The sequence below is a fragment of the Electrophorus electricus genome, chromosome 4 (genome assembly GCF_041902795.1).
Source record: "Electrophorus electricus isolate QZ-2024a chromosome 4, ASM4190279v1, whole genome shotgun sequence".
Classification (NCBI taxonomy): domain Eukaryota; kingdom Metazoa; phylum Chordata; class Actinopteri; order Gymnotiformes; family Gymnotidae; genus Electrophorus; species Electrophorus electricus.
In genome coordinates, this window is record NC_137500.1 from 33,268,864 (window position 1) to 33,557,221 (window position 288,358).

A 288,358-nucleotide genomic window follows, 5' to 3' on the forward strand; every position below is an offset into this window, starting at 1 on the left:
CTCTGTGTCTGTCTGTCTGTCTGTCTGTCTGTCTCTCTCTCTCTCTCTGTCTGTCTCTTTCTCTCTCTCTCTCTCTCTCGCTCTCTCTCTCTCTTTCACTCACTCGGTCCCTCCCTCCCTCCCTCCCTCCCTCCCTCCCTCCCTCCCTCTGGCCTATAGGGGACCAGAGGCAGTCATGGACACACAGTCCACAGGCTGTTTATCTGACACTGGAGTGATCAAAGCAGAGCACAATTTACACTTAAAGAAGCCATGAAGCGCTGCTCAGATCCTCTGATACCAGCGCACGAGTGTCTGCAGAAGTGTGGAGGATTTTACGATAAATCTGTAGGGTGGTTTGTGGCACAGAAAAACACTTCATCCCTGTGATCATGGCACATGGCTATTAGTATAAAGGCAGGGCTGAAAGCACAGGACAGAACTTAGTCCCAGTCCCAGTCCCAGTCCCAGTCCCAGTCCCAGTCCTTCATTCATATCCTGAAAAACATTTGTTTCCATTTAGAAAATGCAAGATGTCTAATTTTCTAAAGTTGCTTTCACAAAACTGCATAAACATGTTCTTTTTAAAATGTCAAATAATCTTAATCTTAAAACACTTCCTTAAGTAAAGATGGTGATGTTTTTTTGTGTAAAACACTCTTTCTGCAGACACATTCCTCTGTTGAGTTCAACACACTCTGTTTGTGTTGTGGTTATTTCGTGAGCACTTTTAAGCATTGCCCCCTAATGCTGCTACACAACAAGAGATTCATTAAGGGAGGAGTTCCTCCCATGACCTCCACAGCCCCACCCTTCTGAAACCACAGTAACGGGGAGCCAATCAGACTAGGGATGAGGGTGTGGCCTTAATGTGTCTATGGCAGAGAGGCCTGAAGAAGCTGGACGCTGGGAGCGGAGAATGGCTTAGATCTCCCCGGGTGGCCATCTTCCAGCTGGAGCTCTGACTCTCACAGCCAATCTGTCAGTGTTCACAACCCCGTCCATCTCTCTCTCTCTCTTTCTCCTTCTCTTTCACTCTCTCCCTCTCTCTCTGACTCTTCCCTCAGATGCTCTCTCATGTTCCTTTTTCTACCACACTCTCTGTCTGTCCCTCTTTCACACCATATCTCTCTCTCTCTCTCTCTCCCTGTCTCTGTGCAAGCTGTCTCTTCTGAGCAGACGATCTCTTAAGTCTTCCCTCAGTGCTGCTGCGCTCTGCTTCCCATCTTATTAAAGAAGCGCTCTGAAGAATCATGAAGACGGAAGAAAGTGGCCACGTGGGACATTAGTGGACACAGTGGCTACATTAGTGAACACAGTGGTAAGTGTGTGCTGGCCAGCATTGGTGGACACGGTGAGACATTAGTGGATACAGGAGGACATTAGTGGACACAGTGGTAAGTGTGTGCTGACCAGCATTAGTGGACACAGTGAGACATTATTGGATACAGGAGGACATCAGTGGACACAGTGGTAAGTGTGTGCTGGCCAGCATTGGTGGACATGGTGAGACATTAGTGGATACAGGAGGACATTAGTGGACACAGTGGTAAGCGTGTGCTGGCCAGCATTAATGGCCACGGTGAGACATTAGTGGACACAGTGGTAAGTGTGTGCTGGCCAGCATTAGTGGACACGGTGAGACATTAGTGGATACAGGAGGACATTAGTGGATACAGTGGTAAGTGTGTGCTGGCCAGCATTAATGGCCACGGTGAGACATTAGTGGACACAGTGGTAAGTGTGTGCTGGCCAGCATTAATGGCCACGGTGAGACATTATTGGACACAGTGGTAAGTGTGTGCTGGCCAGCATTAGTGGCCACGTGGGACATTAATGGACACAGTGGGACATTAGTGGACACAGTGGTAAGCGTGTGCTGGCCAACATTAGTGGACACGGTGAGACATTAGTGGACACAGTGGTAAGTGCGTGCTGGCCAGCATTGGTGGATAAGGTGAGACATTAGTGGACACAGTGGGACATTAGTGGACACAGTGGTAAGTGCGTGCTGGCCAGCATTGGTGGATAAGGTGAGACATTAGTGGACACAGTGGGACATTAGTGGACACAGTGGTAATCGTGTGCTGGCCAGCATTAGTGGCCACGTGGGACATTAATGGACACAGTGGGACATTAGTGGACACAGTGGTAAGCGTGTGCTGGCCAACATTAGTGGACACGGTGAGACATTAGTGGACACAGTGGTAAGCGTGTGCTGGCCAGCATTAGTGGACATGGTGAGACATTAGTGGATACAAGAGGACATTAGTGGACACAGTGGTAAGTGTGTGCTGGCCAGCATTAGTGGACACAGTGAGACAGTGGATACAGGAGGACATTAGTGGACACAGCGGTAAGCGTTTGCTGGCCAGCATTAGTGGCCACGGTGAGACATTAGTGGACACAGTGGTAAGTGTGTGCTGGCCAGCTTTAGTGGACATGGTGAGACATTAGTGGATACAGGAGGACATTAGCGGACACAGTGGTAAGTGTGTGCTGGCCAGCATTAGTGGCCACGTGGGGCATTAGTGGACACAGTGGGACATTAGTGGACACAGTGGTAAGTGTGTGCTGACCAGCATTAGTGGCCACGTGGGACATTAGTGGATACAGGAGGACATTAGTGGACACAGTGGTAAGTGTATGCTGGCCAGCATTGGTGGACACGGTGAGACATTAGTGGACACAGGAGGACATTAGTGAACACAATGGTCAGCGTGTGCTGGCCAGCATTAGTGGACATGGTGAGACATTAGTGGACACAGCGGTAAGTGTGTGCTGGCCAGCATTAGTGGCCATGTGGGACATTAATGGACACAGTGGGACATTAGTGGACACAGGAGGACATTAGTGGACACAGTGGTAAGTGTGTGCTGGCTAGCATTAGTGGCTACGTGGGACATTAATAGACACAGTGGGACATTAGTGTACACAGTGGTAAGCGTGTGCTGGCCAACATTAGTGGACACGGTGAGACATTAGTGGACAAAAGTGGTAAGCGGGTGCTGGCCAGCATTAGTGGACACGGTGAGACATTAGTGGATACAGGAGGACATCAGTGGACACAGTGGTAAGCGTGTGCTGGCCAGCATTAATGGCCACGGTGAGACATTAGTGGACACAGTGGTAAGTGTGTGCTGGCCAGCATTAGTGGACACGGTGAGACATTAGTGGATACAGGAGGACATTAGTGGATACAGTGGTAAGTGTGTGCTGGCCAGCATTAATGGCCACGTGGGACATTAGTGGACACAGTGGGACATTAGTGGACACAGTGGTAAGTGTGTGCTGGCCAGCATTAGTGGCCACGTGGGACATTAATGGACACAGTGGGACATTAGTGGACACAGTGGTAAGTGCGTGCTGGCCAGCATTGGTGGATAAGGTGAGACATTAGTGGACACAGTGGGACATTAGTGGACACAGTGGTAAGCGTGTGCTGGCCAGCATTAGTGGCCACGTGGGACATTAATGGACACAGTGGGACATTAGTGGACACAGTGGTAAGCGTGTGCTGGCCAACATTAGTGGACACGGTGAGACATTAGTGGACACAGTGGTAAGCGTGTGCTGGCCAGCATTAGTGGACATGGTGAGACATTAGTGGATACAGGAGGACATTAGTGGACACAGTGGTAAGTGTGTGCTGGCCAGCATTAGTGGACACAGTGAGACAGTGGATACAGGAGGACATTAGTGGACACAGCGGTAAGCGTTTGCTGGCCAGCATTAGTGGACATGGTGAGACATTAGTGGATACAGGAGGACATTAGTGGACACAGTGGTAAGTGTGTGCTGGCCAGCATTAGTGGACACAGTGAGACAGTGGATACAGGAGGACATTAGTGGACACAGCGGTAAGCGTTTGCTGGCCAGCATTAGTGGCCACGGTGAGACATTAGTGGACACAGTGGTAAGTGTGTGCTGGCCAGCATTAGTGGACATGGTGAGACAGTGGATACAGGAGGACATTAGTGGACACAGTGATAAGCGTGTGCTGGCCAGAATTAGTGGACACGGTGAGACATTAGTGGATACAGGAGGACATTAGTGGACACAGTGGTAAGCGTGTGCTGACCAGCCCCTGCTACCGTAAAGCCCTTCTCATGCAGTGACTAAAAGTTATCTCTGCAGCCTAAACAAACGCCGGTCAAGGACAGATTGTGTGTGTGTGTGTATGTGTGTGTGTGTGAGAGAGAGAGAGGGAGAGAGAGAGATAGAGAGAGAGAGAGAGAGATAGTGAGAAAAAGAAAGACAGATAGAAACAAAGAAAAAGAAAGATTCAAAACATACAATACCACACAGCACAGAGCACAACACCCTGCGTGAGGAGACAGCGCCGGGCCCTGAAGCCACGCCCCCTCCTCTCATTAAGAGTCATTTAGTAAATGTAGTATGACGACACGCGGCGTGGAGCCTCCTAACGATGGCACAATGAGCCCCTCACAAACCACAAAAGCCCATCCATCTCAGCCCTGACGACGGATTAGCAGACGTGGGGAGACTATTAGAGAAAGCGTCTCTGCTACTAACCAAGCGCTGCAGAAACAGAGCAGCACGTCCCGGCCGCGCGCTCCCCAGAGACGCCATTATCATTCACACAGCACTGTTAACTGAATCACATTAGGGGAAGGCGGAGCCAGCGTTTCTGCAGCTCTAAGGCAGACGCTGAACACCAGGAAAACAAGAACTCTCTCTCTCTTTTTTTCTGTCTCTCACTGCCTCCCTCTCTTTTTCTCTATCTTTCACTTTTCTTTTGATTTGTTTTGATCACGACTAGCTCATGCTTAATAAATATTTACAGCAGTAGTAATCATGCACCAGCTTTATTTGATTCATGTGTGTCTGGGTAACTGGACATGGAGGGATGGGAGAGACCTGAAGGAAGAGAAGAAGAGAGAGGAAGAGGGGAAGAGATGTTGGGTATGTGTCGGTTCCGGCACCGCTGCCCTGTACTGAGGGAGGTAGACACACGCCACCATCAGAGATGGTGCAATCACACGCCACCATCAGAGATGGTGCAATCACATGCCACCATCAGAGATAGGCTGAACACACACCACCATCAGAGATGGTCCGAACACACACCACCATCAGAGATGGTCCGAAGATAACAGACTAAGACTCTAAATAGTGATCAGTGTTGGGATTTTTTTTTTCTTCTGTATAATAGTCCTTGTCCCAACTGCAAATTTTATAGTTTGAAACTTGTTTTTGTTGACAAAATAAATGTTTAAAATCCCAGAAAAACTCATTAGTATCCAATCCACATAACAGGTGAAAATAGTCAAATATGTTTCTTTGTACAAATATCACAGTTCAGTATTAGATGGTTGCTTGACATTTAAGCTTCATATTTTGCAACTGGTAAGAAAATTGAGCATAATATTACAATTTTATAACAGGATCATATAGCCAGAGTTTTTTTTCCAGCTAAAAAGATATTAATATCTGGTACTTTTCTAGCACTTCTGGAATATAGGGATTATTTCTTTATACGTTTGCACCCGTTAGTTTTTTATTTCTGGGATTTTAACTCCTGGTTGCAAAAATTGCACAGTCAAGGAAAATAACAACAGTCCTGTCTATTAAACAAAGTGAGACAGTAGGTTTGACCAAATGAAAACAGAGCAGATACAACGCACACTGCGTACTGCCAGTCAGAGGATGAATGACTAGAACTGCAGCTGTGAAACAGTCGAACGATGCACCTAAAGAACAAAAGGACTGAGTAGTATTACCATAGATCAGTGAAGACTAATAAACCAGTGTAAACCAGTGCAAACCAGTGCAAACCAGTGCAAACCAATGCAGTTATAACTTTAGATGCTTTTGCACTGGAGAACCCACCTCCAAATGCAAACATGGAAACACAGTCGATGACCTGGACGACCTGGGTCCTGTATCTTGGGTCTTGTTCAGCAGTGAGGGCTGCACAGATCCTGTGCTTCTTTGTGCTATCTGTAATTTGATACTGCCACACCAGACCAGAATGCTGCCAGTGGTGACTCTTCCAGTGTTGCCATGGTTTCGCATGAATCTGTCAAACCCTGCCATGGTTCTGCAGGTCTCATGCTGTTTTTAAGTTTGTAAGATATTTGGAGTCCTAGGAATAGTTCCCAGTTTCAGCTGTTGCTCCATGTACAGCAGACAGTGTATGGGGCCAGGGTGTCACGACAGTACTAATATTCACTGTTTTCAACTTTTAACTTGATCAGTTTCAAGTCCCAATTATCATTGTAGTACAATTTGAGGTGATGGGGTATCATAACGACCTCTAAAGAACTGATCATACCAATCACACAGAGCTATAATCAATCAAAATCCAGAACTGATCATACCAATCTGATCATACCAGTCATACCGCTGTAATCCATCAGAATCCAACAGCGGTTCAGGAGCCTGGTGTCAGCAGACCTGTGATGACATCATCAAATCTCTGATTTCATCATAGGCAGACCTCTGTAGTGGCACCAAGAAGTCAGAAATAACTCTGCTAATGTATGACATCATCAGAATTCCAGCCACTTTACCACATAACTGCAGAGATGAGTGCCATAGGCCCATGGTCAGTAAGACATGTTACCTTTTGGATTTTACAGGCAGGGACTATGGAGGTGCTCCTGAAACAGTGGGGGACAACGGTGGGTGGTCGGGACGTCTGTGGAGGGTCCTAGATCCAGATGACCTGGGTTAAAACAATCAGAGGGTCCTAGATTCAGAAGACCTGGGTTAAGACACCATGAGGGAGTCCTAGATCCAGAAGACCTGGGTTAAAACATTATGAGGGAGTCATAGATCAAGAAGAACTGGGTTAAAACATCATGAGGGAGTCATAGATCAAGAAGACCTGGGTTAAAACACCATGAGAGAGTCCTAGATTCAAAAGACCTGGATTAAAACACCATGAGGGAGTCCTAGATTCAGAAGATCTGCGTTAAAACACAATGAGGGTCCTCTGCTTTGTGTGTATTTTGCTCCTTAAACATTTTGTGCATCAATAACAGAAATGAGATTTGAAGAGTAAACACACCTCCCTCTACCTCACTACCAACACCTGGAGTCTACCCTGCCCACAACGCTTTAACAAAACTCAGTTATGGTGCTCAGACCAATCAGATATTCAGAGACAGATCATGCACATCTATTGATAAGTGAGAACTAACAGAAATGACACATTTTTGTTCCATGAGAAATTAAATTGTGAACATTATAATGTGGCTTGATTTGTGACCACTGCATGCTTAGACACGGCTGTCATTCCATTACTCAGAGCCCACTGTGTTTCAGATGTTTTAGACAACATTTCAAAGTCTGTACAAAGTCTGTCCGTTTCACTTTATAAGTGCCTTAACACAATGACATCATTCACTTCTAAGCAGTTAATACGTGTGTTATCATTTGTGTAATTTGGTTATCTGCAAAATTATAGAGACTTGAGAGTACACGACAACATTATAAAGCTTTTCAACCAAAGTCTTAGCATGATTTAAGTCTGGTCAAGTGTGACAGAATCCCAACTCCCTGATCAGAACTGGTGTGATATCCATGTTCCTGATTTAATTCCCTGAGAATGATTCTGTCAGAGATTGCCAAGCCTTCAAAAACCTGACATCATGTAGGTTCACATTTGTTGTTTTTTATTCAAGTTCATTCATGTTTCAGTGATGAACTGCACATACTGAATATCAGTATCTACTGTATTGACCAGTGCATGAGATCATCTGTGTGCTTAGTGCTCAGCTGGGATTTAGGTCTATTATTCCCTGATGTGATTACAGGACGCTCATATCCAAACGACCCACTGCTGACTGACGTATCTATTCAGAAGTGAAGATTCTGCACTTTTAGCAGTAAAAATAAACCTGGAACTTTAGCACAGGCCTTAAATTGAGATGTCAGGGGTGAAGACTCTGTTTATTGCCCTGAACATTTCCATTTAAGAATGACTTTGGTGATAAATGTTAAGCTCTGTGACTGGGCAGATGGCCTCAGCATAGCTGACTACCCAATGCACCCAGCAGTCAGGCCTTCCAGTGCAGAGGGGTCTGAGCCCTGCAGCTCTGTCTGTGGGTGGAGGTGTTGGATAGAGGTGATAGGTGCATTGAGCTGTCTGTGGGTGGAGGTGTTAGGTGTGTTTAGCCTCATTGTTTTCTGTCCGTGGTTGGAGGTGTTGGGTGTATTTAGCCTCACTGTTCTCTGCCTGTAGGTGGAGGTGTTGGATTTGTTTAGCCTAATTGTTCTCTACCTGTGGGTGGAGGTGTTGGGTGGAGGTGTTGGGTGTGTTTAGCCTCACTGTTCTCTGTCTTTGGGTGTATAAGTGCAGTTGAGGCATGGGTTTCAACTCTCATCACAAAAACAACACAACAACACAGAACAGACCACAACACACAACACAGAACAGACCACAACACACAACACAACACAACACAACACACACCACAACACAACACAACACAAAACACACAACACACAGCACAACACACCACATCACACAACACAACACACGTGAATTTGCTGTTCAAACAACAGTCCAGAGCAGACAAAGGCACAGAGCAAAGGGCAGAGGGCAAATGTGCCCTACTGCACACGGAACATATGAAGACATAAGAGAGAACACATATATGTATAAGAGAGGGGACATATATGTATAAGAGAGGGGACATATGTGTATAAGAGAGGGGACATATGTGTATAAGAGAGGGGACATATATGTATAAGAGAGAGGACACATGTATAAGAGAGGGGACATATATGTATAAGAGAGGGGACATATGTGTATAAGAGAGGGGACATATGTGTATAAGAGAGGGGACATATATGTATAAGAGAGGGGACACATGTATAAGAGAGGGGACATATGTGTATAAGAGAGGGGACATATATGTATAAGAGACAGGACATATATGTATAAGAGAGGGGACACATGTATAAGAGAGGGGACATATATGTATAAGAGAGGGGACATATATGTATAAGACAGAGGACATATATGTATAAGAGAGGGGACATATATGTATAAGAGAGAGGACATATATGTATAAGAGAGAGGACATATATGTATAAGAGAGGAGACATATATGTATAAGAGAGAGGACATATATGTATAAGACAGAGGACACGTATGTATAAGAGAGAGGACATATATGTATAAGAGAGGGGACATATATGTATAAGGGAGGGGACATATATGTATAAGAGGGGACATATATGTCCTCTCTCTTCTGGAGAATGCAGTCTTCCATCTTTAATACATGATGTCAGGGTGCCTCATTAAACCTTTTAAAATTTTTCTTACACACACACACACACACACACACACACACACACACACACACACACACAGATTTACTGCCAATGATCATTTCGAGCTGATGAGGGTTTTAAATTGTATCTGATCCAGTGCCACTGCCTCTGTGTGGGTGGGGCAGACAGGAGAAATAGAGAGAAAGAGAGTGTGATAGAGAAATAAACAGAGAGAGAAAAAGAGCAAGATGGAAAAACAAAGATAGAGAAAGAAAGAGAGAAAGAGAGAGAGACAGAGAGAGAACTGAAGAGAGAGGGCTGATGGTGTACTGACCGGAGCAGACCAGAGAGAGCTGGGCCTCACCTCAGACTGTCACACAGGTACGTACGCAAGAGCCACAGCTCTCACAGGGAGAGGAGAGGGGAGGAGAGGGGAGGAGAGGGGAGGAGGAGGAGGGGAGATGAGGAGGATAGGAGAGGAGAGGAGGAGACAAGAGATGGGGAGGAGAGGAGAGATGGGGAGGAGAGGAGAGGGGAGGAGAGATGAAGAGGAGAGGAGAGGACAGGTGGAGAAGAGAGGGGAGGAGAGGAGAGAGGAAGAGATAAGGGGAGGAGAGGAGAGGAGAGGAAGAGAGGAGAAGAGGAGATAGGGGGAGAGGTGGAGATGAGGAGAGAGGAGAGGAGATACAGTGGGGTGGACGGATGTCTTGTCTTGTTCCAGAGTCCAGATCTCCCTGCTGCTCAGTTCATCTTAAGGATCAATTAAACAGTTCTCACTGCACACTCTGTTGACCCCTCCCCCTGACCCCTCCGTCTATGATGCCTCCCTCTCTGACTCCTCCCCTCTTTGTGTGTGTGTGTGTGTGTGTGTGTGTGTGTGTGTGTTGCGTGCCAGCTCCTCCAATGGGAGAGACTCTTCCCAACATTCACAGCTTCCCCTGCTAATGACATACAGTAAGATTTTGCCAATTTTGCCTTCATTTTATTTGTCAATGTGTTAAAATGCAGAATTCACCAGTATTATAATACAGTGTAGTATGTAAAGGACTTGAACAATAGCACAGTTTGAGGTTTGGGTTCTGCACTAAGAACACGGATTTGACTGGGTTTGACTGGGTTTGACTGGATTTGGCTGGATTTAGCTGGATTTGGCTGGATATGGATGGATTTGGGTGGATATGGCTGGATTTGGTTGGATTGGATTTGCAGTGTTAATGCCAGCAGGTCATCATAAGGTTGAACAATCAGAATAAATCAATCAGACAAATGTGAGGGTCAAAACAGAAAGGAGTGCATGGCTAAGACGTTAGAGCAGGGCTTGGTCATATCAAAGCCATCTGGAGCAGCTACACGTCAGTCACACACTGCTGAAGAGATTAGAGCTTGTAGGACCTGCCCATAGATGCACAGAGAAGACCACTGCAGTGTCTCCACACAGTCTAACAAACTCTTCTTCTCAGAGACTTCAAATCCTGTATGAAGATCCACCCGAACCCTCTGTGAAAGGCACTTCAACAATCCCCAGGCACTTTAAACACACGTGATTGATCTCTAATCCTGCTCTCAGTTATCAGGTGTCAGTTTACAGGACGTTCAATCAAGTTCTGAACACCAGTGGAGGATTGTTATTGCGTCCCGTTACGTGTAGACTCCAGATGTGTGTGAGTACAGCCATTCTTTCTACCACTGTGATAAAAATTTTGTAAATCTACCAATGACGTGAATTTCTGTATGGATCTTAAAATGTGATCCGATCTGTGTGTAAGTCATATAAATAAAGCAAAATTATACAAAACATTCTCCAACTCCTTTACACATCAACTCAGTCACTAAACGGTTTAGTCACTCCGGAAGCTACGTGATGGGAGTAAACTCAGTGAAACTCCCTGTAGTTCATCAGTATTCCAGCCTCTTCATCTACAGAAAACTGGTTCAATTCCTGTGTGTTTTGGTTCACATCACACGGTGACATTTCTGGGAGATTATGGCCAGCTTTCTGACCTGCCTTTCTAAAACGCACAATGTCCTGTTTGAGCCGCTTCAGAGTTGATTTTTCTGCTTTGTTCTGGATCGTTGTCAAGACCCACGGCCTCTCCTGTCATTATTCACTCCACCTGAAGTCCAAGCTGCCCTGTGCTTTTGGGTTCAGTGTTCTGGATACAAGTACCATCAACTGCATCTTTTAATTTGTCTGTCTGCGTAATATTCTGGAACATCCAAATGATGTTCAAAATGAACATCAAAAACAAGATAGGAATTTGTATTACTATTCTGATTTTTATGGAGAGCAGTGGTTTTCTCCATGGTAATGCCGACTGTGAGCACCACGGTGCATAGGAGGCTTGGAGAAAAGGTTGCTGCAGAGGCTTAGCTGCGTTGCCCGGGTTAGATGTGATGTCCTTACATGCTCGGTAGAATACACACTACTAAAGAGAACAGCCTCAGTGCTGATGTTCTGTTTGTGTAGCGGAAGTGTGTGTGGGGGAGTGTGTCAGGGAAGTGTGTCAGGGGAGTGTGTAGGGGAGTGTGTTAGTGGAGTGTGTAGGGGAGTGTGTGGGGGAGTGTGTAGGGGAGTGTGTAGGAGAGTGTGTAGGGGAGTGTGTAGGAGAGTGTGTAGGGGAGTATGTAGGGGAATGTGCAGGGTGTGTGTAGGGGAGTGTGTAGGAGAGTGTGTAGGGAGTGTGTAGGGGAGTGTGTAGGACAGTGTGTAGGAGAATGTGTAAGGGAGTGTGTAGGGTAGTGTGTAGGGGAGTGTGTAGGGAGTGTGTAGGCGGAGTGTGTAGGACAGTGTGTAGGAGAGTGTGTAGGGGAGTATGTAGGGGAATGTGTAGGGGTATGTGTAGGGGGTGTGTAGGGGAGTGTGTAGGCGGGCGTGTGTAGGAGAGTGTGTAGGGAGTGTGTAGGAGAGTGTGTAGGCGGAGTGTGTAAGGGGTGTGTAGGGGAGTGTGTAGGCGGAGTGTGTAGGAGAGTGTGTAGGGAGTGTGTAGGAGAGTGTGTAGGACAGTGTGTAGGGGAGTGTGTAGGGGAATGTGTAGGGGAGTGTGTAGGGGAATGTGTAGGGGAGTGTGTAGGTGGAGTGTGTAGGTGGAGTGTGTAGGTGGAGTGTGTAGGAGAGTGTGTAGGGAGTGTGTAGGAGAGTGTGTAGGACAGTGTGTAGGACAGTGTGTAGGGGAGTGTGTAGGGGAATGTGTAGGGGAGTGTGTAGGGGAATGTGTAGGGGAGTGTGTAGGCGGAGTGTGTAGGTGGAGTGTGTAGGTGGAGTGTGTAGGAGAGTGTGTAGGAGAGTGTGTAGGACAGTGTGTAGGACAGTGTGTAGGGGAGTGTGTAGGGGAGTGAGGGGTGTAGCTAAGCTGCCATATGGGCAAAAACAGATGCAGCGTAAGGAGCAGTGGAGTGTCCTTGACATGTCAGAGAGAGAGAGTGAGAAAAAAGAGAGAAAGACAGAGAGAGAAGTACAGAGAGAGAGAAAGAACGAGGGAAAGAGAAAGAGGGAGAAAGAGAGAGAGTGAGATAGAGAGACAGGGGGAGGTAGGGGGTGGGAGATGAGAGAGGGAGAGAGAGAGAAATAGAGTGAGAAAAAAGAAAGAGAAAAGTAGAGAGAGAGAAAGAATGAGGGAGAGAGAAAGAGGGAGAGTGAGAAAGAGAGACAGAGAGGGAGAGAGAGAGCAGGGGAAGAGAGAGAGATAGGGGAGGTAGGGGGTGGGAGAGGGGGAGAGAGAGAGAGCGAGAGGGAGGGTGGGAGAGGGAGTGGGGGGGTCACAGATGGCACAGGCCTGAAAAATATCTGTGGATTTTAACCTCATTTGACAAAATGGGAAGCTCCAGCCCTCCTGTCACTACAGTAAATGTCATTGAGGTAGAGCAGCACTGCTCTGATACAGATACAGTGGGAGAAAGCACACACACACACACACACACACACACACACACACACGTACGCCCATACACACACGCGCATACACACACACACACACGCACACGCCCATACACACACACACACACACACACACACACACACACACACACACACACACACACACACACACGCCCATACACACACACACATAAACACACACACGCCCATACACACATAAACACACACACACACACACACACACGCCCATACACACACATACACACACACACACACACGCCCATACACACACACATAAACACACACACGCCCATACACACATAAACACACACACACACACACACACACACACACACATGCCCATAAACACACACACACTCACACACATGCATGCACATGCACGCACACACACACACTCAGACAAGCACATACACACACGTGCACGCGCAAACACACATACACACACACACACACACACACACACACACACAAACACAAACACAAACACACACAGAAACCACAGACAACACTGTTGAGCATTCACACAGTGATTAGAATCCAAAGCCATCCTCACACAGACGAGGTGTGAGTGGTGTGAAGGTTGGGTGTGTGATGTCGTCTGTGCTACAGTGATACGGGTGGTGTAAATGTGAGTGTGATGGGCTGTGATAATAAGTTCTATAAATAGCTCCACCCATCTGCTGCTCTTGGAGTGTGTAGAAGGCGTGCACATGGCAGGCCGCCCGTGACACACAGATCCTTCTCCTCTTACATACGAGGGCTACTGCGGCGCTGACATGCACAGCTCATGTTTCCCAGTCCCAGTCCTGCGGACCGCGAGTACTGCGCAGTTCAGCGCTGCACCTGCCTTGAGAAATGCTTCTAATCGCTGGCTGATCTCCAAGCCCCTCTGCGTGGTGTGTTCGAGCAGGAAACGCTGAACTGGAAGCCCAGATGGGTCTGAGATCCAGTGGTAAGTCTGGCAGGCCTGCTGCTTAGAGAAAGGATGTCCTTGTAAGTCATAACAGGGGTCTTTTGTGTCAGATGGAAAATTTGTCCCGTTAAATTCCAGCAGATGCTGAACCTTGCGGTGGATAGAGCTGGCACCTGCGTTCACCTTGAGTGAGGTCAGCAGTCTGGCCAGCTCTGTGGTTTCTCGTGGCTGTTCCATGTGTCAGAGCGGATCCACAGCCGGATGGGTTACAGGCTCTGTCTGGACCTCTTTTGCTTATGTTGAAGCCTTGTTGTTTGGGGTGTAAATGCTGAATCAGAGAGGGTATTGGTTTCTCTCTCTCTGTCACATACACACAAACACACACACACACACACACACACACACACATAGTGATCTCTGCTGAGACAGCATTGTGTAACAGAGAATGCTAGGAACAGCAGTTTCCTGAGAAACCAAGAGCAGCAAAACACAGAGAATGAAAGTGTCCACAGACAACATGCCACTGTCAGTACTGATAAAGGCACATTCTGACTCAGTTCACAAAGCCACAGAGTGGGCAGATTTAGTCTGAGATTAACAAACCTCACCACAAAACATCCTGCACCACCAAAGACAAGAGGAAATAATGTATTCCTGTCTTAGACTGCCTAATTCTGGCACAGCACTGCAGAACAGATGATATTAGACCACACACACACACACACACACGTGCACACACACGCGCACACACACATCAGCTAACAGAGGAACAAATACCTGCTCATGACCTGGCTCACCACACATGTGAGAGTGATACTGTACAGGGCCCCTTACAGAAGGGTCCTCAAAGGGCCCCTAACAGGGGGGTCCTCAAAGGGGCATCCTCACAGGGCCGTCCTCACGAGGGGGGCTCACAGGGCCCCTCACAGGTGCTGCTACCTGAGCAGTTCATGTGAGTGCAGTGGAGAGAGTTCAGTGAGGGGCCCCATTCTGCAGTGAGTACTGCCAGTGAGGGGCCCCATTCTGCAGTGAGTACTGCCAGTGAGGGGCTCCGTTCTGTAGTGGGCAGTGGGCAGTACACCACAGACATTAGTGCAGCTCACAGAGATCGAAATAGAACAATTGACGCAAACAGGAAACGTGTCACATGGGACACAGGCATGACTGAACTGTCAATCAATGTCAGTCAATTCTACAAAATCAGTCTTACAAAAAGCAACTAAACTGCTAAACCACTGAGCTTGGTGCAACCTTGAAAACAAGAGAACTGAGAGAATGAGTATAAAATAATGGAAAAACTCCTTTTGGTGGGGGGGGGAGGGTTAAAATAAAATTTCAAAGCATGAATTTTATAGCTATTAAGTACAAACTGAATCTCTAGAGCTGGAATGTAAAAGTGATTATTGTCAGGATTAATAAACCAGTTCTAATAATAGAAAAATAAATGGCAAATGTTTTTTACTTTCAGTTGCTGTGCTCATGGAGTCTCATCAAGGCTGTTTAAGTCAGTGGCGTCCTTCCCCAGTGACTCCGTCCTTCAGAGAGCAGCTGGGTTTCACACTCCAAAGCCAATCTGCATAGGAAAGGTCAGACTCACTGCAGTAACTGTTTAAGATATAACGCAGACCCAGAATGATAAAACAGGTCTGTGTGTGTCCCGCACCCTGACAGAGCCACCACGAGCTCTGAAGACACCAAGTGAAAATGTGCGGCTCCATTTGGGAAGATTTTCACGGCTGTGTGTGGTAGCGCACAGAGAGGAGAAATACAGACACGTGCAACCCACCAGTCTGAGGCGCCCTCCCTGTCAAACCAGTCCTGCAGCAGCTCAGGGGTGTGGGCTCACGGGAATGGCGACCCCCTTAATCACATGGGACTGATGGAAACATTTATTGCGTGGCAGTCAGAGTTCTTTTGCACTGGTCCACCCAGCAGCTCACAGATCCACAGGGAGATAATTAAAATAACTGCAGCAGCACAGACAGGCTCCACCTGACCCTGTCAACAGCCGCATGTCAATTGTTTTGACGTCTGCTGTCCCCCGCGCACGCCGTTCATTGCCTCAGGAGCTTCAGCGCCGATGTAAAGAGGTGCATTGTGGGAAATGGATCACAGAAAACAGTTCTGTTCTACCCACATGGGTGAACGGGACCCCTGTTACTCATGCTGCGAAGCAACTAACTGTCCAGTATGTTTAAGGCATCAGCTACAGTTGGCATGTGGAGGCCAGCCAGTCTAGCACAGCTCCGGAAACGACAATATAATAACCACAGAAAACAGGGGACACGCCTCTGGACACTGCTAACGAAGCTCCTCTGTCCTGGATGGATAAACACTCAGCTTTAGGCCTGAGGAACTGCTCCTGTGCTCTGGCGGAAACACAGCGTCTGTGTCTCAGGGCGGAGACCCCCCCTCCCAAACTCTACTGGCTAAAAAATAATGTAATAAAGTTCTCAAAGTATATAAATTAATTTTCATTCAGTAAATTCATTTGCATACGTGTTAAAGACGTCCCCAGCTGTCTGGGATGTCCATAACAGGGGTCGTTTGGGGGGATCTCCTACAGGAAGCACTGATGGTGTTCCAGTCATTCTGCATCGTGTGTGCGTCTGTGTGTGCGCTTGCATGTGCGTGTGTTATCTTATCTAGAGCCTACACCACTTCATGTGCTGATTCCAGTGTAGTTAGGCAGCAATCCAATCTACAGTGCCCCCTACGGGGCGCTGTCAAGGCCCACTCTACGTAATTGTGTGAGCCGGGTTAATGGCCAACACACCCATGCCCTACTCAGTCCTGAGGACAATGCGCACTAAAGCTAATTTAGCGTAATGATACGGGAAGAGCTTCTATAATCCACCCAGTATGCGGTCTTCAAGAGTCATCTGTTTGTGGAGGAGGACTGCTTTCTGAGAAACCACCTTAGAAGCCAAAGATCTCACCATTTCCAAAGAACCAGTCCTGGATTACTGTGTACAGGGTCCATGTTTCATATGAGAACAGAGGTGTCAGACTGGGTTCTAGATATACCATGTGAGTCGGACTGTGTTCTAGATACAGCACAGGTGAGGTAGATTGTTCTAGATACAGCACAGAGCAAAGGTGTCAGACTAGGTTCCAGATATCAGACAGGTGTGTCTCACACACACACACACACACACACACACGAGACAGCGATCAGAAACACTTCCATTAGTCAGAAGTATTAAGTGGTTCTTCAGAACTGATCTGGATCTGCAGAGTGTTTTAAGATGTGTGAAGATACAGAAATATCATTAGCAGTCTGTGTGGGGGATGGGCGTGTAGAGAAAGGTAGATGTCACACACACACACACACTGGTGCAAGGCCACGCAAGGTCAGGGGTGAAGTCGGCTCACTGATGTCTGCTAGCAGCTCATTGGTCAAGCCGTTCACTGACGTGTGCTAGCAGATCTTCTCATTGGTCAGGCCGTTCACTGATGTCTGCTAGCAGCTCTTGTCATTCGTCAAGCCGCTCGCGGATGTGTACTAGCAGCTCTTCTCATTGGTCAGGCCGCTCGCTGATGTCGGGTGTCTCTCAGACACAGGAAGTCTGTCTGACTAGCAGGTGACTTCAGCTCTTCTCATTAATTCTCATCCACACCCCCTTTGTTCATTTAACAATGAAAATGTACTCTGTGCAGGGATTCTGTCTAACTTCACAGATTAATACTGATATAGATGCTCAGATCCCCGTACCCCTCCCAGGAGACAGGATTCACCTGAATACTTTACAGGAGTTGTAAACAAACTGTGTTAATGTATCCAGGCACATGAACAGCCGGTAATTAGATGAAAGCGTGTGTCAGTCTCTCTCACGCTGTTTATGTGGGCAGTCGTTCTGGACCAGTCCTCTAACACTCACACACACGTATGTTTTTACACCGAGCGTCAGAGCTCGGAGCACCTTCTCCTGCTCACAGAAGACAGAGAACCAGCCAGGAAACTCATCAGCAGAAAGCAGCAAAGACTCTTTCACTCTTGTGAGATTATACATTCACATGCTACACGCACACATGCACACACGCACACGCACACGCACACACACACACACACACACACACACACACACACACACACACACACACACACACACACACACACTCACTATAGACCAGCTGGCCACATATATAACATAAACCAAGAAATCGCCATGCAGTAACTACATTGTACTGCACTGGGGGGGGATCAGGGGGGATAATGATAATAATAATAATAATAATGTAATGCTCCCATATATAACCTACTTCTTAAATGACTATAAATAAACACCAATCTTGCATGGAAAATATACTAAGAACTGAAGTGAAAACTTTCACCTCCCACAACACAGTGATCCTCATCGAGACACAGTGGACACACCGGCACACAGAGGACTCAGAGGACAGACCAGCACACCGAGACACAGAGGACACACCAGCACACAGAGGACACAGACCAGATACAGAGGACACACCAGCACACAGAGGACACACCAGCACACAAAGGACACACCAGCACACAGAGGACACACCAGGACACAGAGGACACACCAGCACACAGAGGACACAGACCAGATACAGAGGCCACACCAGCACACAGAGGACACAGACCAGATACAGAGGCCACACCAGGACACAGACCAGATACAGAGGACACACCAGCACACAGAGGACTCAGAGGACACACCAGGACACAGAGGACACAGACCAGATACAGAGGACACACCAGCACACAGAGAACACAGACCAGATACAGAGGACACACCAGGACACAGAGGACACAGACCAGATACAGAGGCCACACCAGCACACAGAGGACACAGACCAGATACAGAGGCCACACCAGCACACAGAGGACACAGACCAGATACAGAGGCCACACCAGGACACAGACCAGATACAGAGGACACACCAGCACACAGAGGACTCAGAGGACACACCAGGACACAGAGGACACAGACCAGATACAGAGGACACACCAGGACACAGAGGACACAGAGGACACACCAGCACACAGAGGACACACCAGCACACAGAGGACACAGACCAGACACAGAGGACACACCAGCACACAGAGGACACACCAGCACACAGAGGACACAGACCAGACACAGAGGACACACCAGCACACAGAGGACACACCAGCACACAGAGGACACAGACCAGACACAGAGGACATTAGTGAGTCTGATGTCATCATTTAGAGCCAGTCAGCCCACTCACATTACAAACAAGAGGCCAGGCTGGGTACACAGCAGATATCAACCCCACACTAACATCATGGCCCCACAGTATGACCCCACAATAACACCACAGCCCCACACTAACACCATGACCCCACACCATTACCAAACACTAACACCATGACCCCACATTAACATCATGACCTCACACTAAGACAATGACCCCACACTAACACCATTACCCAACACTAACACCATGACCCCACATTAACATTGTGGCCCCACAGTATGACCTCACATTAACACCATGACCCACACTAACACCACGGCCCAACACTAACATCATAACCCCACACTAACACAATGACCCAACACTAACACAATGACCCAAAACTAAGCCCCCACACATCCAGTCACTGAACATCAACACTTCTGATAGCAGTTCTATCAACACCAAATGAACCTTAATGCATCCACTGTAATATTTCAAAAGGTATAAGTCTTGCAAGTACTGCATAGCTAGCAGCGTTACACACACACACACACAAACACATGGTTTTGTGGGGAGACTTAATAGTCAGAAGTATCACTGCATTTGTCTGAATGTGCTCACTAAGCTGTGGAGAGAATTCCTGGAGCTGCAGATTCCTGCCAGCACAGCAGCGAATGTCATTAAAGTCTAAACCTTCCAGGACGGATTCTGCTACGCTGCGCTGGGAGCTGACGTGCTGTGAACAGGCTCACGCTCCAGTCCAGCTCCAATCCAGCTCATGGGTCACAGCCAGTGGGCATCTGGGCAAGCAAAGCAAACCCTTCATTAGCTCAATGCCACACAGTCTGTGCTGTACACGTGAAGAACATACTGGAAACTCAGACAGCAGGGCCGTAATGGGTCCACGCTGTCCTGCTCCACCCAGACACGCTCCACCACATACACGCTCCACCCCAAACACGCTCCACCCCACACACACTCCACCCCACACATACTCCACACAGCCACTCACGGCTCCAACAGTTCCCCCTCAGAAACACTCCGAGAGGATTCCAGCTCCCAGATCAATCCAAATAATTAATGTTTCTGCAGCGGCTCAGTGACTTCGCCCTGGCTTCCTTTACGGCTCGCAGGAGGAAATTCATAAACAAAGAGAAAACAAGGAGGTGAAGAGAGTTTCCTTGGCTGCTGTTCAGATGACATCCCAGTGCTGGTAGGGAAAGCTGCAGACTTTGGGTTATAAAACCTGCGCAGAGTCTAATCACCTGAATGAAGGAGATGGATATTGATTTGTTTACATTAGCATCTCCAGCCTCTGACGGTCATTGATTTTGTGGGACTAAAATCGTCTCTGAGGTCAGTTTCAATTTGCATACAGAAGTCATTTGGTTATTGAGCATTTATACAGCCTCTGCACAAAACAGGAGGCGAGCTCCACCTCTGCAACACCCATGAACATGATGCAGCACCACCCTACACCACCACCGGACATGCTGCAGCAGCACCCTAAACCACCACCCTACCCCACCCCTGGACATGCTGCAGCACCACCCTACACCACTACCTCTGCACCACCCCTGGACATGCTGCAGCACCACCCTACACCACCAACCTAAACTGCCCCTGGACACGCTGCAGCACCACCCTACACCACCCCTGGACATGCTGCAGCAGCGCCCTAAACCACCACCCTACCCCACCCCTGTACATGCTGCAGCACCACCCTACACCACCACCCCTGCACCACCCCTGGACATGCTGCAGCACCACCCTACACTACCACTACACCACCCCTGGACATGCTGCTCCGTCATCCTACACCACCACCCTACACCACCTCTATACATGCTGCAGCACCACCCTACACCACCAGCCTACACCACACCTGGACATGCTGCAGCACCACCCTACACCACCCCAGGTCACCATAAACCACCACCTCTGTATCGCCCCTGGTCATGCTGGTCTGTACAGGCTGCATATTGGATTGCTGCTACCCTAAAAATTAAACTGAAGACAACATCACTGACCATTACTAATAAAGAAAGACGTAAGCGAGAAATAGGAGACTGAAGCGGTACGTAAGTGAGAAATAGAAGAATGAAGAGACGTAAGGGAGAAATAGCCGAGAGGCTATCTGGGGTCATCTGGGGTCCAGTTCACAGCTGTAAGCATTAGACCTCATCAGTGAAATTACTGAACACACAATTTTAAATTTCATCACCAATAACAACAATAAATAAAATACAAAACAATTAAATGCATTTCATGTGGTTTTAACCTGGCTCTGACAAAAATGTGACAGAATGTGAACATCATTATAAACACAGAAAATTATTATAAACATTTAAGGACATTATAAACACACAGAATATGCGTTGGCTTCTAATAATCCAATCAGGAAACAGACTGCATGTCAATTAAAAGGGTCACAGGTCAAAGGGGAATGGCCCAGGGTTAGTGCACTTAGCCAGTTGCCTTTAATCCAGAATGAAATGTGCAGATTTGAATTGACTATTGAATTGATCGACTAGTTCTATATAGGAGTCTGATAGTCTGATAAAATGAACTAAAATCAACCAACATGACAAAACTGTGACCGCTGTTTTAATCAAAATACTAAAACTCTGATAAGGCAAAATCAGAAAACTGTAAAATCTCACCCACCTGGTGAGACACTGAAGAGAACTGAGCACAGTGTTCCGTAAATAAATGATAAGGACTGAGAAATGATGGAGAAGTAGAGAGCTTTGGATTCTTTACCTGGAGCTGACAGGAACTCATCCCCTCTGTCCTCCAGGGCCTTCAGAAGGGAGACATTAAACTGCACACCATCGAAAGGTCTCATCTTTTCTCTTAACACGTAGCGCAATAAAGTCGCTCACATTATTACAGCATCAGCAAAAAATCCAGGAGACTCATTATCAAGTATTTATATGTATGACATTATTATTTCATTATTATTATTTCATTTCCAGTATTAATATCCTCTGTGATTTCTCGAGCAGCTGGTCCTCAGCAGATAACCAGTAAACGTCGTAATAATCTCCGGCTGTCTATGCATCAAGATGGAAAACATTACATATTCTGAAACAGTCAGTAAAACGCTGGAGTCTTCTGCAGTCAGGTTCCGGGAGCCCCAGAGTGATGAAGACTCTCCTCCTATATGACTGACATGAGGAAGAGGAGGTCCTGAAACCTGACAGAGACGAGACAAGTCACCTTGCACTCTCACATGCTTATGCACACACATCACACAGTTCAGGAGTGCATGTGGTGTGTGGGGTGGGGGTGGGGGTGGGGGGGTCCTGCTTATAAAATGACTGGTGGGTGGGCTGAGGTACAAAACAGGTCACAGAGACACTTACACATCAATTAAACTCACACGCCATCACCATTACACTAATTGCTATGGTTTCTATGACTGTGATTTTTCAAATCTCCTCAAGCGGTTAACAGGTTAATCCCTGAATCGTGGGCAGACTAACCCCACCCAGCACTGACACATTCATTAACAATCACAGGAATCAAAAGGTCACTGAAAGGTCAATCCACTCCGACCGAGCCATTTGTGTACAATCCTGATGCGATCGCTCTTGGAAGAGAGTGATCATGATCATTACCATTACTGTTACCTTTACCCCACCAAGAGTTCAAAGCCTGACTACAAGCCTCAGTAATGCACAGAGAGTCTAATTAAAGTCACGCCATCTGTCTCAGCGCAGGTGAGCTGGTAGCTGGAAATATTCTGCTTTCTCAAGCACCAGTCACGGGATTGTTTTTATTCCAGATAAAAGGCCGTTGGTACGAGCTAGAGCAGTTAGACATTAGCAGTGCCTCAGTCATCTTTACATTAGTGTGTCAAAGTCGTTTAAGGTCACAGGGGCTCGGGGCGGGAAGAACGACACTGCCTCAGAACAGATGGAAAGTTCAGGCAGGAATTCACTAATGTTCTCCCAACCACACGGAGTCTCCACGTTACACAGACCGATAAAAGAACAACTGGACCATCAAAAGCTGTGTGCTGCTGCCAGTCGCGCCATCTCTTCTTCATCATCATTCGCTCTCCCCTACAACATTGTTCTCACTCCTCTTCATCATTATTCCCTCTCCTCTTCATCGTCATTCCCTCTCATCTTCATCATTATTCTCAGTCCTCTTCATCATTATTCCCTCTCCTCTTCATCATAGTTCCCTCTCCTCTTCCTCACAGTGACCTGTCTCTAGATCACATGACTTAACTGGCCATTTAGCACAAAAGCATCAGTTCTTTAAATGTGCTTCCATTTCCAGTCTGTAGTGATGAGGTCATGATGTCATCAAAAGGCATCAGGCACATTTATTTAGTGTGGGAGAAAACGTGAACCGGTACTCAGGGTTCAAAGGTCGCATGCCTGCTTGGCCTCTCAGCAGGAGAGCTCGCAAGATTACCAAGTGACTTCCTGTGAAATTAAAGCACAGGGTCCTCGCACGTTCCCACACGTCACATTCATAATATTTCCTTCCATGGCTTCACCCTTAGCCTTGACCTTTGACCTCATGTCCAAGGTTGCCAGAGACTGTCAGCATGAGCTGTTTGTAATCTGGCGGATCTATGCACAACCTACCGATGGATTTTACAGCAAGGACCCAGAGACCCAGAGACCTTTACAGAGTTGGAAGAAGTGCAATATGTAGATTTCTACTGGTGTAAGCAAAGTTCAAACGCTAAAGCAAAACTCTTCCAAGTACGGGTTCTGTGTGTGGGTCGCGCTGAGGTCACACTGTGACTTCTGACAGGCCAGAGCTTTCATCACGAGCTCATCTCTGCAGAGAGCTCACAGTACTCTGCTCAACCTCCCAGCTACAAGCTCTATATAATAATAGACCCGCTGACCTTCTGCACAGAACCAAGAATACAGCAACAACATAGACGAGTGGGGGGGGGGAGGGGAGAGGAGGAGAAGAGAGCAGAGGGGAGGAGAGGAGATTCACTGAGTATGTGTGTGGGGGGAGGGGGGTCATTCATAGTTAAACCATATTCATGCCCAAAAAGAACAAACCAAAAACCAAACCTCCCCCCCGATGTCCATGGGTTCATCAGGCCTCGTCCTGGTGGTCAGCAGCTCCGCCGAACCCAACGCTGCGCCCTCTGTCCAGTTGTGGTTTTTTCACATTAGTTGCTGTGGGGAGCATTAAAGATTCATTCTGAGTGGTGCTAGCAGTGGTGCTAGCAACAGCCCTGTGACACGGCATCTGCAGCAGGAGCCACAGAGAAGAAAGGAAGGAGAGGTTTTGAAAAATGATCTTAGCTTATGTTAGCATGCTCAGAAACTCTGGAAATCGAGAGCAGACATCTCTATCCAGTTATATGCTGCTGTGAGAAGAACACATACTTTGGCAGAGACTAAAAGTCAGAAAGAAACTTAAATCCAAAAAGCACAAATCACATTTATTTCAAGATCCTCTACAGTCTCTATCCAGGGTCTGTGGTGAGACAGCATGCTGGATGTCAGAGCATGAGGACAGCAGAGAGGTTCCTGGGACCCATGCACCCACCCTCAAACCTCAACCCGCCCTCAACCTCCACCCACCCTAAATCCACCCACCCCAAACTACAAATGCCCTCAACCACCACCCACACTCAACCTCCACCCACCCTCATCCTACACTCACTCTTAACCTCCATACACCCTCAACCTCCACCCACCCTCAACCATCCAAACCCTGTACCTCTGCAGCATGCATCCTTTCATCAAACTGCGACCAGACACCACAGTGGGCTACGCCTGCATCTCTGCTACACCTGGAGAACTGAAACACACTGTAACCCGCTCTTATTGTAACACACTGTAACCAGATCTTATATAAACACATTGCAACCAGCTCTTATTGTAACATACTGTAACCAGATCTTATATAAACACATTGTAACCAGCTCTTACTGAAACACACTGTAACCAGCTTATTGTAACATACTGTAACCAGATCTTATATAAACACATTGTAACCAGCTCTTATTGTAACATACTGTAACCAGATCTTATATAAACACATTGTAACCAGCTCTTACTGAAACAGTGTAACCAGCTCTTATTTTAACACACTGTAACCAGATCTTATATAAACACATTGTAACCAGCTCTTATTGTAACACACTGTAACCAGATCTTATATAAACACATTGTAACCAGCTCTTATTGTAACACACTGTAACCAGATCTTATATAAACACATTGTAACCAGCTCTTACTGAAACAGTGTAACCAGCTCTTATTGTAACACACTGTAAACAGATCTTATAAAAACACATTGTAACCAGCTCTTATTGTAACACACTGTAACCAGATCTTATATAAACAAATTGTAACCAGCTCTTATTGTACCACACTGTAACCAGATCTTATATAAACACATTGTACCCAGCTCTTATTGTAACACACTGTAACCAGATCTTATATAAACACATTGTAACCAGTTCTTATTGTAACATACTGTAACCAGATCTTATATAAACACACTGTTATCAGCTCTTACTGAAACACACTGTAATCAGTTCTTATTGTAACACACTGTAACCAGATCTTATATAAACACACTGTTATCAGCTCTTACTGAAACACACTGTAATCAGTTCTTATTGTAACACACTGTAACCAGATCTTATATAAACACACTGTTATCAGCTCTTACTGAAACGCTCTTATTGGATTTTTATCCGCCAACATCACATCAGATTCTTTTCTCAGTTACTCTCTTTTCCTCCTCCACTCCTGGGTTTGTTTGGGGTTTTGGGGGTGGGGAGAGCCTCAAACATGGTTTAGCATCACTGTCTGTGTGTGTGTGTGTGTGTGTGTGTGTGTGTGTGTGTGTGTGTGTGTGTGTGTGTGGAGAGACATGCCGGCACATCCCTGCTGCCCCCACAGGCCTTGTTAGGGCTGTGCTGTTTGAAGTTTCCTCCAGGCCTTGTGCAGCTCTGGCATGCTCTTCGTTTATTGGAGACTCTGTTCTTTGAGTTTCATCCTCATCTTTCAGTTGACATTATCAAGCTGCTTGTCTCAGGAAAGCCGCCACTCTGATCTCTGCGCTGGACGGCCTCCTCTTCGCGCCTCTTGTTAGGTGCTTTGTTTGGACGTGATGGGAATGGGCCAGAGGAAGCGCTTCTGTGAGCAGCGCTGACATATTTCACACAAAATGTTTCCTGGTTAACCTGCAATGTTAGAGTATTCCGATACCTTCCACCTTCAGACTGTAACAGTCGATATTTCTTGTATGAACCACAGTAAATTTACAGAAGAGTATTGCAGAGTTAAAATATTAGTACATAATCACAAAGCATCTTTTATCTACAGCATACTAAAACTTGAAGTTTTATGAGGTTTCTTTCTTTAGGTTCGGAATATTGCAGTTTCTGACCACAGTATTATTATTATTTCACCAACAGTTTGCCGCTCCTTGCCCAACCAGTAGAAGGCGCACTGCTTTCGGAGAGTTCAGCATACACACATGCACTTACACACTCCTCTCTACAGAAATATCCTGCACACACAGCAGAATAAACCTTTTATTTGAATTTTTTAACTAAGCATTGGCTCACCTACCTGATTGTTTATGGCCATTAGATATGTAACCATGTCTTTTATTGTTACATTTCATATTTCTTTATGTTTTACTTTGTTTTAGACAGGGTCCTACTGTAAAGTATGCCTTGGTCTCAGTTAGGTTTAACCCTAACCCCTAACTCCAACCCCTAACCCCTAAACCTTGGTCACAATTAGGTTTAACCCTAACCCTTAACTCCAACCCCTAACTCCTAAACCTTGGTCTCAGTTAGGTTTAACCCTAACCCCTAACTCCAACCCCTAAACCCTAAACCTTGGTCTCAGTTAGGTTTAACCCTAACCCTAACCCTAATCACGACCCCCAACCCTTAAACCTTGGTCTCAGTTAGGTTTAACCCTAACCCCTAACCTCTAACCCCTAATCCTTAACCCCTAACCCTTGTTCTCAGGTATTCATTGCTTAAAATTGCAGTGGATTGACTGATCACTCTAATAGCTTTCAGGCAGATCGGCCTCAGAGGGAACCCTTATTCCTGAATTTAAATCGCATAAGATTATGATGTGCATATAAAATCCCCAACTCTGTGCAGAACACAGAGAAAAGTCTCAGAGTGTTTGAGGTTCCTGAAGCTCCCAGTGCACTGAAGCAGAGGCTGGAAGCAAAACTAACCACTGCAAACAGTCACAAAAATATTCTACCACCAGTATCTGAGTAAATGCAACTGTTTGCTCTCCACATCCAGAGAGAAATCTTAAGGCCTCCATTCCTTCAGGCCTCTGTGATCACTGACATACTGCAGCTTGGAAATCGTTCTGTTCATTTCAGCTCCATTTTTAGGCCTTATGACAACATACTGTTACTGCCAGAGTCTCATAACTATATATATGTTAACAGTAAAACTACAGTTCTTAAACACACACGACAGGCCTTCACATAAACCGCAGGATGAACTGCTGCTCTGGGCACTAAACTACGAAATGGTGTGAACTCCCACGTTTATGTCTTTTCCCTCCCATAAAGAGTTCTGTAGATCCACAGATCCCCAATGCACTTTGGCACTGCATGTCTGGAAAAACGTGGTTTACTGAAGATATTGTTTAGTTAAGAGCCTTTTAAAGGAAGTCTGGACATGGGAGGCTGGCACATTCACCGCTCGTAAAAGGGAGTGTTTATGCTCAGTCCTCTTCCTCTTCTTCACACTGTGTGAGGATAGAAGGACTATTTCCACCATTGGACTGTGGAGGAGGGGCTTTGCCGACACCTGTGATGAGATGGGCTTCTCTGGTAACATTTCTCCAGCAGAGACTCACACACTCACATTTGATCACCGTATGAGATTATCATCTTTTCATTTCCTACGTGAAAGTGATTTTCGCGTGCTGTGATTATACCAGCCCGAGGTGAAAGGTCAAGTGTCAGGCTCTGGGGGTAGCCTGAGGATAGTATCAACTCTGAAGACTTCCAGCACAGAACCCATGAACTGACAAACAGACCATGAACATGGACGCAGTCCCACATACACATACACGCACACGGCCACACATACAGTGAGAAAAGTACACTGGGGCTTTATTTGGCTTTATTTGGGCTTTATACTGGGACACGCCTGCATCCTCTATGTTCACACTCTAAACACGCTGAAATATGATCTCATGACCCTTCCCCTCATCTATTCGTACAGTTTGACTGTGACAGTGAAACCCCCCTGTAAAGGCGCAGAGGCCCAGACACGCTGCAGGGGCTGCCTACAGGAAACTCTGCCTACGTACCGCCATAACTCAAGATGACACACATGATATTGAACCAGAGCAGAAAACAGAGTGTAGTTACACCTACTCACTACTGGGGGAGTTTTTCTGCATAGCTACTAAAGTTCTAAGTTGTGTGGTACTTTAACCAGAACTACTACTGACCAACATCCCTCACCAGTTAGACGCTAAATCTAGGGTTGGGGCAGTAGACGCTGCTATTATCCATCGCTGATAGCTGATATCACTATATTAAACCAACATCGTTTGTTTTTTATTTTTGTACAAACAATTAAATTAAAATGCTAAAATGTGCTTTATGTAGACTTACTTTATACATGTAGGCATTTAAAATAATACTTAACTAAAATACAATAATGCTTTATATTATGATTTTTATTTTGGAGAATATGTCTCTCCAGTACCACAATCAGTTTGGGACAGCGGAGATAATATTTCCATGTGAGCATACATGTTAATTTAAAAATAAACACGCTCAAATAATAAATATTTCTATTGCATTTTAATTTATTCATGTAGCAGAAAATCTTTATTTTATTTGATTTTCTTTAGCCTGTAGTGTCCTGGAATTTTTGCTGCTATCTGTGCTGGTATCTACATGGGTATTTGTGCTGCTATCTACATTACTATCTGTGCTGATATCTTCACAGGTATCTGTGCTGGTATCTTCGCGGGTATCTGTACTGGTATCTTCAGCCCTGTCTCTGTTCACTCATAACTAAAATCACCATCATCTCTTCTAAGGTAGTCTTGAGGTCACCAAGATAGACTCTTGTAATCGTTAAAAGACATCTCATAAAACTTAAACAATCCCACAAGGCCATGGGGTAAGAGGGATGCTGGGTAATGGAATTAGCCTCTTCTACTTGTGTGAGCTGCTTCAATCAATCAAGAGTCAGTTAATGACTCCATTATGCTGAGATGTGGAGGAGAGAGAAGTGGGGGGGGGGGGGTGTTCCTCCACCCTGATCCTCACCCAACCTCTCCACCCACATCACCCATTCACCCACGATGATTTCACCTCAGAAGCCCAACGAGCTCTTTAATTCCTGTTCACGTGTCCCTGAATGAGCCCTCAAACTAGCAGGACAGCAGAGATTTCACGTCAGGGCACAAACTTTACACACAGATATATGAACCCACGTCAGGGAACAAAATTTACACACAGACATATGAACCCACATCAGAGCACAAACTTTACACACAGATATATGAACCCACGTCAGAGCACAAACTTTACACACAGATATATGAACCCATGTCAGAGCACAAACTTTACACACAGCTATATGAACCCACATCAGAGCACAGACTTTACACACAGATATATGAACCCATGTCAGAGCACAAACTTTACACACAGATATATGAACCCACATCAGAGCACAAACTTTACACACAGATATATGAACCCACGTCAGGGCACAAACTTAACACACAGATATATGAACCCACGTCAGGGAACAAACTTTACACACAGATATATGAACCCACATCAGAGCACAAACTTTACACACAGATATATGAACTCACATCAGAGCACAAACTTTACACACAGATATATGAACCCACGTCAGGGCACAAACTTTATACACAGATATATGAACCCACGTCAGAGCACAAACTTTACACACAGATTTAATATAAATCTACATAAGCTATAGCACATGACTAAAACTCCTGATGTTACAACAGAAAGACTGTAGCAGCAGTATGGACAGTCCATAATTCCAATCTTGTCAGTGCTCTGTGTTGGTATCCATTATCAAACTGCATTATTATTATTATTATTATTATTATTGTTATTTAACAAATGTTACTGGATCAAAGTTTAATTGCCATGCTCTTAATAATTATTGATGGGACAGTTAATATTTTCCTTGAGGCCAAGAGAGCTCCCGGAAAAGGCTCCCCCCCATGAAATGACTCCTCCCCTGAAAAGGCTCCTCCTCCTATAAGGACTCCTCCCCCTGAAAAGGGCTCCTCCCCTGAAATTAAGACAACTACAGAAAGGTTTGCTGTAATTTATCTGTCTTCATTACCTGAGCAGAGTTTGTGTGTGACTGGAGCCCACGGGCCTGTGTGTGGAGTAGTGAGAGCTAATGAGATCTCCGGATGGACGAAACAATGAACTCACTTTTGCTGCCATCTTTTAAGTCATAAATCATTACCAAGTAGATATGAAAAAAAAAGATTTGTTCATGGTTTTAAAAGAGAAGAGAAGCTGGTCTGGAAAGTAAGATTTCTTCACTTTGAACAAACGTCATTTTACAGCACGTCAAAACCCAAAGCCCACGACCCACATACATGCCTGTGAGAAACAGCTGAAAGGCGACATCTAAGAAGCTTAAATGGCCAATAGAGGACGCCGCGTTCTCTTGGGGAAAGAGGACGCGGTGGTGAGGTGGGGAAAGCACGTCAAACTAGATCCCTGCCAAAGCCTCCAGCCCCACATAGCCAAACTGCTAGTGACTTTTAAGAGGCTTACCTTCTAGTCTACAACACAAACACACACACACACACACACACACACACACACACACACACACACACATACACACACTTATCTAGATGCATGAAGCCATAAACTTTAAATCAGCATACAGATGTGAGTTTTACTTCTCACATTTGTATGCTGGATTAGTTTTAATTTGTAGGGCCGAGTGCTTTTAAGCAGTGAAGCAGATGTAGGAAAGCTACAACACACACACACACACATTCAGCAACACACACACTGAACAACACACACACTCAAAAGCATTCATAAACACACACATTAAAAAAGACATACATTCAAGAACATGCACATTCAACAATACACACAATCAAACACACACACACACATTCAACAACATGCCCATTCAACAACAAACACATTCCAGTGCAGTTGAATGCTATTCTGGCAAATTCCAGTCAAATCAGGTGACCCTCTCCTTCAGAGAAACTCCCAGCCTTCTGGTAGGTGAGATTAATGACAGGCAGGCCCATTCTGCATGGATTACGCTCTGCAGTATGAGGGTATTACCAGCTAATCTCTTTTTATTTACATCTAACATTTCAAGAAAAATCTGCAATATTGCCCACCTGACCAGTGAGTGCTGTGTTATTAGTATGTGAATATCCTACAGGGAGCCCTAGTAGAGTGTTTACAAAGTTCATTACATAACTATACTACACACACACACACACACACACAGACAAACACACACAGTAGTAAGAGATAGAAGCACTTTGCTCCCACAGCTGATGAATGACCTCTGTCCAAAACGTTGTTCCTCTGAAAACTCTGTGTACTTTACTACAATTTTTAATCTCTCTCTCTCTCTCTCTCTCTCTCTCTCTCTCTCTCTCTCTCTCTCTCTCTCTCTCTCTCTCTCTATATATATATATATATATATATATATATATATATATATATATATATAGAGAGAGAGAGAGAGAGAGAGAGAGAGAGAGAGAGAGACACACACACGTACATGAACTTTGTGGTGAAGGAGCATATCAAATAAAATGTGGGCCTGATGAATGCAGGGAAACAGCTCTTGTGTTATTATGCTGTGTGATAGAGGAGAGGAGGTTCCTTCTCAATCTGTGGCTGTCCTCACTGTGGGAAGGTCTAAGTTCTTTAACAACAAGGACATTTTAAACACTCTTAGATTTCTCTCCTCTGCTTCCCTCCGTTGCCATGGAGACAAACGCTTAGAAACAGCTTGACAGGGAACCTTTGTGAACTTAAAACATCCCTGACAATGAGAGAGAGAGAGAGAGAGAGAGAGAGAGAGAGAGAGAGAGACAGAGAGCTGCAATGCGAAGTGTTACTGAACTTGAAGACCTCCTCCTACAACACACACACACACACACACACACACACACACACACACACACTTGGCCTGAATTAAGCCACTTCACCTACACTTCATCTGAAGGCAACATTATTGAGTATCTTTAGAAATGCTTTAGTGTCCACTAACCAAGTCCTAAATAACAGCAAGGAAATGCAATCCTCAGGACACAGGTCCTCACACAGGACACACAAGTCCTCACACAGGACAAACAGGTCCTCACACAGGTCCTCACACAGAACACACAGGTCCTCAGAGGACAGACAGAACCTTATTTTTCCTGACAGAAACTGCAGAATTTGTGGACAGGGCACCATGGGACACCACAGAGGACACGGGGCACCATATGACACCACAGAGGACACGGGGAACCATGGGACACCACAGAGAACACGGGGCACCATGGGACACCACAGAGAACACGGGGCACCATGGGACACCACAGAGGACACGGGGCACCATGGGACACCAGAGGACACGGGGCACCATGGGACACCATGGAGGACACGGGGCACCATGAACACCACAGAGGACACGGGGCACCATGGGACACCACAGAGAACACGGGGCACCATGGGACACCAGAGGACACGGGGCACCATGGGACACCAGAGAGGAAGCGGGGCACCATGGGACACCAGAGAGGAAGCGGGGCACCATGGGACACCACAGAGGACACGGGGAACCATGGGTCACCACAGAGAACACAGAGCACCATGGGACACCTCAGAGGAAGCGGGGCACCATGGGACACCACAGAGGAAGCGGGGCACCATGGGACACCACAGAGGAAGCGGGGCACCATGGGACACCACAGAGGAAGCGGGGCACCATGGGACACCACAGAGGAAGCGGGGCACCATGGGACACCACAGAGGAAGTGGGGCACCATGGGACACCACAGAGGACATGGGGCACCATGGAAACCAGAGGACACGGGGGAAATTATGCACATCTGAAATGTCACAGTAAGGCTTAACCCACATTTAGCCTGAGGCTCTGAACCTTAGAGCTGAATGCTGAACAGACTATCCAAAAACAGCCAAACTCCAGCGGACAAAGCCAGCAGTGTGCGCGTGTTTGTGTGTGTGTATACACTACACACATTCTATGTATATCTTTCACACACAGACACGTACACACCCAGGCAAGAACCCACAGATTAGTGATATGTTGTAACTTCAGATTAAATTGAAAAGCAACAAAGCCACAGAGTGCGATTCTGAAAGGTGGTGCGTGCTTTGATCCTAATCTTTCCCTGGCTGGTCCTCACCCAGGCAGCACTGATGAAGACCCTGTGTAGACGACACCATGACGCTATTTAAAGACACAATTATCTCAGATGAGCGCACGCTTCCAAAGAAGGAAGGAAAGAAGAAGAAGAAAAGTTTTATTGTCGACTACGGAAACATGAGGCAGAACTGTGATTGGCATTGTTAATTTGCAGTTTCCTTGAATTGATAAAGTGAGAACAAAACTCACCATAAGCTGTTGCTGGAATTTATAACTCCTCTCCATGGCAACGTCTACCACATGCTCTCCATATTAAGCTACACAGAGTAATGAAACTCACACTCTTTCACCATTACAAAGAAATATTTTTGCACAAAGAGTTGATGCATTTCACCATTTCTAAAGGGGCAAAGTATTTTACGGACATCCAGGGCACACGAGTGTGGGCAGATACTGCGTGCTCAGGTGTGACCGGAGATTGTGTCTTTTCAATACATCTACCACCAGAGTAAGCACAGAGGTAAGTATGATATGAGAGGAAAAGTATTTAGGAATGATGAACTGCAAATGTTCATCATTACAGGAGTGACAAAGCAAGGGCACCTGCACCATTCTGGAAAATCATCGCGGTTTTCCGTGAAAGTGCTCCTTCCCCATGCATCACTCACACCTTTGAAATTACTTTATTTTCCTCGTGTGGTCGCTCTGTGCCTTTGTACTGGCACAAATACACCGGAGAGAGATAAGCAACAGCATGTTTCACACACACACGCACACGCACACACACACCTCCAATCAGAGCCATCACCCGCTTGGCTCCAAGCCTGACCACGCCTGCCGAGATGGAATTCACTTATCAGGATGTAGAAAGCTGCAGTTGGTCTCACTGCTCGTGGCCCCCTGGGAGCAGCACACACACCACAGCGTCTGCAGATAACAGTCCAACTTCACGTGTCCGTAAATGGGCTTCCATTTCACTTTCACAGCCCACTGGCCCTCGTCCACCTAAATATCACCTCAGCCTGTCTACCTTAGAAACATAAAGAGCAATGTGGGATGAGTGGATAAGTTTGGAGGGAGAGAGCGAGGGAGGGATAGAGGGAGAGAGGGAGAGAAGAGAGGGAGATTGAGAGAGAGCGAGAGAGAGAGAGAGAGAGAGAGAGCGAGAGAGAGAGAAATAAAAAACTGATGGTGTAGGGGTCATAAATGCAGCCAGTGTCTTCTTTTGGTCAGGTGTAGCTGGAGAGGAAAGGGTTAAGACGGCACTGAATCAGAGCTGAGACTCTCTCCAAATCTCTCACAAATGACAGATTTAGGACTCCACGGCCTGACAGCATTAAACCCCCCCCCATTCCAACACCTCCCATGTCTGTCTCAGCGGGGGACTTCACTCTTCCAAACAGAGGGGCCAGAGCTGAGGATCTAAGCTCAAATCCACTGCTGTTTCCTGGTGCTCCTCCGGGGAAGACTGCAGCCAGCAGGGCAAACTCAGGGCACTTCGTCACATCGTCAACTCTCTTTCATCGCACTGCGTCTGAGATGAATGGCAGTATTAGAGTGTGCAATGTGTCCCAGCACACAGAACACAGCATAGCAGGAGATACAACCAACAAACCAACGTTACCCTTACAATCAACAAACCAGTGTTACACTTACAACCAACAAACCAATGTTAACCTTACAACCAACAAACCAACGTTACCCTTACAACTAACAAACCAACATTATCCTTATAACCAACAAAAACAAACCAACATTATGCTTACAATCAACAAACCAGCATTAACCTTACAATCAACAAACCAACGTTAACCTTACAATCAACAAACCAACGTTACCCTTATAACCAACAAATAAACAAACCAGCATTAACCTTACAATCAACAAACCAACATTAACCTTACAATCAACAAACCAACGTTACCCTTACAACCAACAAACCAACGTTACCCTTATAACCAACAAATAAACAAACCAACGTTATGCTTACAATCAACAAACCAACGTTACCCTTACAATCAACAAACCAATGTTAACCTTACAATCAACAAACCAACGTTAACCTTACAATCAACAAACCAACGTTACCCTTACAATCAACAAACCAATGTTAACCTTACAATCAACAAACCAACGTTAACCTTACAATCAACAAACCAACTTTACCCTTACAACCAACAAACCAATGTTACCCTTATAACCAACAAATAAACAAACCAACGTTATGCTTACAATCTACAAACCAACATTACCCTTACAATCAACAAACCAACGTTACCCTTATAACCAACAAACCAACGTTACCCTTATAACCAACAAATAAACAAACCAACGTTATCCTTCCAATCAACAAATCAATGATACCTTTGCACCAGCCAAGGTTCTCTTTACCATTTTCTCTTAATTAAGTGATCAGTCTGCCAGAATGCCATTAGGAGCATCACACATGCATCAATACTCTAATTCATAGCCTTGGGGCACACAGCAGTCGATTCTGACATATCCTCTGGGCTCAAATCCTACTGAGACCAACAGCATGACAACTCCTCAAATGGATCTGGGCAAAAAAAAAGTAAGATTGTGTGTGATGTTGAATTAACCCTTACAGTGTTAAATTACCTTGACAGTTTTGCCTCACATGAAAGGGGCAGGGGTTCGTTCAACACAGCTGGGTTTACTCACGCTTTGTCTTTTTTCCCACAGCTGTATGGTCTGTGAAATGTCGCCGTGCTGGTGGTGTATGAAATAAAAGTAATCTGCTTTGGATCACAGAACCTGACCTGAATTTGATTCCACAAGCCTCTCTCTATGGACGCCTTTTTTCCCCAGCAAGTGAGGTTAAAACTGTCAAAACACCAGAAACTGAACATTTTGTTATATTATGCCTAAATGTGAACCTAGAGAAGAGGAAATGGCAAAGGGTAAATAAAGTCACATATACTCTGGAACAGAACACCTTGTTCTGAAATCCCTCTGGGCTCTGATATTAAACAAATAATCAGCCAACAGAATCAGCACCGAATTTGCATATAAATGAATGAGATGACCATTGGGCCTGTACACTAACACCACCCATAACAACACCACCCACACCAACACCATGGGTTAATCACAGACTCACTGATACTGTACACTAACACCACCCACACCAACACAGTGGGTTAACACTTCCCAGTCAAACTAACACATCCCAGTAAAACACTAACACTTCTCAGTAAGATACTAACACTTCTCAGTAAAACACTATCACGTCTCAGTAAAACACTAACACAGCTCAGTAAAACACTAACACAGCTCAGTAAAACATTAACACATCTCAGTGGAAGGTGAAGATAGTGTGAGCTCAGTTAAACAGACCAGCATGACAGCCACTGCAGGTGGCGCCCTGGTGCACTGAGTGCCCACGCACTGCAGGTACACACACAAGGTGCACGCAGACGCAACCATTTACAAGCTTTACATAATTATACAGCAGGTTGAAGTAGAAATATATTTAAGCATCATGGATGCTAATGTCTTCTGTACAGTGAAGATACTAATCTTAGTGATTTAGAACTGTATATTCAGTACCCACTGTACAATTACAAAGTTGCAAATTATTTCCTTGTTTGGATTTTTAAAGTGTAAATTTTAAAAGGTTATTGCAAAATTATCTTTCTAGAACACTGTCAAAAATTTCAGATGCTTTTATACCTGTTCTGCAGAGAGCATGACACTCAGCTAATCAAGCAGCTAAGTGCTTCATGTCCCCTGTCATCTAGTCCTCGAGCACACGTGTGTCCTCAGCGGGGTTGAAGTGTTCAGGGGTGTTCAGGGGTGTTCAAGGGTGAGCACCTTGCTGATGGCACCGCGCCTGGTGTGTCATTAAAGCTCACTGAGGTCCTTTCACTTCAATCAGGAAACAGTAAATCTAAGGAGGCCGTGTACTCTGACAAGCTGACACATACCTGCTCACAACCTAATGTGTGATGGAAGCCTTTTCCTTCAGATGGAAAAGTAAAACTCACACTGCCTCTGCCAACAACCAAAACGCGTCGGTGGATTATAAAGAAGAAAATGTGCAGCCAACAGAGCCAGGAAAGGCACGGGGAGAGCTGAGTACCGCTCGGACTGAAGAGCTCCGCAGGGCCAGAACCAGAACCAGAACCAGAACCAAAGCCAGAGCCAGAGCCAGAGCCAGAGCTCTGTGGGGGGCAGTACACACTGTGGGGGGTCAAACTGGGGGGGTAATGTGGAGGAGAGCAGATACTGTGTAACACTGTCTACTGTTACAGCAGGTCTACTCAGAAAGTCTGTCTACTCAGGATCTAGCACACCTTTGCTTTAGAGTAATTACAAAACTGTAGTTAATTAGCTGGGGTATGTGGAAGGATCGCTGCGTTTGGCGGGGGGGGGGGGGGGGGGGGGGTTGAGAGGGGGGAGCTTCCCTCCATCCCTGGAGTTTACACTGGATGACTAATTCCTAATTCCACACTACAAACTTCACTGAGCACAGAAATTAAAGTGTGGGCACTCACACTATAGATTCTGGCCATCCCAAATCAACATGCAGGGCAGAATAAATGGCACATCACCTCAAAGGCATGGCTGGAGGTTCACTCAGCGCTGGTCTCCACAGCAACAAATCTCCGCTAAGTCGTACTGGAGGCATTAAATGAAGCAGACTTTATTAAAGATTACAGAGGAACCTGAAATACTTTTTACTTTGGAACATTCCAACTTCAAAACTAACAAATCACACACACACACAAACACACACACAAATGGAAGGAAGAGACAGAAATAGCCAGAGTGACAGAAGTTACACAGGGTCACGTAGCACCATTACCATCACCCCACACACACCACCACGTCACTAAAGATAAACACACACTTCTGGATTTAAGAGCAAGCAAATCACAACCACAGACGCAGTGTGTGTGTGTGTGTGTGTGTGTGTGTGTGTGTGTGTGTGTGTGTGTGTATATGTGTTCCTGTAGTGCCTGGCAGAATAGAACAACAAAAAAGTATGTTTGAAAATAATATATAAATTTTTAAAAAATTACTAAATCAAAATTGTGGACTTGCGTGAGTGAGAGAGCAACACACTAAAGAGAGAGAATTAAAGAGACAATAAAATCCAACTTCAGAGAGAGACAGTAGAGAGACACTACTGGAGGGAAAGAGAGATGGTTTTAGAGAGACAAAATCAGAGACAGTAAGAGATACAGTAGGAAGTATTAGACAGCAGAGAAGGATGGGATTAAGGCCTGTGTGCAGTGGTGTTATCGGTGTGGTGGCCTGCTGTGCTGGGACACACTCTCACACTCTCACTCCTGTATCTCTGAACAGGATATTACATCGCCACACAACCCACAGACTCCCCACCTGCTGTGATTGTTCTGACTTTCAAATAGTTCTGCCCATCAGATGGGATCAGTTCAGTTAATCCCTCCTGCAGACGCGTCCTGTGCTCACTAACTGCTGTCCCTGCCTCTGTGTGATAAGTGTTTTCCTGGTCAGGTGTCTAATGTGGAGGGATAAGAGGGGTTTTATCAGTCTGGGGGGTTTGTGGGAAACAGGTATTTCAAACAGCAATTTGTTTGATCACGGGAAACTCACAGCAGTCCACAGAATCGAATAAGATTTCTGTGGTTCAGTTACAAGTTTTGTAACTGAAAAAAGTAGCAAGGAGGTAAAAACCATTTTTCTACTGAAATACAACCACACACACAGCGAATACAATTATACACATACACTATGACACAAATACAACTACACACACAGAGCAAACATACACACGTACACACAGTGTACACAATTAGACATACACTGACACAAATACAACTACACACACAGAGCACACACAGTGTACACAATTATACACTATGACACAAATACAACTACACACAGAGCAAACATACACACGTACACACAGCGTACACAATTAGACATACACTGACACAAATACAACTACACACACAGAGCACACACAGTGTACACAATTATACACTATGACACAAATACAACTACACACAGAGCACACACACACACGTACACAATTAGACATACACTATGACACAAATACAACTACACAGACAGAGTACACACACAGTGTACATAATTATACACATACACTATGACACAAATACAACTACACACAGAGCACACACACACACACACACACACACAATTATACACATACACACAGAGAAAACAACACATGCTTTTAATCTGCACTTTGATTTCACTCTCTCTGAAATTGCTAATGAGGAAGGGTGTTAATGAGGACCTGTGTTAATGAGGACCTGTGTTAGCTACAGAATCTGAATTTAAACTTTGGAATGCAGTGAATGTTATAGCAAAATCTAGAAAAACCTGCAGAAAGTAGAGGGTGTATCAGTCAAGCACAGCTCAGCAGTAATGGGGTTAAGAAACCCTGGCAACACTACTACGAAGAGAGACCAGTGGACAGCCATCAGAGAGATCATTGGACAGTCATCAGAGGGACCAGAGGACAGTCATCAGAGAGACCAGCGGGCAGTCATCAGAGAGACCAGCGGGCAGTCATCAGAGAGACCAGGGTACAGTCATCAGAGAGACCAGCGGGCAGTCATCAGAGAGACCAGCGGGCAGTCATCAGAGAGACCAGTGGACAGTCATCAGAGAGACCAGTGGACAGTCATCAGAGAGACCAGGGGACAGTCATATTAACAGAGGCTCTGAAAGCAGACTCTGAAAGCAGAGGAAATGGCATTTAATCCCACTGCCATCCTGTGGGTGGCGCTCCATCTGAACACGAGGCACAGAGCCTCTTCTGGATTCCAGAGAGCCTTCCACAAGAATTCCCTTCCACAAGGATCACCTTCTATAACCTTTCATTATCTGCTATTGGTGAAATCATCCTTTAAATCACATTAAACCACTACTCCCCAGAGGCTATGGAGGAATGGCTCAGAGAAACCAGCCACATTGCACAGAAGTCATCCATCACTACCCTGTACCCAGCGCCGACACCCCAACACCCAAACACAGCACCCAACACCCCAGTACAAACACCCTGGTACCAACACCCCAACACCCCAGCACCAACACCTTAACAAGCGCGAGAGGTCAAACAGCATGTGCCAAGAATGCCACTACCCCAACACCAAATCACCCCAGAATAACAAAACCTCAACAAGCGCATGAGGTCAAACAGAATGCGTCTCTAATGGAGGTCTGCATTGAGGAGGATATGACCCCTGACCCATCCTCCTGACCCCTCCCCCGACCCACCCTCCTGACTCCTCCCCCCAACCCCTCCTCCTGACTCCTCCTCCTGACAGCACATGTGAACACAGCCAGTGGCCCAAGGGGCCAGAGCCAGCCCATTCTGATATCTACACGGGTCCTGTCATAGATTACAGTCGACTTCCAGCCCGCGAGGAAAGACATGGAGAACTCAACCATGGAAGCCATGATCGCTGGAGCGTGCCTGCTAGCAGTGTCAGCATATCCGGACAGGAACCGGGACCAGAACCAGAGCCTCAGGCCAAGGATAATGCTGAACGATACCGATACATACGGATTTATAACAGCGGAAGCAGACGTTGGCTAATGGCCATCTCGCACCAAGAGCAGAGGAATGCACACAAGATGGACAGCAAAGAAAATAACACATGAATAAGAGTACAGCCATAGAGGGCGCTGTAGCACTATCAGTCAAATGTCAATGGCAGGATGTTATTCCAAGGTAACTGTCTGAAAGCTTTTATTATCCGTCGGGTATAAGATTCTACCAGTCTTTCGATCGACCTGTGAACCAGGAGTCGTGCCCGGGCGGGCGAGGGGGGCGGTTGTTCCTACATTCCACTCACACCGCTTTCACCTCATCAGCTGCATATATCAGTTTTTAAAACTGCAGACAGTCTGTCGCTCCCTCTCTCCCCTCTCAGACAGATAGACAACCCACCCTTCTCTCTCTCTCTGTCCTGGACCCTGGGTGCTGACTAAGGCTGGATGAACATCTGACTGATTGGCTTCAGATCGGATTCTGGCAGCCGAACACACTTTTAGTGAGGTCTACGATAACAAGTTCCCCCGAGTCTCTGCCACTTGTCATTCAGGTGATCAAACAGGGGAAGCGATAATGTCATATGTAGAGCCAGTCCATGAATCAGAGAAGCGTCCAGTTCTGCTCACCGGCATCTGAGGAAGCCTGGCTGTCCTCCTACACTGGTGCCAGACACATTTACATCCCAACTGTAGCACTGGTTTAATGAATCAGCAGCAGACATTTAATAATAGTGCTTTACACACATTTGCTCACATCCCTTGTCACACACTTAAAAAAAGCCCTACAAACCCAGAACAACTGCAAACAAAGGTCAGTGAGTAAAACGCTCCCGTGTGAAATGTGTTGATGGCGACCAGCGAAGGAGAGAGACGCATTAGAGAGGCACTTCCATTAAAAACCAATCAGAGGAGATAATGAATACCCCACACAGACATGCCATCTTTAAAGCACAGAAACACAGAAAACATACTACACTGGCGTTGTCGGTGTTGTCATGTTGCTTTAGAATTAATAACAAGCATTATCTGAAGACATAATAATATTAATAAGTATATAAACAAATCTAACTAAAAGGGGACATTTTTCTGGAGTGAAGACTGGGTAGCACTTAGAGGAAAACACTGTCACTATGTGAGCAAGAGTTCTTGAGGTCAGGGCTTATCAGGAGGCCATGCCCCCTAGGGGCGGAGCTGAAGCCAAGCAGACTGACCTTCTCCAAATGTTCCACCGGGAGAGGAAACAGCAGCTGGTCGGTCAGCCAGCACAGCTGTCCGTGTTGATGCCTGCTGGGGTCAGCGTGGCGACATCTCACGCATGCAGCCCTCACGTGCACTGCACTCACGTTACTCAGAGGCCCGGGAGCACGCATGTGGCAGCCAGCCCTGGTGAGGTCGCAGGTAGAATGAGAACAGCAGTGGGTTGGTGGTGCAGGTCCGGAGGTTTTCGCTCTGTCCTGTTCAGGGAATCGTGCTGGGATTTAATCTCTGCACAGGCACTGGCCAACTAGGAAGGTCAAAGGTGGACTGGAAGGCCTCCCTGTTCCAGGAGAGGCAGGAGTGTGTTGTATTTCCTGACTCTCACACACAATTCATTTTCAAATCAAGTTAAATCTAATTTATTTATATAGCACTTTTTACAGCAGTTGTTGACAAAAAGCAGCTTTACAAATGTCCAAGTCAAAGCCCCCTCTGAGCAAGCCAAGGGCGAGGAAAAACTCCCTAGAGCATGAGGAAGAAACCTTGAGAGGAACCAACACTCAAAGGGGGGATGATGTGATGAGGGGAGGTGATGTGAGGTGATGTGATGTGATGAGGGGAGGTGATGTGATGTGATGGGGAGGTGATGTGATGAGGGGAGGTGATGTGATAAGGAGAGGTGATGTGAGAGGAGTTTGCAGATCAGGTGGGTGGCAGCTGACATTTTGACGTTAGGAGAACAGCTTTCTGACTTTTCATTAACGTGCCTCACAGCCAGACACGCTGCAGATATAGTAATATATTTATGTATAGAAGTCAGTAAATCCATTTCATTTCATTACCATCAGCTCCTCTTATTACCAGATAGGCGAGTCGTGTTTGAGTTTCCAAGAAACGGAGAGAGTAATTCACACACGTCGTATTTCTGGAGATAAATGTCAGAGTCTTGCTGTACATCTGAAATCATTTAGACAGCGCAGGACATACTGGAGCGGATCCGGTTCACACAGGAGTAGATAGAGAACGTCCGACTGCCTTCACGTTCTTGTAACGCAGAAACGGTTCAGAGTCAGTGAGCAGACATCAGAGGGAAAGCTAGGTGAGCCCTAAACATCTGGAGCAATGCTCACAGCACGGAGGAGATGACAGCAAACCCTGGTCATCCAGGGCCTGTGAGAGAAAGCGAGGGAACCGCAGCTCGACACGCCAATCCGAACTGAATCCAGACTGCAGCAGCAAGTCTGTTGGAATGACACACCAGCAGTACAAGACTAAGCCTCCAATTACAGCAGCATCCCTAGAAGCAGAGAGGAACAGACACACTGACGGAAGTGTAGCTGCCTTCTCCTGAACAAAACCAGCCATCTGGGTCACTGATGGCCATCCACACACCTCTGATCGCTTTAAGAAGGAATGTGGAACATGAGTGCGAACTCAAAGCAGAACCATCTGTAGTAGCCAAAACACGAACCGTCAACTCAGCTACATTTATATTTCACTTTTAAAAAAGGTTTTGCCACCAAACAGCTTTAAGTGTGGAAGCATCACGTACAACTAAATGTACAAAAGCATGAATTTCTGAGTACTGTGATACTTAAAAAAAAATAAAATAAAAAAAATCAGAAAGGTATCTCTCTGAAAATGAGATTGTAGGAGAGATTAAAGGAAAGAAGTCCGCTCTGCTTACTGCGTGACACGCACGCACGCACGCACGCACGCACGCACGCACGCACACACGCACGCACGCACACACGCACACACACACGCACACACACACACACACACACACACACACCCACACACACACACCATTGCTTTCTTTCCAAATCTCCATTGGAGCCATAGTTGAGTCCATCACTGCTGGAGTGTATTCAGGGCTGAGAGACACGTTTGTCTCCCATCAGGGCTGTCGGGGAGTGCAGTGCTCACCTGGACAGACAAGCTCCACCCAGAACTCAGCTTAGCAGCGGAGAGAAGGAGAGCTCAAGAGAGGTTAGCGCTTGCATCTGGCTCAGTCACATCAGTCGAATGAACCTTTTTTACCCAAGAGCCTCAGTTAGCATGCACGCACACATGCTTGCACTCTCTAACAGGGCAAAATGAAGAGGGATCCTTCTTTAGCTCCATTCTGGAGCACAGAAAGCCTCCTAGAAGGGCAATCAGTCTGAAAGCGATGGAAACTCCTCTAGCACAACTCCTCTAATTCCTAATGAAACAAAGGTTCTTTCAAAGAAGACCACACACACACACACACACGCACGCACGTGCGGCGGACACACAGGCAGGACAGAAATGGACGAATGCATTAAGCAAAACCACAGCACCACTGTTGTATTGATCCTTCACACAGGCTGAAGCTCTTAAGGGACTTGAGAACCATTTCGAAAGAGAAGTTAGCTTGGATGACTGTAATCGGGAGATATTATTATTGATTTTTCCAGGCCTTATTCCACTGTGAGCCAAATAAAGGGACATTTCATCCAGGTGGCTGTCAGATCCTCCCCTTCCCCCATCCAGAGCAGGCCCCGCCCCCTCCACACACACACACACACACACACACACACACACACACACACACACACACACACACACACACACACACACACACACACACACAGCGGTAGAGAGAGATTAGCCTATGGCAGATTTCTCTTCTGCAGTGCTGCATTTCCAGATTTAATTAAATCTATAAATTTATAAGCTTAATAGGGGCCTGCAGAAATCCTATTGCATTTAAAGTCCCTTTAATTCCAACCTGATCTCTTTAATACACAATTACACAGTGACTAACAAGACCCACATCCTGGATGAGACAAGCTAGCTGACATATTACAGGGAGGAAAGCTCTCTCTCCTTCTCTACCTCTCTCTCTGCCATATCTGATATGTAATATCTGTTGCTCTCTCTCACTCATATCTGATATTTAATATGAGATACTCTCTCACACAGTCATAGCTGATACGTAATATCTGATACTCTCTCTCTCTCACTGTCATATCTGACACGTAATATTTGGTACTCTCACTTACTGTCATATCTGATACTCTCTCACTGTCATATCTGATATGTAATATCTGATACTCTCTCTCGTCATCCGATATGTAATATCTGATACTCTCGCTTACTGTCATATCTGATATGTAATATCTAATTCTTTCGTCATATCTGATGTTATATCTGATAGTCTCGCTCTCTCTCTCGCTGTCATATCTGAAACTCCCATGAGAATGTGGTGAAGATGATGTTTAGCATAAGAAGCAACATCTACAATGACAGAATTACATGAGTTAGTGTAAATTTTACAGCAATGCTGTGTGCAGTGTGCAGCACCCCCAATAATGATAAATGGGGTTTGCCTCTCTCCCGCTCCTTCTCTCTCTCTCTCCCCCTCCCTCCCTCCCTCTCCCTCACTCTCTCTCCTCCTCCCTCCCTCTCTCTCTCCCTCTCTCTCCCCCCTCCTTCTCTCTCTCTCCTCCTCTCTCTCTCTCTCTCTCTCTCTCTCTCTCTCTCTCTCTCTCTCTCTCTCTCTCTCTCTCTCTCTCTCTCTCTCTCCTATCCCCCACCTCTCTCAGTGGGTAATTGAGAGTCTGTGGGGAGCACACTCAGTAAGTGAAGTGTGTCATTGTGTCAATCACGCTGAGTCTTCAGTCTGTGTAATAATGCTCCAGTTTCAGGCTCAAACGTTTGGCAATATTGGGACAACATGAGTGAGGATAAAATAACCAGATTCAAAGAAAAATCAAAGCATTGTATTGTTATTGGGATTTAAAAATGTTTTAGACAATTTAGGTCACAGAAACTACTAAGGCCTCTAAGCACTATGGAGGAAAAGTGTTCACGAAAACCCTGCGAGCTCTTAGCGGGAAGGAAAAGGATCTGATGAGATCTGATGTGATCTGACTCAGACAAAAGGCTCCATAGAGAGCAGTAAGAGTGGCGGTGTTGAACTATACGTGACTCAGACCATTAGTCTCAACAGCAAAGACTAAGAGAACAGAGACTAACCTCAGATGATGAGACTCATTGTGTTCACTGAATTCCTGAGAGAGTCACATTAATAAATGTATTGATTTGTTATTGTACATTTGATTGGTACTTATCTCTTCTTATGCTTTTTCTATGTCTTTTTTCTATGTTTTTTTCCTCCTTCTCTACAGGCATCTTCTGCACGTTCCAGCCCAATACGGTAAATAACTCGTTCTTAAAGTTTCTGCCTGAATAAAACAAACATTAAACAAATTGGTGGATGAAACAATGTAGTTTAGAAGGCTGAGAAAAGGTTCTACACTAACAGTATTTGTTCACTACCATCACAGACCTCAGAGAATATGGACCTCAGAGACACAGACCCAGGTGACTGGCTTCTATGCTGCTCACCACAGCCATGACGCTTCCTGGCTCACCAATGAAAACACTGCCATCTAATGGACACCTCTTTAATTGGTCTCACCTTTGGGAATCAGAAAACAGAAAAGCTGTATAACCTAAACAAACATTTGTATATAAAAGTCATAAAACTGCAAACAAAAAAGTGCCAGTTTACAATATATTTAAAACTAATGCTGTAAAGCTCTAAATTATTGTTAGGCTTCCCAAACAAATGTGAAAAGGGATGCTTTTCCAGTAGCTTGAAGTTTTAAACATAAAAATATAGCCATGCTGTATGTAATTAAAAAATCCCTCACATAAAATAGCAAATGCCAGATATACAATAGAAAACCAGGAGGGAGAGACCTCCCCTGTTAAAGACCAGGTAAATGCCAACTGAAACAGAATTCAATCACGTTACAGTAATTGCATTACTTTTAATTTGAACACTATGGTACTTGTAAAATAAAAAAAATAGCAGGTTAGATTTACTATATTAAAAATACACAGTAGGAACTCAATACAAATACAGCTGCAGGCAACAGTTCCTGGTTGTAGCATATTTAGGCTTCGGGTACAAGGGCCCCACGACCCCGCGAGACAGCCCTGTCAGCAAATAACCTGCTCAAGCTAGTATCAGTATAGAAATCTATAGTTAATCATTCTCCTGTTACCAGGACTGGTCAGTCTGAGGCTGTTATGGATGAGCGACTTCCAAAAGTGCTTTGTCGTTTACTCATAGAATATATCCTAGTACAGTACAGTAGGTTAGAATCAGACATACATAAACTAGAATACTGTAGAATACAGGCATGAATGCTGATACCTAGAAGTACAAAATAAATAAGGTCTATCTTAAACAATGATAAGTACTATAAACAATAAGTGCCAGAGTTTGTTAAACAACATAAACAATACCCTACAATAAGTACTAATTTATTCAGTCAATATGGGAGCAGTGTCAGTTGTCCTTTAAATATTCTGCAAATAGATGGGTAATCAGTCTGCGTTTGAAGACTGCAAGGGACTCTGCTGTCTGGACAGCAAGTGGGAGTTTATTCCACCATCTTGGAGCCAGGACATGAGACCTGAAGCAAGGTATTTCAAGCCGAGCCATACCTGAGGTTCGAAGTACTCGAGGTACGGATTGGGCTTTGACCATTGACCTCATGTATGAAGGGACTGTTTTTTTGGCTTTGTAGGCAAGCATCAAGATTTTAAATCTGATGCGTGCAGCTACAGGGAGCAAATGAAGGGAGCGCAACAATGAAGTAACGTGTGAACTTCAGAAGATTGATGACCAGTCGTGCTGCTGCATTCTGGACAAGTTGTAGAGGTTTTATGGCTCTTAGAGGAAAACCACCAAGTAGCGAGTTGCACTAGTCTAGCTTTGAGATCGCAAGAGACCGCACAAGCACTTGGGTAGCTTCCTGTGAGAGAACGGGTAGAATCCTTTGTATGTTACAAAGGAGGAATCTGCAAGACCGGGTTAGATTAGAAACATGAGTTGAGAACAACAACTGTTTATCCAAAGTTACGCCCAGGCTACGGGCAGCTTCAGATGGTGATACCAGGGAGTGATACTTAAAAGTTTTCCTTCTTAAATAGGAAAACTTGAAGGAAAGTATGAGGTCATGGTATAAGGGTTGGGAATACCTGGGATGAACAGAAGCTCGGTTTTACTGGGGTTGAGCTTCAAGTGGTGGGCTGTCATCCATGACGCGGTGTCACTCAAGCATGCTGAGATGCATCTGATCATGACATCGTTCTGTCATTACGTGCATGTCTGTAAATGCCTGTGTTGTAGTTCTTATAATTTCCTGATGTTTGTCCTTTAGGGATTTAAAGGTGTCCAAAGCATTAAATTAACTAACACTGCAGAGCCTCCCAATGTTCTAAGTGACTCAGACTTTGCAGACAATATCAGACCATTATAACATGTACATCAGACAGTCATTACATGTATGTCTGTCACTTTTAGTGTTTTCGTGAACTACACTTCCTGGCTTTTTGCTCATTTAGGTATGAGCAAAATTATATGCAAAATATGTAATTGTGCTTGGCAGGGCTTTCCGTTGAGCAGTTTGTCTCAAACTTTCCCTTACTATTTTAGTTTACATGTATTTGTACGTTTAGGTCAGGATCAGAGAAACTACGTAAGAGTTTCAGTGATATGAGCCAGAATGGTGATACTGGGACTCATTTGACCAGTGATGCGACTCAGAAAGGTGATACTGAGACCCGTTTGACCAACATGTTACTCACGCATACAGTAAAATTATCAACATTTAAAAAATTATTTAGTTTCTGAATGATGATTATTATAAGACCTGATCTGATGCGATCAAGACTAGTTGTAAAGTGCAAATTTTACACTTTTATTAATGAATAAATACCATTTATTAATGAATGTGATAAAACATATTTTTTGAAAAGCAATTGTAATTCCAAAGTCTATTGGATGCCTGCAAAGAATCCTTTCAATCCAATTTTACATTTCTAAGTGAAAATTTGTAGATGTACTTGATTTTCTTGAATTCCAGAGAATCCTTAAGTATCCACAGCATTTAAATTTCATCATGACTGGTTCGTTTTAAGCCTGTAAAATGCTTTCTGAAGGCTGACTGGCCAGTGGCAATCACAATCCTTAATTGACTTTGTATATTATAACTCAATTATGCAGCGATTGTTTTTGAAATGTTTTGAAATATTTTCATACCAAGATTGTGGCAATAGGGTGAAAAACCAAGGACTAGTCTGCAAAAGCCATTTCGCATACTAAACAAATTATCAAAAAATCAAAGTGGGTGGATCTTATAGTTCTATGACCTTTATTGTTTGGTTTGAGCCAAGCAATACAGTGGAAGGGAAATTGTGTCTCTATACCTTATGGTGTGGGGGGAAATGACAAACATAAATGGCTAAACTAGAGCACCACCATCAGGCCAATGAAGGCCCCTTTACTCGCCTTCGACATCTTTCTGCCAAGTTTGTCATTTTAAGACTCTTTTGTTCTTTGCTGCACATTGTGATTTAGCCGAGAAAAACGAGCAGAAGAGAAAATCTGAGCCACTAGAAACAACTACATCAGCACTACAATTACACCACAACACAATTACAACTACACAACAATCCAGTGCATCTTTCACTACTGAGCTTCAAATCTCTTTATTTTTTCAGTACTTTGTATGTTCATCTATAGTTTTGATGGCAGAATCTTCTACAGCATGGGGGACACCATCTCCACATTTCTGGAGAGATGTTCTACCGTTCTTTGCGGAGGAGTGGTGTTGCTCTGTTTCATTTTAAAACACCCCACTGGGGTCCTATTAGATTCTAGTCAGGCAGCGTACTTAGACAGGCGAGTTTTCACTTTGTTGTTCTTTAGAAACTCTTGAGAGATTTTGTCCATGCTTTGGACCCATCTAACCACAGAATGCGTGCCAGTGTTCGGCAGCCTTCTTACCACTGTTTCATGTAAAGTTTGACCTTGTAGTTTTGAGCTGATGAGCAATCTTTTTTTTTTCATGGATGTCATCCATCGATATTGACCCCCCCCCCCAACCAAACACACAGTACATTAAAGGGGTCTACATAGCAACGACCCCCCCCGACACACACACATGGTACCCAGGGCAAAAGACTGAGGGAGCCATGACCAAACAACTCACTGCATATCCAATTAGAGATTATTCAGAGGACTTTGAAAACTGCCCGTTTTTTTTTTTTTTTATTCACCAGAAGCGTACTTATTCATAAAAGGCAGTACTTGACCTTTTAGTCACGCACCGTAAATCTGGAAGTGTTCCATTTTGTCAGCTGAACGCACCAAACCATCTCAAATGAGCGGTGATAAAGGTCCATTCATCGCAACAGCCATCCAAATTTCTATCGAGGGACACAAGCAGAAGGAAAAAAAACAGCCTTTTTCCCACCGCCATGCACTCGGCAGGGAGAGTACCGCTCCCATACAAAACACGCCTCATGCTTCTTATGACGTGTATCAGTACTGATAACTACTTGGACATTTTAAGTGCCATCAGATAGAACAGATGAATAATTTAATCCACACAGATTAAAAAAAAAAACAATTATTCTAGCCTCCAAAAACATGGCAACTCATGTCCATGAATCAGTCTGATTCCAGTTTAACCTGCACGAGGTGTTCGAGTTTTTCCCCAATCAGCCCAAGTCCAGTTCCTGTGAGGCTAACCTGACATGGCTCTTGTTGAAGAAGATTCTTAGAGGGGAACCTAAAAGTGACCTCAGCCCAGGTGTGAATCTGGGGCATGCTCCTGGGAACCACTCCGGAAGAACACCTCAGCAGTGATGTGATCTGGGCTGCCAAACGAGGTGGGGTAGTAAACAGGAAGTAGTAATAGGTTGAAGCAAGCATCCTGTTAAAAATCACACCAAACACAGCATGAATATGAATACTGAATATGAACATGAATACTGACCACAGACCGTCTCGGACCTACCCTGATCACCCGCCCCAACCTTCGTCATCCTCCAGCTCAGAGCCCCCTGACCCTCACCATCCTAAGGCTCCCACTGAGCTCATGTCCATCAGACTTTTTAACACTTTTTATAAGACTTTTCAAACACACACAAATTTGTGATGCCATTACATTTGCACACCTGACCTGGCTACAACATACTGTTCACTCCTACTATATACAAAACGCCAGTTGCCTACGTTCCGTTTCTTTAGTGGTAGTGTAGTCTGTACATGGAGCCCACCTCTGCAGTGTGTAATATCACCCACAGCCCGGTACTAGAACAACCCCCTATAAAGGCAGAGGGAAGCTCCTCTCTGCTACTGACAGCACTCAGCTGTTCTCAGCCCTCTGCACTACTGACCTGCACAGGTAAAAGAGAAAGAGCAGGCGTGTGCACGCACACACACACCTCAGCACAGCTGCACACAGCGCCCCGCCCCACCCCCCACAGTGAGCCCCACACACACCTCAGCAAAGCTGCAGACAGCAACCCCACCACTACACACTCTCCACTGCTGCAAAGCTACAAATGACATCTGTAATTTCTCCAAACAAATTCATGAAATTATATATGAGTATAACAATAAACCACTCCAAGCAGGTAAACAGAGAAATTTATTTACACAACTTAGAGGACTTGACAATAATCACAAAATTTGACAAAGAAACAAAATGCCAGAGACTATATTTCATTAAAAATATACCGATATGAAAGTAACAGCCTTATCAAGCAGATTCATTTATTAAAACGTTTTGTCTTATTAAAAGCACCAGTATGAAATAGCCAAGTGCAACCCTAAACTTGATATATTTAATACATTTGATATACTTCTATTAAAGAGAGCGTTAAACACCACTGCTGCTATCTGAGGTTAAGGCAGTAATCTCAGGAGGGTGGAGCTGCTCTGATAAACGAGGTCAAGGGCTGTAATCTCAGGAGGGTGGAGCTGCTCCAATATCCGAGATCAAAGGCCCTAATATCAGGAGGGTAGAGGTGCTCTGATAGCCGAGATTATGGACGTAACCTCAGGAGAGTGGAGCTGCTCTGTTATCTGAGGTCAAGGCTGTAATCTCAGGAGGGTGGAGCTGCTCTGCTATCTGAAGTCAAGGCTGTAATCTCAGGAGGGTGGAGCTGCTCTGCTATCTGAGGTCAAGGCTGTAATCTCAGGAGGGTGGAGCTGCTCTGCTATCTGAGGTCAAGGCTGTAATCTCAGAAGGGTGGAGCTGCTCTGTGAGCTGAGGTTAAGGCCTATAATCTCAGGAGGATGGAGCTGCTCCATGATCTGAGGTTAAGGCTGTAATCTCAGGAGGGTGGAGCTGCTCCATGATCTGAGGTTAAGACTGTAACCTCAGGAGGGTGGAGATGCTCTGGGATCTGAAGTTAAGGTTGTAATCTCTTAATCATAAACCCTGATTTTCAAACATGCAATATATCCACCCAGTCATCCACATTTTTCTAAGAGTTACACAGAAGGATTTTTGGTTTAATGATGGTTCTGAGACCACTCAGACGCACTCATGTCTTGTAGAGTCAATGTGAAGCAGCGTTCTAGTGTGCAGTCAACCGGCAGAACTCAGCGTTAGGTGCGTGCAGGATTCAGTACTGGAGTGTCTCACAGCAGAGCTCAGCATCACCTGTGTTCATGAGGACCTAGCATGTGTGCTTGTTTAACTGTTTCCTGCACTGTCCTGCACCTCGACACACTGTCCTGTCTCTGTCAGGTCATGGAGACGCGTCACCAGCCAAACATGTACTCCATAGCTTTAGACACAAAAGTATCATCTTTTCTTGGAGTGTCTCTGTCTGAGATGACCTAAAAATCAGAAGAACAGAAGCTGAGCAGCCTGACAATATCGGCGCCCATCCTCATAGGAGCAATGTCAAGCCTTTGTGATGTCAGTAATTATACATCACCATCACAACAACAATGACTGACCAGACATCAAAACAAAAATAAGCACAAAACATAACCAAGAAACTAAAGTAGCAGAGGAACCTGAACAAAGAGAATCTAAAACCAATCTGTGCATGTATGTCACAGCGTGGCAGTGCGGTACCTGGTATTCACTGCTGGAGGTCTTGTAGGATGCAGATAGGGGTCTCATGGCGGCACGCGGGGTGGAGCCAGCGTGAGTGGGTGTGCACACCGCCCTGACTGGGGGAGTGCTCAGCACCCCAACACCACTGCTGCAACCGCCACCTTTCTCTGAGCCCTCCATCACATTCTGAGCACCACCACAGAAACACAAAACACATCTTAAAACCAAATCGGGGGGTGGGGGGGGGTTTACAGTGCGGTGTGCCTCATTAGGCTAGACACCATCTGCTAAAAGCTAAATCTGGATTAGAGACCAGTCTTCACTGTCCAGACTGTATAACATGGATTAGAGACCCTGGGGACTGTTCTCAGATGGCTGGAATAGACAGTTCATTGCTGGACATGATCCTGGTTTTGCCATTCTTTGAAGCTAGTCAGAGTTGTCGACAAAGCAAGTGCGTAATCTTATACCCACTGAGGAAGTTTGCACAGCATAAACAAGATTTGATCCCAGATTTAGAGCCATTCTCTGAAACCGGAAGTAAATCTCAGTCATGGCAACCTTTCCATGCAACAACAGAGTAGGAAAAACCTCAAACAGCAGCGAGACCAAGACCCTTCAAAGTGCTGGTCGTGTTTACATGATGAGACCCACGAGAGCCTTGGCAAAGCTCAGCCGTTTGCTTACAGAAGCGTGTCACCTTAGTCAGCAGGAATCTGAGCATGTGGAAATTCTACTGAAAGCACACATTAGTAACGCAGACGATGTTCTGCTTTGCAGTCCTGTACACGATAGGGTGTGAGAGACACTTGGAGTTCGGACAGCTCTCCCAACTCAGCAAGGATTTATTCCCAACGGTTCCGACACTCGGAATAAAGCAAGCAAAGGTTAATGAGGTATGAGCGGAGGCCAATGACCAAGGCAAATCAACCAGTCTATAACGAGTAATAGAATATTGTAGAGTAATATATAATTAGTTATATATAGTAATATAAGAATACATACAAGCTGCAGATAATTCAGAGTTCTTGTCACATGACAGCATGATTGCATTTCCCTCATTAGTATAACGATCTACTGTTCTCCAGGTGGAAACTGACCTCCCACTATTCTTATTAGCCAATCACAACTTTGCAGACAACCGTCTCCATGCGCATGCACCGCCCCCTCCAATCACCATCGAGGTGTGCAGTTCTCAGACAACTCAACCCAGCTCTTCTGATCACAGTCACAGAACAGAACCTCTGTCTGGACTTGCCACATTTGGTTGATCTTGCATGCGAGACCCTGTTGTCATTTTTAATCAATTTACAGATGCTTTTGGAAACACAACATTGAATACATGGTAATAGCTAAAATGAGTTTAAAAACAAGAAACGAAGGACTAACCAATTAAACATGCGCGCACACACACACACACTCACCTTATCAATACATGGTTTGACCCCAATCATGATGGCCTCGCCAAACACTTTCCCGTCTTTACTGAGGGCTTTCCTCGCCTGCAGTTTAGACTGGTACTGGATGTGCATCCAGTTACCTGCATTAGACATCTGCGCGCACACACACGTTAGGGTTAGGTGTTTGAACACATGCTGAAGCTTTGCCAGACGTGAGAGAACTCAGAGCAGAGAGGTAGGTACGTACTACGTGTTTGAGAATATTCCCGTACTGTGCAAACTGTAGGAGCATGTAGGAGGCTGAGGCTGGTGGGAACCTAGAGAGAGAGAGAGAGAGAGAGAGAGAGAGAGAGAGAGAGAGAGAGAGAGAGAGAGAGAGAGAGAGAGAGAGAGAGAGAGAGAACACAGCTACAAGCTGCTGGACTCGAGCATGAAAGAATCAAGCCTAGGTCAAAATGGGGTTGTGTGCTCAGCTACACTTACCCAAACACAGTGACCCATGTCTCGTCGAGCTGGTCGTCCGAGGACAGAGCATCTCCTTGCGTGAAGAAAGGATCGACCTGGGCAGGCGACAACGTGCACTTCCTCTGCTGTCCGAGCCCCGCAGGACTGAACATGCTGGGAACTGCAGTAGGACACACACACACAGTTCACGCCATCTCTCTACTCTCCACTCAAACACAAACATGGAGATGTGCTGAACACTTACTGCTGCCCGGAGCTGCACTCACAGACGGGGTCTGCAGGACAGAAAAGGGCTGCAGAGAGAAACATAGCAATGTTACAAAAGCCAGAAGACGCCAGACGCCACCAGGACTGTGGGGAAACAGACACTCGACACTGCGAGCACAAAAGGCGTTCAAATAATGAATAATAACATGCTCTATTCTGAAGTTATTCTAGCAATGTATAAAATTAAAGTATTGATTGAGTGGCTGTGTGTTTACTGTTAATTTCCACAGCTTTTAAAAAACTATATTTTTAGAACGTTCTAGAAGTAGTTACGTTACGGATAACCATGGACAATAATGTCACAGGTTGAGCACAAATAAATTTAAGTTGGCACTGTCTATCTAGAAGCTTTGTATAAGAAACGAGAAACTAAATAGCAAATAACCATAGAGATGACACTCATTACAACAAACAAACAAACAAATAAATAAAAGACCACCACCTTAGCCCCCAAACAACAGTAATGACATCAGTACCAGTGCTGCATCCCATGTGCTGTCACCTGTTTGCGAGATGTAAGAGGAGACATCCCAAGCCCCGAGCTGTTCGACACATCCTCATAGATGCTTCTCACTGGAGGAGCTCCACTTTTGTCTTTGGGTGTTGGAACCACAGGCTGAGGAGGAGAGCCGCCTGACAGACACGTTAGCACACACCAGGTAGTTAGAACTCAACTCCTCGGACATGCGCTCAGCACTGGACAGCAGCAGAGAGCTGAATGAATCAGACTAGACAAAACTTTCTCTAAAGTTCTTCGTTCGTTTACCTGCTAGAAGAGGGGACCTCAGTTCAACACCACCCCCGGTAAGGCCGAACGTTCTCGGTTGGGGCGTGGCAGGCGCTGGGAGGTCGCCCAGCAGAAAGCCCGGTAAGAACTGCGCCCCAGAGCCTGGTTTTGGGGACGTAGGCGAACCCAGAGACATCGGTTCGATACCTACAAGAGCAAGAGAGACGAGAAACGACGCCGATGCCCCACGTCAGGGCACAAACGAGACTAGTTAGTGACGAGCCTAAGGACCAGCTAAGATAGTTATCCAGCTAAGACCAAGTTACTGCCCTGACCCTCTCCACCACACACACAAGCCAAAACGCACGCCTTTAAACTTACTGCTAAGATAATGCGGCAACTGTACCTTAAATTAATCAAGCTTAATAAATCTTCTGATCTTTCGTATAGCATTAAGGGAACGGCTGCTTCGCTAGGACAAGACTAGATATTTATACTCTACAAATACAAACTGTGTAGCCATTTAAATGCAAGAAAAATATTTTAAAAACAAACAGTTTCCTAGAAACTTCAGCTATAAATATTAGTTAGTTCACACGTTAGCCTAGCCTAGCCGACTCCCGGTAACGTTATGCGGACAACACTCAGAGAGCTAAACAAACATTTATAAGCTACACATGGTGAAGCGTATTTCAGAAGGTAGCTAACCTAACACAGCAGACCAACCTTGAAGGTCCATCAGGAGCCGCTGGCGCCGGTAAACTCTCCGACCCGAAACACGTCCGTTAAACGTTTCCAATCTCTCGTGAAAAGATACTTTCAAACGATGGCGGAAATAGCGCGTGTTCCGAAAATCCAAGAACTTCCGCTATCGTAGGCGGAAAGAGCGAAAGACAACGGTGAAAGTTCCGGGTTATGTGTAGGCTGCCCCCTGGCGGCTAAAGCCAAACTTAATTTCATGAACCAATGTTGATAAACTCACATTTACAAAAGACTAAAAGCATTTTTGTTATAATACCTAAGACGATACTATAAGGTGTGAGGACAAACCTCACAGAATGAATATGGCTAATATGAGCTGGTCTGAGGGATAAGACCACCCAACACCTGGCAACAGATGCGCCATCAGAACAGAGTTTACATTTGGGCCTGGAGTTTTATCACAGAGCCATTTTTAAAATCAAATGTACATCAACCAGCATTTATTTATTTACTTGTTTGTTTAATTATTCATTATTTAATTAATCATTATTTGTTTTAGCATTATTTTCTTCATATACTTCATTATATATGTATTTTGTTTGTTGCTTTTGTATTGATAAAATCCAATATGTGGTCTAACTCATAAAGATTGTGTTACAACTGTCTTGATTCATAGCTAAAGAATTTTAGATGGTTTCTTTTTATTTTTTCTTCATAAACAGATATGATGCTAACAAAGTCAATCAATTAATTAGTTAATTAATAAGTTAGAAAGACAATTCCCTGAATAAAAGAAAACAAGCTAATAAATGTCTTCCTACAGTAATACTAATGGAATGGCCAAAACATTGCTGTGTTTTTCATAGGATGAAGCACAGATTCTTGCACCTTTATGTGAATCTAATTAATCAACTCAAGGCAGCAAACAGCTCTTTATTATGAACACCTTGTATATGTGTATTATAAGAGCCAAAAATGTTACACTTTATTCATATCCAAAGGAAAATTTGAGAATTTCTTCTGTTACAAAGCACAGTTTGTGATAAAACCTATAAAGTGGCTTTATAATGACAGGTTAAATGTCCTGTACATGTCAGGATAAATGTCCTGTACAAAGAAGTGAGTTAGACCAAATAAATGCTGCCATCACCTTGAACAGATATCAGTCTGGAATATCAACATGGAATATAAATATGGCATATCAATATGGAATTATCTGATCAATCACTTACAGCAATCGGGAAGATTTAGTTCTGAACTGCTTCAGATATCTGAGGTGATAAAGATCAGGTGGTGAATTTCACTGATACAGAGAGGAGTTTGGGATTCCTGTAATGGAGCCCAACGGAACACAGGTTTTGGGGTTTTTTTTCAGTTGAAGCTTGTATATTCAGGAGGCCATCTACAGACTGTGTGAATGAAGAGCTGATGCAAATGGTTAATACACCTAACCACCATATGGATGACCACTAGAGGGCAGTCCTGCTCCAGAGATGGAGTGTCTCCTCCTAGACCTGCAGAAATGTGCTCTTCATAAGTCCAAGTCCTGAGTCATCAGTAGGAACTGTAACAGTGTAATGAAAACAGACATCTGAATATGCTGTTATGCACTCATGGACATAGGACATATAGGAGCGAGGTTATCCTAAGTAGTTGTAGTTCAGTGGTTAAGGTACTGGATTAGTAATTAGCAGGTTGCTAGTTCAAGTCCTAGCACTGTCAGGCTGTGACTGTTGGGCCCCTAAACAAGACCCTTAATCCTCCATTACTCAAGTTGTACTTAGTCATATTTGCAGGCTTTTATGGATAAAAGTGTCAGCTAAATGCCATAAATATCACTGTTAAAGAACAACTCTAACAATAGTTACATAGTAATAGGTAAGTAATAATGTGTTACATCACAAATACTGACACACTGTACTTAATTCATAGAAAATGTATACATACATGTGTAATAAGAAATAGTGTGAAACTGTAAAAACAGGTGTAATTAGCAAATACTGTACAACAATAAGAACTCAGGCCTCTTAATTACTAGAACTGTTACTTATAGTATATTAATAATCCTGACTATAATTCCAACTACAGGCTCTTTCTCCATGGCTGCTGCACAAGATCAGAAATAAGCAAAGCAGAAAGCAGGACAAAAAGGTTGTGTGTGTTAGTGTGTTCATGCAGGACAGGTGTGCTGACATTACAGATGAAGGACAGGTGTGCTGAGATTAAGTACAGATGAAGGACAGTTGTGCTGAGATTAAGTACAAATGAAGGACAGGTGTGCTGAGATTAAGTACAGATGAAGGACAGGTGTGCTAAAATTAAATACAGATGAAGGACAGTTGTGCTGAGATTAAGTACAAATGAAGGACAGGGGTGCTGAGATTAAGTACAAATGAAGGACAGGTGTGCTGAGATTAAGTACAAATGAAGGACAGGTGTGCTGAGATTAAGTACAGATGAAGGACAGGTGTGCTGAGATTAAGGTTACAGTAATGCCTTCTGCTGCCAACCTGTATGGAAAGGGTTAAGGAATAGAAAATGGTAATATATATTTAGAATATTTAGATGTTCAGGAAATAAGACTTTGAAATTATTTTATTTGTCTTGAGTTCATTACTGTTTATGCCAAATTAAAAATGTACTCATCCCATTTATGTGTGTGTGTGTGTGTGTGTGTGTGTGTGTGTGTGTGTGTGTGTGTGTGTGTGTGTTGAACAGAATTTTTTAAAGTTTTTTTGTTTGTTTATTCGTTTTTTTAATGAATTTAAAAATTTTAAAGAATTCAACTGAAATCAAAGAACCAAGCTTGCTCCACAAATAATCTTTATTTATTTTATGCCTAATTGTTTTAACATTAGCATACAAGCCCAGAGTCCTGTTTAACATTGGCATACAACAAGTCCAGTGTCCTGTTTTCTCTGGTCCTGCACTTCACAAACTGGTTGAACGAGGGCAGAAATGATGAGGGGGAAACGTGACAGGAGTGTTCTGAATGCACCGGGCTTTTGGTTCTACACTTTCATGATGGTAGTGTGGATGACATCACACGCTATGTTTGCCTTGGGGGAAGGTGGATTGTACACTGCACACATTACCACTTTTGTGACTTCTCTTGGCAAATAGTACAGATGCATTCCCACCACACACAGCCATTTAATCAGGAGCCAATTAGACACTATTATGCAAATTTCTCAACCAATGCACTATTGGGAAAAAAATTAAACATTTACTCATGATTTAAATAAGCAATATTTTATGAAAATAACTTAATTTATATGTTATGCACAGTTTAAATATAAATAAAATGTTCTTTTATTTTATTTATTAGTATTTTATTACTATTTAAAAAAACATTTCCCACTAATTTAATTTAATTTAATTTTTATTTTTAGCTCAGTTCTACCACTGTTTTATTATTTAAAACAGTTTTTATTTATTTTATTAATTTTATTGCTACAGTTATTATTTGTTTTATTACTTCATATTATCCCTTTACTCGATGGTTGTAAATCTTAGCTTGCTATTTATCTCTTTTGAAATCAATAGGTTTATTATCTGGTTTTATTCTATTTTCCCTGTATTAATTAAATCTTGATTGTTCCCCTAATTTTTTGCAATTTTATTTAATTCATTAATTTTATTTAATTTTATCATCAATTTGTTTATGTAATTTTGTTGCTTTTAGTCTAACCTAATAAAATTTCATTCTAATTTCTTGTTAAATTGTAAATACTCAGCTGCACTGAAAATGAGGATCACCCACAATGCATTTCTGAGTGAAAATAAAGGCTATTTGATTCATTACCATAGAAAATTCCTGAATTATAGGTTAGAGATACTCATTAGATACTGTAGACTGGCTCACTGCCATACCATCACTGCCCATCAAAGGGAAACTTTACCATAGATTTAGTTTTTCTTTGAGAAATGTTTATAACTTGCCCCTCATATCTGTGCTATTAGCCTGTGAGTGTTTCTTTGCTTATCATTTTTCTTTATTCAAGAGGTAAAGCAAGTTTTACTGACTTACACAGCCATAACAGTGTGCTGCCTTTACCATTCATAGTGAGGTCAATTATGTCAAAAGGTATTACAAAAGTTGTTCCTTGTTGTTTCTGAAATTCACGTTATTATCCTGCCTCTACTATCACAATACTTTTTTCAGCTCTAACACAATTTTGTCACTAGTTTCTCATTACTTAGCTTTAATACTAAATCATGATTTGCAGAGCAAATAGTTTTTTGTTTGTTTGTTTTTCATCAATTTAGTGAACATAGGGAACACAACCTTCCAGCCACCAGAGGGAGCCACAGGATGGCTCCAGGGTAATCGGGGGCAATTAGCCACGTTTGTCCTCTTGCCTACTTAAGAGCACCTCACAGGTTACCTGGTGCAGTCTTTGCAGTGTTCTGGTAAAAGACCAGATAGGCATTTTAAGTCAGCCTTTAAGGGCTGTCTCTTGGTTCTCCTTTCTCTCCTGCTTCTCACACTTCTCTATACCTTCCACACCCTCTGCACCTTTACGTTGTATTTTCCTTTAGACTTCAACCTCTTTGGTTGGGAAGATCAGTTTCGCCAATACTCACCCAAGCTCAGCTGGCTTTGATCCTCGCTGGGCATGGTATTGTTTCGTTGTTTCTTTTATTTAGCTTCTAAGGCCCCTATTTGCTCTGCACTTGGGTTCTCATGCTGGCTGCTGGCTCACTGAGGTGACACTGGTCTCCTGTATCAGCTAACTTGTATTTGAACGCTGATTGAAGTGAGTCATCCCATTACAGTGATCCTTTCAGAAAACCATGTTTGTGCCCCTCAGCACAGTGTTATTTAATATCTCCTACTAAACGAGACAGGAAGCATTCTCCAGCATCTGAAAGTCATGTTCTAGCCCATGCTTCTGCTCTTCCTGCCCACATTTGACTTTATTTTCTTGTCAACCCAAATAAATACACAATTTTATTGTGTATTGTGTTTGTTATTTATTTGTGTTCATTAGTTGGTTTATTGTTGGTTTGTTGGTTAGTTGATATCCCCTTTTGATACAAATTATTTAAATAATTTGAATAAAATACATTCTGCTCTTTAATCATTAGAGTAATCAAACATTCATAACATGTATCCTACGCCACAGTATGAAATACCCCTGTGTTTTATTCTTTTGTTTGCAAGAGATGCACTTTATTTTGCAAATCTTACAATGCTTTTAATATGTTAATTTGTCCTCTTGACAAAGGCAGGAAATTGGCTTCTTTTCTGTTTGATTACAAAGATGAGGATGCTTATGAAGTTTAGACACAACACCAGGAAATGACTACATTTGTTATAGTTTTGTGGCAGCATTAACTTCAATATAAATGTGCTTAATTTGATTTTCACTGTGTAGGCATTGGTAGAAGGGGCAGCTTCTAATTGTGTTTTGAAGTTTTATACACAGTGGAATACCCCCGTGATTAGATATTTGGGCAATAATTTTAGCACATGATGCCTGTCACCAACTTTCCACTGTCTGCATTCAGTACAGCACATTGACTGTGGAGGACCATATCATAGCAGTTAGAGCCTTCATAACACAGCCTTTGTTTATAGACATTGTTAATATGTCCTTCATATCAAAATAGAACATGGACTTAATGTCCCAGCTTGGAATTCCCATTTAAAATGGAATAGAACCAGCACTGATGAGTCCAAAGGGATTGCTCAAAAATGTTATTTATCATTATTATAAGTCAATACTATTGCTATACTAAAACATTTATATTTATGGCATTTAGCTGGTGCTTTTTATCCAAAGCGACATACAATTATGACTGAACACAACTTGAGTAACTGAGGGTTAAGGGTCTTGCTCAGTAGCTCAACAGTGGCAGCTTGTCAGTGATGGGACATGAACTGGCAACATCAATTAAGCATTAATTCAGGAAATTTAGCTAACTAAGGAAAATGTTCATAAATGGAATAAATTCTATTGAGTTGCTTCACTACTACTTTACTACTACAAATAGTAAAACAAAACGTGTGCTTATAATAACATGTACTTATTAACCTTCCTGAATTTGCAGGTTGAGATATTGGCTCAAAGACATTGATGAAGATGGTGATGGTTTAATTGGGAGCAGCAAAAGGCTATTTGGGATAATGACTTATTTTTAACTACTTTAGATCTCTACACAACAAAAATGCTTGAGCTCTCCAATCAGTATTCAGTGTCAAGTGACACAGGGTTGAGGATAAACATAACTAAGCGAGAGCTTAAGAGATTACTAAAACAAAAGGCTGAATTTCCCGTCCAAAGTACAAGACAAAATTGTTATTTGAATGGAAGCAGACTGAGCCATCTATTAGTCCAGAAGCTCTGTAATAATGAGAAGTATGCCAGCAGCTATTAGGTCTGGTGGAACACTGCCTACCAACCAATTACAAATCAATGATGCATCACATTTGAATCTCTATACTTCAGAACTTCATAACAAGCCTGTAGGCTAGTCTCCCTTTTTTTTTTTAGCTTTCTTGAATTACCACCAGGCATCATATTTAGATCACATTATTATTCTTCCTGAACAACAAGAAAAAAAGGAAAATCTTCAAGATGGAATGGAATTCCAGTAGAATTCAAATTTCATTTTTGGCCTGAGTTTGGAAATCTGCTGTTAGAGATGATTAATCATTCATTATTTACTATTCATTATTCGTTATTGTGCATGAATTGTGATGTCTGCAGACAGAAACTGCCACTTGAAGAAGAGAATGTTCAGCTGGGTGTCCAATGTTAGGGTGTCCAAGAGATATAGTTGGGACAAGGTGATAAGAATGTTAGGGTTAGGGTTAGGAGAAGGTGATAAGAATGTTAGGGTTAGGGTTAGGAGAAGGTGATAAGAATGTTAGGGTTAGGGTTATGACAAGGTGATAAGAATGTTAGAGTTAGGACAAGGTGATAAGAATGTTAGGGTTAGGGTTAGGACAAGGTGATAAGATGAATGTTACAAATGTTAGATGCCAGCATTTTTCTTTTGTTCTGTTTCCCTCTCTACATAGTCTGTCATAGGGGTGAACAGTACCAGCCAATAGATGTGTTCCAGCTATGCACGAAGGCCGACTGATCCACCAATGACACGTGCCATTTCCTGATAGAAGGTGAGACTTTTAGTTAATAAGATATGCTGAGATAGATGAGGATGATTTGTTTATATGTGTGGGCTTGTGTGTTGCTCTGAAGATTAAGGTGTTAAGGCTATGCTGCTATGAGAGTGTGTTACCTTTCATTTTAGCTATTGTTTCCTCATTACATTGTATGTTTGAGCTGTTTTTAGGATTGAGTCTTAGTCATATGTGCCTCACTTTAACAGCGATTATGTTATATACTCTGAGTAGACACACTAGGTAAGGGCCAAATGTAGATCTGTACAGGGTAGATCTGGATGGTTCATAGTTAAGAGGTGAAAATGTATTTCTTTCCTCTATAATCCACCTGGTCCTAGATCATTCCCATATCCATTACCAGTGTTGCTCCTTGTACTCTTTACCAAGGCTAAACTTGCTTCTGTGCTTTTCCCACTGCCCATGTCTGGCATATGATTCTTGCTTGGGATGTGAGAAATCCTGGGATCAAATCCAGGACGTACCCCTGATTTTTGCCACAGCCCTATTACGACACCTCTTGTGAACTCGATTTTCCAGGACCGCAATGAGTGCAACATAAAGAAACCCATTGAGATGCACATTCTACTGGGCTTCAATGATGTATTGTTATTGTTAGTTGTGTACTGCACCAAAAAAAAAAACACATACAAAAAAATATAATCCCAATATAAAACAAACCCTAACCCTAACCCGAGTATTTCTTCAGGGTGGGATTTACTCCAACACAACAAGCAAAAACGAATTAACGCCAGCTCAACCACTAATTTCCCTAAAACAAAAGAAAATAAAATACAACACTCCTACCATAACTCCTTATCACAAAAAAAGAGCTATAACAGAAATATAACAAAACACAACACCCATCTCTACATGTCATGGTAGACCGGTGCCCAAAAGGGGGAGACACACCCCCACAGGACCAGGACCATGTCACGTGCTTTCCTCGATCACAATCACCTGTCTTCTGACAGGAGACACCTGCACTTCATTAACCTGTACCTGTATTTGTACACCCACAGGTTCAGAAGGATGGGGCTGCACATTAGTAGCCGAACGACACGAGCTTACTGCAGAGAAGCTACTCCGCTCCGACCCATCCACTAGACTCGGTGACGCAATGTAGAAAGAGTATGAATAATAAAGAACGTGAAAATGGAACTTCGCCTCTCGCTTCCTCTCTGCTGCCCCAGTCACACTACAACTCCAAACAAAAAAAAGAAAAGGACAATATGCGCAATGTTCATGACAATCATATTTATGAATCTCTGTACTTGTCTTTTGAAACTGTGTAACTACAAGAAGCTCCTGGTTAAGAGTCATTATATAGGACCACTGGAGGCCTTGTGCATAAAGCCTCTAAAGATCAAGTACACTTGTAAGGCTCTATCTAAGAACCTTGCTAGAGAGCAAAGTACTATCTCCTCAGGCCCTATTCAAAGAAAGCCTACAACTGACAGGGATGTATGAACTCAGAGCCCTACAAAGCTGCATCTACCATGGCCATGTGGCGACTACTGCCCAACACACCAAAGGGCACCAACACATAACAACAACACAGGTATTTAAAGAGAAGTTGATTTTCTTGTTGGCCAATCAGATCGTCCATGTTGTAAAGATGAGTCACATCTCTACATCTTACAGATTTCTTTCAGAATGCCCTCGTGTGGTTGTAACGGGCCAGGCCAAAAATCAGTTGCTTGCAGATAAAAAACAGGGTTTTTACTGTAGTTCCACATAGTGAAAGAAAAAGGTTGCAACAAACTGGGCCAGGTAGACAGATTAGTGGTAAAACAGTCCATATCAAAACCAGAAAGACCAGGAATAAAAATCCAAAAGGGACTGGCAAAAACCAATAACAAGAAACAGTAAATTCCAGGTTTGATACACAGAAGAAGAAGAAGAAGAAGAAGAAGAAGAAGAAGAAGAAGAAGAAGAAGAAGAAACCCGCTCGGTATGCTTAATCAAAACTAGAGGCAATACTTCGCAACGTGATGAAGTTTTAAACCAGCTTATATACCTGTTCCTAATTCAACATTCAGATGATGATGATCTGACATGACGTTCATGATTGGTTGAGTCCTGGGTTGGGTGACGAACAGCCTGCTGGGTATTGTAGTGTGTTGAGGAATCACGCAACATGACAGTACCCCCCTCCAAAGAGTCCAGAATGGCCGAGGTACGAGGCTGCCCGTGACGACTCCCAGCACGCCTGGCAGAGCCTGGTCCCGATTGAGAATCCGTTGCAGTAAGGCAGCGAGGTCGATCCCAAGGGCGAGGCACAGGCCTTTTTGGGAACCTTGCGTGGAAGTCCGAAAGGAGACTGAGATCCAGTATATCACAACGGGGAATCCAGCTTTGTTCCTTGGGACCAAATCCCTCCCAATCGACCTGTCACTGCAACGAACCACTCCGTCTCCTAGAGTCCAGAATACGGAGTACTGCATAGATCGAGACGCCGTCATAATCAATCAGTTGAGGAGGGGTGACCTCAGGAGAGACTTCATCCAAAGGCCCTGGAATCACAGGCTTAAGCAGGGACACATGAAATGACCTCGAAACATGAAGGTGAGCAGGTAAATTCAGTTGATACATGACATCATTAATACTCTTAGTAATTTCATACGGACCCATATATTTGGGTCCCAGATTGCGACATGACCCTGGCTTGCGGAATTCTCACATAGAGAGCCATACTCTGTCACCAGGTTGGTATAACGGGTTCTCCCCCCTGTGCCTGTCCACAATTTCCTTATATCTTCAGAGAGACGGTCGATATGCTGGTGTGTTTCCTCCCATACGATTTTGCTCCACTGCATCCACTCATCCACAGTGGGCATATCAGTTGAGACAGAGGTCCATGGTGCCATTGGAGGCTAATAGCCTAAAATACACTCAAAAGGGGTCAAGCCAGTGGATGCACTAGTAAGAGAATTTAGGGCCATCTCTGCCTATAGCAGAAACTTTGACCAGTCAGATGGATTGTTCATGCAAAAACAATGTAAGAATTTACTTAATTCCTTGTTTGTCCGCTCACATTGGCCATTCGCCTGAGGATGATAGTCCAATGTAAGACTAATAGCCACCCCAATATGTTCAAAAAAGGAAGCCCAAACTCACAATGTGAATTGAGGTCCCCAATCTCATAATATGTCCTCTTGAATGCCAAATACTTGGTTAAACAATGCTTCTGCAGTTTGGAAGGCTGTTGTCATACTCGGGAACACAATGAACCACACACCCCTGGAGAAACGATCAACTACAGTGAGGACCATAGTGTTGCCTTAGGAACATGGGAGGTCAGTAACAAAATCTAGAGTGATGTGAGACCAAGGTCTCTCTGGTATGGGTCTTAGGCGTTTTGCTTTGACTGCAAACTGAACACGAAGAAACATATTCATGAATATCACCTGTCATTCTATTTTGTCATCTATTTCCCATCATATAGATGATAGATATATCCAGCTAGGAAGGATAGTTTCCTTTTTTCCAGATTCATCTTCTGTCTCCTCCATGAAAACGTGGGATAAGGCATCAGCTTTAGTATTGTGGGTCCCGGGACGATACATAATCTTAAGTTTAAATCTCGAAAAGAACAGAGACCAGCGGGCTTGATGTGGGTTCAGTTGTTTAACTGTATACGAGAAACAGTAAATCCTAGGTTTGATACACAGAAGAATGCTTAGTATGCTTAGTCAAAACTAGAGGCAATACTTCACAATGTGAAGTTTTAGGCCAGTTTATATACCTGTTCCTAAATGACACACATGTGAGTTCAATATTCAGGTGATGATGATCTGACGTGACGTTCATGACTGGTTGAGTCCTGGGTTGGGTGACGAACAGCCTGCTGGGTATTGCAGTGTGTGGAGGACTCAGGCGATATGACAGTGTTAAGCCTGTAAAATGAAACCTTGAAGCACAACAGCATGAATAACAAACTTGCAACATCCAAGGACATAACAGCAGTGTAGTAGCAAGTAGAAATGTACTTACTTATAGCAATTATATGAGATGAAGGGCTTTATAATGCAGACTCAGATGGTGGGTTGGTTGGTATACCTTGTGCTCATCATGACTGGTGGCAGGGTGCAAGTGACTAACCTTAACCCAGTGACTGGTACCAAGCAGGCCCACACACATGGCAGCTATACTGGTTACAGCATTAATCACAGGAACATTCCAGTAAATATATGTTAATATATGTTAACCACAGGAACATTCCTGTAATTATATGTTAATGTATTGTAAACAAAACCAAAAGAAAGTGAATCTTGTACTGCTTCTCATTCAGTAAACAAAACAAGAGATGCCCTCTCATTCCAGGATTTCCTTCTTATAAACAACATTTTTGCAGCATGGCTTTTAAAGACTGATGACAACTCTAAGGTCCCTTGGGAATGATTCCCTGTGATAAGAACTTGAAACCACATGCTTACTTTTAAAACTTTTCATAATCTGAGCAAAAGGTTTTGACAAAGAATTCATGCCCTGATCTTCATAACACCAAAATGTACTGACCAAGGACTGTCATGAGCAAGGATTGATATACACGCGGCTTAATACATACTGCCTGTACACTGCAGGCAACAGTTTGATAAATGCAATCATGTTCAGGAAAAAAAAGTGAACAACGTTCACACATTAAAATTCCATCTTCAAGAAAATATATGTCCTAGCTGTTTATCAGCCATCACTGTCCAAATTCTAAAAATACTTGTCATGTGGGATGCTTGTCCCATCTATTATAGTCGTGAGTGGACCCCACATCTCACTCCCACACAGCACAATATGGACAGGGACACTAAAAACAAATTGCACCAAAGTTTAATTGGGTCGATTTTGTAGTTTTTTCTGGATTGCATAGAAAGCTCTTAGTGCTTTGTCATTTAGAGTATTCACTTCCAGATCAAAGGTTCCTGAAACACTGATTTTCAGCCCAAGGTAATCATAATGTAATGTTTCAAGTTTCAAGTTTGGTATATTTGTCACATACATAGTCATACACAGTATAACTCGTAGTGAAATGGTTGAGAGTGCTCTGTCCAAACTGAGGAAAAAGAAAAACAGGGGTGCATAGATAGTGCTCTAGGCCAGTGTTTCCTACAGTTAAAAAGGTGCCTGTTTTTTTTCTTGATGATTACAGCTTTGGTTTTGTCCAAATTGATTGTCAGTGCCCAGTTCTGACAGAACTGCTCCAGCAGGTCCAGCTGCCGCTGTCGCTCTTGTTCTGTGGGGGACAGAAGCAGCACATCATCTGCGTAGAGCAGAAAACTCACTTCCATATTGGTTAGCCTGAGTCCAGGGGCTGCAGATTATTTCCAGTATAACCGCTAACTCATTTATATCAATGTTGAACAGGGTTGGACCCAAGCTGCAGTCCTGACTCACCCCACATCCCTTTTTATTCCATAGTTTATTCCATAATTATTATTCAAATATATAGATTTGATGATGTCATATACTTTACTTCTTGCACTACATTTTAGAATTTGATAAAATAGTCTGGTATGCCAAATAGAATCAAAAGCTTTTTTGAAATCAACAAAACATATGTTACTTTTTGGTAGATATGAAGTTCAATCAAGGTGTGTATGGTGTAAATATGGATTGTAATGCAATGACTTTGTAAAAAGTGAATTTGACTCTTGCTCAAGAGACTGTGTTTGGTTGGGCATTATAATACAGCCCTCAGATTACTGCTCTCACAGATGGCTTGCTGGGATCAAATTGGTCTCTACTCTTATATTGTTGATATCACCTGTGTGTTCCCGAGTTCATGAAATCAGCCAGCTGGAAAAAGCAAAATAAAGAGTTTTAGTGCGGCTTGTGCATGTCAGAAGAGCTGTTCTCCAACATCTCAGTCAGAATGCTGCCAGGAGAGTTGTTCTCCAACAGACAAACAGAGAGGGAGAAGCAAAACCGAATGATCAGACAGAGAAAATCAGGGTCCTGCGATAAGAGACAAAACACTAGGACATATAATCAAGAAGGCTGAGAAATATAGGCAAATACACATGGAGACCTTGTGGGATGCAAACAGGAAACTAGAGCTTAAAAATAAAGGGAAAGGTAAATAAATTGAGAACAGGTGTGAGCAGTACCAGGGCAATCAGATCTGATGAAACTCGTTGGAGGACCATGGGAGCTGGGGTCTATGATGGAGAGAGTAGGTGAGTCACAGGGAACAGATGTGACACTCCAGTATAATGTATACCGAAGTGCGATGTCATGTGTTTTTATACGTATTTGCAAAAGAAATGTGAAGCCATATCGGTGAAAGAATGAGTGAAGTTCTCATACAGATCCATAGATGGCTCGGTTTAGGCGTGTTCAATATCCCTGCTGCTTTTACAGGATTTTTGCATTCTTTTTTCTAAATGTGAAAATGTACTGTTTTGTTATATTACATTCATGAAAAAGTAGCACATCTCTATTCTTGATTCTTAGAAGAAGAAATGTTCCTCAGAAACACAGGATGTTAAGAACTCACATTTGAGATTCTGAGTGAAGCGGCTGAGGAGAACAAGTCTTGGTGGAATCTATGATACAATTTCCCATCCCACTGCTGAATTACAAACAGCCTACTATGTCTTTTTCTGATTTGAATACTTTTTTTTCTTTTTCCTTCTTTGTGAGTTTTTTTTCCTTCTCTTTCCCACCCCTCAGAAGAAAGTGGGAGGTGTGGAAAAATCCTGTGTGACAGGGCTCCATGTTTGCGTGTGTGTCTTGTCTTTGAGTCAGTCCCACTCTGTAGAGCAGCTGGGCGTGTGAGTACCTCACTCCTCTAACCCAGCGCTCAGTCTATCATCACTAACTTGGATTCATCCACCCTTGTCCACTGATGGGAAGTTCCAGGAAGATAATGACCTAGATCCTAAAGACATATTTTGCAGATTTTTAAAACCTCTGAAAAAGCCTGTGAAATACAGTTCTTTTTACTCAGGGTAAGTAAAACATTCTTGCTTTTAGCTACTTTTAAAATGTGTGTTGAAATTTCAATACAACAAGATATGGTTTAGTTTTACAAATCAAGCAAGTTTGTGAACATCTATGCAACTCCAAATGTTTGTTGAGAGTACTGTGTGCCTCCTGCATACACTTTTTGTCTTTCTTTGATTTTTTTCAAAATAAAGGTCAGTGGTAACTTTGACAGTAAGTTCTGTTGCAACCAATTTGCTATTAGGAGGGGAAGAAAATGGAAAAGGTTTGCCTTTGTGATGAGCTACAAATGTAGCACTGCATATGGTGGTTAAATCACGCCCTCTGAGCAGTAAAAAGAAGAGAGAGTGCTAAGTGAGACATTTTTTCCATAGTCTCAGCCAGATGGTTGGGGAAATCTTGGACAGTTAGAGCCAGACATAAAACCCATGTGAAGCAGAACCAGATGTTCATGGCTTATTCAGTGTTTCAAAGTTTCACAGTAATTTAATGCTGTTATGTTATACTGTCAATGACCTAAGAAAATAAGAATTTGTGCTCATATATCACTGTAGTTTCAGACTAAAGTTCAAAGTTCAAAGTTTATTTGTCACGTACATAGTCATACATGCTATAACTGACAGTGAAATGCTTTTTGTAACTGCTCTGTCCGTGGCTGAGGAGAGATACAGACTATAAACTTTGATAAAGACTATGAGTGTATGTTCAAAGCTGCTTTACATGCTCATTTCTTATCTTATGCATGAGCAGACAAGTAATTAAAGTAATTAAGAGTCATATGGATTCAAACTTGCTTTTATCTTAGTAGAGCCCTTGCAGCTGGGCTAGACAAGCATTTTAATTCAGATGAAACTTCCAATAATCCAGCAGAGGGCAGTGTTGAGTCAATTTTTAATACTCATTAGGTACTCATAGATTTGGCTTTGAGATCCATATATATATATATATATATATATATATATATATATATATATATATATATATATATATATATATATATATATATATATATATATATATATATATATATATATTGGGGGTGAGAGATATAGAAAAATAAAAACATGGAAATAGTATTTAGCTAAGTAGATGTTGCTCTGAGCTATTTTCAGGTATTAATTGTTTCCTGATCAAAAATGTCCGTTTTGCTGTGTTCATATTACTGTGAAATTGGAGCACAAATAAATATATGTAAATATATGTTAGAACTTAACATAGGATGATAATCTCTACTTTGAAAATAAAGATAGTGAATTGCAAAGCAATGTGTAATCCCTCTCAATATTGCTAAATCAACAACCTCCAGGGGGTGATAACCCTGCAACTAGATTTAATCTCAGGAAAGTCTAATCAAACACTAAAAATCCACTAAAATGAAGTGTTTAGAAGCAAAGATCATTTGAAATTTAAAGGCAATCTCAAAGGAGCAGCAACAGGAGATCATATACTGAGTATTGTTACATTCTGAGTACTGTTACTTTCTAAATGTTGACCTATACCAGAGCTGCTGCATGTGTAGTCTGAGAGTAAAGTGACTAGTGCTAATCCAGACTAATCCTGCCCTCCAGGATTATTAGCCTCCTCAACTAATATGAAGAAAACATGAATGATAAAATTTGCCATTTTTTAAAATCAGTGCAGTTTCCATGCTCAGCAATATGTGATAATGATATAGTTTTAATTTTATATAGCACAAATAAAATTTTATAGACAATATATAGCTTTAACGTAATACCATGGACCAGAAAAAAAGTTCAAACAAATCAGAAAAGAAATTCATTTTTATTCTGAAAATTTTACTCTATTTATTGGCATACCTACATTTGTGTACCCAGATGCCCTAAGTGCTTATAAAGATTGATGTGGTGGGAGAAGGCAGAACAAGGCATTTAAGACCACTGCTCGATGCAGACTGTCCAGAGGTCTAGGCCATCTCTCCACTTTAGCACTCCCAGAGTGTTCAATGTGCTTTAGCTCAGGGGACTGGGATTCACATTGCAAAAACCTGATTCTGCAACCATGTTGTGTTTAGATTATTGTCTTGCTGGAAGACTCAACCATGTCCCAATTTTAGTTTCCATGCTGACGCAGCCAGATCTTGCGAGACCTTCTTGCCAGATGTCTCCTGACAAGTCTTCTAAAGCCTTTGGAGGAAAAACAGACCCCAAACTAATAATCCTGGTTCCAGCTGCAATGAAGAGCATTCCTGTTCCTCACATACCCTTAAAAGAGCTTGTTGGCATGGGGGAGGTGTCTCACTGTTGTGTCTAGCAGTTGTTTTACCAAGATGAAATCAACCTCTGCAGTTCTTTGACCATAATCCTCAATAATATTATTAATTAATAAATTAACCATATTAATCAATCACAGCAATACATTAATAATGTAATAAATCAATTGATGTATTATTTGAATGATTTATATGTTTAGCAAGGGTGTTTGTTCCCAGAATAATTATATCTTAGTATAAGATTAGACTTTAAGTTGATAAACAACAATCAGCAGTCTAAAGAGTGGCAGCACAATTGTTCATAGGATAAAGTTGCATTTGCATAAGTTGATGTATAATTTGGTGCACAATGAATAGCCACATTATTATAATATTGTAATGGCCTCAAATTATTTTAGAATTTCTAATACTTAAGAGCTCACAATACCAGGTCACAATACCTATACTGTACATTACTAAATCAACACAAACAGCTAGAGAGTGATTGTGCAACCCAACACAGCAATGGACTAAAAAATGTAATTATATTGTTCAAATCATTCTGGGTAAATAATGTTTATCTGGGTCACCTGTTTAGTCTTCTTCAATTGTGTAGCAGGTACCTGCACTTTAATATTTACCATGCCAGTGCAATGCACTGATGGCCCTAGTTATACGGATTGGAACTTCAAATCCATAACACTGTGAACAGCAAATCCAGAGTTGCATGTCTCATAGCAAATAGCTCAAACATATGTTAGCGATCGTACACTATTGCTCAAGAGTTTGAGGTCACTTTGAAATTTGATTGTTTTTGAAAGAAAAGTGTTTTTTAAATAAAAAAAAATAAGACAAGGCCATTTTCTGGTACCAAACTGTTTCAAATCATCAAGAGTTAAAGAATTCCACAACCTTAAATGCAGCTCTGCATTTATCTTTTGTCTCTTTACAGGTGTTGTTTCTGGTGTTGCCTTGGACAATGGGGAAACTTTGGTTTCTACCTTTTTGTACCTTCATGAGTGTGCTGTTCTTTGGCATCCCAAAACTTCATGCTCAGGATGGTATGTGTACTCATATATTTCCAGCTGAACAGAGTTTTGCTTCTTGTCAAAATTTTTCTTTTTCATGCATTATTTTGTCACACTTAGATAGGAATCTCAAACTTCAGCAGTGCCTACTGCAAATCATGTGTCTTAGACCTGTTTTAAAAGTGTATAACTTCGCTGTGTTTTTCAAGAACCTTTGAGTGCTACACCTATTTTTGTGTGCTACACCTCATAATATACTTTATATACACCCACCTACACCATAAAACATTTAATAATAAATAGCAGGTGAGGTGGAGGTGTACAGTTATAGGACTAAACATATACATGTATTTAACATATATAATTAACATAACATATATATACATATAATTCCCATGCACAATTTGTGTTAACAGGCTTTTAACTTTTCATTAATGAATGTGCACCTACACAAACATACACACACACACACACACACACACACACACACACACACACACACACACACACACACACGCACACACACCCACAGGCCCACACACGCTTATCATTTTAGGTGGCAGTACCAAAGAAAAATGTCTGTGCTGACTGACTGGTGTTATAGAGCTGTACAGTTTTGACAGATCATAAGATGGCACCAGTGGTAAATATGGTGATGTAGCAAATTAATTTGCGGGTTGAACTTTTAAATTAAGGTGATAATTTAATGGACTGGTAGTATAAAAGCTCATTTAAAACTGGGGTACAGTCACTGCTTATTTTACAGCAGGGTGATTTGCTAGATTAAATAAATAGATAAATACTGCTCAGAGATATTTCTATGCAGTTTCATCCAAAGGAGAACAAGTTTTCCCTTTTGAGTCTGGTCTTCTCGAGGCTTCATCCTGATGCCTGAGCTTAAGAAAGAAAGAGGTTTTCCCTACCACTGTTGCCTTTGTCTTGCTTATTATGGTACTAGACTTGCTTTCTGAAAAGCTGCTTTGAGGCAATGTCTATTGTTAAAAGTGCAATTAAAATGTAATTGAATTGATGCTGGTGTGTTCTCAGACTGCCACAGCAAAGCTCTGGAATGGCCAACGTCAGTTATAAATGCTGACTATGGGTAACACAAGGACGATTCAGACATAGACCTTTATTAACCATTCATCTGCACTGTTAACATCACTTTTTTTTCATCTAAGTATCACACATTTATGCATGTCTGGTCATTGATAGTGCAAAGTTTCTCAGTTTGTTTGTTTTTGTTGTTTTTTAAAGAGAGGTGTCCTGTTCAGAGAAGAACCAATTTAATGGCAGATACTTTTACCACATTAATCTACTGAATATATATACTGTATACTTTAAATGCATTTTGGTCTATTGAGGGTCCACCAATCTCTATGTCTATTTGTTATATTCCTTATGCCAGTTCTTCTATTTGCCCACATTACAAAATGTCGCTTACACCCTCCAAAATTTACTGTACATTGCACAGATGTACCTCACCTTGTAGAGCAGGTAGAGCATGGTACTAGCAACACCCAGGCACCACACCTTCTGTCTTACTGATGAACATCTAAATCATTCTGGATAGGAGTGTCTGCCAATTGCCTTAAACCAAAAAGCAGCTACCTTTGTTTATAATAGCTAACCACCCACCACAGCTTGTGTCGTGTGAGCTCAGTGTCTTAAGTATGTGTGTATGGTAATAAACATCTTTCATATAACTGAACAAAACATGCTTCTACAATTTAAAACAGTGATGAACCTACTTGCTCTCATCTCTTCATTAAATAAACTACTATGCTGGACAATAGCAAAATGAAATTATGCCCTTGTTCATCAAACAGGAGAAGGAAATTACATTTGCTATGGGTGCACATTACTGGGTTTGTAATTTAATGAAAAGATGAGATAAAGGTTCATGACTGGTACTGTTATGACTGAACTCTGTAACATGAGTCTGCATGGTGTGTCTGAATAAAAGAAGATGATGGTACAATTACCAGGGTAACTACCAGGAAGTATACTGTAATTTTAAACATATTTAAAAGTTACAGGTCCCACTTTATAATAGGGTGTCCATAAACATTATGTCAGCCTTATGTCATGCAACAGGAAAAATGTGAAATGAAATTTATGCAGTATTAGTGCTTGTATGTACTTGAGGCGAGTTCTAGTTCTGAACCTTTGTAAGGTCTAAGCAACATCAAATTGTGACGAGTACCTGATATATATAAAAAATAAATAAATAAATAATAAAAAAAAATTATATATATATATAAACGAACTAATTAATTAAATAATTAATTAATTAAATAAAGAAGTCAAATAAATAGCTATCTCAATAAAATTTATTTTATGTTGAAAGATTCCACCAGTATTAAAACTACATTTTTAATCTTTATTTTTTGAAACAATAAAAAAATCTATATATTTTTAAATCAATCATTGTGATCCACCATTTGAGTTTTATATAAGTAACATCTCTAAAAATTAATATTATCTGTAAGGGTTGGCACCAGGCCTCGAGGCAACCACACTACTAATCAGGCTTGATGCCCAACAGCTGGGCTAGATCTATAAAAGCCCAGTCATTCAGTGCTGGGTCTTTGCTAAGGTTTTGAGCCAAGTGCCTAGCTGGTAACTTCAGCTATTGATGGCTGTGAACCCTTGGGCTACACCTCATTTCTTCCCTGAGAGGCTGTCGGTGTTTTTACACGTCCTTTTCCCTCTTGAGTCTGTCTCTCTCCTGAGGCTTCCCTTAGCCATTAAAGTTCCTCCCTGTTTTGTGGTTTTGCTTGGGAAGTTTTAGTTTGGTTTTCCCCAGTGCATCAGGGTTGCCATTCTTCCCGTGGTGTCCAATGTGCTCCCTTTTCCATGCAGTGTTTAGTTTTACCTGATCCACGATCTAACTATTCTGCACACAGGCCCATCACCATTAGAGTGTGGTTGCTCACCCGGTAGGCTGTTGGTGTCATCACCTGGGTTCAAGCCCACCTTACATTATCATTTAAAAAAACAACCAAAATTTGACATATGTTAAACCTACATGACACTGAGAAACTTGTAGACACAACGTCAAGATTGCATTATTGGAACGTACTTCTAGTTGCCCACCCTGCTGTCTCTGAAAATTCATTTTAAAGCTTATGAAAGTAGAATATAAATGTCTGAATCAAATAAATTACATCACTTCGCTTTGCGCACATATAGCCTGTAGCCATCAGTTGAACTTAATAGGAAAAAATTAAACTGTACCTTTATAATTCTAACATATAATTGCCCCAAAAGGCAAACAGTTCCATAACAAAATGAACAGTTAAAAGAAAAAAAAAGTTATTAATGGCAAAGGGAAAAGAATGCAGTTTCATAAATCTTCTGGAGGTAAAGCACAAGTCCTTAACATTTTATTAATATTCTTATTAGCAATCTGATACAGAGCAAGTATAACATTTTTGCACTTAATATAAAGTGGGAACCAAATCGGAATCACATGAATCAAGCAATTAGATTCTCAAAGCCACAGGCATGGTTGTCAGAGGTGAGCGGTGTGCTTAATAACATACTCCTCTGATCTGGAGGTAAGAAAGGCTATATTATATAACATGTGACAATATACAACTTAGTTAAATAAAAACCATGATGAAGTACTTCTCACATTTTCAGACCTACATAAAGTGTAAATTAAAAAAGTGTACCACTTAATTGAGCTGATAAAGCTCCTCAGAGGACTGATAAAACATCCTCAGAATTACACTTCAAACCGTCAGTGACCTGTATGACTAGAAACCCAAGTAATCACATATCAGTAATCAGTCAAGAGTTGATTTGGCTGCAAGTTTCACTTCCTGACTGTGGCTTTAATAGTGAAACAACATTAACAATGTATAAATTATAACTGAAATTAAATAAAGAAAAAATAATGAATGTCTTCATTGATTCAGCCCCATGCAGCATGATGTTTGTGTTTTATGATGCATTGTGAAAGTTCAGGATTGTCACGATACATGTAATCATGTGTGCGCACCTTGTCTTCTCACTTTCTTGCGTTTTAACCCTCACATTTTGCATTTTGCTTTGTGTTTCTTTCTTTTTCTTGTTCTCTCCTTTCAAAGCACAAGACTCAGCTGACCTTGTACTCTTAATTGATGGATCAGAGAACGTTGGAGCTGCCAACTTCCCCTTCGTCCGTGATTTGGCTCTCCGAGTGATTGAAGGGCTTGATGTGGGCAGGGACACGGTCCGGGTTGCCCTTGTACTCTATAGTGACCACCCAGAGACAAAGTTTTATCTCAATAGCTTTGACAACAAAGGAAAAATCCAAAATGTTATACAAGGGCTCGAATTCCCCGGTGGAGATGATTCTAATCTGGGGGAAGCCTTGGAAGAGGTGACCAACAATTTGTTGGGCCCAGAGGCAGGTGGCAGAGCAGAAGAAGGGGTGCCCCAAGCCTTGTTAATTGTCAGTGCTGGGCAGTCCACTGATGATGTCAGTGAGGGTGAAAGGGCACTAAAGAAGGCTAATGTATACACCTTTGGTGTTGCCATGGGCAGTTCAGCTAGTGCCCAGCTGAAGGATATTGCAAAGGATAAAAGCTTTATTCTGTCTGTCAGTGATGTCAGAAAAGTGGCCGGTATAGCTGATGAGCTGCTTCCATATATTAATGAGGTGGTCCAACACAACATTCTGATACACACTGAATTCACACAAGGTATGTAATTATGCAAGGAGGATCCCTGAAATGTGAACACATGATCAGTAATTGCTTTTGCCAAATAAATTCATTTATAAACTAATACATTTATAATAATAATAATAATAATAATAATAATAATAATTGGTCATTAACAAACCTATATTGCTTCTGAAAAAATCTTGGTTTTGGGTAAACTGTTTTTTTGCAAGAGTGATTTATAATAAAATAAAAAAGAGAGTAGCACCCAAATTACTCACAGCAAGCCTAAGTTACCAAGGTCTAATTAAGCTTAATATGAATATTCAACACATTTCTGCCCCTTTTTTCATTATCTGTATTATGGAACCATGTGTGTAATTGCTGAAGTGCTTACATGCAATTTTCATATAATTGCTTCAACCAAAGATTACTTGCTCTTAAATAAAAAGCAATTATATGTACAATGTCATGGGCAAATAACATGCAGGAAGCAAATGCAAGTCTGTGTTTAAAATATAATAAAATTTAGAATCTATGTTTAAAATCTAAAAAATATTTTAGTTAAAAGGTTATTTGTCATGTAGATTGTTTATTGAATAACACTTTAAAATTAATATGCACACAGAAATCCATACACAACTTTATATATTTTATTAGAAATAAGCATTCTAGTGTAATCTATGTAAATTCCCCTTGAAGGATAAAAAACAAATACATCTCTATAAAAAGTTTCTTTATTTGGCTGGTGCCAGATTTGAGTCTGTTTCTTAGTAAATAGCCTTTATCACATACAATATATATTTGTATGTATGTGTTTATTGGATATTGCATACTTACAAATATGATTTTATTATTCATTTAGGGTCACATACCAAGTCAAACATGAATATCTTGTTAATCATTCACATGTTAGCTAGCTAAATATCTACTAGAGCCAGACCAAAAATATTTAACTAGAACAAAACTGACTTCTGTATAACTTGTATCATTTGATCACACCTATGGCCTATTAGCTAGCTAATGTTAGTTGATATTTAGATTGTAAGCGTTATGTGAAGTTGACCTCCAAACAAAAGCACAAAGTTGTGCAGAACCTCTTTGCTGACATTTTTTGTCTTCCTGAAAAGTTGTAACAGGTAATCGAGTAATTGTTCATGATGCCATGTGATGTTCAGACTAGTTACATTTTTGGGAGGATATTTATGGGTGGTATTTAAATTAATTAATTAACTTATTTTTGATTCTGGGGTATTTTGATGTTGTGTACTTGTACTTAGGTGTGAGAGAGGTGTGGTTGTTAAGAAAATGGAAATTAGTATTGCTTTTGGATTAATAATTATTTGGATAATTAGTTATGGTTGAGCACTATTTTTGAGAAAAGTATTATATTATTAGGGAGTAATTGTTTATGAGCAGCATTTTTGGTTGAATGGTGAATGTAGGTTGAATACTTATGTTACTTGTGGAGGAGCTGCTGTGTTTGAGGAGAATTAATAGTTGAGAGAGCTTTTGATAGCTAAGTCAGCCACAGTATTTGATATGGTTAGATGTGGGCTACGTATAGGTGTCCATTGTACCATCATTTAGTAAGTTGAAGATTATATTATTTTTCTGAACATTCTCCGATTCATGACTTCTATTCTTGAAGGGATAGTACAAAAAATGTCTAAGGCTGAATACTGCCAAAAACATAAACACACTCTTCTCATATTGGAGGAATTTTAGTGCAAAGTTTAGTAGTTATAAATAAAAAATGGAGCTATGAACTGACAAATTCAATGTAGACTAAAGAATGTGAAGAAATTTTATTGATATTGAAATGATCTGAGAGTAAATTGGTTGTTTTGGATGTGGAGTATTTATATAGTCTAATATTTTTGGTTTGGGTAATTTAGCTGAATGGGTTGTTTGGAAGGATAAAAAGTAGAATTATTGCTGAGTTAGAAGTTCAATATAATGCTTGTTTTAAACTAATATTGTTTTTGTTTTATTATGCTATGAGGTATAGGTGCTTAAAATCATTTAACCACATATTAAATGTGCACCATAGACAAGTGCCTTTCTTGAGAGACTGTGGAAGAAAGATTGTAGACAATTCATGGGAGAAAAAAAAACAAAATAAATACACCTGTACTTACTTGTATTAAAGTAAAAAAGTGCTTCTTTGATATAGACCAACTCATACACTAAAATCATTGTTTCGTCCAATTTAACAAAGAAAATATACATTTTACAAAATACTAACTGTACTATTTTAATGGTGCCAAATTGGCTTGAGTTTGAATTTCATATAACATAAATCATATTACCTTGGCCATGGCCAAGAGAGTAAAAGTGGTCTGTTACGTTTAAACAAATCTGATTGGCACACATGAAATTATTAAGCATTACATGAGAGTCAAAAACTACAAAACAAGTAATGGTGCAAAAATGTCTTTGTATCTAATGAACATTATGAATTTGTCAGCAGCAAAAGTAATAATTGTTACTTTGGCTCTTTTTTCATTTTAGCCTTGGTTGTTTCGAAGAGGGACATAATATTCCTCATTGACAGCAGCATGGGTTCCACTTCTGTCAATGCAATTCGTGAATTCATCAAAAACTTTATTGACACTATGCCAATTGGACCTGATGAGGTGCAAATTGGAGTGGCTATGTTTTCCACCACCCCAAGACTTGAGATTTACCTTAACTCATACAGCACAAAGGATTCTCTCATCTCTGCCCTTGGCCAAGTTAAACCAAAACCATCACCTGATGTCAACATTGGTGCTGCCCTGGACTTTGTAAGGAACAACATGTTTATACCTGAGAAAGGAAGCCGCCTTCGAGATGGAGTGCCACAGCTTGTGTTGGTGATTACCAGCAAAAGGTCTAAAGACAGTGTCCAACAACCAGCTGACGCCCTACAACAAATGGGTGTCTTGACCATGGCTGCTGGTTTCCGGGCTGCAGATGAAGCTGAACTCAAGCAGATAGCTTTTGATGAAAGCTTGGTGTTTATGCTGAAGGACCCCCGAATCTTATTGCGCAATCCCAAACAGATTGTCTCACTATTGTCTACAATTTCAGGTGGTGGTGTGACAGAAGGACCAACCGAGTCAGGTAACTTTTAGAGGAAATATAAACATATGTATTTTATTTATTCGTGTAATTAAATTGATTTGCTCACTGGGGACTTGGACTTGGACATTAGTAATGCTGCTTTGCTGTGTAATTCACAGAATTGGTTTGATTGCACTAAAAGTAAAACATTGAGAACAATATTAATAAATAATGCTTGCTATTTGTGGGGAAAACAGCAGAAGTGCTATTCTAATCATGATTTCTATTTCCATAGAATTTGAAATAACAACTATCCAAACTCAACGAGTAGTCAGAGACATTGTCTTTCTGGTTGATGGAGCCGACTATGTTGAGAATAACTTGCCTGCTGTACGAGACTTCATCTCCAGTATAGTTCAACAACTAGATGTGAGGCCGGAACGAGTGCGCATCGGACTGATACAGTTTGCTGAGGGACAGAGAACAGAGTTTTATCTGAATTCTTATAGCACCAAACAAGACATACTTGCTAAAATAGCTCAGATGCAACTAATGGGAGGAAATGTGTTAAATACTGGAGCAGCATTAAAATATGCTCTAGCAAACCACTTCCAGACTTCAGCTGGTTCTCGTGTGAGCCAGGGAGTCCAGCAAGTCTTGGTGTTGATCACTGGCAGTCCGTCTCAAGATGAGGTCAAGAGAGTTGCAGACCAAGTAGCCCTGGCTGGAGTCCTGACCTTTGCTGTTGGAGCTGGTCAGGTGGAGGAGAGTGAACTAAAGAAAATTGCTTTTGTTGAAAATCTGGCATACTATCAGAGAACCTTTCGTGGTTTGCCAAATGTTGTTAAAAATATTATGACACCACTCATTACAGTTGTTGGTGAGCCAGGTAAGTTAATGAATATCTCAGTGAAATAGCATGTTTATAAGGCAAGACAACATACTATATTATATATTACATATATGATTAACCATAATCTTTTTTTCCACAGTTACTACTGTCATTGATCATGGTAAGAGGGATGTTGCCTTTTTGATAGATGGATCTGATAATGTTAGAGGAGACTTTGGACACATCCGTGACTTTATAATCAAAGTCATTGAACCCCTAGATGTTGGTTTTGATAAAGTACGTGTTGCAGTTGTCCAACACAGTGAAAGACTAACTCCAAATTTCTACCTAAATACCTATAAAACCAAAGAAGAAGTCCTGGGGGCTCTTAGACAGCTTAGTTTTGTTGGTGGCAGGAGTCTGAATACTGGAGCTGCTTTAACATACATGAAAGACACTATTTTATCTTCATCTTATGGCAGTCGAGCAAACCAAAACGTTCCCCAGTTTTTGATTGTTCTGATGGGAGGGAAATCAAGTGACAGTGTAAAAGAAGCTTCTGGTGCCTTAAAGACTGAAGGAGTTGTGCCTTTTGGTGTTGGAGTGAAAAACGCAGATCCCAAGCAGATTGCAGCTATTTCACACAATCCATCATTTGCCTTCAATGTGAAGGAATTCAGACAGCTCAACACAGTCCAGCAAAAGCTCAACAGCTATGTGAGTCTACCAAAGGCACAGCTTGATGTTATTCTGGAACAAGGTAAGGGCACTTCTTCTATGAGTATATATTTGTCATTTGCATTGTCTAAGATGTTGTTTTTTTCTTGTTTTTGTTACTTCCTTCTTTCTTTTAAAATTGTTTTCTTATTATTTATTGTATTTTAGTTCATACCATTGAAATACCAAAAGATATAGTGTTCCTACTGGATGATTCTGATGAGTCTAAAAATGGCTTCCATGCAATTTGTGATTTTGTTCAAAACATTGTGGAGAAACTCAGTGTGGAGAAAGACATGGACAGAGTTTCTTTGGTTCAGTACAGCGAAGAGCCCAGGGTCAACTTTTATCTCAATACTTATGAGAAGAAAGAGGAAGTGTTAAATGCCATAAAAGTCTTGGAACACAAAGGTGGAAGAATGGCAAATGTTGGCGCTGCCCTGGAGTTTGTGAGGCACAAGCTTTTTACTTCTTCATCAGGGAGTAGACGGCTTCAAGGAGTTCCTCAGATACTAATTTTATTAAGTAGTGGATCATCTAGTGATGGGGTAACAGGTCCTGCAATGGCTCTTAGAGATCTTGAAGTAGTATCAATGAGCATTGGTGTGGGAACTACAGATTTAAATGAACTGAACACAGTTTCATTGCAACCTAGCTTCACACACATGGTCAGCAGTTTTAATGACCTTTCTATCATTGAGCCACAAGTGATTTCATCCTTAAAGACTGTTTCCTTGGGAGATATACCTTTCACTGGAATACCTGAAATTGTTGGTAAGAACATCCGTATTTATGTGCAAAATTTTCAGTTCTTATTCAAAATGCTTTAGATGCAGTTGAAAATTAATTTTTTGTTGCAAAGTAGTGGTATTGCTTAATGTATTATATGGCTAACATTGTGTTCTTTTGGATGTTCTTTTGGAATATTTTACTTACCTTTGTTGTTTCTGCACTTGGCATTTTCTTTTGTAAACATGTCCACTCCATGAGAGCATTTTTTTCTTGTCAATTCTGCATTCACACCATTGCCCTCCTCAGAATCTCATTTGGAGATCCCCTGCTTTCTGATTTCCTACACATTAAGTATGCTTTTAAACTATGATCCAGGCACAATCTTTGTACACTTGTTGGCTCTTGTACATATTGAAATCCATTAGACATAAAATCATCAACTCAATGAAAAAAAAAAATTTAATATTTGTGCATGTGTCCTGAAATAATGCAGGGAGCAATAAACGGGATATAGTATTTCTCTTTGATGGTTCGGATGATTCCAGAAATGGTTTGCCGGCTATCCGCGAGTTTATTCGAAGAATGGTCGAGGATCTGGACATTGATGAAGACAATGTCCGAATTGCTGTAGTGCAGTACAGTGAAGATGCTTTGATGCATTTTGTATTTAATACTCACAAAAGCAAGAAGGATGTGATGTATGCAATAAGAAGTCTCAGACCCAAAGGTGGAAAAACTCTAAATACTGGTGCTGCATTGAAGTACATCAGGTCCAACATTTTCACTGTTGCTTCTGGAAGCAGACACAAGACTAGAGTTCCCCAACTTTTGATTGTAATAACAGGTCGAGAGTCTAGTGATGATGTGACAGAACCTACTGAAGATCTCAAAGCTTTTGGAGTTCTGACCATTGCTATTGGATTGAAGAATGCAGTTAACAAGGAGCTAAAGAGCATAGCATATTCACCTAGATATATTTTTAATCTACCATTCTTTGGTGAACTCTTATCTATACAAGCAGAAATCCTCTCCTTCATCAAATCCAAACTGGCAAAAGAGCCCCCCACTATTGTTGGTAAGAACTGTAACCTTCTTCCTGATGGCATTTTTGATTCACTTTTTTGTGGATGAATAGTGTGTATATGAATTGCAGTTTAATATAAGGAAAATCAGTGAATCACCTTCATTTCTCTAAGCTTTTTGCTTTGCCTCATGTCATTTTATGGATTCTGACACACCCTGGTATCTTTGTTGAGATCTGCTCTGCTTTAAATAATATATGCATTCTTCTTTCCATCTATTATTTTGCTACAAGTTTGGTTTCATCTTTTTTGTCTTGGGATAGTCTTCCATATCATGAAGACACTTCTTCATCTTAAACTCTTCCTTGAGTCAATGATTTCTTAATCATTGTTGATATTAAATCACCAGAAACTCCTAATCTTCAACTCTTACCTGCCTCAATGGCTTGTTGAGCTCCTTCATAGATTTTCTTGGAAAAAAATCTATGATCTGGAAAAATCATTCAGTTCCACTGAAAACTCTTTTTTTTTCAAGTTTTTCACTTTAATATTATAATATTGCAATATTAATGAACTTGAATTATTTATATGAAACTATCATTTAAATTTATAAATAGAGAAAATAGTCTCTAATTTATAAGATTTTTAAAATACATTTTAACAAAGCAATTTCATGTGTTTCCTAATTGAATTTGATACAGCACAGAGAGACATTGTTTTTCTGCTGGATGGGTCTGACTACACTAGAGATGGATTTCAAACCATATGTCAGTTTGTTGGAAGAGTGGTGGATAAACTCAGTGTTGGACAGAGTGCAGAACAAGTGTCTGTGGTTCAGTACAGTACACATACCCAGGTCCATTTTTTGCTAAATACACATTCCTCAATGCAAGATGTTCTCAGGGCAATTGAAAGCCTGCAACACCAAGGAGGAAGTCCCCTTAACACAGGGGCAGCTCTTGAATATGTTAAAAAACATGTCTTTACTGTATCTTCTGGAAGTAGACAGTTAGAGGGTGTTCCTCAGATTCTTATTCTGGTAACTGGTGGGAGATCCCAGGATGATGTTCGAGATCCAGCAGCAGCACTAAAACAGGAAAATATTGTGACATTCAGTGTTGGGACTCAAAATGCAGATGTTATTCAACTTCAAATGATTTCCCACACTCCCAGTCATACCTTTACTGTCACTCGGTTTGATGACCTTCAAAATATTGAGCAGAACCTTATGTCATATATAAAAAGAGTGCCCCATCAGCCAAGGAAGTTGCTACCAGCTACATTAGGTAAGAATGTTTTAAATTATTCTTTATATTTAAAATAACAACATAACTGGATTACATATAAAGGCATTGCATATGCATCTTAGTGAATTCTTACACACAAAATCTGCAACACAGAAACACATCTCTTGGACAGAAATGGGGTTTACGGAGATTGTGTTTTTTATGAATTTAAAGGATGAGCATCAATTTGTTACTCTGCTTTCCTGGATATATGGTGGTTTGTAATCCTGCATTTACTTCTTTCCTTTAAAAACACTAGCTTTTTTTCTTTTCACAGCAGATGGTGGTAAAAGAGATATTGTATTTTTAATTGACGGCTCTGACCACACAAGAGGAAGTTTCTTGAGTATACAAAACTTTGTCCAGTTATTGTCAGAGGGACTAATCTTGGGGCAGAATAGAGATCATATTTCTGTTATTCAATACAGTGATAATGTAACTCTGGAATTCTTTTTGAATTCACATTCATCAAGAGAGGATATTATTGATAGTGTTCAACGCCTGACACACAGAGGAGGAAAACACCTTCATACTGGGGCAGCCCTACAATATGTAAAGGATGAAGTCTTCAATGTCCTCTCGGGAAGTAGAAATTTAGAGGGAGTACCACAAATTTTGATTCTTTTAACTGCTGGACGGTCTACAGATGATGTTAGAGGCCCAGCCAAAGCCCTTAAGAAAATGGGAGTCATTCCAATAAGTATTGGTACAACAAATGCTGACACTCTTGAACTACAAACAGTATCCCACCAACCAAATTACTTTTTCATTACTAACTTTGAGAATCTTCTTACAATTAAAGAAAATGTTTTGGCTTTAATAAAAGGAGCATCAGCCACACCCACACCAACTACCTTTCTTCCAGGTTTTGGTAAGAGTTGGTATTCTTTATTTTTGATTCTACATGTCACTAGTATAAGAGAGCATAATTTGCTGGGTTATGCACTGCATTAACGATAACTGCCATTTTATTTTATATATTTTATTATTATTTTACATGTTTTATTTACATGTTGTGCCACTTTGTATTCCAGAATCTGTTGTTTCCAGAGATGTTGCATTTCTTCTGGATGGGTCTGATGATTCTAGAAATGGCTTCGAGGCCATTCGTGGCTTTATCCAAATGGTTGTTGAAAATCTTAGTGTAGAGGAAAATGGTGACAGGGTTGCCCTGGTCCAATATAATAGAAATGCCACTGCTAATTTTTATCTCAACACCTATTCAAATAATAATGAGGTACTGAATTCAGTGCGCTCTTTGAAGCACAAAGGAGGAAGACCACTGAACACTGGTGCTGCTCTCCAATTTGTGAGAGACTATATTTTCTCTCCATCATTTGGAGGCAGACATTTGGAAGGTGTAGCTCAGATTCTATACATGTTTTGTGGTGGGCGATCAAATGATGATATCAGGGGAGTTTCACAGACATTAAGGAAAAGTGATGTGAAGGTCTTTACTATTGGGACAAAAAATGCTGACACTTTAGAGTTGCAGACAATGTCATCTACACCAGCATTTGCTTTTTCCATCCCCGACTTTAACTACCTTGACAGCATCTACCAAAGAGTTGCCTCTGTTGTGAATGGTGGTGAAAAAATGAGAGAGCAGTTCACAACATCTGAGGGTAAGAATTCTTATGATGAAAGGATATAGACACATGATTTTGTCAGGTTCCTATGTTCTCATTTGTGTGCCATGTGTGCATGCACTAAGCTTCAAGAGCAGCTAACTAAAAACATATTTCGAGAGCCCAACTTGAATTTACTACTTGATAAGGTTGTTTTAACAAATTGGGCTTCCTTTGTCAACTGGTCTTAGTTATTTAGCATTTGCTGCTGATAAGTATCGTTTCTACCCTGGATTGTCATTCTCACTTATGAAGCTTTGTACTCTATTTATCCTAGCCCAAACTGTGACTGCCAAAAGAGACATTGTATTCCTCATTGATGGATCTGATGATGCACGAAGCCATTTTGCAGTAATACAAGAATTTGTGGCCCAATTGGTGAACAAATTTGATATCAGTAATGACAAGGATCAAATTGCTGTTGTACAATTTAGCAACACTGCAGTAACAAATTTCAATCTCAATACTTACACATCCACTGCTGAGGTAGAAAATGCTGTACAGAACCTCATACCACAAGGTGGAAGACCACGATATATTGGATTAGCTCTTCAGTTTGTAAAAAACAATGTTTTCACCCTCAAAAATGGAAGTCGGGAAAATGAAGGTGTGAAGCAGATTCTTGTGATACTGGCAGGTGGGAGATCAAGAGACTCTCCAAGAGGACCTGCCAGCACATTAAAGAAAGCTGGGGTAGCAATTTTTGCCATTGGATCAAGTCTTGCAGATCAAATCGAATTGGAGGCGATTTCTTCACAAACAGATTATGCATATGCTGATCCTGATTTACATAATTTGCCGCGTATTCAACAAAGCCTACTAACAAAACTTGCAGAAAAGAAACTAAAAGGGGAAATAGTTCATGGTAAGAAATATTTCACATTTTGTCAACCTAAAATATTAAAAAGCAAAAATTTTCAAGGTTGAATTTTGTATAAAACAACACTGAATGCTTTTGTAAAAAAGATAACACATTTATTCTGTGATCTTCAGATTTTGCAGTTCAAAGAAAGGAGCAAAAAAGAGATATTGCTTTTCTTGTGGATGGCTCAGACAATGCTAGAGAAGGATTTCAAGCACTGCGAGATTTTCTGTACAACTTTATAGCAAATCTGACTGTAGGAATTAATGATGACAGAATTGCAGTAATTCAGTACAGCAATGAAGCTGTCACTAATTTTTATCTAAATTCATTTTCAAGAAAGGAGGATGTACTATATGCAGTTAAAGGTCTGATACACAAAGGGGGAAGACCCCTCAATACAGGTTCTGCTCTTAGGTATGTAAAGAATAATATATTTGTAAGTTCATCAGGGAGTAGAAGAAGCAAAGGAGTACCGCAAATCCTGATCTTGATGACAGCTGGAAAATCAAGAGACAATATTACTGAAGCAGCGAATAATCTCAAAAGTCTTGGTGTGTCAATAATTGGAATAGGGACACAAAAGTCAAATTCTGAAGAAATTAGAATTATTTCAACTAAACAAAAATCATTCTTTTTGAAAGACTTTACTTATCTACCAAAAACTAAACAGCAGCTGGTGGCTGCAATGAGAACCGATTCATTAGAGAAAATAACAGAAGAGCAATCAAGTGGTAAGGCCCGCAAAAAAATGAATGAAAAATGAATCAGTTAATCAACATGTTAAAAAAACAACAAAATAAGAATATTTTTATGTTTTGTAGGAAATCTCCGTAAAAATTATGATATAGTATTCCTTTTGGATGGTTCAGATGGCACGAGGAATTCTTTCCCAGCAATGCGTGCCTTTGTTGAAAAAATGGTTGAGAGACTGCGTGTGTCAGAGGGGAAAGACCGTGTGTCTGTTGTCCAGTTCAGCAGAGACCCAGAGGCCCATTTCTATCTTAACACATACGCAACAAAGGAGGATGTTCTCAGCACTGTTAGAAGTCTGAGGCACAAAGGAGGAAGACCCCTGAACACCGGGGCGGCTCTGCAGTACGTCAGAGACAATGTCTTTACTGACTCCTCCGGTAGCAGACGATTGGAAGGGGTGTCACAGATACTGATCCTGCTGAGTGGTGGACGGTCGTTTGACCACGTTGACACCCCAGCCTCTGCTCTTAAGGATCTGGGAGTCTTGACCTTTGCAATAGGATCAAGGGCCTCTGACAGCACAGAGCTTCAGAGGATTTCCTATGAACCCAATTATGCTGTGTCTGTCTCAGACTTCAATGAACTCCCAAATGTCCAAGAGCAAATTCTGACATCGGTAGAGGCTATTTCTGTTCCCATCTCTCCAACATCACCAACTACTATTGGTATGCATTTATGAGAGCCCTGTGTGCCAATATTTCTGTGATTTTTGTTACCATTCTTTTTTATTTAAATTGTGTAGCTTTTCATGTAGAGGTGAACCCGTAGCCTTGAGCTGTGGCTTTGAAACAACAGGAGCCGCATGAACTCTGAATAACTCTAAGTAAAGTTCTCTGTAGTAATGACTATTGAAACTGATGCATTTTACCAAAATGTATTTGTCTAAAATAGCACTGTTTTCTTCCTAGTGGAATATGACATGCCCCGAAAGGACGTTGTCTTTCTGCTGGATGGTTCAGATGGCACTAGGAAAGGATTCCCCGCCATGCTTGAATTTGTGCAAAAAGTAATTGAAAAATTCGATATAGATGAGAGCAGGGACCGCGTTTCAGTTGTGCAGTACAGTAGAGACCCTGAGGTCCATTTCTATCTGAACACCTTCTCAACAAAGGAGGAGGTCCTTGACAGTGTCAAAGGTATAAGACACAGAGGAGGGAGACTTCTCAACACCGGCTCCGCTCTCCAGTATGTGAGAGACAATGTCCTCACTGCCTCTGCTGGCGGCAGACATCAGCGAGGTGTCCCACAGGTTCTTGTCCTGCTCAGTGGATCACGGTCAAGTGACAATGTAGATGCACCTGCCTCTGCCCTGAAAAAAAGTGGGGTCTTGATTTTTGGTGTTGGCACCAGGAATTCAAGCAGAGAAGTTCAGAAAATTGTCAGTAATCCCATCTTTGCTCAGTCTATTCCTGAACTCTCTGAACTTGCCAGTATCCAGCAGCAGTTTTTCTCATCTCTCAGCCACGTACCTTTTGAGGTTACACCGATGAAACCTTCAGTCATAGGTAAGGCAGATTCCCATAAATATTTTACAAATGCCCACAAAATAATTGTTGAAATTGGACAGTTGAATGTTAGCATGTTGAGTTGTTAGCATGTTATGAAATTGTCGCATTGGCGCTTTTATATGGTGAAAGGGAAAACTAGGTCTGTGTTAAGGGCTCTTCAGTTAGCGTTCCAAACTAAACTGTTGCTCTTTGGGATCAGGAGGTCCTCGTTCTGGATTCACAGTCACAATTTGCCCAGGGTTGCGTCATCCAAGTCTCAGATCCGACAGCCAAAGACCAAGTCTGCCTTACTCAGCCAAACGTCTGCCAAGACGCAAGTGCACCAACACAGCTCCACAGAATAGTACCAAGCCAAGGGACTAGAGTATTGCAGTCCACAATATGGGTATTGAATAGTGCAGGAGAGAAGAGAGTGTCCTTTCCAATTGGACTGTGCACATCCAAAAGTGTTCTTGATAGAAAAAAAAAGATAGTAAAGTTGATATGACCTTGTTTTCTCTTTTACTGTCCTTAGCTCCTGAAAAAGTTCCTGAGAGGGATGTAGTATTCCTTTTGGATGGTTCAGATGGCACGAGGAATTCTTTCCCAGCAATGCGTGCCTTTGTTGAAAAAATGGTTGAGAGACTGCGTGTGTCAGAGGGGAAAGACCGTGTGTCTGTTGTCCAGTTCAGCAGAGACCCAGAGGCCCATTTCTATCTTAACACATACGCAACAAAGGAGGATGTTCTCAGCACTGTTAGAAGTCTGAGGCACAAAGGAGGAAGACCCCTGAACACCGGGGCGGCTCTGCAGTACGTCAGAGACAATGTCTTTACTGACTCCTCCGGTAGCAGACGATTGGAAGGGGTGTCACAGATACTGATCCTGCTGAGTGGTGGACGGTCGTTTGACCCCGTTGACACCCCAGCCTCTGCTCTTAAGGATCTGGGAGTCTTGACCTTTGCAATAGGATCAAGGGCCTCTGACAGCACAGAGCTTCAGAGGATTTCCTATGAACCCAATTATGCTGTGTCTGTCTCAGACTTCAATGAACTCCCAAATGTCCAAGAGCAAATTCTGACATCGGTAGAGGCTATTTCTGTTCCCATCTCTCCAACATCACCAACTACTATTGGTATGCATTTATGAGAGCCCTGTGTGCCAATATTTCTGTGATTTTTGTTACCATTCTTTTTTATTTAAATTGTGTAGCTTTTCATGTAGAGGTGAACCCGTAGCCTTGAGCTGTGGCTTTGAAACAACAGGAGCCGCATGAACTCTGAATAACTCTAAGTAAAGTTCTCTGTAGTAATGACTATTGAAACTGATGCATTTTACCAAAATGTATTTGTCTAAAATAGCACTGTTTTCTTCCTAGTGGAATATGACATGCCCCGAAAGGACGTTGTCTTTCTGCTGGATGGTTCAGATGGCACTAGGAAAGGATTCCCCGCCATGCTTGAATTTGTGCAAAAAGTAATTGAAAAATTCGATATAGATGAGAGCAGGGACCGCGTTTCAGTTGTGCAGTACAGTAGAGACCCTGAGGTCCATTTCTATCTGAACACCTTCTCAACAAAGGAGGAGGTCCTTGACAGTGTCAAAGGTATAAGACACAGAGGAGGGAGACTTCTCAACACCGGCTCCGCTCTCCAGTATGTGAGAGACAATGTCCTCACTGCCTCTGCTGGCGGCAGACATCAGCGAGGTGTCCCACAGGTTCTTGTCCTGCTCAGTGGATCACGGTCAAGTGACAATGTAGATGCACCTGCCTCTGCCCTGAAAAAAAGTGGGGTCTTGATTTTTGGTGTTGGCACCAGGAATTCAAGCAGAGAAGTTCAGAAAATTGTCAGTAATCCCATCTTTGCTCAGTCTATTCCTGAACTCTCTGAACTTGCCAGTGTCCAGCAGCAGTTTTTCTCATCTCTCAGCCACTTGCCTTTTGAGGTAACACCGATGAAACCTTCAGTCATAGGTAAGGCAGATTCCCATAAATATTTTACAAATGCCCACAAAATAATTGTTGAAATTGGACAGTTGAATGTTAGCATGTTGAGTTGTTAGCATGTTATGAAATTGTCGCATTGGCGCTTTTATATGGTGAAAGGGAAAACTAGGTCTGTGTTAAGGGCTCTTCAGTTAGCGTTCCAAACTCAACTGTTGCTCTTTGGGACCAGGAGGTCCTCGGTCTGGATTCACAGTCACAATTTGCCCAGGGTTGCGTCATCCAAGTCTCAGATCCGACAGCCAAAGACCAAGTCTGCCTTACTCAGCCAAACGTCTGCCAAGACGCAAGTGCACCAACACAGCTCCACAGAATAGTACCAAGCCAAGGGACTAGAGTATTGCAGTCCACAATATGGGTATTGAATAGTGCAGGAGAGAAGAGAGTGTCCTTTCCAATTGGACTGTGCACATCCAAAAGTGTTCTTGATAGAAAAAAAAAGATAGTAAAGTTGATATGACCTTGTTTTCTCTTTTACTGTCCTTAGCTCCTGAAAAAGTTCCTGAGAGGGATGTAGTATTCCTTTTGGATGGTTCAGATGGCACGAGGAATTCTTTCCCAGCAATGCGTGCCTTTGTTGAAAAAATGGTTGAGAGACTGCGTGTGTCAGAGGGGAAAGACCGTGTGTCTGTTGTCCAGTTCAGCAGAGACCCAGAGGCCCATTTCTATCTTAACACATACGCAACAAAGGAGGATGTTCTCAGCACTGTTAGAAGTCTGAGGCACAAAGGAGGAAGACCCCTGAACACCGGGGCGGCTCTGCAGTACGTCAGAGACAATGTCTTTACTGACTCCTCCGGTAGCAGACGATTGGAAGGGGTGTCACAGATACTGATCCTGCTGAGTGGTGGACGGTCGTTTGACCACGTTGACACCCCAGCCTCTGCTCTTAAGGATCTGGGAGTCTTGACCTTTGCAATAGGATCAAGGGCCTCTGACAGCACAGAGCTTCAGAGGATTTCCTATGAACCCAATTATGCTGTGTCTGTCTCAGACTTCAATGAACTCCCAAATGTCCAAGAGCAAATTCTGACATCGGTAGAGGCTATTTCTGTTCCCATCTCTCCAACATCACCAACTACTATTGGTATGCATTTATGAGAGCCCTGTGTGCCAATATTTCTGTGATTTTTGTTACCATTCTTTTTTATTTAAATTGTGTAGCTTTTCATGTAGAGGTGAACCCGTAGCCTTGAGCTGTGGCTTTGAAACAACAGGAGCCGCATGAACTCTAAATAACTCTAAGTAAAGTTCTCTGTAGTAATGACTATTGAAACTGATGCATTTTACCAAAATGTATTTGTCTAAAATAGCACTGTTTTCTTCCTAGTGGAATATGACATGCCCCGAAAGGATGTTGTCTTTCTACTGGATGGTTCAGATGACACTAGGAAAGGATTCCCCGCCATGCTTGAATTTGTGCAAAAAGTAATTGAAAAATTCGATATAGATGAGAGCAGGGACCGCGTTTCAGTTGTGCAGTACAGTAGAGACCCTGAGGTCCATTTCTATCTGAACACCTTCTCAACAAAGGAGGAGGTCCTTGACAGTGTCAAAGGTATAAGACACAGAGGAGGGAGACTTCTCAACACCGGCTCCGCTCTCCAGTATGTGAGAGACAATGTCCTCACTGCCTCTGCTGGCGGCAGACATCAGCGAGGTGTCCCACAGGTTCTTGTCCTGCTCAGTGGATCACGGTCAAGTGACAATGTAGATGCACCTGCCTCTGCCCTGAAAAAAAGTGGGGTCTTGATTTTTGGTGTTGGCACCAGGAATTCAAGCAGAGAAGTTCAGAAAATTGTCAGTAATCCCATCTTTGCTCAGTCTATTCCTGAACTCTCTGAACTTGCCAGTGTCCAGCAGCAGTTTTTCTCATCTCTCAGCCACTTGCCTTTTGAGGTAAAACCAATGAAACCTTCAGTCATAGGTAAGGCAGATTCCCATAAATATTTTACAAATGCCCACAAAATAATTGTTGAAATTGGACAGTTGAATGTTAGCATGTTGAGTTGTTAGCATGTTATGAAATTGTCGCATTGGCGCTTTTATATGGTGAAAGGGAAAACTAGGTCTGTGTTAAGGGCTCTTCAGTTAGCGTTCCAAACTCAACTGTTGCTCTTTGGGACCAGGAGGTCCTCGGTCTGGATTCACAGTCACAATTTGCCCAGGGTTGCGTCATCCAAGTCTCAGATCCGACAGTCAAAGACCAAGTCTGCCTTACTCAGCCAAACGTCTGCCAAGACGCAAGTGCACCAACACAGCTCCACAGAATAGTACCAAGCCAAGGGACTAGAGTATTGCAGTCCACAATATGGGTATTGAATAGTGCAGGAGAGAAGAGAGTGTCCTTTCCAATTGGACTGTGCACATCCAAAAGTGTTCTTGATAGAAAAAAAAAGATAGTAAAGTTGATATGACCTTGTTTTCTCTTTTACTGTCCTTAGCTCCTGAAAAAGTTCCTGAGAGGGATGTAGTATTCCTTTTGGATGGTTCAGATGGCACGAGGAATTCTTTCCCAGCAATGCGTGCCTTTGTTGAAAAAATGGTTGAGAGACTGCGTGTGTCAGAGGGGAAAGACCGTGTGTCTGTTGTCCAGTTCAGCAGAGACCCAGAGGCCCATTTCTATCTTAACACATACGCAACAAAGGAGGATGTTCTCAGCACTGTTAGAAGTCTGAGGCACAAAGGAGGAAGACCCCTGAACACCGGGGCGGCTCTGCAGTACGTCAGAGACAATGTCTTTACTGACTCCTCCGGTAGCAGACGATTGGAAGGGGTGTCACAGATACTGATCCTGCTGAGTGGTGGACGGTCGTTTGACCACGTTGACACCCCAGCCTCTGCTCTTAAGGATCTGGGAGTCTTGACCTTTGCAATAGGATCAAGGGCCTCTGACAGCACAGAGCTTCAGAGGATTTCCTATGAACCCAATTATGCTGTGTCTGTCTCAGACTTCAATGAACTCCCAAATGTCCAAGAGCAAATTCTGACATCGGTAGAGGCTATTTCTGTTCCCATCTCTCCAACATCACCAACTACTATTGGTATGCATTTATGAGAGCCCTGTGTGCCAATATTTCTGTGCTTTTTGTTACCATTCTTTTTTATTTAAATTGTGTAGCTTTTCATGTAGAGGTGAACCCGTAGCCTTGAGCTGTGGCTTTGAAACAACAGGAGCCGCATGAACTCTGAATAACTCTAAGTAAAGTTCTCTGTAGTAATGACTATTGAAACTGATGCATTTTACCAAAATGTATTTGTCTAAAATAGCACTGTTTTCTTCCTAGTGGAATATGACATGCCCCGAAAGGACGTTGTCTTTCTGCTGGATGGTTCAGATGGCACTAGGAAAGGATTCCCCGCCATGCTTGAATTTGTGCAAAAAGTAATTGAAAAATTCGATATAGATGAGAGCAGGGACCGCGTTTCAGTTGTGCAGTACAGTAGAGACCCTGAGGTCCATTTCTATCTGAACACCTTCTCAACAAAGGAGGAGGTCCTTGACAGTGTCAAAGGTATAAGACACAGAGGAGGGAGACTTCTCAACACCGGCTCCGCTCTCCAGTATGTGAGAGACAATGTCCTCACTGCCTCTGCTGGCGGCAGACATCAGCGAGGTGTCCCACAGGTTCTTGTCCTGCTCAGTGGATCACGGTCAAGTGACAATGTAGATGCACCTGCCTCTGCCCTGAAAAAAAGTGGGGTCTTGATTTTTGGTGTTGGCACCAGGAATTCAAGCAGAGAAGTTCAGAAAATTGTCAGTAATCCCATCTTTGCTCAGTCTATTCCTGAACTCTCTGAACTTGCCAGTGTCCAGCAGCAGTTTTTCTCATCTCTCAGCCACTTGCCTTTTGAGGTAACACCGATGAAACCTTCAGTCATAGGTAAGGCAGATTCCCATAAATATTTTACAAATGCCCACAAAATAATTGTTGAAATTGGACAGTTGAATGTTAGCATGTTGAGTTGTTAGCATGTTATGAAATTGTCGCATTGGCGCTTTTATATGGTGAAAGGGAAAACTAGGTCTGTGTTAAGGGCTCTTCAGTTAGCGTTCCAAACTCAACTGTTGCTCTTTGGGACCAGGAGGTCCTCGTTCTGGATTCACAGTCACAATTTGCCCAGGGTTGCGTCATCCAAGTCTCAGATCCGACAGCCAAAGACCAAGTCTGCCTTACTCAGCCAAACGTCTGCCAAGACGCAAGTGCACCAACACAGCTCCACAGAATAGTACCAAGCCAAGGGACTAGAGTATTGCAGTCCACAATATGGGTATTGAATAGTGCAGGAGAGAAGAGAGTGTCCTTTCCAATTGGACTGTGCACATCCAAAAGTGTTCTTGATAGAAAAAAAAAGATAGTAAAGTTGATATGACCTTGTTTTCTCTTTTACTGTCCTTAGCTCCTGAAAAAGTTCCTGAGAGGGATGTAGTATTCCTTTTGGATGGTTCAGATGGCACGAGGAATTCTTTCCCAGCAATGCGTGCCTTTGTTGAAAAAATGGTTGAGAGACTGCGTGTGTCAGAGGGGAAAGACCGTGTGTCTGTTGTCCAGTTCAGCAGAGACCCAGAGGCCCATTTCTATCTTAACACATACGCAACAAAGGAGGATGTTCTCAGCACTGTTAGAAGTCTGAGGCACAAAGGAGGAAGACCCCTGAACACCGGGGCGGCTCTGCAGTATGTCAGAGACAATGTCTTTACTGACTCCTCCGGTAGCAGACGATTGGAAGGGGTGTCACAGATACTGATCCTGCTGAGTGGTGGACGGTCGTTTGACCCCGTTGACACCCCAGCCTCTGCTCTTAAGGATCTGGGAGTCTTGACCTTTGCAATAGGATCAAGGGCCTCTGACAGCACAGAGCTTCAGAGGATTTCCTATGAACCCAATTATGCTGTGTCTGTCTCAGACTTCAATGAACTCCCAAATGTCCAAGAGCAAATTCTGACATCGGTAGAGGCTATTTCTGTTCCCATCTCTCCAACATCACCAACTACTATTGGTATGCATTTATGAGAGCCCTGTATGCCAATATTTCTGTGATTTTTGTTACCATTCTTTTTTATTTAAATTGTGTAGCTTTTCATGTAGAGGTGAACCCGTAGCCTTGAGCTGTGGCTTTGAAACAACAGGAGCCGCATGAACTCTGAATAACTCTAAGTAAAGTTCTCTGTAGTAATGACTATTGAAACTGATGCATTTTACCAAAATGTATTTGTCTAAAATAGCACTGTTTTCTTCCTAGTGGAATATGACATGCCCCGAAAGGACGTTGTCTTTCTGCTGGATGGTTCAGATGGCACTAGGAAAGGATTCCCCGCCATGCTTGAATTTGTGCAAAAAGTAATTGAAAAATTCGATATAGATGAGAGCAGGGACCGCGTTTCAGTTGTGCAGTACAGTAGAGACCCTGAGGTCCATTTCTATCTGAACACCTTCTCAACAAAGGAGGAGGTCCTTGACAGTGTCAAAGGTATAAGACACAGAGGAGGGAGACTTCTCAACACCGGCTCCGCTCTCCAGTATGTGAGAGACAATGTCCTCACTGCCTCTGCTGGCGGCAGACATCAGCGAGGTGTCCCACAGGTTCTTGTCCTGCTCAGTGGATCACGGTCAAGTGACAATGTAGATGCACCTGCCTCTGCCCTGAAAAAAAGTGGGGTCTTGATTTTTGGTGTTGGCACCAGGAATTCAAGCAGAGAAGTTCAGAAAATTGTCAGTAATCCCATCTTTGCTCAGTCTATTCCTGAACTCTCTGAACTTGCCAGTGTCCAGCAGCAGTTTTTCTCATCTCTCAGCCACGTACCTTTTGAGGTAACACCGATGAAACCTTCAGTCATAGGTAAGGCAGATTCCCATAAATATTTTACAAATGCCCACAAAATAATTGTTGAAATTGGACAGTTGAATGTTAGCATGTTGAGTTGTTAGCATGTTATGAAATTGTCGCATTGGCGCTTTTATATGGTGAAAGGGAAAACTAGGTCTGTGTTAAGGGCTCTTCAGTTAGCGTTCCAAACTCAACTGTTGCTCTTTGGGATCAGGAGGTCCTCGTTCTGGATTCACAGTCACAATTTGCCCAGGGTTGCGTCATCCAAGTCTCAGAACCGACAGCCAAAGACCAAGTCTGCCTTACTCAGCCAAACGTCTGCCAAGACGCAAGTGCACCAACACAGCTCCACAGAATAGTACCAAGCCAAGGGACTAGAGTATTGCAGTCCACAATATGGGTATTGAATAGTGCAGGAGAGAAGAGAGTGTCCTTTCCAATTGGACTGTGCACATCCAAAAGTGTTCTTGATAGAAAAAAAAAGATAGTAAAGTTGATATGACCTTGTTTTCTCTTTTACTGTCCTTAGCTCCTGAAAAAGTTCCTGAGAGGGATGTAGTATTCCTTTTGGATGGTTCAGATGGCACGAGGAATTCTTTCCCAGCAATGCGTGCCTTTGTTGAAAAAATGGTTGAGAGACTGCGTGTGTCAGAGGGGAAAGACCGTGTGTCTGTTGTCCAGTTCAGCAGAGACCCAGAGGCCCATTTCTATCTTAACACATACGCAACAAAGGAGGATGTTCTCAGCACTGTTAGAAGTCTGAGGCACAAAGGAGGAAGACCCCTGAACACCGGGGCGGCTCTGCAGTACGTCAGAGACAATGTCTTTACTGACTCCTCCGGTAGCAGACGATTGGAAGGGGTGTCACAGATACTGATCCTGCTGAGTGGTGGACGGTCGTTTGACCACGTTGACACCCCAGCCTCTGCTCTTAAGGATCTGGGAGTCTTGACCTTTGCAATAGGATCAAGGGCCTCTGACAGCACAGAGCTTCAGAGGATTTCCTATGAACCCAATTATGCTGTGTCTGTCTCAGACTTCAATGAACTCCCAAATGTCCAAGAGCAAATTCTGACATCGGTAGAGGCTATTTCTGTTCCCATCTCTCCAACATCACCAACTACTATTGGTATGCATTTATGAGAGCCCTGTATGCCAATATTCCTGTGATTTTTGTTACCATTCTTTTTTATTTAAATTGTGTAGCTTTTCATGTAGAGGTGAACCGGTAGCCTTGAGCTGTGGCTTTGAAACAACACGAGCCCAATGAACTCTGAATAACTCTATGTAAAGGTCTCTGTAGTAATGACTATTGAAACTGATGCATTTTACCGAAATGTATTTGTCTAAAATAGCACTGTTTTCTTCCTAGTGGAATATGACATGCCCCGAAAGGACGTTGTCTTTCTGCTGGATGGTTCAGATGACACTAGGAAAGGATTCCCCGCCATGCTTGAATTTGTGCAAAAAGTAATTGAAAAATTTGATATAGATGAGAGCAGGGACCGCGTTTCAGTTGTGCAGTACAGTAGAGACCCTGAGGTCCATTTCTATCTGAACACCTTCTCAACAAAGGAGGAGGTCCTTGACAGTGTCAAAGGTATAAGACACAGAGGAGGGAGACTTCTCAACACCGGCTCCGCTCTCCAGTATGTGAGAGACAATGTCCTCACTGCCTCTGCTGGCGGCAGACATCAGCGAGGTGTCCCACAGGTTCTTGTCCTGCTCAGTGGATCACGGTCAAGTGACAATGTAGATGCACCTGCCTCTGCCCTGAAAAAAAGTGGGGTCTTGATTTTTGGTGTTGGCACCAGGAATTCAAGCAGAGAAGTTCAGAAAATTGTCAGTAATCCCATCTTTGCTCAGTCTATTCCTGAACTCTCTGAACTTGCCAGTGTCCAGCAGCAGTTTTTCTCATCTCTCAGCAACTTGCCTTTTGAGGTAACACCGATGAAACCTTCAGTCATAGGTAAGGCAGATTCCCATAAATATTTTACAAATGCCCACAAAATCATTGTTGAAATTGCACAGTTGAATGTTAGCATGTTGAGTTGTTAGCATGTTATGAAATTGTCGCATTGGCGCTTTTATATGGTGAAAGGGAAAATTAGGTCTGTGTTAAGGGCTCTTCAGTTAGCGTTCCAAACTCAACTGTTGCTCTTTGGGACCAGGAGGTCCTCGGTCTGGATTCACAGTCACAATTTGCCCAGGGTTGCATCATCCAAGTCTCAGATCCGACAGCCAAAGACCAAGTCTGCCTTACTCAGCCAAACGTCTGCCATGACGCAAGTGCACCAACACAGCTCCACTGAATAGTACCAAGCCAAGGGACTAAAGTATTCCAGTCAACAATATGGGTATTGAATAGTGCAGGAGAGAAGAGAGTGTCCTTTCCAATTGGACTGTGCACATCCAAAAGTGTTCTTGATAGAAAAAAAAAGATAGTAAAGTTGATATGACCTTGTTTTCTCTTTTACTGTCCTTAGCTCCTGAAAAAGTTCCTGAGAGGGATGTAGTATTCCTTTTGGATGGTTCAGATGGCACGAGGAATTCTTTCCCAGCAATGCGTGCCTTTGTTGAAAAAATGGTTGAGAGACTGCGTGTGTCAGAGGGGAAAGACCGTGTGTCTGTTGTCCAGTTCAGCAGAGACCCAGAGGCCCATTTCTATCTTAACACATACGCAACAAAGGAGGATGTTCTCAGCACTGTTAGAAGTCTGAGGCACAAAGGAGGAAGACCCCTGAACACCGGGGCGGCTCTGCAGTACGTCAGAGACAATGTCTTTACTGACTCCTCCGGTAGCAGACGATTGGAAGGGGTGTCACAGATACTGATCCTGCTGAGTGGTGGACGGTCGTTTGACCCCGTTGACACCCCAGCCTCTGCTCTTAAGGATCTGGGAGTCTTGACCTTTGCAATAGGATCAAGGGCCTCTGACAGCACAGAGCTTCAGAGGATTTCCTATGAACCCAATTATGCTGTGTCTGTCTCAGACTTCAATGAACTCCCAAATGTCCAAGAGCAAATTCTGACATCGGTAGAGGCTATTTCTGTTCCCATCTCTCCAACATCACCAACTACTATTGGTATGCATTTATGAGAGCCCTGTATGCCAATATTCCTGTGATTTTTGTTACCATTCTTTTTTATTTAAATTGTGTAGCTTTTCATGTAGAGGTGAACCGGTAGCCTTGAGCTGTGGCTTTGAAACAACACGAGCCCAATGAACTCTGAATAACTCTATGTAAAGGTCTCTGTAGTAATGACTATTGAAACTGATGCATTTTACCGAAATGTATTTGTCTAAAATAGCACTGTTTTCTTCCTAGTGGAATATGACATGCCCCGAAAGGACGTTGTCTTTCTGTTGGATGGTTCAGATGACACTAGGAAAGGATTCCCCGCCATGCTTGAATTTGTGCAAAAAGTAATTGAAAAATTCGATATAGATGAGAGCAGGGACCGCGTTTCAGTTGTGCAGTACAGTAGAGACCCTGAGGTCCATTTCTATCTGAACACCTTCTCAACAAAGGAGGAGGTCCTTGACAGTGTCAAAGGTATAAGACACAGAGGAGGGAGACTTCTCAACACCGGCTCCGCTCTCCAGTATGTGAGAGACAATGTCCTCACTGCCTCTGCTGGCGGCAGACATCAGCGAGGTGTCCCACAGGTTCTTGTCCTGCTCAGTGGATCACGGTCAAGTGACAATGTAGATGCACCTGCCTCTGCCCTGAAAAAAAGTGGGGTCTTGATTTTTGGTGTTGGCACCAGGAATTCAAGCAGAGAAGTTCAGAAAATTGTCAGTAATCCCATCTTTGCTCAGTCTATTCCTGAACTCTCTGAACTTGCCAGTGTCCAGCAGCAGTTTTTCTCATCTCTCAGCCACATACCTTTTGAGGTAACACCGATGAAACCTTCAGTCATAGGTAAGGCAGATTCCCATAAATATTTTACAAATGCCCACAAAATCATTCTTGAAATTGGACAGTTGAATGTTAGCATGTTGAGTTGTTAGCATGTTATGAAATTGTCGCATTGGCACTTTTATATGGTGAAAGGGAAAACTAGGTCTGTGTTAAGGGCTCTTCAGTTAGCGTTCCAAACTCAACTGTTGCTCTTTGGGACCAGGAGTTCTTCGTTCTGGATTCACAGTCACAATTTGCCCAGGGTTGCATCATCCAAGTCTCAGATCCGACAGCCAAAGACCAAGTCTGCCTTACTCAGCCAAACGTCTGCCATGACGCAAGTGCACCAACACAGCTCCACTGAATAGTACCAAGCCAAGGGACTAGAGTATTCCAGTCCACAATATGGGTATTGAATAGTGCAGGAGAGAAGAGAGTGTCCTTTCCAATTGGACTGTGCACATCCAAAAGTGTTCTTGATAGAAAAAAAAAGATAGTAAAGTTGATGTGACCTTGTTTTCTCTTTTACTGTCCTTAGCTCCTGAAAAAGTTCCTGAGAGGGATGTAGTATTCCTTTTGGATGGTTCAGATGGCACGAGGAATTCTTTCCCAGCAATGCGTGCCTTTGTTGAAAAAATGGTTGAGAGATTGCGTGTGTCAGAGGGGAAAGACCGTGTGTCTGTTGTCCAGTTCAGCAGAGACCCAGAGGCCCATTTCTATCTTAACACATACGCAACAAAGGAGGATGTTCTCAGCACTGTTAGAAGTCTGAGGCACAAAGGAGGAAGACCCTTGAACACCGGGGCGGCTCTGCAGTACGTCAGAGACAATGTCTTTACTGACTCCTCCGGTAGCAGACGATTGGAAGGGGTGTCACAGATACTGATCCTGCTGAGTGGTGGACTGTCGTTTGACCACGTTGACACCCCAGCCTCTGCTCTTAAGGATCTGGGAGTCTTGACCTTTGCAATAGGATCAAGGGCCTCTGACAGCACAGAGCTTCAGAGGATTTCCTATGAACCCAATTATGCTGTGTCTGTCTCAGACTTCAATGAACTCCCAAATGTCCAAGAGCAAATTCTGACATCGGTAGAGACTATTTCTGTTCCCATCTCTCCAACATCGCCAACTACTATTGGTATGCATTTATGAGAGCCCTATATGCCAATATTCCTGTGATTTTTGTTACCATTCTTTTTTATTTAAATTGTGTAGCTTTTCATGTAGAGGTGAACCGGTAGCCTTGAGCTGTGGGTTTGAAACAACACGAGCCCAATAAACTCTGAATAACTCTATCTAAAGGTCTCTGTAGTAATGACTATTGAAACTGATGCATTTTACCAAAATGTATTTGTCTAAAATAGCACTGTTTTCTTCCTAGTGGAATATGACATGCCCCGAAAGGACGTTGTCTTTCTGCTGGATGGTTCAGATGGCACTAGGAAAGGATTCCCCGCCATGCTTGAATTTGTGCAAAAAGTAATTGAAAAAGTCGATATAGATGATAGCAGGGACCGCTTTTCAGTTGTGCAGTACAGTAGAGACCCTGAGGTCCATTTCTATCTGAACACCTTCTCAACAAAGGAGGAGGTCCTTGACAGTGTCAAAGGTATAAGACACAGAGGAGGGAGACTTCTCAACACCGGCTCTGCTCTCCAGTATGTGAGAGACAATGTCCTCACTTCCTCTGCTGGCGGCAGACATCAGCGAGGTGTCCCACAGGTTCTTGTCCTGCTCAGTGGATCACGGTCAAGTGACAATGTAGATGCACCTGCCTCTGCCCTGAAAAAAAGTGGGGTCTTGATTTTTGGTGTTGGCACCAGGAATTCAAGCAGAGAAGTTCAGAAAATTGTCAGTAATCCCATCTTTGCTCAGTCTATTCCTGAACTCTCTGAACTTGCCAGTGTCCAGCAGCAGTTTTTCTCATCTCTCAGCCACATACCTTTTGAGGTAACACCGATGAAACCTTCAGTCATAGGTAAGGCAGATTCCCATAAATATTTTACAAATGCCCACAAAATCATTCTTGAAATTGGACAGTTGAATGTTAGCATGTTGAGTTGTTAGCATGTTATGAAATTGTCGCATTGGCACTTTTATATGGTGAAAGGGAAAACTAGGTCTGTGTTAAGGGCTCTTCAGTTAACGTTCCAAACTCAACTGTTGCTCTTTGGGACCAGGAGTTCTTCGTTCTGGATTCACAGTCACAATTTGCCCAGGGTTGCATCATCCAAGTCTCAGATCCGACAGCCAAAGACCAAGTCTGCCTTACTCAGCCAAACGTCTGCCATGACGCAAGTGCACCAACACAGCTCCACTGAATAGTACCAAGCCAAGGGACTAGAGTATTCCAGTCCACAATATGGGTATTGAATAGTGCAGGAGAGAAGAGAGTGTCCTTTCCAATTGGACTGTGCACATCCAAAAGTGTTCTTGATAGAAAAAAAAGATAGTAAGCTTGATGTGACCTTGTTTTCTCTTTTACTGTCCTTAGCTCCTGAAAAAGTTCCTGAGAGGGATGTAGTATTCCTTTTGGATGGTTCAGATGGCACGAGGAATTCTTTCCCAGCAATGCGTGCCTTTGTTGAAAAAATGGTTGAGAGATTGCGTGTGTCAGAGGGGAAAGACCGTGTGTCTGTTGTCCAGTTCAGCAGAGACCCAGAGGCCCATTTCTATCTTAACACATACGCAACAAAGGAGGATGTTCTCAGCACTGTTAGAAGTCTGAGGCACAAAGGAGGAAGACCCTTGAACACCGGGGCGGCTCTGCAGTACGTCAGAGACAATGTCTTTACTGACTCCTCCGGTAGCAGACGATTGGAAGGGGTGTCACAGATACTGATCCTGCTGAGTGGTGGACTGTCGTTTGACCACGTTGACACCCCAGCCTCTGCTCTTAAGGATCTGGGAGTCTTGACCTTTGCAATAGGATCAAGGGCCTCTGACAGCACAGAGCTTCAGAGGATTTCCTATGAACCCAATTATGCTGTGTCTGTCTCAGACTTCAATGAACTCCCAAATGTCCAAGAGCAAATTCTGACATCGGTAGAGACTATTTCTGTTCCCATCTCTCCAACATCGCCAACTACTATTGGTATGCATTTATGAGAGCCCTATATGCCAATATTCCTGTGATTTTTGTTACCATTCTTTTTTATTTAAATTGTGTAGCTTTTCATGTAGAGGTGAACCGGTAGCCTTGAGCTGTGGGTTTGAAACAACACGAGCCCAATAAACTCTGAATAACTCTATCTAAAGGTCTCTGTAGTAATGACTATTGAAACTGATGCATTTTACCAAAATGTATTTGTCTAAAATAGCACTGTTTTCTTCCTAGTGGAATATGACATGCCCCGAAAGGACGTTGTCTTTCTGCTGGATGGTTCAGATGGCACTAGGAAAGGATTCCCCGCCATGCTTGAATTTGTGCAAAAAGTAATTGAAAAAGTCGATATAGATGATAGCAGGGACCGCTTTTCAGTTGTGCAGTACAGTAGAGACCCTGAGGTCCATTTCTATCTGAACACCTTCTCAACAAAGGAGGAGGTCCTTGACAGTGTCAAAGGTATAAGACACAGAGGAGGGAGACTTCTCAACACCGGCTCTGCTCTCCAGTATGTGAGAGACAATGTCCTCACTTCCTCTGCTGGCGGCAGACATCAGCGAGGTGTCCCACAGGTTCTTGTCCTGCTCAGTGGATCACGGTCAAGTGACAATGTAGATGCACCTGCCTCTGCCCTGAAAAAAAGTGGGGTCTTGATTTTTGGTGTTGGCACCAGGAATTCAAGCAGAGAAGTTCAGAAAATTGTCAGTAATCCCATCTTTGCTCAGTCTATTCCTGAACTCTCTGAACTTGCCAGTGTCCAGCAGCAGTTTTTCTCATCTCTCAGCCACATACCTTTTGAGGTAACACCGATGAAACCTTCAGTCATAGGTAAGGCAGATTCCCATAAATATTTTACAAATGCCCACAAAATCATTCTTGAAATTGGACAGTTGAATGTTAGCATGTTGAGTTGTTAGCATGTTATGAAATTGTCGCATTGGCACTTTTATATGGTGAAAGGGAAAACTAGGTCTGTGTTAAGGGCTCTTCAGTTAACGTTCCAAACTCAACTGTTGCTCTTTGGGACCAGGAGTTCTTCGTTCTGGATTCACAGTCACAATTTGCCCAGGGTTGCATCATCCAAGTCTCAGATCCGACAGCCAAAGACCAAGTCTGCCTTACTCAGCCAAACGTCTGCCATGACGCAAGTGCACCAACACAGCTCCACTGAATAGTACCAAGCCAAGGGACTAGAGTATTCCAGTCCACAATATGGGTATTGAATAGTGCAGGAGAGAAGAGAGTGTCCTTTCCAATTGGACTGTGCACATCCAAAAGTGTTCTTGATAGAAAAAAAAAGATAGTAAAGTTGATGTGACCTTGTTTTCTCTTTTACTGTCCTTAGCTCCTGAAAAAGTTCCTGAGAGGGATGTAGTATTCCTTTTGGATGGTTCAGATGGCACGAGGAATTCTTTCCCAGCAATGCGTGCCTTTGTTGAAAAAATGGTTGAGAGACTGCGTGTGTCAGAGGGGAAAGACCGTGTGTCTGTTGTCCAGTTCAGCAGAGACCCAGAGGCCCATTTCTATCTTAACACATACGCAACAAAGGAGGATGTTCTCAGCACTGTTAGAAGTCTGAGGCACAAAGGAGGAAGACCCTTGAACACCGGGGCGGCTCTGCAGTACGTCAGAGACAATGTCTTTACTGACTCCTCCGGTAGCAGACGATTGGAAGGGGTGTCACAGATACTGATCCTGCTGAGTGGTGGACGGTCGTTTGACCACGTTGACACCCCAGCCTCTGCTCTTAAGGATCTGGGAGTCTTGACCTTTGCAATAGGATCAAGGGCCTCTGACAGCACAGAGCTTCAGAGGATTTCCTATGAACCCAATTATGCTGTGTCTGTCTCAGACTTGTATGAACTCCCAAATGTCCAAGAGCAAATTCTGACATCGGTAGAGGCTATTTCTGTTCCCATCTCTCCAATATCGCCAACTACTATTGGTATGCATTCATGAAAGCCCTATATGCCAATATTCCTGTGATTTTTGTTACCATTCTTTTTTATTTAAAAAAAAAATAGCCTTGAGCTGTGGCTTTGAAACAACACGAACCGCATGAACTTTGAAATTGTTTTGTCGGGTCACATTTATTATCTGTCCATATTGTTGAATGCCTCTGTGCTCATCAAATGTGTGTACATTTAGCTGAAAACAAATCTTAGTATCTGATTTTCTAACCACATGCATAGATCGAGTTGCATGCAGTAAGGCGAATGCAGCTTTAATAGAGAACACAGGAATTCCACAAGCCTAATCCAAAGTACATAAGCCAGGGTCCAAAATCAAAAAGGCACTCAACGAAGCAAATCAAAACAGATAGGAAACAGGCAGAGATCCAATAAACCAGAAGCAACAAACACTATGATGAACAGCTCAGAAACGTACACAGGCAATTGAGACTTCGCCAAGACTAAAAACAAACACAGCGTTTAAATATAGAGCCTAATAGGGACTAACATGATTCCGGTTGAGTACAACAACACACAGGTTAATGGAACTAACTAGCGGACAGAACCAAAAACAAAACAAAACAAGGAAACAAAACCAGGAAGTAAATAAACACAGGTGTTGCTGTGGGAGCCTCGATACCAGGCAGGGACAAACGTGACAGTATACAGTTTATGTTCATATTAACTTACCATTAACCCTCTAATTTACAAAATATGTTAACACCTAGATGGGGCAAAATATTTTTGAACTTGTGATGCAAACATTTTAGATGACAAATGTTTTCAGCCCATGGGTCAATACTATTATTAGAACCATCACATCTGAAATTACAACTGCAAGTCTTTTGAGATATTTCTCCATCATCTTTGCACAACTGGATCCCTATATTTTTGCCCATTCTTCTTGGAAAAAAAACTGCTGAAGCTTTGTCAGATGAGATGGACACCATTTGTGAACAGAAATATTTTAGTCTTGGCACAAATTCTCAATAAGATTGAGCTCTAGGCTTTATCTGGCCATTATAACACATTCCATTTCTTGGTTTTTAACCACTCCAGGCAGCATTCACAATATTCTTAGGGCTTTGTCCTTCTGAAAGGCGTACCTCTTCTCCAGTCTTATTCTTCCTGGAACAGGTTATCTTCTAGGATGACCTGTGTTTAGTACCAGCCATCTTCCCTCAAATCTGACTGGCATCCATGCTGATGAAATGCTTCCCCTTAACATAATGCAACCACCACCTTGCTTCACCGGGGGCTGGTATTCTCAGGCTGATGAGTATTGGTGGGTTTCTGTGAAACTTTATCATTTTGCCTCTAAAAGTCTTGGAGTCCTGGAGAGGACATGTCGGGAGCCATGACCCTTGGAAGGGGGTTCTGCCCAGGACGCGCCACCCCCCCCACAAGTCACGTAGTACAGCCTGCCGCATGTGGGTAGGGAGGGTTACTCTTGTTTGTGGCCACACCCCCGTGAGGGTATACACCTGTACAGAGTTAAGCGACAGTGTTTGTTGGGCTATTTAAACCCCTGTCAGTGAGCCCCTCACTGTTGGTCATTGTTTGTTAGCGTCTGCGTATAATGTTAATGTCCATGTTCGTGTAGCATATGTCTGTGTTATCGTTAGCATTAGGTGTGTGTATGTTCGATGTTATTGTTATGTGCGAGTGCTACTATTGTCCTAAATGTTTTATGTCATTAAATGTTTCACTCCGTCGAGAGAGTCTGTGCATCCTGCTGCATGCCCTGCGGCACTCGGGCATTCATTACAAAAAGCCTAGATAGATAGTGCCTAACCTGCTTTAAAATAAAAATTGTTTTTATATATTTTGTATATTTTTAAAGATATTTATTACAAAAAAAAAAGTTATCAGTAAGGATATTTGTCAAAGGCTAATGTCAGGAACTTGCCACAACACTATTTTATGAACAGCTGGCTATAAAGTGTGCTAGGCAAATGTTAATTTTGACAGGTATATTAAACAAGAATACAAGAGTATCTTGTCTTTGTTGACATTTTTTACTTTCTATGTTTGTCTGCCTTTTCTGAGGCAAGTCATTCAATATTGTGTCCAGTCCGGTCACTCTGACTCTACGTGACTGCTTCCACAGCCTTTCACCCATCTGACCACTTGTTTGTCTACTTTGACAAGAGTAGAGGTTGTCACATTTAGTTTCGGAGGTCATCAAGTATGCTTAGAAGTTTGAAGGCCAGTTTTCTGTGGATCCACTAGTATGTCATTCCACCATGACTCTACTTAAGGGAGTCCGTGTTGCAGAGGTCTGTTCACTAGCCACGTGGGTGTCTGTCTCTGCACTTTTATTTGATTCTGCAATGTTACCATGGTCTCATCTCAGTCTGTGGGTGGTACCATCCTGAGTCTTGAAGTCTCAGGTATAAATTCTTTCGCACTCTACTGGTATACAGCTTCCACACTGTCTGCTTCCATAGAGTTTGTTTGTCACTTGGGATCTGCAAGATTTTGGGTTCTGAAGAAGATGTAACACAGACAAAAGCTGTTATCCATGGTGTTTGCACCATGCCTGCAAGTCTTCTACAGTCACAGAACTATGGTTACATATGTAACCAATATTTTCATGGATGCTGCTGTTACAAAATCTTGTGACCAGTTTTTATTGGTTTTTCATTTTTGGGGTCAAATTTTATGGGTTAAACCGTGTACATGCTCTGTCTTATTACCTGCTCCTAGTTCAGCTGGTGCACAAAAAACATCCTAGAGTCAAAAAAAACCAAAGAAACAAAACTGTCACTAGAGGAGAACACCATTTCAGAACTCCAAGCCAATATTTTGAATCGTCATGCCTCAATATTCGGGATGCAGTATTTCTTTAAAACACCTATATAACCAGGGAAATATAAAACCGCAGTGCATGGTATTTCCAAAACTGAAAATGAGAACCACATAATTAGCTAATGATATCTTGTGAACAGCACAAGAGAATAGATTAGCATACATTTAATAAAGATGGATATGGAATATGCTCACTAGTATATAATTACATTTGCTGTTGAAAGTACATCTAGTGCGAGAGCTGCAGGAAATAGACATCAGAAAGCAAGGAGTAAGGAATACCATTACAATTGACACATTCAAGGCACATATAGACTAATACAAATTATTTATGCTTTATTATCTTTGGTATTGTAAATTAAATAATGCAAATTTGTTTCAAATTATAATTTACATCAAAGGAAGAGCAATATTTGATGCTGTTGTCTTGTCTTTTATGTTAATTTTAATTACAGCAGAGTCCCAAGGTCCCAAGAAGGATATAGTCTTTGTGATTGATGGTTCTGAAGGTATTGGGAGAGAATTCCCCATCATCCAGGAGTTTGTCCAGAGAGTAGTGGAAAAATTAAATGTAGGTGAAAATAAGATCCGTATAGGTGTCATACAGTTTGGAACTACTCCACATGTGGATATATACCTCAACTCCCACAAGACCAAAGAGGGGGTTCTAAATGCTATCGAAGAACTTAAACAACAAGGAGGACGAGAGCGCAACCTTGGTGGGGCTATAGAATTGGCCCGCAGTGAAGTCCTGAATCCAAGTCATGGTGGCAGGAAGAATGAAGATGTCCCACAGTTCCTGGTGGTAATTTCAGGAGGAAGAGCCACAGACAATGTAAGACAAGCAGCATATACTCTGAAGCAGTCAGGAGTTGTGCCCTTCAGTATTGGAACAAGAGATGTTGACCATCAAGAGCTGCAGGTGGTGTCTTATATTCCCAATTATGCCTACTCTGTGGATGACTTACCAGGCCTTTATACTGTCAAAGATGAACTTATCACCACACTGACAGAGCTGTCTAATGAAGAACTGACCAAACTGAAGCCCTCCTATCCCACTGTATTAGGTAAGATTTGCTCTTACACCCTATTTATTGTGTTCTTGTATGACTTATACCGTTACAATATACCATGTACAACATACAATATTTATATCACAAAATTACATCAAAATTTGTTGGAAAATCGGATGCTAGATGTATTGTTTTAAATATTTGTTTTACTAACATATACCAAATGTAATCACTGTATTGTTATTTTGTCAAATCTTATATCATGTTTAATATCAAATTTTAAATCATGATTGTTTGTCCTTTATGTTAAATCATGATAGAGCCACCAGTATCTACTGGAGAAAAGAAGGACATTGTCTTCCTCATTGATGGAACCACCGCAATGCGCAGCGAGTTCTCTGCTATACGAGACATGATTCTTAACATCGTGGAGAAGCTAGATGTTAGTTTAGACAAAGTGAGGGTTTCAGTGGTACAGTACAGTGAAGACCCCAAACTGGAGTTCCTCCTCAATGAGCACTCTACCAAGGAAGAGGTGAGACAGGCAGTGAGAAAACTGAAAAGCAAAGGTGGAAGATTGCTGAATACTGGCCAAGCACTGAACTGGGTCTCAAAGAACATTTATCAGAGATCAGCTGGAAGCCGTATTGAAGATCATGTACCCCAGTTTCTCATCTTAGTGACAGGAGGAAAGTCCAGTGATGACGTATCTGGTCCTGCTAATCAACTAAAATTAAATTATGTAGCTCCTTTGGCAGTTGGATCAAGAAACGCTGATCCAGAGGAGCTAAAACTAATTTCTTTGAAGCCGGAACAATCATATATTCTCAGAGACTTCAAGCAGCTAGCAAACATGCAGCAGCAACTTTTGACTACAATTGGCAGGATGAATACTGATGAAATCATCAAAACTGTGCAAATTGTGACTACAGGTACACCAGTAAATTAATCTGTCTAATTTCACTGTCTAGAATAAACCCTATAAAAATAATGATTCTGTGATTTTAACCATATTAAGTTTAAATAAAAAACATATTTCAAAGAACATTTAAGCATTTACATATTTAAGTACATTTACATTTACATTTATATTTACATTTATGGCTTTGTCATTTAGTCATAGAATGTATCCTATCCAGTACAGTATATTTGAGTCCAAGATACCACTGAACTAGAATACTGTTGAAATACAGGAATCAATACTGAAGCCTAGAAGTGCAAAACACATACGTACTATAACAGGAAACAATAAGTGCAATACATTCTACAATCAAATACATTCTACAAGTATTCATGTTACTATATTTCTTTTCAGGCCTTCATCTTGGAAGAAGAGACATTGTCTTCCTTATTGATGGATCTGACAGTGTTGGACCAAATGGACTTGCTCATATCCGTGACTTTATATTGAAGATTGTCCAACAGCTAGATGTGCGGCCTGATCAAGTGCGCGTGGCTGTGGTACAGTATGCTGAGAGACCTAAAACAGAGTTCTCACTCATCTCACATCCTGACAAGCAGGCTGTTATTTCATCTGTGAAGAGACTGCGTCAGATGGGTGGCCGTGGTGGAAACCTAGCAGAGGCTATAGAGTATGTGGTTAGAAATGAGCTGAAAGAATCTGCAGGGGCTCGACTTACAGACGCCTCTCAGCATTTGGTAGTGCTCACAGGTGGAAGTTCAACCTCTGATGTATCACAGTATGGTCAAGTTCTCAAAGACTCTAAAGTGAACTGTATAGGAATTGGTGCTGGAGCAGCAGATTCAAGGCAGCTCAGACAGATTGCAACTACAGCAGATGATGTCCTGCGAGTACCAACATACCCAGCACTTGCAAGCATTCAGGACCAGTTTATTGCCAGACTTAATGGAACAATGAAACCTCACAGTCCCCCTACTGTAGAGCCTAGTAAGTGGAACTATGTTGGTAAATAACTAGTGTACATGAAAAAAACATGCATATTTACATGTGACATAATTTGTTTTGTTCTCTCACACTCTCTCCTAGCCACTGGTATAAAGTCTAAAGTTGCTGACATTGTCTTTTTGGTTGATGGGTCAATCAATCTTGGCAAGGATAATTTCAAAGAGGTCATGGAGTTTATTATCAACCTCATTGACCTCTTCTACACGGACATAGACAAGCTACAGATTGGTCTGGCACATTATGCTACAGATGTGACAGATGTTTTCTACCTCAATACATATAACAACAAGGATGACATCATCAACGCCATCAGACGGGCAGAGTATAAGGGTGGTCAGAGAATTGATACAGGAAATGCCATTAAGCATGTTCAGCAGACACACTTTTTGAAGGAGAGAGGTAGTCGGAAGGATGAAGGCGTCCCTCAGATTCTGATGATTGTCAACGGTGGACGTTCGCAGGATGAAAGTAAAGCAGCAGCACTGGGCCTCAAGGCCTCAGGTGTGCGCATTTATGCCATTGGTGTTGGTGACATTGAGAATGAGCTCAATGTCTTGGGAAGTGAACCTACCACAGTGGCCCGAGCCAGCACCTTCCAGGAGCTCTCTGAGTTGAATGAACAGATTTTGGAAACACTTGAAGATGAAATCATGGGAAAACTATGTGTAGGAGGAACAGAGCCCACAAAAGGTGAGACACACAACTGAATTATTTGACTTTGTTCTCTTTTATAAAGAACCATTTAATAAATTAACTGATCAGATTTGATTACACAGCTTTTAAATACATTTGTTTTCCACCAATATCAGCTTGCAACTTGGATGTCCTTGTTGGATTTGATGTGTCTTCACCAAACATCTTCATGGGTCAGAGATCACTGGAGTCTAAGATCTCTGCCATTCTTCAGCGAATCACCCAAATGCGGAGTGTTAGCTGCTCTTCTGATCAGGCCCCATCAGTACAGGTGGGCATGTTAGCAATGGACTCTGCCTTTGAACCTATGTACCTGGACTTCACTGACAGCCACACTCAGCTCATTGAGGCTTTCAAAAACCTACGCATTCAAGGACCCTTCTTCTTGAACGCTAAGACCATCGATGCATATGTTTCAACATTCAAGAATCGACCTGCAGACAGAGTTAAGGTAAACTTGCAAATTACGTTTTTCTCAATTACAATAAAACCCTTAAAATATTTTTTTATAATAAAATGCAGTGTAGGGATAGGATAGGTTTGAGCCCAAGGAAGATTCCAGTGTATAACTGCAGCAGTATTGCACAATTTTCACTGTGTTTGTTTTTTACAAAAACAAAGGTTGTAATCCACCTCACTGATGGACTGGATGCCCAGTTTAACATCATGAAAGCACGAGTTCAACAGATGCAGACTGCAGGTACAAAACACTGTAACCTTATTAGCAAAATATTAAAATTACAAATTTGCAATTTACTTCAAAAGGAATATGGTTTATTTCAAGGCATCAATGCGTTCATCTTGGTTGCTCTGGAGAGGGTCCCACACTTTGAGGATACAGTGCTGCTAGAATTCGGACGGGGTTTTAGGTACACACGACCTCTGCATGTCAGCCTAATGGACCTGGACTATGAACTGCTGGAAGAATTGGTATGTCTTGATTGCAAATTTATAGTGTTCTGACAAATTAAAATTATATAATTTTAAGGAAATTAGGTAAAATATCTAATCTAAGAAAACATATCTGCAAATTAAACAGATTAATTAAATTCTTAAAACCTTTTTATATTATTCTAAAGTAAACAGTCTGATTAGATCTTTTCTGTTCTGTTTAGGATAACATTGCTGAACGGGAATGCTGCTCAGTGCCTTGTAAATGCACTGGACATAGAGGAGACAGAGGAGCTGTTGGTCTACCTGGACAAAAGGTCAACCACATAAAGTGCTTAGATCAACCATATGATCAACCACGTAACATGCTTAGAGATCATTTGGTCAATCACGTAATGCGCTTATAGATCATATGGTCAACCATGTAACGTGCTTAGAGATCATATGATCAACCATGTAACGTGCATAGAGATCATATGATCAACCATGTAACGTGCATAGAGATCATATGATCAACCATGTAACGTGCATAGAGATCATATGATCAACCATGTAATATGCTTAGAGAGCATATGGTCAACCATGTAACGTGCATAGAGATCATATGATCAACCATGTAATATGCTTAGAGAGCATATGGTCAACCTTGTAACATGCTTAAAGAGCATGTGGTCAACCACATAACCTGCTTAGAGATCATATGGTCAACCACATAACCTGCTTAGAGATCATATGGTCAACCAGGTAATATAATTAGAGATCATATGCAACACCAAAGTTATTAAATTTTTAAAACATAAATATAAAATGTTAACACACATTTTGTTTAATTTCTACTAGGGTTTACCTGGTGGTGAGGGCTACAGAGGCCATCCTGGAGATGAAGGAGGACCGGTGGGTGTTTTGAACATCAAACATAAAATTTGTGTAGCTAAGAATTATGATATGAGGACAGTGTATGTAAAACATAATCTTCTGGACTCCTCTGAAGATGAAATATAAGAAATGGCCCTTAAACCGTTATAAACAACAATAGTTGCCTCTCAATCATAATTTGACTAAAAGTATGATGAGACATCTAATTACTCCTTAATAACAATTAACCATCAACATATATACCATTAACAAATATACTTCAACCACTGTAACGTGTGGTGGCCCGAGTGCCGCAGTGCGAGGGGCAGGACGCACAGACTCTCTTCGGCATCGACAAACATTTAATTGAAACATAAAGACGACGGCACTCACATGTGTTACAAACAATGAACGCAACACGGTTACCACTGAACAAACACGATTACATTTAACAATGGCAAGAAAAAACATTTAACATTCACATATTACGCCAACAATAACCGACAACACTGCACGCAACGACAAGAGTTTAAATACACAAAGACTAACACAATACAGGTGTGTGCAGGTCTGGCTACTAATATGACCCTCCCACTGCACGTGGCTGGCCAAACCATGTGCCTCGCGGGAGGCGAGCGTTCCGTGACAACCACAAACAACTTTCCAACATAAATACCATTATCAATGTTCCATCACTCTTTTAAGCTTATATACAGCTATAGCTATTCAGCTTTAATGCTTAAATAATCAAACTTCCTATATTTGCAGATTTCTAACCCAAACACCCTTTGCTTTTCAGAACCAACTCCCCAACCATCTACAGTTTTAAAAATAATTTGAATTTTTTAAAAGTTCCCTGGCTAAAAAACTATTAAATTTATACAAAATTTCAGTTACATTACAATAAAATCAAATATGTTAAAGCATATCAAGTATACTTCAATATTTGTACTTTTTAGCCAGGAAACACTTTAAATATAGAATATAGATTGTAAGTTTATTAAATGTTTATTAAATGCACTTACAATCCATATTCAAATTACATAAACTTCCCTTACAGTACATATATTCATGTAGAGTCAATAAGAAGTACTGGCTGTTTAATTGTAGTATGTTGTGAAATACTAAAATAAAATGTGGTTTATAGTAATAAAAAGTAGTTTAAAATTATGCTTTTTTTAAGTATAGAATTATCATTCAATTTCTCCTTTATGGTGATTAAAAAGGAAAAGTATTTTGAAAGTTAATTTTCAACAACGCAATTAAACTCAAACCACAAGCCTGTCACCCAAATGTTCCTCGACACCATATATCCTCACAGCCAAATGTCCCTAAGGAAAAAGCACTACAGCTAAATGCCCTTCCACCACAAATATGCCCCTATAATAGACTGCACCCCCAAAACCTCCATTTTCAAATGTCCCCATATCCCTCACAGAAAAATGCCTCAATTACAAATGCAGCATAATGGAAACTTATTAACCCTACTAACAGAATTCTTCAATCACAAATAACTCACAATGGAAACCTGTCAAACCTGCTAATAATCTATATCTTCCAAACTCTTCCAGGGAGAAAGAGGTCCTTCAGGTGTGAATGGAACACAAGGTTTCCAAGGATGCCCAGGACCAAGAGGTGTAAAGGTGAGCATTTTTATTTATTGCAATGTTTAACAGTGGAGGCAGCATACAAAGTTGAATAATAAATCTGATTTTGTTCTGGTTTTATAACAGAACTATAAACCTAAGCCTTCGCACATTTAAACACTGTGTTTCTGATTTTCAGGGTGCACGTGGTTACAATGGTGAAAAGGTATGTCAAAAGGTTTGCTTATAAATTAATGCAATATTTATTGTATTGAGATACTGGATGTGACTCTTTTTTTTTTGTTCTAGGGAGAAATTGGAGAGATTGGTTTAGATGGAATCAATGGGGAGGAGGTAAGTGCTCTTGTAACAAGACTGGTTTGGGTCAGCAAATTTATCCATTAGCTTGGTATTAAAATCTCAATTGATTGCTTATTCACTGTTGTTTATTCTCTGTCAGTTATTCACTGTTGCTTATTGTCTGTCGGTTAAAACTTGTGAACTTTCAGGGAACAAGTGGAGTTGCTGGCCCACCAGGGGACAGAGGGAACCCTGGGGAAAGGGTAATTTATTTTGTCACAAGAATCATGTCATCCTTACTGAATAAAATTAATGTGAACTTTTAAGAGGCAGCAGTTTTGCTTTTGACGTTGTCTGTCTGTGTAGGGTCCTAAAGGTACCAAAGGCCATGCGGGAGATGAGGGCCAGACTGGTGTGCGTGGAGATCCAGTGAGTATTTGACCTCAATATAATCATCTGTTTCTGTTGCTGAACCTCCCCTTTAAAAATAATTTGTGAGCATATTGATGATATTTCCCAGAGAAGCAGCTGATGCCATAAGCCATGTCTGAGCTTCAGTGGTTTAGTTTTAGTTTTTGGGTGATTTTAATAGAATAGAATTATACTCCACAGACACAGGTCACTGTCTACGCAGTATAGATCCAAAGTAATCTGGATCTATTCAACATATGGTTTATCAAATGTATTTTGGTCTTCTGCATAAAATTGCTGATTGCTGCAACTTTGGTGGCATACCCATATTAACCAAATGACAAGTTTAGAAAGATTAACTGCACAGAACAATTTGGTCAGAAGAGCCATTTGGCTGATTCAGTGTTGGCTAGTAGGAATATTTTTTATAGCCTATAGGAATACAAGGTGAAGCATTAAAGACGCCTTATTTTGTAGGACACACAAATATTCAGTTCTAATAACGTAGCTTGAGAGACTTTCAACAAAAAAAAGTTTAAAATTACATTTAGCAAAACATTTAGGTCCAATCTCCTTCAGGATCTGTTAAGAACACATTAGGATGTTTAAAGTCTCTTTCTCTCCTCGTGTAGGTTGAGATATGAAGAGAGACATGTTTCATATCTCAGGCAGTTTGAGATAGTGGCTTTATTCAAAATGCCCATCATTTTCTGGCCTTTCAGAAACTTTAAATGGTTGCTATTGTGGTTTTACTAGAAATTCACTCCAATATGTGGGTGTTGTCTCACACCCTAAATAGAAAACAATCTGTCTGAAGAAAAAACAAGTGCACATTTGAAGTCAGTCCTCAGATTAAGTAAATTAATAAAACGAAAAGGTTTTTTGAAACAAATGCTCCTTTTAGGCTTTTAAGGTTAATCAATAGTTACTCATCTCTCTCTCTCTCTCTCTCTCTCTCTCTCTCTCTCTCTCTCTCTCTGTCTCTCTCTCTTGCTCTCTCTCTCTCTCGCTTCCTCTCACAAATGTCACACACATTCATACAAAATAATAAATAAGATTATCTCTATTTACTAGGGCACTACAGGAAAGGACAATAACCAGAGGGGACCCAAGGGAGATGCAGGAGATGCTGGACCACCGGTACAATTTCTTATTGCCAGCTTAAAATACTTTAAGCTACATACACACACACACACACGTTAGAGTTAGGGTTACATACACACACACACACACACACACACACACACACACATTAGGGTTACAGTTACACACACACACACACACATGTTAGGGTTAGGGTTGCATACACACACAAACACACACACACACCCACATTAGGGTTACATACACACACACACACACACACACACATGTTAGGGTTAGGGTTACATACACACACACACACATACACACACACACACACATTAGGGTTACAGTTAGACACACACACACATGCGTTAGGGTTAGAGTTACATACACACAAGCGCGCGCGCACACACATATTAGGGTTAGAGTTACCTACACACACACACACATGCGTTAGGGACACAGTTACACACACACACACACACATTAGGGTTACAGTTACACACACACACACGCGCACGTTAGGATTAGAGTTACATACACACACACGCACGCGCGCGAACACACACACACACACATGTTAGGGTTAGAGTTACCTACACACACACACACACACACACACACACACACACATGCGTTAGGGTTAGAGTTACATACACACACACACACACACACACACACACATGTTAGGGTTAGGGTTACATACACACACATACACACACACACACACATTAGGGTTACAGTTAGACACACACACACATGCGTTAGGGTTAGAGTTACATACACACACACGCGCGCGCGCACACACATATTAGGGTTAGAGTTACCTACACACACACACACACACACGCGTTAGGGTCACAGTTACACACACACACACACACACACATTAGGGTTACAGTTACACACACACACACACGCACGCACACGCGTTAGGATTAGTGTTACATACACACACACACACACGCGCGCGCGCGAACACACACACACACATGTTAGGGTTAGAGTTACCTACACACACACACACACACACACACATGCGTTAGGGTTAGAGTTACATATACACACACACACACACACACACACATGTTAGGGTTAGAGTTACATATACACACACACACACACACACACACATTAGGGTTAGAGTTACCGAAACACACACACACACACACACACACACACACACACACACACACACACACACACACATTAGGGTTAGAGTTAGGGTTACAAATGTTATAATATGCTTACAATACACATCACCAACCAGCCTGAAGACTGAAAATTCCATTGAATTGGCTTTCTTGCAATTGTACCTTCATTTCCATTTACAACAACACACTTGATTTGAATAGACACACCGATGGTCGTTGGCCTCTGCAGTCAACTACTATTTTTTGGCTGTGAAGAAATGTTGATCAATATAACACATTTAATGAGTTTTAGTCAGTGTCTGACTGTTTGATGCTTGAACCAGTCGTCATGCTTATCTGTGTAGGTGAGTTAGTGCAAGTAAAAGAGAACAGAACGTTTATTTTATGTGTTAAAATCTTTGCGCTCTGCTGACCATTGTTCTGTCACTCTAGGGAGAGCCTGGTGAAGACGGTAAGCGAGGAGGCGTGGGTGAACCCGGGAGACAGGTATGTTCATCTATGCATTACATTTCTACAGTAAGGAAAGTTAAATTCTTTCTCAAAATCTGGATGTAATCTATATGATTCTTTTCCTAAATTCCATCTGTATTGACTATAAGATCATACAGCAGCACAGTGGAGAATTGCTTAATTTAATTTAAATAAAACAATCCTATCCTATATATATCCTATAAATGTAGTTGATCATGATACAGTAGTAATCAGTATACAGTAGTAAAGTAGTAGTAGTAATATTTTGCTCATTTTTGTCTGCATTATATGTTTGACAGTGTTGGAAAAAAAGGAAATATTTTGCAGTTACTGTAGTTTTCAAGGTGCTTGATGGTTAAATATTAGTTGCCTGTATGCTATGTGACTGTCCAGCAAAGGCCTTTATTCTTATGATTAATGGTCTCATTTATTCTTATGACTAATGGTGTCTCATTCACTCCTTTTAAACAGGGAGCTGATGGTAGGAGGGGTCCACCAGGAAAGGCTGTGAGTGTTAAGCCCGACCCTATCCCTGACCCTGACCCTATCCCTGACCCTGATCCTATCCCTAACCTCAACCATATCCCTGACCCTATCCCTAACCTCGACCCTATCCCTAACCCTGACCCTATCCCTGACTCTGACCCTATCCCTGACCCTGACCCTATCCCTAACTCTGACCCTATCCCTAAATTCAACCCTATCCCAAACCCTAACCCTATCCCTGACCATATCCCTAACCCTGACCCTATCCCTGACTCTGACCCTATCCCTGACCCTATCCCTAGTGCTTAAATGTTAGTTTATCAGTTAGTTACACCTTTAATAAATCATTGTGCATGATATATGTAGATGGTATAAATCAATTTTATCAGAAATATTAATACTTCTGTCTTCTAGGGTGCACGTGGAAGGCCTGGAGAAAATGGTCTACTAGGAGAACCTGGAATTGGAGGGTCTCGGGTGGGTCTCATAATAGGTCTCATAAGAGGTCTCATAAGAGATCTCATAAGAGGTCTTACCATCTTCCGCACATAAAAATACAATGAATGCATAAATAGCTATGGTATAAAGTTAGTTATAAAGTTATTTTAAGATATTGAGACAAGTCTTGCTCTTGCAGCTGGAAATGTTACACTAGTTTGCTGATAATGAGTAGATCATCAAATTTATTTTATGAATGTGAAATGACAGTCACTGAATGTTAAGCATAATGCAGTTAAGACAGTGCAGGTAATGTCATACTTTGTGCAAAGTGATGTGTTAACATGGAGTGGTGGTGTGACGGGAGGAGGCTAAGCAGGATGCGGGGACAAGTCATGTTGAACAAAAACATACATTTATTTACACACTTAACACACACTACTTAGCACGCAGCCTAATGGGTCAAACATCGACAACATCCACGATAAGACAAGAAACTTATTAACACGTACGATAACAAGGATCAGGTGAGAAACACGAGGGGGCGTGATCATGCAGACGAACACACACACACACACACACACACACCCACGCGCATGGAGAAGTTTGGAGGGGAGGGGCCGTACCATGACAGCAGTGTTGCTGCAAAGAAATAGGGAGTTTTATCCAAGTAGGTGGTTTAATGCAAACAATTTTAACATAAATGGGGGTTTAATGTAAATTGGAAATTTAATGGAAATAGGTTTAATGTAAACAAGGGTGTAATGTAAATGAGGCAGCACAATGTGTGGCTGTTTTCATGAACATGTAATGTCTGAAGCCTGGTGCAATCTGTTCGCATAACCCAACCCTCAAATTATATTTTAATTAAGATGTTGCACAGGAACAAATGTGTATGAGTTGTGGCAGTTGGTGGGCTAAGCAGGTGAAAACCTCACAACACTTAAACCAAAATGGCATTCACACAGAGGCATGAAATAATACAAGACACAAATGTTTATATTTATACTTATTTTGCTTTATTGCATTGCAAATGTGGGTACTATTTTCTGGTAGAAAGTCTGCCTTGACCAAATATATGGTGGCTTAATAAACTGAGTTAGTCAAATATTTTCTTATACTGGACAGCTTGCACCTCATGTAGGAGCAGATCTGTCTCCTCCTTAGTAAAGCATCCAGGAGCAGATCTGTCTCCCCTTTAGTAAAGCATCCAGGAGCAGATCTGTCTCCCCTTTAGTAAAGCATCCAGGAGCAGATCTGTCTCCCCTTTAGTAAAGCATCCAGGAACAGATCTGTCTCCCCTTTAGTAAAGCATCCAGGAGCAGATCTGTCTCCTCCTTACTAAAGCATCCAGGAGCAGATCTGTCTACCCTTTAGTAAAGCATCCAGCAGCAGATCTGTCTCCCCTTTAGTAAATCATCCAGGAGCAGATCTGTCTCCCCTTTAGTAAAACATTCTTTGCGATGTCTAGTCTGCTTTATGTTTAGTTTAGCTGAATAATCAACAACCTCATAATTGTATCCAGCATAACCCAATTCTTCTCCACATATGACCGTGTTTGCATGGAAACATTTTAAATATCTCCTCATGATTTCAAGGCATACAGTACAATGCAGCTACTTTACAGGGGTGCTAGAAGAGGCTGCACTTGGTGTTACAAAAACAAAACTCATGATACTGTTGTGACTCTTTATATCAGGGCGCCGGTGGACCAATTGGAACACCAGGAATCAGGGGAGAGGATGGAAACCCTGGACCAAGAGTAAGAGTTTCACTTCTTCATTAAATTTATTATGTTTAAATTTTTCCTCTTCCAATCAAATCATGACCTTATCCTACCATTACTGGCAGTGACCAGCATCTTCTTATGATTTCATTAGACATGTGTGTCAAGGATCAACAACACTATTTTAAAAGGACATTTAAAACTAGTAGGCTAGTCACACATTAACTAGAAATGTATTCTAGTTCAATATTGTTTATAGTCACTTACTCAACGAACCAATGGATTAACTAGGTGTAAAAGGGGAATAATACCAGTTTTCCATCAGCTCATTCTTTCTATTTTACACTCAAAATTGGGTCTGGGTTAGGGTTATGACAAAATCCACAGTTTTTCTGTATTACTCTGTCATGGTTCTCCAGTATTACTTGGCCATGTTATTTGTTTAACAGGACTTTGTAAAATCTATAGTATAATCAATCACTCTGCCAATCTACCCTAGGCATAGGGTTAGGATTAAGGTTAGGGTTAATTTAGAGTTAAGGTTAACCTGGGGTTAGGATTAACTGAGCTGGGTAACAGAGAATTTGGCTAGTTATCTCAAATAAACTATTGTAATTTGTAGCTTGTTAGACAGATAAAATAACTGCCTAGGATAATTTATTGAGTTTTTCTCATAACGTATTTTTATTTATTTATAAATCCAGGACAGATAAATCTGTGATGCCTCATATCTTTAAATCTTTAAACACTAGCAAATTAGCACCTTAGTGCCCTTGCTCCTACATTTTTAGTATCTAAAAATAGAAACTTCTTTCACTTACAAAAGCCTTGCAATCAAGTTAGAATATTAGACTTCTGAATAGCCTATAATAACATTGAACATTCCTGCTGTAACAAGTGGTAAAATACACGCCCATTGTATTTCCTTACTATGAATCATTGGGTGACCTCAATTTAAACTTTTTTTCTCTTTTCTGTTTTCCATTTAGGGTCCTGGAGGAGCCAAAGGGCCCCCTGGAGAGAAGGGCAGACGTGGTGTTATTGGTCATAAGGTACCGAAACAGCTAATGAATGCACATTCAGTCACCAGTCCTACATTCCTGCCTACTCATATACACATTTTACTTTCTTGTACTCAAATTGCCACATACTGCAATGCTCTCTAAATCCATTCATAGGGTGAACCTGGAGACCCAGGACCCAAAGGGACCGTGGGACCCCCTGGACCCAGAGGAGAGCCTGTAAGATCTCAACATGACCTATTTCTCCAGTCTCAATGTACTTCATATCCAAACAGCCCTGCCCCCACATCATTACAGTGGTGCAGTTCCTCCTCACACTGGCCATGTTCCACATTCCCTGTTCCCGCTGTCGATGAAGGACTTGTTCAGGACTTCAGAATTAAACCTGGACTCTTCTCAGTTGTCTTTGTGAAGGCTTCCATATAAATTGAGAATTCCTGTTATTCATTATGTTTCTATGTATGACCCCCCTGGTTTCCAATGACAAGCTTGTTTTTGTCTATGGCACCATTTTTGATAGCACCTGCCCCTTTTACCTTTTTTTGCCTCACACTCCAGTTTTTACTATAGTTTCAATGGTTACAGTAGGTCTTAATACACTGTGCTGTCAATAAAAATTTTCTTTATAGGGAGAAGATGGGCGAGATGGATTTGGCAAAGCTGGTCCTAAAGGCAGAAAGGTAAATATTGGCTGTGGGCAACAACATTAAATGTACAAGTGGCTCCAAATATATATATTATAATGTACCATTTACAGATGGCCTGAGACATAAGAATCTTTAATTAAATTCATACAAAAACTTAATTTACTGTGTATATATAATGAAATGGTTTTATATGTGATACATAAGACTAAACCTATCTGGCAATTGCAGGGTGATGAAGGGTTCCCTGGATATCCTGGTCCAAAGGTAAGGTCACGTAATGTACCCTCACTGTAACATACTCTCACTGTAACGTTCTCTCACTGTAATGTACTCACACTGTAACGTTCTCTCACTGTATCATTCTCTCACTGTAACATACTCTCACTGTAATGTACTCACACTGGTCACCTTATTTACCCTCTTCGTCACAGATCAGCTTCTGACCACGTGACATTACTGCACAACATTACTGACCTCTGTGTTTATACAGGGAGCAGGTGGTGAGCAAGGAACTAAGGGAAGACCTGGTCCCAAAGGGAATAGCGGACAGAGAGTGAGCTCAGTGCCTTCAATTTATCTTATTTCCTGGCTGCATAGCTTTGGGGCTGATAGAATAGTTACATGTGTTTGACAGGGTATTGCAGGTGGTACTGGTGAACCTGGACAGAAGGGAGAGGTTGGCTATCCTGGACCATATGTAAGTAATGTCCTTTAAGTTGTTGAATGTTCGTACTAATAAGCAAAGTTGATCTCAGATGCATCAGCTAGTTGCCAGCACTATTGATTTGTTTGTATGTTATGTAGGATTATAAGTTACACAGCCTTGTAAATACATTTATAAAACACAATCCTAACAACTACTTTTCAGAGCTGTTCACAGCAGGCTCATGGAATACATTTGACTAATAAATATTTGTGTCATTCTGGCTAAGAGTGTAAACACATTCTGTACATTTAAATATAAATGTACATGTAAAATGACTAGCAATAGAGCACCTGTTCATAGGTACAATAGCTCCAAAAAGCATATTTTAAATAAAAGATAACTTATTATAATTAAAAACAGGTTAAAATATAATATAAAATATCATTTAAAAACCACATGTTAAAATAAGAGCATATTTTAAAAATAATAAGTCAAAAAGAACAATAGTAAATTCAAATACCAACTATGAAGCAAAGAACCACTTTCAGTAGCCATCTTTAAAGAGTGGTTTGTTTAATCAGCTGCCCTTTGCTGTAGACTCTCTTTAGGTATGGAATTATATTTAAAATAGAACAGAACGACCTGAATATGGCAAATAGCTTTAACATATAATGGGTTTTGTCTGACTAAAAATAATACAATTTCAGATATCTACAAATGAGTTTTGACTAATAGGATTCAGAGTTTGACTATTCAAAATGGCAATTAGGGATATCGGCATTTAAAATCTTGCTAGTAAGAACAGCAATTCAAGATAACTACAATTACATTTTCACGAGTCAAAATATCTTATATGTTCAATTACATCATCAGAATCATATGACAACATTAATTCAGTTTATACATTAAAATTTGCTATCAAGATTTCAATATTTACTAGGAGAAATTATATTCTTGATATCAAAAATAAATGTGTCTGTTTATATATATTCTAAATTTGTATTAGATTTATATTTCTAAATGTTAAAGTAGCTATTCATTTAAAAAATATATATATGTTCAGTAACTTTTGAAAATGGTAATATAATTAAACATTGTTGAGGATCTAAACATATTTTTTAGCATTTTTGGTGTTAAATAGGAAGCGGGTTGGACGGTGCAGACATTATAATCCCTTTACTTTCGATATAATACATAAGAAGACTTTCACACTGAACATTTGCCTTGCTATTTTCTTGGCTATGGTGGAGCAGAATCAGGTGATTGTGAGTGATGCCGATATGGTTTTGGAGTGAATGTACTAGTTCAGCAAACAGCTTACATTAGCTGTTTTTATAGCCAGGTAGCTAGTTTGGTTTTTAGCTTGAAATATGGTTCAGTTTGTGCCAGCTTTCTAGCTCCCTCTAGCTCATTCATTAAAAATGTAAAATAATATATATAAGTATATATCTACATACCACGCAGTCCTGCAATAATGTTCATTCTGGGCTGCATTTATTGGTGTCTCCATGGCCCTTAAGGCTACAGTAACCTGGCCATTTTCTTTTGGCCCTCGCCTGAGAGGTCAGTAAATTTGTGAGTATAAAATGAACTTAGATGAACTCAGAGTACATTGAAATTAACAGCTACTGGAAGCAAATAGTTTTTCTGCATTCTCCCATCGTCTCCCATTCAAATGAACTGGCTTTTATTCACATTCCTTGCGACCGCAGCAGTATCTGGATTCTAGCCTTGGTATTACATGGTAGCATTTCAAAAAAACATAAGTGGCATAACCCATATCTAAACATCAGACCAAACCAAAAATCACAGGATATAAAACAGAAGAACCAGAAGTCTTAAAGTGAAAGGGAAACACATGAGAAACAACATATCATTCTCATATCAATTATACACTGAAAGACTGTAGTGTTTTAGCAGTAGCATTATAGCTAGCCACCCATGTAAATGTCATCTCAAAGCAATATTGTAATAGGAAATAAATTGTGCAGATGTTCATATAATATGCATAATTTGTTTACAGAAAAGAAAATGAATCCTCCAGTTAAGACAAAACATAAAACATCCAAACATAAAACTCTTTTGTGACTAGTCCATCATTACTAAATATTCAAACTGCTGTCAAGTAGTGTAATAGATTGTAAAGACTAAGAGACTGAGAATATCTAATTTTTCACAAAGCATGGTTAATCAGTAGGAGATTTCCCAATCACCTAACATATAAATTACATCTCAAATAACTCTTTAATATTCTAAATGAATATTTTAATAATTAAAAAATATTATTTGACTGCTACAAAACAACATTACTGTAGTCAGGTTATCTATCCATCCTCACTGTCATAAAATTCAATCACATAAATGAGCCATACTATGTGTCAACTTTATTGCTTCAATATATGTAGTAAACTAATAATGTTTCAATTTACATATATTCTCTTAATACATGCTGAGATTTATTCAGGATCCTAGGGGTTTAAAACTGGTGATCTAGATTTTTCTTCTCAGTTGTATCTGACTCAAAATAATTTTGTTCTCATAGGGCCAGAAAGGGCCCAGGGGACCAGGACTCGTAAGTACTTTTTCTCACCACACTGTGAGAATGGTCATATATGCTGAATGATCAATATATTGATCTTGTTTATTTATATTTGTTTGTTTGTGTTTAGGCCACACAATGTGACCTAGTCAAGAAAATCAGGGATAACTGTCGTAAGTATTTGATTAAAGTCCAAAGAAATGTTCAGAGGAGTCCATGTGATGGGGTCATTAACTACATGCCATTAATTACATGTATCGCTAACATTAATTACATTAATTAATTCATTAATTACATGTGTCTCTAACATTCCTATTCCATAGTTTAAATGCCTCATCATTGTAGGAAAAAAAACTAATTGTACATTAATTTTTTAAAAATCATTTTCTCTTGTAGCTTGCTGTTATGGTAAGTGAACATTTCTGCATTTAAATACCTTACAGAATCAAGTTTTTAAGATATTCTGAAAATGCTTGAAGCAGTGTACTAACAGCCCTGCTGCTGCCCACTGCAGGGGCTCAGGAGTGTCCGCTCTACCCCACTGAGCTGGCCTTCGCGCTGGATGCATCAGCTGGTGTATCGCGGACTATTTTCAACAACATGAGGGAAGCTGTGCTTCGCTTCGTACAAGACCTCACCATCACGGAAAGCAACTGTCCACGAGGCGCCCGAGTGGCTCTGACACTCTACAACAGTGAGGTGACGACGGAGATCCGCTTTGCTGATGCCCTGAAAAAGCAAGCACTGCTTCAACACCTGGAAGGTCTGCAGACTCTCCAGACGAACAAGCAGCGCAGCCTGGAGACAGCAATGAATTTTTTGGCACAAAATACCTTCAAGCGTGTACGCAGTGGCTTCCTGGTGCGTAAGGTAGCTGTGTTCTTCGTCAGTGGTCCTTTAAAGATCACACAAGAACTGAGTACTGCCGCTCTGCGCCTCTATGATGCTGGGATTGCTTCTGTCTTCCTCCTGACCCGTGAGGATCGTCAGCTTATTAGAGCAATGCAGGTAGGAGACAGAGAAATACTAAAATTCTTAAATACAATGTTTTAGCCTATTAACCAGCTTTTATTATATCCTGAAATAAGCACTGGTTGAAATTGACTTACATTGCTTTAGAATGGTACTTCTGATCATTGCAACAAGACACTGAAAATTATATTTCTGTTCAGTCTATATTATTGTGTTTCAGCTTAATGACACTGCGCTGGCCCAAGTTATAGTGCTTCCTTCACCTGGAAGTAATGAATACAACTCAGTTATCAAGAAGATCATGAACTGCCACATCTGCCTAGGTAAGAGCGGGCTGTTGTGCATGCAGCAGTCAAGGTGTTGTGTGTACAGCAGTCAAGGTGTTGTGTGTGCAGCAGTCATGGCCAAATGAGAGATTATAACAAGATCTAACTCAAAACCATAATGAAACCAAAGGGCCATTTATTTTCAGTTATGGTATAGCAGTGTGATATACATGATAAAATGGACTGCACTGAGTTGATTTTGGAAACTCCTTTCCAGACTTCTGCAGCCCTGACTCGATATGTGACTATGAACCTCCTCGAAGAGTTCGGGGGAGACGGTCATTCACCACTGATTTGGACATTGACATGGCTTTCATCCTGGACAGCTCCCAAAGCACCTGGCCCGGCGTCTTCACTGAGATAAAACGATATGTTGCTTATATGGTGAATCAACTTGAGATCTCAACAGAACCGTCCACAAGCGCTCATCATGCTAGGGTTGCTCTGGTCCAGCATGCTCCCTATGAATATCTGCACAATGCTACCGGCATTCCCATCAGTGTGGGATTCAGCCTGACAGACAACAAATCAGCACGTGACATTCAGACTTTCCTCTTAGACAAGGTGTATCAGCTAGAGGGTGGGCGTGCTCTCTCAGCCGCCCTGGAGGGCACGGTGGAGCACGTGTTTGAGAAGGCGCCATTTCCCCGCCACCTGAAAGTACTGGTGCTTTTTGTGACTGGGTCAGTGGAAGAGGATGAGGAGAGGCTGATGAAGGCTGCCATTGAGGTAAAATGCAAGGGTTACTTCATTGTAGTGATAGGAGTTGGTAAGAGGTTCACTGCTAGGGATGTGCGTATACTAGACCAAGTGGCAAGTGAGCCTTCAGATGTGTTCTACAAGAAGACAGAAAGACCGTCAGGCTTCTATGATGACCACCTTCAGATATTTGCCCAACTACTACCCAAATACTTTAGCTGTAAGTCATGGCCCAAACACACTTAAATGTAATCATATATCAGATGTATGAACATATAATGATTTTGTTATTCTTCGGTCTTCTGCACCTCACACTGTAGTAAAGAATGCCTTCTACATGTCCCATGAAACATCAAGGAAGTGCCAGTGGTACCAGAGTGACCAGCCAGGAAATGCTCTCTTCAGATCACAACACATGCATGAGTAAGCTCTCTCCATTATCCTTCACAAAAATACTACTACATTTCAATAGGTAATAGTTATGGATTATTAACATGCCTTGTATTATAGATTCTCATTTCACTAACAAGAAGAAACTATGTCTGTAGTGTTAATGCCAACCCTGATATCTTCATATACAGTTATTATTATTATTATTATTATTATTATTAAAGCTATTTATTACTATTTATATCCTAGGAAGACAGATAAACACAGTGGACAGCAAGACGTCCATGAGCAAAAACATAAAGGTATGCTTGTTGTTGTTGTTGTTGTTTTTTATTTGTACCTTTTTTTTTGCATGTTTGGGTTATTTTTGTTTGTTTGTTTTGTTTGGGGCTTCTGGGTGGCTTCTTTTTTGCAATTACAGTATCAAGGAAAAAAACAATCCAGATTTTTGTTATGCTACACTGCTACTTGTGGAAAATTTTACCTAGTAAGTTAATGGAAAAAAAATTAAATAGCTGCACTACCATTAATCTACTGACAAAAAGTAGCTAGTTAAGATAGAAAATCTAGAAAAGCTGCTTGTAGTTAGCTACTCCCCCACAATGACTGTAATACAACTAAAAGCAGAATTATATACTTATACACTAGCACAGTGTATAACTGCAACACTGACTGCTGGTTTAATGTAGGACCTACACTGCAGTGACAAGTGCACCTTCAATTAGTGCATAAATTATTTAGAAAAGTATAATGCTCACATGGCTGATCGTGGTCCAGGGGAGCTCTCTTACTAGCACTGCCTCTTATCATGATACGTCTCTTTCACTTTGAGATGGAAATTCATGAATCACACTTCTGGACAAATGTGCTAGGATGTATTGTCTTATAATGCATTTGGGCCATCAGATATGCTACTGTGCTAATGAAATGAGACATTCTTGTGAATCCACAAATTTGTACAATCAGGTCTGTTGATATGTATCATTTACAATTTTATTAAGTCATGAGTCACATTAGAAATGCGAACAAAGTGTCTTTACAAAAAAGTACAAGCCATTGAAATAAAAATTCAAAATAGTGGCCATTTGTCTCAAACTTGTATTATAGGAATATCAAAAATTATTTGTCTAGGAATGTTTATGTAATGTTATGTAAAGCTCTCATCTCTGCTAAACACGACACCTCTGACATTTGCCATAATACACCTGTAGTGCCTCAAAATGATTCAATCGAGTTTAAATAAAGTGAGAATGTTCTTCCACACAGCTGAGAACACACAAAGAAACTAGCAAAGACTAGAAATGAACTGTAAAAAATTTGTAAGAACAAAGCAAAAACAGAAATATACTGTTTGTACGCATGTCCAGAATCAAATGGAGAGGATCTTCACCTGGTTAATGTCACATCCCGAGGGTTCACGTTATACTGGGCCAGTGATGGTCCAAAAGCCACCTACAAGGTAATGGTGACTCGACTCCAGGATCACATCTCGGTACTGCAGAGAAATATCACTGACCACCACCTCACTCTTCAACACCTGGAAGCCAACCAAACCTACTATATAGAGGTTACCGGACATAATCTTAAAGGACAGGTCACCCGCACCTATAAAGGCATCATTACCACAAGTAAGATTGTCACTTTAAGTAATAAATGTTTCAATGAAGAATTTCTGTTTACATGTACCTCACAAGATGAGGTGAATCATCTGCTTCTTACATTTTTTAAGATGGGCTGTATTTCAAAAGGAAATAAATATAATACCGTCTTTTTCCCCAGTCACTATAATCCATTAAATAAATAATACAGTAATAATGTATTATTCTGAAGTGAACTTGACATTACAATAAAATGTTGCATTTCATGACGTGCTTAGGAATGATTAGGGGATTAAGGGCTAAAGTAACAGTTACTGCACAGACACAAAGAAAATACATTGGGAAATGTTTGTCAGATTTGAAACAATTAGTGTGTGAATAAGAGAACTGTAGCATAACATTGCCTCATATCCTTTGTTTATGATCAAAGATATTGTGTATATAAACACAACACAAGTGAGCCTTAAATTTAGAACATGGATTTCCTGTAATGTCAGTCTAAAACATTTGTCTTCAACAGAAGCAGCAGAGTTAAAATTTGTTGCTGGAGCAGAAATAACAAGGGTATTATCAACTGCACCACTGAATAGACCAGACATTGGTGAGTAATTGGAGCTCCTTGTTGTCACTCTCTCTACAAAATTTGCCGTTGCTGTTTAATCTGAAGCCTGGCTTGGCAGGGTGTGTTAGCAGTGCCTGACATGCCAAAATGTGATTGATTTATTCTTCATCAAAACAAGTTAATAAATCATAGGCACTGTGGAACAGCCTCAGAAACATTTCACACTGGATGCTGTCACACAAGATGTTAGACCAGAATCTGAGCGCAAAATAATTTGTTCCCTTTGAGCTGTGTTTTATAAAAAAAGACCACATCATTTGTGCCTGCAATATTTTTCTTTTTAATTTATTTTTTTAAACTATTTAAAGGCCTAATCAGCAACTTACAAGAGCAAGAGGGGGTATTGGTGTGATAAATTTTTTAAATTAAAGATGAACTTCAGGAAATGAAACTTTCATGACTTTCCCCAACATGGGGTTTCAGGGCCTTTAACCCACTTACATGTACAGCTGTGTTCCCCTTCCTGAAACATCTGGCCTACCAGAGCAGCTAGATCACTCTTTATGTGGACTAACCATGTTGTCCTCTTCACCTGCATACACAGGACTGTACAGGAAAAAACTAACTTTATAAGCACTGATATGTTGCAACTGATATGTTATCAAGGTTTTAAATGTTTAAAAACATCACCTTGGTAACCCCCAAAACAAACAGGAGTGCAGTCTAATTAGTTTCCGGTGTTGAGTATGTTGCAGTTCATTATGTGGGCTAATGGATCTTGGTATTTTTCTTGACATTTTTGTTTTACTTTCCCATTATGCAATAACATGAGCTGAGAAGTACTGGAAGTGAACAGACTAATGTAACATAGCTTAAACTTGTATACATTCAATTCCATGACAGTAGTTGCATCATTGTATATTTTATTATTACTTTATTTTCCATTGTACTTTCATGGTCGTTGTACTTTTCAAGCTGATACTTAACCAAGGAGCAAGATTCAGAAAATATGAGAGAGCCTCATATTCAGTCAAATACTAAAATTGTTTCCCCATGAAAAGATGGCAATAGGCTACTCTTTCAGTGAATAACTAACAGGTTGGCTGAATATACACCATTGTTTAAATGCAGTACTTTAAAGTATTACTAATGTTTAATCAAGCTAACACAGTCATTCAGCTAATATTTAAATCATCTACATTCTTTACATATTTTTTTACGTTTTGGTAAACCAGCTGACATCACTAACTCTCTCAGCCTCTTCATAATCCATCACTTCCTTCTTTTGCATGTTCTAGTTAATCAGCTTGCAGACCCATGCTCACTTGATTATGACTCCGGACTGCAGTGCAGAGACTATGAGGCTAAGTGGTACTTTGACAAACAGATCGGATTCTGTGCCCAGTTCTGGTATGGAGGTTGTGAAGGCAATGAAAATAGGTTTGAGACCGAGGCACAGTGTCTCAGACACTGCATGAATACAGGTAGGGTCCCCTATCAAATGCTTTAGATGTCACTAACTAACCTTTAAACTGATTTTCTGTCGCTGTCCCACTTCGCTGGAAACAGCTGAACAGATTAGTGGACTGAGGAGGGTTAGTGGGGATTCTGTCAAAACAGCAAATGGGATTCCAAACAATTGATAATGTTATTTCGTTTTCTTTTAATACTTTCACAGTGCTGGAGACACAACCAGAGCAGAGTGCAGACAAGATCAAATCAGAGGTCTATCCAGCTTCAGCTCCAGGTTAGACTTACAGGAAAACCTCTCAGCAGTTAATACATCCATTTACTGATGGGGGGGTGGGGGGGTAATGCAATGGCATACATTCAGACAGAAGACAGCAAGAAGATAATTTATTAGCAAGTGGTCTAATGACATGATTCAGTCTTGTCTTCACACATTCATGTAGAAAGCATCAACCCTTAGTGGCCAGGAGCAGTTCCATTGTGAGTGACCTTAAACACAGCAATTTTGTAAATGTTTTTCACTTTAATAAATTATGTTGTGTTTAATTCTACTGTGGGGTCACGATGTTTCAGTGATATGAGATTTTGATCATTTCTCCAAATGTAACATTTTTTATGTTTATGTTTTGTTCTCATGCTTCATAAATGCTCCTGTCAGTTGACTCTTTGAACAGTGTTTCCAAAACGCATCACAACTAAAAGATTATCTTTTAAATGGTAGAGCAACTATTCACTGAGCACTCTATCATTTTTAGGATGATCATATCACTGCAGTGCTTTTGGGAAACTGTGCCCAGAACACTTTTATTTCATTGTAGTCTTTTTAGAAACATTTTTGTTCCTTTTTACTTCACGAATGAACCAACCTTGGTGATTCTACCTTAAAAAAGAGAAAAGGTGACAAATCTTAGCATAAAATAGTAAAAGTAATACAAATAGTAAGTTAAATTAGAAAAATGTTGGCTTTGTTAAAGCATTTGCTTTCTACACATGGATTATTTTAGATTATTTTATACCTAAATTTAATTTTCTTTTAAATAGAATGTTTATTATAGAGGCAAAGCACAGGTAATTAAATAAATTACTTTAGAAAATGGCAACTTATAAGACCTAATTAATGAACCAGAACAAGTGAAATTTCATTCATTTAAATACCTTAACCTACTTGTGTAACAGTAATTAATCCACTATGGAAATCTTTTAAGGAGTCTGTGTTTATTCTTTTATTCTATGAATAGATTTTATGAAAATTATATTTTGAATATAGTGCAGCAGATAAAATACATTAAACATCCACAAGGATATTTTAATCCAGTTACTATACAGTAATATTACATTAATGAAGATATTTAGAAAATGTTTCAAATTACAAATTATTGCTATGGTATTATATAATTTAAGAATGTATGATTAATACTATGCAGTTATTGTAAAACTGTTAGAAACTCAGAAATCACCAGGCAGCATAAAAACATTTTTTGCAAATTTTAGTAGAGTATATCCGACAATACAGAATTAAATCTTTCAGCAATTTTTACAGCACAGATGAAATATAATAGCAAGATGATGATGATTCTCATTATTTTTATTATTAAACACACTGGGCTTTTCTGTGTTGCTTCTTTAACTACTGATAACTTTTCCAAACAGCAGCCATCCTCTCAATGGTGGACATCTGTAAAATGCCCAAAGACGAGGGCACCTGTGCCAAGTTTGTTTTGAAGTGGCACTACGACTTTGCCAGCAAGAGTTGCACCCGCTTCTGGTATGGAGGCTGTGGTGGTAACCTGAATCAGTTTGACACACAGAAAGAGTGTGAGAAGGCATGTGGAAAAGGAGGTAAGACATGGAACATGCAATAAATATGCGAATCTGTTAGTTAGAAGAATAGCCTTTTATTTACAAATATTGGGAAAGAAAGTGTTAATGGTGAATATGCTGCTATCTGGTATCGCCCAGAGGAGAAAGGGTTTCTCTTTTCCAGTCTAGTTTCTCTCTTGGTTTCTGCCCATGTCTTGTCCAGCTGTTTTTGTTTGCTCCCTAGAGGTCTAAACTTGGATTTGTCAGCATATTTAGTGATGATGTCTATGTGAAAAAGAGCTAAACAAATTAAATTAAACTGAATGCAGTGGCATTCACCAGGGTCCCCTCAGCTTTGAATAAGATCATGGGAACTCTTTAGGAGTTTATTTGGCACTGACAATGCATAACACAGGCACGCGCTGTGATTTAGTGAGTGTGATAATACACAGTTTTACAAGTAACTGCAACCAACACTAGAACAACTGAAGAATATAAACATTTGTGAATATGTACTTCAGAAAAGGTGTGGTTCCTCAGCTAACAGCTGAATTATTGTGTCATTTATTTAAAAAATCATGTTTTAAAGAACTTCTATATAATGTTCGCTCTCCACTGAATATAAATGGATTTAATAATCATTAAAGCAAAATCTCACCCCTAATGAACACAATATTCATTTGAAAATCTACAGGGGCAACATCATAAATAAACCACCATATGTTAAAATGTCTTTTAAACATGCAGATTCTATGCCATGGGAAATTTTGTGTTTTGTTGATGATTGTAAAGAAAAAAGAAAAAAAAACCTCAAGCATCTAGCATCAAATAAATCAGGGCACAAATCCAAGAATCCATTATGACTATTATTACTATTAAGAACTGCTGGAATGGTTTTGCAGGACCCATGAGAACAATGTGTCCTTGAATAGCTTTACTTTGACACTGATATAAACATGTGGGAAATATTTATCAACAGATATTCCTCTTCAAAGTTATAGGAGCAATAAGTCATTTTTTCCAATGATTATTTGTCACACTAGGAACCTGCCATTATACTGACACCTAGTCAATTTACATACACGTGCTGATGTAACCAGTCACAGGTTCTGCTTTCTCCTTTCAGATGGTGAGATGGCTATTAGTAGCAGCTTTCACATTCCAGTCTGTGTGACCACAGCCGTCTTGTAGTGCAGAGGGGCATTTATTTGACCATAATGTTTCAGAACCAATCTGTCATCTGTTGGCCATATGTAGTATAACAGACCTGTGGTCTGCAGCCTTCATGTTATAAGATATATGCAGTATGTAGGCACAGCCTTTATGCAGTGTTTATGCAGCATTATGCAGTATTTATGAAGTATTATGCAGTGTTTATGCAGTATTATGCAGTGTTTATGAAGTATTGTGCAGTGTTTATGAAGTGTTCTGCAGTCTTTATGCAGTATTATGCAGTGTTTTTGCAGTGTGTTGGTCCATCTGGCTGTGAAGCCTTTGGGGGACTAATTTAGAGTTTACATTTAAGCTTTAGAATGATGCAGTTTCAGTGTGTGCAAATCAAGTAAAGGGGTGATTCACTGCTGTTTAGTCCTAAACTATACAAATAATTAGACATTAAAAGTCATTATAAAAGATTGGTTCAGATTGCACCATCTCAGCCTGAGATATTTGACTTCATCAAAATTACATCAGCTAAATAAATTTACTTTTATACACTGCATGAGTGCATTCATTACAGAACTCCATGAACACATTGTGGATTAGCACACTGTGGATTAGCAAACTGTCCATAAGAACACTGTACCTGCCATGGACCTACATTTGTAGCTACTCAACCAACCTCTCCAAGGTCAAGACTTTTCCAACTGTGTGTCCTTATGTAGGCAAATGTAGATCATGTAGGTCATTTATGACTATTTTCAGACTGTAGGAGTGTTTGCACTTTACATTCTTTACATTCGTGTGTTTGCTTTTTCAGCCACACCTGTTCAACAAACACCTGTTGCTGCTGCAGTGAGAACCTAAGAGGACACTGAGGACGCGCCACACAACCTCTGATAATACTCAGAGGAAAACGCACCGAAGCCAAGATGCCTGCACTGGATTCTGCCACATGAAAACTTTTAAATTAGTACTTTTCCACAAAAGGAAATAAAAGAGGAGACTGGTTGCTGCATGATATTATTGTACTGGTGCTACATAGATTGTTGTTTTTTGTTTTGTTTTTTGGATGTGTGGGTGTATGTATGTGTATTATTCATGTTTGTTTCACAGAGCACAAGCTGTTGTGTAGTAAAACTCAAGGGCAAATGAGTTTTTTATACTGTTTTTAAAACAAAGCCATGAAAGCTTGACGAAAGCCTGTCAGTAAATCTGGTTTGTTGTGAAGCGGGTTGTTCACCTGGGGTTTATTATGAAACATGTTGTTCACCCAGGGTGTTCGGAGCAGACTCTTATTTTAAACCGCAAAGGCTCTCCATATGCTCTCATTATGCTTCCACTGCTTGTTTGCAAAAAATGTTTTGTTTTCTCTGGTCACATGCTGACCTCGTACTCCTACTCATAAAAGGTAAGATGTTTTCATTTAAAGAACCCACATTGATGTTTACACTTATTTCTGACTCTGGCAGAGTTAAAATTCTAAATAATCACAACTGTCATCTGCTTTGCCACTGAAGATGAGTAAAAATGTCATGCGTTTAAATGAAAAATGCACCTCTGGAACCACTGACTCAAAGCCAAAAATGCTCTGGGAAAAAGAACAAAGATGAAAGATAGAATGTACTTGTCAAGCTCTACTTTTTTAGTGGGGATATTAGGTATTTTTCAACTGTGTATTTCATTAGAGAATGAGAAAACACAAATAAATCTTTATATTAACCATTGCCCTAGGGTGTCTTTATTTTTCTGACCATAAAGTGCCATGGAAAAACAGATTTTTCAAAGAAACGCTGACATTTGCTTGGTTGGATGGTCCAAGGAAACTGTAAGCCATCAAAGCTTAGAGAGAATAGCAATATTACCAACTACCAAATACTTGCTGGTCTGTTTGACTCTTAATAACTGTGAAACAGTTCCACAATTTATGTGGAACTGTTCCACAATTTATGTTGAGCTATGATGTAGCAAATGAACACTGTGACTCATTTGGGATGAAATAGTTTAGAAAAATATTTTCATTTTTTGTTTTATTTTATAGGTTCTGCTTCACATTGTAATGTAATTTCCATGACACAGACCTGTGGCAAACTGAAAATCACAATAACTCTTAACCAAATTTGGTCAGGCTCTGTTTGCAGTGGGGGTGGGGAAGTTCTGAGGAGGAGGGAGGCTCTGTGCACTTCCTCGTGAGTTGAGCCAAGCCCGCAGCTGTCATTTTCCTCTCTGCTTCTCAGTCCCACAATTTTCATTGCAGTCGAAACTGAGCCAGAAGCCGGAAGTACAAGAGGGTTCCACATACACTCTGCACACTTCTACTGAATCATCTGCCATGGCAACAGGAGCAAATAAACATCAAAAATACAGAAATGAACAATATTTGAATTACATGGATTTGAAATTTGTATTTCATTACAGTAGATTTAAGTGAAACAATTCATATGTTATATTTAAGATAATTTCTGAATTATTAATTTTGTATTTCAGTAAGAATACTACAACTGACCTACATAAAAATATAGATATTTATTTTATAGCATATATGTAACAAATGCCTGAGTGCTGAAGGGCATGGAGCAGAACGCACAGACTCTTTCGACGGAGTGAAACATTTAATGACACAAAAACATATAGGCAATGGTGGCACTCACAAATAACATTAACGATGCACACAGACACACTTAACACTAACGCATTTAACACAGGCTAGACAAATATGATTACGGGTATATTATATATATATATACACACACACACACACACACACACACACACACACACACACACACACACACACACACACACACACACACACTTGCTGTGTAATTAACGGGTATTGTGTGTGTGTCACATTTTAAATCTATAAAATTCACTTGATATTGTGACTTCTCCAGATCTCATATATCCAAGTCTGATTAGGGCCTGTGAGACAACAACGAGTTAAAACCTACTGGGATTTAACCCTAACCTGACCTATGAGTAATTGCAAACCACAGCCTGGATGTAATGGGAATGTTATGGCTGTTCATTAGCAATGAAAATCAGTATTAGGAATGATGTAATTATACATACAGTGGGGAAAATAATTATTTGATCCCCTGCTGATTTTGTAAGTTTACCTCCTAATAAAGACATGAACAGACTATACTTTTCATGATAGGTTTCATTTATCAGGGAGAGAAAGAATATCAACAAAGAAATCCAAAATAAAAACTTTAAATAAAGATTATAAATTAATTTGTATTTGATTAAGTGAAATAAATAGTTGATCCTCAAGCAAAACGTGACGGTACTTAGTGGAGAAACCCTTGCTGGCAAGCACAGAGGTCAGACGTTTATTGTAGTTGGTCACCAGGTTTGCGCACATCTCAGGGGGTATTTTGGCCCACTCCTCTTTACTCCAAATCCTGAAGGTTTCGAGGATGTCGCTTGGCAACATGAAGTTTGAGCTCCCTCCACAGATTTTCTATGGGATTAAGGTCTAGAGACTGGCTAGGCCACTCCAGAATCTTAAATGAGTTTCTTATGCCACTGTTTTGTTGTCTTGGCCGTATGTTTTGGGTCATTGTCATGCTGGAAAACCCATCCACGACCCATCTTCAGTGTTCTGGCTAAGGCCAAGAGGTTCTCATTCAAGAGCCTACTGTACATGGCCCTGTTCATCAACCCCTCAATGCGGTGAAGTCTTCCTGTACCCTTAGCAGAGAAACAGCCCCATAGCAAAATGTTCCACCTCCATGTTTGACAGTGGGAATAGTGTTCTTGGGTCATATCCAGCATTTCTCTGCTTCCAAATACGGCGAGTCGAGTTGATGCCAAAGAGCTCAATTTTGGTCTCATCTGACCACATGACATTCTCACAAGCCTTCTCTGAATCATTCAGGTGTTCATTGGCAAACTTTAGATGGGCCTGTACATGAGCCTTCTTGAGCAGAAGGACTTTGCGGGCACTGCATGATCTCAATCCATTACAACTACAGAAAGGAGGACTAGCGACTTACAACAGGAAAATCTTATGGTGGTTCCACTGAGGCAGTTTGTGCTTTCTTGTGAAAAGACTATTTATAATAAGCCAACATCAACTGTTACATTCACACCACCCAGAAACAGCTCTCAGTCACTGCCTCTCATTCAATTTACTGTTTTTTTCTTTACTAACTCATAAGATGAAAAACCCAACATCACTTCTTCCATGAACCTTATTTAAAGAAATATACACGTTTAAAAACTAAAGAAAAGTAAACTAATATGAGTATAGGGGAGAACAAAGAGAGAATATATTCTACAGGATAGTTTCATTACCAACATTTAATATTATGGACACAAGATCACATTCAAATGTGTTAAATATTTTATTATAAAACATAAAATAATTTTACATTTATAAAACATTTAGAAATGCATTTATCATTTATTGTCCAAAACCATAAAATCAGGGGAAAAATGATTGAAGACAACATGATGCCAAACACCACAGCAGAGATATTTCAGCCAAAGGGGCAGGTGTGCAAAGAAGGCAGGTGTGCTAAGGGGGCATGTGTGCTAAAGTGGCAGGTGTGCTAAGGGGGCAGGTGTATCCAGCTTTACTGGAATCTATCAGCCCATGAGAAGGTACCAAGTGGTGGATGAATATGTGCAGCTTTGCTCTGATACAACTGCAGGTTGGTGGCAGTCTACAGTTATTATTCTGAAAACCGTCACTTTTTAGACACTAAGCATTAAGTACTTAGTGCAGCCAAGATAAAGGAAATGAGACTTTTCCCATAATGCTTGAAGTGGGAGAACACAGAACAAGCTCATCTCCTCTATGCAGGATCTCTCTAGATCATGCAGAGTTCTAGGGCCTCACCTGTGGACTTCCATCCACACCCCATGGACTGCTTATGGGACTTAATTTAGGGGACTGGGATTGACATGGCAAAGCCTGATTCAGGTATCATGGAACCTCATTGCTTGGATTTGTGAATATGAGAAGTTTCTTGCTGGATCCAAGCATGACCCAGTTTTATCTTCCTGCCAAAAGATGCCAGATTTTTCCAGAGACAGCTTTTCTGGTGAATCTGATGCTTACATAGAGGGAGAATGCAAAATAATAAAATAAAAGTTATTATTATAAAGAGGGAGTTGTCAGCCAGAGGAGGATGCCCCCCCCCTTGGTTGAGGTTTCTTCCTCATGCTCTAGAGAGTTTTTCCTCACCACTATCACCCTAGGCTTGCTCACTGGGGGCTTGGGCTTGGACATTTGTAAAGCTTCTTTGTGTCAGCATCTGTTGTAAAAAAGGTCTATATAAATACATTTAGTTTTTTAATTTTTATTATAATCAGGGACAAATGGGCTTGGTCACAACTTCCAATGCCAATAGTCTAAATGTAGTTATTTACAAAAATATAGACTGCATGTGAAAGCAGTTCTATGTATAAGAGCAGACGTAATGATTGATACTTTACAAACATACGCTGGATGGAATGAGACATTTCTACATCTACAAAGATGCATGAACTATGATGAGAAATATGGAAAAAGTGCAAAGTGCAAAAACAAACTTAAGCAATCTTGAAGAGCTTGATTTGTAGGGGATCAGAGGTGCAGTCACTTGCATATAGGGAGAGAAGCAGGGTAGAGAGCACACAGCCTTGAGCTGCACCAGTGCTCAGGGGTAAGTAGTTCTGTATGTGCTTGCCAAGCTGTATATACTATTTCCTGTCTGAGAATGTCAAGATACTCCTCTATAAGGCCAGCGGTCTCGCTACTATTTAACTCACTGTCTTCAGTTTACTTTAGGAAAGGGGGTGGTTCTAAACATGTGCCTCCAGGGCAAAATTTGTTATATCAGCATCATTTAAATTAACAAGGTGCTCCTTAGATCAGGCCAAACAGAGAGTGCAAAGAGTAGTTTGCACTGTTTTTATTTTGTACAAAGACTGCTTGGGTCTGCACAGCTGGAGGTAATTATAGATTTTAAAACATCCTGTTTAAAAAGCAAATTTGTCCTTGTGCTTTTGTGAAGGATCCATACATGGACTATAGGACCAAAGAGGTAAAGAAAATAAAAAACCTCATAGAACATTTGTCTGAATAAGTATACTATTTAAATTTAGAGCAAAAAGAATCTTCAGACATCTGTATTGTTCAGCAGGAAAGAGTTTGAAGTGATCACTTTTTAGGACAAATCTCTCAGCTTCTCCAGAGGATCTTATAAATTCCCCCATTGATTAAATAGTAAAACCAAAGAGTCTCTTCAGTCATCTCACAGTTCCAACCTCAGCCCGTGACTCATCTTTTCACATAGAAACATTTTCTCCTAAAGCAGCAGAGGTTTAGTTTACCTAAATTCAATAAACGCTTTATAATAACCCTTTAATAAACTGTTTAAGTCACTGAAAACATGCTCTTTGAATGTAGTGTTCTGTTCTGGGCATGAAAATAGTAATATTGGCATCCTGACTGAGATTTGGGTGAAGATTTGAGAATCTCCGCAGTAGAACCAAGGGTCAGCTAGGGTGTGGGACTGCAGGTTTTGTGGTCCAAGTTTGAAAAAGTAAAGTAATACTGTACTATTCTCTATTTGAATCTTAACCAAAAAAAGAGAGCCTGCAAAAATTATGCACATTTTGATAGGGAGATGTTTCTCCTGAGGAATAATGCATTAAATAGGAGCCTAATGTTCTTTCTGAAGTCTATAAAACATAAAGCAGCTTTAGCTGTAACAAGAAAATCTTATTTACAGTTAATGAGAGATTTAATCTGCCTTCACTTTGGTGATTTGAGGGTACTTAATTACTATGCCATGATGATTAAGGAATAATGGTTTTTCTCATATAAAAGGTTGTTACTGTCCAAAGAGTAACCTTATCGATGCATTTAAGGAAAGTTTTCTGTCTTTTTTCCCTGTTTGAACACAGGAAAGCATGTTTTAAATGACATCTGTGATGAGTTTCCTAAAAAAAAAAAAAAAAAAAAAAAAAAAAAAAAAAAAAAAAAAAAAAAAATAACCCTCCTTGAGCTTTTGTACATTGGCGTACAAGCTTCACTTACTGGGTGATGATTTTGAATGCGAATGACTACTGCACTTACTGACCAGCTCAGGCTGGGGTAGGACTGCCCATCACTAGAGCACATACAGGAGAGAAAAGAAGCTTCACAACACTGTCAGTAATAACAGTGACTAATGTGACATTTGCACACCTGGCTATGGGAAATATAAAGGATTGGAAACTGTGTATAAACTGTGTATAAATAAACACATTCAGTGAGGCTTGGCTATTTAAATACAAGTTAAAAAAAAAAAGAATATACATGGGCTACATAAGCACAAATACTGTAGTAAGGAATCTCATTTGGCATTTCCACCCAAGACTTTATTTATGCATTTTCTTTTTTTCCTTAAAGGCTACAAAACAGCTAAGAGTTTTAGATGTTAATATTTATGGCAGTAAATGAAAGCCTCCTGGCTGGCTAGCATATATCCACTATTAGCATGAACTGTGCTCTCCGGCGTTTTTATTTTACAATAGCTTCATGATTGTTTTATTGTTACTTGTGTAATCTTAGCATATATTAGATTTCATCCATGTTTGATCCTCCATACCAATATCTGTTTGACTTCTTCACTTCTAACTCATGTATTAATAGTTAATTGGCACAGTAAAGCTTTTCATCATGGTGGGATTTATCCTGCTTCCTCCTAGTATACATTACGACTTAATTCTCCACCATAATGGATTCTCCTAGGGTTAACCCAACTCTACCCATTAAAGGTCCACAAAGACTAAACCCCACCAACAGTGACTTCACACCTGCACAGTAAACAATGTGTTTATTTAACTTAATTAAACTTCTGATATCATCTTATAATTAAACCTCTGAGATCACCATCCAGACAGGTTCTCGGCATACCATCACGCGTTATAACAAAAGATGTTAGAGTAAAGTCAGAGTAAAGAATGAGAGCTGAAATGTGGATTTAAATGAAAGACGGTGTAAGCAGTAATCACCGTTGAATTAAGGCAACAGTATTACTATGAAAACCCAGAATAGTGAGCTAATTTATTTGCACATATTTGAACATCCAACACATGGATGAGTATTTGTTATTCTCTACACATGCACACCAGATGCTGTAGTGCACGCCACCATGACCCTTCTGCTGAAGTCAAAGACATCCCACCTCAGCTGGCTGCACTCATCCCTGCCTTTGATAAATGTAAGGACAGATTTAGACTGGAACCCCCTTAAATGAAATCTGAAAGCTACCACAAAAATAATCCATGTCTTGGTCAATATCATTAATGGAACGCTTATATTGTGCTCACCTAATAGGACCAACTAAGATGAGGTATAAACAACAACACTTTCTAGCGAACCTCTGAACAGAAAAAATAATAGCCTGGTAGACAGTTAAGATGCAACATACTGCGTGGACTGTAATACTGGGTCACTTACACGGCACTGATGTTCTGAGCGGAGTGAGTAAATATTTCCTCTACTACATGAGTCACCATGAGCTTCCACTTTAAAAGTACATGAAACCTGCCATCAGCAGATTATTTTCTTATGTGCACTGTGGGAAAGATTACAGATGATTATTGGTCCAAGTCTTTGCCTCTTTGAGAAAAAGAATTACATAATGTTGAAAATGAACTGACAGATTGCAGACTTGAAAAAATTAGCCATAGTCCAAGTCTACCCGTTACACATCTCAGCTACTGAAGGTTGTTATTTGATAGTTAACATGTTGCAGAATTATAACCAAATGCCAGCAGTTTGTAACTGGCCCTTTTTTAAATCCAGTCTGTAGGTGGTTCATCTACAGAAACACTGAAAGAAGAAAAAAAAAATATTTAAAACAAACAAATTGGGAAAACAAATACTAGCAAAAGTAAATCATCCAGTTAAAAGTTTAAATGTGAATTACTTTAATTGGTGAACTGCAGTTCCAGTACTGCTGTACTGAGGATGCCTCTACTGTAGAAACATCAGACATTACAATACAAAGAGGGCTTTTTCAATGAATGATCTCAGTACATTTTAAAAGGTCTCTACAGATGGTGTCAAAGTAGTGTACAGCATTCCAGTATGACCACCTCGAAGCACATCTGTAAAGTATTCACTATGAACTCAAAGTACATTTCACTGCAAGGTTTTGAAGTTTGCAAATTGCCATACACCATAATTAGTGATGGGTCATGCAAACATTCTACAATATACACACCAGCATCTACTCCAGCAGGCAAACTCGTGTTATTTTATAATACGAGAAAAGAGTCTTAGATTAGAAATGGGGACCTTCCTTGTTATGCAAAACTACTGGGGTAACTGACAGAGTTTGTGCCAGAGCAAATTTCAGAATCATCATTCAAGTAGAGAAAGAAGTCCCATAAAACACATATGCATCATAATGCGTTTTAAGGAAGAACTAAACTGCATCTTTATGCTGAACAATAAATTACAAAGTTTTGCGTTACTTGAATACTTGTATGTCTACATTTCACAAGCAAAAACTGTATGGTAAGGCTGTACATGAGTCTTTAAAGTAAGTAACTATTTTCAACAAACACAAACACACACAGGGTTAGGAAGTCCCATCTTGAGCCTGGACAGACTTTTTAAAACAATCTGTATGAGAGAATCCTGAATGTCAGTCTCAGCCAAGAACAGGAAGCGCATACTTCTGCTGTGCATAAGACACACTAGCTGAGAGAATGGCTGCTTTATCAGTTCTCAAGAAAAGCCACGTAGTCAGTGAGCCTGGCCAGCTGCTGCTCGTTTGGAACCAGAGTGACCGGGGGTGGATCTGGGCGGGGAGGGAGAGATACAGACAACATGAGAAGAGGAAAAAAGGATTCCTTTGAGCACCCTTCTTTCTGAACTTGATCGGAAAACTGAAAAACAAAAACTTGTGCCAAAAGCCTTCTATTTATACAACTTTCCCGACCATAGAAACAGTCGCATTATACAACAATGTGCATTACTGCAAAAAAAGAAATAAAACCCAAGATAATAAAGTGAAAACATGCAACAAGAACTGTGAGTAAAACACAGTACAGAACCCCAAACCAGAGGTGGGCAGAGCCTATGACCAGCACTTTGTGCATTCCACATGAGTGTTATGAATTAACCATAGAGAAAAGAAGCGGGGGTGGTGTCAGGAACATTTTAGCAGAATGACTCAGATGGGGGAAACTGTCAAGTTTTCATTTCCAACAGAATGAAAGACTGCCCCCACCTGGTTTCTGTGGCATTATCATGCGGGTGTTGGGATCTGCCTGCCACCCGTGACTGACCACACCTACAGAAAAAGACAACAAATTAGCCTTACTGATTTCATACAAAACATCCACGTAGACCTTTTAGGAGAAATTAGTTTTATAATCAAATATCTATCTAAATATATGAAGTAACTGTCTATCTAACAGAACAAAGGGACACACTTTTTCAAGATGGATATAAATATAATCCTGGTTGGCCATGGTGAAAACTGAATGCAACATATAGCAAAAACATCTGAAATATTGAACATTTCAAACTTATTTAGGTTATTTTGCAGTGACATTGAAAGACGGCAGACAGACAATTATGCCAATAGATCAAGCGCAAAAAAGCATGAGTCAGACGTGGGGAAGGTGGGACTACACAGATGGGCAGGATGGGGCAGAGACAGAAAGACAAATTCAAACATCTGTATACACTCTATTTCAGCCCATTGTGACTTTCAACTGGCAAGATCACTTTGAACTGAAATAACAATGAGAAACAGATTCCAACTTATGCCACAGCTGGCCTCAGAAGGAATAATTAGTTCTGATGGAGAGAAATGCTCAGCCCATAGAAAGCTCATGATTGAACACAGCACTTTGATACAGACTCTTACCCCTCACAGCCTCTTCAACTGAGTATCCTACAAAGGAGGACAAGTCCTCGACACTGATTGAGGTGTAAGCTTGGGCCACAAGGCTGTACGCCCTCCTGCGGGTCGAGTCTGAAGGGGGGAGGGAAAAACGGCTTGAAAAGAAACAGACCACTTTAAATATCTACCAAGATACTTTACCAAGATACACTCCACTACTTGAAGGGCAGAACATGTCTGTTAGATCTCAAATGGTAATATGTTTAGGTAAAATATTCATGTTTATGTACATGGAAACACCCGGCATACAGGAAGAAAACAGCAGTGTTCCTTCTCAGCTGCTGGCATGGTTCTCTGATAAATACATATAAATATTGTACCATAAGCCAATGATATTTATGAACAAACATGCATAATGCTCATGAGCACTAGAAGGATAGAAGTACAGCCATCAGAACTCGGAACATTTTACTGTTATGTTGACCTTCAGCAATTTACCAGTAAGCAATTTATTGTGCTTACTGGTTAAATACTGGCAAGCAAATATTAATTCTGAAAATAACCAGGTATTGGAAAAATTATTTAAAAATCAGCATCTGATTGGTCATCATCCAACCAACTCTCAAAACAGTGGCATGGAATCCTGGAAACAACCACATCGGTCCCACAAAGGTCGATCACTACTGATGACAATGTTGATGACATTCACAGAGCAGCATGAGCCAATCTGATTTATCCAAGCACACAACAATGACAAGGGTCCAACAGTACCACCCTATGCATAGCCCATCTGAAGTGTGTGTCACGACTGTTGCATTCCAGCAAGTGGCACTGTTGCTCTAAAATGATAAAACATTTCATAAACACATCTAATCGCTTACACACTGCGACCAACTAGATCAACAAATAACTATGAACTAAAGTTCAGCTTACTTTGACCAAAGCCTAATGATGCAAATGAAAAATGCAAACAGTACATTCTTTGTTGCCTTAAATTAAATCCTGGCGTGACTCACTATTAACAGCCAGTACTGCTGGTTTTAGCACCCAGGACTTTAACACCATGGCAACACCGTCTGTTTATAAACAGCTGCATAGACACAGTATTAACAGATGTGGGATCTCAGTGTGGGGGAAATGCAAAAATAAGCAGGGAAGAGCAAAGTAAAATAGTCATTTTCTTTGGATGCCTGTAACTAATGGTTCACTTAGTGGTACATCATAAGGACTGGTCAATATTGATTAATATCAATACATTTACAGCATTTAGCTGAAGATTTTATCCCAAATGACCTACAACTAAGGGCCTTGCTCAGAGGCCCAACAGTGGCAACCTGGTCATAGTGGGGCTTGAATTGGCCAAGTCTTTGCCTCTTTGAGAAAAAGAATTACATAATGTTGAAGATGAACTGACAGATTGCAGACTTGAAAAGTCCAACCTTCCAATTACTAGTCAAGTACCTTAATCACTGAAGCACCATTGCCAATAGTCCAGATGGTCTCAAAATACATAGAACATGGACAGCATAGCATGGAGTATTAACAGCAGGGGGATGGGAGATTTCCTCAGTGCTCTACAATGGAACACACTAAACAGCTGCAGAATAACTTTTCAAAAGCTGAATGACTAGTAGTGTGAACTTCTAGCCTATCTGGCAGATAACTTTCTTGGGTGGATACATTTTGTCTCACAAGAGCAGTGTACTCTACTCAGAAAATGCTAGGTTCGTAACCAGGTCAGCCCAGGAATGTGTTTAAAAACATTGTCTTGTGATTATTTATACAACAGTTGAACAGAATGATCAAGTGCTAGCCAACAGGTCTCCAAGGGCCAGGCTGTCCACTCTCCACTTTAACAAGCAACAAGAGTTGCTGAGCAAGACAGTGGAGAATGTGGGCAGGGCCCAGAAATAGGATCCCCTGTCCTCCGTGCAGTGTATACTATTCCAAGGTCTCCTCTCTCTATGCTTTAAAAATATCTTGCTGTCTTTCATAAGAAAAAAAGATGACATGATGAAGACCAGTAAAATATTTGATTAGTAAATGAGTTCTTATACAGATGTAAAATGTGTCTGGATATCAAATGTTTTTCAGTGTAATGCAATAGGACAACCAATGACATTAGCAAAAGTGAAGCTTAGTTATGATGATTTCTGAAGTACTTTATTTCAGCATGCTGCACTCACTTCATGAATAACAGTATAAGCACAAGCGCCAGGATGACAGGCTTCACCCCCCCCATTTGTCATTAGAACAGCATAATGGAATAAATTATCAGAATTACCAAAAGTAAAAACTGAACACCCAACCAAAACATTTTTTAAAAAGTAGACAAAATGTCCTTTGGTGACATTTTTATAACTTCCTTGAATAATGTGGTTAGGGTTAGTGTAATGTGGATGTAACTTAGGGGTCATTCTGCATACCAGCAGCTGCCATTTGCCAGTCCACACACACAGCAAACTGCCATTTTGTTAACACAAACTGCTTCGCCAGTTTCTTTTATCACATCACCTTCAGTGAGACATTATCTCACCCTCTACTAATATCTAGTAGCGAAGAATAGTAGATACTAATTGTAAACGCTTTACTCCTCTAGTGTTTGTGCCCGACTCTTCCCTCTCCTGCATCTTCATAGTTCCTGCCATCATCTGCTCCAAAGTCCATTTTAGATAATAATGTTTCGACATGTTCTGTAGATACAGTAAAATGGTCCATTTTCTCAAATCCAGGTTCAGGTCTCTCCTCAGCTAGGGAACTCCTGGCTGCGTCCTTAGTCTGTTCAATCAGGCTCTTTGAGGACTGTAGGAAATCTGCTGCACTGCTTTGCTCTAGAGCTCGGACCGCTGTGTCAGTGAGCTCTGTAGCGGCCTGAAGGCGGTCTCCATAACACCTGGCCAGCCTACGCAAGGCTGCGACCTTTTCATCCTGCTCTTCGCTAATACGCTCCAAGAGGATATTCTTCCTTTCCTCTAGTGTCGCATATAGTGTGTCAAAGCGTTCCCCGAGTCCTTGCTTGGCACGGTGAGCGTTGTCCTGAACAGCTCTGCAGACCTCCTCCATCTGGTTTAGCAGGGCCTGCAGCCTACCATTTCCTGCTACCAGAGAATCAATCGCATTGCTCAGCTCACCCTTCTGGGCCTGGTGAACAGCAGCAAGCGGTGACACTTCACAGTCTTTGTGCGGACCAAATATTTTACACATGGAGCAAGTTGGAACCTGGTGGGAGACACAATAGATGTTGATCCGCTCATCCTCGTGTTCCTCACACAGAGGTTCAGGGGAGCCCTTAGATTTAAGAGGAACCTCTGAGGTTCTACCATTGCCTTCTTGCTGCTGTTTGTAGATGTCAATAATGTTCTCTACTAGAAGATTTCTCTGAAGTCCGTGTACACCATGACGATCAAGAACCACCTCAAAGCGGCAAGTGGGACACCTGAAGACACCACCTGAAAACCGGTAAGGGTTTCGAGAGTCATAAAGGTCACTAGCACATCCGCGGCACAAATTATGTTGACACGGAAGGATCACCACAGGTTTGGTGAACATTTCTAGACAGATTGGACAACTAAGTTGTTTTTCCAGACTCTCCATTGAGCTAGATGACCCCATCAGGGAGCCAGTCCTCTGGATTTCCATTTCACTGAATGATTTGAAAGCACGTCTACTGTGTAGTTGTGGCACTACTACAAACACGGGTCCTTCCAGCCGTGAGTTCTGCTGGGATCAGAGCGGCCCAGGGTTTTATACAACCCTCTTTCAGCTGGTGACACTTAATACCCCCTAACCAATCAGCACACACATTCTTCTCAGCTTGTTTTCCAAGTCTCTTTTCGGAGAAGCAACACCCCCCCCACATCACCTTGCATGCATCATGTCACAAAGTGCATCGAGGCTCCCCTCCTCAGTGATTCTCAATCAGAAAACATTTGTGCAATGATAAACACGGCTCATATGCCTGTCATAAGACTGCATGATTAAATTACAAAACAACTCTAAACCAGATAAAAGCCTTTTAAACTTTTTTTTTTTAATTCAATTTGTATTACTATTACAAATTTTGGAGAGAGAACTATTCTATTTGAAACATGCTTCAGAGCTTTGACATTTATCAAATAAGAATGAGTAATGGCCATCTACATGTTTCTCTTATTGTATACTTTGATAGTACAGACTTTAAAAAACTATTCCATAAGTACATAAACTTATATTTTAACAATTGTCTTAATTTCATACAAGTTGTCATTTGTCCAGAAGTCTCAGAGTAAGAGCAAAAATAATTATTTAATTAAGTATTCATCATGCTTATTTTACTTAGTAACCCATTTCTGAATCATCCGTTAGTCATTTGATTAACTGTACACAGAGATTGCACAGCTAAATGAGGAACGGTTTATATTTAACTTCTTTCCTGGGTCTGTGTGAGGTGCAGGCACACGGGGATCAAGTGAGTAATGCACAGATTGGTTTAGAGGTCATCACCTCAACAGGGACACACTGCTGCCCCCTGCTGATACCATAATGTGTAATACAGTTTGGGCAAAATGGGCATGCTACATGCATGGCAACCTACAATGTAAAATCGATTATTTAAGTAATTTTAATAAAGATAAACCACTTATAGGTCAACCTGAACTTTTCTTCTCTTCGCCAACTAAAAATATCATAGCCCTCCTGCAGTGAGAGATCTCAGAAGCAATAAGTTTTATTATTTAAAACTCCTTGATGCACTTTGAATTGCTACTGTACATAAAGTGCTTCACAAAAACTTGCTTTGCCTAGCCTCCAAAAAGCAAACAAAACAGGGCAATTAAGCTTTTTATTTTAAATGGGGATTTGGCTCTGTATGACATGTTCACATCCAGGTGACGTCCAAAATGCAGAGAGTTGTGCATAGGTTAAAATAACACAGGGCTATATTGTCCTGACGATAAACTATCCTATTTTATCATACTGATAACGTATGTGAAATGACGACATGAAATAAAAGTTTCTATTTAGAGCATACAGGATAAGACGTCTTAGAACTTCTAGCAGAAGGACATTCCTCAAACAATTCAGGAATATGGACAGATTGATGTCCATTACTAAAGTTGCAAAATGACCCAGAAAACTGTTTAGCACAATAAACATTTTGCTATTCCTTCAATTCTTAAGCAAATGCCACCAAGCTGTGGATAAAGGCTTACTAAATAATAATAACTGCTCACCAAATAATACTAACTGCTCCATTCACTGGTTTTTCCATTTATATATGTTTATTGATTGTTTGATTGATTGATTTATTTATTTATTGTAAGACAGCTGTTCCTCTAGCACCTCTAGCAGCAAACCATATTTCATAATGACTACTAATTGATCTGACCCTTCTATATATTCATTCCTCCAACAATTCACTGAAACCCATTGTCTTGACAGTTTTGTAAAATACATTTGTAAATAAAATCATGGACATTCTGTATTCATGACCGAGTGAAACTACACAACATACTGCTTTCCAGCTCTAGTTCACATGGAGGAAAGTGACTGCAATAATGCAAGACGGCTGTTCCTGTAATGTTACAGCTATCAGCTACACCATGTAGTTTTTTAAACTTTTAGTTTACAGTAAGCAGTACTGTGTTCCAAACATCATGCAGAATGTGTGACATTACTGACATATTTAAAGGCTGGGAAGCAAGTGTTTGACAGCAACGGACATGAAGTTTAGCTTGTAATCCTTTTACAATTAGCTTTACTGGCCTATGAGCCTACATGGTGAACAGGAACATTTATCTCCACAATTTCAGACAGATAATAAAACAAGGATAGGGTACAAAACTTCAGCTACACCAAATAATACTAACTGCTGCATTTCATGTTTTTCCATTTATATTATATATATATATTTATATTATATATATATATATATATATATATATATATATATATATATATATATATATATATATATATATATAGTTATAGAAGCAATAGTGCTGATTATAATGTCATATTTGAAATTGTTTTTCATTATAATGTCATTTATTGAATTTTTTTTTTCTGCTCAAGAGAGATTCAATCAAATGTATAATCTCTGTGGTGAAATTAATATCAGCACTTATCAAAATCCCAGTAATGAACTTAGTATGCAGCAAATTAGATATTATTAGTATAATAATTTCAATGTCAAATGGTAATCCTGAAACACTGGTCACTAATGTTGACAACATTATTATACCAGGCCATTTTTAATTGGTAAATCTGAAAGTACCTCTTAACGATTCCATTACAGGGAGAATTGTCTCAGACCACTGGTAGCCAGCTATTGCACTGTAGATTCCTGGGAAGTCTCGTTGCCAGATACGTTGTCCTACTGCCCAAACTGCTGCCAGTTCTGGGTTTGCCTTGGGGGAGGGGGGATGATAACAGTATTTTGTCATTTAAATACAATGCTGTGCAGAAATGGCCCCAGCATAACCAAAGGATGGTCAAGAACTGATGGTTTGTTTGAAAAGAAAGTATCACAACTTTGTGAAATATCTTTAGACACAGGTGTACAACTTAAAATATATAAAATACAACATAAACTGTACTTTTAAGATACAGTCCCTTGCAAAAGTATTTAAGCCTTAAATACCATAAATGCCATGTCAGGATTAGAAATAGTGACCCCCCCCCCCCCACCACCACCAAAAAAAGAACTGGCCGAATGTAGTAAATTATACAGTACTGACCCAGCCAACCACACAAAAATTAAAATTAGTGTCTAGGACCAAAGCAAAAAAAATTGCACATCACAGATTTATGTAATAAGTTGGCAAAATTGTACAAACATCAGACACTGCAAACTTGAAATAAAAAGGACTCATTCACTGTCAATAGTCAATAAATAATAAACCTGATCATTTCAAAAACTAGCCCTCACAACTCAGAATTTGAAGGAAAGATTAATTAACAGAATGCACAAAAACATGAGCTCTAAAGTCCGGTTACAGCATGGTGAAAGGAGGGATTTTCAGCATTTGCATGAAATTTTGAATTGTACCGTTTTAATTGCTTGGGGAATCCGCTTCCAGAGATATCTAGCGTTGTTCCTGTATAAACACAGTACAGTACATCTGTTTGATATATGATCAGTGCAACAGAATGTAATGATATTAAAATGGGAAATGAAGGAACACTCACATATCATTGTGCAGCAGATAAAGGGCAAGTAACTGGGAATACACTTGTGGAGTTGCAATGCCACCTGGAGCCTACAAATGATAAAGGATTTCATGAAACATCACAAAACGGACAATTTGAAACAGTGCCGTAATGAATAAAACTTAACTTTTTAATCAAAACATGTCTGTAAATGAATTTAGGTCATATAAACACGATACTGTAGCGTTATATAGCTCACCGAAAATGTGTTGTTAACTAGTTAGTTAACTATTCCAGCTAATGATTCTAGCTAGATGATGACGATTATAGCGACAATGCCAAAAACGTCTGTCATGAATTGTTACTTGCTAGAGAACTAGTTTAACGTTAATCTAACGTACAAACTAAACTACCCTTCACAGCTAGCAAGCGAGTTAACCTAGATAAATAACATGTGCAGAGTGCAAGTGCAAATTAGGCAAATAGCTAAAGCTACCTCATTTCGTACATTACAGCAACAGCTCTGTGTGCCTCCGAGAACCCAGTACAGTAACATCAACCCCCCTTAGACAGATCCGATGGAAATACAGAGCGTTAGCCAGACAACCCACCTTATTCAATCTAGCTAATGTAGCTAACTAGCTAGCGCTAAATTACTTCAAGTGAACCCGGACGTTTTCCAGTGCTAACACCAGTTTACCTCTAACTCCTGCGTTTCGCACTGTTCCAGAAGCTTCTGGTAATTTTCGCCCATCATCACTGCCACTGGCATCTTCGAAGAGCTCGGCCGCAGCGACGATGTGCCAGTTTACTAACAGCTTTGAGAAATGTCTGCTAATGTCGACTAATGGCTGCTTCTTCCTCATGGGGTTGCGATTTAAAACACTTCCGGGAATGCTGACGCCTATTGGACTTGATGTTAAATGACTTTGAGGAACTTTTTTAATGGCTGATAATTACAAATATTGTTATTTTAGATTTTATAAAATAATTATAATAAACAAACCATTCGCATAACGCATGAATAGTAACAGGCAATACATGGCACTTTTTAGAGGCATATTCTGAGCGGCTTCTGAAAGCTCTTAGGTGAGGACTTTAAAGGTGCAGCTTTCAGGGTTTTCTTACGCAAACAAAAGTCGTAATTTATACGCTTATGTTTAAATCTGAATAAATATTTAGTTTTACTCACACTAGGAAATCCTAAATACATAGTTGTTCTATATTTGAGCAATTATTTTGTGTATAATATGCCAGACAAAAATGTAGCTCAGTGATGAACAAAAGCATCTTTAATTGTTTTAAATCAGACAGCCCAGTAAAATGTTTCTAACAGTAATTCAGCCCAGATGAGGCAAAAATTATTAGGCAAACACTCTCATGGATACTTCCATGGTTTAATGTCAGGACTGCAAAAATAATTAAAAACACTCACTAACAACATTGATTAGAAATATCTGCTGCTAATGGTATACCCGCTGCTTGGCTGCTAAGTTTCACAGGGCCTTGATACTGTGAGCAGGGTTAGGATTAGTTGTCCAGACAACAGACTCCATTGCAGTCTTCAAACACAGACTGAAGACCCATCTATTTGTGGAATATTTAAATGGCCACTGACCCTGCTCCAGAGTTGACTATCTGAAACTCTAGCACTTATTGTAGGGTATTGTTTTTTGCGATCGTGTCACGGAACGCTCGCCTCCCGCGAGGCACGTGGTTTGGCCAGCCACGTGCAGTGGGAGGACCTTCGTTTGTGGCCACGCCTACACGCCTGCGCCTCGTCTGTCTGTGTGTAAACCCACGTCAGGGTGTGCGCCGTCGTTGGTCATTGTTGGCGTAGCGTGTGGATGTAATGTTCCCTTTATCGTTGTTAAAAGTATTTGTGTTTATCGTCCGTGTTTAAATGTTAACCGTTTCATGTTCGTATTAAACGTGTGTCATTTTTGTGAGTGCAGTTAGTGTTCTATTTTAAATGTTAATAAATGTAGGTCCCAGTCGCTGGAGTCTGCGTCCTGCCCCTCGCCATGCGGCACTCGGGCCACCACGCGTTACACACTGATATTGATTGCTCCTTTGTTGACTACCAACCTCTAGTACTTATTGTTTATTGTACTGGTTGTTGTCTGAGATAGAACGTATGTATTTTGCACTTCTAGGTATGAGCATTGATCCCTGTATTTCTACAGTATTCTAGTTCATTGGTATCTTGGACGCTAACCTACTGTACTGGCTAGGATTTATTATATGAGTAAATGACAAAGCACTTTTGTAAGTCACTCTGGATAAGAGCATCTTGATATTGTGAAAAGTAGCTCATATGAACAAGTACTTGATATTGTGAACAGTACTGCCTAAAGAAAACTAACAGCTCTTCAAGGGTGCCTAGCAGAACAAATTAACCAAATGCTAACTATCAGCTCCGGGCTGTCGTGAAGGACCCATACAAGGGCAAAACACCATCCAATACAGATCAATAACCTGACTGTCACAACATGGAAGGTCCTGTCGGAAACACTAGCCACCATGCTGAAGGAACAATTGTGCAAGTACAAGTAAATCAGCACTGCTCAGAAAGGACTGGTAACAACACCAAAGGGTCAAAACACCACAGTGTCCACCAGTGTTCTAAGACCAGACTGACCAGCCTTAGCATTGTCTAGATCAACTATAACAAATCATACATTTCAATACCACACACCTGGATGCTTGGTATTGTCATTAAGACTTTAATGGACTTCATCCAGAGTTCAGTGGGACAATCTAGGACAACACTAAAAGTCAACTAGAAGACATCTGCCCAGGTGACAAATGCAGAAATGACATCCATGTCAGTCGAGAAGAGTACAAATCTAAGAATGCTCCAACACAGTAAAAAGATAAAACCACCCACTAGAAGATAAAACCACCCACTAGAAGATAAGACCACCCACTGGACTTTTTTTTAGAAGAGGTAAAAATAGTAAGAGTCCTTCATCAGCTGTGCAAACAAAGTGCTTCTGAAGTTCTGAAAGACCTCTGTCCACAACATCCTGTTTCTTTGGAACCCTTGTTTACTATACTAAACCTTTTATATAAAAATGTACTATATAAACTGCAATGTATATATATAACCCAGTGGTCATAATTCACTTTTGCTTAGTAGTAGCCCACTGCTGTCATTATGGATCTCATGAAGTGTAGGAGTAGCAGGAAAATGGTCTATCTCCTTTTAATCTTGTTTGAACTTTTTGTTCTCACACTGGATCTCAGGTTATAAATAGCAACATATTATGAACCTGGATGAGAAACAATGCTTACGTTGCTCACATAAATTGGTTCCCTCATCCCTGCTATGAGCCTTTTAGTCATGAGGTGGCAGCACTCTAGGCATAAATGTCAACAGATTGAACTTGTGGAGATTTCACTGCAAGCATGTTTTCTCTTTATGTTTATTTACTTCATCCAACAGTTTATCAGCTTTTCTTATTACAGTTGTGACTTTTTATTTGACTGCTATTCTTTTTGATCTGAAGTTTCAACATGAAATGGTGATAAAATGGCAGTAACACAGTAAAAGTAATATGTGGCATTCTCTGCAATTTCCTAAGCACATGCTTAATGTCACCCATTCTGATTCTGATCTCACAGATCACGCAAAGGATAAATTAGTATTTATTCCTAATTTTGCATTACAAATTCAAATTACAAAGTTGTAATGCAAGCCCTTGCTCTACATGTTGGTGAGCTCATCAATTATATGATCACTATATTTCAGCGGAACGTCTAGTGCTGTGTTTTTCGGTTATTAGGTTTATTTACAACATAAGGTTTTCAGACTTTTTGTCTGAGGAGCTAGCATGTGCCATACCAAAACATGAGCTAGCATGTGCCATACCCAAACACCAGCTAGCGTGTGCCATACCCAAACACCAGCCAGCTTTTGCTATACCCAAACACCAGCTTGCTTGTGCCATACCCAAACACAAGCTAGCATGTGTCATACCCAAACACCAGTCAACGTGTGCCATACCCAAACACCAGCCAGCGTGTGCCATACCCAAACACAAGCTAGCATGTGCCATACCCAATCACCAGCCAGCATGTGCCATACCCAAACACCAGAAAAGAAAAGCAGGTAGCAAAAGAGAAGGATAACATCATACAAATAAAGATTTAGGAACTTTTCACCAAAAAGGCAGCTCCTAAAACTACAGAGAAACAGACTGACCAATGCACATATTGAGAGCCTCACAAAAATGACAGCAACTTGCAAATATAACATGTGGTCAACACATACTTCTGCTCTTCTTAGTATTAAGGTAGTGGCTTTTATTTTGCTTTACAGGGGTTTACTGCATGATATACTGTACATATAAATATTTTATTTTGCTCTATACAGATAAAATGTATGATCTACACTAGATTCTCTCCTGAAAGTGGTTCCATGAAAAACAAACTGAAGAGAAGTGACCTAGATCATACCAGTCCTATTTTAAGACGTCTATTCAGCTTACAGCCAGGCTGTTATATTATTAGCTGCAATCCTAGATCGGAGTCACACTTTCACAGTGGAAAATAATTTTCAGCCTCATTCAAAACAAACAAAAGTAGACTCAAAAGAGTGGTGAGGCCACTATAAAACACAGTTGTAAAATAATGTCTTTAGATATAAGGTTCGATTATTCTGTGGAGTCAGTATTTGTACAGACATTAAAAAGTACTTTGGATAAAAAGGACTTTAAAAGTGTGGCAGCTCTTCTCAAAAGTCTAACCAAAGAAAACCCAGATGCTGTTATTGAGCTGTCCAATGATGACTGGATGAAAGATCCCAGTGTTCAGCTTTCTCCAGCTGTGTTGGTGGGTGAGTCCTAAATGCCAAATTTGTGTTTTCTTGCAGCAGATGTTAGATGGATAGATAAAAATTTGGCATGAGTACATGCCAAATGTCACTGTTTAACTGCTGGACACACACTGAGACAGACACACACTGATACACGCACTGAGACATACACTGATACATACACAACTGGTAAAACATATTTTCTGAAAACACATCCTTTTTTTCATAAACTTAAAAACAAATCCAAAAGCTCAGCTTACCAAAATGCATCACTGTGTGGGAAAAGCAAAAATATAGTAATTTTGTACATAATGAAATTTTCCATTCAAAACACATATAAATCAATCAAATGTGTAGTCAGTACTGACCATCCACTAGACACTACAGCAATCAATTGAAAACACTATTATCAAAATGCTAACAAACTGATAGCAATGGTATAATGGAAGAAAAAATATAAATATGCAAATGGTGAAATCCATGTAAAAGTCAATGCAGGAGGCTGAATGTAGTACAAGAAAAGTATATTCAAATTGTAAATTCTTATCTATATAAATACAAATTAACTTTTAGGACAAAAGTATGAATCACCATAGATTTTCCACAGAAAGAATCTTTTAGACATAAAGAAAAATAAAGTACATCTTTTCTGACATAGTGTCCCATTTCTGGGCTTGAGCAAGCCAAAGACATCATCCACATCACATGTGATATCTCTTCTTGCCAGTAAGGCCAGTTCTCAATAATGGAAATGAAGTGGCAGTAAGCTACTGGTGTTGGATTGATGTTGAATTATTCATTGACCTGAATAGAACAAGGAACAGTGAGAATGTAAGCATGACACTGTGACTGCTCCTATTCTCTGTTTAGTCAGAGTGTTCCAAAGACCACTGGGAAACATAATGAAAGGTGTTAAGATAGTTTCTCCAATGAATTAGATGCTTGACTGTTGGTTTCCATTTCACCAAAGACACAACTGTGTTTACCTGAGGCAGGGTTGACAAAGGAAAAAACAACATGAACAGTCATAGTGAAGTGATGAGCTATCAGATAAGAGCTGCTCTGTACGTTGGCATAGATTTTATGTCTGAAACTGTACTGGAGGGATGCTTCCAAATGGTATTCTCTCAGTTGGTGTTGTGGTAAAAAAGACAGGTGCTCAGGTGGGTTGAGTTTGGTGACTGAAAGCCATAGCATAGTACTGACATCATTTTCACACTTATCAAACCATTCACTAACCACTCATGCCTTGTGCATGGGGGTTTGTCAGCCTGGTAGAGACCACTGTGGTCTGGACTATAATGGACTATAATCAAAATATGCCAAACCCTCACTGGGTCAAGGATTCAGCATTCAGCAACTTGCTGCACACCTGGTAGTGCAGGTAGAGCAAGGTGTAGCTCTCCTGGTAGAGCAAGTAGAGTAATGTGTAGAGCAGATAGAGATAGAGCAGGTAGAGTAAGGTGTACTTCACCTGGTAGAGCAGGTAGAGTAAGGTGTAGTTCACCTGGCAGAGAAGGCTGAGTAAGGTGTAGTTCACCTGGTAGAGAAGGTAGAGTTCCCAGGGAGCAGAGATACTGATAAAAATGTAAGTTGCTCTAGATAAACCCTTACTGATAAATATAAGTGAATGTAATCATAATGACAAAAGGACAAGTCTTACAAGTTCTCAGTTCACAAACAGCACTACTGTTCTTTATTAGTGAGTCATTAAAATATCAATGCACCTACACTTTTTGATATTGCACACTTGTAATATTGTCCAAATATATAAAAGTACTACCAGTTGTCATAAAATTGATTAACCTAAATTCCCCTAAATTGTTTTTATTTCTGTGCATGTTTACTGCTGTTTTGTGTTTTGTGTCCGTTTTTTATTATTCTAGACTATATCATTTGACTCTAGGCTTGACATTTGACCCTAAGCCTAATAGACTTTTGATTATATATTTCTTCATATCATTCACACATCCTATAACTACAATACACCACAATGCTCAGCCCCTTGACTTCTCAAAACTGGAACAATGCAACTCAAATTAGAATTAATATCAGGTTGATGTTATAAGTACTTGCAAGGTGTCTAAACCACATGACCTAATAAGTAAGATGTAAATTATAGTTTGCAAAAGCATAACATTCTTAATTATATATAATGATCACAAGTAAAAGGTTGTTATTCTCTTTCACTGGGAGCTGTTGGACTGAAGGTTAGACTGTTGCGTTTCTGCTATGACCACTCCCTAGATTCCTGCCTCTGCTCCAGTGTGACTGGAGAACAATACAATCCCACTGCTATTTTATCTTACGCCCGTTGCTATTTCCAGAGCAACACAATGGTGATATCAGTGCCAGAGCACTCAACCTGGCTTTACATTTGACATGTTTACAATACTGACCTCTCCACTTTAATTGTGTCTCCAGTCACCGTGTGGAATACATCATGAAGTCATATGAACAGCAAGACTCTCCAACAATCACATGTTATCTGTGCTAGAAATAGCAATGCTGCAACAGTGATAATATAAATAGTCATAAAGCAGGCAGGTAACAATCTAGCCAGGCAGTGAGAAGTGGTTTCTGTAGCAGTGATGTGCTCAGCAGGTGGGGAAACACATGTTTTCAGTCATGTAGTGACCTCTCCATGCCTCACAGACAGAAGGCGGTCTTCTTTAGACAGTAAAAAGAACAGCAGCAAGGGAGACAACAAGCAACCAGGGATGGATTTTATTTGTCCCTCTGTCCTGGCCGATATGCTGGGTCACCACTGGAGAGACTTGCAGAATGGCTTCTCTGACCCTGAGGAGTTCAATAAGATTCTAGTGTTCCAAAGTAATGAGCTGCTGTGGACTGCACAGAAACGTGGTGAGTTTTGTGCTGGAGGAAAAAAAGAGAGAGAGACAAAGGATGGTCTAACCTGGCAGGTGTACTCAGGACGCCATGGAGTTTTAAATCATTTTAAACAAACAGAAAGGGATTGTCAATGCTCATTATGCCACATTTAGAAGTAGATGTCCGTTCTGAGTTTTCTAAATTCCTTTAAATCACAGACTCTTATTGCTAGAATCAGCAGTTAAAATAAATAGCCATCATAGCCAGACCTGTCTAAACAAGAGCCATTTTAAAAACCTATAAATAACTTGAATAAAACAGTTTCATTGTTCATAAGAAATGGAATAAAGATGTATTAGGAAATGTCATATAAATGAAACAATAACTGAGAAGGTTAGCTGAATTGCCACCTATTTTATCATAATTGATGATCTCACAGGTATTCATTTAAGTCATCAAAAACACTGATAAATGTCCTTAATCAAAATAAGAAACTCAAATGGTATTACACATGTATTATTATTATTTATACTATTATTGCCTTCATGTATTTCTTTGCTTTTTGGAACTAGCCTACTTGTAATTGCTTCAGTATATCCACATTTCTCATTCTAGGCGGCACTGGTAGCTCAGTGGTTAAGGTACTTGACTTATAATCAGAAGGTTGAAATTTCAAGCCCTGCCACAGTTGGGTCCCTGAACAAGGCCCTTAACCCTCAAGTTGTACTGGGTCATAATTGTAATTTGCTTTGGTTAAATGTGTCAGGTAAATGTAGAAAAATAAATCCATCAAAGCCTAATAAAAATGTTTATTTCATTCATTAGTATTAATTTATTTTTCTCTCAAACATCTAAAAACTGGGACAAGCAGATGCACTAGTATACAAGTATACAAATGTATAAACTTCAGCACTTTCAGGAAAAAACCATGGTCATTCTAACCCTACATGGTAAGAATGTTTTGATATATGCTCAGAACATAACCTGCATGAATGTTTATACATCAGAGCATTTAAAATGTATAGATGCAGCTGTTTTAAGCAAAAACAAATATAAATGTTTGAAGTCATACCTGTCCTGGCAAGGATCTAAAGGCTTACTGTGTGAATGACAATGACATTTCAGGATTTGTAGAGGATTGTAATAAACCACTGTTTGGATATGCATCCTAGCAACAGTAGAGCTGATCATGGTCCTCATCTGAGGGAGCTTAGCCTTCATAAATTGGCTCTGCTGTGCTCTTGCCCAGTGATGGGTGGATATCAATAATTTTAATATGGCGTTATGGTATTATATTATACTATGGTAGTTATACTAAACTTGAGCAATGACTATATTCCCCTACTAAACTGCCCCTCACTATGCATTTTCTGAATTACGGTAAGAGTATAGTCTTAATTTTGCAAGGTTTAGCTGTCGTGCACCTGACACAAGCCATAGACTGATATGATGGGTTCACAGTCAAAAACAGAGCTAGATCATGTACAGTCTAACACATGGTAAAGCTTTTGGGTTTATCACGTTGAGAATACAGACTTGCATATTTGCAGCTTGACAGGATTTATGTGCTCTCATACATCAATGGCTAAATGTGGACCCAGTAAGCTATGACTGTGTGATGGTCAGCAATGGAATGCTATTAATAGAAGAACAAAAGTGCTTGGAGCCAGAGGAAAATATGACAAAGCCTATAAAAGTCCCCGAAGACCTTATCCATTAGAGAGTTAAGAGGAGATGTTGAGAACCCTCCAATTGGAGAATCTTTGTTCCACTGTACAACTGGATGGACGGCAGGCCTTACTTGATGTTAATAACCATCAGCCACGCCACAAGGAAGAAGGAGAGGCTGATATTCGCTCCCTGAAGCTCTACAGGGCTGTAGTAATGGGAGATTCTAGAGGACTTCGTACCTTTCTGAAAAGGAACTATATCGATGTTGATGTGTTTTACAGTGTAAAACGTGAAGAGCTACAGTGGCAAGCAAATACAGAGGCCAAATTTGGACCTTCGGGTAAAACAAGCCCTTTGTCATGATGTTGATGGTGGTGATGGGGAGTTCATTTGAAGAAAGTTTTACTGTAGCTGCTATGAAATCATGACAACTTTAATATTATTAGTTCAAAGCATTATGCATTAATATTGTATTCTCTCATGTGTACCGCTTCTTTTACTGTTGAATTTTATTAGAATTTTATTTGATTTTTAGTGAGTTTCTTCATGCTTAATTCAGGATGGTAAAATAACTATGATAAATTATATGAAATGTACAACCTTTACTTAATCTGCTTTGATTCCAGAGCTGGGTTTCCAAGGGAATGGTTGCTATGAGCTCAGAAATCTGGGTTGACAGGAATAACTATAGCATCTAATTGTATTTTTTTCATGAAATGGATCTGTATGCTGTCCAGAGACATTTTATATGATTACTCAGAAAATATAGATTACACAAATAGTTCCTAGAGAGTGAATTGACACTGCCTAACACTACTCTGTTGCAGGCCTTTGGTCCTTGGAATATAAGCGGGAACTGACAAGCCCACTCTGTATAGCTGCAGCTCAAGGCTTTAAGGAGTGCCTACAGTATTTGCTTGAGCATGGCGCTCACCCCAATCTCAACGCGGGAGGAAAGGCCGCCATTCATGAGGCATGTGCAAATGCCAATACTGAGTGTGCCGAGCTACTCTTGGAACATGGAGCCAATCCTAACCAGCTGACGGAGGATGGGCTGACACCCTTACATCTCTGCAGAACACCCCAGTCCCTTCGGTATGACTTATTATCTATAGCCAATTTAATTCTATGAATTCAAGCAATTCATATCTTGAGATTAATACCTTGATATGGTTTACAGATTGATAAAATCTGAGATTAATGCCTCGATGTGGTTGTCATAGAGAGTGTAACGAATGCGCGAGTGCCGAAGGGCGTGAAGCAGAACGCACACTCTCTCGACAGAGTGAAACATTTAATGACACAAAAACATTTAGACGATGGTGGCACTGACAAACAGCATTAACGATGCACACAGACACACTTAACACTAACGCATTTAACGTAGGCTAGACAAACATGATTACCTGTATTACATTCAGACGCTAACAAACAAACAATAACCAACAGTGAGGCATGCACTGACGGGGGTTTAAATAGGCATAAACACACTAACACTTAACCCCGTACAGGTGCTTGCCTTCACGGGGGTGTGGCTACAAACATGAGTGAACCCCCTGCACGCGGCAGGCCGTACCACGTGACTCATGAGGGGGCGTGTCCCGTGACAGAGAGATTTCTCTCTTCTCCAATTTAGGTTCAGGATTGAAGAACAGAAAAAAAAGTTGGGTTTTTTTTAAATATCAAGAATAAACTTTGTTACAAAGTACTAAATATCTGTAATAGGAGCAGCTAACATTTATTCGTGTTAAACTTAATACCCAAAAGGTTTTGCAGAGGGGGAATCTTCTCACTATGTCTGATTGGATTGCTAGAATTCTCTCTTGCTTTCTACCCACTGGCTGCCAGCTCGTTGGCTGGGTGATGTAGACGACTTGTGCATCAGGTCAGACTAACTTCAGTGATGCCTAAGGAAAAACTCCCTAAAGCATGAGGAAGAAATCTTGAGAGGAACCAACACTCCTCTGGCTGACAGCTGTCACCACAATAGTAGAATAGCTTATTAGGCATGTCCAGGTACGAGGGTGTGTAAATTAGGAAACTATAATGTGCAAAGATGGACTCTACACTTCTCACAGATAACGACGGATAGCAGAGTGGAAGCGGCCATGATAGAAAAGCAAAATGTTAATGTTACTTATGTTTTTGGTAGTTCTTTGGATGTAGTTTTTGATGATAAAGTAGTTTTCGATGTCTGATGGAAGTTGCTGGTTTCCAGGTAGAACGTATTTAACTCCAAGGAAAAAAAAAAGGATAAACAGCTAGAGATCAGTAAGGGCTAGTATGCCAAAACAGTGGTGTTGGCGTGAAAAAGTTTCAAAAACAGGAAGCAGCGTCACAAACATTTGTAGGTTTACACATTTGTGTTTAGAACAGAATGCCTTCTTTCAGTGAGGCATCATCCTGACTAGGATAAACGGTGCTTCTAGTTGAGAGTGAAGATAAGAATGTAGGATATTGTATTTATCTGCAGCTGCACAAAGATTAAGAAGTGGCAGAAGATTAATATAACAAGATTCAACAGAACAAATGAGATCACTGACAATGTCTTCAGTAAAACTGAAATGACAGGGACACAGGTTTTAAGAAATTATGTCACTACTGGATCCAGCAAGCAAGTGGAAGTACTGATGTTGCTTGGTGAGAGAGAAGCTGTATAATGGTCTGATATTAGATTTTGTTTTGTGTTGGTGCAGGTAGACAGAGAGTCAGATAGAGGGCAGGATGGGTGTTACTTATATAAGCTAGTTATTTTGTCATTTCACATTTACAACATTTGGCAGACATTCCCATCAAGAGCAACTTACTCTATATGTAATTAGCAGTTTAACAGTTTGGGAATCAAACTCATGACCAGGGTGTGGTACCTTCCTCTACATACTCTCCTTGTTTAATGTGGTCAGTGTAGGCAAGCAAGTGCCCTGAAAGTTGAGCTTACAGGGGCACTTAAGGTTAGGGTTAAGGTTCCTGAACCTTGACATGATCTTATTATTAGGAAGGTGTCTGAATTTTAATCACAAGTGACTTTCTTTTCCAAAACAGCTGTGCTAAGGCCCTGGTGCGTCATGGTGCCAGGGTGGATCTGCCCAGTGAGGAGGAGGAAGAGCTTCCATTGCATGTGGCAGCAAGGCATGGCCTGACAAAGCATGCCCAACTCTACTTGCGATATGGAGCACATATCAATCACACCAGTTGCTCAGGTGAAACGCCATTAGGGGTCGCATGTGTGGAAGCCCATGAAAAGATGGGAGGTCAGGAAGACCAACTCTGCCATATTCAACTCTGCTGTCTTCTTCTGACTTATGGAGCTAATGTTAACCTTGCTGACAAGGAACATCGCACTCCTCTGCATAAAGCTGCCCGCAGCGTCCAGATTAGTTTGGTGCAGCTTCTTTTGGATCATGGGGCAGATGTCAACGCCATTGACTACAATGGCTGCTCACCACTGTCTGTTGTGCTGCAAAGCTCTGTGGTCCGTCAGGAGCGGCAGCCACACGTTGTTGTACAGACACTGTTAAACCGTGGGTCCATTAAAGTATGGCCACAGGCATTGCTTAAGGTTGGTCATTTAGATGGTTTAGGCAATTCAGGATTTATTTATGTAATTATTTTTTAGTACATTTTAATGTAATATTTAACATTACATTTGCTCAGTAATTTAGAACATTTTATTCATTGTTGTATGTTTGTTGCGTTTATTTATTTATTTTAAATTTTGTTTTTGTTTTTAAGGTCTTAACAGCCTGTGCAGCAGCACCTAAAACTGTAGAGGTTCTACTGAACTCCTACAATGATGTTCCAGTAACATCTAAATGGGTTGAAGCCATACCTGAGGATATTTTCCATGTAGGTGGTGAAGTACTTCTTTTGTTTTCATTATTGTTTCCACTATCAGCAAAAAAATAATAGAATGTGGAAAATTCTGCATATTACAAAGCACAACTAACTAAACACTTATATTTATTTCCCTAGCTTTACAGGACATTTTATGAATCTCTCTTTGCGCTGGAAAATAAACCGCGCAGTTTACAGCACCTGTGTAGATCTACAGTAAGAAAACACCTTGGGAAATATTGCTACTTATTCGTTCCCCAGCTTCCTCTTCCAATGATGCTACAGGAATATCTACTTTTAGAACCTAAAGGCTACATCAGCTAGAACAGTGAAAGTCAACATTACTTTCAGAAGATGAATGAACAACAAAGTCATAGTTGTACTTTTGAGGCAGCAGGGGGTTAAACTGTTTAGTATTTCCCTAAACACAATTTGTTGCGTTTTGTCAGAATCTATGCTTCATTTATCTTTTTATCTATATGATATGTAATCACTCCATATCATAGTGAATTTTGATGAAAAAATGCATAATTTGTATACAAAGTCCGGTGGTAATTTCTCAGTTTGTGCTTGATTATTATAGTATGAAGTTTAAGAGTTGTACTGTTTATTGTTAAAACAATATATAGTTTTGAATAGTTTTTTTTTTCCACAAATAAAATTCTTTCTTCAGGGTGGGACGTCCTCCAACACAGTGGTCATTTCTGTCATGCAAGCATGAAAAAATAATTGCAATGTCTTAAGCACAGTGCCATGACAAATTGTTATTTTCAGGACAGTGCAAAGTGCATTTTCCTAACTTCACATGGTGTGGGGGTGGGAGTGTGCACTGGACAAAAAGGTCCCTGAAAATGAGACAGCAGAAGGCAAAGTGTTTTAATGATAGGGTTAGGGTTAGGCTTTAGTGTTATGGTTAGGGTTAGGGTCCTGAATATGATGAATGTCATTAGGCACAAAAAAAAGGAACGCCAGATTTGTGCAGTCATAACAGCAGATTGTGAAGTAACATCCTCAATAAACATAATTTTAATAGTAGATGGGTATGATCATAAATAAAGAATTGACCAGTTTCATATAATTAGAACCAAGTAAATGTATAGAACATCTTAACGATCAGGCTAAAATCTATAATCAACAATGCTTTTAAGGTATTGAGTGGGTATTGATACACAAGTACTGTCCTCTTGAGGACGGGGCTAACAAGGTCAGACCAGTGGAGAAATGTGTCCCCCCACACTGATGCCATCCTTTGAAAATGCAGAGTGACAGCTGCTAGTACCTACTTTAGAAGTGAGACCCCCAGTCTATTTGTAGAGTCACAAAAAAATTAGTGCTGCAGCAAAGCAAGAATGGACTTGCTGGTTAAAAGTCCCCTGTGACTATAACAATTTCAGACAATTTATATAAAGAAATTGAAATGGAGAGGGATAACAATGACTTGGGTTCATACTGAGTGAAACAGCTGCTGAACATTCTTTTTTGTTTTTTCCTATTTTAACCTAATAATGGCAAAAAAGTCTGTTCTATGTCCATGACATATTATATATGTACACCTGTATGTCCATGACATATTATTAATAGTCCATGACTATGTACACCTGTCTTAATCTGTAGTCATTTGTAGTTTATACTGTAGTCAGCAGTGTTGGCTGCTACTGACTTCTCCACACTACAGTTGAGGTCAGGCTCTTAATTTGAAAGACTGTCCCAGCCCTCAACAAAGCAAGAAAAGGAGAGAAGAGAGGAATGAGGTGGTGGGAACCTTGATTCATAAGTGCTCAGAGTTTCAGAGTAGAGATCACGGAAATTAGTGTCTCTCGCAGTAGGACGTTTGAGCAAAGCCTTGTGGAATACTCAGGGAGTTGTGATACACCATGGAGGCTAAGAATCAGGGAATTCCTGATAACGGAGGCATGCGGGTGCACCAGAATGTGGTCCAGGAGAGTCAGAATGGTGAAGAGACAGAAGCGCCACTCCTTAAATCTCCAAGGAGACGTAGTGACATAAAAGTCTACAAGGAGTTTTGTGACTTCTATGCTCGCTTGTGAGTTCACATTTCTCTCCAAGTTGAATTTTGTCATTATTTTATTTGTGCTGAGAGTCACAGTGTTATTATAGATGTCAGCTACACAAAACCATAATCAGGGGGACACAGCTTCAGATCTAGTCATTCCATGCAGGTACTGTAATGTATCAGTGTAGCTTAAGTCAATAAGACTTTGAAATAATTTCTTCACTCAGATTGCAGTGGGTTTTTCCTTCATTCTGTGTCTCTTAATATGCTATTAAAAGACTTCTTTAGTTAGTAAAGGAAATTAGATAGCAAACAGACTTGTGACAAAATGACAGACCTCAGTTACAGTGAAAGGAAATTTTCATATATGGAGTTTTTCACATAATTATAATTTATTATAAGTAATATGGGGGGGGGGGGGAAGAAAAAAAAGAAAAGAAAAGTAATTTTAGAACTGGTTACACATTTCTCCTCCTGCAGCTAAAATGGTTTGGTCCTAAATGACCTCAGCAGGTACTTTAGTCACAAGTGCCCCAGTAGCATGCTACTGAGGTGTCAACTGTCATATTTATAGAACTAATTGTTTTTATTTTGGGAGGATAAAATCATTAATTCCATTGTATCCAGTTAGCAGTTATGTGATCCAGTCTTTATAATGAAGTATGTTAACATAAACAGTGTTATTCTGCCCTCAGTTTCCATAAGCAGATATTATGAACCATGCATGAGAATGTTCCTCTGGTGTCCAGCGAGGAGCTTGCTGCAAGTCACTAGCACCTAATTTGTTTTATAGTTAGTTATATTTTTCATATTCAATATTTGCATATTATATTATCTATAATAAAAAATATTATAAAAGGACAATGAAGCCTAGATTATCAGTTACAACCTGCATTAAACACTGAAGAAAATAAAATATCTTAGAACTATTGTTGCTTTAAGCTTAGCTTTACTCTTACCTTAGTTTTAGCCTACACACACATTTAGCTTTACTCTTACCTTAGCTTTATCTTATACACATTTAGCTTTACTCTTACCTTTAGCCAACAGACATTTAGCGTTACTCTTATCTTTAGCCTACAGACACGTTTAGCTTTACTCTTAACTTAGCCCAATAGAATCACATTTAGGTTTACTTTAACCTTAGTTTTAGCTTATAGACACATGTAGTAGGCTATGAGCTCTTGCTCCTTTTTTGTGCTTTTAAAAAATGAAAACTTGCAAGTTTCATGCTGTTAGTGGCAGTTCTCAAGGTCATGAAACGATTTATACATGATGGTGTTAGATTTTGTGAACCTGTTCTGTGTCCCTCCTCTCAGGAAGGTAAACCAGAATTAATCAATGCAGCCTCAGAAGCTGCAGTGTGAATAGGGTGTGACTTTTCCTAGAGCATCACAGGAAACACTAATCAATTTCAAGAACAATATCATCAAATTATAATTAATGATGTATCCCAGTCTTCTGAAATGTGATGCAGAAGAATGTTGATGTTAGGCTGTAGGATTTATTATTATTTATTTATTTGCCATGGCAGACTGCTTTTGCTTTAGTGTCATCACCTGCAGTGCAAGCATTTCCGTCAAAGAATATGGAACATAAACAGCTGAACTAGGCAAGTTTCAGTACCTACAGTTTTTAGTGAGAAGTGGCAAATCTAAAACTATGATGAGGCAAATCTGGTTTTCTATATAAAGCAACAAGCAGAAATTAAATGAATAGGACTCACTAAACCAGTCAACAGCCTAACTCAAGCACGCTATGATCTAACGGGAGGGAGCAAGACGTAAGAGCAAATAGAAAGCGTATTTATTCTCCATCAAACAAAGGAACAATGAGCAGAATAGTGAGCTGGTTAAGAAGCAACAGGAAAAGCAAAAATACGTTGGAAGTAAAGGCTCATGGCACAATGTAATGCCACCAAAGTCCCAAGCTCTCTACAGTTCCCAAAATGCTATTAGTCACCCAGTTAATAACCCAGCCAGTCAGACAGTTTGTCAGGTCATCACCAGATTAACAGCACCTGTTTTACTCACAGAGTATTTAAACCTGCCTACTCCTTCTTCCCATTACGAAGTATTGCCTCCAGTTTCACTGAGCATTATGAGTGGTTTCTCCTGTCTTGCCCTTTTGTGTACCAGATCTTGGGTTTTGCATTTTCTCACTATTGTCTCTTGCCTGCCCCTTCAGATTAGTCTGCCTGTTTTTTTATTGCTTTTTTTGGTTATTGATTCAAACTGTATTCACTCCATGATTGTGCTTATCCCTGATCTCACTTTCCTGGCTCTGACCCTGTGGCTTTTTCTTTCACTACTGATTTAGATTACAATAAAACCCAAACCTCTTATCTCCAAGCATCTGACCCCATTTACCCCCATTACACACAGCCCATCTCTTAGGCACTATACTGACAAGCAATGCAGCATTGGATGGCTTTAAATAAACAGGGCACAGGTGCTCATGATTAGTAATCAGGGGTTCGGGAGAAGGGCATGTGTGTGTGAGAGAGTTAGTGAGTTAGTGGGCGTGTCCCTCTGTCTGGGTGAGCATCTGACAGATACAATGACAAAAAAACAAACAAACAGGTTATTACTTTATTTTTGTGGGACAGTTCACTCTTCCCCAAACAGAAGTGTTTTGAGTATTTTGAAAATATAAATAAATACATAAATAATTATTTTTATATATATATATATATATATATATATATATATATATATATATATATATATATATATATATTTATTTATTTATTTATTTATTTATTTTAAATGCTGTCCACAGTATCATGCTACAAAACAGTAGGATTTTTGTCAAGATTTTTTTTTTTTTTACAAATGTGCATTAAAATTCTATGTATTATATTAATCATGTCAACCAAATGATTTGTTTTTGTCTCCACAGCAATATGGCAAATGCTCTTGCTAATGCTATTTGTGAACTTTGCAAGACTGGCTTTGCCCCTGCCGAGAAAATTGTAAACAGCAATGGAGAGTTGTACCATGAACAGTGCTTTGTATGTGCACAATGCTTCCAACCGTTTCCAGAAGGGCTATTTTATGAGGTAGGTCTGCTGCTTCTTCTTGCCTTTTACAAATATTGGAGTCATGCATTTACCATTGTGTCTTGATTTATCATAGAGATTTACAGATTGGTACAAGTGTAGCAGGGCAGTGGTAGCTGACTAGTCATCGGACAGTTGCCAATTAAAGCCTCACCACCACCACCAAGTTGTCACTGTTAGGCCCCTGACCAAAACCCTTAACCCTTAAGTTGTGTTCAGTTTTGAGTCGTTTTGGATAAAAGTGTCAACTAAATGCTGTAAATGTGGCGACCTAAGCTTCTGAGGGTGTGCTTCCTCCCCGCCAGCATTCAAACATCTTACTCACCACTCCATTAGGCTACAGGAAAATACACTGCCTGGCCAAAAAAAAGGTCACACTCTTAATATATCGTTGTATCGCCTTTAGCTTTGATTATAGCATGCATTCGCTGGGGCATTGTTTCCACAAGCTTCAGCAATGTAACAACATTTATTTCTGTCCAGAGTTGCCTTATTTTTTCCACAAGATCTTGTATTGATGGGAGATTTGGACCACTGCACAAAGTCTTCTCCAGCACCTCCAAAAGATTGTCAATGGGGTTCAGGTCTGGACTCTGTGGTGGCCAATCCATGTGTGAAAATGTTGTCTCATGCTCCCTGAACCACTCTTTCACAATCTGAGCCTGATGAATCTTGGCCTTGTCATCTTGGAATATGCCCGTGCCATCAGGGAAGAAAAAATCCATTGATGGAATAACCTGGTCGTTCAGTATATTCAGGTAGTCAGCTGACCTCATTCTTTTGGCACATAATGTTGTGAACCTAGACCTGACCAACTGCCCCAGATCATAGCACTGCCCCCACAGGCTTGTATGGTAGGCACTAGGCATGATGGGTGCGTCACTTCAGCTGCCTCTCTTCTTACCCTGATGCGCACATCATTCTGGAACAGGGTAGATCAGGACTAATCAGCCCACATGACCTTCTTTCATTGCTCCAGAGTCCAATCTTTATGCTCCCTAGCAAATTGAAGCCGTTTTTGCCGGTTTGCCTCACTGAAAAGTGGTTTTCTTAAGGCTATACAGCTGTTTAGTCCCAACCCCTTGAGTTCCTTTCGCATTGTGCATGTGGAAATGCTCTTACTTTCACTATTAAACATATCCATGAGTTCTACTGTTGTTTCTCTACAATTTGATTTCACCACACATTTAAGTGATTGCCGATCACGATCATTCAAGATTTTTTCCGACCACATTCCTTCCTTGAAGATGATGTTTCCCCACCATCCTTCCACTTTTTAATAACGCGTTGGACAGTTCTTAACCCGATTTTAGTAGTTGCAGCAATCTCCTTAGATGTTTTCTCTGCTTGATGCATGCCAATAATTTGACCCTTCTGAAACAGATCTTTTCCACGACCACAGGATGTGTCTTTCAACATGGTTGTTTAACAAATGAGAAACTACTCATTGCATCAGTTAGGGTTAAATAACTTGTTGCCATCTGAAACATAATCACCCATGCAGTAATTTTCCAATGGGAGGCTCTTATCTATTTGCTTAGTTAAATCCAGGTGGTGACCATTTTTTTTGGCCAGGCAGTGTAAATATTCACAAGTTTTGTTAGTCATGAAAGTAAATGTGAGAAATGACTGTTTCTAATTCTCTCAATGCTGTGAGAGTGAGTGACAAGTGTATTAAATCAAATGTGAACATGTGTAAACACATTAAATATGTAATATTTATGTTAAACATTATGAGCTACTGTAGCTCATCTAGTAGAGCAGGTAGAACAAAGTGCAAGGCCATGATTGATGTGATTCCTGGGAAATAGCTACACTGTCATTGTAATGTACAGGACCAGAATAAGATGCTTGCAGATATTAGATACGTTCAGTTTTATTGACAGAGGTATAAACCAGAATGGGATTTGTTAGCCATGCAGAGGTCTAAAACCAGTGAGAGGACAACCAGAACACAAGGGCCAGGCAAAGTGGGAATCGCAGAAACAATCCGAGACAAAACAGACATACCAGGTAGGAATCAAACAGAGACGAAAACCAGGTAGCAAAGCAGGTCAGTAACTGGAGAGACAAAGTGTGAATGGGAACTGACAGGTTTAAACAGAGAGGACATAAATGAGGGACAGGTGGAATAAGTCAGTAAGAGGCAGGAGAGGCAAATCTGGTGAGCCTGTGACTATTGGAGGATCTGGATTGAGCGACAGGAGAGCTGTTATTGGGAGGATCCTGGAAAATGGAGTCTAGACTAGGGGGTATGACAGTATGGAATTCACACTTATCGTTCTTTATGTATAGATGATTTTCTAAAAAAATGACTAAAGACTTGATGAACATATGTGATGTGTAATGAGATCAGGGGAGTTAATTAAAATGTCATCAATGTAAGCTATAACAAAATTAGAATCTCACGGAGGACATCATTGATGCTTGGAATACCGAGGGGGTGTTACAGAGGCTGAAACGCATCACCAGGTATTCGCAGTGTTCGTATTAGTGATGAATGCTGTTTTCCATTCGTCCCCCTCCTTGATGCATATGAAGTTGTAAGCACTTCTGAAGTCTAATTTGGTGAAGTAGGATGCTTCCATGTAATTGTTCTAGCACAACTGGAACTAACAGCAACGGATAAGGATATTTTCTTGTGACTGTATTCAGACCACTGTAATCTATGTATGGTCTTAGTCCACCATCCTCTTTATTTACAAAGAAAAATCCAGCCGCAGCAGGTGACGCGGTCTCCTTTAGATCTCCCTTCAAGAGGATGTTCAAAAATGGCACAGAATTCTTGCTCAAAGTAGCTGTAAGATGCAGCTTGCATCTTTGGCCACACAGCTTTGGCCCAGTCCAGAGCCTTGCCTGATAGTTGTGAGATCACAAACAAGATTCATGCTTGGTCTGAAGCAGGAGGGGAGTTGTTAAAGTATAAGGAGCACTGTGACAGAAATCCCATCCAATCATTGGGTTTGCCATCATACTTGTCAGGCTTGCTGACCAGGAAAGAGTCCCCTATCTGGTCAGAAGTAACCGCAGCCCCTTGAGTGTTCTGTGAACCAGCAGGGGAGTGTAGGGACTTGTACTGCATTGTCACATCCACTGCCCTTTAATATTACACTACATCTGCTTATAGGTGCAATTTACACATAGTGCCCACAGACACACCCCTTTGGTTAGCTCATGCCACATATAGCATATATCAGCAGGTCTTGCTGTAAATGCCCCCTCAGCTAGGATCTCACTTGACACAGAGCGGCTCTCAGCATTTTGCAAGATGGTCTTATCCAGAACAAGTTCCATATTTATCAGAATATCAGTACATGCACTCCCTAGGAATCAGCAGGTGTTTTAGCCCCCGCTCTACCTGCATTGCTTGACCTGGTGATTTAGAGGAATAATGTTCCAGAGAATATCAGGAATACAATCTCTATAGGTGTTTTAAAATGTATATTAAAGACAAATTAGTTTAGCCTGCTTTAGTCTTTTATTTAATCCCATTTTATTCTATTTCAATTTATTGTTTAGAGTTTGTACTAATATAATTGCATTTACATTCTTGGTCTACAATGAAAACTGACATTTAAATAAAGATTATCATTATTATTATTATTATTATTATTATTATTATTATTCATGCTTCTAGGGGTTATTAGACTGAGATTTTGACTGGAGAGTTCTAATTGTGGTGATCAGCACAAGTCTATCTTATGTTTGTTTATTAAGATTACATTTTAATTTTGACCTGGCCTTCAGAGTAAAACAGTGACCAGTTAATCTGCTTTGTTACTTTCAGTTTGAGGACAGAAAATACTGTGAGCATGATTTCCAGATGCTGTTTGCGCCTTGCTGTAATAAGTGTGGTGAGTAAACGTACATTGCTAAGATTCGTTTGAATAAAGTTTTGGCTTTTACATGTCTCTGCACTAGTGCGCTCTGCTTACAGGGGAGTTCATTACTGGCCGTGTCATTAAGGCCATGAACAGTAGCTGGCATCCAGACTGTTTCTGCTGTGATATCTGCCTGGCTGTGCTCGCTAATGTTGGCTTTGCAAAGCATGCCGGCAGGTGAGTGCAGTACCATGTCACCACCTGGCTGTAAACATCAGGATGACTCACCAATTTGTGCTGGGGTGGAAATGGTTAATTTTATTTTCTGAAAACTAATATAAGAATAGTGATATAGCAAATCTGACACTGGGCTTTTACACATATGAGGTTTTTAAGAAAGAGTTTTAAATCTGTCTTCCTTTCCTTTCACTGCTTCATGGATTTTTAACTAGATGACAATTAGACCAAATTAAGGAAGCAGATAAAAAATTTTTTAAAAGGTTGAACTTAATACATTTATATGCCACTTTTACTTCCTTATTAAGAGGGAGGGCTACCAATTTGACAAAGCTTCACACCTTTGACAATACAAACCTTTGACCATGAGAACCTTCAACCATTAGAACAGGTCTTATTATGTGGGATTTACTATTCTTACTCAACCTCTCACAGACCTCTGTGTCGCCCATGCCACAACCGTGAGAAAGCCAGTGAACTTGGCAGATATATTTGCCAGAAGTGTTACACCATCATTGATGAACGACCTCTTATCTTCAAGAATGACCCCTACCACCCTGACCACTTTGGCTGCACCAAATGTGGGTGAGTATGAATATCTAGCTTTTTTTAGTCAGTCAGACCAAACATCTTTTTATATTCGCATAAAGGATTGGAATTTATATTGCCTAGTCTATAATTTAACTACTGGTCATGTTAGTTTAGGATGAATAAAGCCCTTATAATATTAGATAAATCATCCTATAACATGCAGCTGAGTGTTATATTCCTGAAATTATTGCCTTAGTTGAGCAAGGCTAACAGGCTAATGACAGGCACGTCTCCGTTACACCTCTGCGTCACGCCTGCCGGTCAAACCTCTGTGTCACGCTTGTGTGTCACACCTCTGCGTCACGCCTGCCGGTCAAACCTCTATGTCACGCCTGTCTGTCACACCTCTGCATCACGCCTGCCGGTCAAACCTCTGTGTCACGCCTGTCTGTCACACCTCTGTATCACGCCTGCTGGTCAAACCTGTGTGTCACGCCTGTCTGTCACACCTCTGCGTCACACCTAATAGTTCTTTTAGGTCTCTGTATGTGTTTACCTTCTTTCTACCCTCTATTATGGTTCTCAGTAGACTGTCCTGCCTTAATGTGTCACCTAGCCACTGCAACTCTTTTTCTTCAAATCAGCCATGACAGCCTGGTCATCTCTTAGTCTGGTTGGTTGTATCAGATGGCCGCCCCCTGTTATCCAGTCGTGCTCTTCCTTGATAGCTTCTCTTATCAGTGTAACCACTATTTAAAATGATATCAAACTATATGTTTCTTTAAATAAATACCTATAAATTACAATAACTTTGCATAAGTAACTTGTTGAATTGTTTAATATTTTCCAGACTTTATTGTGGTTGTTTATGTTGATGTGCTTATGTACATGCGTCCACAGTAAAGAGCTGACTGCTGATGCAAGAGAGCTAAAACATGAGCTTTACTGCTTGCCGTGCCATGATAAGATGGGTGTGCCAATCTGTGGAGCCTGCAGGAGACCCATAGAAGGCAGGGTGGTCAATGCTCTGGACAAGCAATGGCATGTTGAGGTAACCACGTAGTTTCATCACCCAGCATCTACTAATATTATAGACAGAGTGAGAATTTCTGATTCAGGAGAGGAATGTATGTAGTTGTTTGGTCTGGGTAAACATAAAGGTTACACTATTTTTAATCCCTTGTGTATTTACCTTGTTAGTTCCTTGTTGTATTCGGATCTTGATTAGATGCCTATGGGGGTGTATTGGAACAACTGGAGGAGGTAAAACAGGTGAACTGCTAAAATGCAATCTGATCTTCATCTGTCTTAATAATAATGTATGCTCTTATTTAATAGCGTAAAATAAGAGTAATAGCACCTCTGTTGTTCAGTGTCTTTCTTATCGACTCGTACACAAACAAGGTTTAGAGACGTTTGCAGATCTTCAGTGTGATGTTTGTGTATATAATTTGTATTATGACTTACATGGAGATGAGATCCTACTGTAGGAGCCATTCAGAAATCCATATAATTCTCAGCATATGTCCTAGCCAATACAGTAAGTGGAAGTATGAAACACTTTGGCTTGGTGAGTCACTGTGGCGACGTTTTCTCTCTTTTCTTTTTTCTTACCCCAGCCCTCTTAAGTTCTCTCACCCATACGCAAGGGGGGCTCAGCCTCTTTAATCAATTCAAAATGTTTATAACTGTCAATTCAGTTAATTTTATCAATTGTCTGGTAGCTTCTTTTATCAGAGTATTTTTGTGAAGGTACTGGGGCTTAACACACATGTATTCTATGATACTATATATATATATATATATATATATATATATATATATATATATATAGTGAAAGACTGACATAAAAGAAAACAGGCTATTGCCTATTGCTTTAAAGTAAAAAAAAAACTGTAAACTGTAATATTGTGATTCTTTAACTGACAAAACTTCAACTCAACTACAGACATATATTTAAGCAGGTGAAAAAACACATTCATTTCTGCTTTCACTTCACGATCAATACCGTTTTACTGGAAATTGTTTCTGTCATACAAATAAATATATAACTGCCTCAGGTTGCATAGAAACGTCACAGAGGCGGCAGGAATTATTACAGCCTAAAGTATTTATATGGTGATTTGGTGAAAAATCCAATGTAGATATATAATTTCTGTGTAGGTATATAATCTCAGTGTAGGTATATAAAAGTGCATTTAGCCTTTCATGACCGTATGAAAATAGGATACATGACTTACCATTCTGTGCAAAAATGGGTGAATAGATAAAATATGAATGACTGGATGAAACTTTTTCAAAAACCTCTCTGACTTCTACTTTTGAACCAATTTTTTTTTTTAATTTTGTAAGCTTTTCCTTGTCAGGGTGCATTTTTTGGTGCGTCTCCAAGTCTACCTGATCATTTATATATCATTTATAACAACTACATAAGCTAGCCTGTTTAGGACAATCAACAGCCACACTTGTGTGTGTGTGTGTGTGTGTGTGTGTGTGTGTGTGTGTGTGTGTGTGTGTGTGTGTGTGTGTGTGTGTGTGTGTGTGTGTGTGTGTGTGTGTGTGTGTGTGTGTGTGTGTGTTTGTTTGTGTGTGTGTTACAGCATTTTGTGTGTTCTAAGTGTGAAAAACCATTTCTGGGCCACCGGCATTATGAGCGCAGAGGTTTGGCTTACTGTGAGACACACTACAATCAGGTAAATATCTAAAATAATGATTATTTTTAATTTTTTGTCTTTTAAAAAAATGTATGCCTTTCTGTTTTCCACTGTGAACACCAGTGCATGTGTGTTGCTTCAAATGTGAGAAATATAAGATACATTTGTTCTGTAGAGAGACAAACTTTCCGATTTTTTAATTATAACTACCTTATTATTTAGCTTACATTAGTTAATTATAACTACCTTATTAATTCCAGCTCTTCGGGGATGTCTGTCACCACTGCAACCGAGTCATTGAGGGAGAAGGTATTGTTTTGAGCAAGTGTGCTTGAGTTCCATGTATGCTATTTCTTTGATTTTAGCTGTGACTTTATTTAACATAAATAATAGATCATTTGTCCATATTTGTCCACATGCATCATATTTCAGAATAAAAACAAATGTATTATTTGGAGACTATTATGTCTAATTAAAAGGATATAATGTTACATAACCATAAGAGTGTTATAAAGTGATTATAATGTACAGACTTTGTATTGCAGTATTATGTTTATTTTCAGTTCCATTGGTTTTTCCTTTCAGTCATTTCAGCACTGAATAAAGCCTGGTGCATCACCTGTTTTTGCTGCTCCACCTGCAGTAGCAAGCTGACCCTAAAGTACGTTTTCTCGCATGCTTAGTAAAGAACATCATTGTGTCTAAAATTGTGTCTGTTGTAAACCTATAATAGTCATTCCTAGCGTAGATGTTTACAATAATAAAGAGAGACAAGTAACATTTTTGATGATCTATCACAATCCTGAGAAGATACAGTTCCAATTATGATACAGAATATTTTATTTAGATTGACCTCTTAAACAGTATCTCTGGCATTAACATAATTTTATGTATTTAATACTTTTACCTTAAATTACTTAAAAATACACTTCCTCTGGTCTCATCATTACATGAATTTATATCCATGTCCCAAAAGCATTATACTTTTTACAAAATACCATGTATCAAAAAAAAAAAAAAAACAGAAATAGTTGTGCACATGTCTAGTGACTCTTGGTAGAGCCAATCGATAGGTAAACAAATCAATAGCACAACAGTTTAACTAAGCAGCTAACATAGTTAACAGAGGCTCCAGCATGACTAACAGCAGGAGGGAGCACTAGATAACTGGGGAAAAGGTCCATGGCATTAACCTTGTAAAGAACCTGAGGTAAAATCCCAGTTTTTCTTCAATTTTTCCATCCCTTTTTATTACTCTACCTCTGTTTTGTTGTGGTGTCTATAATCAACCAGGGATAAATTTGTGGAGATTGATCTGAAGCCTGTTTGTAAACAGTGCTATGAAAAAATGCCAGAAGATCTGAAACGTCGTTTAACGAAGCAGGAACATGACTCCAAGGACCGAAAAAAGAGGACTGGTATCTGTTTGTGATTGTCCTGCACTAACTAACTGGTTAGTTGTGTTTTCCTTTCTCTCATTTAAAAATTTGAAAAAATATTTGTTCAGTGCACTATCAACTCTGAATAACAAACAATGCTAATATGTATTTTCAATTTACAGTAACTTAAATTTCATCTTTTTTCAGGATTAGCACAATTCTTCAGATATTTTCTGCTGATATATTCTTCCTCATCTGCAAGATGGATTATAGCAACACTTATTTGTCACTCTTGCTAAACTATGAATAAGAATGAATATAAGAGTAAGATTAATATTGATAATTAATTATATAAAAATCAAATGTATGTAATTTTAAACAAATAAAATGAGTGTTTAGCTGTTTGTGGTTGCATGCCAAGCGGACGTGATTAGGATTATGTTATGGTTGGGTTATGGCTGGGTTGGGATTGGGTTAGGATAAGAGTTAGGGTTGGGTTATGGTTGGGTTAGATATGGGTTAGTGTTGGGTTAGGGTAAGGGTTAGGGTTGGGTTAGGTTATTGTTGGGTTAGGGTTAGGGTTGGGTTAGGTTATGGTTGATTAGGGTTGTGTTAGGATAAGGGTTAAAGTTGGGTTAGGTTATGGTTGGGTTAGGGTTAGGGTTAGGGTTAGGGTTAGGGTTGGGTTATGGTTGGGTTAGGGTTGGGTTAGGTTAGGGTAAGGGTTATGGTTGGGTTAGGGTTGAGTTTGCGTAAGGGTTAGGGTTAGGTTAGGTTATGGTTGGATTAGGATTGGGTTTTAACTGGGTGTTCTAGAGATCCCAGAAGAACACTGATCACCACTGTGATCACCAGTACCTTTACAGGAACTGTTAGGGTTAGCGTTAGGGTTACATTATTAACATTACTAACCCTAACCTTTACAAGAGCTGTTTCAATAAACAATCCTCCCTAGGCCTTTTGTTTAGTGATACGGCCCACATTTATCTATGAAAAGTACCTTTAAAAGTAAAAGTCACAAATATCTGAGAGCATAGTAATACCAAGGTTGTGGGATTGATTCCATGGTAGCATATGTACTGTCATACTAATAAATATGTAAGATGTGATATATCTCTCTCTCTCTCATTCATATTGTGTAAAAATACAGACCAAAAAATCCAATTATGCAGTAGCTTCCCAGGAATGAGAAGAAAAAACTATTTTCTCTCTGTGGCCCAGTCCACATTAACACTGGAAGATTGGGTATTTCTGAAAACACAGCCCTGGTGTTATAGTGAGCATAAGGGAAAATTCAGTGTTTGTGTAGTGTGGATTTTCAAAATAGGTTTTGCATATTATACAAATTAGCAAAACATCCATCCTAGCAGAAATTGATAGGCCAAAGCCAAGGATTAAGGCAAAAAAAGAATTTAGAGTCTGTATGTGCATTCCAGTCATTTTAGCAGTTCCACGTGAAGTGGATTACACAAGGAGCTCTGACATTTTAACAGAAATCTCACACCAATTATGTCAGAGCTGTAAATATATCATAAATCTTTGCTGAAAACTATCAATAGCATTGATGTAATCTGTTCAGAAAAGTTGCCAACTCAAAATTAATTTAGCTTTTTGACCTTTATTTAGATTCAGAAGTTAAACATTTAATGCTGTAGCTCCACCTTCAGGCTGATGAGGGTGCCTGCACTTGAGTGTGGAGTTTCATACATACCCTTTGCTCCAAGTTTTGTTCTGGGCCTTATGATTTGGGCTGCACAATTCATTTTAGCAGAGAAAAATGTTCTTAAGAAATGAATATGCATTTGATCCCTAAGGAGGTGCATGCATTATGCAAGGAAAGGAACACACTGAAGAAGGTAGAGTTGAAGAGATAATCCCGCCCCAATATGCAAATATGTGATACTGGGAACTAATAAAAATGAATAGGTTTGCCAGGTAACAAGTGTCATACAAGTCTATCACTGATTACAAAGAGCTTGTTTGTCAGCACAATGCTTAATATCGTTTTACTGCATTATGTTAAATAAATCTACTTGACTGTGTTGTATATCACAAAAGAGTAAAGATGGAGGGGGTGTCTAAAATAAAAAAACAGAACATCACTGTTCAGCCTACAGTCCTGCACCAACAGTCTCAGAACAAAATGCATGGCAAATAAACCAATGAATAAATTGCACCTAGGCCTTCAGATAAAAGTCTGGGTAAAGATTTGGCAAAGTACTTAAATATTGTGGGTTAAGTGGTTTAATGATAGTGAAAAAACAAACTAAACAAATCTTGAAGAAAATGTACTGGCTTTTAAATTTAGGGTTTTATTATAGCTTATAAAGATAACATTAATGAATGTTATACATATGAATTTATTCAAAGATATGCCAAACTCAACAATTCATTTTAAATAAGTATTAAATAGCTTGTGTTTCCAACCTTTTGATTATTTAAGTTATAGTATATTTTGTTGATTAGGATGTGTATTTGTAAAAGCCCTAGTAGCTGATTCTGTGTGGTATGCAGCTTCTTTAATAAACACACTGGGCTTGGGTGATAATGTAAATAAACAAAAGTAGTTTGAAATTTGCAAATTCAGTTACAAAGTACCGTATATGAGGGTTCCAGGGATTTTCATCTGTTTTCTTCATGTGACATTTTTCTTGTAGCTGCTATGCAAGCGATCTGCTGCATCTTCATGTGAGAGCAATGAGATTAAAAGAGGGCAATTCTTAAATTGTAAACAAGTTACCAAATTAAAGAAAAGATCTGATTGAGCTCTTATTAGGACTTGTAACTAGGATACAATAGCCTAAGTAGCCGACTTTACTGGAGGGGCAGACAGCATCAGAGTCAAAAAGAGACAGAGAGTCAGGTGAGGAGCAATCAACAGCAGGGTTAGGGTGAACCACGAGGAGTGAAAAGACAAATGAAACAGCACAGAAACAAAGCAGCCAAAGGCAATGTAGCTAAGATATCTGCATACTTGGCAGCAAACACAAGAGACCTCACAACAGGTACAACTTTAGCAGGTTTTAAATGAAGGAAAACAATATGAGACAGGTGTGAAGATGTGTCCAGTAGTCAGGGAAACGGAAGAACCCAAGGTTAATACAGGAGACATTTACATTTACATTTACATTCACTGTATTTGGCAGACGCTCTTACTCAGAGTGACTTACAAAAGTGCTTTGTCATTTCCTCATAGAATACATCCTTGCCAGTACAGTAGGTTAGAGTCCAAGATACCAATGAACTAGAATACTGTTAAAATACAGGAATCAATGCTGATACCTAGAAGTGTGAAACACATATAAGCTCTATAACAGACAACAATCAGTACAATAAACAATAAGTACTAGAGTTTCAGTTAGTTAGCATAGGAGCAGTCAACATCAGTGTGATAAACAATACCCTACAATAAGTACTAGAGTTTCAGTTAGTCAACATAGGAGCAGGGTCAGTGGTCATTTAAATATTCCACAAATAGACGGGCCTTCAGTCTGCATTTGAAGACTGTAAGGGACTCTGCTGTCCAGACAACAAGTGGAAGATCGTTCCACCATCTAGGAGCCAGGACAGTGAACAGAGACAGGACAGAGTCACCTATAAAGGACAGCATTGCCAGTTTTAACAAAACAGAGTCTGCACTAAGAGATGGGTTAACACTAAGAGAAGGTTTACAAGAGGGCAAAGATAAGGAAGATGTGGGCACAGTAAATACTAGCAATTATTTTTTCCCTTCAGTGATTAGATCTTGGTACTTTCTGTGATTGGTGCATTGCTGTGAATATTCTACTTTCCACCGCATTGACTTGAATGCACCGTGCTGTCTTACCTTATAAACAAACACAATCTCCTGAGGTTAGGAGACATTTTCCATTAATTATCATTATTATATGATTAATTGTAAATGAACATTTAGTAAATATAATTTCACACTATTCTGACTCACAACCAGATCTCCAAATAAATTTTCCATGTCAGCATTAATATAAAGCTAATATGACTTTATGATGGTTTCCACAGTTTCAGGAATTTAGTGGCAGCTGCTAGGGGCAGTTACTAGTGGAGTTAATGTTGCTTTTGGAATTTAATGTTACTGTGGGGTTCTTCTTATAAATAATTTATATATATATATATATATATATATATATATATATATATATATATATATATAAAATGTAATATATATAATAAAAATATATATATATAAAAAATATATAAAATATATAAAATTTGTTATTTATTTAGTTTAGCACTACCAATTTGTGAACATTTTCTGCAAACCTCTATACTTTGAATATTTAAAATTATATATATTTTTTAAAGAAAAATGTAATATATGGATTTTGGAAAATCCATTGACCAAATGGCTAAATTCTACATTCATAATGAGTATGTTCATGCCAAATATTTTTAAATGAGCCAAATGAGATTAAACATATTTAATTTAACTGACTTAATTAAACTCTCTTTAAGACAAAAAGCAAAACTAAAACCTTCAACATTTTCTTGTAGTAGCCCAGTTTCATCCTAGTGTACATACTGTTCGTTTCTAAGACTTGTTTGTATGCTATGTATTTGTATATATATATAAATTTCGCGTCAGTTAATAAAAGAAAAGTTATAAAATGTCCATCATCTCAAAAGAAAAGAAAAGAAAAGAAAAGAAAAGAAAAGAAAAGAAAAGAAAAGGAAAGTGCGTCACCATTCAGCACGTGACAAGGTCTCGCGATAAGGGGGCCATGTGATTCTACGCAGTTTTACCGATAAGTCCGTATATAGCAAACGTATACGATAACGTTAATATTATTTGAATTTGGTGCTAAATTCACATTATTGGGCGATTTACATACGAACAAGGTTTTTACAGTCATGAGGCGAAGTAAAGCTGATGTTGAACGCTACATTTCCTCTGTACAGAGCCTCTCTCCGTCTCAAAAAGAGGTACGTTTGCTAGCTAGTTATGCGAGACCGGTTTGAAATGCGTGATTGATGGGCAGTGCTAATGCTAATGCTAATGCTAATGCTAAGTTAACGCGCTAACTCTAAGCCTGACTAGGCCTGTCTATCAGGCCGCTCATTTCTCTAGCTAGTACTCCGATAGCGACAAAAGGACACGGAACGAACCGCATAAGTACATAGTTACGCATGTTGTAAAATATACAGTACTATAGTTGGTTAACTAGTTAGTCGATTAATTCAAGTTTTCCTTGCGCATAGTAGCTAGCACGAGTAACATGAGCTGGCTGGCTAATATTACTTTGTTGTGCTAGGTTAGCTAGTTGGCTACAATCGTTATCACTTCCTTTTGGAAAACGCGGCAAACCGGCAGCTAGCTGGATAGCCAGCCAGCTAACCTAACCTGTCTGTCTGAGGAGTGTGTTTAGGGAAATGTTCATTGGTTTCGTTTTCCTTCTTCACTTCATCTTGGCGTAAACACACTATGACGTGCCAAAATTGGCTGATTATCTAACCTAGCTAGCTAGGTTAACCAACATGCATAGATAATTGTATACAGTTAATCGCTTTCTCGGTGATCATTTTGGTGATGTGATCTGTCTAGCTAACCCTATCCAAGTTTGCCATGGTTAAAGCTCTGAACTGACATTAAATATTCTGGCCTTTAGGTATTAGTTGAAACAAAGGACGCATTAGCTACTGGTTACGTGCAACTGGGTATTTCCTAGCTAGATTTTTCCTTCAGGGTTTTTTTTCCCCCGGGCACTTAGTTAGTTTATTATTAATTTCATATTGGTCGAATGTCTTACCTCAAGTAGTTAGCTAAGCAACAAGGTACAAAAAATGTACGATCTAATTCGGTAGAAACTTTTTGTATACAATTTTTAAATATGCTATCTGGGCGCAACGGTCACTTGCATATCTCTTAAGATGTTCTTAACTAAACCATGTAACGAATTTATAGTCTTTCTTGTATGATAACGAGCCCAGCCCTTTGTGACCAAACATTTCATGATGCGAGCTTTTTATATGTGGTGGTGTGTCGGATTGTGTAATTACACTTTTTATGTGCCTACAGAAGCCAGTAAAAGGATTTTTATTTGCCAAGTTGTATGCTGAAGCCAAGGAATATGAACTCGCAAAAAGGTACCATTTACTCTTGATTTTGGCACAGTTATTCTATTCTTTAACTTGTTGCAAGGTTTGAATATTTGCCTTTTTCCTCATTTTTTCTCTTAATTTTTTACTACACTTGCAGACATGTTGCAGAATATTTAAGTGTGCAGGTCAGGGATCCCAAAGCGCACAGGTTCCTTGGCCAGCTACATGAACAAGAAGGTGAAATTGAAAAAGCTGTTGGATGTTACAAGGTATGTGAATTTCCTGCACACCTAATTTAAGCTGCATTTTCCCCCCATTAGGCAAATATTGTATTAAATGATGACACCATTGTAAATACCTTTTATTTATTTTACAGACAACTCATAGGAACTAAATTAATAAGATGATTTAATATGATGGAGTTAAAATAATACATTCTAAATTAATATTTTTAGTTTCATTTTATCAATTTGAGAGAACTATAAATTGATTTATCCTTTCATTGAAATATTTTATACTCTTCATGGATGCTGTCATACAAACATACATACACCGAGTGTAGTGGTGGTAGAGCGATATGGGCTTTTCTGTGGCCAGTGCCAATATATAATGCCAATAGCATGATGAAGTTTGAGGTTGGCTTTTTTTTTTTTTTTTTTTTTTTTTTTCTTCTCTCCCATAATTTGATGATAATTAATTGGACACGCATTTGCTGAAAATAAATTTAACACTGTTATTGTCTGAATTATCCCTGTGTGCTTAAGTAGATCTGCAGTGCACTTATTTTACATTAGAATGTTTTTTTACATTAAAATCTATAACTACATTTTAAAAAAAAGTAACAATTTACAAAGTCAATAAAAAACTACATTTTGTTAAATAAACTTTATGACTAATGCAGGAGGAATTTGGTTGTTGCAGATTCTCAAAACAATATTTAATTGGCCAATTAATCGACCGCTACAAAATCAGTTTTATATAAAACCATGTGTTATGTTGCAGCGCTTCAGCAAATGAATTCCTTTAAACTGAACTAAGTCAGAATGGTGACTTTAATAGGAAATGTAACTTATAGCAGTTGCTTTTAAGATTTTGAAGGTCAGATGGTCTTTTTTTTTTTATGCTGCTGCTGACCATACAATATCACTATGACAAACTACATAATGACCTGTTTTTAGAAAGTGCATTGTGGTTAACGTCAGCACTTCAACACTCACCAGGTGCATCATACATAAAAAGTGTGATGCTTTTAAATAAAAAAAGCAAAGTGTGAAGGAGCAAATTGGGTTATGGGTCACTATGCTATTCTCTTAATTCTACCAATTGTTTGCGTCCGTTTTCCTCCTGCTGTATATCTATATGCTGCTGTAGATGCTATAATACAATTTTGATGGTGCCATGTGTCTGTTCCAACTTGTTAGAAAAACATCAGGTAAACTAAATGCCTTGAATTGTCTTGCTAATGCACTTCTGATGCGTGTTAAACTGCTGTCTATGTCTAGTAAATACTGTGTAAATACTAAAGGGTGTGTCACTGTGATGAATTGGTTTACAAATTATGCACTTGGGCCAAGCCAAAAATGTAAGTAAAGTGTTGAAATAAACACATTCCTTCTATTTTTTCTCTGTTATACTTTAGCGTTCAGTGGATCTGAACCCAGCTCAGCGAGACCTGGTTCTGAAAGTGGCTGAACTTCTGTGTGGTAAGCCGGTACTTGACAGCAGGGCAGAGTTCTGGGTGGAGAAGGCTGCCAAACTGTTGCCTGGTAATCCTGCTGTCTTTGACTTGAGGGTAAGTACATAATTACTTGAGCATAAGTAAAGTACATGGTGACTGTTCACCTCTATTTTTGTGTGAATTAGTAGATATTCTCTAAGCAGCTGCAGGATGTTTTCAACAAGCTGAGGTGACATTTTGGGTGGGTCTTTCTATCCATTATTTTAATGGAGTGGTGGAATGGAGTTGCAGATGTATTTTGGTTTTACAAACTAAAGGAGTCAAAGCAGTTGGCTAAAGTAAGAGCTTAATTCAGAGTATTTGGTTAGCTCGGTACTGCAGCTGTTTTGTCAGCAAACATTGTTGATGAAATTTGCTGAAAATTAAAAATAAACATTGAAACAAACTTTGCCTAAGTAGTACCTAATCTTGATGTTTTTGTCTTTGCCTGATTTCTACAGTTACCGCAGCTAGCTGTGGCAAGCTAGCCAGCGATAAGTTATTGCATCCAGATCTATATAAATATTCTAGCTTGGCTATTGTCACATCTGTCAAGTTTGTTATTTACATCCGTTATCATAATCTTGGGTGTTTTATTAGATGTGAATGAGACATGAAGTAACTGGATACCATGATGAAAGCGTCATGTTGCACTCCTCTCCAGTGCATGCTCTTGTGGGCTCTGCCAGCTGGAGTCGGGCAGTGCACGTTCGTGTGTTATTGGGCCCTGGCTGAAAGCAGGGGTAGCATTTGTTCTGCTGAATATTTTTTAAATCTATATTATACTTCCTGGTTTTTACAAAATTACACACTCCATATTCACGTAGTGGCCATAATTTTCACAGTCTACATTGCTTAGTTACCATTATTCTCAGTATAATTAGAGACTGCTTAATATTAAACCACAGGTTGATGCTTTAAGACTTCTTTGGGCAGCATGGTGGTTTGGAGGTTATGTTTGCCTCTCAGCACTAAGGTCTTGAGTTCACGTCCCAGACGAGGTGGATATTCCATGTTCTCCAAGTGTCTGTCGGTTTATTGCTCGATGTTTTCGGCATGCGCTAAATGACAGTAAAGGCAATAAAGTTGAACACTTCATTCAAAAATGCCTCTTAACTTTCCTGATGATACAAAAGATGAATAAAAATGTCAGTATCCTTTTTCTGTAAAAATTTAAACGAAGGATAAGCAAAGTAGAAGCAATAAAATAAAACTGCAGCATCTAAATCTCAAAGAAATGAGGGGGCAAGGACAAAACGGGTGTTCTGTGCAGCTGGCAGAGTTCCTTCTGGGACTACACTTGTATTAAAAGATGGGGTTAGGATTAGGGTTGGGGTTGATTATAGGTAGAGTTGATATCACACAATAATCAGGAACATTTGTTGGCCACTAATTTGATTGCTGATTTAGTTGATTATTCACTGCAACTCGTATTTTAAACTACTGGGTTAGAAAATTGTGAATCAACCATTTGTGCCAAAAATCCTAACTGAAATAATTTAAAAGAAACATTTTCTACTTTTTTCATGTTTAGAATTTTTCAAACTTTTTAAAATTATTGTAGTTTTCAGTTTAATTGTCTGCGTACCTGCTGACACTGAATTACGTTTATTTAAGGGAAAACGTAGTTTATATTGGTGAGATTAAATTTTTTTATATGTATTTTTATTTATTTATTTATTTATTTGTAAGACTGTAACATGCATCTTTGAATGCAGTTTTATTGTAATTTTTTGCTTCCCAGGAAAAACTGCTGAGCTTGCAGGGACAGCGAGGTTGGAACCAGCTATATGACCTGCTGCAGTCAGAGCTCCAGCTTCGGCCCTCTAATGCCCACGTTAACCGTAAACTGGTGCAGCTCTACTGCTCTGATGGGCGTTTAGAGGATGCAGCCAGACACTGTCTAGATGTTGAAAGATCTGGCGTTTTGAAACATAACCTGGACTGGCACAAAACAGTCATTCTCACTCTTCAGGTTAGTGAATTTACTTTTCACCCTGGTGCGGTCAGAATTTGGGCCAAATTCATAAAACATACCACCATATTTGGCGAAATGTTAACAGCAAATAGTACAATGGTAACGCCTTTCATCCTTCATAAATGTGGGTTGCCAGTGCCTTTTAATATTTACATGAGATTTTTTTTCCACTTTTGTATATAACATTAGTGATTCATAATGGAGCCTGTCTGATAGTGAACTTGTGATAAGCCGTGGATATGGATTAGGTAATCCTTTCTCCAGTGATGTTTAGTCACACATGCAAGTCAACAAAATTCTGTACAGCCACCCATTTGGACCATCAGTCAGAAGGTTGTGGGTTCAAATCCTGCCATGCAGCTGTTGGGCCCTTGAGCAAGACCCTTAATCCCCTTGGCTTCAGGGGTTCCATACAATGGCTGACCCTGCCCTCTGACCCCAGCTCACAAAGAAGCTGTCCATGTGTATATGTGACAATGTCAAAAGGCACATTTTTGGTGCGTTTGGTGTGAACATAACAAACTGCAGCTGCAGTAGTAAGAGTACACACAGAGAAAGGTGACTCACTAGAGCAGGGTCTCGAATGCCACAAACCTTTGCAGTAAGAAATGTTAATTTGGGTGTAACAGAACAATAAATTAGAAATGGATATAGACTTAAGAGGTACAGTTTTATTGCTCTGCTGTGATATAGCAGAAGTGCGTAAGTCATCAACTCAATTCAACTATTTGGGTCCTGTCTTTTAAGTTAAAATGCATTAGTTTTCAGCATGGGGTTAGTCAGTCTCTTGGTGTGGACCTTTAACATGTATGGCCTCATTTACATGCTGATTAAAAAAATAATAATAATTTATTGGCTTTCACAGGAGAATTTCTACTGAATTTCCACTGACACCAAATGGCATTAATCATCGCCATTTTGAATTTGAATGAAATACTGAGTTGTACATTTTGTGTGATTTATAGCATGGTTACCTTTTAAGTTTTATGAATCTGGCCCATTGTTTTTAAGGTATTTTATCAAAGTAGGAAAGATGTTTCATTTGCAATGTTTAATGCAGCTTTCCAATGAGGGAATGAAGGATTTTGTGTGTGTTTGTTTTCTACAGGAATATCTTGCTCAACCCAGTGTATCATCTAATGACAAGGCATGTCACACATTTCAAAAGGAGTTTTTGCTGGCTCACTGCAATGTGCTGAGACTCACACTTGCAGAAAAGGGATGCCAAGAGAGCCTGGACGCCCTTCAGATGTAAGTGTTGGGTAGTGGTTATGTGCCCTGATGTCCTGCATTCTGGGCTCTAGCACATGATCCAGCTTGTGAAGGGATCAATGATGAATTACTGAGCAGGATCGCATTGCTGTAGAAGGAAGATTTTAAATCTGTGCAGAGCAATGGGGCCCCATAACTGTAGAAAATGTTTATTCATCAAGAATCATAGCAAATACAGTGGGAATGGTTAAACCAGAGAGAGAAAAAGGAAAGTGCATGTTTCGCTAACATTTGGAAGTTCAGGCTGCTCTGAGGAAACTTAAGGAATCATTACCTCTACAAGCATAAAATATCTTAATTAGTGAGAGGGCAGACTCATATTTCATACTTGGACATAATCATATTTATGAAGAAGCACTGTAACAAGCGTGCACAACATCACAGGGTGAAGGCAACTATCTTTTTTTTTTTGTGGTAAATTGCTATATTAACTTTTTATGCACAAAAGTTCTTTAGTATGATAACTTGACATATGTATGTAATTTTGTGACACTAGATTCGACCAAGCTATGCAGACGTTGAAAAACACTGCCACAAATGCAGCTGGTGAGTTCTTGGAGGTGTTCACAGAAATGAGAGCTCACCTGTATCTTTATGCTGGGACCCTGCTTCTGAAGATGGCCATGGAAAAGGAACAGCAGTGGAGAGCTGTTGTTGATTTGGCGGCTCTTTGTTACATTGTGGCTTACCAGGTGAGACTTGGGTTGGGGTTGCTAGGTGAGGCTTGGTATTTGCCATAACAAGCGGAAGCTGTTTTTGGTGCATGTGGCAAACCAACTGTTTGTGCCTGGAAAGCATTCTGGCTACATCATAATCAAAACGCAGTACCTATCCTAGGCTATACTATTACCTAGAAGCATTAATACAAACCTCAAGAAATGTCGAAGCTAGAGGTAACTCCCCTCCCCCCCCAGGAACCTATGATAAAAATCCTGAGAGCAAAAGCTGTTTTTTAGCTGTTCCATTCCAGAGAGTAGAAACTGCCATTTTTATTTAAAACTTTTTTTATTCAATTGTAGTGGTTCTCTTGCTCCCTTTAGGTTCCCAAGCCAAAGACAAAACCTGCTAAAGGAGACCAGGTGACACCCAAGCCTCCTTTGGAGGCAATAGCATGTTATCGACAAAGCCAAGCGGGCCACATGCTGGTAAATTTGAACCAAGATACGGTGCACTTTGTTAAAGAGGTGGTGGAGGTGTTTGGGAACAGGAGCGGACAGGACAGCCTGTTTGAGATGCTCTTCAATATGCAAACCTCTGGCCATTCATTTATTGAGAATGATGACATCTCGGGCATCAGGACACAGGCACCAGACATGAAAGAACTTGCCAAGTCGGATAGTGGTAAGTAGAAACAAATTACATAGAAAGAGTAACCAGTGATAAGTGTGGTAAATGTGCAGTTAGTATTGCAGCGCGTCACATAATGTAACGACCTTGTTAATCTGATGACGTGCATGCCATAAAACACAATTTAGCTGTAACTTTCTTTAGAAATACTAGATCAACAAAGTAATCAGAATTTGAGTTTCATAAAATGATTTCATAGACTTGTCATGGCTCTTATTGGCTGTTGCATAAAATGTTAACGCTAGTCCCCTGTAGCAGGCAGACATTTAAAATTTGTAACTGAGACGTGAGATCAAGAACTTTTTTTTTTCTTTTCTCTTTTGTGTTCTTAGGTTCTGTCTTGCACTGTGGGGATTTGCAGCATTTAACATGGCTGGGCCTGCAGTGGTCCATGATGGGCCAGAGACCTGCCCTGAAAGACTGGCTTACACAGCTCTTCCCTCGGCTCACTCTGGAGACATTCAAACTGGACACCAACACTCCAGAGTCCATCTGTCTGCTTGACCTCGAAGTAAACAATCTGACTAGCAAAATTAATCATGTGGGGCAAATAAGTTGTGTAGACTATGAACATTCACACAGATAACTGAACAAAATGTGCACTTCTTTTAATCTGAACACATATTTACATGTTGATGCCAGATGTTTCACACCATGTGCTGATGTCATTTCTCTGAAGTGTCTTATTGAAATTGTGAATTATGTTTCAGGTCTTTTTATGTGGTGTTATATTCACAAGCCACACTCAATTACAAGAGACTGAGAAGATTTCTGCAAACTCCAGACTACATGAACCAAAATGTTTGCCCTTGCAGCTCATGAGACTCTTATCCTCAGAGAAACAAAGGGAGTGGTGGGATGCAGTCTACAGTCTCATTCATAAAAAAGCAGCGTGAGTTATAGTCCATTATTTGAAATAATGTCTTGGGTAGCTTCAGAATAATAGTTTTTTCAAAATCTACACTTATTATGCAAGTTGGAATACTTAAGTTGATGTGAAATTCTAGATTTAGGGGTTAAGGCCTAGACAAAATTTCATGAATGCCCCTTCCCATTAGGTCTGCCTGTCGCCCTTCCTTTGTTTATGATGACTCAGAATTTAAGTGTTGGGTTCTTTCCTGTAGACCTAATATGTCTGCTAAACTGCGAATGATTGTCCAGCATGGCCTGAGCACTCTGCGAGCTAGAGAGAAACATGGCCTTCAGCCTGCCTTGCTCATCCACTGGGCTAAGCATCTCAGCGTAATGGTGAGGTTTTTTAGGTATTAAATTATAGATTTTGTTTTAAATTTACAAGGTTGTCTTATTGCTTATGTTCTATCCACATATTTTTAAGAATACCCTAAACCTATTGGTAAAGTTGAATAAGTAGCAACATTTATTTCACAGCTAAAAAGCTACCTACTATAGGTTAACCCTAATATGGGTCAATGGACAATGGGGTCCTCTCAGTTCAATGAACCTATGCTGTACTGCACGGACAGCATTTACACCAAACGTTTTGCACTGTGCTTATAGCATGCTTATTAATATAGTCCAATTTCACACATTAACTAGCCAGCTAACTCAGTATCTTAACTGTGTGGCAACATTACCTTTATCTATAATTTACTCGTGAAATGATATTGCTGCTATATAAAAAATAATTGCTGCAAATGGTCATATTTAGGAAAATTCACTCTACCGATTAACTCTTTTATGTACTACTAGATCACTTTGACCAAATGCTGAATCCATGAGAGTTTCTGATGTTTTATCATTACAGGGAGATGGAGTCAACTCCTACTATGACCAGAAGGAGTATGTTGGCCGCAGTGTCCATTACTGGAATGTTGTGCTACCCTTGCTTGAGAAAATAGAGAAAAGGAGAACTATTGCAGAACCTCTTGATCCCTTGTTCATGCATTTTAGGAGTAAGGATATACAGGTGTGCTGACCACACGTTCATTTATTTGACTTGAAGGCATGGCCTTCATATGAATAGTGATGGATAATATTGTTTTTGTTCTCTTAATTTTAGGTGTCTGAAGTCAAAGGCTATGAAGAAGAGGCCGTGATAGCTTTTGCTACTCTCCTTGACATTGAGGGCAAAACTGAACAAGCCATCGTAAAGCTTGAGAACCTCAATTGCATCTCCTCCCATTGGCATCTTGCTCGGGTAATTTACTTCTTCATTATCTGCTGTGTAATATTTCCGATTAGCGATAAACTGTATATTGTAACGTAGCAGACACTGGATACAAAGAACCAAAATAAGATCTTTGTGTAATGAGGGGAGTATAAAATTATTTTCCATTTGTCATCCCATTGCCAGATACAAAAATATTTTATCCCTATATAACGTATGTATTCAGTTTTCTCTCTTCTTTATCCAAGATCTATCAGAGGCTTTCTGAGGAGGCAGGGAATGGTGTTGAAGAAACTCGAGACATGTGTATCAACTTTCTCCAGCAGTTCAGGAAATGCTTATCAAAGATCTACAATGCCAGTGCAGACGATGTGGAGAAGGTCTAACATAAAACAAACTGCCATCTGTGTTTTGGTACTTTTGACAGAATTAAGATACAAAGAATTAACCTTGCTTTTCACATTTTATTTCAGCTACCTGTGTCAATGGAGGAAATTATAGATTTACTCAATGATGTCAATCAGCAACTTGGAGAAAACAGAGAGGCTATGGACCAAACTGATGGAGGACTTGCAATCACCTCTAGCCCAAGACTATTAACGGAAGCAGACGTTGCTTTGCCTCACAAATTCTCCATGTCGTCCCCAGCCAAAAGTGTACTCTCTCCCTCCAAAAGACCAGTGGTAGTTAATGGTTTTACTTATGTTTTAAAAAAACATGCCTTGTTTGAAATTTTAATACATATCCTTTATTGTTAGTTTTCTCCCAAGATGGCTCCACATTGGGCAGAAGATCAGAAGTCAATCTTACAAGTGCTCTGTCAAAAGGTTGAGGCATTGAAGGTCAGTTTACGTCCAGGATCTTTTGTTGAGCCCTCAATCATTTAAGAAATTAACACTTTGGCACTATATGTCAAAGTGTAACACATAGTGAGAGCAACAGCATTGTCTGTTAATTCTTCCCAGCACTGTGACTCAAAGGTCTCTATGACTAGGTTATCTCAGTACCAGCTGATTTTTACAAGCTGTATAGGTTGTTGGGGTTTTTTTGGTGCATATATACCTGAAAAGTCTAACCTAAGATTTTTAGTTGATGGATAACATTTTGGGTCAGTAGTTGTACACATGGCATTCTGGATTGTCTTGCAGAATGAGGTACATGACCTGAGGCAAAATGCGTCAGAGGGCACGGACTCCCATTATCACAGGAATGTGTATGCAGGAAGTTATTCTGGAGAAGCCCTTCAGGAACAATTTCCAGCTGCACAAACATTTCCTGGAGTGCCACTTACAGGTTAGTGGTACTGTGACTACATGACTATATAACTTGGTATGATGTCCGATTTTGACATTTTTTTAGTTTTAATTTTATTTGCTTGTCTCAGTTGCTACCACAGGTCCCTCAGGCTATTACAGTCAGTCCCCTGCATATAATTCACAGTACCTTCTTCGCACTGCTGCTAATGTAACCCCAACAAAGGTATACAGACATGTGCAATCAACATTCATTACCTGGAACACTGTCATGTGTGTTGATAAATGAAACATTTTAATACAGTTTATTTAATGATTTTTAATTTTTTTTTAAAAATTCTTTAACTTAGGCTCCAGTCTATGGCATGAATCGTCTCCCTCAGCAGCATATGTATGCCTACCAGCAGCCAGCACACACCCCACCTCTTCAAACAACCACTTGCATATATCCTCAAGACCAGGTCTTTGGTACTCCACTTAGGTTTGAGTCACCAGTCACAGCCTTACTCTCCCCCTACAGTGAAGAATACTGCAGTCATAATGTTTCCCAGCCTTCTGCTAATCCAACATTGCCGGAGCCTGGGTACTTCACTAAGCCACCCGTCACACCTGTACAGTCTTATAAGAGCAGTGAAGCTAAGTCTGTTGACTTGAAGATGAACTTTGGTCAGCAAATTCCTACTGAAACTCCCAAAGTTCCCATTTTTGGTGCTGCAGCAGCAGCCCAGACAACCCCAGCAGCAGCTTCCTTTAAATTCAATTCAAATTTCAAATCTAATGATGGAGACTTTATCTTTTCATCAACCCAGGGGAAAAACAACAGTGAAAGCCTTTTGGAGCTTCTGACTTCAGATATTCCTCCCAGAACTGAAGGACTTTCAGCTCTGAACCTTCAGAAACCAGACCACACGCCCAGCCATGGTGGTGTCTTCACTTTTGGGAGTAAAACTCCTTCAGGATTTCCATTTACTGATGGTGCCCAGGGCAAAACCAATCTTCTTGGAAAATCTGACCAAACATTTGGCTTTGCAGTACCTAGGACAGGAAACACAGAGGAAAAGGAGAAATATGAGGAAAGTGATGACAGCACCCACATTGAAGAGGATGAGGATGGACCCCATTTTGAACCCATTGTCCCACTGCCTGACAAGGTGGATGTAAAAACTGGTGAAGAGGAGGAAGAGGAGATGTTCTGTAATAGGGCAAAACTGTTCCGTTTTGAGGCAGAAACAAAAGAGTGGAAAGAAAGAGGCATTGGTAGTGTCAAAATCCTGAAACACAAAACATCGGGCAAATTTCGGTTGTTGATGAGGAGGGAACAAGTTCTGAAAATATGTGCAAATCATTACATAACTCCAGACATGGTTTTGAAACCAAATGCTGGGTCTGATAAATCATGGGTATGGCATGCTATTGACTATGCTGATGAGATGCCAAAGATGGAACAGCTGGCCATTCGCTTTAAAACTGCAGATGAAGCAACATTATTCAAATTAAAATTTGAAGAGGTTCAGAGAGCTACTCTTAAATCTCTGCAAATGCAAGATCAGCAGAAGGAAAATGACTCCAAACCATCCACCGTTGAGCAAACAAACAAAAAAATTGATCTAAAAACACAATTTGCTAAGAAGGAAGGTGAATGGGATTGTGATGTCTGCTGTGTAAGAAATGGCGCCTCTTTCAAGACATGTATTGCTTGTAACACTCCCAATCCATGTGATTTTACACAAGCTAAGCCAGCAGAGTGGTTCAGAAGCACCTCTGCTGTGACACCCTCTACTGGAACATTTACTTTTGGACTTGGTGAAAGTTCTAAGGGTGTCAGTACTGATACCAGCATAAAGGGATTTGGATCTCAGATTCCATTTTCATTCAAATTTGGAACCCACACACCAGTTCCACCAACCAGTCAGTGTGACAAAAAGCCTGCCCAGTGGGAACCTTCAGCAGATAATGCTGTCATACCAGAAAATTCCTCTGTGCATGTTGTAAGCAGCACTTCAAATGTTGCACCATCATTTGCGTCTAGTTTTGCCTCTCAGTTTGCTAAGAAACCAGGACAGTGGGATTGTGCCACATGTTCAGTGAGGAATGAGGCCTCTGCAAACAGTTGTGTTGCATGTCAAACATCAAATCCATTAACCAAAACTGTTAGTGCACTGGAAACTGTCAAGTCATCACAAAGTCCAGCTTTTTCATTTGGAACTGGATTTCTCAAAAAAGAGGGACAATGGGATTGTGCTGTCTGCTTAGTCAGAAATGAGCCAACTGCCACAAAATGTATTTCATGTGAAGCCCCATGTGTCGGTGAAAAAACTCAGTTGCCTCAGAGTGGCTTGGATGCGTTTGGAAAGAAAAATGGCCAGTGGGATTGTGATGCGTGTCTAGTAAGAAATGAGGGCACATCCAGTCATTGTGTGTCCTGCCAGGCTCCCCATCCTAAAATTTCAGTTGCACCAGCCTTTAGTTTTGGCAGTATGGTTAACCAACCTGCTACAAGTTTTAAAGCCAAATTTGATTCTAATACCACCTTTCAGTTTGGTCAGAGTAAGAAAGAACCTGCATCGTTTACATTTGAATCTTCTGCACCTCAGGTTGAAACATCAAGCTGTAAAAATGACCCCTTTTCAATGTCGGTACCTTCCAGTGGATTTCAGTTTGGTAATACAGTATCAGAATCAAAGCTAGAAGATGGTCAAGTACAAAGTGGGTCTGCGTCAGTGTTTTTGAAAAGTATTGCTGAACAACACAGGGAGAAAGAAAAAGTAATTTCTTCCACTTCTGTTCCATCAATGGGCAAGACTAGTAATGATGACAATCCCCTCGTTACAGGAAAGCTCAATACCTTAAGTTTTGCAGACCTGGCAAATTCTTCACAAGGTGACTTTCAATTTGGCCAAAGTGATCCAAGTTTCAGAGGCTTTGCACGAGCCGGTGAACAACTTTTCACTTCATTTCAAAACCAAAAGACAGATACCCCTGCTAATCAGGAGGAGGAGGATATGTACAAAACCGAAGAAAATGACGATATCCAGTTTGAACCAGTGGTTAAGATGCCTGAGAAGGTTGATCTGGTTACTGGGGAAGAAGATGAGCTGTGTCTGTACACACACCGTGTTAAACTCTTCAGATTTGATGGAGAAACACTTCAGTGGAAAGAACGAGGTGTTGGGAACCTTAAAATTCTTAAAAATAATAAAAATGGGAAGCTTAGAGTTCTTATGAGGAGAGAGCAAGTGTTGAAAGTATGTGCTAATCACTTGATCACTACCACAATGAACTTAAAGCCCCTCCCTGGATCAGATCGTGCTTGGATGTGGACAGCAAATGACTTTTCTGATGGAGATGCCAAGCTGGAACAGTTGGCTGCCAAATTCAAAAACCCAGAACTTGCAGAAGAGTTCAAGCAGAAGTTTGAGGAATGTCAGCGACTCCTTTTGGACATTCCTCTACAGACTCCTCACAAGCTTACAAATTCTGACAGAACTGCACATCTAATACAGAAAGCTGAGGAGATGAAGTGTGGTCTCAAAGATCTCAAGTCTTTTCTGACATTTGATGGAATTAAAGGCAGAGAAGAAGAAAGCATTGCTACAGCTGTAAGTGACACCTCAGAACTCCCAATCAGACCACATCGTGAAGGCACTGGAACCACTTTGGAATGGGACAATTATGATTTCCAAGAAGTTCATGATGAAAGTACAAACACATCTATATATGCCTCTCCACTAGCTAGCAGCCCACTACAAAAAAATTTGTTCCGTTTTGGAGAATCATCTACTTGCTTTAGTTTCAATTTCAAGCCTGTTCTCAGTCCATCAAAATCCCCAGCTAAGCTAAGCCAGAGCAGGATTTCTGTCGGCACAGACGATGAACAAGAAACGACTCAAGAAGAGGAAAGGGACAGCCAATTTTTCGAGCCAGTTGTGCCCATGCCTGATCTTGTTAAGATTTCAACTGGTGAAGAGAATGAGCAGGTTGTGTTCAGTCACAGGGCAAAGTTGTATCGCTATGATAAAGACCTTAGTCAGTGGAAGGAAAGAGGTATAGGAGACCTCAAAATTTTACAAAACTATGATACTAAACGCACGAGGCTTGTGATGAGACGGGACCAGGTCCTAAAATTATGTGCGAACCACTGGATAACTTCAGATATGAACCTTGAGGCCATGAAAGAAAAAGCATGGATCTGGATTGCCTTTGATTTTGCTGAAGGGGAAGGAAAAGTGGAGCAGTTAGCTGTGCGCTTCAAACTGCAGGAGACTGCAAATTCCTTCAAAGAATGTTTTGACAAAGCCAAGGATGCCCAAGGAAAGAGAACTTTGCTTGTAGCTGATCCCCCTGTGTCAACTTTGACTTCAGAAAAGACCATTTGTGGTAAAGCTGCTATTTCAGTTCTTGAAGAAACCACCAGAGAACAGACTGAACAGCCTTCTAAAAGCAGCCACACACCTAGTGGAGAAATGATAGTAGCTCACAGTCCAGAAAGCACCTCTAAAACGGTGGTCTCTCCCCCTAAGTTTGTTTTTGGCACAGAATCGGTACAGAAAATCTTTGGGAGCCCATTTTCATCTGCAGAGAGAACTCCCAGCACCGCAGCCGGTTCCAAAGATAAGGTATCAAGCAGTTCAGATGCAAAAACATTGGGAAGAGGATCAAGCTCAACAGCAACTCCATTCAAAGTGCCAGAAAAGGGTGAGACCAAAGTGGTTTTCTTCTTTTAATTTTTTTCTGATATATTGTTTTTGCATCATTGGGATCACTTTTGCCAAATTAGTTTTACAATTACTTTATTGAGAGTAACAGTTTTTACATTAAGCAAAGTTGTGAAAGTAAATTTAATAAACAGAACTTTATTGGCAGAGTGGCACTTTAAAAAAATTTTTAAATGAATAGGCGCATGGGGAAAACCACTTATTAGGTGCACACTTTAGGATGAACTTTGATCAAATGTATGCAGTAAGTCACAAGTTTCCTTAATAAATACTTGTGACCTTTTGTTCACACATCTAACATTTGACTCGTTTTGTCTGCTGGCAGTGGAAAACTAATGCACAACCACATTAGTTTTGTACCAGTGTTAGTTAAATATATTATTTACATTTATGGAATTTGGCAAATATTCTGATCCAGAATGACTTGCATATCGCTTTGATAGTGTTATTCTACTATTACATCAAAGTTTAATATTAGCTAACATTTCTTTTGCAGTTTGCTTTCTGTGACGTTCCTGCGTTACTTTACGATGTTCTGTTTTTGTAAGCTAGTGCTTCGTTCTGTGTGTACTGTGTTGTATAAAATGCAAAAAGAGCACCAAGTCAAGGTATCTAGCTGTCCCTCTTTTAAACTTCTCTCACCGCCCGACCATTGTTTTTTTAGGATTGGATTTTAGGCTTTTTAAAGATAACCCTATGGCTTTTTGGACGTGCACATCACCCACCCAATTTGAACCTCCAGGTATTTTGTCACTGTGTGTTCTGTGACACACAGAATGCTGTGCTGTCACCCAGTGGCCTGTGCTGGCGTATTTAACCCTGGCTGAAGGATAACATAACCAGAGCATTAGTGCAAGCAGAAAACCTAACCTGCATGCTTCTGAAGTGTGACCAACTTCCTAAATATGTTGCTTGTTTTGTGTTTCAAATTTCTGTAGAAGTGACAGTTAAATTAATTTGGTCATGATTATGGCCATCTACCAACAAAGCCAGCTACCAATTCAATGGGAGGAGAGAATTCTCATGCCGAATAACTTTAACTCTGTATTTGCTAATATGTAGGAAGAGTAAAAAGTGGTATTAATTGTTCAGCTTAGTACTTATTGTATTATTCAGATCTGTCTGCCCTTCTGTTTGCTCAAACAAAACCACTGACCTCATCCACAGTGACTTCATTTAGGTCCAAATCAGTATTTCAGATATGAGCAGTGGTTCCCAAGTCGTTAAACTAAACTACTTAAATATGGTTCAATGCATTAGGGTGTGATTCATTAGTATGAAGTGGAGATGCATGCAGTAGATTATGAACATAATAAAACTACTGGTTTATGCAGTTTGTGGTTGAAAATAACAAGGTATCATGTTGGTTACTGTATGCACGCAGTGTTGCTCACATCCATCTTGAAGAAGTAGCTAAACAGACTCCAGTCTATGTTGCCATCATTGCTCTGCCTTAAAGCCCCAATCAGGATGTTTTAATTGACTTCTATCAGCACAGTCTGTGACCTATGACCACCTATTATCAATCTGTATGCCTACTATGTTGACAGGTTTCAACACTGGCCATTGGCCTCATACGTTGGGCAATTAACACACATTTTAATTGTATTGGCTCAGTGGTCGTGGAGATTGAGAGGCCCATAGACTTCGGGTATTTACAACACTGAAAGCAACTAATCCTTGTCTGGAATCACAATCGTATCTTACCTATATCAAATAAACACTGTTCTGAGCAGTTTTCTGGAAAAAAACATTTTCTCAAGCATTCTTACATTTAGGGTAATACATCATTTGCACAAATACTGCACTTTCAGTTATTGAGATTAACTACCCTATTGGAACAACACTGCTGGTTTTATGCTTACATTAATGTGGAAATAGTCCTTAATCTGCCCATGTTTCCAAATGTCCTCATATCTTTTATTTTTGCTTTGAGTGTGATGCTTTTTCTTACTGGCACAAAGCCTTTCTAAAATCTATTTTAAATCATCAGTCTGAATCTTCTGGAATGTTGGACCATGTTAGATTTTTCACATGGTCTGCAATGAAAAACCAACTTTATTAAATGGACAAATGTTCCTTAGTGGGGCTTTAGGCCTACGTTTAATGTATGGTAGTCTTTCTGATGGAGTGCATGGAAGATTTTTGCATGCATTGTTGTGTGTAGCAATAATTACATGTTTGTTTTTGTTTGTTGTTTTTGTGTTTTACAACTTTTAGTAGACATTTTAAAAATGGTAACACTTACTTGATATTACAATAAAACATTGTTAAACATGAATATAACTCGCTTATAATGGCTTATAGAGAAAATATAGTTGGATTATACAGTCATGTTCTGCGAGTATAATGAGTCTCGTTAACTGTTGTCACAGAAGATGGAAAACTATTAGCACTTCGCTTCAGAAACATGAAGTCATCAACGTCCTTGAATTGTCTAGAAGTTGTAAGTCAGACGACTGGTCTTAATGTCCGCTAACTGTTGCACATGCCGATGGCCTCGATCACTTCTTATTGTACATACAGGAGTGTCCCCTGTCCTTTACATTCAAGTAGCCTACCTATGTAGTGCTATGGCATGCTTATAGAGTTGGTCTTACTGGTGAACAGACACTCGTCCCTGATTTTGTTCTGCATATGTCTTGTTGCTTGACTTGTTGTCATTTATGATATATCTTAGTGTTGCTTAGTTTGAAATGTACAGGAATATAATAAATATAAGTGTCCTGAGTTTCTTATACTCCAGCCACACTGGGACAGCAGTGTTTTGTCTTGTCTGAGTTGTTGTTTTCACAAAAGCCTACTCTGGGTACCCACATGCTTTTTGTAGGTTACATCTCATCTCTTTACTGGTTTCCTTGATTTTTGGGCAGAGGAGACAAATTCTATGCTTATTCTCTTGATGGTACTTTCAACATCTGTTATCTAAGCACCGTTTCTGTTTGTGTGTGTTCGCTTTTTGGGTCCCGTTGAGTCATGTTTTTGGATTATGTTGTTGGGTTGTGTTTTTGGGTCATGTTGGTCAGCAGTTATGCCTGCTGATGGGTTTATGAAGATCTGTTGTTATCTATATTCTCTCTGTGCACAATTCTGGTAATTAGTAGTCATCACATTTTCTGCAAAAATGACAGTTCTACCTAGGGAACGAAAGTGTTTGCTGACTGAAAATGAGCACAATGTTGTTTTTACAGTTCCAAAATGGAAACATTTTTAAAAATGCATGTTCCCCAGCCTGCATATCCTTTGTTGTTCATGCAGTACTGTGTGTGTATGCTAGCTATATATGTATTAATTTTAGACAAGTGGAGAGATTTTTCTGATCTCACATTGTCATGCAAGTGGTTGACTTGTTAAAAGAAGTGTTGGACACAGACCTTAAGGAGCTTTGTGTTCTTATCACCAGGACACTGTACATAAATCATATTTGTTCTCCACTTGATGGGAGCAGTACGGTCTAGATTTAGATACCAGTTGGAAATTGGTGACTAATAGCGGCTAATATTTTGGAGAGAATTTGAACAATAAATGAATTTTATGCATTTATTGAATTTAATGAAGTCAGCAAAGTCAGGCATAAAGTGAAAATTGACAGTGCTCTCTAATAATGTGACTTGTGCTGGAGGTATCTCATGACTGTTTTAATAAGTAATTCTAAAATAGTATAACACGAACACACCCTATCGACCAAGTGTTGTAACTGTCAAGGAAAGTGTTACTGGGTGAAAAAAAACAATGGTTTGAGTAAGTTTCTCTCTCAGTCCTTGCTTTTTGGAACGCTTCTTTCTTAAATCTGTTAATTTATGTAGTTTAATTCCTTTTTCCCTCTTTTCAGTTCCATCTCAAACTCAGCAGGATGTAAGGAATGATGAGGACCAGTGTGACTCGGATGTTGAAATTGTATTTGAACGAAAGCCGACTGCAGAGCTAGAGGAATTTGCCCGACAGCTGATGCTCCCACCTGCATTTTTTCTTTATAAAGATAAGCCAGGGTACTTCAGTGACGACAGCAATGGTAAGAACTTCATAATGTCTTATTCCCCTTCCCCTCATGTGAGGTTAGAATTGTTTGGTTTGGTAAACCCTTCAGTTCAGTAACCTAATTAAGAGACAGTTCTTTCTACTTGTTTTGGTGTCAGGCGATTAAGGTTGAAGATGCAGAGACATGTTGCTTAATCAAAAGTAAAAGTTACTTAATCTTTGGGTGTTCCCTTCAGGGTCGACTCCCCTTAAAATTAACATTTTAAAATTTTGAAACATTTTTGTTCACACAAGGCATTAAAGTGTAACATTCATAACCATTTACATCAGGTAGCACATGATTTAGTAAAAGAATTTATCTCCGCAGCCAGAGTCTAAAGGGGATGAGCATGCATCTGTAGAATAAGTTTGTGCAAAACAAGATAGTTCATGGGAAGTGTGTATAAGAAGAAGAAGAAAAAAACTAGTTTGTTTTCTGAACTAACCCTAGCAGACTCAGATATAGTTATGATCTAGATCACTGTCTTGTTTAGAGGGGTTGCACCTTAGCCATCCATGAACGTTCTAAATGGTGGCATACACTTGGAGTTTTTGTTCCTCTGGCTTTCTGTGAATCTCCTGGATGCAGTATTTTCTGGTTTTATAGAAACCTTTTGGCATCAAAGCTCACTCGTGTTTACTACTATACTTTTTATGTTGTTTTTTACCAAATTATTGAAACACATTTACGTGTACTTCTGTCATACAGATGAAGATTATGAAACTGCAGTTAAAAATCTGAATGGAAAGTTGTACCCTGATTCTGGTGCCTCTAGCTCTGGTAAGATGTCTTTAACTCAGTGATTCAGTGAATCCTTGTGCTTTATGTAATTTGTTAAATGTAAAACCAATTGCAATTGACCTTTTGAGAAGTTTTTGATGTTTTTTGTGGGGGGATATGCATGAACAAAATGTTTCTTTAGGTGATAGTGTTTCAGAGAATATTGACAATACTGTAGTATCAGACTGTATAGAAGCAACACTGTTCAGTATGTGCAGTTTCTAGGGCTAATACTGAGATTAGCCTTGTGTTGGTATTTTTGTAGAGTAGTCTGTACCTGCCATGAACAGGTACAGATTACCTGTTCACATGACACTTGGTCATCTTTTGCTAAACTGTTCATCATAAATCAAATGATACTGTATAACCATAATGAAATATTAAGTATAGTTGTTTTTTCTTAGCACTGTTTGCTTCTCTTCAGAGAGACCTGATCGTCTGGGCTCTTCTGATGCACTCGTCATAATGATCATTTATAACTGACCAAGTTCTCACAGTTTTTCTTTTCTTTGTTAAAATTTTAAACATTACTGCTCACAGCACAAACCTACGAGGATGTAAAAGACACAGAATGTGTGCTTGTCTGGGAGAAGAAGCCGACCCTGGAGGAGGAGAGAAGGGCCAAGATGCTTCAGCTCCCTCCCACGTTCTTCTGCGGGGCGGGTAGTGATACAGATACTGAGCCAGATGGGCTAGAGGACTTTGGAATAGAGCTACAAAAGGTCCAGGAAGCTCAGGTGAGAGGAACAGAAGAGGGTTTGGCTGTGAGGGGGACTGGATGAACAGTCAAATTAATGTTTCATATGGCATTGTTCATCAGCAAGCCAAAATTACTTCTACATCACACTAAGTACTCCACCATCACACCCACTCCAAATACTCTGCCATCACACTAATAGTCTCGTAGCCCGACCGCAGCAGACAACGAGGTCTGATGCTAGTTCAGGGGAACCTGAAAGTTGAGACGACTGTTTTCCTTACGAGTAAAAAGCCACAGGACATGTTAATTTGTCTTTCCTTTTAGAGCAAAATGATCTGCCAACAGCATTCCTGCTCCGCTGATGGGCACACTAAGAGCAGTGAAGCCCGTAAAGAAAGCAGCAAGGCTACCACAGATCGCACTGCCATAGCTGATGATGGAAGTCCCATTGATCTCTCTACTAAGAACTATGAAGCTGAAGCAACAAATCCTTCCAGTACCTGTCAAGGTATGCACCCTTCCCCATTCCTAAAATGAGGAATGTATGAATATTGTTTACTTCTTGCATAGCTGTGTGAGCACTTGGTTTTGTTGTGTAGCTTCCCAATGGTGGCCCGGACACTTTTTATTTTCTGAATTAATGTTTTTTTTGTTTGTTTGTTTGTTTGTTCTTTTCTTTATAAAGCAGACTAGGCACCCATTTCATTCTGTCAATAGTATTTGAATTATATAATTCACATGAGACCTGCACAATAGTTAATGACACTAACCTGCCCTTTAAACTAATCCTAAACCATATAAATGATGTTATAAATAGCTTCCGCTGCTCTGAATCCAGTTCTGCACCACTGTACTGCTCCAGTGCTATTCTAACCTCCCTCCCCATCCCTCCATGTTCTGATGTGTTGTTTGTTTTGCCTCCCCAGATGCCCCTATTACCTTTGAATTTTGCTCTCAAGATGGTCCTTCATTTGCAGATTTGGCAAAGAATTCTGGTGAATTTGCTTTTGGCAAAAAAGGTTGGTTACGTCCATTCTGTTGATTTGGAGACGTGTCCTATAATTTTGTTTTTAAGGGGGAAATTGTAATTGTAGGTTTTTAAAGCAAAATTAATATGCATGCACATCAATTGCATACTCAATATAAAGCGCTATATTCAGCAATACCAATGATCATCTTTTTATGCATATTTGTAGAGACAAAAACTGAAATACTGCTTTGAACAAAGTAATTTAGTTGGAGTTGTTTCAAACTAAAAAGCACGAATGATTGATGAATTGTCGAAACAAATAACTTTCAAATGTTTAAGGTTGCCTGAGTCTATAGCATACATATTTATGGCTGAACTTTTTACCCGGTTTCACACGTGTGGAGCATGCAACAAATCCAAGTCTTTAGGTTGTGGTCATGGTACCATTTTCTGCAATAATTAGTGACTTAATTATGAATTTGTATTGTCTGTAGATCCTAACTTCTCCTGGGCAAATGCTGGAGCAGTGGTGTTCAGTAGCAGCTCTACAGCATTGTCCCGTGATGAGGAACAGGAGGAACAAGACAGTGGTGAAGATGTTTCTAACAATACAGAGATTCACTTTGAACCTATTGTTTCACTGCCAGAGGTATGTTTCTTTTTAAGTGACTTTATATAGTGGAATCCAGACTTTTTTCTGCCATCTTGATTAACTGACACCTATAAAAATATTCAGCAGTACCAAATATGATCTTCGTGTGTGTGTGTTTGTTAGAGAATTCAACTCCCACAATTATAACTAATAAAGACAAAATAAATGAGCTTCATTCCTAAATGCTGTACATCCATTTTACAAAATTATGGTTAATACACTTAATGCATCTTATCAGTAATGACATTTCTTGTAATTTTGTGAATCAAGTGATTTTTATCTGCCAAGACAAAATCAGAGAAAATTTTAAAAATTTACATCACTGCTAAAAGCTATTAAAATTGTGCTAGGCATACAACTAGTTTAGCTGCCAAGGAACAATCAGATTAGGCACTCCGATGCACCTTTTTAGAGAAGAACTGGCATATTGATGGGAATGACAACAGGGTTAGAAAGGTTTCTGTGACAGGCTAATGTACTTTGACAAAAGAAAACATAAGTATCATTATAAAATGCAGATTATTCATGCTTGTGTAAATCTCACTCGCAACAACTTGTTTAAATGTGTTTTGGAATTAAACTCTTCGATAAATAATCATGTTCTTTTGAAATTGGCAGTTTCAGGAAACCGTTCCTTTCTCATGAAACGTTTAACTCTTCCCAGGTTGAGGTGAAATCTGGTGAGGAGGATGAGGAGATTCTCTACAAGGAAAGGGCAAAGCTTTATAGATGGGACCGTGATTTGAACCAATGGAAAGAACGTGGTGTTGGTGACATCAAGATTCTCTTCCACCCATCAAAAAAGTATTATCGCTTGCTTATGAGGCGTGAACAGGTCTTAAAGGTGTGTGCAAACCACACCATCACAAAAGACATAGAACTGAAACCCATGAACACCTCTGCCAACGCTCTGGTTTGGACAGCTAATGACTATACAGGTAGACCACTCAAAACAAACAAACAAATGAGTGAAGCAAATATTATACGGCTTTACCTTCCTAACCCTCATCTCCAATGTGCATTGGTTTTGGTTTTTCATGTTGTAAACCAGACGGTGATGCTAGGGTGGAACAGCTAGCTGCCAAGTTCAAGAGTGCTGATCTAGCAGGGACCTTCAAGAGAACCTTCATGGAATGTCAGAGTCGCATGCGTCAAGAAGACTTCTCCCAGTCTTCAAGAATTGCTGAGCTTTCTAAACCAAGCAATCCCTTGGTGTTCTTCACTATTGCTGCTGATGGTGAGGTCATGGGCAAGATCACCATGGAGCTGTTTGCTCACATTGCTCCTAAAACTGCAGAAAACTTCAGAGTTTTGTGCACTGGAGAGAAGGGCTTTGGCTACCGCAGTTCTGTTTTCCACAGGATAATCCCTGATTCCATATGCCAGGTAAGAATTAATTTGCATTTCTGTTTTGCCCAGATATTTGTGTAATGAATATTGGATTGTTGGCTACTGCTGGTCACATCGTGATGGTCCATTACTTCTGTCGTGGTCGCCTCTTTCACACCGTCTATCCAAGTTCAAGTTTCAGACACAACATAACAGTACAAAAAGCCTTAATATTTTTCTATGTGAAATAGGTTACCCAATGTAAAAATCTTAAGTAACCTATAAGCAAATGGATTGCTTTATCATGTATATAATAAAAGCTAATTCAGTTGAGTGTTTTATTGAATAGACTGACCAACTGAACAATGTTTTGTCATAGATGTGTATTGTATGCTTGTTGCTCAACGGTAGCTTTAAGGGAATTGAGTTGATTTTTGTATTCATTACTAACCTTCCTGTTGAATTCATGCATTTGATACAAATGATTTGCAGAGGTAATTAAATTGTAAGGCAGAGAGAAGAGCTGACAGAAGATGCTCATTCTTGTTGACTTCCATCTGGAGAGGACGACTGCATGTCATTTCTTGTGATCCAGCATGTAGTGTTTTGTGGAGCCAATGTATAGACTGCAGTATTTATTTACATTGTCAGCATTTGTGTTCAGAATGGGCAGTGTTTCATCCACTACACATTCTATGTAACCCTACCTGTCCATACAAGTTTGTTGATTTACTTGTGTAATTTTAGTTCACTAATGGGACTTGTTTTGTGTTAGGGTGGTGATATTACCAACCAGGATGGCACTGGTGGAAAGTCCATCTACGGAGGCAAGTTTGAGGATGAGAATTTTGACGTAAGACACACTGGAGCAGGTCTGCTCTCTATGGCTAATCGTGGCAGAGACACTAACAACTCTCAGTTTTTCATCACCCTGAAGAAAGCTGAGCATTTAGACTTCAAGCATGTTGCTTTTGGCTTTGTCAAAGATGGAATGGATGTTGTGAAACAAATGGGAGAGCTGGGCTCTAAAAGTGGTAAACCGAGTAAAAAGATAACAGTGATGGAGTGTGGACAGCTGTAATCATCAAATTATTTGATCGTGTGTGTGTTTCATTTTCCCTGTCATCTCTGATAACTTAGAATCTCTTCACATCAGGCATGTACCAGAAAGATGACCAAAGGGGAGAAAAACTCATACAAATTTTACTTTATATTTGCTGGGAGTATAAAAATATTTTTTGTTGATGTGATGGCACTGATGAGACATTTGCTCAGAATGCATCAGGAAAGCTGCTTTGTGATTACTGAGTACATTTTAATCAGTAAAACTTTTTTGTCTTTATACACTTCCTTAATAAAATGTAAAGTTTGTACAGCCGGCGCTGCCATTGTTTCCTGACCATTGTAATTGTCAAAACTATATGGATAAGTGCTCTGCATGTTCTAATAAATACATCTTTTGTAAAATCAGACTCTGGAGATAGAATGCTACAGAATTGGACTAAAAAGCTACTCCCATCTCAATGCTCATTTTTATAAGCGTATTTCAGGGGTTTTGTTTGTTTGTTTTTTAAGTCAATTTGACATTTTCTGTTTGGTTTTTTTTGCCAGTAATAAAGGATTAAATCAAACTTTTGTGAACTGAAACCATTGCAACAAAAAATCTAGTTCATATAAGATAAAACCTCAAATGATAATTCTGTTGATTTTCATTTATTATTGTTTGACAGAAAATGTAAACATTTATTACTTTCTTTTTGTTTTGTAGATTTTAAAACAAATAGGACAGTTGTAAACAAGTTACCAACTGGCTCCTCTTAAAATTTTAACTCTTAACTGCTGTCTAAGTTACTAGGCTATCTAAGCTCTAGATTCCTGCAGTAGCTGGAGAGGGGCAGATTCCATCAAAGGTGCTTCCCAGGGCGCAGCCAGAGCGATGTGCGTGAGAAACTGATTCGTCCTGCCCTTTTGGACAGATCCCACCCCATGCTTGGCTGGGTTAGTACGAACAGTCTGCTGATGAGCCATTTGAGATGTTTGCTTCTATGTACAAACCAGTTACACAGTGGAATTTGAGAAGCCGCGCCAGTGCTCAGTATCCGGGACTTCCTGGAATCGTGGACACCTACCTGCATGCAGAAAAACACGTGAATGTCTCCCTTGGATGTCCCGCCCCCCACCTACGAGCCACAGATAATGGAAGTGCCTCGCGATATGACGAAGGCGGAAATGAAACGTTTCACAAGCGATGCTGTTACAACTAATCTAAGACTGGCGAGTTTAGCTGGTTTATCCATTGAATGTTTCGTATGAAATAAGAGTTCAGCTCTACCTGGAGTGTTGATATGGAAGTGAGTAGGATCCTGTTTGTTTTATATCAACAATTGGCAAGCTTTGTGTCTTAAATTAGCCAGCGACGCGGAAATGAAAACGTGTCGGTTTTGTTATCGAGCTTGCTTGTTGTGTTAGCGGTCACAATTTTGGTAAACCTTCAACACATTAGCGAATATGGCATTTATATTTACTGGCTAACTGACTAGTTAACATTTAGATTTGCTAATTTGGATGACTACTGGTTAAGTAGTTGTCACTGGATGTCTGTTGACAGATAACTGAATTTAAGTGGAGTAAGCATGTTCTAATTTGTTAAATGTTACTTTAGTATATTTAGAAGAAACTTATTTAATCAAGGTATTATTATTTGAGCTAATCTAGCTAGCTAAGTTGTGAACATGGTTCTCTCGCCTGATGTGTCTTTTCTTGTCTACAGCGGGACACGGATATGGCGAGTGGGCCGTCAACCCCTTATCTGGGGAAATCTAAGGTGAAGATTATACTGTGTATATGACACTGAGACTTGTGAGCTAGTTCATCTTATTTCATCATGTGTTCTTTCCTCTTAATGTTTCAAGTTGGACACGTTGTCTAAAGAAGACCTCATTAAATTTGCAAAGAAACAAATGGCTGTAATGCAAAAGTTAAAGGCAAAATGTGCAGGTATGGAGTTGCCAGTTGCTTATCGATTAAAGTTGCTTCTTTTACACGTCTCCAAGTGCCTCATTGATCACTTACGGTTGTGTGTGGGTGGTTTCCTTTTTGAAAGATTTGGAAAAGCGAGTTGAAATGCTAAAGGCTCTTCCCAGTGAGAATTCAGATGACACAGTAATACAAGTGAGCATCAAGTACTCTGTTTTCTTTATGCATCCAGAATGTTTGCTTTTACCTCTTTGAGTTAATGTTCAAACAGATTAATATTTGCAAGTTGTGTTTACAGTAAACCTGTGATTAAAACACACTATATGCTTATCTGAGAGAATGGCTGCTGTGTCACTGTTTACCAGGAGCTGACTGAGAGAATGGATGCTGTATTGCTTGAGAAAGCTGAGACTCAACAGACCCTTGTGTTATTGCGGAAGGAAAATGAAAAGATCAAAATGCAGGCAGAAGTAAGTTCAGTTACTGTGCAAATAGATGAATGTATTGAGCAATCCATACAAATGTAAGTGATGATAAAGGTATTAGCTGGTGGTTTTAGTCATGGTGAAATACACTTTAATCTGGTGCTTGTACTCTGCAATCCCAGTGAACAAAAAAGGGTGACAAGGACCCCCAGCCTACAAAACACAGGTTCTTTTGGAAAGTTGTTGTTTTTTTTTTTTTTGTAGGGTCCCTGCAAAAGCAATGTTTTGTGGGACATTCCTATTGGATGGTCATGGTCCATAGGTCTGCCTTTTATACTTGTATACTCATAAAGGTTGTTACCAATGTAGTAAATTATGCTCTTATGATGCAACAGAGTGACATTTTAAAGATTTGACAATTTTTAAAAAAATGCATAAAATGCTTAAAAGGGAAAAGGAGAGGATATCCAGGGCCACCTGAGCAGGTAGTGTTGAGGAACAAGAGTGCAGACACATCCAGAACAGATGAGTGCAAAGTCTGGGGCAGATCACCACTGGCTCATTTTAAAGTTTTGACTAGCCTAAACCACCTTACTGTAAAGCTATCTTCAAGAAAGATAGAGAGATTAATGTGTAATTTTTTTAATGCATCATTAAAATTCAAGAGGCTTTAGAAATAATGCTGTAATAATATTCTATTCCAGCACAACCCAACTGTTTCAAAGTTATTTACATAACCCTCTTTAGTACTAACAGCAGCTCTTAGCAGTGCTCCTTCCTGTCTTAGAATGACAGTACCATTTATAATCATAGGTCTGTTAGCTTAAGAAGTTCTTTTGTTCATTTTTACATATCAGCAAGTGCAAGATTTTGGAGTTAATGTAGTTTATTTTCTTTCCGTCTGGATGTAACGGGTCTTAATCGGTTGTGTCTGTTTCAGATTCTAATTCAATGTCATTTCCATCTCCGCCACTAAATGGCGGTGTTTAGGGAAGGAAACACGGCTTGCGCCTTTTGTTTACACGTTTCCCATTTAAAGAACCACAATGATTTTTTTCCAGCATTTGTTTAGCTTTAGCATTGTTGTATTTTTTGTTTGTTTATTTGTTTCTTACTAAAATTAGCTATTTTTAAATTGCTTTAAGAGTGAGATTTTAACAGCATTACCATTTGTATAATGGATGGGTGGGTGGATGGATGGAATTGTATTGTAATATTGATGTAATATTCATCAACAGGAGTCAATGGAAAACTTACTTCAACTTCAGGAGAAACTGGATAATGTAAACAAAGAGCACATGGAAAAGATAAAGATTTTGGAAAAAGACTTTGAAATCAGTGAAGCAAAACACAGAGAAGAACTGAAGCTTATTAAACAAATGGAAAGTGAAAAAAATGAGAATGAGGCAATCCAAAGACAAAGACTAATAGAAGAGTTTAATTCTAATATTGAAACAGTTCGCCAGCAGTATGAGAACCAGGTGCATAACTTGCAACATGATCTGGAATTTGCAAAAAAAGCACATACCACTGAAATTGAAGCTCGTGTGGAAACTCACCAGATGGCTCTTGAAAAATCTCATGAAAACCTTAAAAATTTACAGGATGAGATTTCCAGGCTGAGCAAACAGCATGAAGACGATATCAGAGTCCTGGAAGAGCAGCTTGAGATGAACGCTGCACATTTTGAGATGGAGAGGGAGCGGTTTCTGAGTGAGCTCTCGGAGCAGCAGGTGCTTAAGGAGAGTTACCTGCAGGACGTGGAAGAAGAGGAAGAGGAGGGTAACAGCAGGACCCAGAAGGCCTCGGGAATTACGCATACGTCAGACTCCTTAACGTTGGAGGAACCACATGAGAGGCTAAGATTGACACTACAGGATTTGCAGTCCCAGAATGCAATGCTTCAGGAGGAGCTCATATTTCTCAGCAATGTAAAAACTGAGCTGGAGAGCAACTTGAAACATATAAAAGAAGAGTTCATGATGGAAAGGGAAGAGCTAGAGTTTAAGATTAATGAACTGCAAATGATGAAAGGGGATACAGACACTTGTCTGGAAAAGGAAGTTCATGTCCTTAATGAGCTAAAGACTGTAAGTCTTGACAAACATGAGCAGGAGCTTCAAAAATTACAAGAATTACACAAAACAGAAATGAAGGAGCTGGAGACTCGTGTGCTTTGTAATGCTGAACATGAAAAGGAAGCAATTATTCAAGAGTTAAAAGAGCTGCAGTACCGATGTACAGTTCTTGAAGAGGAAAAAAATATTGTCATCAGTGAATATGAGCACACAAAAGAAATACTGTCAAATCTTGAGTTGGAGCTGGGAGATAGAACAGCTGACTTTGTGAACCAGTACAGTGCCATGAAGGAGCATGCAGCCATGTCAATTCAGGAACTGCAAGAAAAACTATACGAGAAGGACAGTGTGATAAAGAATCTGAAGAGCGTAGCGCAAACATCGGTCAACTCATCAGACAAATGTAAAGAGATTCACATCACCGTGGCCTCGGATAAAGAGCACAGACTAGAAAACATGAGAACAGATCTAGATCACATGGTAGAGGAATGTAAATGTGGACAGAAGGACACTGTCCAACTCACCCTTAAGGTGCTGGAGGACCTGTTGTTGACTTTGGAAAGTGCCTTGGCAGAGAGGAGAAGTTTTAGGAGCTGTATAGCTCATTTGGAAGAACAGCTCTATGAAAAAGAGCAGACAAAGAACTGTGATGCCATACTAACAGAACAGCTTCCGCTTCACCACACAGAGGAGCAAGTACCCGGCAGGGAGCTCCAGGCCGAGGCGTTGATCACGCCAAATGAGGCTTTGATCATGTCAACCGAGGAGCACACTGAAATGCAGATGCCGAATGAGATCAGCCTTCACGACAGTGAGCACCATTCTGAGGATGAGAGAACTGAGGGAGCGGCAGTCAAACTGCATGAACAACCTCCAAATGAAGTTGGAACACAAGGAACTAAGGATGACTTGAAAACCAAAGATGATGTGAAAAGTCTCCACCATATGCTCAATGAGAAGGAGGTCATAATAGTACAGTTAAATGAAGAAATTTCCCTTTTACAGGTATGTGTTTGCTAGGTATTTATTTCTTAAATCATAGTGGGGGGTTTTTTTGGACTTCTGCTGTTTTGTCATATAGGCTTGATTTTATGTTTGTCTACATAAATTTGACAGAATTGAAATATTTTGACTGTTGATTTCTAGGAATTCAAGATGTCTACCTGCAACAAAAATATGCAAATAGGTATGTTTGTTATTCTTTTGAATGTGGAGTTCTTTATTGTTAGCACATTGTTTTTGCAGTCTGCATATAAGTATAAACCAAACCTATTCATATAAACGTTGCATATTATCTGCATATGCAGTTACAAACTCTGTACATTTAAATTTAGGTTGTATAGTAGCTAAACGCACTTATTGAAGTGGTAAATTCACTAGAGTTCAGCCAATGACAGATTTCAGCCAGTGACTGCTCTGTAATTGAAGTGATTGCCAGACATTTTCAGGGAGCTACAAATATGGGGTGGGCTTTGGTCTGTCCTGTGTATAAGAACCACACTGGATAACTAGTTGTTGTTCACAGCATTGTATGTATATTGTGAACCAGAAAATAGCGAGTGATATTATTCAATATTTGAGCAGAAGGAATACCATAAGTAAATCATGATTTTTATTGATTTTGTATCTCTGACTGTAATCATGCACAAACTGTGGGGTAAACCTGTATTTTAACCTCATTTTCTGTAGAAATCTTAGAAAATGAAGTCAAAGAGAAAGACGAACGCATGAACAAGATCAAAGCTGTAGCTGTTAAAGCAAGGAAGGAACTGGAAAACAGCAAAAAAGAGGTGAGAGCGAAAAAGAGGTGAGATGTTTCTACAGGCCACATTCAGTACTGTGTAGATAGATGCTGTTCCCAGAGTGGCGTTTGTATTGTCTTGCATTTAAAAGGCATTAAAAAAATAATATATTGTGTGTGTGTGTGTATATAAATGCATTTGAATGTAATGTAACCCACCTCATTACAGGCATCTGCTCTTAGAGAGGAGCTGGCGGCCGTACAGGCTGCACGAGATAAACTGTCCGACTCTGTGAAGGGCATCATCCAAGGTGCAGAGGAGTACAAGGTAAATATCAGCTGTAACTTACATGAATTAGAAGGTAAACAGCATCTATTGATGAAATGGTCTTTTCCACTCTGGTATCTACTCTGAAAAGTTAAACTCCCTTTGAAATATATGTACTTAAAGGCTTAGTGACCATACATGTGACTGATCAGGAGAACAGAAGTTCTGCATTTGACCCTGACCCTGACCTTAACCCTAGCTCTCACCCTGACCTTAGTATATGCATGTTCATAATGGTTCTAAACATACCTTAACTTTAGCTGAAGTTAGATTTGTTAGATTTGTAGATGAAGGTCTCATCTACAGAGGGTAATAATATTGCAAGAGTCTAGAACATTTGGGTATAAAGGGGTCTTTATTTCTAATATTCTGTCCCTTTTTTGTTTTTTCCTCAATGTTTAGTTGCATTTTTAACTTATGAATGAACTTAATTCACAGAATCTTATGATTAGTTATGACAAGCAAACTGAACTATTGGATGAAGAGAAAGAGAAGCTGGTGGGAGCAGAGAAACTGGTTGAGGACTTGACCAAACGTTTACAGTCAGCTGTTGAACAGGTAATCACATTGCTCGACCAATGTGTGTTATTTATAAGTATTATAACTTATGCATGTAAGAGAATTATTAAAAATAACTGGGAATTCGAATGAATTCAGAGATTTCACACAGTGGTATAAATTAAATTTCCCATTTCAGACTTTGCTGTCAAATAAAGCTCATATGCAGTGTCTTGAAAAAGTGTCAACTTCCATTGGTTTTGTTTTAGAACTCAACCACCATTATTCATATTTTATTGAGTTTATGCAGGTTAAAGACCATTAAGTTTTAAAAAGCTTAATTAAAAACAAGGAAGTGTTACTCAAGGAAGTGTTACTTAGTCTAAAGTAAATATGGGGCAGGCTGTATAACAAGTTTTAAAAAGTTTTAAAAGCTTATTTAAAAACAAGGAAGTGTTACTTAATTAGAATTAGAACCCAGTTACTCTTGATAGGCCTGACTTAGTAAACTTGGAATTATTCTATGTTTATAAGGCATTTCACGTTGAAAGTGAACCATTTATGGTCATCTGACTCGCAGAACACTCTAGAGATAGAAGAGTCTTTATTTCAACCAGTGCTGGAGTCCATGCCACCTTTCCAAAGCGCATGTTTCCTACCTTTTGTATTTGTCAATAAGCAACTGCATCTGTCATTTAGTTTTGTTTTCTCTTCCCAAGACCGGCTAAGACTGTTTTGCATAATATCTGTAAGGACCACAGAATATATGATCTGATACAAAAAAAAAAAAAAAACACAGATACTGTCAGTTATTAATCTATGTTGTGTTTAAATAATTGTTATTGGTTATTTAGGGGTAGCAAGCTATTTGTCAGTAAGCATTGTGGGTTATGACAACTTCATGACTGCTTATAAAAGTGCTCGAGCTAATACAAAGGTTCATTTTGTTAGTTTAATGCATACATCGTATATATATGCCAATTAACAACCCCTTCCATTCCCCAAAAGTTGATCTGAATACACATTTTTCTTGTCTTTGTCAAGAAAACTGTCTTGTATAGAAAATCCTGCTTTAAAAACAAAATCTCTGCCACCTTGTTTCTCTGACAGCATAAGCAGCTGTCCTCTGAGAGAGAAGACATGGTTGCTCATATTGAGACACTCCAAAGTAACGTTCGTCAGCTGGAAGCACAGGCACTGGAGATGCAAAAGCTAAAATCTGGGTTAGAGAAAGACCTGGAGGCAGAGAAGATTACAAAAGAGCAAAAAACAAAGGTACAAAAACAAAGTTTACAGTTGTAGTGAACGATCCCTTTTCAAGTCAGATTTCTGCTATGTATTAAGTTTAAAATGTCTGAGCATACAAACTAGTTTTCAGCTACACCAAGAATAGAATTTGAGTTTGAAAGGACTCATTTTGGGTGATTCCAGGACCACCACTGTCTGATTTTTTTGTGATTCTAGGACCACCAGTCTGCTGTTGCAGATCTTGAGGAGACGCGAGCTTTACTGCAAAAACAGGAACAGCAGCTACAGCAAACTGAACAAGAGCTGGAACAGCTTAGGAAGGTGTGTTCAGAAACCCTCACACTGGACTCAGCACCTTCATGTACCTGGTTATAGGCTGAAATCATATCATGCATTTTATCCATAGATGTTAATGTACCTAAATCTTTTTGTCATGGCCGTTGCAAACCTAAGTACTTCAAAACGCTGCCCTTGGGCTGTTTTAACAACATTAATATTAATCAAAACGCTGCCCTAGGGCTGTTTTAACAATATTAATATTAATCAAAACCCTGCTCTAGGGCTGTTTTAACAAAATTTAATAATAATCTAAACCCTGCCCTTGGGCTGTTTTAACAAAATTAATATTAATCAAAACCCTGCCCTTGGGCTGTTTTAACAATATTAATATTAATCAAAATGCTGCCCTAGGGCTGTCTTAACAATATTAATATTAATCAAAATGCTGCCCTAGGGCTGTCTTAACAATATTAATAGCTCTCATAACACTGTTTCCAGTGTTCTACTGCTGTCAAAGGCCATTTGTGATATACAGTGCTAGAACAGCCCCATGTATCTGCAGTTTCTGAACAACAATATTATTTTGTAATTCTATTTCTGCTAAATGACACTACAGCCCACTTTCCAATATCATACCTCTCCAGTCTCACTCACTGGCCATGAGACTCATGGTCTTACACCCAACCAGTCAAATCTCACACATCACAAAACGGTCTGCAGAAATAGTTGATTTGTTGCTGTGGCAGTAACAAATAGCAAGCGAAATCTAAATGGCTGTGCCCTCCCGACACATTAGTTAGATAAGCCAATGAAATGAGCTGATGGTTAGATTACACACCCCCCACCCCTCAGATGACAGAACTGAAGGACCACCAACCACTACCCCCTCCACAAAATCTCACACACTGGATATTTCTGACCTTGAGAGGTATACCATATATTAAAAAAGTGTCAAGCATAAATATGTTTTCTAATTGGCTGCATGACTGTTTATATTTGGGTCAGATCTGATGACTTGGTGGGGATAGAACTGCACATACGAGGGTTAAACTGGAAACACCCCAGAGCAATTATGCTCATGCTGAAAACATTGTTTCAAATGAAACCTTGTTTTTGTTGTGGGCGTGCGTGCGTGCTTGCGTGTGTGTGTGTGCGTGCATCTAGGATGCCCAACAGAGCACGTTGCTGGACATGGAGATGGCTGATTACGAGCGGCTAGTCAAAGAGCTCAACGTCCAGCTCTTGGAGAAGGACAAACTGCTGGAGAAACAGGAGAACCTTGCCCAGGCTCAGAGAGACAGGGAGGAGAAACTGAGCCAGGAAATGGGTGAGGACTACAGTGTCCCCATCAGTGAAGCTTCATTAGAGACTATCAGATTATTTTTCCTATAGCTTTTCATGCCAAGTTTGAAGTTTATAGTTAAATGATTCTTTTGATTACCTTTCCAAATGGAGTAATGGTAATGGAGACTTGTCCTCTTCCGCTAAAGTGTTTATCATAAGCAGTAAAGCCTGGTATGTCAAAGGAGTGAGAGAGTACTTCTGATGTGGAGGTATTTTAAAATGTTTTGGCTTTAGACTATTTTAGCAGTTATTGTATATTTGAGAAACAGGATATTTTTTGTTTATTTTTGTTTTTTTATTTAGAGACGCAAAAAGATATGCATTTAATTACAGAATTTTTATATCATGTAATTCAATTCATTACAACTGAAGTAAAGCACAGCTGGTGGCTGGTTTCATATGAAGTAAAGCACAGCTAGCCCTAATTCTAACCCTGACCCTACCCTGCAACACAGGTCAGAAACGGGAGCGTCTCAGTCTAGTGCACTTATGCTTCCCTAAGAAGCTTTTTATTGTTTTTTGAGCAGGTTAAATAAGTGGTGAACAGAGAGTAAGGGATTGAAAAAACTCAACATTTATATCAGCCAGACATATTAATTATACTGTTACATATTATACTGATACATATTATTTATGCTGATTATTTATACTGATTTTTCCCATCTTTCATCTGGGCAACATGGGCCATCTAGACACAACTGACTTCTAATCTGTGGTTCATATCTGGGGTTATTTAATTAATGTTCAGTAGAAATTGAGGGGGTTTGAAGGGGTCTCTGAATACATCATGACACATTTATTTTGATCTTGTACCTGAAAATAACTCCAGAGTTTGTGATTAAGTCAATAACTATGGGAATAGTCTTTCACACCAGAGGAATAAAATGCCTGCATGCAGTGATGTGGTTTAGGGTGTTTCTCTCTCATTGTCCCCTGAGATGTTCTCATGCTGTTACTTGCAGTTATGTCAAAAATGACATTTTTATGAGAATCTGATACACGTTTACTAAGTCTGGGTCTTAGCGTTATCACAGTATCACAGTACTGCCCAGTAATACTCAGTATCACAGTACTGTCCAGTAATACTCAGTATCGCAGCATCACGCAGTATTAGACAGTATCATAGTACTATACAGTGTTAGGCTTGGTACGTTTTCGTTATAGTTCAGAGACTCTCAAGCTCCAGTTAGTTGCTGATGTAACCAGAACCCCTGTCACATCCCATTTCAGCATTACAATTAAACAATTCTTTTTTTGTTTTTTCTTCTTTGTTTACCTCAGAGTCTCTGAAATCACTTGTGGATATCGGAGAAGAAAAAAACTCAAAGATGAAACAACTGTTGGTGAAGACCAAGAAAGATTTGGCAGATGCCAAGAAGGAAGTGAGTTCTGTATGGTATAATTTACCTGTTCACACCAGATTTTATTGATCATATTACCTTAAGGTAATACACAAGATATCTAAATGATGTGTCATATTTTAGACATTTGCCATAAACTCTATTCTCCACTAGCTATAAATCACGGGCAGTTAGTAGTTTCACTGTATTTTATCAATGTAACTGCAATTTTGTTTGTTTTCCAAGTATTTATTTTCTGTAGGGAAGTGTAGAGCAGTGATGGAGTGTCCAATAGTAACATACAAAGTCTGTATCGGCTTTGATGTTTTAAAAAAGCCTCTGACTGCTTGTTTTGCAGGAAGCGTCTCAGATGATGATCCAGTCTTCTCTGAAAGGAGAGCTAGAGGGTAGTCTGCAGCAGCTGGACGGCTATAAGGTATAAGGCTCCAGGAGGTCTGCGAGAACTTTAAGGTGTGGATCATAGAGTGTGGGAATTATTGTGAGAAATGACTGTGTCTGCCTGTCTCAGATTCAGTGCAGTGAACTGCTGGCAGATCGGCACAGGCTGCAGGAGCAGTTAAAGTCACTGAGTGACCAGCATCTGAAGGCAGTCGGCACCTTCCAGTGCAACGTCAACACTCTGCAGGAACAGCTCAGTTCTACAAAGGTACTCAGTTTTCTCCTGTTACTTTGTCTGTGTAACAGTACTAACTCTTGTTGGAGCTCTGCCTGTCCTGTAGTGTTGTTTCATTACCCTGGTACTGGCACTGTGTGAATCCCATATAAGACAAACAAAGCGGGGATATCTCATTAAAACAGGAGGCTGTTGAGCCAGGACCAGGGAACAGATGCAGAAGCTGCTGGAGTAAAGCACATTAGAATGATGAGGAGAAGCTTTAGGGTCAGCACGTCACATTCACTTAGAGCAATGAGAAGCTTTAGGGTTGGGGTCAGCTAGTCACACTCACTTAGAGTGGTGAGAAGAAGCTTTAGGGTTAGGGTCAGCACATCACACTCACTAAGAGCAATGAGAAAAGGTTTAGGGTTAGGGTCAGCATGTCACGCTCACTTAATACAGTTATAAACAAGGCAATAGCAAACACACACAAAGCTGGGAACACAAGCACACTGAGCTGGACTGTCTGGGGTCCATAAGCACTGGGTTGGGAAGTGAACAGTTGTTCCCTGCATCATGCTGATGAATGAGAGAGACACGGAGCCATCCATCCCACACACAGAGCAGGGCAGATGCTCTCTGTGACCCTGTCAGCCTCGCCTGGCTTTGGCCCTGCCGGATCTACAGCTAGTGCCCTTGTGACAAAGTGCAAACTCTTAAACAGCTGCACCACTCCAGAGCTCAGATGGTGTCTGCAGGTGCACGCATATTCCAAATAAGAAAAATAATTAATAAAAAATAAGACTAATAATGTCTGTATTACTGAAAAAAGCTGTGGTCTGAGTTTTTCTTCCGTTTGCAGGCCGAACTCTGCTCGACAGTGTCTGAGTTTGAGGGTTATAAGGTGCGGGTGCACAATGTTCTCAAGCAGCAGAAAACCAAAAGTTCTGCTCCATGTGATGGAGAATTTTCAAAACAGGAGAGGTGAGATTTCAGTTTCCAAAGTTGGCTTATCAGAGTCAACACACTTTTCATTTATTAAATTGACTTAACAGAGTTGAAGCTTCTTTTCCACAATAAATGCCTCATTGACCCCTTCATGCCGGTTACAGTTTCTTTTTCCACAGCTTTGGTCCTGGAAATCAGGGCCAGGAAGTATTTGTGGCAGTGAGCCACTCTGGTGGCTACATGGGTCTGACAAGAATTTTGGAGTTGTTTGAAATGTTTTTAGTGTTTCTTTTTATGTCTGCAAAGCAGTACAGGACATATTCAAATACTGAATGTCAACGGGAGAGAAGTGACCCGATCAGTGAATCCCTGAGGTTTACCTCCGTTTGCGTTAGACCCAATCAGTGAATCCCTGAGGTTTACCTCCGTTTGCGTTAGACCCAATGATGTGAATCCCTGCATCATTAATCCATCCCAGACGGAGAGGTCTGTGGCACTAAAAAGGATTAGAGGACCGTTTGTAAGCGTTCAATGCCGAACTGTGATCTTGTGAAAATGCAATTAGAACTGTCCGTACTCAGAACCATTCTGCCCTACAGAGGAAAAAGACTTTAATATTTAGTTTTAATATTACACAAAACGTATTTGACCCCATGTCCTGACAAGGTATAAAACCAAATTTATGTACCTGTGTGTGTGTGTGTGTGTGCGCGTACGCTGTCCTGATCAGGGAGCACATGGACAGTATGATGGAGCAGCTGCGTTCAAAGCTCCAGGAGAACCAGCTCCATCTGCAGAGCAGCACTGCAGAACTGCAGCAGCTGCAGACAGAGCACGACCTGCTCCTGGAGCGCCACAACAAGATGCTTCAGCAGACCATTGCAAAAGAGGCTGAGCTGAGGGAGAGGTGTGTGTGGGGTGGGTGTGGGGTGTGCATGTGTGTACCTGGAGGTGTGTACGTGTGTGGGGGTGTGCATGCGTGTTCCAGAGTGTGTGCATGAATGTTAAAAAGTTGCTCTGGGATGCCATTTTTCCTGTAGGGCACTGATAAATTATTAATATGCCACCCACCATCAAAGAAATATAGAAATAGGAGAAAATAAATAGTAATGTTCTACTTGATCATTTAAAAATAATTTGACTTATCATATTTTCATGACTCAAAAATATTTTTAGTTTCATTAGAAATTATTAAAGGCTCTAAGAAATCTGAAAATCTAATTAGGCGTATGTGTTTTCTACTCATGGTCTCCCTGAAAAAATTATAATTTTGATATTTAGTAGCTGGGCTGATAGTTATGGAACTGTCTTGTTCAACTGTTTGCTTCTTCGTGTCCCAGGCTGCTGACCCTACATTCAGAGAATTCAGCGCTGAGATCTGAGCACAGTCAGTCTGTGGCTCAGCTGACGGCACAAGCCGACGCCCTGCGCAGCAGCTTCCGTGAACAAGTGCACCATCTACAGGATGAACAGCGCAGCACAGTGGAGATGCTGCAGCAGCAGATAAGCAGGCTGGAGGCCCAGCTCTTCCAGCTGCAGAAGGAGCCCAGCAGCACAGGTACCAGTGTACCTGGGTGCCAGCAGCACAGGTACCTGGGTGCCAGCAGCACAGGTACCTGGGTACCAGTGTACCTGCAGCAAAGTTTCCAGTGAAGCAGTACTTCAGTGATGTAATGCTTATCAAAACCATTCAGTTTGTAATGTTCACAGTACAGTCCAAAGCATTATATGAGTTTCTTTGCATAGTAATTAAAGCATAGCATGAAAAATATAGCAAGGGGCAAATCTCTTTCCAGCATTACTAGGACTAATTAAAATATTTTATCATTCCATTTAGAAGATAATTAGTCATTTAGAAGCTGAATAGTCTGGGAATAAAGTATTTTTAACACTGAACAGTCGACTGTGCTGCCCAGGATGTACTAGAGGAACCACAGCACAGCACACTAGTGCCACCCATACACTAGCTCCACCCAACCAGTAGCTCCACGCATACAGTAGCTTCACCCACATGGGTCTCATTAATTGATGATGAATTTAATCAGGCCAGCAGTAGGAAACCCTGAGCAGTGGTGGGACTGACTGGAGAAGCACAGGTTTACATCAACAAAAATATTTAAATAATAAAGTCCAAGCAAACCAGTGACTGTCCCAACTGGTTACTACAGAGAGCATTTTTCAGAGATCCCTCATATTAGAAACCCATAACCTCTGACCTTCCCCAGGTTCAGCACCTGTGCAGCAAATTCGGAAGTCTCTTCCAGACAGGAAGCTTGCAGACATGGCTGTGTGTGAGCTGCAAAACATGGCTCGAGAGGAGGGAGAAGGCATGGAGACCGCAGAGGCAGAGCTGGTGTCCACTTCAGACAGCGCCCCACCCACACTGGAGCAGCTGCTCAGCTCCCCAGACCCCAAACAAGGTAGACGCTCTGCATGGTCAGCATTTTTTGTTGTCATGTTTACTTTAGACAGAGGTGTTGTAGTGTGGTCCTGGAGGGCCAAAGTCCAGAAAAGTTTAGCGATAGCTCTGCACAGACACACCTAGTAAACCTGGCAGTTGATTGAAGAGTTGAATCAGGTGCGTTTAAGCAGGTCCGTCACAACAGTGCTACATTAACTATTACATTATGTAATATTAGTTAATTATGTAGTACTAGTTAATGTGGCACTTTGGTTTCAAACCCTGGTCTGATGGGGCCTTTCCAGTGCAGTTTGCTGTTTGACCTGCTTAAATGCAGGTAGCACAGTTTTGCTTCTGATACTTTTAAAGTTGCTAATATTATAATAATTTGAAATGAGCACCCATTCCAAACTACTCTAATGCTTATGAAACGTACTTTGATATACATACTTACTTTTTATACTGTGAACAGATGCTACAAATCAGTTTCTTCTGCTTCCCCATAAAAGCTCATCTCCATGTTTCCTCATTTATGTGTTTTTTACACACTTTAAGCAGTGAACACAGGACATGTTTAGACCGAAGGCCATGAAATCAGAACAATGCTGTTATTTTTAGTTGTTGGTAAAGTTTGCTTCTGGGTCTGAATATCTATCACAACCTTTATTTTTTAAATGTAACAAAAATATTTGATATATAGTTAATTGTGTGTATGTGCGCGTGTGTGTGTGCACTTCTGCATCTGTCCATGTGTATTGTGTGTGCATCATTGTGTGTGCATATACATTGTATTGTGTACTGCCTATTGTCTATATATTTATGCATGTCTGTGTGTATGTGCGTGTTCCTCTGTGTGTCTGTGCGCATATGAGCGAAGAGCCCTTTGTGTGGCAGGTGGAGCCCACTAAAGATGATCTGAGTCAGAGACTCAGTACTGCCACCCGCAGTTTGGAGCACATGAACAGCCTCCTGCATGAGAGTGAAGCCACTAACGCCGTCCTCATGGAGCAGATCAGTGTAAAAACACACACACACACACGAACGCCGTCCTCATGGAGGACATCAGTGTAAGCATGTGTAAACCCACACACTAATGCTGTCCTTGGGGAGCAGATTAGTGTACGCATGTGTGTGTACCCACACACACACACACACACACACACAAACACACTAATGCTGTCCTCATGGAGGAGATCGGTGTAAATCCATGTATACAAACATGTATATAAACTTACACACGCACCCACATGCACACATGTTTACTCCTCAGCACAGCTCTGTGTGGAAAGACTTTGAGCGTGTGAGCATTATGAATAACAATGATGATCAGCCCTGTATAATGAAATTCCCACCAAGTACACGCTCAGATTATAAAGGTCCTCATGGTCCTCAGTGTTACAGTGGGACTGGTTATGTATAACACAAATGACCAAAACAAGGAAGTTTTAATTATTTAAACAACAATTTTTTGTAATAATCTTTTTGTAATTTTTATCTATGATGGTGGTGACTAGTGGTATAAAACATCTGAAAAGTTCTGACAATCCATATGAGAGCTGAGGACCAAGGAAGCTGTTTTGTTGTAATGAAAATGTGAAATTACAAATAAATGCCAAATGAAGTCAGTCTGACATCCTGTGTAGGTCCTGAAGAGCGAGCTACGGCGTCTGGAGCGGAACCAGGAGCGGGAGAAGTCTGTGGCGAACCTGGAGTACCTGAAGAATGTGGTGCTACGCTTCATGCTCCTGCCTGCGGGCAGTGAGAAACAGGCCCTGCTGCCCGTCATCCACACGCTGCTGCAGCTCAGCCCTGACGAAAAGAGCAAGCTGGCAGCCATCGCGCAAGGTACGCGCAACTGTATGCTCGCCCGTCCCCGTCCACTTGCTTGCAGCCGTCTACGCACACTGCAGCTTTAAAAAGTTAAAAGATGTGCTGTCATTCACTACCACAAAATCAGAGGCTCAATTTATTTAGATAAAACAAGACAACCAATAAATTAAAAAGACAAGATAATTCATATGGAAGCAGCAGTTCATGACCAAACTGTTAATACATATTTACATATTCATATGTACAAAATAATTTGCTCCATAGGTTAATCTGTCCCATGTCTTAATCTCTCTCATGGCGTAATCTGTCCCATGGGTTAATGTGTCCCATGAGTTAATCTCTCTCATGGCATAATCTGCCCCATGGGTTAATCTGCCCCATGGGTTACTCTCTCGTGGCATAATCTGTCCCATGGGTTAATCTGTCCCTCGGTTTAATCTCTCTCATAGCATAATCTGTCCCATGTATTAATCTCTCTCATAGCGTGATCTGTCCCAAGAATGAATCTCTCCCATATCTTAATCTGTCCCATGGATTAATCTCTCTCATGGCATAACCTGTCCCATGGTGCAGGTGAAGAAGAGGCTGCACACTCTGGAAGGTCGGGTTGGACCTCATACCTACACAGCTGGTCTGGAATCAGATAGGACAAAGCCTCAAGATGGATCCTAATATCAAACACACTCCACACTTACTTCACTCACACACACACACACACACACACACACACACACACACACAGACATCTGTTAATAAAATAACCGGTAGACTATTTACAAAAAGATTATTTAGTGTGAAGGGTGATGCTACATCCTCTCTGAGTTAGTTATGTGAAACATTCACACTGTTTACAGGTTGCACATAATGACTTATGACTCACATTGTTCTGTTTTCTCCTGAAAGTCGTGAGCTGTTGTCTTTGTGAGCTGGGTTTTTTGTTTTGTTTTGTGTTTTTGTTTGTTTGTTTGTTTGAGATAGACATTTAAATTAAAAACTCCCTGAAAATTTCTTACTGTGATGAAATTCACTCCAGACATATTTACTTAACTACACCACCACCAGATCCACTGATTGTGCATCTGATCAAAAACGTCTTTTGGTCAAGTCTGTTATTGTTATGTTAATATAACAAAGCCTCTACCATACAATCTAAAACCTGGAACACAAATCACAGAAAAGGGTCCACAATCAAGTCTGAAGAATTAAGAGTATTTTTCACTTTTAATTTATTTAAGTTGTATACCTTGTCAATGTAAATGCATCATGTCCTATTTTAATTAAACCATCAATGAATCATAGGGGGGTGCAGCAGATTGTCAATGCCAGTTTTACTTAAATATTGGTAAAATTGGTAACCCTTTTGTATCTGTTATAGCATTGTTGGTGCTGTCTGTGAAACTCCGTTTCCTGAATAGCATACTATTTATATAACTAAGATTATTAAATGTGACAGGAAACTTGAGTGGTAATACATGTGTGTAATATCCTGGCAGAGCAGGTAAAGCGCGGTGCTGGGAACACTGAGGTCACGGGTTTGATTCCCAGTGTATAATCATGAGTAGGTACATTTTTCTGGATTAGTGTGTCTGCCAAATGTTCAAAGGACTGTCAAAGTGGTCTTCATTTTTTTCTCAAGTCACAATTTGACAAATCTATGCCTGGTGTCTGACACAGGTCAAGCCATGTGATTTGAGTCCTTCATTTCTGATGAAGCAGCACTTAGCCACAAAAGTGAGTCAAATTGAATTGAACTCATCAAAATAAATCTTGCTCAATTGTCCTATAAGTACCTTTTCCATTCAATAACAAATACATGCAATAAGGAAAATGAGATTGTAATTATTTTTTTAAATGGTTTAAAAGTCATATGAGATGTTGAGTGTTATGAGAGATCTCATATTATGAGATGTTGAGTGTATGAATGTTGAGAGGGAATCAGTGAAAACTAAATTTTCTTCACTTGCTGGAATATACAGTCTCATAATTCCCCTGTAGTTAATTTCATGTGTACAAGAATGTTTAATTTTCATGATAAAATCAGTAAAATTGTGACAGGTGAGGATGCCTCTTGACTCACCTACAGCAGGCTGTTTGATAGCTGTATGCTCGTATGTTTTCCAAAAAAAGTGAAACATGACTGCATGCAACAGAATGAAAGGAACAATGGTTTAGTCATGTCTCCTTGCCTGTACACCTGTAGCTTAATTTGATGAAGATAAGCCAAAATATAACCTTTATATTGTTAGAAATTTATGTAAATGAATTTTATACAAATGAATTATAAATTCATGTATATGAATCCAGCCAACATTGTTTCTATATATAGATATATACCTGTCCCCAGGTGTGTACCTTTTTGAATGTTTTCTTTGGCTTTATTTTTGCATGTTGTGCACCAGTCAAACATGTCCCCCAGACAGTACCCAGGGAGTAGAGGGAGACAGACAGACGAACAGTACCCAGGGAGGAGATGAGAGAATTCCCAATGCCACAGTACTGGCTTCATTTGCTACATATTAATATGAAGTCAAATCTCATAGGACATAACAGGCTGCACCTTCTTCTACCGGGGGGGTTCACACAACTTTAGGTTTCTTTGAAAAGTGGTAAGCTCTCAACATGCTGGGGAAATCCACATATAGACTCTCTTGTCCAGAGTAGCTTACAATAGTGCATTAACCCTTACCCTAGTACCTTAATCCTTACCTTAGTGCTATAACCATAACCCTAGTAATAGAACCATGTTCGAGAAAATACCCACCAGTAACAGCTGAATTTTTAAGTATATATTATGAACATTAGAAAGTGAAGATGAGAAATAATCAGTTTCCTAGAAGTGTCTATGGATTGTTTACATGTCTAAGGTTTGCCTCTTAAAGATGTTAGTGTCTTGATTGATTATGAAGTGGCATTGCTTCAGGGATCGGCTTGGGAACAGCCACACGTGTAAGTGTTATCTTGAGTGAGGATGAACCCACTCGTGTTATGCATTTAACATTCCTTGATCTACAGTGTTAGGTCTGTACTGGTAATGCATCATAAAAGGGTTAGGGTCATTACCACCCACAGTGTTAGGTCTGTACTGGTAATGCATCATAAAAGGGTTAGGGTCATTACCACCCACAGTGTTAGGTCTGTACTGGTAATGCATCATAAAAGGGTTAGGGTCATTACCACCCACAGTGGACAGTGCAGTGGCCACAGACAGGTGCGTAATAATCATGACCAGCGATGTCTGGCTGGAATTGTCCATGTGAAAGGAAGAGCAACTATGGCAGAAACCACATCTACATTCAGTGCAGGAGACCCCACATGCATATCCCACTGATCAGTGCAGTGTTCTTTAGCCTAATGAGATACAGGAGCAAACGACTCACCAGAGACCCCCTCTTAACACCACAGTGTTGGACACAGTGCCTCACCCAGTCTCATGAGGTTGCTAACTGGGCCAGAGGACTGGTAACATGGTGTGGTCTGAAGAGTCACGGTAGTAATCAGACTGATGTTTTGTGTGTGTGCATACCCCATGAACCCCATCTGGCAACAAGGCACTGTGCAGGCTGCTGGTGGGCCCATGCTGGTGAGGGTGTGTCCTCATGGCAAGGGTTTGTCCACTGGTCCACCTAAACACGCCATTGGCCGGTGCTCAATACATTTCACTACTTGGTGACCATTTGCAGCCCTTCATGGACTTCAGATACCAGAGCAATGATGGGATATTCTAGCAGGATAAAGCATTGTGCCATCTGGTCCAAGTTGGCCAGAAGTGGCTTGAGGAGCATTCTGGTTAGTTCTGACAGATGATGTGGCTGCTCGTTCACCTCACTTGAGCCTAAACAAGCATTTATGGGATGATGTGGAAAGGTCCATTTGCACCTGAGATCTTGCACCTACAAATTCCTCAGAGCTGCAGTTGACTGTGCAGACAGCATGACTCAGCTTGTTAGGTCATCTGAAGAAGTTGTGCTTGTACTCAGGGAATAATTTCAGTACAGGCCAAACTTAGACTGTGGATCAGTCTGTAAGACATCCATTTGCACAACACTGAGTCAAACTGTGCCCATCCATTAACAGAGAACTGTCTCTATCACTAAAGAACTATTACCTGTCTACATAATACGACCACATTTTTCCCTTAACCTCTTAACAGCTGTCAGTGCAGGATTGCTCAGGAGTGCTGCAGGTGACAGGGTTTCATTAGGGCTTAACAAATGACCTCCAGTACAGAAATCAGTCATATTCAACAGGCTGTGAGTCTGGTCTCCTCATATGTGACGGCACGGGGTTCATCTCTCATGCAGCCACCGAGTTCTGGCAGAGCAGATGCTTTTTCAGTCTGCCTGTAGACTGACGTTATAAATATTCATTGGTAAATTTTGCCTAAGTGTTTGTAAGAATTCCCATGTGCATTAAAGGAATATTTCAGAATTTTTCAACTAGAGGACTAGAGGACTTCCTTAAGATCTGTCAAGTTCAAGATGGAATCTGTGAAAAAATCCATAATATAGAAATAATTAATTAATTAATGTAGGAACTCTGTTCTATCCTGTATCATGTCATAACACAGAGCATAACATTTTTTCTACATGAGTGACTTCACTGAAAATCAATAGGTATGGTGGCAGGAAGCTATGGTTATAGAATAAGGGCAATGCTGTAATACTGCCCCAGATCTCTGTCAGCTGCACATGTAGCACATGGCTGAGTATCACTGACAATATTTCAATATGTTTCCTTTATTTACCTGAAACATATTTAATATTGAAAACCTGGGGCAGTTGTTGAAACAGAGAGTAGATGAGTATATGAAACATCACTATTATTTTTCATGTTTTTTCAGAACATAATTATGAATTCTTCAGTCAAAGGTATTTGCAAATTAGCTGTAAATATGCATGATAACATTTTAGAGATGGAACTACTTGTCCAGAGGGAAGAGCTTGTAATGTGGTAATATTATCCTACTGTACATATAGAAGTAAGCACAATTTTCCTAATCATGCAGGGATACCTCACAACCTTAGGGAAAGTGAAGGATTTAGAACATAAGTGATTCAACAACTACTTATAAATATTTTAATTGAGCTAAATTTTGTTCCTACCAAACAGAACTGCCATATGGCCCTCCAATGTTATTCTGCAGGTTATGATAGATTTAAAGTTTCTGTTTTCTTTTGTTTTTGCAATATGTGCCCAATCAGGGTTTTTCCCAGCATGTCCCAGACTCACACTACATGGAGAGCCACTGAAGCAGCCGGCCACCACTGATAGACCCCTGCTGAAGTAATCTTGGGTTCTTCTTGATAGCCTCGTGCACACACACTCCTGCCCGTTATCATGATTGACTCAGGAAAGCAATCACACTCCAGCTGGGTAATTATGTGCAAGTATAAACTAATCAATAACTGATGACTTACTGTATGGGTGCAGTCCCCAACCCCAACTGCAGTTAGTGCTGTCAGGCACATTAATCACCAACAATAGTAGTCACTACAAATTCAGTGTATTTTCCCAGTTTAATTGTTCTGAGTAAAATTAGAATAGAATTGCCTATGATAAAGTGCCTTTGGAATCAAAACAAATTTTAAAGCATTGTGTGAGTCTAAGTAATGAAATGAAATTACAGATGTATACACTGTGTATATGGATACAGGCATGTTTGCATAGGCCTGTGACTAAGTTCCCAAGGGGACTCAAGGGGAGAGATTCAGTTTCCTCTTTCTGAAAGTTCTTCCTTTCAATATACATGACTAAACTCAGATGCATCGTTTCACACACTTTATACATGCCATATAATTTGTGTGTACATACATATAAATGTGCACATTGCTACGTGCAATGTTGTGTTTGCCTGTTTTGGTCTTCTCCCCCCCTCCAGATGACCAGGTGACACATATTCTGTCCCATCAGCCTCTCAGCTCTCTGGGGGGTGGAGACATTTGTTTAAATACTGGCTGAGATAGAGAGGATGAGACACACACACACCCATACAAACACCATGACATGACTTAACCCTTGTGACGTAACACCATGACTTAAGGGTGAAGAGAGACACTTTGGTTATTTTTGCACAAACACACTCCTCTTAGAGATGGTTGCTAAATCATAGCTTCCGTTTCATTTTGGGAAGGTGGGTTTTAGACAGAATATCAGGGGTGTGCTCACATATTGCATCATATGGTTACCTGTGTAGAGCCGCAAAAGGTTAGGTGTGGGGCTTTTCCCCTGTACTGTGCTCTATATACACACATCTGCACTGTTTGCAGAACAACTCATTCATGAAAGGAGTTGTGCACAAGACAACTAAGTACAGCAGTGATGTCATAAGGGTAGTTACTGCAGGGAAGTTACCTTGCTAAAGAATGTTACCAGGTTGCCATCTATCAATGCATCTATGCATACATCAAATCTATTTTAAGAGAGGCACTGTAGTTATAATAAAATGTGCTTCTTGGTTTGCAACTGAGACTAAATATGAATGACAGAATAAATAATGTGTAAATCTTATCATATTTCTAACTAAAAGTTGATACTCGGATAAAAGCTTGTAAGCAAACATTTCCACATTTCCCCCAGGACACGTGCATGTTCCTCTGGTCCTTCATTAAAAATTCTGTTGTGTGATTTTGATGCTCCTAACAGACACCTGCCTATGGAAACCCTGTGGGGTGCCCTGGTTCTTTAAACAGCTTCTCAAACCTGTTGTGGCTGCTAACAAGCTGCGTCAGTCATCCTCGCTCTGCTGGGTCGGTGTTCTTTCTGGTAGCCTGTCAAGCACATAGTAAACACAGCACTTTCACAGCACAATCAGAGAAACAACTCTCCACACTAATGTACCTAGCCTGAGTTAAAGTGTTGGGCATTCATCAGATAAAGCTAATTAACTGGAATACCTCAGTATATAATTAGGTTTTTGCATCAGTTTGAGAGTTTAATTAATCAGTTTAGGGTTTGTTGAACATTTATAATCATTTCACAGTATAGTGAAATTCATTCAAAATAAAGTATGTATTTAAAAATGAAACCTATAGCTATGATGGATTATTTATCAGGATGAAAGGGTCCCACCCTGATAAAGGGATGAGGTCACAAGGCATGCTTATTAGGGACCGTGTTGTTTTTGTTCAGATTTCTTCTTCTGATTCTCTTCTAAAACAGTTTGGCCAGCAAAGACCATTAGTGCTGGAAACAATACATTTAGTACTGCGGTGCAGTACTAACAGATCCTAGATCAGAGCCTGATTGTGGTTCTATAGTACTCCATTTCAAATTTTGACTGAATAGTTATATACTGGAGTTTTGCGGTACCTACATGAGTCATTTTGGTGTGGAAAGGCAACCTAATTTTCCAGCGAATGCTTCTGTGTTTTGTTTCATTTGATTGATTACATGCACAGGCCTTTAGTTTTCTCGCTCAGAACTGATATGAGAGAAAAGTGAAACTCCATTATTTTGGGCTCTATCCCAAACATTAACCATGAAAATGAACTACAACACAATAATCCCTACAAATTCAAATAACTTTTACTTCAGAAGTGTTAGTGTACCTGACACACCAGGCAGAATATCAGTAGAGAATGGTTCTTAGAGATACGGCTGTGGGGTATTGGAGATGTGGTGATGCTGCCTGCTTGTTTAAGATCTTTGTTATCCCAGTGAGGAGGGTCTGGGAATGTCCCCGGAGTGATGAAGCAGCCGTGGTGTGGTATTTCTACCTGTTCGGCTTGTTTTTGTTTGTTAATGTCACTGAGAGTAAATTGAACCTGATCACTCAGATCATCACTGGGCACAGTCCACCTTTAATGTGTTTCTGAGTTTATTCCCATCAGAGACTATAGAAATTCTCATGCAGTCCTTCACCCTGATATATATATATATATACATACACACACACACACACACACACACACACACACACACACACACACTGCCTGCACAAAAAAAAAGATCACCACCTGGATTTAACTAAGCAAATAGGATAATTGGATAATTACTGCATGGGTGATTATGTTTCAGCTGGCAAAAGTTATTTAACCTGAACTGATGCAGTGAGTAGCTTCTCAATTGTTAAACAACCATGTCGAAAGGCACTTCCTGTTGTCATGGAAAAGATGTTAATCTGTTTCAGATGGGTCAAATTATTGGCATGCATCAAGCAGAGAAAACATCTAAGCAGAGTGCTGAAACTACTAAAATCGGGTTAAGAACTGTCCAACGCATATTAAAAAGTGGAAGGACAGTGGGGAGATATTATCTTCGAGGAAGGAATGTGGTCGGAAAAAATCTTGAATAATCATAATCGGCGATCACTTAAACTTGTGGTGAAATCGTGGAAAAACAACAGTAGAACTCAGGGATATGTTTAATAGTGAAAGTAAGAGTATTTCCACATGCACAATGCAAAAGGAACTCAAGGGGTTGGGACTAAACAGCTGTGCAGCCTTAAGAAAACCACTTGTCAGTGAGGCTAACCGGCAAAGACAGCTTCAATTTGCTAGGGAGCATAAAGATTGGACTCTGGAGCAATAGAATAAGGTCATGTAGTCTGATGAGTCCAAATTTACCCTGTTCTAGAGTGATAGGCAGCTGAAGTGATGCACTCATCATGCCTAGAACCTACCATACAAGCTTGTGGTGGATCTGGGGTTGCTGCAGTTGATCAAATCTAGGTTCAGCAACATTATGTGCCCAAACAATGAGGTCAGCTGACTACCTGAATATATTGAACAACCAGGTTATCCCATCAATGGATTTTTTTCTTCTGATGGCACGGGCATATTCCAAGATGACAATGCCAGGATTCATCGGACTCAAACTGTCAAAGAGTGGTTCATGAAGCATGAGACATCATTTTCACACATGGATTGGCCACCACAGAGTCCAGACCTGAACCCCACTGAGAATCTTTTGGATGTGCTGGAGAAGACTTTGTGCAGTGGTCCAATTCTCCCATCATCAATACAAGATCTTGGGGGAAAATTAATGCAACTCTGGACAGAAATAAATTTTGTGACAGTGCAGAAGCTTGTGGAAACAATGCCACAGCGAATGCGTGCCATAATCAAAGCTAAAGGCGGTCCAACGAAATATTAGAGTGTGTGACCTTTTTTTTGGCCAGGCAGTGTGCCTGGCACTGTTTGTATATAAATATTGGTCTGAGCCATAAAGGCACTTATGAGGCTACTGAGGTCAAGAAAAACACATTTTCAGAACCAACACCACCTGCTGCTGAACCAACACCACATGCTGCACCTCACATATCAACTGCCTTAATGCTTGCTCTTGCACAAACACACACACACACCCTCTGTAGTCATTAACATGGCTTGGATTTAATCATCTTGAGGGCCTTCAGTAGTTGCAGGGTCTCACTGAGCTGCATGTGTACTCAGCACTGCCTCCTTCATTTAGGAGATTACACTTGGACAGGCTGTTCCCAGTTCACTGCACTGGTAATCACTCATGCAGCCTCGGACCTGTGTGTGAATGCCCAGAGTCACTGGGTCTGTTTACAGGATCGATAACAATCAATAGCCTGAGAAATGTAAGTAGCTTGATTCTGTATTTGTCACACTTTAATCACAGTGCTTTATTTCTTTTCACATTAAAAATAATTGGAAACAAAAAGCTAGCTACTTAGCCAACTTAAAGATTTAAGATGAAATGCTCTGCATCATGTGAGCTGGACTGGATATTCTTGTTTGTGTTTGTCAAGCAACAACTGTAGTTTTTTCAACAGTAGTAACTTCCATCTAAAACCCCATTTATCCAACTGACCTTCAAAGCACAAACTGCATTACACTGATGGGAGAGCAAGAATGGTGAGAATTCATCCTCAGGATAATTTCATTATCACAAGGCTGTAAGGGTGAAGGGGTCATTTGAGGCTGTGTGAGATGGTGAGGTTCTCAAGACAAGACATAGAGGAAGCGTTTGGATGCTTTCACAGCAGTTCTGTTCCTTCACCTCCGAATTGTCTATTACATTTAGTAAATACAGAACGTCTGTCTTGCACACAAAACCCTCCGGCATGTCTATCAGCGTTTCAATATCTTAGGATATTCTGGCATCTATACAGGATATTAAGTAAATTAAGAAAATATTCAGATAGTATTCATGGCTATGCATTTTTGAGTCGTGATAAAATGCTCAGAAAATAGAAAACTCAATCAACTCATTATCTAAGTTTTAAGTCCCGCATATTCAGAATCTTGTGTGCTAGAAAACCAAATGTTGCAGTGCTGTAGCCTGACAACTGTAAAACCCTGCTATAATTTCCTATTCACTGACAGGTCAAATAAAAAACTGAACCCATCTTTACACATACTAAATCTTTACATATTTACTGCTTTACACTACTGAGCATTCCTCAAATAAGAGAGGCATTTTAGTGGAAGAAGTCACCATTCTAAACACTCTATTTGACCATATACCTGATACACATCCTTTTACTGATAGAGGTCTGTGGATTACATTAGCACATTGAAAAAGCATATTGAAAATTAAACCTATACATTTATTGGCCAACCTGTGTTTTTAAATCGGAACATACGCTGATCTATGTCCAGCACTCCCAGCTTTCAGAATCTTTAGTTTCTACTCTGTTATTGGAATAAAATGTGTGTGTAACGGCCCGAGTGCCACGAGCAAAACATACACACTCCCTCGACGGTGATAGACATTTATTGCCATACGTCAAAGACAATGGAACTCACAAAACGGTGAACACGAACACAAATAACTTGGAACATTGTGAATTTAACACGATCACTAACACAGGCTACGACAAACGTAATAACTGACGCACACACCAACAACAGTTTAAATACACACATACATTTACGGCATTTAGCAGACGCGCTTATCCAAAGCGACCTTCCCACAGTAAACCATGTGCAGGTGTGCGCTGATAACAGGGGCTTGGTTACAAACAAGAATAACGTTTAACTCCCACTGCACGCATATAACCAGCGGGAATGGGCGCATTCTGTGACAGTGTGTGGCATAGTTAAATCTCAAATGGCCTGCTTTGGCCTTATCTCTAGATACTAAACGAAAATGTTAACTTTAAAATGAAAGTAAAAATTTAAGAAGTACGTTATGTTGAAGGATTGTGTCTCGTGGACACAAAACAAAGATTAACATGTACCACAGTGTTGGAAAGAGGAAAATGAGAAGAAAAGTGTGATGCATGGTGGCAAAGGCATGGCTGACTATGGAAGATGTCTGCAACTCCTACAGTTTACCTAATGTAGACATACTCTCTTCAGATGAAAGCTGACAGTCTGTTCTTTAACCTCACGGTCACTGTTTCCTTCAATATTAAGAGCACTGGGTTTAGAGTCTTACAGACTGCACAAGATATCCATCCATGTGTACATATGTCTTCAGCACATTAGGGATCTGCTCCACACTGGGCTTTGGTGCCTCTGTACTGCCTGTTTAATGTTTTACCTGGTTACCTGATGTCAATCAATGGAAAATCAACTAGTTATATAATGCTAGCAGTTTTTGTGACAAAAAACCTTTCAGTTCTACAGGACCAAGACTGGGAAATACTGCCTCTGCACAGTGTATACATTACATTACTGACATAACAGCTGATTAAATATGAAGAGGCATTTTTAATACTGTTACAATTAAAAGAGACTGAAATGCATTCATTCATTCTTTAGATACACAAATGGGACTGCAGGAGATCTTTTCCCCTAGTGCTGACTGCCCAAACAAGACCCAGTGTAGATGTCATTTAATTGTTAATTAAAACGGCTTTTTAAAATGATTCTTGAGTACCAGATGCTGTAATCTTGCAAATTACTGAAAGTGACTACAAACAATTAAATTGAATTAAAATATCATTAATTGCATTTTTAAAAATCTGCCTTTTCCAATCCAAGCCCTTTGAAAACAGCTACGTTTCATAGTGCAAATCTGCTGTATAGTGTGTCAGTACTTCCACACTGACAATTTGGCAATGTGGATCTGCTGTCAGTTGGGAGAATGTTTAACCCACTGGGCCAATGTTTTGGGGGGGTTTTTTCAGACAAAAACATTGCAGAAGCCTGATCATCCATCTTGGTAACAAACCTGCTGCCAGCAGTTCTTTTGCACAGCGTCCAGTTAATGCTTTACAGGACTGTCGTTTAAAAATGACACATGGCTTGGTGAGGTGCAGCCAAGCAATATTGGAAACAGCTGAGGCTCCTGCACGGGTGGATGAGGGCACGCTGATGGATCGGCTGTGGTGGAGCAGAGGCGGATATTTATTTGATTATTTTTTTCCCAGGCTTAACTCAGGCATGAATCATAGAGGGGAGGAGATGTCTGGTTTCATTGCAGTGCTTCTAAGGAAACAAACTGAGCTGATACAACTAACATGTCCAACAGTCACAGTGTATATCACTGTAGTATTTACATATTCAGTGTCAGTATTAATATAGTCAGCATCAGGGTAGACTGAGTGTGTTCCTAAAGAGTGCTGCATGCAATGTCCATATTAAAAATGAACTAGTTAATCTTCCCATAACCCTAACCCTAGGTCTGAACCTTGATGTTTCATATCTGAGTTGTCAAAGTCAAAGGTCAAATTCAAGTTTATTATATAACGCTTTTCACAACAGTTGTTGTCACAAAGCAGCTTTACACGTGTCCCAGTCCAAGCCTCCAGTGAGCAAGCCAAGGGTGACAACAGCAATAGAAAAACTCCCTAGAGCATGAGGAAGAAACACTGAGAGGAGCCAAGACTCAAAGGGGGCCCATCCCCCCAGGTTAAGGTACTCGACTAGTAATCGGAAGGTTATCAGTTCAAGCCCCTCCTTTGCCAAGTTACCACTGTTGGGCCCCTGAGCAAGACCCTTAACTTTAATGTGTAAGTTGTTTTGGTTAAAAGCATCTGCTAAATGCAGTAAGTGTAGAGTTGACCATCCTGTATGATTTTACAAAGAGTAATTAAATAACTACCAGATGCATTATTGCACCATTAATAAAGAAACCTTGGAAATACTTTTAGATCTGCAGTGTTAAGATCTGCACACTCTTCTCTTCCTGTTGAGTACCACAGCCCTCTGGATTTTCTTTCTCAGATGTGTAACAAAAAAGTGTGAATTAAGGAAAATGATCATAAATTCAAGCATTTTTATTTGTTAGCAAATCTTTGGGGAAAAAAAACAGAAAATGCTGCATGTTTTCAACCCATTCAGACTAGTATGTGGAACAACCACCCCTTTTGCTCAAGTGAAAGTATAAAATATTTTGGGGTAAATTTATACCAGCTTGACACACTGGTTGGGAGTGATTTACTGACATAATTCTGGATAAGTGCATTTGCCAAATTCTGAAAATATATATATATATGTATGAGGAATGGGTGGAGATATATATATATATATATATATATATATATATATATATATATATATATATATATATATATATATATATATCTCCACCCATTCCTCATACGGTTTCACTCATGGTTGTTTGGATGATGCATGTGATCTACCATAGATTCTTGACTGGACTGAGGTCTACACTTTGACGTGGCCCTGGTAGAACGTTCACCTATTCCTTGTTCAATCCCACCTTGGTTTTTGGATTACTGTCCTGTTTCCCCTGCTTTAGTTTCTTAGCAGACTGAAGCAAGTTGTCTTGTAGTATATCCTTGTATTTTGCTTTATCCAGACATTCCTCAATTTTAACAAGATGTTCTGTCACTGATGAGGAAAAGCATCCTCATATAATGATGCCGCCACACGACTCTTCACTGCTGGGATTATGGATAACCTAATTCCTGGGATTCCTGGGATGATGGATAACCTAATTCCTGGGATTCCTGTGATGACAGTTAACCTAATTCCTGGGATTCCTGGGATGATTACTAACCTAATTCCTGGGATTCCTGGGATGATGGGTAACCTAATTTCTGGGATTCCTGGGATGATGGTTAACCTAACTCCTAGGATTATGGTTAACCTAATTCCTGAGATGATGGGTAATCTTATTCCTGGGATTCCTGGGATGATGGTTAACCTAACTCCTGGGGTGATGGGTAACCTTATTCCTAGGATTCCTGGGATGATGGTTAACCTAATTCCTGGGATGATGGGTAACCTTATTCCTGGGATTTCTGGGGTGATGGTTAACCTAATTCCTATCCATCAGCCACCTTGGTCTTCCATGTCATTTGACAACTACCGATTGCAGAGGCTGCTGATGGTGGAATGAACCTCCACTGTCTGAACAGCAGCGTCCCTTGACTATTTGTCAAGTATTTAAATGACCACTAATCCTGTACCTATGGAATTTTACACTATTATTGATTAACAGAACACACTAGCACTTATTCTTTGGTAATGCACTTTTCACTGTTTGATTTAGTATTTATTCTTATTTTGCACTTCTAGGTATCAGCACAGATTCCTGAATTTAGCAGTATGCTAATTCAATGGTATCTTGGACTCTAACCTGTTGTACTGACAAGGATACATTCTGTGAGTAAATGACAAAACACTTTTGTATGCCACTCTGGATAAGAGCATCTGCTAAATGCCAAAAATGTAAATGTAAATGTGTATGGAGGCACATGTATCCTCTGAGACACGTGAAGCATCAGATCTTTACATGCGGCTGTGACACAGGGCTGCTGAACACACTGGGAGAAAAGTGCTAACTGCCCTCATTAGCAAGTACAAAACTCACAGACATCCACGACTGGCTAGTGTCACTCTGATTCATCGATGATTGGCTAGTGTCACTCTGATTCATCACTGATTGGCTAGTGTCACTCTGATTCATCGATGATTGGCTCGTGTCACTCTGATTCATCGATGATTGGCTAGTGTCACTCTGATTCATCGATGATTGGCTAGTGTCACTCTGATTCACAGGAGACAGAGTAATGCCATCCCTCTCATACAGAGAGTAACATCAATTTTGCCCAATTTTTTGTGGCAGGGCCTGACATGGTGTTGGCTGAGGAATGGCTGGGCTCAAGATGGCACCGGTGAGGTCGGCTGCCATCACAACTGCTCCGTCCACACCTGGCACGTTTTTCGCTCTTTTCGCTCTTCCCGCTCTTCCCGCTACCCCTGATTTCTCCGCAGCCCTTCTTACACCACGACGCATATCTCTTACAGCAGAGATGCTCTTATTTCTCTTAATCTACATAACACTCACCTCAAGGCGTCTGTAACCCCGGACACAAGATGGCCGACGGAGATCCTGAGGGAGAACAACGGACACGACAAGAGGAAAAGGCCTCGAGGGAAGCGAGCTGGAATAGGCTGAGGGCTCAGGCCCTCCGAGCTCCCTTACCTAGCATCCTGCTAGCCAATGTCCAGTCTCTGGACAACAAGCTCGACGACCTCCAGGCCAGGATAAAGTTCCAGAGGGACAGTCGGGACTGCAACCTCCTCTGCTTCACCGAGTCGTGGCTGAACCCAGCGGTACCGAGCCACACCATCCAGCCGGCCGGTTTCTTCTCGGTTTACCGCAGGGACAGGACGGCAGATTCAGGGAAGTCAAGAGGCGGTGGAGTGTGTGTGATGGTAAACAACAGATGGTGCAACAATGCCAATGTTATTACTCTCGCCCGCTCCTGCTCACCCAACCTGGAGCTGCTCGCGCTCAAGTTTCGTCCTTTCTACCTTCCTCGGGAGTTCACTTCGGTCATCATCAACACCGTGTACATCCCACCTCAGGCCAACATGGACACTGCACTGTGGGAACTTCATGAGGCTCTCACACAGTTTCAGGCACAACACCGGGACGCTGTACTTATCGTGGCTGGGGATTTCAACAGTGCTAACCTCAAGCGTGCAGTGCCCAAGCTTTACCAGCACATAACCTTCCCCACCAGGGGAAATAGGACACTCGACCACTGCTACAGCCCATACAAGGACAGCTACAAGGCACCAGCTCATCCACCGTTTGGTAAGTCGGACCACGCCGCCATCTTCCTCATACCAAAATATAAACAAAGGCTGAAACAGGAAGCTCTGGTTCAGAGGGAGGTCGCGCATTGGACAGACCAATCGGTGGACGCTCTGCAGGACACTCTGGATGACGCAGACTGGGACATGTTCCGGCGCAGCACTGATGATGTCTGATCTCTCACACTTCTGCCTACAACACGGGGATCATCAGCGGGAACATGGACGAGTACAAGTCTGTGGCATATGGAGTGCGCAGGGCGGTGAGGGAGGCAAAGTGGCGCTATGGGAGGAAACTAGGGTTACAGTTCCAGCAGAGTGGCTCTAGATCCCTGTGGCAGGGACTACGGACGATCACGGACTACAGGAGCCCACCCTCCGGACTGATGTGTGTGGATGAGTCTCTGGCGAACGAGCTGAACACATTCTTTGCTCACTTCAAGGCTACATCTAGCAGCGCTAATGCTAATAGCGCTAATGCTAACAGCGCTTACGCTAACAACGCTAATGGTGCTATCGGCGCAGCCAACGGCGCATGCGCAGAGCCCACCATAGGACAGTGTCCTCTCATCATCACAGAGAGTGACGTGAGGAGAGTGTTCAAAAGAGTGAATACCAGGAAGGTGGTGGGACCAGATGGTATCTGCGGGAGAGTCCTCAAAGCCTGCGCAGACCAGCTAGCCCCGGTATTCACCGACATCTTCAATCTCTCCCTGACGCTCGGTATCATCCCATCCAGCTTCAAGCGTTCCACCATCGTTCCTGTCCCGAAGAAACCTCGACCCTCCGGCCTCAATGACTACCGCCCTGTTGCCCTCACATCAATCGTGATGAAGTGCTTTGAAAAGCTAGTCAGAGACTTCATCACCTCTTCACTGCCAGCCTCCATGAACCCACTGCAGTTTGCATACCACCACAACCGCTCCACTGATGATGCAATTGCACATCTGCTCCACACCAGATCCACCTGGACAAAGGGAGGGGTAATTATGTTAAAATGCTGTTTGTAGACTACAGTTCAGCATTTAACATCATCATCCCCTCCCTACTCACTACTAAGTTGGAGGATCTAGGACTGCATACATCCCTGTGTGACTGGATCTCCAACTTCCTAACAGACAGACCACAATCAGTACAGGTGGGCAACTGTGTCTCATCTACCCTCACCCTCAGCACTGGAGCTCCTCAGGATTGTGTCCTAAGCCCCCTGCTCTACTCACTGTACACCTACGACTGCACAGCCACTTCCAGCTCCACCATCATTGTCAAGTTTGCTGACGATACTGTGGTCATGGGCCTGATCTCGGACAACGATGAGAGGACCTTCCTGGAGGAGATTAAACACCTGGAAAACTGGTGCCAGGAAAATAATCTCCTCCTAAACATCAGCAAGACAAAGGAGCTGATCATGGATTGCAGCAAGAAGCAGGAGTGGCACTACCAACCTGTGAGCATCAGTGGAACCACGGTGGAGAGAGTAGATAGTTTCAGGTACCTTGGTGTTCACATCTCTGTCCTGGTCCCGCCACACCAACTCCCTGGCAAAGAAGGCTCGTCAGCGTCTTTACCACCTCAGACGCCTAAGAGACTTTAGACTGCCCTCCAAGGTACTGAACTTCTACACCTCACTAGTGAGAGCATCCTCACGGGGAACATCAAAGTCTTGTTTGGGAACAGCACCAAGCAGGACAGACAAGCAGAGCACATCACTCATACGGAACTTCCTGACCTGCAGAGCATCTATTACAAGCGGTGCCAGACCAAGGCCAGGAGGATTGTGAAGGACCCCACCCATCCCAACAATAGGCTCTTCTCTCTGTTGAGGTCAGGGAAGCGCTTTCGCTCCCTGATAACAGAGAGACTGAAGAGGAGCTTCTTCCCACAGGCCATTCGGGCCCTGAATCAGGGAAACTGATAAACTGTGGGGACCACCACCACCATGCAACTGTAAATATTCAATTGTAAGCTGGAACTGTACATTGTGTACATACACTTATACATATCCATATATACATTGTACATTGTGTATATAAACATACTATTATTGTATTGTACATACATTGTTAATATATTTTCTATATATATAGATATATATTTCCCTATAGACCCCTGTTTTTTCTCCTCAGTTTGGACAGAGCACTCTCAAACCATTTCACTGTGAGTTATACTGTGTATGACTATGTATGTGACAAATATACCAAACTTGAAACTTGAAAACTTGTTTGGTCTGGGATGGCGTTGGCTGAGTAATGGGCAGTGTTTATGCCACACACAGCATTTTGAATTTTGTCTAGAAGCCTTCATTTATGTCTCATCTGACTACAATAGGCCAGGTGTATGCAGAGCTCAGTAATCTGACCACAACAGGCATGAGGTGCTCAATATCACTGACTAGTGCCCCTTCACTCCAGCCTCGGTCACTGAACTCTGGAGCTCTTTTAGTGTTTGTCACTCTGTTGCTACCCCTCAATCTCTTTGTTCATTTGAAGTTTATGACAGAAGGAGAAAAAAATCTCTAAAGCACTTGAATCTGATGAATAGATTTCCGTAAGAAACCAATCCCAAACTTAAATTAGATGCCTTTAGTCATCCTCTTGTCTCAGCCCCAAATGTTTCATTCAGGCAAAATAAATTATGAATGTTGCAGAGGCTCCAGTGGGATAATACAGCATCACATCAAACACGGGACAGTAAACAGTCATTTCTGATCTCTAGCATGGCCCCTAGGCACACACAACCACACACACTCGCACACGCGCACACACATATTGCAGTGATGTCCATAATAATCTTTGAATAAGTGCATATATACTGCACTCTATTTTGGCTCATAAATATTTCTTCGTAAATGTCATTAGTGGGTGATATTTACTAACAAGACACAGATTAAACTGTTATGGGAAAGTCCCTTACACTATATGGTCAAAGGTATATGGACACCAACAGATGGTGGTAGTGGTAGGATGGTAAGACAAAGGAGAGAAAAGATAACGGGTCTGTGGTCACAGACATCCCCCATTAAGACAAAGAGCAGCAGAATGAGATGGCGACAAACACTGCAGTCAGAGGAGTACGCAGCAAAGGTTTTTGAGAGGAAAGAGAGAAGTGATACCAATATGTAATTGGTTGTGTTGGAGCTGTCAAGTGTGGCCTTCTTGAGGATTGGTACCACCCTGGCGGTTTTGAACACAGTTGGTACATGTCCAGAGGATAAGGAGTTGTTGATGATGACAGAGATGAAAGGAAGCAGATCTCTTGAGATCGTCTGGAACAGAATGGAAGGAATGGGATCCAGGGGACATATAGTCGGATTGCTGGAAGTCAGGAGTTGATGAATTTCATCTGAGGAGAGTGGAGAAAATAAAATACAGATAGTTGGATGTAGAGGAATGAACACTGATTGGAATAGTGGGAACAGAGGAAAAGGACTGGCAGATTGCTACAACCTTCTCCTCAAAGAAGGTGATGAAATCCTCAGGAGTAAGGGATGAGGGAGGAGGGGGAGAGGGAGGGTTAAGGAGAGAAGAAAAAATACTGAAGAGCTTGTGTGGATCAGATGCTGATGATTAAATTTTTCCTCTGAAGTAGGATGACTTTGCAGATGTTACTTCCAGTGAGAACATGGAAAGAAGAGACTTGTATGAGCTGAGGTCTTAATCTACGTGAGATTTCCTCCACCACCTCTCTGCAGTCCTTAGTTCTCTCTTGTGTCAGCGGAGCGTTTCTGTTAGCCAGGGGGCAGGTCTTAGCAGGTCTAGAGGAGAGAGAACACAGAAGAGTCATTGACGAGAAGAGTGTAGAAAGGAAAATATTTTAACTGTAGGGTGAGGAAGGGTGGACAAAATAATAGAAGTAAGGGAAGAAGGAGTGATGGAGGAACGCATTGGGGCGGTATGGATGGAAAGAGAAGGGAGGGGGAGAGAGAGAGGGACAGAAAGTGATGGTCTGAGAGGTTGAGGGGAGTGACTGCGATGTCCGATGCTGTGGTGGTCCAGGAAAAATCAGGTCAGACACATAAAATAGCAGTCTGGTTCTGTGTTTAAATAGCTGCTAGTCAAATTCTCTGGTTAAATTATAGGATGCCACAGTTCATATTTTAACAGCGTATTTATAACGGTATCATCTGTGCATTTATTATATTGATCGTGTTTCCATTAAAGCTATTAGCCAACGTTAGCTAGCGAGCCAGTTTATATTTGGCTGGTTATCCAGGTCTAGCTAACAGGCTTTGACAACAAATGGCAGAGCTAAATGTGGAAAAGTCTAAATGACTATTGGCAATTTTAAAAAATGTCAGCATGTCATATAACGTTATAAAAATTAATTTGTAGCTGAACTAAATTACATAAAATTAGCAAACGTTAGCCTGCGCTAATGGTCATTGCTTGCTAAATTACTGAATAAAATGTCAAATGAAAACAACTGTTAATTAAAAAGAAAAACTTACCACTTTATCATCCACGTTGGCTCCAATAAGTATTAGAAAAGCTGTTGCTTTAAGCTTTAGTCGACTGGCAACTCCGCAGCTGTATTGAGCCCAATTTTTAAATTAATTTGCAGTAAAATGCGTGCAATAAACTCTTGTATTTAGTTTAACTTCAACCCCAGAAATACATCTGAGCCATTTTGATGTGGTCTTGTTTTCTGGAATATAATGTAAAAAGTAACCTTTCTCCCGCTTGTATCCAAAAACCAAGCATTTGTATGTATGTTGCATCTGTGTTATTCAAGTATAGCTATTCGGAGTGAGTTAATTGTGGGAGGGTCAGTTCATTTCACAGTTCATGAATATGCAATATAAGGTATCTTATGATTCACTGTAATCAATTAGTGTTATCTATGACATCAAAGATAACTCACAAGAAAATGTCATTCCTAACTGGACATTAGGGGGCAGTATACCAAAAATACTTTGGTAATTTTATGCACTTTGGAGTGACTAATAAATGTTGAACTGAAGCAGAAGTATGAAGATAATCACATACTTCCCGTTAATATGACGTTTTGTGCAGGGCCTTTAAATCCTTCAGTTGCAGGCTCGCGTTTGCGTCCTCTTTTTTCCTGCACATTCTTCACCTACTAAATATCAGTCAGTGGACAAACTGCACTAGAAAATCATACTGTATCACAGAGGAAAGAAACAGCAGTCTTTTCTGAAACATGAAATCCTTTCCTAAGCCTTTAAACACACAGTCTTAAACAAATGCTAAACATGCTTCCCTTCTCAACTGCTGTTGCCACCAAAAACAGGTTATATAATACATGAAATTTAAATATACCTCTATACAAATACCAGTATCAGGGTGTATTCTCCAATTTTATCTACATACATTATCAGACACTTTTAAACAGGAGTTTAGGACACACATTCAACAGGCCCAGTGGAATCAACCATAAGAACTACCCAGCATGGCTGGTCTCCCTATGGAAGGAACAGTGGTGAAATGATGACACTATGTGTCACATCCTTGCTTGAGTTCTGAGTTATACCATTAATCTGTGGTGCTCTGAGTTTGATTATGTTCGCCGCAATATAATTTGATAATTTCACTGTGTAGGAAATATGACAATATATCTAACTAGGTGGAATAATCTAAAATATATAATAATTTTGAAATGTACTGACTACATTCAGATTGTTCTTGTCTCCTCAGATATTTTTGCAGAATATAGCATGCAGTCCCAGGTCAAGAGTGAGGGTTAGTGTTAGGGTTAGTTAGGGTTAGGGTTTGGGTTAGGGTTAGGCAGTGCCAAACACAATCATTAATTCCTTACATTTATATTTATTATATTCTTCAACACTTTACTAGTAAATAGATTTTTTTTTCACAAAGATGGCCTTCCAGTTGAAAAAATAAATAAATAATAAATAAAGCATTTCTACTGATGTATTCTGAAATATTTCACTTGTTCATACTCTAGCTATACATACACACATCACATAAAAATATAACAACACAATATTGACCAATAAATATATATACATCAACCAGTGTGTGTGTATATATATATATATATATATATATATATATATATATATATATATATATATATATATATATATATATATATATATATATATATCTCCACTGGTTAATGTATATATACCCACTGGTTTGTGTGCGTGCGTGCGTGTACACCAGTGAGTTTATATACATTAACCAGTGGATAAATATATATTTATGTTCAGATTCTGTCACTGAGTCAGCTGCTGTTCATCATTATCTATTATTACTTCACGGTGAATCTTGTCAGATGAGATTTATATAAATGGTGTTTAAAGCAACCTGACAATATTGCACACAGCTACCAGATTACTGACATACAATACAGCACCTGCAGACTGAGAAAGTCTCTAATGAATGACTCTTCACTTTCATCATTTATCTTCTACAGAGACGGCAAAGCTCATTTTACTGAACTGAAAAAGAAATGACTAGTAATTACTTGATCTTATCTTCTCTCACTGTTTCTGTTTAATGGGGTTTTCTAGTTTTTGTACTTGTATTTCAGTCTTATGTTTATATTTATATAATAAAGCTTAATCTGTGATGTCACTCATGAGTATCAACTACACAAAAGAATTTGAGATATGAGATTACTATGAAACATGAAGTTCTCCTTATTATAAACTATATCACAACATACAGTGACTAATGGTTAAATATATTATTGCTATAAATATCATGACTATTGTGACCGATCTAAACAAAATGATAAAATAAGTTTCATTCCTACCCATCAGTGTAAGGTAGATATAAATTCAGTGGTTTAGATTTAAATTCAGTAGATTAGATTTAAATTCTAGGAAGAATGTTTTGTATTAGCTGGGGAAAAAAATACAATGTTCAACTAAATCAGCCACATAGATGTAGCATTAGCACTCTTAACCACTGTTACATTTAAGGAAGTTTTCTATTTCTATTTATGTTCATTATTCAAATCTGGACTAGTCTCTCCCTCATCACAAAGTGCATCTGTGTTCATGAATGTTCCTTCCAAGGTTGATCCAATCTTTGTTTTCACTGGTGCCATCTCTGATAGGATGATATTCTCATTTCCAACAAGGGTTGTTTTATCCATTATTTCCTTGCTGTGCTTGGAAACCACAGCATCCAAGAAGTCATATTTGTGAGAGAGCACACCACTCTCAAAGAGATACCTGGCCACACAGGAGAAGATAATGTTGCTCAAGAAGGATGCCAGCATAGCAACAGTTTTAAAGGGGAACCTTTGCACCACAATGTGTTCCACGTCTTTTTTGAGATGGTGCATCTTCTCTTCCTCATACCAGCCTGGGTAGTAGATGAAAGGTGGGATCTTAAGGTAGGGCTCCCCACCACCAATGCGCAGAAGCAGACCAAAGACATAGCCAGCCACTGAACCGTAGGTGTTCGTACCCTTGATAAAGAGCACACTAATCAGCTGGGGGAAGATGATGACATAGACAAGGTCAGAGCTCAGGTACCACAGACCATACACTGTTCCTGTTAGAAGAGCCAGCGCAGTTGCCATAGCACCAAACACGAAGATAGTGATTCTCATCACCCAGACGATCTCTCGGTCGGATGCCTTGAGAGAGCCACACAAAGCAAGGACAACCAGATTAGCTCAAACTCGGGTTTACCCAGGAACAATTAGTGGTATGGTGTGCAACAGTACTCTGTGGGAAATGAAGAGTGGAAAGTTTATTAAAGTGAACAATGATTTAATAGAGTCAAGAGCAGTGTGTATTTGGGATTAGGGTTAGAGTTAAGGTTAAGGTTAGGGGTTTTGGTTAGAGTTAGAGTTAATCTGTTAGGGTTAACCCAACTGTAGGGTTAGGATTCATTAGGGTTAAGGTTAGGGTTAGGGTTAACCCAACTGTAGATTTAGGGGTTAAGGGTTAGGGTTAACCCAACTTTAGGATTAGGGTTAGGGGTTAGGGTTAACCAAACTGTAGGGTTAGGGTTAGGGATTAGGGGTTAAGGTTAACCCTCCTGTAGCTGACCTGGTAGAGTAGGCAGAGAAAGGTGCTGGAAACAGCACGGTCATGGTTTTGATAGCCAAGGAGCACAGGAACTGTCATACTGTTAAATATGTCAGTCACTCTAAATAAGAGCATCTGCTAAACGTTGCAAATGTAAAATATGAATAAAACATCTGTGTATGTGAAATGTCCTTACTGACTGACGGAAAGCAAGCTGGTAGATGTTGCGGGCAAACATAGAACTAGCTGAGAGAATGGACGAGTCTGTTGATGACATCACAGCAGCAGACACAGCCCCAAGGCCGAAGAAGGAAATGAAGGGTGGGCAGAGGTGCTGGAGCACGATGGGCAGAATCATGTCTGATTCGTCTCTCTCTATTGGTGGTACAGGGCCATAGGATGTCTGGTTCCAGTCTGATGAAATGCAAATTCTTTATTTAATTAAATTCCATGAAATAAAAACGAATTCATTTCAGCAGTGCATTACATATTAAACACAAAAACAGACCTACATAGCTGTTCACAATTAGCCCTGTATAATGCATATATGCTTACATGAAGTTGCACAAAATATGACAGTAATCTTATTCTGCTTTGATTTGTAGTTTTTCTTTGGAAGAATCATGCACTAGTGCTTAATTGCCATGTCTTTTAGGTGTAAACATGTTTTCTCTCATCTCTAAAGCTTTTTGTAAGTTTGTCTCTTTTTTTCTCATTTGCAACAAAACAGCAATCATCTGTTTATTTGCTAAGACTTTTATGCTCAAGCATGTGATCAACAAAATTAATTAAGCCCCCTCAGATTCATTGAATTCACAGTTAAATTAGTACTCTTCAAGTAGATGACAGAAACCATCTGGAGTAATCCGCATGCATGAGTCATCTGGTGCAATCCACACATGAGTCATTCCAGTTTAGGTTCATCAAACACCTCCCAAAGCTCCAAACTGAACTCAGATCTACACAGTTCACCCAGTGGAGGACATTTGTAGAGGTGCTTTGTGACAACATGTTTGACAATGTGTAAAATTTGACTTCACTTAACTGAGCTCTACGCTCACATCTGCACCTTATGCTATATGATCCTGAATATAAATACCCTTACCAATATACAGCTCTCTATAACTATCTATAATTGTCTATAACTATCTATAAATAGCATAACCAAGAGTGATCAGATTATTTCCAACCTTCTTCAGTATTTTATCAAACCTTCAGAGTTAAGCAAAATGATTCCAAAAGTAAATTGACCTTTAAAGCTCATGTGGGTCCTCTTACCGGTAGACGCTCCGATGGCTCCAATCAGGACTGACGGGGCAGCCATGAACAAGCAGCCGAAGGCAGCCAGGAAGGAGAGGAGCTGGGCATAGGCAGCTGAAGAGGCAGAGAGAACGCGCTGAAAATACACCTGCCAGGGAATCCCCCCCAACACCTACAACACACAGAATCACCAGCATCAACATACACACACCCCAACAGGCGCGGACACACTGGAAAACAATACAAACAATATGAGTCAAATAACTAGTAGGTTTAATCTGCAGACGATTATAAATGACCTCCTCATACCAATTTTCTACATTTCTTTAAACCAAACCCTGAAGCTGGATTTAAATTGAAAGGTCTTATGGACACTCACTAGGAGGAAAAAGTTGTCTGCCCACATCCAGCCATCTGAAGGGTGAATTGTACCCAGCCATGGAGTCTGAAATACTTTCTTTACTGCTGTGATGCCAATGTCTGACACCGCAGGGTTAGCTAAAGCAAAAGGCACACTGATCCACTGTACAGAGAGAGGGAAAGAATTGTATTTAATATACAAGCACTACTTAAACTTAACATTTGTAAAATTTGATCTACTAATTAAAGGACATTAATTAAAAAGTTTATTTAAAAATCATTCCATTTTAATCATGTAGTTCTGTTCTTCCTACAGTGCTGGGTTTCACTGTGTTTCTCAGTGACAGTGCTGTGCTTCTCTGTGACAGCACTGTGTTTATCTGTGTGTTTCTCTGTGACAGTGCTGTTTCTCAGTGACAGTGCTGTGTTTATCTGTGTGTTTCTCTGTGACAGTGCTGTTTCTCAGTGACAGTGCTGTGTTTCTCTGTGACAGCACTGTGTTTATCTGTGTGTTTCTTGGTGACAGCGCTGTTGTCTGAGAAGATGATTCACAGCATACTTCACTGTGTTGCCAAAACGTGCTTACAGTCTTTGTCAACACAAATTATGAAGTAACAGGAATGAATATAAAGATTTCACAGAGAAAGTGCAACACTTCTGAGTGATCAATTTATTAGGTGCACCTGTTTCATTACTAACCTTACTAGGTTTTCAACTATAACTATTACTATACCTAATAGGTTTTTAACTATAACTATACCTGACAGGTTTTTAACTATAACTGTACCCAACAGGTTTTTACAGTCAGCTGTGAGTTGCAGGTCTACTGATAGAGTGAGGGGGAACACTGTTCTAAGATGTGGACAGGAAGGTTAGGGTTAGGGTTCACGTTACATCGGAATAGAAACTTCTTGTCTTCTGTTCTACTTCATGTCTTCATTTTAGTAATGAGTTAATATACAGAAAATAGCAAATTCAATTTCATAGTCCAAATCTGCCTGCTGACCTTCCTAATATTTGATCAAAGTAGTGTAATCCCACTAGATATGAAACAGGAGAGAAACGTCCCACAGTATCACAGAGGAAACGCACAGCCAGGCATGGCCAGGCATGGTGAAGGCATCTCGTAAAATTGGGTGTGCAAAAATTCAGACAAGAAAAAAATCAGACTGCAAATACAAGCCAGTTCATGTCAAACACAGAAAGAGAGCTACCCCTATCAAAGAGATCTACCCCTATCAAAGAGAGCTACCCCAATCAAAGAGAGCTACCCCAATCAAAGAGAGCCACCCTTATCAAAAGTCGAAGAGCAAGGTGAGATTAACATCACAGTTATGAAATTGGCTAGCAATCTGTAACATTACCAGTGTTAGCTATAATAATTGCATTGCTTTTTGACATGGCCCTAGTCTATTAAAATCACAATAATCAAAACGAGCTGTAAACAGCTATGCAGCTAAAACTGAGCTATGTTCTGTCATATGAATAATCACAAAAAAAAACTGCCCTTCAGTAAAACAGGTAGACAAAATGAAATTGTCCTAGTCTTAGCTGGATGCCTTTAATATCTATACTGTAAGTGCACTTGTCAATACTGTTAATGCAAATACAGCACAAACTGATTGTCACAGTACGGCCCCTCCCCCAAATGTCTCCCTGTGTGTGTGTGTGTGTGTGTGTGTGTGTGTTCATCCATGTGGCCACACCCCCCCATGTGTCACACCTGTTTGTAATTATGTTTCTCATTTACATGTGTATATAAACCCCTATTGTTCTGTTGTCTGTTGTCAGTGTTTGATGTTATGCTATATTAAGTGCCACATAGTCTTTCTTCTCTGTGTGAATAAACGTATATTTCTGTTCAACATGACTCATCCCCGCATCCTGCTTAGCCTCCTCCCATTACACTGATGGAGATGCATTTATAGAACTGGCTCCAGAGGACAGACAGCAGTAGAGTAGGTGAACCTCATAAATTGTGCACAAAATATGCCTTTGCATCCTTGTTGGAAACAGATTTAATGTTTGGATCTTGGTGGTAGGAGAGTAGTCATATTTTGTTTTAAAGCCATTTATTTTAACAGTGAAAGCATTGGGAAATCCCAAAGCACTCACCAAGCCCACAAAAATGCAGAAGAGTTGAACCACATCCGTGTATACCACAGAATACAACCCACCCACCAACGTGTAGAAGATGGCAATCAGAGCTGATATCATAACAGACATGTTGATATTGATGTCAACTATCACACTTAAGGTTGCACCTGTTGAGGGATAATAAGGATAGAATTATGATAGGAAACAACCTAAACTGAAAGTATAGTATTAATTTCAGTTTCAACTGTCATTTCCAGTTATGAGAGTTGCAACTGTACTTAAAGCTGTTATAAATAATTTACTTTGATAACACTGCAGTTATAATGTCTTTACACCTTGACAGCTATAATTGTGTAGAAAAACGTCTGAAGGGAGGGGTTCATTACCTTCAGAACTACGGCTAGAAGAATTTAACAACTGAAATAGATTACAGCATCTTTAACTGTAGTGTGATTATAATTTGAATAAACATGGATTATAGCATCTTTAACTGTAGTGTGATTATACTCTGAATAAACATGTTAGTTTTACCCAAGGCTGACAGAATGGCTGCAGACCAGAAGATCTCTCCCATCAAGGCTGGTATGAAGAGCAGACCACCCATCCTCTTCCCATAGATCTGCTGGAAGGGGTCCAGCATGGTCACGTACCCACGGGAGCGCATAGGTTTGGCAAAGAAGAGTCCACCTAAGGGAAAACAGAGAAGAGAAGAGAAGAGAAGAGAAGAGAAGAGAAGAGAGAAATGCTTTATGTTAATGACTGTCTTTGAGACTAATCATGGTCATGCACTACATATCAATATTCCACTTATCAATCTTCCACTTATCAACAATACACTTAAAATTTCACAAATTTACTTTAATGAAAACTGAAATGATCTAACTGACAATGCATACAGTACTGACTATAAATTGTGCCAATATAATAAAAGCATAGTATAAATTGAAGAATATTGCATTGTGTTACCAAAGCTGTCTCACCAAAATCATAAAAACAACAAAACTCTATTTGTAACCTGCTTTAGAAGCACACAGAGATATACAGACCCATCTGAGACATACTGCTACATACAGGTGGGGCCTGAACTGGCAACCTTCTGATTACAAGTCAAGCAGCTACCCCTGCATACTACATGTCAGATGTTTCTGGATTTGAATATTGAGCTCCAGGTACAGGATTTGGTCATCTTAATTTCATCTTTACTGAGTTGCACACAATTTCATCATCATATAGAAATAAGCTGTGGACAGGTAAAGGGTACTTCTTGCTCTGCTGTGAAGTGTGTTTATGCCCTTGATACTCCACCAGTACAAAACTCTATAAAGTGGCTAGATGACCTACATGTAAACGTGTTAATACAGTCACTAAAATACCCAGCTTGAAAGGAGCCGTTGTTATTACCCATTCCTCACGCATTACTGCAAGAGTTGTCTATTGTATTTCGTACATGAGATGTAATCAGCTTTACATTGGAGAAACCAAGAGAAGGCTTGCCGATCATTTTGTTGAACACCTTCAGACCATCAGAATTAAGGATTTGTCATTTCCAGTGGCAAGGCATTTTAATAGTAATGGACACTGCCTTAATGACATATCTGATTTCTTTGCCAGTTTTTGAAATGCCAGCAATGAAATTAGAAAACTCAACAAAAAATAACTCATCTACACTCTGAACGTAAGAGTCCCATGGAATTAATGATTTAAACATCTATTGGTTTGAACATAAACTGGTTTAATCTCATAGTCCTTCAGAAGCATTTTGCTCAAGAGCTGATGACCTCAGTCCCAAAGGATTTGTTTCTCTGGAAACCTTGTGTACTTCACTGCAATATTGACCATCTCCACAACTTTTACTACAGAATGAATAAGCTAGGCATGTGCTGAGAGCACTTTATTTGTTTTTGTGTACTTATTTGTCATGGCAGTAAAATGATTTGTATTTGAATAAAAGGGCATCCATGTGGATGGGTGACAGCAAATGAGTGGTCAAAAATACACTGTTAACTGTGGAGGGAACAATGTGGCTAATTTAACTATAGATCTTACTGTCTGTAAAAAAAAGAGAGTAACCTAACAGGCCATGTAAATATCTCAATACTTGTCAAACGTAGACACAATTCGAAACAATTACGCAAAAGGTCGCCCCACACAGCCAACAATATAGGCTAGGTAAGAAGGCTAACCCTAACCCAGTATCCTCTCAGTCAAACTACTGCGTCTGTATGTTGAATGGTGGCGCTATGGCTAGAACAGCCATAATGGGAGCTGTATTCCTCCAGTGTGATATCTGTATTCCTCCAGTGTGATATCTATATTTCTCCAGTGTGATATCTGTATTCCTCCAGTGTGATATCTGTATTTCTCCAGTGTGATATCTGTATTCCTCCAGCGTGATATCTATATTCCTCCAGTGTGATATCTGCAACCGTTTGACACACACTGACTGAGGAGTGAGCACAGCGTATAATTGAACTTGTTAGGAACCTCACCTCCAGAGTTTATGGAGGCTAATCTTTTCCCGGCCAAACAAATTCAGCTTCAGAAATTGCAATTCATGTTTCCAATAGGAAAACAAAAGATAAGTAACATTATAATAAAGTACCAAACAGTTATGAGGATTTCTAGCTACTTGTCATGTTTTGTATATAATATACATATAATTAGAATATTTGTACGAAATAACTATTCGGAAAAAGTCACTATTTGTGCTTTGTCGAATACCGTAATCGGATTCGGCTCCACCCCTATAGCTTACACAGTTGACAAATGACCTCTGTGTGAAACTGTTGAAATGCTTTGCTATTTTATAGCCTTTTCCTATTTTGTGGGCATCAGATATTTTAGTTTTCAGAGCGTGAGGCAGCTGCTTAAACGAAACCATGCCTGCTGCCTGAGGTTTGAGGAGTGACATGCATGCAAGCGTACATACATACATATATATGAGAGAAGCGGAAAGCTACCACAAACTGCCGTAAAGTACACAAGGTTTCTAGAGAAACGGGACGTTCTGCACAGAGGTCCTTCATCACGTAGGCTATTTGTGAAAGAGCGCACTTTGTGTTGGTCAAATATCAATCAAACTGTCAAGCCAAGCGCTGAGCTCTCAGTCAAGTGTATTTATATATGACCAGACTACCTGAGTGAATCAGATTCAGGTATAAATATATATCAAATGATTAATATTATGGTCCACACCTTTGCAAGGTATATGGCAAATGAGGTAGATGATGGGGACTAGAGCAGTTTTGTATTATTAAAAATCAATTAATATCTTCAAACGGTATATTCCTGAATCTTACCTACGACCAAGCTGAGAGCATAACCAAACGGCGCCTGCGCCCAAGCTAAGCCGTATCCGGGCAAGTACACGTATTCTGCTGTTCCGTTGATGTATCCACCACCAACCCAAGTGGCTAGAGAGCGGCACAGAAACGCAGATGAATGCAAAACACTTCCCTCTGAAGTGTATAAGCTTGTGTCCTTGTTTGGTCACTATGACTCTTTGTCAACTTGTGTGTCAATATATTTGTCACAATTTAGGTTACATAAAATAAGCAAAGAGCATTTGCTATACTTTGGTAAATAATGTACAACAAATGACCACATTAGAAAACTGTGTAATAAAACAGCTTCCTTTCACTGAGTTCATGTACAATCAAGATTATTTCATTAACATGTTTCACTGTTCAAGAAATAAATAATTAAAGGCCTTCTCAAAGAATGGGTAGAGCTTCGGGGTCTTTTATACTCTAAATAGTAATTATCTAAGAGCATTTAAGCAATCATTATTTACCAGAATATGCACGCTTTAAAAAGATCATAAAAGCACAGGCTCACAGACTATACACTTTTTTTCTGACAAGCGCGGTCATACATTTTGATCAAATATTGCACTTCTGAAAAAACGAATAATCACCGCCAAACGGCATTTTATTAGGAAAATGAGTGAAGTACACAATGATTGGACTATTCCACAACTAAACGAATTGTCTACTGTCTGGATCGACAAAGACAATCGAAGAAAACTTACCAGTCATTGTAAATGCGCCAACAAACAATCCAATGTCCCGTCCACCTACCATTATAGATTCACTTTGATCTTTACCTTCTCCAACCCCAGAATTTTTGTTTTTCCACGCTGCCCATATTCCAACAAATAAAATGATCACGTAGAAGATAACGATCGCCAGTAATCCCTCCACGTGGATGGCCATCTTCCACTGCTTGGGTCAGCCTGAGCGGAACGATCGGACTCTCATCGAGCACTGCTGGGAGAGGCATACAGGCTATTGCACGGACTACTGAAGGCGCTTCGACGGATTGAATGGTGACTAAATGAACTGATAATTAACACAATTTATTTTAAAACCCATAATTAATTAAAACACCAAAATGCAAAGACTTTAGTGGGCCATGAACTTTTCTTTAACATACTTTTCGGTGATTTTTTCCAAAATATTTAGACGTTTATTTAATTGAATTTAGGAATCAATAAATGAAACGTTACAAATAACAAATGGAATTTTATCAAATCCGAGTGACCCTTTGCAAAAGGACTTTTAAACAGCTGCCTACGTTTCAGGCAGCGGAATATCACACCTAGTGTTGACAATGTCGATTGACGATTAATTAGTTAGCGATTTCTTCCCAAGAAAGTTTGTATAGAAATGGAAACTGAAATACAATTAGAAATACAAGTCGAATTCCTGATACCTGTTTGTCTTGCTGACATAGACTTTTAACTTTGATAGAAACAAAAGAGAAATAAGATAACGGAAAGACTTAAAGCCTAATCAATTAGCCTACAACTAGAGGTAGTAGTCATCTGCAAATGGTTCGGGAACTATGAGAATAAAATGATGGAAAAGATGAGCTAAGATCGTAGAAAAGGTGAAGTTGGCTGCGCTCCTATGTGTGGCTGGAAACATACCCATATCCAAGCAGATCGTTTCAGCAGGTTTTAAGGCTCTTGTTTTCGTCAAGCCCATGGACGTCACCGAACCTTGAACGCACGTGAATTTATGTATGAGTAGGTCAGTTTGAGTTAGGTTCAGTTTAGGAAAGATCTGTGTGTGGACCAAAACAGCAAACTGTAAAACGTACGATGTTTAGGTTCTATAACACAAATTTACAAAACAATGGTATATCCATGAAATTAGAGACAGTTCAGGCATGCAGTAACGGTTTTATGTAGATTAGATTTCAAGCAGCCTAAGAGTTGGTACTATAATACGTTTCAACACGGAGGTCCCGGAACATGATAAACCTGGAGAGGGTTTATGAGTTGTTTGTGTCTGGGAAATAACTGACGGTCTCTGTAGTTCAACTGACAGCTCGTGCTTTCCGTGTTCTTGTCTATGTTAATATTGTTCGCGCACCGCATACCTCGCATTTAACAGCGCGCCCCCGAAGACTGCTTTGTATAGAGCGCACTGTGAACGCTCAGCAATTCGCCCACTGCTATAGATTATCATTTGAGCGCACGCCTCTGCGGCGCTGTCCACGGTACTGAACCCATGTCCTCCTATGAACCGGTCTGGTGCTTATTCATTCAAAATTTGACAGAAATTGGTTATAACTCGTACCCTTGTTGCCACCTTGTGGTTATCTCAGATTTTGTTTCAGACTATTTAGACATGTCGTTCTCGACAGAGAAGGGAGAGTTGGACCTGCGTTAGTTTCTAAGAACACCCAGTCCCACAACACTGAGTAAAACCCATACTTATTTTATCTTGTTCTGCTATATAGCGCATTTCCATATCAGGCTCGTTCTTGTTTGGCATCATCTGTAAGGACAATGCTGCGTTCTTACTTGAGCAGACATTTAGCATAATTTATCAAAGTTTACAAATTATTGCACCCTGGTCATCTGTAAGCCTGAATATACATTTGGTTTTTGCCCTAAGCTATTTGATAAAACCGAATGCTTGTTACTTACAAATGCTTTGAAGTTGACATTTTATTTAAATATAAATTTCTGATATGTATTTAAAAATAAATTCAATTATATGTTAATCTGTATTTCCAAGTGGGAAAACCAGACATGGGGATGAGAAAATGGCTCCATTCCTTATTATTCATCTGTTGGGAACTAAGATGATGTTTTTATCAAAAGGTTGTTAGAATATTTTGTTTAGTTAGTCCAGCAATGTTTTACATTTTTTTATGTCTGTAAATTAATTCTACTTTTTTACTTTAAATGACTTCCATATCCTTTATTAACATTTATTAACATTTATTGACATGGCCATATCATTAATCAAACTGATAGCAGTAATGGATTACCTAAATATTAAAAAATAAAAAATAAATATCTGTACATGCCTGCACACAGTCTTTTGGAGATGCCAACAAGCAGGTAAATTAAGTAGATAATAGGCAGGTTTATGCCGCTGACCTCACAGAAAGACATCAGCAGCAACTTGTCTTTCAAATGAAATCTGTAGCCCTGTGTTGTCACCCAGCAACACATCAAAGGTCAGGCATTTCTGCAGACAGTAGCAGGAGCACCAACACTCAGTCTTTCAGGAAAACTACAGACATTCTTGCTAAATCATTATCTGTCCTGTGTTTTTCCTCTCCTAAAATGTGTTAAAGATGCATTTTCTTTAGTGTAAAAAGTGCTTTAGTTTCTTTTTTGTATACAAAATATTATCATAGTAAGAGAAAAGAGTTTGTAGGTTCTCTCTTGCTGTTATTATAAAGTATGAAAGTGGTCTTCATACAGTTCAGAATCAGAATAACATCTATAGTTTTGTGATGAGATTTGACCATCAGTCCTTGATTTGTGTGAAAGCAAGGACTGAAAGTTGGAAACTCAAAATTCCAAAAACAAATACATTGAAAAATTAAAACAGACCAAAGTTCTTTTCTCCTTTTCAGTGTCCCTGTCCATCTTCACTTACATGTCATTCAAACGTCGTTACTGGGTTGGCCTCCGATGGCAGAGGAAGACACTTCGTTACTGGGCTGGTTTCCAGCGTTAGAGGAAGACACATCATTATCTGCCCTGGCTCCGATGGCAGAGGAAAACACGTCGTTACCTGCCTTGCCTCCAGTGTTAGAGGAAGACACATCGTTACCTGCCTTGCCTCTGATGGTAGAGGAAGACTTCTGCTCTGCTGAATAGCAGCTTTCACAAGCTGTGTGCGCTTGGCGATGTGGGGGCAGGTGGGAGGGACACTTGTAGGAAGAAGAATCTGTTTTATCCCAACAAGCTGCACTGAGCACTCCACCACCAAAAATGCTGAAAATAGCAGAGGCAAAACCAATGTACACACAGAGGCCAACCTGATACTTCATTCCACTGGTGGAGAATGGGTCATATGCATCTCGGATTACATCACTGGCTGCCCAGGATGCTGTAATAAGGCAGAGGACTCCAGCAGAGATAAAACACATGCCCCCACTAACAGCGAGAGTGACCTTGGCAGGGGAGTGCTGCAGACAGCGGGTGCACGTCATCCCAAAGACAGAGATGACAGTGGCCATGATGGAGATGGCAGAGGAGAGCACCATGAGAGCCCTGGCAGCCTGCAGGTCTAGGGGCAGAGAAAGCATGGACCGATGGAGCTCACACTGGTAGATACCAGTGGTGTGGGTGACACACTCCATCCACAGACCTTTCATATAAGATGTGGCAGTGATGAGGTTGGAGGTAAAATAGGCCGTATGACGCCAATGAGGCAGAACAATAGCAACCAGGGTCCCTGTCAATCCCAGAAGAGCCAAGAAGAATCCCAGGAGCTGCACTGTCTTGTTACCCATCACTGCCGATTACAGAGGAGACAGTTCTGTTGAGAAAAGTAGGAATCCCTCCCGATATTAAAACTGACATCAGCTTTACATGCAGTCCCCTTGGAGTCCTTCTTCAGTCAGGCTTGTCCATCACTGATTGTGTATGAGTGTGATTAATGTGATAAGTTTCATGTCTTTACATTCTCTTGTGAATGTGAAATCTTCACTCTTTTGATCTTCACTCTAAAACCAACAGGGAGGGAAGGTAAACATAAAACAATAGAAATAAATAAACATGCACAAAAAAAGTTCACTCTTAGATGCACTGCTGTAAAAAAAATTAAATGCTAATGTTTTGTGTTCTGAGTTTCCCAAATAGTATATCCTGTTATATATTGTTATAGTCTATCTGCTGGTTTGAGTATTGCAATCTACTTCTATTTAATATATTTCTCCAAAATGTAAAATGACTGTTCAAAATATCATCACCAGTACGTGCCTAATATTGATCAAACTATTCCATTTAATACATGAATATGCTATATAAATCAATTGTAATCAATGAATTGGTGATGACTTTCGTTGTTCTAAATGAACAGCTTCAAACTGCACTGAACTGTAAGCTTTTAAGAATGTGAAATCATTTACTGTTTATCATGTATGTAGACACTAAAATTGGTCACTAAACTTGGATTCCTATATTTTGACATTCTTAGCACTGCTGGCCTGCTTTGAGCCAGAGCTTCACACTGTGCAAGGCTCAATACAAGCCTCACAGTGAAAGGCAGAATACAAGCATCTTATTGTGTGCTTTTGTGCAGATGGAGCAGATGGGTACTAGAAACATGTCTGTTTTCTCAAGTACCCATCAAACCATATCTGAATCTAAACTAAACAAAACACGGTCAAATCATAACTAACTAATAAGAAAATGATGATGATTAATGTGTCCGCTTACCTGTATTGCAGGCCTTGCCTAACACGAATGAAGTTCCAGTTTTCCCAGCTCCCACAGCACGCGCTCTGTCTGCATTGCTGACACACCTTCAGCTATGGCCAGCTGCAATCTGCGCCGGTGCAGAGCAGTTTCTGCCTCTTCTCGTGGATGAACAGGTTATTGTGCTGTCGGATGGCTGTGCACTGTATTTCATTACTACATCACTCCCAAGCATTTCCTGATCTGTCACAGCTAGGCGGATGAACTACGCCAATACGGCTGCCTGAAAACAAAAGCCCTGCCACAGGGCCCAAACAGACAGGCCTGTGAAAGCACATTTATTCACACTGCTACAGATCAAACAAAGATGTACTGAGTTAGACCATTCACAGTGTCCATATTATAATATACATACATGATGATGATGATGATGATGATGATGATAACACAAATAGTAATAATCATCTTTATTTAATTTTAGTGCTTAAAACAGGATAAACATTAAAGTTTATTAAAGTAAACATCAAGTTGAAACTATATATTAAAAATAATATAAAACGTGCATAACTGATATTATTTAAAAACACAATTGAAATAAAACTTTTCTAAAGTTTTGAAAAGATTACTATAAAATCTTTTTTTTAAGTTAAAGAGACGTACAGCAAGCTAGAGGTTATAAAGGCATATATTAATTATGTCAGGTTAGACATTTTTGGCATTTGGCAGACGCTTTTGCCCAGAGTGACTTATGTTGATGCCTTGAAGTGCAAAATATGCATTAACTCTATAGCAGCCAATGATAAGAGCAATAACAAACAGTATCAAACAATAAGTGCTACAGTTTCATTTACTGAACACAGTAGCAAGGTCGGTGGTCATTTAAATATTCCATAAATAGATGGGTCTTCACTCTGCGTTTGAAGACTGCAAGGGACTCTGCTGTCCAGAAATTCATAAATTCGTTCCACCATCTGAGATCCAGGACAGAGAACAGTCTCGAAGCATGGTGTTTCCAGCCGAGAAGTACTAGAGGTTAATCATATACGGAGGGGCTGGTCCAGTTTTGGCTTTGTAGGCGAGCATCAGATGCGGGCAGCTACTAGAAACCAAAGAAGGGAACGCAGCAGTGGAGTGAGGTGTATTAATTATGTCAGGTTAGCATTAGCATGTAGTAATTATGTCAGGTTAGCGTTAGCATGTAGTAATTATGTCAGGTTGGGGTTAGCATTTATTAATTATGTCAGGTTAGCGTTAACATGTGTAAATAATGTCAAATCAGATTCGCATTAGTTTGTATAAATTACATCAGGTTAGGGGTAGCATGTGTCTTATTTTGGCCACATGCAGCTTACTTCACTGATATGGGACTCACTTGATAAGCCTGCATTAAAGGTTACATCCGGATAGCTATAGTTTTCACAAAATAACTGTTTAGCTCTAGAATAGATCCTAATAGGATAGACAAAGAATGAAACATGGCCTAAAACAGAACCATGAAGAACACAAAGAATAAGATATGGCCTAAAACAGAACCATGAAGAACACAAAGAATAAAACATGGCCTAAAACAGAACCATGAAGAACACGCATAATAAAACATGGCCTAAAACAGAACCATGATGAACACCATGTTCTATTCAAAGTCAAATGTATTTACTTTTTACAACAGCTGGTGTTACAAAGCATCTTTACAGATGTCCGAATCCAAGCACCCAGTGAACAAGCCAAAGAATACATGCAATCAGGTCAGCAGACAGCTGTGGCTGCCACGCAGTAGGGGAGGGAGGCTGAACAATCAACTTTGCCATGAATTTATATACAAACTATACAATCTTTTGGGAATTAATTCACACCAGCACCATCCACTAATGGATGGGCTGGTTGGATGTTTATTAAAACTCAAACAACACAATACATAGACACTACACCATGGGACAAAAGTTTGTGCATGAAGATGCTATGTCACGGGACATGTGGTTCGATATCTGATAATGCCACGGCCATCTGTGGCCAGGAGCCTTCAAGAGGAAATTAGCTGTGCTCTCGTGGAGGGAGGGGCATACTCTCTCTCCTCTGCCAGTTTTAGAAACATTGACCAATCACAGGCATCTATGAGCTAATAAGGGGTGGTATTGCATGAGAAAATATTAGATTGGCTGTGACATGGGGGAGACCTACTTGACAAGTGGGAATTGGATACAACTAAAAATTAGGAAAAAATACAAAAGCAGAATTAATTTTAAAAAATCCAGCACTCAGAGCAGTGCCAGCAGGCATTTAACTAGGTTAAAGTGGTTAGGGTTAGGGGCCCACTGACTAAACGCTCCCTTTTAACTAGGTTAAAGCATTTAGGGTTAGGGGTCCACTGACTTCTCTCCGCTGATTAAGGGAAAAAAACAATCAGGATGTATAATAATTACAAGCTGTCTATACGGGAGACAGAATACAGCAACACTGAGAAAGATAAAGGCTTATAGGACAGTTCAGTGGGTACCTGAAATTGGGTGTACCTGTGCCACATGTGGGGAACCTACTTCAACGGTCTCCTTTTCAGTAGGGGCCCAGAGAAAGTGAGTACCAGCTACAACCTCAGAAGGAAACTTCCTTGCAGTTACGCCAGCCTGAAATTGGCTAGTTATGTTTATGTGTCTCTCACTGTATGTTCTGTAATAAAAGAGCATGTTTTCCTAAATGTCCTACCTCCGAACATTCCGGTGTGTATCTGCACCACACTAACAAGCAAATTTAAGTTAAATGGGTACAAATTATTGAGGGAATAAATTATGTTGGAGGATCAAAATTGTTAAATTTTGTTAAATAAAGGAATTATTTATTTAATTGAGGAAAGAATTGGCTATTATTAAAACTCCTGTCGCAACACAAGTGCAAATTATCCTCTAATGAAACTTTGACCTGGTCAGGGTGGGCTTTCCCCCCTGCACCACAGACAGGACCCAGGACCCCTCTGGCGCCTTGATGCTGAACAACAAAGCCATAAATGGCCTAGCTCGCCTGGCTTTCTGACCCTTCTCTTCTTAGGTGTCATAAAACTGACAGAATGAAATGTGGGAAGCACTTAACAGCCTGCTTGTACTTCAAAGAACTGTGACCATAAATTTCACCAGATCCAAACCCCTACCAGGACAACCAACCTTTCTCAAACCACAGTGACATTCACAGATATACATGTTTCTGTTTACCACAGATTCACAAAGTAACAACTTGCCATTTAACCTATAATGCCAAATGATAGCCAGTAAAATGTGGCTGTTTACTTTACCTGTTCCTTATTAATTTGCATTATCCATTCTGATCACTTCATTTGTATGTTGCCTACCTCATGTTTACTGTTAACAATTTGTTAACTACTCATAGTTGTGTTTACTGGAAATCTAGTACAAAATCATAATCAGGGAACTATAATGAAACATATATTTCATTATTAGCCTACAGCTGAAGTTTACAAGTCTCCTATGTTAAGCTATCAGTTTTCAAATAGGGTGCAAAAAAAATCTTTCCACTGTTACTGCATTTAGGCTCATTCGTATAGTTTACCTCATCTCAAGTTCATTCTCTCCCCTATAACCCATATTCTATTGAGCATGGCTAGTCACCTAGAGCTGCTGGCCATCATTTAAACTGAATGAACTCCAGCTGCAGTCAGTTAATATTTCTCAGAACACTACTGCTGTGTTGCAGTATTTATATCCAGAAGTCTCTCTAGCATACTGTTAGATGGTTCACCAGCATTAAACTACGTTATGCACAGGAAATGACCAATTAAGGATTCATATACTCCAACTTGATTAGAGTATATTAGTACACTCAATGCCTCCTTCATTAACAACACATATCTATTACTACAATGTTTCATTTATTAAGAACACATATCTTACAACACTCAATGCCTCCTTTATTAAGAACACATCTACTAGAAATAGTTCCTTACATGTATACACTGAAAAATATAATTCTACTGTTGCTGTGGGTTGGGATATTAAATCAAATTTAAACATATTTTACCAGTTACATGCTCCCTAAATCTATCTTATGGATCTGGGGCTATGTACTCATATTTTGTTAGTGTCTCGACTGCCTAATAGTTAGGGATAGGGGTAACCTACAACTCCCCTGGATATCCACTGACTCTACCAACACCCCTGAAAACACCCACTAGACAACCAATTACACTAGTAATCACTGTAAGGCACAGCTTCTTATACCATGTTGCTTCAATTAAAAATAGCAGAGCTTGCAAACATAACACTTTAAAAAGTTTATGATATGTCTAATAGCCATATTTCTCCACAGAATATATGTACCAGAACAGTTGCAAATAAAATATTCATAGATAATTTTCAGACAACACAACAGAACAACACAACACAACAGAACACAACAGCTTACTAACAGGGGTCAGACATAATGACCTGTATTACAGTGCAAGTTTATGGCACTTCAACGTTCTCCTTCCTGTTCTGATAAAGCTGTGTTATGGTGTGCTTGAACATGCATGTATTGAAAGTCCACACCCGGTGAAGTACACGGGTGTGACCCTGTACTGTAACAGAAAACACAAAATAAGATTTTACAACAGTACCAGGATTCAGCAGGTGTTTCTCCCACCATGTCTTTAGACTACAACCATCTGAACCTATAGCAGAATTTGGTTTTGCTAAGACAAGACGTTACTGCAACTGAGTATTCTGATAAGATTTTTGAGATTATTGTTAGTCAGTCAAGTGCTTCCTACAATGGCCCTGGTTATGTGCACTGACTTGTGCTCAATGCTCACCATAAGTGCAAAAACCAAACACCCCAACACTGTCCTAACCCTAACCCCAGCACTGTCCTGCATGCATTATATAAGAAACCTCTGCCTCCCAGCAGTGTTTAAAAACAAGAGAAAACAAGTTAAAAATATTAGAAAAGCCTTTGAGGTTTAATTAAATACTGAAACACTTCTTCCATGTGTTGGCAAGAAAACATTTGTGTATTTGTTACCTGAAGGATGTCACCAAATTTGTTCTTCTTAAAAACACAAATTCATATTAGTGGCTGTCAGAACGGTTACATTGTAGTCTCTCCTTCACACTTTAGAACATGTACATTAAACTGCTGCCCTGCAATCAGGGTTTGAAAACATCAGAATTCAACCCAGGTGACATTCCCATCCCTGATTCTGGACAGACTAATGCATGACTATTATTATATTATAATATATATATTATTATATATATTATATAATATATTATTGGATGGCCTGTACGTTTAGTCTATGCTTTAACTAACTTTTCAGTACTGATCTATATGCAATAAAGCTTCAGGATAGATTTAGATGCTCTCACAAATATAAACAAATGCCAAACAATAGTAATGATAATGATAATTATACATAATAGAAATTGAACAATAAATACATAAAAATGGCATGAAGTAAGTAACGTACACAGAATCCATGCTAAAAAAATAAAGTGCAAAATTCTGTACAAGAGCTGATGGATACTGAGGTTGATTTCTTCTTCAGCTTTGGTTGAGAGTGAAGCTGAGCTCTTCCTCTCTGATGCTTCTGTCTAGTCGGTCGGTCTCTGCCTGCAGGACTGAGGGCTGCATGCGCTCAGTCACCAGCAGCAAAGAGCGCTTCAGGTCCTGCCTCAGGGACAACAGTCTGTGGCTATTCATTAGAGAGCGATCGATGAATTCAGTCCGCTCCTCCTGACTGGCTGCCAGCATCAGACGCAAACAGTGAACCTGCACATTTGGAGACAGAGAACACTTACAAGCACTGCAGGACTGTATGTGCCCTTTCAGATGTGCTGCTGGTTAAGCGTGTGACCCTACATTAGTGAAGCTAAAAATAGCCACTAGGTGAACATATCCAGCAATGTTTTTAATTTCGTTTTACAAGCAGTAGTGTCGACATGCACTCTAGCAGTCAATCATGGCTTGTTATATATCATCATTTTCTCATCTGCATAAGTGATCATACCAGATGCTCCCCCTCACCTGCTCAGCCAGTTCACCTGCATGAGCTCGCAGGCTGTTTAGCTCATCAGACCCAGCTGGGACTTGGGGCTCCTGCGAGGTAAACCATTTATTCCAGGTAAATCAGTAAATCAAGCTTACAACTTGCTGCACAGCATGAAGTTTGTCTTTACTAGCCTGTTAAACAAAAACAGAAACTCTCCCTAGCTTTCACACATCACCACCTTAGGTCTTCTTCTCTCCTGAACTGACCGTTTCTATGGTTACTGGTCTTAGTTCTCACTAGTTATTTACACATTAGTTAGCCTTAGTTTAGACTGCCTCGTCCCACAGTATGCTATGAACTCCTGCTAGTGTTGTCACTGCAGTTCTGAGACTTTCTCTGTTCATATTGTGCTTTAGCCAGGGTCATTTGCGTGTTTTCTTGACTCAGTTTTATTGATTCCACCACTTTGCAGACTGGACCTATCTATTTTTCTTTCTTGGGTTTGCCTGGACCACACACACGTGTTTGTGCAGTCCCACTCCTCCCAGTCCCTTGTATTACGCATCGTCCATGTAGCTGAATCAATTCAGAAGCTGACGCCAAGTCTCGACTCCCTTTAGACATTCTTGGCTCAGTCCTGATATAGACTAAGACCTGACAAAGCTGATCCTGATTACTGTGCTAATGTATGCCTATGATGAAGTCTTGGTAGTGAAGATGGCATAACTTTCCACTCCAACATGAACAGCATGTGATGTGAATTAGGCTAAGAAACATTAGGCTAACAGAGGCCTTCTGACAATTAAAAGCTCCACTGGTCTATAAATTAAAGGAAACCTCAGCGTTACTGTCCAAAACTCCAGATACACACAGGAATGAAGTTACTCAGTCATACCTTGATGCCAGTATCTGATTGGGACAGCTGATGTCGCAATTTCCCCCTCTCGAGCTCAACCTGATGGACACCAAAAATAAGGATATCGTATCAATGACTAACCTATTGAAAACAGTTTAGAACAGGTTGGACCCAGTGTCTGTCCATATTAGCGGACATGAACATATGAGCAGACAAGAACTGTAAACGTAATGCAGGGTCCCTATCACAGGCTTGTAAACGACCTGCAAGGTCCCGCTCACAGCCCTGTAAACGACCTGCTGTCCCCCTCTCACAGCCCTGTAAACGACCTGCTGTCCCTCTCTCACAGCCCTGTAAACGACCTGCTGTCCCTCTCTCACAGCCCTGTAAACGACCTGCTGTCCCCCGCTCACAGCCCTGTAAACGACCTGCTGTCCCCCGCTCACAGCCCTGTAAACGACCTGCTGTCCCCCGCTCATAGCCCTGTAAACGACCTGCTGTCCCCCGCTCATAGCCCTGTAAACGACCTGCTGTCCCCCGCTCACAGCCCTGTAAACGACCTGCTGTTCCCCGCTCACAGCCCTGTAAACGACCTGCTGTCCCCCGCTCACAGCCCTGTAAACGACCTGCTGTCCCCCGCTCACAGCCCTGTAAACGACCTGCTGTCCCCCGCTCACAGCCCTGTAAACGACCTGCTGTCCCCCTCTCACAGCCCTGTAAACGACCTGCTGTCCCTCTCTCACAGCCCTGTAAACGACCTGCTGTCCCCCGCTCACAGCCCTGTAAACGACCTGCTGTCCCCCGCTCACAGCCCTGTAAACGACCTGCTGTCCCCCGCTCACAGCCCTGTAAACGACCTGCTGTCCCCCGCTCACAGCCCTGTAAACGACCTGCTGTCCCCCGCTCACAGCCCTGTAAACGACCTGCTGTCCCCCGCTCACAGCCCTGTAAACGACCTGCTGTCCCCCTCTCACAGCCCTGTAAACGACCTGCTGTCCCCCTCTCACAGCCCTGTAAACGACCTGCTGTCCCCCTCTCACAGCCCTGTAAACGACCTGCTGTCCCCCTCTCACAGCCCTGTAAACGACCTGCTGTCCCCCGCTCACAGCCCTGTAAACGACCTGCTGTCTCCCTCTCACAGCCCTGTAAATGACCTGCACAGGGTTAGACACCAAGCACAGTCCACAGCATGGGCCACATACCATAGCACAGTCTCATGGTCTCTACAGCACAAGTATGAACAAGATGGTGGTTTTTGATCTGGCTAATTTTAGACTTCATTCCAGCATGAACAGTGGAATCACACTGTCCAGCCACACACATACACCTTCAATGACCCAGTAGCCTGTGTCCTATAGACTGGTTTACCTGCTTTAAGGTGTCTCGCAGGTGCTGCCTCTCGGTCTTCAGCCTCTGGATGTGCTGCTCCAGGTGTCGGTTTCTCTGCTGTAGTTCTCTCTGCTGCAGCTCCAGCTGGGCCACAGCCCTCTGCATGGCGCACAAACGTTCTTCTGCCGCTGAGCTTGGCTCCACCTCCTCCCCACACCTGCCCTCCACTCCACTATCCTGACAGGTGAGTGAAATAATAATAGTGTAATAGTAATTATGCTTATTTATAGCGCTCTTTTTAAGGTCCAGAATCTTAAAGTTCTTAACATATAATAAAATTTCAAATTTATATGATAAACATTTTTTGAAATTGTAAAAAAAGACCCAGTGAATCCATAAGACTGCCTAAAGAAGCGTGTTATTTTAAATTTGAAAAAAAAAAAAAACTAATAAGCTACCATTTATAATATCACAATATTAATACCATTATTCTAGAGTTTAGAAGACATAAAGAAAAATAACTTTGAACCAGCAGTTCAATTGGCCTGATCCAAGTAATGCCAAAGGCTCACATCAAATCACAGATGCCCACATCATGTTTTCCTCATGAGCCCCATCTCTAACCAACAGTATAGGTAACACTCACTGGTTCAACACTAACCAACTATTGATAACACTCACTAGTCCAGCTCTAACTAAGTGGAACTGATAATGCTTACTGGGCTATCACTATCCAAGAGTATTGATAAGGCTCACTGGTCCAACATTAACCAATAGTATTAATAACACTCACTGGTCCAACACTAACCAACAGTATTGATAAGGCTCACTGGTCTATCACTATCCAACAGTACTGATAAAGCGAGATTGTGTGTGCACATATTCATGATTAGGTTATCTATAAAAGAGCTGATGGATTTGATCCTGGCAGCTGCAGGTACTTACTTTATTCCAGATGTTTTTCTTTCGTATACTGCAGTAGTTTTTGGGTAAAAACACCAGCTAATTTACAGCATTTTTAGAGCATGATTCAGGTTTTGTCTGGCATCACCTGTGACTTCTTGTGAGTTGTGAAGCACTACAAAGGTTTCACAGCTGGGTCAACCAATATTTGACTAGTTCTCATTTTATACACCGCCTGATGCATTTTTAAAACTCAGACTTTTTTTGCTTCTGAGACGATGGATTATTCACTTCTACTCTCACCTCCACTGCTGCTGTCTTGGTCTTCTCTTGGTCCAGCTGCTGGAGTCTTTCCTTATAGTGAATCAGCATCAACTCCGTCTTCTCCAGAGCCATCCTGACACGGTCCCTGTCCCTGCTGAGCTCCTCTGTCCGCTCCTTCAGAGCATACACCTCTGACTCCTTCTCTCTCAAATGTCTGCTTGTCTCCTGCTTCTCCAGGAGCACAGCGCACACTCGATTGTTCAGTAGCTCCCAAACTCCATCATCTTGTGGGATACAGGCCTCTTCATCAGTATGAGGCTGCAAATTCTCCACGTCCGTCTCCAGAGCCTCCATCTGGCTGTTCAACACATCTGTTTCATCTTCCTTCTTTAGAAGATCCTTCATTTCAGTCTGGGTATGACAGATCATACCGATTCCTGACACGTCTTTTAAATGATGATGAAGCTGCTTGTAAATCTTTTTCTTAAGTTTGTTGGCATTTTTTTCAGATTCTCTTAGGTGGTATATGTCCCTCTCTAGTCTAGCGATTTTCTCTTCATTTTCTTTGTCCTGACTTTCCAGGAGACATTTCAGAGTCTTCGTATTCCTCATCGCATCTTCCAGCTGTTTCTGCAGGAATACTCTTGCCTTTTCTTCTTTGAAAGCGATTTCTCTAACTTTCTCTAACTCTGTTTCTTTTTCATTAAGCTTTTCTTTTGCAAACTCCATATTCTTAACACCCTGTGCTTCAAGGTATTTAACCCTTTCATTCATCCTCTCTTTAACTTGCATTTTGTTCTTTATCAGTTCTATCTCTCTCTCTTTCTCTCTCAGTTCCTTACTAAGAAGTTCAAACCTTTTTTCTCTTTCCTGTAACTCATTTTGTCTGTAATTCTTCTCCTTTTGCAGTGACCCAATCACTTGTTCTGAATTTTTCAGATCCTGATTTTTCTCCTTCAGCACCTCCTCCAGCTCCTTCACCCTGCTGGTCAGCTTCTCCACCTCTTTGCTCTTCTCTGCCACCACATGGATGAGATCGGGTCTCTGTTCTTCCATAGCGTTTGTCTTCGGTTTCACTCTGGCCAGCTCATCCTCCTTCTGCTTCACTATGGTTTCTAAAGTTCTTAGGTCTTCTTCTCTCTTCTCAGCCATCCGCCTTTCTCTGGTAACCGCTTCAACGTTCTTTTCCAGTTCACACTCTCTAAGCAACAGCTGTGCCTGTAGATCCAGATTCTTTTTCTCTATTCTCTGAACTCGAGCTTGTAAATCTGTTTCTGCTCTTGCTGCTGTCCCATCTTCCTTCTCTTTGCTCCGGACCATTTCACCCTTCTTCCCCTGAAGGATAGCCCTGAGTGTCTCGCCCTCGCGATGGCTCTCCTCTAGTAACTCCCTTAGAGTGGCCATCTCCTGAAGGCCAGCTTTTAGCCCTTCTCTAATCTTCTTGTTCTCCTCATTTTGTTCCCTTATCACAGACCTTGCGCGTTCCTTGCTCGCAGAGAGTGCTGCCACTTCCTGTTGTAGTGCTGCCACCTGGGTGACTACAGCCTCCTCCCTCTCCTGTGCTCCTTTCAGTTCCTCCTCTTTTTGTTTGAGAGAGACACTCATGATGTCTTTCTCTTGCTTTTCTCTTCCAGTCTCTTCTTTACAGAGTTCAACATCTCTCTCTTTCCTTCTCAGTTCTGATGAGAGATGATCCCTTTCTTCTTCTAGTTCTAGAACTTGTGTCTCGAGTTTCACCAGGCTGTGCTGTTCTTGTTGAAGCTCTTCTAGTTTGGCTCTCAGTTTTTCACTCTGTACTTTCAGACGGATCTCAAACTGCTCAGTCTCTCCCTCCTTTTGACTCAGAGACCTCCTTAACCCTTTGTTTTCCTCTTTACCTTCCTCCAGTCTGATTTTTAGATTCTTAACCTCTCTTTCATGGTTTTGTAGCAGTTGCAATTTCCTCTCCAGTTCTCCTGACCTTTCCTCAAGTTTTCCTCTCAACATTTCCACCTCTTCCATCAATCTTTTGCTTGTTTCTTCCAGGTCTTGGACTTTTTCTTCCTCTTTGGCACTTTTGGCGTTTGCCAGTTGAAGTTTTTGGCTACAGCTTAAAAGCTCCTTTTCTTTCTCCTTGCGTAGATGTCCCTCTTTGTCCAGGAGGGACTGTGTGTCTTTCAGATCCTGCTCCATCACAGTCAGCCTTTCCTTCAGTTTCCTCAGGTCCTCCTGCCCCTGTTGAGCTTTTTTTGTTTCATCTTCTTCTTTCTGTTGTAAAGTCTCTCTCAGTCTGTTTGCGTCCTGCTCCCTCTCCCTGAGAAGGGCGGCCTGGCACTCAAGGCGCTCTTTTTGCTCCACTGTCTTCCATTGCATTTCCCTGTTTTCTCCATCCATCTCTGCCATCTTCACTCTGAGCTGCTTCAGCTCCTGTCCCATCCGACAGATCTCTCCTCTCATCTCCTGTTCTCGCTCCTGTCCCTCTTCCTCCAGTCTTATCCAGCTTTCTTCCCTCTCTTCCAATCTCTGTATCTCCTTTTCCAGTTCCTCAATCCGCATCTTCCATTTCTCCCTTTGTTCATTATCTTCTTTTACTCTCTGCTCAAATGTCAACTGTTCTTTTGTTAGTCTGGCTTTCAGTTTCTCTAACTCAGTATCTCTCTCATCCAGTCGGTCTAGTATCTCATCTTTCTCCTTTAGTATTTCTTCTGCTTTGGATCGGAGGTTTTCTATCTCTCCGTCTCTCTGCTCAAGCTCTCTGCACAGCACCTTCTGTTGCTCTTGGTGCTCGTCCTCCATCTTGTTCCGTTCTTTCAGCCTCTCTTCGTCTCTTTTAATAAGATGTGAGTTCTGTTCCCCTAACATAATAAGCTGGCCTTCCAGTGTCTCCTTGTGCTTCCTTTCATTCTCTATGATCCCTTCTAACAACTCTAGTGTAGATTTTAAGTCCATAATATCATTCACTCTCTTTTGTAGTGCTTCCTCTCTTTCTTGTAGCACATTTCTTAAGTCATCCATTTCTTGTTCCAGAGCACTGAGGTCGTTTCTTTCTCTCTCCACTCGGTCTGCCAGCATTTGGTTCACTACCTCCTTTTCTTTCTCTGCGTCACCTGCCCTCCTCTTCCACCTCTCTATCTCATCTTTTGCTTCTCTAGCTATACGTTCCAGATTTTTCTGTTCTCCTGTCAAATTGTTCTGGAGTTTTTCTAGATTACCCTCCTTTTCCTCCAGCATCCAACAAATGTGTTTCTTGTCCCTTAGTAGTTCTTCCAGTTGGTCTTTCAGCTGCTCTAATGCTGCTTCTTTCTCTCTCAGCTCTCCTCTTATCCTCACCTCCCTCTCTCTCTCCTCTGCCACCCTCTCCTGTTGTCGTCTTTCTTCTTCTTGTCTTTTAGCACTCTCCCTCTCCTTCAGCTGAGCGCCCTGCTCCTCCAGAGCAGTTAGCTTCCTCTCCAGGACTTCTTTCTCTTTTAACTGTGAATTGAGTGCTTCTATTACACCTTCCTGCAATCTCACTTTCAACATGAACTCCTCAGTGTCTTTGTCTTTCTTTTGAATCTCAATTTCCCTCTGTCTCAAAAGACTGGCTATGTGACCCTTCTCTCTTCTGGTGATTTCTAATTCTGCATTAGTTTGCTCTTCTCTTTGTAAAACCCGCTGATTCAGTTCTTCCTTCTCTCTCTGAATGTCCACTGTACTCGTCTTCCATCTTTCCATCTCCTCATTTGCTTGCTGCAGTCTCATCTCCAGGTCTCTGCGTTCTCCTGCTAGCTCCACCTGAAGCTGCTCCAGCTCAGAGTTTCTCTCATCAACCATATTGGACAGCTCCCTGTTTTGAGCCACCAGAGCTTCCATCCTGTTCTTCAGCGCCTCCACTTCTCCATCTCTTTGACCCAGCTCAGAGTTCAGAGCTTCTCTTTCCTGTTGCCACTTCCCTCTTTCTTCATCCTGCTCTAGCTCCTGGATCTTGAGCTGTTCTGACGTTCTCTCAGATTCCGTCCGCAGTCTCCTGACCTCTGCTCGACAGTGTTCAGTCTCTTTTTCACACCTTCTCCTTTCCTCACTTGCTACATGTTTCTCCTGTTGTCTCACCACTGCGTCTCTCTCCAGCTCTGCATGAAGACACTGGATCTCACCTACGCAGCGAAAAGGTCACAGGTAGTCAGTTGGCATTCACCAACATTTGAAAAGTAATAACATCAGCAGCCAGGACTCACCATGGAGCACATCTTTGGCCTGCAGCAGTGTGCTGATCTGCAGGTTTAGCTGTGTACACTGCACCTCCAGCATAGAAGCCTGGTCCTGGGCCACACACAGCTGCTGTTGCAGGGTCTCAGTCAAATTTCTGTCAACAACAACACTATCAACACACCAGAGTAACATGACTCAACCTAACGCATCATTTCCACAGTTTGGAGCCCTTTCAGAAACACACACACACACACACACACACACACACACACACACACCTTACCTGAGTTCTTCTCTGTCCTGCCTCAGTTCCTCATTTTGTCTCTCCAGAGCATGCTTTGTTTCCTCTAGCTGTCGGAGCTCCTTTAGATGTGTATGTGTCTCTCTCTGCAGTTCCTTCTCCTGCTCTGCTATTCTGCAGAGATCTGTTTTCACATTATCTAGTTCTTCACATACAGCTCTGTGCTGCTCACACAACTGACATGCACATACACACACACACACACACACACACACACATTCCAAAGTCAAATTGAAACATTGCATGTATCCCAACATCACATGTAGCCATTATTAGACTGATATTTTAATTGTCAACTTGGAAATAGAAATAAAAACTCCTAATTGACAGTTTTGCTACTCGTGCACCTTTTATAACAACGCCAAAAACAAAGCACAAAGTAATTTATCTGGGTAGTAAGTGTATTTGTATGTACATATACTATATTATAGTCACAAACACTAAAATAAAATCTAAATAGTTAAATCAAATCATGTCTTCCAAAATTAGTATAATAAAAACACACCAACGGTCTCCACTGTGCTAAAACACAACAACAGTCCTCTTCCACTCATACCTCTTCATTTCTTGCTTTCTCTTCAGCGAGAGCAGTGGTCTCTATGTCTCTCTCCCCTCGGAGGGCCTGCAGCTCTTTCTGTAGTTCTCTCTCCCCGAGTCGGACCTGCTGGAGGGAGTCCAGCTCTGTATCCCTGTGAGCCCTGAACACGCACACTTTCTATGTTATGTTCCATCCTACCATGTCATGTAGCAGACTGTACTGCAGAATAGTTGCCCCCCACTGCAGCTCACACACACACACACACTTTACCAACTGCCTCCATTATCTCTGACTAGTAGAGATAATTATTTAATGTCCCTAAGAAATAAGACAACTACAGTTCCAGTTAAAACCTTTTCAGCTCCACAATAAAATCTCAAGCATAGAACAGAATTATTGTCACTGCATCAAAACTAGTGATGCCAGAGGTTATCAGTTAGCCTACTAAAGGAAGGTTTTTAATGTCTACATGGCTTGGACGCAACCACATTCCATAGACTGTGGGGTCTTTGGTCATTTCAAACAATGCAATGTCTGACCTTAACTGGGAGGTTTCCATGGAGACGGCCTTTAATTCCCTTTGCAGAGCCGCCACATCTGATCTAAACTTCTGTATCTGCATGTGAGCTTCATCAACCTCTTCCTCCAACTGGGTCAAGAACACACACACACACACACACACACACACACACACACACACACACACACACACACACACACCCTTAAGCAACTTCCTCCCCCAAACACAGACATACACCATGTTCCGAATTATTATGCAAATGATATTTTTCTCTGATTTTCCTAAATGGTCACTGCAAATGACAGTTTTCAAGTCATCAACTGTTAGAGTATAAATTGAATGTTATTGAACAAACCTCCCAATGATAACAGTATTTTTTCAAAAATAAAGAAACTCAAAATGCACTGTTCCAAATTATTATGTACAACAGCGTTTCAAAACATTTTATAGGTTGTAAAGAACTGAAAATGGTCATTTGTTGAATTTGCAGCATTCAAAGGTCACATTTACTAAAATCAAAAGCTATTTCAATAAAAAAACATCTTAACAGGCCAAGATACATGTTAACATAGGACCCCTTCTTTGATATCACCTTCACATTTCTTGCATCCATTGAACTTGTGAGTTTTTGGAGAGTTTCTACTTGAATTTCTTTGCAGGATTTCAGAATAGCCTCCCAGAGCTGCTGTTTTGATGTGAACTGCCTCCCACCCTCATAGATCTTTTGCTTGAGGACACTCCAAAGGTTCTCAATAGGGTTGAGGTCAGGGGCGGATGGTGGCAATACCATGAGTTTCTCTCCTTTTATGCCCATAGCAGCCAAAAACACAAAGGTATTCTTTGCAGCATGAGATGGTGCATTGTCAGACATGAAGATGATTTTGCTACGAAAGGCACGGTTCTTCTTTTTGTACCATGGAAGAAAGTGGTCTGTCAAACTCTATATACTTTGCCGAGGTCATTTTCACACCTTCAGGGACCCTAAATGGACCTACCAGCTCTCTCCCCATGATTCCGGCCCAAAACATGACTCCGCCACCTCCTTGCTGACGTTGCAGCCTTGTTGGGACATGGTGGCCATCCACCAACTGTCCACTACTCCATCCATCTGCACCATACAGGGTTGCACGGCACTCATCAGTGAACAAGACTGTTTGAAAATTAGTCTTCATGTATGTCTGGGCCCACTGCAACCATTTCTGCTTGTGAGCCCAATAGTAGGTTTATGCACAACTGCAAGCCTCTGGGGGATCCTACACCTTGAGGTTTGCGGGACTCCAGAGGCACCAGCAGCTTCAAATACCTGTTTGCTGCTTTGTAATGGCATTTTAGCAGCTGCTCTCTTAATCCGATGAATTTGTCTGACAGAAACCTTCCTCATTATGCCTTTATCTGCACGAACCCATCTGTGCTCTGAATCAGCCACAAATCTCTTCACAGTACGATGATCACGCTTAGGTTTTTGTGAAATATCTGTTTTCATACCTTGTCCAAGGCATTGCACTATTTGACACTTTTCAGCAGCAGGGAGATCCTTTTTCTTTCACATATTGCTTAAAACCTGTGGCCTGCTTAAGAATGTGGAACATCCTTCTTAAGTAGTTTTCCTCTTAATTGGGCTCACCTGGCAAATTAATTATCACAGGTGTCTGAGATTGATTTCAGTGATCCAAAGAGCCATGAGACAATACTGTCCATAAGTTTAATTGAAAAACAAAAAATGAAATCTTAAATCCAATTTGCATAATAATGTGGAATGCAGTATACAAATGCCCCCTCCAGCCACCACAATCGAGCTTCGAATTCGCTACAAACACATGGGTGACTGCCTATGGTCTAGGGGCCTGGGGCACACTGGCAATGAGAAACAATGTGAAAACATGAGAAATAGTGAGAAGCTGTGAGATCTGGGCTACAAGACACAGATTTGTCTCAGACCTGCAGAATCCGGGAGTTGAGGCTGCTCTTGTCGCGAGCCAGGGATTCATTTAGCGCAGCAGTTTTCTCCAAGGCATCACGTCCATCTGCTGCTTCCCTTTTCAGAAGCGTGTAGCTGGAGGACATGGCCACTAGCGACTCTCGAGTCTGGGGTGGAGGACATGGGGAAGGACACAGTTAAGAGTCACGCTAGAGAAAGACTAGAAAAAACACACAGAGGTCACAATTTTATAAAGGTTAACAAAGAAAAAAAGCATGCAGCGCCCACTCTTCTCAACCCTACTGACTGCAGCTTTTAATGAATGAACAATCCCACAGTTAGAGTGGCGAAAACACCTTCTCAGTTCTCCCTCTAGTCTGTTCCGTACTCAGGATAAACGCATCCTCATAGCATATATTGGTAAGTTAGGATGCTGTTTGTGTGTTTATGTAATATTCACAATAATACTTTTATGTTCCACTTCATCAGTTCAGCATGACTGCGGCAGTAATTAAACGTTTTGGGGTATGCTGAGAGAGTGTAAAATAGGTCAGACTGAGCTAAAATGCCTTGTGATAACGACAGTCTAACTGTTTTCAATCTTTAATATTCCTGATCGCAATATTAGATGATCATTGCTTTGTCAGAGTGACTGGTATGGAAAGTAGTCTAGACTGGTTTGTCAGAGTGATTGGTATGGACAGTAGAATAGACTGGTTTAGTCAGAGTGACTGGTATGGACAATAATCTAGACAATAGTCCCACCTACACATTTACCTTAACGAGAGCATCCTTGATTTCTGTTGCTTCTCTCTCTATGCGTTCTCTCTCGAGCCTCTCTCTCTCCAGTGCCCCCTGCAGGTTGTGCAACTCCAAGCGAGTGCGGCTCTCTCTCTCACAGAGCTGCGCGTTCTCCAGAAGCTCCGTCTCGACTCTGGAACACAAAGGCCTGTTACACACTCCCAACAGAAAACTCACTACTCAACTGTTAAAGATAAGGATCCAATTCAACCATTCATTTAGCAAACCAGGTTTGCTTTGCATGAGGCTAAATGTCTAAATTCTACAGTCTGAATTCTTACCGCCTCTGTCGCTCTCTTTCAGACTCACTCCTCTCTTCATCCTCCCTCTCCCTCTGGAATCTCAGCTGTTTGTTTTCTTTAGTCAGCTCTTCACTGTGTGTCTCCATTTCCACCAGCTGCCTTCGTAACCCATCCACGATTTCCTTCTCGCTGCAACGCCATAGCAAGGGTTAGGATCAACTATAACCCTACCCCTAACTCTGGACATAACCTGACCCCTAACACCTAACCCTAACCTTCCACAACTTCATTCTTGCTGCAACACCTGCAACTGAAAATCTGCACATGTATCTGCTCAGGTCTGGACAACAGCAGAACCCAATAAGAACTGTGTGTGGTGTTGAGTTCATAAACTGGGTGCAGGTCTTATACCAACACATTTACATTTATGGCATTTAGCTGATGCTTTTAAAATTATGACTGAGTACAACCTGAGTAACTGAGGGTAAAGAGCCTTGCTCAGGGGCCCAACAATGGCAATTTGGCAGTGGTGGGGATTGAACCAGCAACCTTCCAATTACAAGTATCTTAACCACTGAGCTACCACTGCCCATAGCATAAACACAAGCATAAAAACATTTACAGCCATCATAGCTTCAGGTTCCTGTAAGAGTTATGAATGAGTATAAACATATTCAGCACATGTGTGAGAGGTTCACATTTGAAGCTGCCGTGGAAAGCAAAAACAGTTTACCCACCTTAGGCAGAAAAATATATGCATTCTGATTTCTAACATGCCTTGGCATTGAGCGCCAGTATAGGCGCAGCTGTTGGGAAATTTGTACCAGAGGGTTGTAGCGCAGTAACACTGGAGGGTTGTAGCGCACTAACACTGCAGCGTTGTAGCACAGTGATTCTGCAGGGGTGTAGCACAGTGACACTGGAGCGGTGTAGCAAACTAACACTGGAGGGCTGTAGCGCAGTGACAGTGGAGGGGTGTAGCACAGTGACACTGGAGGGGTGTAGCGCACTGACACTGGAGTGGTGTAGCACAGTGACACTGGAAGGGTGTAGCACAGTGACACTGGAGGGGTGTAGTGCACTGACACTGGAGGGGTGTAGCGCACTGACACTGGAGTGGTGTAGCGCAGTGACACCGGAGGGGTGTAGCGCACTAACACTGGAGTGATGTATTGCAGTAACACTGGAGGGGTGTAGCGCAGTGATGCAGGACGCATTTTAATCACACATGTCAATGTCCACTTAAAACTCTGGGAATCAAAAATACTAGACCTTCTATGAAAAAGTAGCACAAACCTGTTCAACAGTCTTTGTGTCTGCTTTAGTTCCAGAGCTGTCTGATTGGCTTGGTCCTGAAACTCCTCCCTTTCATCACAGAGCTCTTTGATTCGCTGCTCCAGTGATTCAGTCTCCACCCTCAACCTGCGCAAGTTCCCCTCAGCTTCCTGGAAGAAGAAGGTGCCAGCAACTCTCTAAATTAACTTCCTGCATTAAACCAACACCAGATGTTAATGAATACTAACAAATGAGTTTGGTTATGGACCTCCAGTTCCTGGTGTCTCCACTGGAGGGCTGTCTCAGCCTGAGCGATAATTGTCAGCACAGAAGACAAGCCATCATTGGGCTCAACATGGCTAGCCACATTTCTGGAATGTCCATCCAGCCTTAGAGAGACAATAACCCTGTACTGGATAACAGAGCACAATGTCCACACAAACACAAACACACACACACACACTGTTCAGTACATACTCCTGTACTGGATAACAGCACAATGTCCAGACACACACACACTGTTCAGTATGTTAATTATATTAATATGTTAATTATGTTATGTTAATAGTTTTCCTCTGAGGTTCCCTCATTTTCTCTTAATGCTGAAGCCTAATTGCAGCGTAAATGCAGAAAGGCCATGAGTATTTAATTAGTACTTACTGACTATTTAATTAGTATTTAATGAGTATTTACTTAGTAATTTCTGTGCAACCTTCTTAATATCATAATATATTTTTTCTCTCAAGATAAAGTTGGGATAAAAGTTTCTCATGATGTTGAAATACATGATTAAGCAAGCAAACTGCATCTGCTTTTAATCTAATCAGGAATTAACATAAGCACATGGAGACGCATGCAGGCATGTACACGCATACACGCAGAGAGCACGCAGACACATAAAGGCGTGTATATGCATACTCAGAGAGAACAGAAATAGAAGACACTTGTCTGTTTACCCACACAAACTACTGCAACCACTCAGACTTGCTGACCGCACACTATAGTGAAGTGGTTAGGGCAGCTTTATGATAAAGCGGTTAGGTGGGCTCTAGGGTAGAGCGGTTAGATCAGGTTGTGTGGACGCCGTACAGATTTCAGTGGGTGAAGTCTGGCATTGCTTATTGCTCTGGCACTGGTATTTCACTGGTATTTCACTGATATTTCAGATATTTTAAAGTTTCAGTTAGTTCTTCCAAATTCCACCAATTCCTAATTGTATTTTAGTTTAAAACTCACTCATGTAAACCTTTTTAACTTGAGATCACATAACATATAAGCTCAAAATCTCTTCAGTGTGAAATGCTGGGCGTTTCACTAAATGCTAGCAGTAATAATCCAGTGTGAGTTTATCATTTATGATGAGCTGACTTTAGATAAATAGGTTTGTTTCAGGTAAGGCCTACATACAGGGCGTGAATCATGCAGAGGTCTAGATAACTCTCAGACCCCTTCATCCAGCCACAGCGGTGTTGGGGAAACCCCAGCGTCATTTCCAGATATACGTTCATATCTTACTTAATCATATCTCCAGACAGTTTATCGTTCATATCATTAATAGTCAATAAACCATCTAAGAACACACAAGATAGCTAACCAGGTTAAAATAACTGCAGGTTATTTTACACAGAAGTGGCCCGTTCCATATTTAGCAGTTTACCTAGCTCAGGTAATACTGTAGCTGAGACATCATTAGCTAGCCTATGTCTGAAGCAAATGTTACCAGCACAGAAGTGGCTGGTAGGCTACTGGGGGGCATTTGGATCCAATACTGAACTTTACATCACTGTTAAATTCATTTATGGAAAACACTGACTAAACTCATATTTTAACATTTAACCTGATTCATTACATTTTTCAAATTTAAAATAAATATTTCAGTGACTAGCTGAAATTTTATCTTGCAATAGGAAAACATGTGTTTGTAATCAACAAAAATGATACATCAGTACATGCCCCACTGCTGTACCTACCAAGTTTCTGACAGCGTTTTGGACTGATTCCAAGTCTCTCTGAGTCTCTGTGTGCTGCTGCTCTCTCTGCTGCTCTCTCTCCCTGATCTTCTCCATCTCCAGCTCCTGTCTTTGCCTCTCACACTCCTGAGCTTTTACAGTGTCCATCAACTCTCCAATCCTGCAAACAGCAATCACACCATCTAAACATCAAACATCATGTCTCATAAGTGTCCCAAACCCTCTGGATTTTCCAAGGAACTCACACCAGGTACTAACAATCTCAGTACTATTCTCAAAGTATACACGTTCGTATTTCTTAAGCACTTATGAAATGAACAGAGCAAAACACAGTCAAACTAATTCCAGAGTGTCAATGTGAGTCCAGTAGGGATAATAGAGGTCCACTGTAATGATGCCTATGTGGTGAAGTTGAGGGAACGGGAACTGGGATGAAGTGTAGATTACACATCTGGTCCCCGGGCTCTGCACTGACCTGTACCTGAGCCCAGAGTTCTCTTCACGCACAGCTATGAGTTCTGGGTGGACTGTCTGCTCCTGACGCAAGTCCTCCACAGTCATGGGTCCCGGGGTGGAGGAAGATGCGTGGGTGGAAGAGAGAGGCTGAGACGTGAGGGTGGAGGAGAGAGGGGGAGACGCATGGGTGGAGGAGACAGCAGGAAGGCAAGGCAGAGAGAGTAAAGTGGATGACAGGCGAGAAAACTCCGCCCTCAGCTCCCATAGGTCTCTGCGCAATGCAAACAACCAAGAACAAACTTCAGGGCAGATTTATCACAACATTGCACCAAGCTTTCTAATAGCCACACTTTGGTACATATGATAGAAGATCTGAGTTACTGTTCTCAGCATACAACAGCGTAATACATGCATACTCATAAAGCCTTAAAAATGTATTCCAATCCATATTCTGAATCTGTTTCTTAAATATTCTATATTCTTTGCAGAGCAAACCAGCATGCAGACGTTCCCTCACTTGTCTGTGGCGGTCTTTATAGTGTGGCACTGGCGTCGGAGAGCCTCCACCCCTCCCCAGATCAGCAGAAGCCTGGCGTGCTCTCCTGACACATATCTGGACAAAGTCTGTGGGCCACAGTTAAGCGATCACACTTGCCCCAGCAGCACAGACAGTGTGTATTTAAGCCATAGGGTGTGTGTATTGTCACACCTAGTTACTGCACACCTGTTTCTCTTGGTGCCAGTCAATTTCCCTTTGTCCCACCTCCTCCACTGTTTTAGTCCAATCTGCTGTCAGCTTCTTTAAGTCACCTTGCAGGGCTTGGTTTGCTTCTGTTGTTTGGCTGAGCTGACTACGTAATAGCGTGTTGACTCCCACCAGCGCCACACTCCTGCACAGGTAAGACACGTTATGATGGCATTCATGATGTGGTATTCTGGTCATCAACCCCAAGAAAATTATAGTTGACAGTATAGTTTAAGCTATACTGAGCATTATTCATTTTATAGAAAATGATTCTGAAATGTGTGTGTGTGTGTGTGTGTGTGTGTGTATATATATATATATATATATATATATATATATATATATATACACACACATACATATATATACGATCGCACATGAATATTATGTTTACATGTGTAACAACCTTAGT

General features: G+C 40.7%; 10 protein-coding genes and 1 long non-coding RNA gene across 41 annotated transcripts in view; 4 read left to right on the top strand and 7 right to left on the bottom strand.

Annotated features, from left to right (window-relative positions):
- Window positions 1-13,977: 13,977 nt before the first annotated feature.
- On the bottom strand, window positions 13,978-15,605 carry LOC145657569 (uncharacterized). The gene is made up of 3 exons (XR_014123381.1): window positions 15,499-15,605; window positions 14,220-14,396; window positions 13,978-14,093 (listed from the first exon to the last, which is right to left on the bottom strand). It is a non-coding gene; the product is annotated as an uncharacterized LOC145657569 (long non-coding RNA).
- A 36,189-nt stretch (window positions 15,606-51,794) lies between these two features.
- nup35 (nucleoporin 35) lies at window positions 51,795-56,953 on the bottom strand. 3 transcript variants are annotated; one of them, XM_027005737.3, is made up of 9 exons: window positions 56,823-56,953; window positions 56,136-56,303; window positions 55,872-56,002; window positions 55,347-55,395; window positions 55,121-55,262; window positions 54,885-54,954; window positions 54,662-54,790; window positions 53,256-53,423; window positions 51,795-53,011 (listed from the first exon to the last, which is right to left on the bottom strand). In XM_027005737.3, exons 1-9 carry the CDS (start codon window positions 56,833-56,835, stop codon window positions 52,934-52,936), a joined length of 948 nt encoding a protein of 315 aa, XP_026861538.1. In that variant the 5' UTR covers window positions 56,836-56,953; the 3' UTR covers window positions 51,795-52,933. The 3 variants fall into 3 exon arrangements, with proteins under 3 accessions (XP_026861538.1, XP_026861537.1, XP_026861539.1); XM_027005736.3 differs by having other exon boundaries at window positions 56,805-56,953; XM_027005738.3 differs by lacking the exon at window positions 54,662-54,790 and having other exon boundaries at window positions 56,805-56,953.
- A 13,708-nt stretch (window positions 56,954-70,661) lies between these two features.
- col6a3 (collagen, type VI, alpha 3) lies at window positions 70,662-139,335 on the top strand. Of its 11 annotated transcripts, none has more exons than XM_081713358.1 (71): window positions 70,662-70,877; window positions 74,034-74,142; window positions 78,207-78,803; window positions 81,279-81,872; window positions 82,108-82,701; window positions 82,805-83,404; window positions 83,530-84,135; window positions 84,587-85,168; window positions 85,817-86,401; window positions 86,679-87,272; window positions 87,436-88,026; window positions 88,307-88,894; window positions 89,023-89,625; window positions 89,716-90,312; window positions 90,556-91,152; window positions 91,670-92,269; window positions 92,513-93,109; window positions 93,627-94,226; window positions 94,470-95,066; window positions 95,584-96,183; window positions 96,427-97,023; window positions 97,541-98,140; window positions 98,384-98,980; window positions 99,498-100,097; window positions 100,341-100,937; window positions 101,455-102,054; window positions 102,298-102,894; window positions 103,412-104,011; window positions 104,255-104,851; window positions 105,368-105,967; window positions 106,211-106,807; window positions 107,325-107,924; window positions 111,198-111,809; window positions 112,076-112,687; window positions 113,071-113,664; window positions 113,764-114,372; window positions 114,492-114,826; window positions 114,997-115,075; window positions 115,160-115,305; window positions 115,491-115,583; window positions 116,107-116,160; window positions 117,693-117,764; window positions 117,907-117,933; window positions 118,017-118,061; window positions 118,217-118,270; window positions 118,374-118,436; window positions 119,493-119,558; window positions 121,091-121,144; window positions 121,601-121,636; window positions 122,030-122,092; window positions 123,753-123,815; window positions 124,769-124,831; window positions 124,958-125,020; window positions 125,431-125,481; window positions 125,677-125,712; window positions 125,939-126,001; window positions 126,083-126,145; window positions 128,637-128,666; window positions 128,764-128,806; window positions 129,030-129,041; window positions 129,148-129,641; window positions 129,826-129,928; window positions 130,149-130,850; window positions 130,951-131,053; window positions 131,270-131,322; window positions 132,388-132,648; window positions 133,139-133,219; window positions 134,479-134,664; window positions 134,859-134,927; window positions 136,301-136,489; window positions 138,429-139,335. In XM_081713358.1, exons 2-71 carry the CDS (start codon window positions 74,061-74,063, stop codon window positions 138,473-138,475), a joined length of 24,375 nt encoding a protein of 8,124 aa, XP_081569484.1. In that variant the 5' UTR covers window positions 70,662-70,877; window positions 74,034-74,060; the 3' UTR covers window positions 138,476-139,335. The 11 variants fall into 11 exon arrangements, with proteins under 11 accessions (XP_081569484.1, XP_081569487.1, XP_081569486.1 ...); XM_081713361.1 differs by having other exon boundaries at window positions 136,304-136,489; XM_081713360.1 differs by having other exon boundaries at window positions 111,201-111,809.
- Window positions 139,336-145,394: 6,059 nt separating this feature from the next.
- cops8 (COP9 signalosome subunit 8) lies at window positions 145,395-156,460 on the bottom strand. Of its 3 annotated transcripts, XR_014123382.1 has the most exons (8): window positions 156,284-156,458; window positions 155,623-155,693; window positions 155,483-155,531; window positions 154,709-154,841; window positions 148,480-148,587; window positions 147,835-147,897; window positions 146,524-147,402; window positions 145,395-146,426 (listed from the first exon to the last, which is right to left on the bottom strand). XR_014123382.1 is itself a non-coding variant. In XM_027005653.3 (7 exons), exons 1-7 carry the CDS (start codon window positions 156,353-156,355, stop codon window positions 147,323-147,325), a joined length of 576 nt encoding a protein of 191 aa, XP_026861454.1. In that variant the 5' UTR covers window positions 156,356-156,458; the 3' UTR covers window positions 146,501-147,322. The 3 variants fall into 3 exon arrangements, 2 of the variants coding, with proteins under 2 accessions (XP_026861454.1, XP_081569497.1); XM_027005653.3 differs by lacking the exon at window positions 145,395-146,426 and having other exon boundaries at window positions 146,501-147,402; XM_081713371.1 differs by lacking the exons at window positions 145,395-146,426; window positions 148,480-148,587 and having other exon boundaries at window positions 146,501-147,402; window positions 156,284-156,460.
- trim63b (tripartite motif containing 63b) lies at window positions 150,597-154,313 on the bottom strand. The gene has a single exon (XM_035536124.2). The coding sequence runs from the start codon at window positions 152,092-152,094 to the stop codon at window positions 151,051-151,053; it is 1,044 nt and encodes a 347-aa protein (XP_035392017.1). The 5' UTR covers window positions 152,095-154,313; the 3' UTR covers window positions 150,597-151,050.
- A 3,511-nt stretch (window positions 156,461-159,971) lies between the features above and the next one.
- Window positions 159,972-169,417, top strand: asb18 (ankyrin repeat and SOCS box containing 18). 3 transcript variants are annotated; one of them, XM_027005652.3, is made up of 5 exons: window positions 159,972-160,423; window positions 165,733-166,000; window positions 167,948-168,464; window positions 168,638-168,751; window positions 168,878-169,417. In XM_027005652.3, the coding sequence occupies exons 1-5, from the start codon at window positions 160,219-160,221 to the stop codon at window positions 169,061-169,063; spliced, it is 1,290 nt and encodes a 429-aa protein (XP_026861453.2). In that variant the 5' UTR covers window positions 159,972-160,218; the 3' UTR covers window positions 169,064-169,417. The 3 variants fall into 3 exon arrangements, with proteins under 3 accessions (XP_026861453.2, XP_026861451.2, XP_081569495.1); XM_027005650.3 differs by lacking the exon at window positions 159,972-160,423 and adding an exon at window positions 162,076-163,267; XM_081713369.1 differs by lacking the exon at window positions 159,972-160,423 and adding an exon at window positions 164,852-165,245.
- Window positions 169,418-170,433: 1,016 nt separating this feature from the next.
- On the top strand, window positions 170,434-183,545 carry LOC113574617 (LIM and senescent cell antigen-like-containing domain protein 1). 2 transcript variants are annotated; one of them, XR_014123383.1, is made up of 11 exons: window positions 170,434-170,783; window positions 173,655-173,814; window positions 177,602-177,668; window positions 177,752-177,872; window positions 178,308-178,457; window positions 179,304-179,454; window positions 181,004-181,096; window positions 181,318-181,366; window positions 181,643-181,718; window positions 182,394-182,510; window positions 182,644-183,545. XR_014123383.1 is itself a non-coding variant. In XM_035534209.2 (11 exons), exons 1-10 carry the CDS (start codon window positions 170,614-170,616, stop codon window positions 182,487-182,489), a joined length of 1,176 nt encoding a protein of 391 aa, XP_035390102.1. In that variant the 5' UTR covers window positions 170,436-170,613; the 3' UTR covers window positions 182,490-182,510; window positions 182,644-183,545. The 2 variants fall into 2 exon arrangements, 1 of the variants encoding a protein (XP_035390102.1); XM_035534209.2 differs by having other exon boundaries at window positions 170,436-170,783; window positions 182,351-182,510.
- Window positions 183,546-187,147: 3,602 nt separating this feature from the next.
- ranbp2 (RAN binding protein 2) lies at window positions 187,148-231,187 on the top strand. 6 transcript variants are annotated; one of them, XM_081713372.1, is made up of 31 exons: window positions 187,148-187,374; window positions 188,468-188,535; window positions 188,648-188,759; window positions 190,130-190,282; window positions 191,952-192,182; window positions 193,294-193,436; window positions 193,954-194,149; window positions 194,498-194,798; window positions 195,137-195,315; window positions 195,515-195,696; window positions 195,929-196,052; window positions 196,570-196,731; window positions 196,825-196,962; window positions 197,181-197,312; window positions 197,406-197,615; window positions 197,691-197,774; window positions 198,081-198,225; window positions 198,317-198,411; window positions 198,536-202,880; window positions 203,565-203,642; window positions 206,733-206,912; window positions 207,627-207,698; window positions 208,239-208,435; window positions 208,723-208,906; window positions 209,325-209,417; window positions 209,863-210,017; window positions 210,685-210,958; window positions 211,072-211,406; window positions 212,125-213,287; window positions 213,408-213,700; window positions 214,120-214,396. In XM_081713372.1, exons 1-29 carry the CDS (start codon window positions 187,303-187,305, stop codon window positions 212,428-212,430), a joined length of 8,946 nt encoding a protein of 2,981 aa, XP_081569498.1. In that variant the 5' UTR covers window positions 187,148-187,302; the 3' UTR covers window positions 212,431-213,287; window positions 213,408-213,700; window positions 214,120-214,396. The 6 variants fall into 6 exon arrangements, with proteins under 6 accessions (XP_081569498.1, XP_035376434.1, XP_081569499.1 ...); XM_035520541.2 differs by having other exon boundaries at window positions 212,125-213,700; XM_081713373.1 differs by having other exon boundaries at window positions 197,703-197,774; window positions 212,125-213,700.
- A 20,233-nt stretch (window positions 231,188-251,420) lies between these two features.
- Window positions 251,421-262,020, bottom strand: LOC113574656 (high-affinity choline transporter 1). 5 transcript variants are annotated; one of them, XM_081713375.1, is made up of 9 exons: window positions 261,947-262,020; window positions 261,122-261,284; window positions 260,316-260,429; window positions 257,548-257,703; window positions 257,035-257,183; window positions 254,939-255,082; window positions 254,578-254,731; window positions 253,496-253,713; window positions 251,421-252,902 (listed from the first exon to the last, which is right to left on the bottom strand). In XM_081713375.1, exons 2-9 carry the CDS (start codon window positions 261,228-261,230, stop codon window positions 252,252-252,254), a joined length of 1,695 nt encoding a protein of 564 aa, XP_081569501.1. In that variant the 5' UTR covers window positions 261,231-261,284; window positions 261,947-262,020; the 3' UTR covers window positions 251,421-252,251. The 5 variants fall into 5 exon arrangements, with proteins under 5 accessions (XP_081569501.1, XP_026861530.2, XP_026861531.2 ...); XM_027005729.3 differs by having other exon boundaries at window positions 261,047-261,284; XM_027005730.3 differs by having other exon boundaries at window positions 261,047-261,281; window positions 261,947-262,018.
- A 1,196-nt stretch (window positions 262,021-263,216) lies between these two features.
- On the bottom strand, window positions 263,217-266,058 carry LOC113574657 (claudin-14-like). 2 transcript variants are annotated; one of them, XM_027005732.3, is made up of 3 exons: window positions 265,712-266,058; window positions 263,922-264,996; window positions 263,217-263,504 (listed from the first exon to the last, which is right to left on the bottom strand). In XM_027005732.3, the coding sequence occupies exon 2, from the start codon at window positions 264,781-264,783 to the stop codon at window positions 263,929-263,931; it is 855 nt and encodes a 284-aa protein (XP_026861533.2). In that variant the 5' UTR covers window positions 264,784-264,996; window positions 265,712-266,058; the 3' UTR covers window positions 263,217-263,504; window positions 263,922-263,928. The 2 variants fall into 2 exon arrangements, with proteins under 2 accessions (XP_026861533.2, XP_026861532.2); XM_027005731.3 differs by having other exon boundaries at window positions 263,217-264,996; window positions 265,712-266,057.
- A 4,550-nt stretch (window positions 266,059-270,608) lies between these two features.
- si:dkey-230p4.1 (uncharacterized) overlaps window positions 270,609-288,358 on the bottom strand; it is a 20,588-nt gene continuing 2,838 nt past the window's right edge. For 3 of the 4 annotated variants that reach the window (XM_027005722.3, XM_081713380.1, XM_081713378.1), the window contains exons 6-23: window positions 287,926-288,091; window positions 287,719-287,825; window positions 287,221-287,472; window positions 286,746-286,905; window positions 285,044-285,187; window positions 284,797-284,945; window positions 283,540-283,689; window positions 283,235-283,391; window positions 282,478-282,624; window positions 280,559-280,668; window positions 280,038-280,179; window positions 279,464-279,657; window positions 279,207-279,334; window positions 275,053-279,125; window positions 273,886-274,083; window positions 272,557-272,616; window positions 271,697-271,768; window positions 270,609-271,441 (exon numbers count right to left, since the gene is read on the bottom strand). In XM_027005722.3, coding sequence (XP_026861523.2) covers window positions 271,214-271,441; window positions 271,697-271,768; window positions 272,557-272,616; window positions 273,886-274,083; window positions 275,053-279,125; window positions 279,207-279,334; window positions 279,464-279,657; window positions 280,038-280,179; window positions 280,559-280,668; window positions 282,478-282,624; window positions 283,235-283,391; window positions 283,540-283,689; window positions 284,797-284,945; window positions 285,044-285,187; window positions 286,746-286,905; window positions 287,221-287,472; window positions 287,719-287,825; window positions 287,926-288,091 — 6,637 coding nt within the window. In that variant the 3' untranslated portion in view covers window positions 270,609-271,213. The remainder of the gene's footprint in view (window positions 271,442-271,696; window positions 271,769-272,556; window positions 272,617-273,885; window positions 274,084-275,052; window positions 279,126-279,206; window positions 279,335-279,463; window positions 279,658-280,037; window positions 280,180-280,558; window positions 280,669-282,477; window positions 282,625-283,234; window positions 283,392-283,539; window positions 283,690-284,796; window positions 284,946-285,043; window positions 285,188-286,745; window positions 286,906-287,220; window positions 287,473-287,718; window positions 287,826-287,925; window positions 288,092-288,358) is intronic. The other variant, XM_081713381.1, reaches the window with a different exon arrangement.

Excerpts from the sequence above, each read along its gene's own strand:
- nup35 (XM_027005736.3), bottom strand. The coding sequence starts at position 56,835 with ATGGACCTTCAAGGTTGGTCTGCTGTGTTAG. Across the intron at positions 55,396-55,871 it reads CTCTTACATCTCGCAAACAG|CCCTTTTCTGTCCTGCAGAC; the intron begins GTGACAGCACAT and ends TTCTCTCTGCAG. Across the intron at positions 55,263-55,346 it reads GAGTGCAGCTCCGGGCAGCA|TTCCCAGCATGTTCAGTCCT; the intron begins GTAAGTGTTCAG and ends GTCCTACTGCAG.
- col6a3 (XM_081713358.1), top strand. The coding sequence starts at position 74,061 with ATGGGGAAACTTTGGTTTCTACCTTTTTGTACCTTCATGAGTGTGCTG. Across the intron at positions 113,665-113,763 it reads TCCCCCTACTGTAGAGCCTA|CCACTGGTATAAAGTCTAAA; the intron begins GTAAGTGGAACT and ends ACTCTCTCCTAG. Across the intron at positions 118,437-119,492 it reads CTGGTGTGCGTGGAGATCCA|GGCACTACAGGAAAGGACAA; the intron begins GTGAGTATTTGA and ends TCTATTTACTAG.
- trim63b (XM_035536124.2), bottom strand. The coding sequence starts at position 152,094 with ATGGAAATCCAGAGGACTGGCTCCCTGATGGGGTCATCTAGCTCAATG.
- cops8 (XM_027005653.3), bottom strand. The coding sequence starts at position 156,355 with ATGCCAGTGGCAGTGATGATGGGCGAAAATTACCAGAAGCTTCTGGAA. Across the intron at positions 154,842-155,482 it reads TTCCCCAAGCAATTAAAACG|GCAAACCCAGAACTGGCAGC; the intron begins GTACAATTCAAA and ends CCCTCCCCCAAG. Across the intron at positions 148,588-154,708 it reads TGTAATGGAATCGTTAAGAG|ACTCGACCCGCAGGAGGGCG; the intron begins GTACTTTCAGAT and ends TCCCCCCTTCAG.
- asb18 (XM_081713369.1), top strand. The coding sequence starts at position 164,969 with ATGTTGAGAACCCTCCAATTGGAGAATCTTTGTTCCACTGTACAACTG. Across the intron at positions 165,246-165,732 it reads GGCCAAATTTGGACCTTCGG|GCCTTTGGTCCTTGGAATAT; the intron begins GTAAAACAAGCC and ends ACTCTGTTGCAG. Across the intron at positions 166,001-167,947 it reads AGAACACCCCAGTCCCTTCG|CTGTGCTAAGGCCCTGGTGC; the intron begins GTATGACTTATT and ends TTTCCAAAACAG.
- LOC113574617 (XM_035534209.2), top strand. The coding sequence starts at position 170,614 with ATGGAGGCTAAGAATCAGGGAATTCCTGATAACGGAGGCATGCGGGTG. Across the intron at positions 178,458-179,303 it reads TTTGGCTGCACCAAATGTGG|TAAAGAGCTGACTGCTGATG; the intron begins GTGAGTATGAAT and ends ATGCGTCCACAG. Across the intron at positions 181,719-182,350 it reads AGTAGCAAGCTGACCCTAAA|GGATAAATTTGTGGAGATTG; the intron begins GTACGTTTTCTC and ends ATAATCAACCAG.
- ranbp2 (XM_035520541.2), top strand. The coding sequence starts at position 187,303 with ATGAGGCGAAGTAAAGCTGATGTTGAACGCTACATTTCCTCTGTACAG. Across the intron at positions 190,283-191,951 it reads CTGCTGTCTTTGACTTGAGG|GAAAAACTGCTGAGCTTGCA; the intron begins GTAAGTACATAA and ends TTTGCTTCCCAG. Across the intron at positions 208,436-208,722 it reads AAAAGGTCCAGGAAGCTCAG|AGCAAAATGATCTGCCAACA; the intron begins GTGAGAGGAACA and ends CTTTCCTTTTAG.
- LOC113574656 (XM_027005729.3), bottom strand. The coding sequence starts at position 261,230 with ATGGCCATCCACGTGGAGGGATTACTGGCGATCGTTATCTTCTACGTG. Across the intron at positions 255,083-257,034 it reads TCTGCATTTTTGTGGGCTTG|TGGATCAGTGTGCCTTTTGC; the intron begins GTGAGTGCTTTG and ends CTCTCTGTACAG. Across the intron at positions 252,903-253,495 it reads AGCTTGCTTTCCGTCAGTCA|GCATCCGACCGAGAGATCGT; the intron begins GTAAGGACATTT and ends GGCTCTCTCAAG.
- LOC113574657 (XM_027005732.3), bottom strand. The coding sequence starts at position 264,783 with ATGGGTAACAAGACAGTGCAGCTCCTGGGATTCTTCTTGGCTCTTCTG.